Source organism: Phocoena sinus, chromosome 9 (assembly GCF_008692025.1).
Source record: "Phocoena sinus isolate mPhoSin1 chromosome 9, mPhoSin1.pri, whole genome shotgun sequence".
NCBI lineage: Eukaryota > Metazoa > Chordata > Mammalia > Artiodactyla > Phocoenidae > Phocoena > Phocoena sinus.
Window position 1 is genome coordinate 79,748,045 of NC_045771.1, and position 288,358 is coordinate 80,036,402.

Consider the following 288,358-nt stretch of genomic DNA (forward strand, 5'->3'; position numbering starts at 1 on the left):
TAACATGCCAGAAATTACACATGAGTTTGTATCATTCGAGAAAGAAGAAAAATATTTTATTACACATTATTGAAAACTACCTCAGCCTAGCTAAGTACTTCTTAAAAATGAGAGTAATTATCTTTTGTCTGTGTTTTGAAGTTTATAATTGAATGGCATCTAGGAGATTGTAGGTGTATATTTCTAAAAGGCTAGTCTTATGTAGCCTCTCCAATGCAATTGCAAATCCTTCATGGTAAGGAATGTGTTCATCTGTCTTTGAATTTTTACTGTTTTAGCACAGAATGCCTGGCACAGAAATTCAATAAATTTCTGTTGAATTACATTCAGTGTGTGTGTATATGTGTGTGTAAATGTATATATAGATAAACATGTATATACACAGGTTTACCTATATACATGCATGCATATATAAAATACATAAGACTACAATGCTTTAAAATCTTGGTAGAAAAGGTGTTCGCTTAACCTCAAACTGCTCGTGGTCTCACTGTTTTAAGGCCCTCCTTACATGCGTACCCAGCCTCATTCTCTCATAGCAGCACTTCTTTAGTGCAGAACAACTGAATGGAAACCTGCCTCACCCACCAGTGCCCCACTGACCTCCCAGGAAAAGGGCGACACATTTTTCCCACACCTGCTTACACAGGAAGAAGCCTTACCTCTTAAATGTTATAATACCTGATATTTAGCTTATGGGTCAGAGAACTGGGCAAGATGAAAGCCATTTGTGTCAAACTTATACCTAACGAAATTCTATTATTTAAGGATATTTCATCAACCTACTACAAAATACTTTTCTGCATATCCCACACTAGAACATAGTAATCTCTTCAGGTAAATGTCATTTTTAAACTACCATATTTTTTACTCTTTTTTCTTTCTTAATAAAGCAAATTAGCCATTGAACAGTTTCTTGAATTCTGGGATTTGTTTTTCAAACCAATCTTCATGAGTTCAGGATACATAAAATTCTTTGAAACAGTTTTTGACAAAAGGGGCAGAGTGCTTCCGAAAACTTTCAGATCTCTTTCAACTTTTTGCTGTTCATCTGAATATAACAGTTTTGACAGCCAGCTTTGTCTCTTGCTGCCAACACCATCCTGCATTCTCTCGGGATCCTTGACAATAGTCAGGAAGTCATTCACTTACATTTATGGAGGACCCATTGTGGGAAAAGAACTGCACTAGGAACTTCACAGGAAATAGGCCATAGGACCATCACCATTGAAGTTGTCCTGTAATTAAAGTGCTATTGAAGACAAATATATTCGTGATTTGTGCACTTCACTGACAGAATGAATACATAAAAACATGCTCCAAACACAATACATATGTATAGAGATTTAGCCTATAATGCATAATGACTGTTGGGATGACTAGAGTTAAAATAATTTATTTTGGAAGACTTTGTAGAGAATTGAATTTAAAGAGGGGAATAACCAAATTAGAGATAGAATGAACTAGGGAAGGGGACACTTACGATAATGTCATGTTTACATAATGTATATAGAAAAAGATATCTTACCCATATTTGTTACAGTACCCAGTCACTCATTTTTATACTTGACAGAAAGGACTGTGGAAAGTATCCCAAAGCCCATTTAATGAAAACACGCACAGAAAATTAGAAAAGTAAGAGCAATTAGGGAAAACCTTTAGAGTAAATAAAAGGTCGTCTTAATTTGTATAATAAAATTCACCCAAGTAAAATTGCTGGCTTGTTTCTTTTCTAATAGTTTTAAAGTATCAATGCATTGCAGAGATATTAACATTTAAATACATCAGAATGGGAAGAAAGCTAGAGTGTCAATCATGTCATTTTTATGAAATTATTCTGAAATCGTTTGAGGCAAAGGAAACGTGATCTAGCTGCTGGGGTGGCGCACAGCCCGCCAGTGTTAGATCCCTCAAGTGCCACATCCTGCATCTTGTTAAATGTAACTCAGTCGTCTCTATTTCAGCAAAAGGGTCTTTATTTTCATCCGGCACTCCAGTCTTAAAGTAGACTAAAGCTTAAGTTTGTTTAAAGCTACAATATGATTATTCCTATAAAACAATTAGTGACATTTGAACCACTTTCTGATAGACTCAATTTAGTCGGAGTCTAAGTGGCTTTCTACATTTGTTGAATGCACATTTGAAAATGCTGCTAAATACATTTGAAAAAGCATTTTTTGAGGGAATACACTGGACAGATTTTTTTTAATTCCATATAGGTTTATAAAACATGAGTCCTTCTTTAAAATCTGCTTAGCATATCCCAAAACTTACGTCCAGTGAATCTAGAAAGTTTTGCCATGGACTGATAATTGTGCAAAAATAGAAATTGTAATTCTATTCAGATTGTGACAATTGTATTTTCATACTTCGTAATGTTTTGACGTCTGGCAATTATAATGAAAATAAATATGAAAATGGACTTATTTTGTAGTTTAATATATCCATAACAATTTAGTTTGTGACTCTAAATGATATTTTGGGGGTATCCATTTGTAGATTTAAGAAACTGTTCAAAGATAGTGCTATAATGTTAATCATTGTCCTGTTTCTGCCAGTGTATTTTAACAGTAATAATAAAGGTAAAGGGAAATTGTTTCTGTTGAGGCTATCATAGTAAAACATTCCACTAGAATGGAAAATTAACTTATTTACCAGCCAATCAAGATTCCCTAGTGTTCTGAAAACAGCATGAAAAACAATTCTAACAGTTAAAATACTAAATAGTACTGTTGACCTATGAGACATAATGGCTTAAAATATAAATAGTAGTAGGAAATATTCCCATAATAGTTGTACAGGTGTTTCACCTGTTGACCTAAACTTCTCTGCTTCCTAAAGTTAAGTATGACACTTATCTGGGAAAAATATTTGCTCTGAAACGTAAATACTGATTCATGAAGCTTGCAACTTAGGTTACTTTAAAAACCACTTGCAGGTTGAGGATTTAGTGCTAATAATGGGTCCTCCACTAATTTAAGGCTTGAGTTACCGTAAAAGATACAACTCTCTGTATACTGTGTGAGCTATGAAAGGTGGAGGATCTCAAAACCACATCTGGCCAAGCGAGTCACTGGCGGTTTGTTAAGATGGGAAACGCCGCTCTCCTTCCATTTGCAGCTGCCTGGGGTTGCAGGGCTGATTAGCGAAGGCAACTTCATGCTTGTTAGTCTAAGACAGGGCTTCTCCACTTGCTGCTGCCTTCTCTACCCTTCATATTTCCACTTAGCTATCTTACTCTTTGTGATCAGACCTCCTGCACTTGATATGTAAATTTGGTGCATTTAAAATCGAACATGCGATACTTAAAGGACAACATTTCAACACACAGAAGTAATAGCAGCCTATGTTCTCCTTTCCTCTTTTTCATCTAACATTTGCAATGATTCTCAAAGGGTTGTCTTTTCTTTCTGCAAAAGGGCATTTTAGAATCACTGTTTTTTACCAATAATATTTACACGATACCCTGGCCCCCCATATTCAATTCTGATGTCCAGAGGTTTGGTCAAACCCTGAACTGCAGAGTCCGGCTCCATGCTCTGTGAAGGTGGAAACTCTGCCTAGGAACACTGGCTCTCTGAATGTCCTTGTACCGGGCAGTGTCAAATATGATAACTGGTTTGGTCCTAACAGCCACTGGGAAGCTGGGAGATGCCCAATCTCATTTGTAGCCAAAGAAACTAAAATTTCAATTCTATTGCTACAAATGGTGATCTTGTGATTTAAACCCAGGTGTCCTGTCTCATATAATATATGCATTTTCACAATTGTGGTGGGTTTCTTTCTGGGAGTTTTATAAACACCACTCAATTTTTAAAATAAAAAAATAAGAACGTATTGCCATTTGAAAACACTATATATTTGGTAATACTGTAGAATGTTCATTTTGATTAATGTCCGATTTAGCAACATACTGTAATAATTTGCAGGGTATAGGAAATCTGAAGAGAGGTCTTTAATCTGAAAAGGAATCTATAATTGAATAAAAAATAATAATAACAAAAATAATTTTCCATGCTTTGAAGAAAAGACCAAACGTATTTTATTTTATGGACTATAATATGGTTACTTTAGCAGCATTTTAAATGAACAAATTAGAACTCTATGAATGTTACTCTCTACACTCCAATCCATGTTTAGTATAAGAGCGTGGAAAACTAGTATAATTGTACCTGCAAAGAAACTATTTCTACCGAACTATTTATTCAAATTGTGAGATTTCTGGGCCTAACATATATTTCCCCTGACCCTTTAATCAATTAATTAGTCCATTAATTAATAGGTTAAACTTTACTCTGTGCCAGAGGTTATGCTGAGCACTGAAAATAAAATAATGAGAAAAAGTTTCTGTTCTCTTTGAGATTAGAGTCTGTTGAGGAAATTTATTATAATATAAAGTAGTAAGAGCTAAACTAGATATATGCACCTAGCACCATAGAATCATAGGGGAGAGAGCTTCTGGAAGATTCACAAAACATTGTGAAAAAAGTATGCAAGCCTTTTTTTTTAAAAAAGCAATCTTATATCCTGAGTCCCTAATGCAAAATCCTGATATAGGCATATTAACTTTAGGGGACTATAGTAGCCTATAATCAGGAGTAATCCAGCAAAATACATAGACAATCTGTCATCAGGTAGGGTCTTCCACAGCAATAGAGAAAATATTACTAGACAGAATGAAAACAGGTACAGAGTTTGATGAAAAGAAAAGAGCAGAAGAGATGTATTATAAGTAAGTAAATAAATAAATGAATGAATGAATGAATAAATAAATCTCTCTCTCTAGACCAAAATGGGTACAGAAAGCTTTGTAGATGTTTTTTATCTTTATGGTAGAAAAAATTTTTTTTATGGTAGAAAAAATTTTTTTAAAAAGATAAATTGGCATTGGTTATCAGGACTATATATCACTGATTCTCAAAAAATTTGTAATTTGTTTTACAAGACACAATGACTGACACCTAGGCAATTCTCAAAATCTTGTAGAATAAATGGGTATTTATTTATACAATTCAAGAAATGTAAGTAAAATGGTTTCAAATGTGACTGGATTTAAGAGTAAAGAAAGAATATACGTATCTAAAATTACATCTCTGGAACCAAATAAGATGTGCTGGGTTACACACAGTAGCAAACACCTACAAACTCACGTTGACAGCCCAAGAAATAGATTCCCATATTTAGTTTGATTCACTCAAATTTAGTTTTCTTATTTCTCTAATTGTTTTTATTTTAGCTTAACGGAATTGAAATAGGTTTCACAGTAATTATTGGCAGTAAATTATTTATTAATTAAATAATTATTAAATTGGCAGTAATTATTTAATATGTCAAAACAAGACCACCAAACTATCTGATTGTATCAAAAAACATCAAATGTTATTTCCACAAAATTACACAGCAAGGATTATACTCGTTAAAAATTTTAAGTTCAAAAATTAACTAGTGGGCTTTTTTCTTATGTATCATCAGCACATTATTACAGTTAATTGCTAAACTTTGAGATAATAGAGTTAAAAACTGTGTGAGAATACTATTTGTTGTAATGGACATTATTTTATGCCACAAAGGGTGTTTTATAATATTCTGTCTATTAGATATTTGAGGGCCTTTCAAGTGCTTTAAGTTACTAAAGTTATTCATCAACTTTGAAAAAACAAGCAAGAGACTAATCAGATCGCCATTTAAGTCCTCAAGTCAAACCATTTTCAACTTGGATCTGTAATTTAAGAAGATTCAAGGCTGGACATACCGGATGTTATTTTCTCTTCTCATCAATACGGCATGAGAAAATGAATTTATGTTGATTGATTTGCAAAGAGACTTATTCTTTGAATATGCCCTGAGGAAAAATGGTGGAGACTTGAATTTTCTTCATAAATCACTTGTAAATAATAACTGTTAACTAATAAACAAGGCATTTCCTAATCTCTCCCATAAGGTGACAGCTGCTCCTGTAGCCAAGGCAGTGAAATGAAACCTGGCATGTAATTCTGACACCAACCCCACATCACAAAAGAAAAAAACGGAGGGCGTAGACTAGACCACGTGATATTTAACACTTGAAACAATACAGAATAGGGAAGAAAATAATTGAAGTCCTTTCTTCCTGACTCTTGCAATTTGGAGAAATCTGTGCCCTTGAAAAGCAGAATGCACTGTAGTTTTGGAGTCACCATCCGCCAAACAGTTGGTTTTGCCATTATAATAAAGACTTTTAAGGAGCTTTAATTCTAGGCTTCAACATTTCTGTCCCCTGTCGTAATCAGTTTCAAACTCTTAAAAAAAAACATTTTTAAGAAAAGAAAATAGGCTGCTTCCTAGAACATACAGATTTTAGTAAACTTACATCTGAGGTGCAACATTCTTTTCAATGGTAACATAGGGAAACTATATGCATCTGCTTTGCCTGAGTCAGATGGAAAGTAGTCCTTTAAACAATACTGCCTAGTTTCTTCACTTTGTTTTGTTTAGTACAGATCCGCTTATTTGTTTATTCAGTGAGAAACTGTGTGCTATACCTTTGCTGAAAGCAAATAACTAATAACTTCATGTCCTGAAACACTCAACAGCCAACCTGCTCATTTCATTTGTATTCCAGGGATGCCTCATTTTTTCCTCCTCACTGCCTAGCCTGTACTGATCAGTATTAACAATGGGATTTTTGTCTCACTTGAAAACTTTCTTGTTCCATTTGAGTTGAGGTGGAGACACTCTCACTTAAAAACAAAACAAAACAACACCACAATAACAAAAAACCCAAACAGGTATTTTCAGTGTTTAATTATTGCAATAGAGTAATATTCTGGAAAACTGCATTCACTTATCAGATAATCTAATAAAGAAACTGTAGTGATTACACTACTTAACTAGGTGAAAAAGGAAAAGTCCCATGTTTAAAACATTTTGAAATGTTGAAAAATATGATCGATTTAAAAAGTCGAAAGAAAAGAGAGACTGTGGAAATGGTAAATCCTGTTGCTATAACTGGATTTTAGCCACTTTTGGCTACATAGACACTAAACATAAAATTTTATGCATCCTTTTTTGTCACTCTCTTCTGTTGCCCCCCGCCCACAAACTTAATAAAACTCACCTGCTAGCCCTTCGCATCAAATTCTCAAGGAAAGGGAAGCTACCGCCTCACCTTACTGCTAAAGAACTTCCCCTGTAATTTCTGATACCCCTTAATGGTTTAAATTTTTCTTAAAATCTAGAGCCACAGCTAACCTGACTGGCCAGTTCCTGGACCCCTGCATGGATTTAACATCTATCATGTTAATTCATTTGAAAAACAAAAAGGCTTTTATCTTGAGTCCCTATTTACCTTAAATCTCATGATGAACACTGATGTCACAAGAGAAGACATAAAACTGTTTTTTCTTAAACTGTTGCAAGTTCAGTTCCAAGGAGGCGCTAGCTTATTTTACTGAGATCTCTGTTCATGGGTGGGTAATAGGGAAAGACAGGAGTTAATGCTTCCCTAGAGATTGAATTCCTTCTGCCTTGTACCAATCCTTCCTCTCAACTCATGCTTTCACACGTTGCTTGCCCCAAAAGCATTCACAGGGGTCAGATTTTTTAAAAAGTTTAACTTAATTTCTTAAATATTGCTTTTAACCTGCTGCCACCCAGCCCCCCGTTCTCAGCGACTACGGCAGTAGTTCTTAAATAACTACCATTTTTTGGCTAGAATGAATAATACATCAACTATTTAGTTTTCCCAATTAATAAGATGTCTTTTGATCTTCTAAAGAATGTTTTCACCCACACAATTCTTTTTTAGAAAAAAAAATAATAATTCAACTTCCCTGTACCAGAAAAACCCTCATTAAAAATGAATTTCCAGCATGAGATGTCAGAGCAAGGGCAAATGTTCTAATCTAATATTTGCTGTAATTCTGTTGATCATAGGCCTTTCTCATATACTAATGAAGCATTCTCTAGAAGGAAAAAAAGGGAGATAGCAGATGTTGAATGGAAACTAATACAGATTTTTTTACATGACTCAATTGAATAACACCTTGGGAAGAGTATGGAAATTTGTGTTTGTTTTTTAGTATTGGTTTCCTTCTTGGTGTTTTTTGTTAGGAGAGCTGGTTAGCCAACTCCTTTTGAAATTCTTAACTTCATAATTTCTCTTAAAGAGGTCATCTACTTTTGTGGCTGGTACACCCTTTGGGGGTGTTTATCTAACCATAGTGAAATGGGGGGTGGAGTGGGATTGCAGGGAGAGGCAGGTATGTTTAATGAAGCGTACCATAGCATCAAGTACACTTAATCCACTCAATCTCTTAAATATATCTAAGCTGTTTCTCCTTATATTCTTTTATGCACAAATATAGCAAGTGTTTTTACCTACCACTCACAGAAAGTTTCCGGCTGTCTATAACCTGGGGAAGCACTTGGAATACCATCTCAAAAATTAGAACAATTTCTGCTATTAAACTGCAATGTTTATTGCCATCCCAGTTTGTTTCATTAATAAATAACAAATTATAGAAAGTGTACATTTAAAAAATGTACACATTAGTTTTAGCTAACATATGAAAAGATCAAAAATACATTTCCAATGGAGAATTGCTTTAACATCTATCTTCTTTGACTGTACTTGTCTTAACTGAAAGAGAAGAGTTAACCAAAGTGTTGTGAAGTTGGAAGAGTTGTTTCTCTAGAAAATCAAGCACGCCACCCAGAAAACTGCCTGTCAAGAGTTTTATACTTGGAAGTCTCCATAATCCATCTCAATATGGAGTGGGGTGAGATTAAAAACTACTGATTTATTTGACAGAAATATATACAACAGCATGGTCATCATATTAAACACCTGCTTACATTTGACTCTGTAGCAGGACTTAATCACATCTGAAAACTTGAAATTTAAGAAGATATTATAAACTCAGTTGCAAGTAAATTATAGCATATGATGTAGATCGTGGGTTAGAAAATAATTGAAAATAGAGATACTGCTTTAAGAGAAACAAAATAAGATTTTTCACTTGTACCTTAAAAAAACTTAACGTTAAAAGGTCAATATACTATGTATGACTTTTAAAAATGTAAATGATGCAGTAAAACCAATGGTTAATGTGGCAAATACAGCAGGCTTGACAGTGTCAGGGCTGAGGTCACAGATTCAGAGTAGGGAGCAATGTTCCTTGGGAGGTGAATCAAAATTCACATTTCACACATGCAGATTTTGATAGATTCTGATGACATCCACCCAAGTCCACCTCAACTTTGCATCTACCTCAATTCAGAAATAGGTTTAACCTCGGTTATCCCTCACATGTTTGGGTGTTATAAGAAAAACATTGAAAGTAACTTTATTTAACCCTGACCAAAGTCAATTGAGAAAGCAGTAGAAATACAATATTATAAATACTTTGGTAAGTATTTTTCAGGAAGTAGTTCCTTCCTTCCTTCCCCCTTCCTTCCTTCCTCTCTTCCCCCCCTCCCTCCCTCCCTCCCTCCCTCTCTCTCTTTCTTTCCTTCCACAATTAAAAAAATTCTATCTGTGGTCACACTTTTCTACTATTTTATAATTTAATCAGTCTAGAACAGTTATGCTTACATAAAAAACTTCCTATTCTCACATTTTTTAATTAAAAAAATTACAGATAAGTAAATATAAATGTGAATTCATTAAACTTTCAATTGTTTGAAAAGACCCAAAGATCATAAAAATTTTAGAGGGTAAGAAAAATGTTAAATGTAAATAAGTACATTAAAGTTTTAAAAAAATTTGTGTGTATATAAACATGGGGTGTCAGTGCTACCAAATTCCAGGCTTCAACATTAAGTTATTTATTTTACAAAATAAAGTAATTCTGTCATGATTTTGTGGTTCAGACTCCAGATTGAATGTCTTTCTTCTCCATGGAGTCAATTCTGACCCTCTTTTATCTGAATTTTACCTACAACCTTTTATTTTTCCTGGACAACATCAAAATGTTTCAGGATTAGACATTACGCAAGTGAAATGGATACATTTCTAAATTTGTTTATCCTGTTTAGTTTTGACAAATATAAACTTGCTCTGCTAGTCTAGGTAACAAGAGCTGGAGAAAAATAAATATTTACAATATATATTAATGAAAATGGTACAAGTATTTAAAGTATTTAATCATATGTGGTATTTCACTAGGATAATTCGTTAGTCCAGTCTTCTAAATAATCCCAAAGTGACATGAATTCCTCTGCAGAATGAATGTCTATAGAGAGTAATCCATGGAAGACAGACAAGCCTCTTGTCATTTGCAGCCTTAATCCATTGCCTAGAGCGTGAAAAGTGCTCAGGATAACAAGTGTGAGAATCAGTAAAATCAACATTATTTTTGGATTTTATTTTCTTAACAATACTGACTGATCAATAGGCTGGCGGAAACTGACAAATACAATAGGGTCTGTTTGATGAATCAATCTAGTGAAGTAGAAAGAGAATCCCTGCTCCCCCTCCCCCATTCTCCCCCCTTTAAATCCTCTTCATTCTCTTCCTCCTCGTCCACCTACACTCACACAAACACACGCACACACACGAACACACACACACACACACACACACACAGAGGGAGAGAGGGAGGGAGAGAGGGACAGAGGGAGTTGCTCTTTCTCTATTGGTCTATAGACATTAAGTAATGAAAGCTGTAGTGACAATGCTTAGGTCATTTTTTATAAGAATACTAAACCACTTTCAATAAGTGTTTATGTTTTTAATTGTAAGACTCACCCTCTCCTTTCAGCCAAGAAATTTCCGTATTACTGAAATAGAGCTCTCTCCTCCAAATTTCTAACGTGTGCTGTATGTGGGGTTGGAGGGAGGGTGCAGAGTAGAGAGAGTTGGGGAATAAAGAAGGGAAAGTTCTGTCCTGTTGATCTTCATACGCCCTTCCTCAAAACAAAACAAAACAAAACAAAACCATAGGATATCAGCTTTGAGAAAAATTGAAAGGAAATTTAAACACCTCAGGCAACATGCCTGTTTAGAAAAGAATTAATGGTGTTTGTATGACTGCCTGAATACATGCATATATGTCCACAGAAAATTTAGTAACCCTTCACCAGCTCATGAAGACACAGAGATATTCTCTTTATGTTTGTCCTTGACACCCAGCAGGGACTTTTGTGAACTTTGTCATCTTCCTCTGCCCTTTAAACCAAAACTAGGGAAGTGGCTTTAATTAATGAGATGTGATGCACTAAAAATGTTAGCCAGAGCATTCCAGGAGCTGGAAAACCATACATGTTTTAAAATTCTGAGTGTCCTTTTGAGAATCCCCTGTTGTAATTTATAATTCTCAGTGGACCTATATTTGTCTTGAGCTGATTGTTGAAATGGGCTTTACTAGGAATTTCTTCACTGAAATTGCAGTGGGGCGGGGGAAGGGGGTGGTTGATCCAAGGGGGTTTCTTGGGAGAAGGGAATGATTGCTAACAAGGTTTTAAAACCTCCAGTGGTTAAAGTTATATTGATGAAAAGGACAGACATATATATGCATATCCATAGACGTATATAGGCATAAACAGACGTATAACATACAACGCACAAGTCCAAGCAGAATTATATAATGAGCATGAGTTAGAAATTATGTAGGTAGCAGAATTCAGATATTTTTTCATCAAAATTGCACCTAAAAATGGCTATAAAACAACGCTTGCCTTGGGAAGTAAATTTATAGCTACATGCCTTTCACAGGCACGTTGGAGTGTTCTGCTCCCGGCTCTAATCTCTACGAGATGTTTTTTGCATGTGTTGTGTGACAGGAGGGAAGGGGAGTGGGCTGAGCTCGCCTGTTCTCCCATTGTCAGCCAGTCTAGTGAGTGTTGGGAAAACCTGTCTGTGGGATCTTGTGTCATCTCTGCCTACATGTGTACAGGAAAAGTCCGCGCTGCTTACGGTTTCTCTCTCTCTCTCTCTCTCTCTCTCTCTCTCTCTCTCTCTCTGTTCCCCTTTCATTCTGCTTCCCCGGAACCGAATGAAGCAGGCAGCAGGATTAGAGTCCGCCAGCTATCAGAAGAGTCTAGATAAAAGGAACTGCTTCTTAAGCACCACTACTGCAGCCCTTGTTGATTTTTTTTTCTTTCCACACAACAGTTGTGCCTCATTATCCGGTGCCTGGCTCGATTTTTTTTTTTTTTTTTTGGAGGGTTTGAAGTTTCTGGGCTTCAGTGACTGTTACAGAAGAAGAGGTGTTAGTGTTGCTTGGAGGTCTTGATTGTCTGCATTTATGAATGAAACTGACCTAAATCACCTGTTACCTCCAGTTTCCAGATTGTTTGAACTTCTGTGGCCGCACAATACAGGACCCGAGACTGAAGCAGCATAGGACCCACAGTGTCTGCAGCATGGGCTGGTTCGCTAGGATTGTCTGTCTTTTCTGGGGAGTATTACTTACAGCAAGAGCAAACTATCCAAATGGGAAGAACAATGTGCCAAGGCTGAAATTATCCTACAAAGGTAAGTTTTTCTTTTCCTTTTATTTGACTAGCTTTCTAATGCCCCCCTGCCCCCTGCATTTTCATTCCTTGAACTCCCTCCCAACCTAAACCGTAAAACCTTTAGTTTAACCTGGGAAACCTTTGTGATCGTGTGTGTCTTTCGGAGATGATTGAAACACTTTTTTATAAAAGCATGGCTTCTGTTGGATATATGACAATTTAAATGCAAACAAAGAACATTTAATCACATTTGCAGAGAAAAGCTGAATGCCTGGTAAATACTGATCTATATATGTGATCATATATCCTGATAATTCTTCTGACTCTACTCCTATTAAAATATTTTTAAAAACCACTATTGCAACAATGGTCTCTTTGTAGATGTGAGTGCCTCACCTATAATAATTATTATGATACATTGTATTTTCTCAGTTTTAGACAGTAAATAGTTAATTGTCATCATGAATATTCAGTTTGTTCAGATCTGACAATCAGATGCTTAACATAAGCAGTAGATCATGGTTTGCCAAGAGAATATAAACTGGAGAGAACAGACTAGTTTTTCCACAGTGTGTTATGATTGTACAAAAGACTGTGTATTTGGCTAATTGGTGCAAAGCTAAGGCCTTTGCAATGTAATGTTATTTGATTCTATATGTACTTCAGTGAGAACTGAAGAGATACTACTTTCTAGTTGTACAGCTAGCTGTGTGAACTTCTTTTCAAAAAAAGTATAAATTTAAGAAGAAAAAAAAAGCCTTATCACATGATCGGTCTTGTTACATCTTAATGTGTATGCTTGTTTTTTAATGAGGATTTTAAAGAAAATATTTGTTCTATATTTGTTGAGATAGATTTTATAGACAGATATATAATTCCATGCTAATATGGATTCCAAGATGATATATATAACTTTTAATGGAAGAGAATGTTTATATAACTGAGGTATTATTAACATGGAGTTGAGGATTAAACTGTTTTAAGTCAAGTAGTTTTACTCCCTAGGGTGTTGCTTTCTTATGATTCTCAAATTTCTACAGTTGGGGGTGGGGCAATAAGAAGCTTCAATTATATTTCGTTTTTAGCCTATGATGTGAAAGAAAATTATTGGATCTATCTGTAGAGATGTCTGTCTACTATACATTGCTCTTACGCCAGAAAAGATATTCTTTAATTTTCACATGATGGGGAACATCTCTTTCTGAGTACTCTAGTGTGAATGAGAACCACAAAATAGGAAAGACAGATGTAATTTTTCACACTTTGGATTAGAAAATTAAACACCTACTAAATGTGTTTGTATTTAATACTTAGATAAAATACACTGAATTGGAAAATATATTTATTTTTGGTATAATTTTTTGGTTATTAAAATGAGAATGAATTTTAACCATTAGCAAGCAGAATTGCAACTGTACTCATATAAGGTTTTTAAAAATAATCATATGGCACCCATTAAATATTTAATTAAATCCCAATTGTGTCTTTATATAGTAACTGTCTTTAAATTATTTTCCTAGTGTATGATATTATGGTATCTGTGTTTTCATCAGTTTTTGTTTTCTATTTTTACTCTTTGGGAGTATTTCATCCAAGGATTCTTAGGTTAATCGTCCACTTTCTTCAAGTTTATATTCCTGAGTAAGTTTTATATACGAGTTTACTTCCTGAATATGTGAATAGCTATATGCTATAATTTTGGAGTAAGTTTGAAACATGACATGGATTTTAAAAATCTATATTTAGAGATACTTGTCTAAGTGCTAAATAAATTGCAAAATCAGTAGGAACTGAGAATTATTCTTATTTATTTTGCAAGAATTTTATTTCCATGGTAATGGATTACTCTCCATTAGCAGAAGAGGCAGCAGTTCTTTCTACATATTAAAAGGTAGCATTTAATTAGAATAGCCCTTTGTTATATACAAATACTTTAAACTTGTCTAATGAAGTGAGTTGTATATATTGACGAGATGTATATATTTGAAACTGTCTCTATGAGCTCTTTTTAGCAATGGTATCCATTAGAATTATTCTGCTTTCCTTTAAACCAAAAACTGCCCTACAGCTACATAACAATTCTATTGATATACCTAGAGCTTGGCAATTTGGTAAAACAAGCTGTGAAGTGAACAACACCAAAAAGAATAATAGGGATGGCCCAAGCAATTTTTCTTCTGCCCTTTTATTGGTCTGTCACTACCTTTTTGTCTCTATGTGTACACTTGTTTTTCCAAAGCAACTGCCTGGTAGCCAATTGTCAGTACTTTGTTTCCAAGCTGTAATAGAGATTTTTTTTTTTTTTTAGCTACTTCTTTTTCCTTCTTAATTAGATGTCAAACACAGTTAAAACATCCACTGCTTTGCCCTTAAAAATATTCCAGCATGATTCATGAAGAGTTAAATCCCTGCCAACCCTAATTTCCCATGGTCACTTGTTTTCAAAGATCCACCATTAACCCTCTCATTTCTCAGGTTGCCAAGACGAAGTTTCAGGCAATCACTGTGCTTACTTTCTACTTGTCATTTTGCCTGGTAGGAGATAAAAGAGATTTGATATGTTAAATGAGAAAGAAAGAGAAGTAAGAACAAGAAGGCAGCCTTTGTAGTGGATATACATATATATCTAATAAGGTACCTCTTTACTTTCTAGGAACAGGAATTAAATAGATGTTTTCAGGACCATCTGGAGAAGTGATAATATTAGAAAAATGGGGTAGGCTGGCTTTTCCTCTGAACCAATCTGATTTAGAATCCTTGCGGGGGAAGAAAATGTGAGAACTCTGTAAATCTCAGCAGTCACATACAAATTATCCTCAAGAAACATTCACTCAGAGATACTTTTCCCTTCCTTAAATTCATGTGATATAGCTAGATGTTATAATGCTTCTTTTTAAAATTGATGAATAACTGTTTATTTGCCCTACGAAACTAGTCAAATTTCACTTTTCTCATGAAATACCAGATTATCATAAAATCTTCCTTTTGGAACGTGTGGTACAATGAAGACTTCAGAAAAACGTATGGAAATCACAAGGAAATAAATTAGGTCTGGGGTTTTAAACACATGACAAACATTCCATCACTCAGTGTAATGAGCTTTTCCAGGACATTGTGTCCTTCAGTTTTAGTAGAAATCAAAGACACATGCAAGTCTGAATGTGACGGTGATCATGTGAATCCAAAGATTGTATCAGTGCCTTTAACTTTACCTTCATAGGGAGGACTTAGTAAATAGCCCTTAAATAAATGGTAGACATTTCAGAGGCTTTCTTTTCATACTTTGTAAAGGTTTTTTTGTTTTGTTTTTTTTCCAGAGTCAAATTGTTTAATTATTGTAAGAATGAGATTATTAGTTAAATCAAAATTCTCAGACATATCTTTTTGAGAGATGATAATGTTTAATTAAAAATTATGAATTAAAACTTGCAAAACCTTTTTTATTTGCCATTATTCAATATATTATGACCACATCAAAATTTAATTTGTATGAATAATGATTTACTAATTAAACTTGTTGACTTTTCTGGGATTTTCATTAGTCTGCCAAAGCACAAGCATATATTTACATATTCATACATATATGTGTACACATATATGAATAGGTGAATATACCTGAAGGACAAAATTTATGTTAATATTTTAGAGTTAATAAAAACAATCTTGGCAATCTACACGTGGTAAATTATAATAAAATACTTTACAAATAAAATTGTTATTGGTTGTAAAGATAGTCATGTGTTAAATTACATATGTATATTATAGCAGACATGATCATTTTTTTAATATTTATTTTTTTATCTTTGGCTGCATTGGGTCTTTGCTACTTTGCACAGGCTTCCTCTAGTTGCAGCAAGCAGGGGCTATTCTTTGTTGTGGTGCGCGGGCTTCTCATTGCGGTGGCTTCTCTTGTTGCAGAGTATGGGCTCTAGGTGCGCGGGCTTCAGTAGTTGTGGCATGCAGGCTCAGTAGTTGTGGCTCGCAGGCTCTAGAGAGCAGTCTCAGTAGTTGTGGCGCACGGGCTTAGTTGCTCCCCGGCATGTGGGATCTTCCTGGACCAGGGCTTGAACCCGTGTTCCCTGCATTGGCAGGCAGATTCTTAAACACTGCACCACCAGGGAAGCCCCAGGCATGATCTTTTGAGTCTCATGAAAAGTCTTCATGAATATCTCAAGTATTCAAGTAATAATATAAAATGGAATTTGTCTTATACTGGAAATCTCCTCATAGCTAAAATGGAATGTGTCTTTGAAGAGTAGGGTAGTAACATGTATGTTTTCACAGAGCAAAGACATTATAAATTCTTTGCAATACCTTATCTCCAGTAGTCACTGCATATATGGCATCAGATCTCTTATTTGCTGATTCTTATTTAGTATGGCCTTTTCTTCCCAAATTCTTTTAACTTTAAAAATCATATTTTCGTTCTGAAGTCTTCGATTTGAGCATGCTGAAAGCTAGAACTTTTTATTTATCTACTCGACAAGTATATCCAGGCAAAATAATAAAAAACAAAATAAAACGAAATGCACAGTATCACATCTTGCGATCCAGTGCGGATCAGATCAAATGAGAGCTAGTGAAAGTCTCCAGTTTGAGGCTTCTCTGTTTGGAGCTGCCAACCAGATTGGCCTTTGAAATAATAACTTATCAGTGCAGACTTTGGCAAGTAAGAAAATGACTAAGACCACAAAACCACCCCATGTAAGATAACTCACCAACTTTTGATAATGATGTGTAGTCTTTAATAGCTTAAGGAAACCTGAATACTGAAGAGATGAATTTTCCAATTCTAACTTTTTTAGGTTGTTATTTCTCTTCATATAAATTATTTCCTAGACTCCGCTATTGTCAATGATATGAAATGCCTAAATATTTAGGCAACTAAATAGAGGTATAGATCTGTGATAACTAATTTTTCTTTGTTTTCTTTTTTCATTATCATGTATCAATCAAACATGATTTTAAAATATGTTGTGATTTTCAGTCTATTATATTTAAATTCTATATTGAAGAATTAATGCTATTAAAGGATTTTTCAGGAATAAATTTAATTGGAATCCATCAGTATGATTGCATATGTTCCTAGTAACAAAATAAAAGTTAAAGTGTTGGTGGCAGAGCATAATGTATTTCTATTTAGTGTGAATATATAACTGTATTTGAGATGTGAGCTTTAAGTAACTTATAAAGTTATCAAGAACTTAAAGTCAGCTGTAAGGAAGTGTGTGGTTTAACTTCTTAACCCAGTTTCTCTCATTTAAACTTCAGTGGTACACCTACGTATCACAGTTCCCAAGATCAAAATATCACACACACCTTTACATCATTTTGGAGAACTGTAAAATCTAAAGTCAGGACTATTTTAAGTAGAATTTACACTTGAGTTTTTAAAATTCTTCCAGTACTGAAATAAATTTTTAATTGATCATTATCTATAACATTCATTTACAAAGTCATGATATTATAGCATAGAGAGTTACATATTAATTGATGAAGACATTGCACTTATCAAACCTTCATGAAAATAAAAACCTATGATAAAATGATCCATTAATGCAAAGCTGTAAGTAAAATCTCCAAAACTCGTGACAGTATCTTAGTTCATGCGGTGAAAGCTGATTTTAAAAAGACCAGCAGTTGTAAACATAAGTTAGAACCAGTGTGAGTCTTGGGATGGATTTTACCCTTCATGACTTCTAAGGTGCTGTTTAAAGGAACTACCATGATTTGCAGTTCTATGCTTCTGCTAATAGGTGGCACTAGCAATTTGAGACAGTTCTTTCATTAGTTTGGAAATGGGAAGGCTGCTAGGATAAATACACACAGAGTAGTGTGTGGAGACCAAGCTTGGAAAAACTGGCATGAGAGTCAGGATACGTAACAAGCACAAAACAGAAGCATTAGTTAAAATGGAATTTGCTACAGAATTTGATGTGCTCTTTGCATTTATTGGTACCTTCTGACCCTCAAAAAGTAGATTGTTGTAACCAAAATTAAATAAATAATGTAATTTAATTTAAATGAGAATTTACGTGTGCAATTCGTCTATAAAATGTAAATAAAATAATGAGTGAAGCAGTAGTAACAAGCAATCGGAGTGATGGAAGGACAGTGTCCTGTGGATATGTATAAATAATACATATATAATTATTTTAAGCCTGAATTATAAAGTGCACTTAACAGGAGCGAGGCAGCCTGCCTGTGGCACATTATCACCCTCATTTATAATTGGAGAGTGGCTAGTTGAGAAGGTAAAATAATGTTTAGAAAATTACACTGGGTATATTTTTAAAAGAATGACTCCTTTAGATTTGTAGGTTATTTTAAATTATTATCATAATTAAACATACCAAAGAACTAATAAATTCTATCTGACACAAATAAGTCTAAATGTCTTCAGTTACTATCTCCTTCTATTGCCAAAACATAAACATCAGTATAAATAGAGAATTGGAACGCTATTTCCAGACAGTAACAAAGCTGGACTCTGTCAAACCCAGGATAAGAGGATATACAATTTATACTTGAATTAGGGAATAAAGATAAGTAAAAATAAAATTCTGTTGAATAAATATGAAGAGTGAATTGGTCTTAGTGTTTCCTACAAGCTTAGAGTAAAACTGAAAGGGACCACGAATTTAGGGAGTCTTGTCATCTCATGAATGAGTCATTGAAACTACATGTCCAGGTTTCCTTTGCTTGAAGAGATGTGCTATGGGAAACAATGTTGACCAAAACTTTACAGTAACTTAATTTGTTACTGCAATCATAAACATGTCTTTGGATAAAATATAACATCACCCACTTGAGTCTTCATCAGTAAACTCAATGAAGTTTAGTTCTATTGATATGTCCAGTGAGTTCTTCAGTCAAGAAAACTACTTATGTGGGTCATCTTTGTTGTGTCAGATTGTGAGGTTCTAAGGCCAGATTGTATGCTTTTTCATTGGTATAATCTCAAAGGCTAGCACAGTCACTCATTGAATGAACTTGTGCTTCATTGGATACACCTTGTTTTTAACCGCAAAGTATACATGTTTATAAGTGAGTACAAAATTAATGCAAATCTGTAATAAATCAATTCATTATAAGTGAATAGTACGTTATAATGTGGTAGAGAAAGTAAAGTCAGTTCTAAATGCTAGGGTAGGAGGATATCAGTGGAGGCATTTAGATGCACGCAAAGGGCAGTGGTATCTCCACAAATAGTCTCCTCTGAACCAAGCCTATTCCAGCACTGAATCACAAAGTGTCTGGGTCACCTTTGTTTGCCTGCAAGTAGGAGATGGAAAATATATAACAATAAATGCATCTTAGAAGCCTCTAGGAGAGAAATTATTTCATTCCTTTCAACAAATACCCTGAGTTTCCTTATTATGGTATCTCAGTACACACAACAAGAAAAGAAAGTGAGCGAGACGATTCTAAAATCAAATAGTGGCTAAAGACATACTGTCTCCTTATCACTCTTACTGTATCTGGATTTTTGTGTAGAACAAACCAGTCCTACCAAACAAAGTTGAAAATGCAATCGTTTAAAAGTTTAAATTGGCTAGATTTCATTGTCCACACTTTTGGGAGAATCCTGGCTTTGCTCTCTGACAACCTGCTAAGATTAATGTTGCAGAGCCTTCCTTGCTTCTTCTTACCCTTGATTCCACTTATCAAGAGCAGCAGTTACTCATTGCCCCTTGCTTTTCATCTCCAAGTAAGCCTCTGGCTTACTTTGGCTCTGTGCTCTATGGCCTGGGACCACCACTTACTTCCATCCTCAGCCCTTGTTCCCAAACCCCACCCGCCCAGGAGAGTAGATATGATAAGAAAGATCCACAGGAATCTTTGTTGAAGTGTGATGTGCAAAATATATGTTGAGTTTGTTGTTTAAGATCCCAATCTTATATAATCGAGACGGTGAGAGAGAACAGTAGGCTACTTTCCTTAGTCCACTTATAGGTCTATAATTGATATCTAGAATATAAATTAATGTACAGTGCTTGACTTTACAGTCTTATAAAATATATGTTAGTCTTGTGACAAGGTAGAAGTATCAATAGGAAAGGAAATAATACAACTACCCAGAGTGCTCTTACATTCAAATCATAGTTATTCATGGTGCTTAAAAATGATTAAGTCCTAATCCAAGCCCTTCCAGAATATATTTGGGGAAAGCCAAAACAAAGTTCTTTATGCCTGAGGTCAAACCAAAACTATACAAGCACTTTTGAGTCTTTATAATATGTGCAGAAATTTTACCTTCAAATTTGAAATTTCAAGAGAATAGACTCTGCTCTGTTGTAATCATCCTTTAAGAATTAGTTTAAATGAACCTAGGTTTTCATTAGCTATGCAAACTTCAATTATTTACAAAAATAAGTTATGATAAATAATAAGCATTTCTTACTTGTATTTTATATGTAAGACAAACACATAAAACCATGTAAGGCAAGTGGCAGATTTCTTCATGAATAAGTAGATTCTTGGATAAATAAAGTAAATATATAATGGGACTTCTGAGGAAGGTGGTATCACATCTACCTAAAGACTTCAGGGAATTTTGTAAAATAAGGCATAAGGAAGGTGGGCCTTGAAAGACAAGAAGTATGTGAGAAGGCAGAAATAGAAAAAAGTGACAATTAAACCACTATCAAAAATATTTTGGGGGTATTTTTTTATAAAAGCAATATATTTTATAAAGTATGTAATAATACAGTTATATATATATTCTTATGCATTCAAATGTGATAGGGAAACAAGTGTGTCCTTTAACAAGGGGAACTTAAAGTTGTAATATGTCAGGCTAGGAATGTCATCTAGTTAACAGGTGTTTGTCTATGTTTGACTGAAAGTGAGAGCAAGATGGACAAGTGGCACATCCTTGAAAGACTTTTCCACAGTGGTCACAGTGGTCATTTGGGCTTATTCCATCTCTCCTTTGAGATTTATCTGTAAGGTATATGAGACAAGCTTCTTTCTAACCAATGGAGAAAAGAGGAAAGTTGAGTGTTGTTATCCAGTATAGAAAACACTGTGACTTTTGTTCCTTGAAATTATAAAATATACTGGTTTAGAATGCAGGTTTCTTCTTGTTCTCCTAGTGAATTCCTATTTTTTTCTGCTTTACTCTATTATTTCTGTAACCAATCCACCAACAATTTTATTTATTTATTTATTTACATCTTTATTGGAGTATAATTGCCTTACAATGGTGTCTTAGTTTCTGCTTTATAACAAAGTGAATCAGTTATACATATACATATGTTCCCATATCTCTTCCCTCTTGCATCTCCCTCCCTCCCACTCTCCCTATCCCACCCCTCTAGGTGGTCACAAAGCGCAGAGCTGATCTCCCTGTGCTATGCAGCTGCTTCCCACTAGCTATCTATTTTATGTTTTGTAGTGTATATATGTCCATGCCACTCTCTCACTTTGTCCCAGCTTACCCTTCCCCCTCCCCATATCCTCAAGTCCATTCTCTAGTAGGTCTGTGTCTTTATTCCTGTCTTACCCCTAGGTTCTTCATAACCTTTTTATTTTTTCTTAAATTCCATATATATGTGTTAGCATATGGTATTTGTCTTTCTCCACCAACAATTTTGAAAAGAGCAACTGCTATTTTATAAATCATATTTGTTTTTAATATGAAGACATCCATATCATCTATGTGATGATCATCAAGTATTAAGATGCCCCTTTAACTGTGTATTCCTGTTATGTGCCACGTCTTTAAATGCAAAGTCATATATTACATATATTTTAATTTGCTTAGCACTTTGTTATCATTCAGGATGTTCCTCTGGCTCACTTAAGAAGGAAACTTAGTTTCAGGACAAACAAGCTAGTAAAATCTTGGAACGTTTCATAACATATTAGACAAAGTTGTAGGTTTGTGGTATTTTGCAACACAAACTGCAAAAAGTTACTTCTGGAATTTTGGTCATAATAGAATAATCCCTTGTACTTGCAGAATTATATATAGATGAAGAGCTCCACAAATCAATGTGTTTAGACGTAGTTCAAATGTGTGTGTATCCATAACAAATACAAGAAAAGTTACATTCAACTCATTATTTTTCTAAGTCACATCATGTTTGAGAATTATGGAAAATGGAATGCCAATCACTAGAACACAGACTGAGGCAAAAGGTCATGGGAGACTGTCTCTCCCTTTGCTCGATGGCAGGTCTTGAGTGGTTCAGGACTGGCCATGAATGATTTTCTGTCCTTTAGTGGTTGACCTTACCAGAGCATCTTCTACTGTGCAGTGCTGCTGTCTAGCCAAGTTCTCTGCTCTCTTTTAGGCACTAGCACTCTGGGAAGTTACCAAATAGCCTCTTTCAGTAGCCCTTCCATTAAGACTTCTCAGCATCTTGGCTCCAGGTCATGTAGTGTCTTTCCTCTAAAAGCACACAGGTCCTCTCAGGTCCTTCTACCTCCAGAATGTAGTGTGTGAGCAGGTCCCACTAGTACAATAGCCTTTCATCTTTCCAGACTTGAAATAAATGATCTTTTTAACTGATCCTGGCCACCCTCCTCTACCCCTTTGCTCTGGAAGTACAAAGTCTTCAACCCATACCTTCTTATCCTATCCAAATAGATCTCCTCTAAGTCTATCATTTGGAAAACAAAATCTGTTCATTTTCCCCTGGGGGTATAGAAAAAGTTTCTAGGCCTCAAAAATTAAAAGCCTTTCTGTCTCTCTTGGGAAGAGGCTAGGAAGCTTTCATTTTTAGCAGATTAATCTACAGAAATTAAATGACAATTTCTTAATTAGGTAACTTTGCCACTTTAACTTTTCTCTAAGGGCTCTCTTCTACACACATACACCTAAAGCTAGACATCCTGCCTAGAACAGAGGGTGTGGTGCTCATATATTTTAGTCTAAATGTCTCAACTTTACATCTATAAAATATGCTGACTAAAGGACAAACAAATTAGTCTTCTTGACCCTTGAGATGTAGAAGTGTCCCACAACTGATGAGTGGGAGGGAAAGCACAGCAGAAAGCTGACAACTGGAGAGCATGAGCCAGGGTTACCCAGGGAACTCTTCCCAGTCTGCCCATGCCCCTGCTTGGGAAAATTACTTTCCCAGGTGCTACAAGTTCTGGGAACCAGCTGCTGAGTAAGCTGGGGGCTTTTGCATGTACCCCTTCTACATAGCAAAGGCCACAGAAAATCTACACTTGGATCTGTCACAGGGAACCCCAACTCAACTTGTTTGTTCAGAACTATACTCACAGTCCTCTCTACAAACTTGTTTACCCTCTTTGTTCCCCGTTGCAGGGATTGTTGTCATTTTGTCCTAGTTGTTCAGACCACTAGCATCTTTGCCTTCCCCTTGCTGACTCTCCCCATATCTAACCAATCTCAATGTTCTATGGATTCTCCCTCTTGAGTTCATCCCTCAAATCTTTCCTCTTCTGTCCTCCAGGTTAAGTCAGGCTCTTATCATTACTTGCCCTGTTATGACAGCAGTCGCCTATAGTTGTCTCTTCTTTCTGTCATTACTGGCTACAACTCTTTCTTAAATTCAAATCTAATTATGCCTCTCCTTTTTAAAAAGTTCCTACTGATTACAGCCAAACTCCTTAGTTTTACCTAGAAGGATGATTAACCTAAAGTAGTCTAGGGCACGGAGGAGCTATTTGGAGGGCCTGCCATGGTTCAGCTATGAGGAAATGAATGCCGGAATAAGGATCATGATAATTGAAATGAGAAAGAAATGCTGGAAATGGGACACATTGAACGTATAGAAAAATTGGGTTTGGGGAATGATTGTGTGTAGGGAGGATCTGGAGAATTCAAGAACAATAAGTTTTAAGTTTTCTGCAACTAGGAGTATTAGACAACAATTGATAGTATCTGGAAAGTGAAACTCTCTTCACCTTACGGCCCAACCATGCCCCAATATAGTACTCCCTTCACATCACACCTGTGACCTTTCTGCCGCCTGTCCTCCTACCCTCTCAATTGTGTACTGACATTGTCTTCTCAAACAGACATCGACTTGAGTATCACCTTTGGCAAGGCTTTTGAAGAGGCAGAGAAACAGAGGTAGGAAACATAATATGGCACCTGTCCTGAAGAAACTTAGCATTCGGAAGGGAAGAAGACACAGATAGTCAACTTAGTAAGATCACACCTGCTCTTTATCTATCTTATATTCTCAGTCAAGTACAGAGTCTTGTGCATGACAGAGCCTTACTAAATACTCCTTGAATGAAGTGATTGAAGGAAGAAGTGAGGAGGTGGCTGGTAATCATTCCAGGTGAGAGAGCTAAGGAGCAGAGGTGAGACCATACAAACAATGGATTTGAGAACAAAACATTAGCCCAGTTTAAAGGTTTGTAAAATCAAGTACTGGGGCTTCCCTGGTGGCGCAGTGGTTGAGAATCTGCCTGCTAATGCAGGGGACATGGGTTTGAGCTCTGGTCTGGGAGGATCCCCCATGCCGTGGAGCAACTGGGCCCTTGAGCCACAACTACTGAGCCTGAGCGTTTGGAGCCTGTGCTCCACAAGAGAGGCTGCAATAGTGAGAGGCCCGCGCACTGCGATGAAGAGTGGCCCCCGCTTGCCACAACTGGAGAAAGCCCTCGCACAGAAATGAAGACACAACACAGCAAAAATAAATAAATTAATTAAAGTCAAGTAGTGAAATATTTGATTGGAAGAAAAATAATTTAAGGCTACAGAAGCAGTTCAAATGCTGATAAATGGTAGGGAACTCTGAAACAGAGTGTACAGGATTTAAACTTTAGATTTGAGTAATAGATGATGAAATTTTTTAAAGTTTATAAGTGAGTGGCATGTGCGAAGCAACACTTTAGGCATCCCGAATCCTGGGAGTAGGGCTTTAGTTCTGAGTTACTGAGTCATCATCTGAGATGCAGAAGCAAGATTCTGTAACAAGACTTATAACTCAGGTTAGGCTTCACGTAATGACCTTGTTATCCTGGGGTACAGAGACTTCATATGTGGGCATGTAGCTCACCTTATCTACATAGAGCATATAATTTCATGTGTCCAGAAAAATGCAAGTTATACTTAAGAAAAACTGCAGATATTTATGATTTCATGTAAAATTATAAATTCCAACAGTTGAGTGTCATTTAGGATATAGCTCTACCTAAAAATATTCTACATTATATACTAATTCCTTCAAATATTAAGTTTATGGCAGACTATACATGTAAAACTTCTGATGAGGAATGATACATGCATTTTACTCTGTCACAAAGTCACTATTTAGGCAAAGCAAGATATCAAAGGTGACTTTCTTTTTTCCCCATCACCATATTATATGAGTTCATCATTATTCTTTTTTTCTTTTTTTTTTTTTGCGGTACGCAGGCCTCTCACTGTTGTGGCCTCTCCCGTTGCGGAGCACAGGCTCCAGAGGCGCAGGCTCAGTGGCCATGGATCACGGGCCCAGCCGCTCCGCAACATGTGGGATCTTCCCGGACCGGGGCATGAACGCATGTCCCCTGCATCGGCAGGCGGACTCTCAACCACTGTGCCACCAGGGAAGCCCAGTTCATCATTCTTTTGATGAATTTTTTTTTTTTTTTCTCCTGGGCTGGAAAGCAAAGATTCACTCCTTTGCATTTGATTCTAACTAGATAAAATTAGAAGCTGTACTCAGAGCAGCTACTCCTAAGACTCAGATTCCCTGTTAGACTCTCACATGCTGACCTGGAGCCATGGAGTTTTCTTGCTTTCATTGCATGTTTTTCATGTTCAGTAAGGTCTCAGCCTTCTTTTGCTTCCCAAGGTGCTTATTCAGAACAGAATTAAGGTTCCCTCTGCTCACTCTAACAGAGCAGACGTCCGTTCTCTATTGATTCAACCCTCTAATCCAGACAGATTCTTGAGAAAGATTTCTAGCATAACAACAAAATGAGACCCAGTGACTCAAACAAATAGTTTCTTTCTGGCGTGCATGAAATCACTTAGCAAGGCACGGTGTCCGTTGTGCCTACTGTTTCATCAGAAACAAGATTACTACTTATCTGATTGGCTTTTCTTTTTAGCTGTCAAATTGGAAAAAAACTGTCTGCTCTATGACAGTACTTCTGTTCCCATCTATATAAACATCTGCACATTAATTCTGAAAGAATCTGTTTAGTCTGTTCTAAGCAGATGCCATATAAGGGAGTGAAATGAGCAATGTTATAGCGATTGGTTTCTTTTTTTTTTTTTTTTTTTTTGTGGTACTCGGGCCTCTCGCTGTTGTGGCCTCTCCCGTTGTGGGGCAACAGGCTCCGGACGCGCAGGCTCAGCGGCCATGGCTCACGGGCGCAGCTGCTCCGCGGCATGTGGGATCTTCCTGGACTGGGGCAGGAACCCGTGTCCCCTGCATCGGCAGGCGGACTCTCAACCACTGCGCCACCAGGGAAGCCCAGCGATTGGTTTCTTTAGTACAGGTCTCAGTCCAGAATATTGAACTGTACCACAAGCAACATACACTAAGGGTCATAGTCTCCTGAACAGATCCTCCATTGTACATATTACACCATCTTTTTCATACAAATTAGTTTTATTTATAGAGTTAATAGCAGATTTACTGCCTTTTCACATTTACTAAAGAATAAAATTTCACATTCTTGGAGTATACAAAGTGATAGCACATATTCAATTAAAATTGTATATATTTGATCATATGTGTTGTCATTATTTAGTATTACTGAATAGTAAGTCATGCTGTGTTTACAGAGTTCAGGTACCTACTTGCTGGCCTTTTGAAAATTAGTGGCCTTTTGGAATTTAGCTGCTGGAACAAAAATTTCACCAATACAAGAGGAATCTAAGCCTAGCAAAGAAAGCAGTGAATTGACTCTGGCATCTTCTAGGTGTTAGGACTCTGGCATGTATTTTAGCCTCCGGTTGCTCTTCTGTTACATGCGGAGAATAGCTACTTTACAGTAGCTCTTATTGGGATATTGACAATACACGTGTAAGGTGTTCAGTCAGTGCTTGGTACATGGAAGAGATTCATTAACTATTAATTTCTTGTGACAGATTAAGAATTGCATAGGTTCTAGGTTACAGTGTTTTGCTCATTCAGAGTGGGTGTGCCTGAATGCGTTCTCTACCTATTATGCTTATTTTGTGAACCAAATTAATAAATGCTAATAATACAAAGAAAATCACAGTTATTGTATTTGTAATGTGCTTCTTTCAGAGACACGTAGCATAATAGTGCAAATCTTTGAAAACATGAAGTTTGTCAATGTCATCTGGTCAGTGAATACAGGAGAACACTTTGTGAAAAGCTAGTGTTGCAAGTAAACAGTTGTAAAAAAATTTAAAAAGCTGAGTCTAACATTCAGCCTTTCAGTCCTACATAAGTGCCCTTAAATGTCTTGGTGTTGACTTGTTGCTTGCCACAGTTTTAAGTGTGGACTATGGATGAGGGTATACATGATACCGACCATGGGGGGACTTTCCTGGTGTCGCAGTGGTTAAGAATCTGCCTGCGGGCTTCCCTGGTGATACAGTGGTTGAGAGTCCGCCTGCCGATGCAGGGGACACGGGTTCTCAAGAATCTGCCTGCCAATGCAGGGGACACCATTTGGATCCCTGGTCTGGGAAGATCCCACATGCCATGGAGCAACTAAACCCGTGCACCACAGCTACTGAGCCTGTGCTCTAGAGCCCACGAGCCACAACTACTGAAGCACACATGCTCTAGGGCCCATGCTGCGCAACAAGGGAAGCCACTACAATGAGAAGCCCGCGTGCCTCGATGAAGAGTAGCCCCTGCTCGCCGCAACTAGAGAAAGCCCGTGTGCAGCAACGAAGACCCAACACAGCCAAAAATTTAATTAATTAATTAATTAATTTAAAAAAACACTAATTATGGGGATGAAAGCAGACATGATTTTTAGGTCTTCTGGCTCTCAATGCATAGTGAGCCAGACTGAGCAAAGGAGCACCTGTTCCTTAAGAAAAGACTTGCCTGCATCTCGCAGATTATAAGTTCTAGTTTGTGTTTTCAACATGAACCAAGGTCAGCCATTTAATATTCAGTAAAAATAACCAGGAAATGACTAGTTTTATTAGCTCCTGTACTTACAGCATATCCTGTCAAATGGCGTAATGGTTGCCTTGAATATTATTTTGTTATGACTTGGTCCATGAAGACACAACATCCTTCATGACAACTTACAAAGTATTGAATCCACAGAGGAATTAACACAATATTCCCATTTAATATGTCCCCGAGGCTGAATGAAACATTGTAGATATGAGGTCTGAGTCTCTCAGACCAATTCTATGAACCTCCTGTGATGGCGAATAACCCACTTGCAGGAAAAAGGATATGCAGTCATTCGAGAAAATAAACTTGCAGTCTGAAGCTAGTAAATAGAATGAAGAAAATGTTGGGAGCCACTTAAAGGGGCTTTTGTCTAACAGAAGACACTGGGAAGCCAGACTGGGAAATCTAGACGTTGTCAGAAGGGGAGGTGACACTAACCACAGCTGGCTTTTAAAGGACTTCTCTGGAAGGCAGAATTCCTTTGGAAAACACTTTATGCACCAGCATGAATAAGTTTCTGAGGTGCTCTAGACAAAGATGAATTTTATTTCTTTGTGGCTTTAGCAATATTACAATGCTCATAAACTCTTTTACCTTATGCCAGACATGTGGAAGCAATCAGTATATGTAAATGATATGTGAAGGTGAGGCATAGTTTTAGCTTAAAAACTTAGACTGTCTGCGGTTATAAATTATAACCATATCACAAAGAGCTACTCGCCTTTTAATAGTAACTTAAATGTAAAAATAATCAGCGATGAATTCTTAAAACTGCTAGTGTTTTCTTAGTAAAGTACAATAAATGTAAAATATAGTGCTACTTTGTGCTGTTACATTATTTTTAAGACAACATTTAAAGGCAAATATTTTTTACCTTAAGTAATTATTAAAATGTAAATAGCTGTAGTTAGACATAATTACATCAGTCTATCTCTGAAAAACTACTTTTTTGCCAAGGGTTGCATTTTAGATTAACTCCAGTTGCCCTGTATTAATATTAATGCCCCCCTTTTTTTGTTAACATTATATCAATTTGGGTTTTGCCTATAATATACTTTTTTATATTTATATATACGTGTGTATATATGTATTCCTATGCTTCGTAACATTTCGTAAATTTTGAACATATAAACATGAATCAAATCTCCCGGCAAAGGAAACAGATATAATAAAAATAAATGTTTCCCTTTCTTTAAATTCAAAACAGTGAAACTCTTAGTCTCGATATGATGGTGCTGTGCCTCTTTTAAAATATTTTTACCATCTGCTCTATATAAAGCTGGATATTAAAATAACACGAATTCAAAGTAGTGTTAGACACACACACACAACTAGTAGAGGGAAAGAAAGTAAAATAAAGTAAATCAAAGATGAATATTTAAACATTAATTTATCATCTTTTCAATGAAAAAAAGATCATATTTTGTTAGACTGAAATCAGGTCTGTTATATCCCCGATTTACTCATAGTAAAACAAACAAAACTCATTCTAACATGTGTACTCAAGAGAACCAAGAAACAATCATTATACTAAATATTTAAATAAAATTCACCAATATAGAATGGCTGTACATGCCATACTTCATTCAGCAGGCATGTTCTGGTGCAGGGTCTCTGACAAACGGGACAGAGATAGAAGACACAGTCCCCATGCAGAAGAATCCTACCCTCCTATAGCAACCCAGATTAATTAGGGTTTAGTGTATCATGGGACTAATTTTTTAAAATATGGAAGTTTTACAAAATAGAATGAATTCCTCAGTCTACTAGACAATTGCCAGTTGCCATTTGGAGTTTATTTCCTAGAGCAATAGTAGAGGAATGTGAGGAGAGGGAGAATGACCGGGAATGGAGAAACATTGACTCAGCTGCTGGATGTGAACAGTCCTAAAAGAAAGACAAATTCTTCAACTCAGATGCATGTGCCCATGTGGTGTTGTTGTTGTTGCAGTTTGGTCCAGGGTTTTACTGTAACTCTGATCACTTAGCACATATTTCCATGCTGTTATGCTCTTGCTTCTTTAAATAGTATTCTCTTTCTCATCCAGAAAATGTTCTTTTAAAACAAACTCATTTCAAATGGACAAAAATGAACTAAGTGTAACTATGCACCAATCACTATAATGATTACTATGGAAAGAAAGTCATGCAGGGTTAATCCCTTTTCTCAAGAACCTCACAACATAGTGCTCGAGAAAGTATACCACCCAACAACAAGGCAGATTGGTCCATCAGTTAGATAGAAAACAAATGCTGTGAAATTTAGAGGTGACAGTGGCGTGTTAATTATGCTGCAGTATGCCATGAGCATAGAGAAAATATGTTTTACAGGGAGTGAAAATTAAGATAGACATACAAGGATGAAGAAAATTTTCCAAGGAAGCACTTTCTGGTAGAAGCGCAATCTGGAAACACGAGGCATTAATATGTATAGCTTATCTAAGGAGCCACAACATTAATTGAACATTAATTTAATCTTTATGGAAAGGAGTAGCAGATAGTGAGGCAATGGGAGCCAGTTCTGAAAATCTGAGTATGTCAGGGATCAGTGATTCTTTATAATCTTTGATCATCCCTCATACTAATATGGTATGCAATGAAGTACACTATACGTTGTGGAATATGTACAAAGATAACGTGAATTCTGCCCCAAGGGGAAGAGTTTGTTAAAACACCCATTGTGACACAAATGTGCAAAGAGTAATGTATCCTAACAAAGGGCTGTGAGAATTCAGAAAATTAAGATATCACAGAGGCCATGGATCAGGAAAGTCCTCTTGTGAGAAGATGAATTTGAGGTAGGCCTCAAAGAGCATTTTGGCAGGTGTGGAGGAGAGAGGAAGAATAGAAAACATTCTAGGCGATGGAAGTAAATAAACAATAAACAGAAGAGAAAGTGTTAAGGATAGTTCATGAAGTGTTTAGTATATTAGTTTGCTTAACCATATTTTTAAAAATCACGTGAGGTACGTTCAGGTACTAATGGAATAATCATGGGCAGTTAACTTGATTTCTCTGAGCACACGATGCATGACACAAAAGAGGTATTCAGTACCTATTCAGTCTTTTTCCTTCAGTTTCCAATGGAAATGTTTAAATATCCCATAAAATGTCATCATCATTATTTTTTTTTTTTTTTTTTTTTGCCACCGCTGTGGCCTCTCCCATTGCGGAGCACAGGCTCTGGATGCGCAGGCTCAGCGGCCATGGCTCACGGCCCCAGCCTCTCCGCGGCATGTGGGATCTTCCCGGACCGGGGCACGAACCCGTGTCCCCTGCATCAGCAGGCGGACTCTCAACCACTGCACCACCAGGGAAGCCCATTATCATTATTTTTAATTCATATGTTTAAGTACATTTTAGGTGCATGGTACCAAGGCCAGAACAATAATCTACTTAGAATCGGTAGAACATAGTAGTTAAGAACATGATGTTAGTAATCAGGAATTTGGGGCTCAGATCTGACCCTTGACTATGTGACCTTGGACAATATGCCCCACTAAAACTCAGTGTTTGTTTAAAAGATGGGGATAATAAAAGATCTAACCTTTTGGATGCTTCTGTAGATTACATGAGGTTTAGCTGGTACCCTTTTAAAATGTATCATGGATGATACACATGGAGTACTAGCAAAGCAACTGGCATGGTGAGTGCCCAGTAATATTGCATTTTGATAGAAAATATAGGAATGGCTCACAAAATGAGGTATCAGGTCAAGTGATAAAAGTGTAGAAAAGATAATAAGTGTAATGGAGAAGCAGAGGAGGCATTCTTTACCAAGGATTGAGATGAGAGCTGAGAAGTCAAAGATGGGTACAAGTAAGATAAGTCGAGAGTTGAGATAGTGCTGTGAGCAATTAGGTAAAAATGTAAGCTGTATTTGGAAGGGAAAGACAAATGTTTTGTTTGTTTGACTGCCTTTTCCCTCTATTGTATTAAACATTGGTTTAAATAAATCATTTCAGTAAATATGGCTACCCTTGTTGATGTAGGTGCTAATTATTGTGACTGATTTTCTATTTTCTCTCTGTCTCCTGAAAAGATTGATAAGCAATGACTACATCAAGATGTATGAAACAGAAGAGAATTGAAAGAGCAAGATGACTAGATATCTCAGCAGTTATAGCTAACAATAGAGTTGTTTGATGTAATGTTCTATCCAGAAGTTTATCAAGACAGTTAAAAGGCTACAAGTCAATAAAATCAGACAAGTGGAATCAGGGGGAGGAAATAGATGCTGTGAGGTGGGATCGGGGAAGAGGAAACTACTTAAAATTATATTGGTTAATGCTTTACATTTTCTTATATCTCTAATTCATTTGAGACAGGAAACAACTCTACCTTTCAAAATTATTTAAAGTTTTGTAAAGAATATTGAATTGTTTAACCATGATCGTTAAATGGAGTCTTTTCTAAGTGATTTATAAAAAGTGAATGTAATAAATATCATATATAGAACAAAACTTATAAAAATTGTTGTTACTAAACAATAGCTTGTTTCAGAATCTCATTATAGTTCCCTTGTTATTGAACTTGTGCCTAACAAGCTGTGATTCTTTTTAGTTCAGGAAAAGAACAGAGAGTTTTACCTTATGTGACAATAACGGGCAGGTGCTGTAGCTAAATAACTGGGGTGATATTATGTCCTAATCATTTAAAAGAATAAAATGCATGACCTATCAAGGGGAACTAAAGACAGGTAACCTACGAGTAGATTATTTTTTTATAATGTGCCTTCTGATAGGTTATGGATCAAAATATCCTTTATGAAGCATAACAGCTCTACACAGTAAAGGCTGTGTGTTGTATGCCCGTTAGTTCTGATACCACAATTCTAAAGCCATGCCATTGGATTATAGCTCTATTAACTATTTTCTCTTCACTCATACAGAAGAATAGCTTTATTTGAACGCACATGTTTCATCATTTTCTTTTAACTTCTTGAAGTAGCATTTTCTTAACTTTTTCCTTGTGTATTCCTAATAATAGAAGACAGTTCCAAAAATATTTTCAAGAACTCGATAGCACTACTGAAGTTGTCCAATATTATGGCCCAAGGCTAGACATTATTATGCAACAATGAATAAGGCTTAGATGGTGCTGTTGTTTCCAATTTCCAGAGCCAGTTATCTTCACTACTGGAATTGAATGTTGCACACTCTAAACTTCACGCATGTTACTAGGAAAGATGACTCCAGACTAAATTATTTGAATTATTTGCCAAAGTAAATCAAAGTCGTTGCATTTGTTTCACAAACATTGTCAGAGAGGCTAGAAAATGCGAGTGAATAGGAAATACTAGTATTGTTCTTTGTCAGGTTGGAAACTTCTTTTAAATGCTTAAAGAAATAAGCATTCTTAAACACTACTCTTCAGTCTTAGATTAAGCATAGGAAGACCAGCTGTTTGCTTGGTCTACAAATATTGATTTTTCTACTGTTATCTTTGGAGAAAAAGAGTTCATCTTAAGCCACTGTTCCAAACTCTTATGGGTAGTAATCTGGCACCTTAGTGGTTTGCCATGCCATCTTTCATAAATAAATAAGCTCATACATCTTAGAAGATAATAGATGATTTATTTTTCTTTTTGTTAGGTATACATAAACTCATGGTATGTTTTCCATTAAACACAGGAAGAGAGAACCATTTGTGGTAGAAATTCCAATAGAAAACATATTTACACCCCTCTGATCTTTATTCCAGTCTGGATAATAATTTTTTGGTTTGTCTGCTCCTTTTCTCAAAGTTCTTAGTATTCATACTAATTGGGGCCTTTATTTAAATGGCTTTCCGCAATTTGCAACACACCGCACAATAACCTCTTAATGTGCATTTAGTACCAAGATTTGTATCTACTGAAATATAAGAACTGCATCCTAAATAATTTATAACTTCAACGAAATAAGATATTGCATGTATTAAAAAGGGAGCAACTAAATAGAAAGAATCGTTCTTAGAAAAAAATATTGAGTTTTAATTCATAATTGCATATTTAGGCTGTCACAGATTTACCATTTCCATGCCAAATAAAGTGATAAGAGTGCTGTGAAAATTTAATGCTTGTTAATGTTGGAGAATCACTGTGACCATAAATAAAAACTGCTATAAAACTTCAGAGCATTCTTTTGTGGGGCAGGCAAGGTTCACGTAGAGTCTGCTCCGATGCCTATTTCCAGACATTTAGGATTCACATATCCAGCTTTTAATAGTCGGTACATCTACTTGATGGAATGTTTATCAGACTGTTTTATTCAAAACGATGGATATAATAATATAGAGAAAAAGTAAAAAGACTGATGTAAGTTTCTAATCAAGACATTTGTTAGCTATCATTTAGATAACCAAAACCATTTATCTGTTGGTTTCATGCTCTGCCCTTAAGTCATCCAGATGACTCTGAAAGAAAGGAGTGGAATTTGCTCTCAAGAAAATTCTAACTTTCAACCCTAGCAGCAGGGTCCCAACTAACACAGAATGCTGATGACTAAACTTGCCCATGTACCTCCAAGTGGTGAACCCTCATGCTTCTAAAGCAAAGGGGAGCTGATACATGGGATACTCAACTGGCGTAAGTAACACAGTGAGGTGCTGGTTTGAGATCAACCCTCCTACTCCTTTTTACTGAGGTTGATTGGCATTCCCCAACATTGATGTATCCTGACGTTTGAAATAGCGTTAGCTCTAAAGCAGTTGTTTTCAAAGTTACTTAAAATAAATAACTCTTTATGTTAGAAGTAAATAATGGTGATGATAAAATTAATATCAACCATCACTACTTAATGAATATTTATTATTGGCTAGAAATGGTACTAAGATTTTCGGGTAAACCATGTCATGTAATCATTACAGCCATTCTAATCAGTGGACATTTTCCATCCTTTTATGGATGAGGAAACCAAGGCCCAAAGTACAGCAAGTAGTAGGGAAAACAAAATTTTCATGTCTGTCTGATACCAAAGCCTTTACATTTTTTAAAAAATTTTGGTAAGGACACCTAACGTGAAATTTACCCTCTTAATAAGTTTTAAGCGTATAATACATTATTGTTGATTACAGGTATAATGTTGTATAGCAGCTCTCTAGAGCTTATTTATTTTGCTTAACGGAAACTTTGTGCCAGTTGATTTGTAACCTCCCATTTCCCCCTCCCCTAACCTCTGGTAACCACCCATTCCACTCCTTGAATCTATGAATTCGACTATTTTAGATACCTCATATAAATGGATGATTATTTTTAGTCATTGGCTCTCCATTGAAGAAGATCTGATTCCAGGTGATTGAAAAAAAGAACACTACTCAAAGGCTACAACCGTGAAATTTTACATGATCATTATGATCCAAAAAGTGACTTAAAAATAACAATGTCAAAACCACGGAGTCCTAAAATTCTTTTTTTTTTTTTTAACAATTTTATGGGTTTTGACAAATGCACATATCCCTCATTATAGTATCATACAGAATGGTTTCGTTGTCCTAAATTCTCTGCTCTGACTGTTCATCTTTCCCTCCTCCCTAACCCCTGGCAATCACTGATCTTTTTACTGTCTCCATAATTTTGCTTTTCTGGAATATCATATAGTTGGAATCATACAGTTTGCAGCCTTTTCAGATTGGCTTCTTTCACTTAGTAATATGTATTTAAGGTCTTTTCATGGCTTGATAATTCATTTATTTATTTATTTATTTATTTTCAACATCTTTATTGGAGTATAACTGCTCTACAATGGTGCGTTAGCTTCTGCTTTATAACAAAGTGAATTGAATACTATGGATATACCACAGTTTATTTATCCATTCACCCACTGAAGGACATCTTGGTTGTGTCCAAGTTTCATCAATTGTGAATAAAGCAGCTATAACCATCTGAGTGCAGGTCTTTGTGTGGACTTACATTTTTGAAGTCTTTTGGGTAAATACCAAGTAGTGAAATTGCTGGATCATATTAAAATTCTTGATATAAATTATTGCTGTTGGGCTTGAGGGGCGAAACATTTCAGAGACTACTACATTTCCAAGAAGTTAACCAGAGATTGTCCATCTTTTTCTAACTTAAAACACACCCTACTACCTAAAATCTTTGGAAAAAAATGAAATCTTTTTTTCTAAGCATATGGGCTACTTATAAAAATGAACACTCAGTCCCATAAGAAGACTTACTCCCATCATAGATATTCATTCATTCTGTATCTTTATTTCGAAAATGATTTCCATAAAATCTTTCACTTTTTAGAAGTGAATCATAATGCATAGTTTTCCCATAATGCGTAAGCTAATCGTGTACCATTATGTAATTAAGTTTACTGAAATAAAAAAGATAATATATAAAAAGTAATTTTTGCAATAGCAAACAGTTCTAGCCTCTTTTTTTTTTGATGCTCAAGATGTTTCAGCATACAAACCATTATTTCAGATTTCAAGAAAATTTTAAGCAAACTCAAATGAAACTTCTATAATATGCCTGGTTGAAGCTGAAATAATGCAAAACCTCTGCATTCCACAGGACTTACTCTCTAAAACATAAATCCTTTCCTAACATCCAAATATTGCCCCAGCATTGCTGGCATGTTGAACCTGGTTCACATAAAGGTTCCTAAGTTTTGGCAAACTTTTTGACGAATGAAATCACAGCCTGGAGTCAATTGTCACATTCTATTGCGGATACTTTATTGGAGGCATTACCTCTCAGAATTAATGAAGTGGGCAGATTTATGAAATGTTAAGAGACTCACCAATCTTTTAAGAAGAAAGAGAAAAATGGTGTTTAGATAATGTGCCTTCTCTAGTTTTACAGTAAGTGATAAGTTCTTCTGTTTAGAGATAACAACAAAGTGTCCACTGTGAACACCACAGGTTATGTTTTTGTTTTTTATTTAGCTCTTTCACTTAAAAAACATGTTTCCAGTGTTGTTCAGATGAACAGCTGGAATACTTAATTGTAATAAAGTGCTTGCCTTGACTATCATGAACCTGGAAATTTATAAAGGATTAGTAAAGGGACCAATTATGCATTATCTCAGTATTTCTGTACCTCAGGGTTTGATTTCTGTTTCATATTTCTGCTTGTGAATTTCAGATCCAAATATCTCTTTGTATCCTGGGTCTGTGCTTCTGAATGTACCAACTTGACTTTAAATGACAACTTGTGCTCATCAGGTCCTCTTTCTCAGACTCCTTCTCTTATCTTCCACCCTCAGTGTATGGCACCATCATCCGTGCATCTGAGTTGAGAATTTGGGTCATGCTGGGTTTCTCCGTGATAGTAAATGGATTTGATTACATATTTCCAATAAATAAATAGCAATTTTATAAGAGTTTTTAAAGATAGTTCAAATTGTTCAGTGGAAGGCTCTTACTTTTCCTAGATTAGTAATGGTACCTTAAAAGATGATATGACAGGGCTTCCCTGGTGGCGCAGTGGTTGAGAGTCCGCCTGCCGATGCAGGGGACGCGGGTTCGTGCCCCGGTCCGGGAGGATCCCACATGCCGCGGAGCGGCTGGGCGCGTGGGTCACGGCCGCTGGGCCTGTGCGTCTGGAGCTCCGCAACGGGAGAGGCCGCAGCAGTGAGAGGCCCGCGTACCAAAAAAAAAAAAAAAAAAAGATGATATGACAAAAATAGGCCAAATACCCTAACTGTCAATATGGAGATATACAAAATGAATATATTGGTTGGTAAACTCACAAAACGTTGACAAATTCTGATTCAAAACTTAAAAGAGTGTGTTTGAGATTTGAAAAACTTCAGTGAAATCTTGCTTTTGATCATTTAGCTTCCTTCCTCTACTGCTGAACATGTAACTTAGTAGCTGCTCTTTTTTTTTGATTCTTGTTTGAAGAAGCCTGGTGGCTTACATTATTATCTTCATGGTACAGCAAATGGAGGAAAGTAAAAATAATCATGTTTCCATGTAAGCAGGATAAAATATTTGGTTAAAAACATTTAAAATGTTTAGTATTAAACTAATTTGGTTCTCTCTTAATATGATAATTTTTTTTTTTTTTTTGCTGTACACGGGCCTCTCACTGTTGTGGCCTCTCCCGTTGCGGAGCACAGGCTCTGGACACGCAGGCTCAGCGGCCATGGCTCACGGGCCGAGCCGCTCCACGGCACGTGGGATCTTCCCAGACCCGGGCACGAACCCACGTCCCCTGCATCGGCAGGTGGACTCTCAACCACTGCGCCACCAGGGAAGCCCAATATGATAATTTTTTTAATCAGAAAAAGTATAATAATTTTATTTTGTTCATTAATATTTTCATTTTATTTTGTTTTCTACAAATCTTACATTTTGCCACTGTTTAAGATATTATTTATCTAGATTTATATTAGAAAACAATAGAAAACAATTGAACGGTATACCAATATCAACATTAAATTAATTGGCCGTTAATTAATAATTAATGACCAGCTAATATCTCTATGTTATTATTTTGAAAAGAATGAATTTTTCTAGTGATTTTGTGTATTTAAAGTTAGAACACTTTCTAATCTTTGGCAAAGGTGTTAATTTACATAGTCACATGTGATTTACATATATAAAAAAGCTTCACCTCTTTGAAAGTAGTATAAATCCCTCAGATCTGCACACTCAAATTGTCAATGAGTAAGTACAAATCTCTTCCCACTCTCCAGCCCAAAAAAGAAAATATAATTTTTCTGTTTCATTAAGCCAACTGCAGAAGAAAACCTTTCCCCTTCTTGTGATGTCATATTTTCACACAGGATCATCATAACTTGAAACTGAACTCTATATTCATTTTTGTTGAAATTTTTTTCTTGTTTCAGAAATAAGCAATATGTGTTGATTTTATACTCTAATTGAAATAACTATTCAGGAGATTGGAGCACTGTTCTTTATAATGCAGTGTGATAGTGTATTCCATCACCCGGCAGCTCAATTTATTTCTTTCACCATCTGTTCTTTCTTTCTTTCCTCTCTGCCAAAAATCGATAGAACTCAATGAGCAAAATTGAGCTGTTCCATAACCCAACCATATTGGGATTATTTTGTTCACAATACATTGACCTAGTTCTTACACTGGTCCAGTTTAATTAGGTAAGCCCTCTGTTTATAAAAATGCACATTTACTAAACTGTAAACATTAAATGAGTGTTATAAAAGCAGCCAAAATGTTATTGTTTCAACAGTCAAGATTTTAAGTTGGCAATACTTGGCAAACATAAAGCCATACACAGTCTGCTTTCAGCTTGGAAATCCATGCAGCAAGAGCTTTTCATGAGGATCAATTGTACACGTTCAAGGAGATTAGATTACTAAAATTTTAAATGCAAGGAAGTCTGAAACTCTTATCAGAGATTTTAACATATATATAAGTATGTCGCTGAAGATAAGTCTATCACAATACTCACAAAATCCTCAAATAATTTTCAGCTGCTCTATTCCATTTGAAAATGCCATATAAAGTTTTTTTGCACACATATCAAATTAATCTCATATGATTGTCACAAATATAAATACAGCAAAGAGCAGGAAAAAGTCTGATGACATTTTCTAATAATCCAAAATTGTCACAGCATTTGCTATTGTGTAGCTTATTAGCATAAAAAAAACCACAGTAAAAGACTCATAAATTCCATTTTAAAAGTCACTGCAAGGCTAAGCACCTTGAGAAATTGCAGAAGTTGCACTCTATATATACTTTATGTGTGTGCACTTTATATATTACACAAAGTCATTTTAACTTTTAAATGAAATGCTTTTATAAGTAGGAAGATGAGAAAGATGTCAAACAGTACATATATAAAAATGTTTTATCATTACAAGGCAGTGAGTCAGCGTAACTGAGAGTACCAAGATGTGTCCGCCTTCCATAACTTATGTCAGGGCTGTGTTAACAAAGCTGTTTTCATCTGATGTCTCATTCATCTTTGCAACCTGAAAACTGAAATTGCAGAGTGCTTGGTGACACTTGTATTTGTCATTTTCTTTCTTTGCATTTTTCTTTTAAATTTTTTGTTTTACTTTTCTTGCTGGAACTCTCATTAGTTACAGGCACTTATAAAAGTAGGCTGCAAGAAAAATAGAGCTTTGGGTCTTAATAACTGTTAAATATGAAGCTATTTAATGAGACGAATGATATCTTCTCTACAGAAAAGCTTTAAGTATTCATACAAAGGAATTGTTACCAGTTATGGTCATTTTTAATAAACAGTATCTCATTTAAAAAATTGATTTCATCTTTATTATGTGTATTAACAACATTGCACTTTGTGATGGCATTATTTAATGTTACTTCCCAAGAAAGTGTCATTCTTTTTGTGATTGATTGTAGACTATTCATTGTGACCTAGCAATAGAAAAAAGCGAAAGATGGTCTTTTGTTTTTTTAAAGCAAAGAAGAAAATTCTGGAAAATATCTCCTGGAAATTTCTGGAAAATTCTGGAAAATATCTCCTTCCTATCTGAAGAATAGAAATTACAATAATTTCTATTAAAGAGCAATAAGCTAATTATAATTAATTTAAAAATCCTTCACAACCATTTATATTTTACTCCAGTAAACAAGGATTACAAAGAAGAGCATTTAATAGATACATCAATGATAATGATTATCTGCAATGCCCAACCTTTACAATGGTAATCCAATGATACTAGACATGCTGTACGCCAATTTATTAATTGTATTAACTATAAAATTGAATCCTAAGATAATTCACTGGCTTTTGCTCTTGAAGATTTGCAGCAGAGAGAGGACTAGGGCCCAGGGCTTGTATCTACATAAAGTTTTCTCAACATTTTATGATGGTTCATTATTTTCATAGACAACATAAGTAGTGGAAAAACTTAATGCCCCTATTTTCTTCTCCATATTGAGAAGTGTTTTTATTTAATAGGAATGTTATTTACAATTTACAATAGTTGTTATTTTTATCACAATACTTAAAGTATTTGAGGACAATTTGGCATTTGAAACACTGACTACACATCAGAATCACCTGGTGAGACTGATTAAAAATATATTAATGATGCCTGAGCTCAACACAGGATCAGTAATAACAGTCTCAATATTTTTTTAAGCGTGTCAGTTGATATTAATGTATGGTCAGGTTTGGAACCACTGCTTTAGTTTATATAGTTCAATATGAAATTGAACCCTCAAGAAATTAAAATTACAGATTAAAGCCAAGTAGGAAAGAAGCTTAAACCTTTATCTGACAAATTTAGATAATGAAGATAATCTTTAAAATGTATGTTAAAAGATTAACTCAAGTGGCAGAAAGGCTCATATATTTTGTGAATTAGTAGGTGTTATGTTAGGTATCCTAATTGGTTCTTGTCATGTTCTGAAATAAAATCCATTTTGTAAATCATCTAATTTGCTTATGAAATATAAGTTAATTTAATAAAGGATATGATTTCCATAACTTGATAGCCATCATTCATTTCCCTCTTTGTTTACCACAATGTGATACTATTATTTGCTTCAGCATATGTGTATTTCTTCTGTCAGTTGTTTGTAGAAAGTCTCTTCTTTCCTTTTAATACATATGTATATTTGTAATATCGTTGTTATCTTTATTAATGATACTACGGAAGCTTAGCTGTTTTGTAAGTGTTAGAAGCGAAAACAAAAGAGTGCATAGATTGCTGTGTCAGCACGTGGGCTGCAAACAGAACAGGAGAGTTTGTAAATACACCATACACTAAACGAGTAAAAGGAGGGGATATGCATATTAACTTAATTTGATTCTAGTAAAAGTCATTCGAATGGAGGAAAAATCAACCCAGGAGACAGATATTTTGTCTTATTACCTCTTGGTTTATTCTTCATTGTCCTTTTTCAAAAGCAATGTTTTCTAATTGAGTATCAGCCTGGAACGTGGAATTCCAGAATTTTATTCCATTTACATATGAATTATCTTTGACCTTAAACCATGGTGACTTTGTTATTAAGTAACACCTTACTTATTGAGTGAGATATGATCGTATAATCTATGGGAGTGAAAATAGTAAATGTAGTCAAATAAATACGACTGAACTCTGTGACCTATTTCCCCTAATAACTTACAACCACTGGTTGTTGGTTTAGCCTGTGGCCCACTTCTCTATTTCATTCAGCTTCAAAACATTGCAGTCATCACTGTGATGCAAAATTAAGCCATTTCAACAAATAATCTCAGTGTGTATAGTTCTTTTTCAAGGACTATATTTTTATTTGCTTCTTACACTTGTATTTGAGAAGGGATATTATGGTAACTTTTATTTTTACCTTCTTGGAGTGATGTTAAGCTTGAAATGAAGACATTGGCAATTCTCAAACTAAATGACAGAAAAATCTGCACCAGATGATTGTCATTTCTCTCTGTCTTGTTCTATTAATACCGCTTACAGATTCTTCTCTACTCTCCACCTCATAGTTTTGCTGTTTCATGACTTTTATTGTCATGAGTTCTTCTTACAACCTTCTCTCTATGTGTCTGGGTGTTTGCCATACTCAGTTCTCTGTGTCTCTGGTATTCAAACTCCCAAAGAGAGTACATTTAATCTTTTTTTCAGGATTCGATAACAAAATGTTCCTACTGAAAAGAGTTAGCGTGCCAGGCATGTCAGAGGCATATCAAGTACAGACTTTGGCGCAGGCAGAGATCTCTAATCCATTAAATTGTGGCTGCATGATATAAAGCATGACAGCAAACTACTGTTCCTGTTATTCAAAGGGAGGCTTTGGGTGTGGTGAACACAGTTTTAATGATTTAAATCCAAATTTGAGTGCCACCTGGACACCCAACCACATGTCCCGTAGGTAGCTTGAGGACTACTTGTGCTTCCTATGGCCTTTCCACAGTTTAATCCTGATTGGGTCTCTTCCCCTTCTATTTTTTTTTTCCTCTTTGATGATTCCCCTTCATCATCCAGATAAATTCTTTATTTCTTACCATGTCTTACAAGATGCATTATGTTTTCAAATCTGCCTGCCTTTTCATTATCACATCATTTTGTTCTGTCAGTCACTCCCATGATCCAGGAAATCCGAATTGCTTTTGCAATATTTGTTCACTCAGCAAAAAATTGTGGGGTACCTACTACATGATAGGCACTGTTCTAGGCACTAGGGATACAGTAATAAAATAGTCCAAAAAAGTTCACAGAATATATTGTCCATTCTTAACATTGCTACTACCCATCTTTTTTTTTTTTTTTTTTTTTTTTTTTTTTTTTTTTTGCGGTACGCGGACCTCTCACTGTTGTGGCCTCTCCCGTTGTGGAGCACAAGCTCCGGACACGCAGGCTCAGCGGCCATGGCTCACAGGCCCAGCCGCTTCACGGCATGTGGGATCCTCCCGGACCGGGGCACAAACCCGTGTTCCCTGCATCGGCAGGCGGACTCTCAACCACTGCACCACCAGGGAAGCCCGCTACTACCCATCTTATCCTTCTTGTCCTAACACTTTTCATCTTCCATATTTTATATAATCACATATCACATATACTCATGTTTACTACAAATATAGGCTACACTGGAGGGTCTTTATATGAATATATATTTAAAATATATTAAAATGAAGATTCTGTCACCTGGGCCTAAAGCCATGGGAACAAGGAATGTGTTAAGAATTAAGAACTATTTTCTTGATTTATTGTTTCAAGGTATAAAGACAGTGCAGGGGCTTCCCTGGTGGCGCAGTGGTTGAGAGTCCGCCTGCCGATGCAGGGGACACGGGTTCATGCCCCGGTCCGGGAGGATCCCACATGCCCGGAGCTGCGCGTTCGGAGCCTGTGCTCCGCAACGGGAGAGGCCACGGCAGTGAGAGGCCCACGTGCCAAAAGGGAAAAAAGAAAAAAAAAAGACAGTGCAGTATATATACAGTGCGGTAAGAACGTGTGTATATATACACACGTTCTCATAATAATAGAATCGACCAAATAGGGTCATTGCTAGGACTGATTGTGCTAATATGAGACTACCTGGTCTATATAAAAATGACACAAATTGACACATCATTGTATTGCTTCTTTAAGTGTGCTTTAAAAGATATATGTGTATAACATGGTACACATATGTATACACATACATATATATGTATAACATATATAACATACACATATGCATAACTTGAAGTCGTAAGTTTATACCTCTACCTATAATTTATAGGATTTAACATAATTCTATACAAAGCATATAAATACAGCAGAGCTTGGATTTTGGAATCAACAACTTTGGGTTAAAACACCCTTCCGACAACTTGTGTGGTTTTTGACAAGCTACTTTATCATTAATAGCCTCTCTTTGCTTAGCTATAAAATAAAGGTTAATGGTCCTCATCTTGCCAAGTACTCAGAATCTGAATTTCTAAAGGACTCACCAAGCAATTACATTAATTAATCACTAGTAGTTTTTGACTTTGGTACATAATTTCTAATGCAAGATCTCAGCCTCCACGTAGCAGCTCTCTCCCTAAGTATTAATAGGAATTCCAAGTCTGTCTCCCTTCATTTCAGTAACAAATCTAATCCAGCTAGCTTGAGCTATCAGCCAGGAAATGCTGTTACTCAGCTGTGCAGCTCTGTTCTCCTTGGTTCTTGTGGCAGTGGGTAGACATAGCTACAACTTTGCTAAGCCACCCAGTACTGAGAACTTTTTTTTTTTTAACTCCTTAGCAAGGGATTATCTCTAAGACCTTGAGGTGCCGAAGCTCTTTGGTTGTTTGTAGGTAAATTGAGAGTAATGGTTCCCTCCCAATCTAACATTCTGCTATAGAAGGAGTAAAGCTTCTACCTGGATTTTGAAAAACATTTAAAATGAAACACATCTCTCAAATTTTCCTTAAAGCTCTCTTTTTCTAAAAAACCAATTCCAGTCCAGAAGAATATGGGCCAAAAGACAATTTGAAGACCACTTCCCGCACTTAGAATCATATTCAGTTTTTATCCCTGAGATTTGTTATGAAGTTTCTCTCTCCTGTCTCCCTCTTCCCAGGTCCTAAAACATATGAGGGGTCCCCAACTCCAATTCCTGAAATGTAGCCAAGTCTGGATCTCATGTTTGGCTCCAGTGGGGCACTCTGCTTCACTTCCCCCATGCTTTCCTGCCCTCCTCACATCTACATTTGTAAAACCCTACTAGAGTATACATATGGCACGAATACTACTAGCCACTCACACATAGTAACAGCATCTCACTCTTCCTATAGTGACTCTTTCTTATTAGAGAAAAATGAACTTAAGAAATGACATTTTGGAGAAAACTGCATGTATACAGGAGCTTCTGCACACTACTACAGAAATCAATTATTAAAATATTATATTTATAGTATCCAGTATGCATGACATGAAGCTCAATGTTCTTATTCTGTCAGTAATATGAAACTCAAAATATAAACATTTTATTCAGAGTAACTCCAATAAGACCATATGTTAAATGCTGTATACTTAAGCAGGCTAAACTCTCAGGACCTGAATTAGGGTCAGGATTAAAATGAGTACTGAGCAAAGCAGTTTTGGGGTATATTGTTGCTATTTTTAATGATAAGCTTATATGAATGTGCTAGAAAAATGAAACATTAGTAGCATTAAATGAATTTAAATATTAATTCTTCTAGGGCATTTAAAAAAGTATATACTATTCATATTCTCTTTTTTGACAATTGGCTTGTCAACATGTTAAACATCTATTTGGCTTTGATCTTAAGTAAAGTCAATATGCAAAAGTATTTCACATGTGAATGAGCCTGCCTGTCCTGCATCTGCTCTGCACCAGTTCCAAAATTAGACTATAGAGATCTAGCAGTTCTCTCCATAAATCAAGGTATTTCTTCAACCTCCGAAGCAGGGAAAGATATACACGATACAGTGAAATCATTTCACACATCACTTTAAACCTATTTCATGGGCTTGCCAGCTACTTTTATAGTTTAGTAAAAACCTTCAATGACTGGTTTTCCTAGTGTGGTAGAGTTGGGACTCTTAGTGTCCCATGAGCATGCTTGGTATGATTTGTGCTGTAAGCCACGTTTGTAGCGCAAAGATCGTGTGTTCACATTTTAATTTCTGGATTGAATTAAAAAATACTTTAATGAAAAGCATTCTCTTCTTCTACTCAGAAGGTTGCCAAAGAGCAATCTTTTTTCCTATTTCCGGTAGATAATTCTGTTGAAGTAAGCAGAAAGAACAGTTGTGATAAGGGGCCTGTGAGGACTTTAAATTCAGACAGCCTTGACACTTGCTAGTTCTGAGGTCTTAGCCTCCTTTCTTTATTTCTTTGAACATTAGTGTTCTCATCTGTAAATCTGAAATAACACTGCCTACCTCATGAATTTATTATAAGGATAATGTATATAAAGAGTGTGAAAGAGCACCTAACACAGGATATTACTAAATAAATATTAATTTTTCTACCCCTCAATATGGTCCATGGTTAAAAATATTTCAGTACCAATATTGGGTGCAATTCTGTCAGTGAGAATAAATGAGATCACTCTACTCCTTAAGAATATATTTTAATCTAAGTTTAGAGTACCTCAGATTTTATTTTATTTTATTAAGACCCCGTAGCTGTCTCCTGAGGTTTTAAAAAGCCATAAATTATTTCAGAATAAAATTGCATAATAAATCAATAATTTTGAGGATCAACTTAAGATTTTTATGCTTATTTGTATACTTTAATGTGTGAAAATTGATGCTTTCCATTGTGGGACTCTTGTTCTTATGGCTGCAGTGTTTCTTTTCTGGCTTTCGAACAGCAAAATGTCCAAATTATGAAAGTCACAATATTAAACCCATTAGGACACAATTGTCCACACCCAGCTTGCACGAAAGTCATTATCTACAGCTAATGGTAAAATTGGGTCTTTCCAGCCCTCAAATTACTAGAAGCATGAATGCTTAGATTACATCAAGAGCTAAAAGAGCCTAACAATATTTTTGACAGTGTATTCTGTGATTGAGTTACAGTATCACTAGGTAACACACTTCTCAAACTGCAAATTGCCTTAATGTTGGAATGCTTTTCTCTAACCGGTGTGAAGAGGTGTGGTGTTCTAATTTTATTTCCCCCACTATTACTATGTCAACTCCCTGGGAAATATAGCAAAGGTAGAGTGATAGAGCTTCATGTAGGAGTTTTGCATCTAATGTTTTACTATTTAACAGGATCTGCGTGTAATATTTGCTAGGGAAGAATACATTTGTAAAGATGAGTGCTTCCAAAAAACATCACCCTATTTCTTTTAAATTAGTGTAGAATAACAAATGTACAGCAAAAGACTTTTTTTTTTTTTTTTTAATTTGCTCCTAGTGTAGGGTGTAGCAGTTTCGGATGGATTTACTACTTCAGTGGGTGTAGAAACAATCCTTCATTACTTCCATAACTGTATCAAGCACTAAAATATAAATTAAAATTTATGAATATTGTACCTTTAAGACCTTGGTAAACAACGTGAAGTTGCTGTTTACTATGCTCACTGACAGATTATCCTAATGGGTTTCTGTAAAGAGGGGAAGGCAGGCAAAAGATACAGTCCCTTTCTTTGAAGAAAAAAATGAAAACTCAAAACATTTTAAGTTATTTATAATGCAAAAGGTCATTGCTTACCAGGTCCGGCAAGTCAAATGAAGCTTGTTTTTAAAATTGCAAACTCCTACAGAGGCAAGCTTTAAAAATTAGTCCATAAAATTTAGTTTAAGATTGAACTGTGACTTGTTACACAAATTTTGGAATCACTTGTCATCTACAGAAAGTAATATGTATAATTTTCTACCTTACTGTGATCTTGTAGAATTACTATATTCTATAGAGACCATAATGTTAAAAGTTGTAGAAAAACAGGTAAAATTCAGGGCATCACAACAATATGCAATGATCAATGGAATAACTACTAACAATGGAATTGTATATAATTTTTTATTCAGTCAATATTTTTTGAGTGCCTACTCTGTGCTACATGCACTGTGTTACATAGAAGAGTTGCAAGGAGGCACAAACATATATGGTGATGCCCAAATGACACTTACTGTCTAGGTGGAGAGAGAGATAGTAAACTAAAGTATGGCAAAAGTAAACATATAGACTTTCACCCTATGACAAATGCTATGAGACAAAAAGAATATTATGAAAAATTTAATAGTGAGACCTATCGTAGATTCTCACATCAGGGAAGACATTTAAATTGAAATGTAAAATTCAGGTTAGCCAGGTAGAAGGGGAAGGAGGGATTAGAATATTCCAGACCAAAGTTATAACATCTGCTAAAGACCTCAGACAAAAGAGTGCTATAGTTCTAAGTGTGACAAGGGAGGGAGGAGTTAATAAGATATTGGGCCTAACATGGCAGGGACGTGAGCAAAGGAGTTGCATGATATGGTCCAAATTTTAAGAGGATCCTCAATTGATTATTCTGTGATCAATGCATTGAAGAGTGGAGTCAAACTTATTTGGAATTCTGTTGTATTAATCGAGGTAAGAGAGAAGAGTACTTCAACTAGGTTGGTAGTGGTGGCCGTTGAAAGGTGTGTGGTTGTTTGAGATGTATTTAAGGGAAGAATTGACTGTGACTTTCTCGATTTGGATAGCAAATCGAGAAAAACTGTGTTTCATAATATTCTGTCAATTTCTTTGTTTTTTTGAGTGAAGCCATCTTTATTTTATTTCATTTTTTTAACATCTTTATTGGAGTATAATTGCTTTACAATGGTTTGTTAGTTTCTGCTTTATAACAAAGTGAATCAGTTATATATATACATATGTCCCCATATCTCTTCCCTCTTGCATCTCCCTCCCTCCCACCCTGCCTATCCTACCCCTCTAGGTAGTCACAAAGCACTGAGCTGATCTCCCTATGCTATGCAGCTGCTTCCCATTAGCTATCTATTTTACATTTGGTAGTATATATATGTCCATGCCACTCTCTCACTTTGTCCCAGCTTACCCTGCCCGCTCCCCGTATCCTCAAGTCCATTCTCTACTAGGTCTGCATGTCCCTAGGTTCTTCTGACCATTTTTTTGGTTTTTGGTTTTTCTGGATTCCATTTATATGTGTTAGAATACAGTATTTGTTTTTCTCTTTCTGGCTTACTTCACTCTGTATGACAGACTCTAGGTCCATCCACCTCACTACGAATAACTCAATTTTGTTTCTTTTTATGGCTGAGTAATATTCCATTGTATATATGTGCCACATCTTCTTTATCCATTCATCTGTTGATGGACACTTAGGTTGCTTCCATGTCCTGGCTATTGTAAACAGAGCTGCAATGAACATTTTGGTACATGACTCTTTCTGAATTATGGTTTTTTCAGGGTATATGCCCAGTAGTGGGATTGCTGGGTCATATGGTAGTTCTATTTGTAGTTTTCTAAGGAACCTCCATACTGTTCTCCATAGTGGCTGTATCAATTTACATTGCACCAACAGTGTATGAGGGTTCCTTTTCTCCACACCCTCTCCAGCATGTATTGTTTGTAGAATTTTTGATGATGGCCATTCTGACCGGTGTGAGATGATATCTCATTGTAGCTTTGATTTGCATTTCTCTAATGATTAATGATGTTGAGCATTCTTTCATGTGTTTGTTGACAATCTGTATATCTTCTTTAGAGAAATGGCTATTTAGGTCTTCTGCCCATTGTTGGATTGGGTTTTTGCTTTTTTGATATTGAGCTGCATGAGTTGCTTGTACGTTTTGGAGATTAATCCTTTGTCAGTTGCTTCATTTGCAAATATTTTCTCCCATTCTGAAGGTGGTCTTTTCGTCTTGTTTATGGTTTCCTTTGCTGTGCAAAAGCTTTTAAGTTTCATTATGTCCCATTTGTTTATTTTTGTTTTTATTTCCATTTCTCTAGGAAGTGGGTCAAAAAGGATCTTGCTGTGATTTATGTCATAGAGTGTTTTGCCTATGTTTTCCTCTAAGAGTTTGATGGTGTCTGGCCTCACATTTAGGTCTTTAATCCATTTTGAGTTTATTTTTGTGTGGTGTTCGGGAGTGTTCTAATTTCATTCTTTTACATGTAGCTGTCCAGTTTTCCCAGCACCACTTATTGAAGAGGCTGTCTTTTCTCTGCTGTATATTCTTGCCTCCTTTATCAAAGATTAGGTGACCATATGTGCGTGGGCTTATCTCTGGGCTTTCTATCCTGTTCCATTGATCTATATTTCTGTTTTTGTGCCAGTACCATACTGTCTTGATTACTGTAGCTTTGTAGTCTAGTTTGAAGTCAGGGAGCCTGATTCCTCCAGCTCCGTTTTTCGTTCTCAGGATTGCTTTGGCTATTCGGGGTCTTTTGTGTTTCCATACAAATTGTGAAATTTTTTGTTCTAGTTCTGTGAAAAATGCCAGTGGTAGTTTGATAGGGATTGCATTGAATCTGTAGATTGCTTTGGGTAGTAGAGTCATTTTCACAATGTTGATTCTTCCCATCCAAGAACATGGTATATCTCTCCATCTATTTGTATCATCTTTAATTTCTTTCATCAGTGTCTTATAATTTTCTGCATACAGGTCTTTCGTCTCCTTAGGTAGGTTTATTCCTAGATATTTTATTCTTTTTGTTGCAATGGTAAATGAGAGTGTTTTCTTAATTTCACTTTCAGATTTTTCATCATTAGTGTATAGGAATGCAAGAGATTTCTGTGCATTAATTTTGTATTCTGCTACTTTACCAAATTCATTGATTAGCGCTAGTAGTTTTCTGGTAGCATCTTTAGGATTCTCTGTGTATAGTATCATGTCATCTGCAAACAGTGATAGCTTTACTTCTTCTTTTCCAATTTGGTTTGCTTTTATTTCTTTTTCTTCTCTGCTTGCTGTGGGGAATACTTCCAAAACTCTGTTGAATAATAGTGGTGAGGGTGGGCAAGCTTGTCTTGTTCCTGATGTTAGTGAAAATGGTTTCAGTTTTTCACCATTGAGGACAATGTTGGCTGTGGGTTTGTCATATATGGGCTATATTATCTTGAGGAAAGTTCCCTGTATGCCTACTTTCTGGAAGGTTTTTATCATAAATGGGTATTGAATTTTGTCAGAAGCTTTCTCTGCATCTATTGAGATGATCATATGGTTTTTCTCCTTCAGTTTGTTAATATGGTGTATCACGTTGATTGATTTGCATACATTGAAGAACCCTTGCATTCCTGAGATAAACCCCACTTGATCATAGTGTATGATCCTTTTAATGTGCTGTTGGATTCTGTTTGCTAGTAGTTTGTTGAGGATTTTTGCACCTATGTTCATCAGTGATATTGGCCTGTAGTTTTCTTTCTTTGTGACATCTTTGTCTGGTTTTGGTATCAGAGTGATGGTGGCCTTGGAGAATGAGTTTGGGAGTGTTCCTCTCTCTGCTATATTTTGGAAGAGTTTGAGAAGGATAGGTGTTAGCTCTTCTCTAAATGTTTGATAGAATTCACCTCTGAAGTCATCTGGTCCTGGGCTTTTGTTTGGTGGAAGATTTTTAATCACAATTTCAATTTCAGTGCTTGTGATTGGTCTGTTCATATTTTCTATTTCTTCCTGGTTCAGTCTCGGAAGGTTGTGCATTTCTAAGAATTTGTCCATTTCTTCCAGGTTATCCATTTTATTGGCATAGAGTTGCTTGCAGTAATCTCTCATGATCCTTTGTATTTCTGCAGTGTCAGTTGTTACTTCTCCTTTTTCATTTCTAATTCTATTGATTTGAGGCTTCTCCCTTTTTTTCTTGATGAGTTTGGCTAATGGTTTATCAATTTTGTTTATCTTCTCAAAGAACCAGCTTTTAGTTTCATTGATCTTTGCTATCATTTCCTTCATTTCTTTTTCATTTATTTCTGATCTGATCTTTATGATTTCTTTCATTCTGCTAATTTGAGGTTTTTTTGTTCTTCTTTCTCTAATTGCTTTAGGTGTAAGGTTAGGTTGTTTATTTGAGATGTTTCTTGTTTCTTAAGGTAGGATTGCATTGCTATAAACTTCCCTCTTAGAACTGCTTCTGCTGTGGCTCATATGTTTTGGGCCGTTGTGTTTTCATTGTCATTTGTTTCTAGGTATTTTTATTCTGTCAGTTTCTATCAATTTCCCTAGTAGTTAAAATCTCAAAGATATCTTAGTCACAATATTAAAATTGCTGGAACTAGCTAGAAGCCCTAGATCCTCAGAAAGGACTGCTAGTGCTATTTTCACACACACACACACACACACACACACACACACACACACACTTCATTAAAGTAGGTAAGCATTCAAAACCCACCTTTTAACTGTTTTCCTAGCACATCTGCACTCCACAATCCCCTTAACCTTGTTAGATATTAGTCAGTGTGTGGTTATCAATGAAACCTTTTATGTGAATTCTTAAATAACATTCAACAGGCCCTAAACACAAGACTTTTGAGATCCCTACAGATGTTAGTCGTCTTTTAATAATGAAGTATGTTATTTCAACAGATGTAGATATTTGGAAAACAACTGATAGCTAATAGTTATACCTGCATTTTTGCACATAAACATATATATTGTAAAATAATGTTATAAGGATTTTGGAGAACTAGAGGTACCAGTGTGAAGGCAAAATAGAAGATTTTAATACTCAAAGGAATGTTAATGATCAGCATCCCTTCTAATACCATTCAAAAGAGTACATTTTTGTTCATTCATATGTTCCAGGTAGTGTTGCAATGGATAGAGCATTCAGTCACTTGCTCAAAATGTACTAATCTTGAAAATTACACTGCTGATTGCTAATTTGTCAGAAATTTAAAGAAAAAACAAAGCATTCCATACAAGTATTTTAAATCAGTGCTGGCATGCATAATAGACATTTCAAGTCTGCCTATCCACCGTTTCGTGGAAAGTTTAGTTACAGTAAAGATTTGGGCTTGATAATGTTATACAGAGTTCCTTTAACAAAAGAAATAGAGACATTCTTCAAGGATTAACATTTTATGAGTCAGGACGGGAGACTAGTACTTCCATTCAAATAAATATATGGGGGAAAATCCTATGGATAGAATACACAGCTGGTGAAAAACATAATATTCCCACATACATTTCATGTCTTTTTGACATGTGTATCTTCACTGTATACAGACTTATATACATACGGACTTTCCCACAGAAACATGCCACATACATAGAAATGGAATGTGTATTTTACAAATAATTCCTTCACAGACAATCCAGGCAATAAATACTAAGTGAAGTGATAAAACTATCTTTTTCTGTGGCTCACTCAATTATGCAACATTAACCTGAATCTTTTTTTCTAATAGATTATTTTGAAGGTACTTTCAAGTCACAGAAGGACCAAGAATGAATGCCGTTATAGTTCTCCCAATAGCATTTTATTGTGTCACATTTTCAGGGGTTTATGATTACCTGTCATGAGGAAAGTTTTGGGAAGACTAGTTTTCTGCTATAAGGCTCACAGGTGGAGACTTCAAGTAGGAACTAAATCCAAATAACTAAGTAGTTGTCCTAGCATGAGCAAAAATGGCATATTTTCATCACTCTAGGAAGTCAGAGAGTATAAACCTCGTCATTTCTTTTTTCTTCCTGGTGCATCACGTAAGTATTGGTAACCTTTGATTCCAGAGGATGATACCAAAAAATGAGAAGAAAAAACACGATAAAAAGTTTTAGTTATAATTTACAAAATTCCACCTGGGAAAATTGTATAAAAATCTTAAAAAATTTGGAATCGTAATGTCTTCAGAAAGCAAAGGGCTTAAAGATATTCAGACATTACATCATTATTTTTCTTAAGTTTGCCTGAGAAATATTTAGGGGCAGGTATTTTAATGTGGTCTAACAGGGACAAAGAAAGACATAGAACAAATTTTGGCAAGGCGTAAGTTCCATCATAAATCAGCTGTAGCATTAAATATGGTATTCAGAACAAAACCTAAGCTTTCTGAATCTTCCTTAACTCTACAGTTAATCTAGATATATTTGAAAATAATATGATATTATGTTGCTTAAATATAAGAACAATGTTATTAATGTAACTCATCAGCAAATAGAATATATGCTTTAAAAGCTGTTTTACTGGATAAGTTAGAGTATAAATATATTTAAAACATTTTGATTTTGACTTACCTCATTCTCCCCTACATAATTAAAATAACCTAATGCGTGTAAAGACAAAACAATAATGAAGCCAAGAAGACTGTATTTGGTAACCCCTCAAGGCAGTATTTGATACAAGTTGACACAATTTGTAATCCCCTACCTTAGAGAAATTCCCAAAGTGAAAAAGATGGCCTACTTGAGGTCCAGTGTTTTTGTCAAGTTGTTTGGGAGGAACAAGGCACACCTGCCCAAAGTACATCAACTTCGTAAAATGTAGAAGCTCTGGACTGGGAAGGCATAGAGTTGATGAAAGCTAAAAGATATTCAGATTCTCCCAGAAACTTTGGAGTAACTTAAAAAAAAAAAAAAAGCTATGAAAATCTAATGGGAATTGAGAACATTTGAGTCTAATTAAGAGAGACACTATTTTTTGTAGCCTTGGATATGCTGATCCAACCATAGGAAGAATTCTGCATAAGGAAAATGTTGCATGGGAAAGCGTGTTGATAGATAGGTCTTGAGTTGGAAGTATGAGGTCACTGGTTTATATCCTGAGGAGAAAACCTGGACATATTCCATGAAAAACAGCTGCTTTAGTAAAATGTAATGTCTTACACACAAGTGGAATTAAACTAGCTACTGTCATTTTAAGGATTCCACAACTCTCCAAGAGAGGTGGATGTTTGGACTCAAGCCTTTCAGATTTGCTGCTTCAGCACGAAAGTATAATTTCCCTTGAAATAAATCAATAACAGAAAAAAATACATTTCAGTCAGAGTATATACTTTATGACTTGAATTATTTACATTTATTGAGACATGATTTATGGCCCAGGATGGGGGCTATCTTATGTTTCATGTTTACTTGAAATGAATGTATATTGTATTCTTGTTTGGTGGAGGGTTCTACAAATGTCAACTAGGTCAAAGTGGTTGACAATGTCATTTAAGTTTTCTGTATTGTTGCTGATATATATATATATATATATATATATATATAAATATTCTATCAATTATTTGAAAAGGATTGTTGATATCTCTGAATATAAAAATATTTCTTTGTGTAGTTCTGTCAATTTTTGCTTTGAGTATTTTGAATCCCTCTTATTAGGTGAATAAACATTTTCTATTATTATGTCCACTTAGTTTTAAAAAAGTGTAGGTTTTTTTCCCCTGCCAGCTCTGTAGAACTTGAGAGATCCCCCAAGACCATATTTGACTTCCACTGAGAAGTGTCTTCCCAACGATGGGAGTAGGGGAGTTGGGCTTGATTCCACCATTCTCTGAATCTCAGCACACCCCACCCACGCTCACCCTACCCCTCCTTTTTTAAATACCACTCTTATTGTTTTAATATTTTTACAGGGATATATTATCATTTTAACAAAAAATAATGTTTAAAAACAAAAACATTACTCCTCCCCCCCAGTTTCAGATCCTTTTAAGTTGTGTTTCCTATAGTGAAGATAGTTACCGACTGCTGGGCCGCACCCCACAGGCCTGCAAGCCTGTAGTTGCCCCGCCTTCAGACCGAAGAAGAAACCCAGAGACAGTGACAGAGACATCAATTTATTGGACAGGGGAATCTTAAGCAAAAGAAGTTCTGGAGGGACACTCCACCATTTACAGCAGAGGGCAGGCAGGCCATGTCTACAGTCTTCTCTACCGGGGGAGGAGGCTACCATTTACAGAGGGAATTGACATCAGGTTGGCTCATCAGTTACCAGGGAAACCAGGCGCTGGGGCACGCCCCTCACAGCCCCTCAGGTTAACGAGCATCACAAGCGCAGATGTTTCCCTTTAATAAACTAGCAGGTGGAGCTGTTCTGGCCTAAAGGGCATGGGGCAGGCACGTTCATGTGAGTAGGGTGCAGATGAAGCAGGGACTGGTCCAGAGTGGATGTACAAAGAGCAAGAGAACAGTCATCTTGAGTGGCTGACCGTACACCAACCCCCCAGGATTGGGTGGACGCCAGCTGGCTCCTTTCCGTGCTTGGTGCCGCTCACGCCAATTGAAGGAGACCAGGTTCGGCAGAGCAGAAATTTTATTTGTTGATCAAGGTATGGGAAGGGAGAAAGACCCCCTTCCTCGAAGGGGATGGAGGCGGGAAACTTTTAAGGGGAGGGTATGCCATCAGAATTGCGGAAAGGGGTGGAGACTTACAGAAATAGCTGGAGCATGTGCAGTCCTTTGCACATGGCAGGCACTAATTGTGCCTAGCAAAGTGCAGGTCCCCATTTGAACGGAGGTCTCAGGGTGGTAAGGGAGCAAAGGAAACTTTCCAATCCTTTGGGTCTTGTCTGCGCAGGCGCGGCCCTCGTGGTCAGACTGGAACCGGTTCAGGGCGGTTGACTGTCGCCATCTTGGCCTTGTCTGGCTGCGGCAGATTCAGCGGTTTTGCTTCTGTGGCGTGTGCCTTCGTTTCTGTTAAACTGGCACAGCTGTGGGCATAGGCTGACGGATTGTGGTGTGGAGAAAAGAAAGTAGGTTAGTCTCTGTACTGGCGTGGGTCTCTTTCTGGGGACAATAGGACGCCGTCAGAGAGCCCCAGGCCACTTACTGGTAGATAATTCAGCCTCCGCAGCTGGACCCAGGTGGGGCCCATGCGCCGTCATGCTGTACCCATGGCTCCGGGGCCTGGCGTGGTGGAGAACCCTGACTCACAGGACTGGCAAAGCCACTGCACAGGACGTGCGGAAGGGAAACAAACGGGTAGGTTGCCCTGGGGCCCGGCTGTGGAGATGCCAGGTTGGGCATACAGTAGGTGCTGACAAAGTGCTTAGGGATTTGGAAGCTTCGCCCTGCGCAAGCCTCACTGGAGGTTTTGTATAGCAGATCCTTCTCGTGCCAGGAGCAGCGCTCTATTTAAAGGGCATTTCAGGGAAGCCAGCTAGCACCCTCATAGTTATGATTACGGGTCCCAGAATTTGGCCTGTGTCTGAAGGGGCCGAGAGCAGGAGCTGGGCAGGAAGTACCACCCAAATGTGAGTTTTAGGCCTGACCGGACCCCTGCCTGCCTTTGAGAGCGGGCACTGTCCTCTTAGCTTGGGGGCCTGGCTATCAGCTCATGCTGCCCACGAGGCTCACTTCCCCACCTGGCTGGCAGGGATGATGCTCATCCTTCAGAAAGGCCTGCCTGGCAGGAGGATCCTGAATGCAGTGATCAATTAGCTGTGTCTGCCGTGGGTGCAGGAGGGAGGAATGGCTACATATGTGCCCAGAATTTGTCATCACTCATCTAAATGCCTGGTCAAGGCCCCACCTGAGATTCTGCTCACACAGAAAAGCATCACAAGACAGAGATGTCAGCTAATGGCTACACGCCGGCCTGTGGCTACAGCCCTGTGGATGGCCGTGAGGACCCAGCTGGCCTGAATACACGAGAGCAGCTACCCTCACCCACTGAGCCACCCCCAGGAAGGCGCCCCACCCCCCCCACCACGACATATGGACGCCTTTCTTGCCCTAAGGCCGATTATATATATCAGAGAATTGACATATATATGTGCCTGATATATATTACAATACGTACAGTGTTTTTACAAAATGTACCATTTTGCAAAAAAATGAGTTGGCTGAAATGTACAGGTATAGATATATTTTAAAACCAAGAAGCAAAAACAAAAAAATGGTCTCTTGAAACAAAGTGACTTTGTTTTATTTTTCAATTCTAGACGTATGATTTAAATTCTGGGAAATCATCCAAATTTTTTATTCAGACAATGGCTATTAATCAGTTTTGGCTGAATTCGATATTAAATATTTGTTAAGTATGTGTTTCACTAATTTTATGGCCTTTCTCAGTGTTCTATTTAAATAGATCCTTTTTTTAAAATTTGGAAATGTATATTTTTTTACAAGTTAAAATTATACTAAGGAATCTACTGAAAACATGGGGTATTGTTATTACAATACTGTTACCCTCCAGTAATTAACGGAATTGAAGACAACACTAGTGCACAAAGAAAGGAACTGGTCTGTACTCAGTTTTCACAATACTTAGCCTAGGTAGATAATGTCTATGGTTTCAAGAAAATTCCCACCAAACTTTTTCCCAAATATTTTAACATCCCATTATTTATTCATGTTATATTTTTAATAATCAGTTTCTGCCATTAATATGATAGCATCTCCCTGAATATTCCTTGAAAAAGAATGCTTTTGTATTAAAAGGAAAAAAGAGACTCAGTGTCATACAAGGTAGGTAAACATTGGGTTTAATAGTTTCCTTAAGCAAATTTCCTTACCTCCAAAAGTCTTCAATGTCTTAATTTGAAGTATAATATAATGATATATGTAGTATTCTCTCAAACTCGTTTTCTCATGGAATCCTTTATTCCATGAAGCATCAGAAGAAACTTGTTTTATAGAAATATACCTGTATAGCATCATTCATTCATTCATTCATCTACATGTATGTTTGCTTTCATTAGGCAAAGAGACAGGATCAACAGTTCTTAATATATAGATAATGTCAGGTAAACGTCACAGAAAATATTTTCTAACTTTTGTCTGGGATACTTAAGATTTTATACCCACATGCTTTTCCTGTTTAGTTTTCTGTTTACTAATCATAAGAAATATAGTAGAAGGTAGAAAGAAAATAAAAGACTTTATGATTAAAATTAAATTTCACTACAGTATTATTTTGAACCTCAACTAGAGTATTTAAAGAGGAAGTTCATGATAGAATTAATTAATTAACAAAAAATACATTTAAGAGAAGATGGGCCACAAAAACAGTATAAGGCCAAGTGTAAGAATCCATTTAAGCAGAGATTAAAACATGCGCGTTTTTATTTTTATGGTCTTTCTTTTGGGAAGAAAATAGGCATTTTTTTAATCCCCATTTTGTCCTCACATGAGTATAAGGTAAGAGTTCTAAGGTCAATGATAATTCTGCTGTAATGTATATTAAATCAATGTGTGTACTTTTTCTGAATGTTACAAGTCAACTGCTGATAGTTCAAACGCTCTCTCTTTCTTTGATGTCTGCAAGGATGATAACCAACTGTACGGGATGTGGATGATGTGCCTTTCCTGATAGATCCTCTTTTGACTTAAAGTCTGTTGATTGCTCCTTTTGCAATAAGAGCATTTTCAACTACCTGAATCAAGACTTTCATAATATCACTTACTGGTTCTTGACAGCTAATGAAGTGTCAAAGCAGGGCTGATAAACTCCAGAGCCTATCAAGAGGGCTGAGTGTAGCATTTTTTAGATTCTGATTTACTAAATGAGGTGGAAGTCATTATGTTCATCAAACAAACTCAACTATGAACTTTTAAACTAATTTCTTGATTTTTTTAAGGAGAAGTAATTTCTTCTTATTGAGTACTTAGAAATGGTAAAGCAACAGTTATATTGGGAAAAATTAGAAAATCTTTCTCAATTTTGTAATTATACTAGTTTCTACCACTTTTTGAGTTTTATCAGTAGTGGCATTTAACTTAATAAGAAACAAACGCCTGTTTTAAATAACACCCGTACAACATTAATATAAAATTAAAATAAATTTTTAAAATCTTGGAAATCTCGTTAAAAATGCATTGCTGCTTAGGGACACAGCCAAATACATAACGTCAACTTTTTTTTTTTTTTTTTTTTTTTTTTTTATTTATTTTTTGCGGTACTCAGGCCTCTCACTGCTGTGGCCTCTCCCGCCGCGGAGCACAGGCTCAGGACACGCAGGCCCAGCGGCCATGGCCCACGGGCCCAACCGCTCCGCGGCATGCGGGATCCTCCCGGACCGGGGCACGAACCCGCGTCCCCTGCATCGGCAGGCGGACTCCCAACCACTGCGCCACCAGGGAAGTCCCAACGTCAACTTTTAAAGCAAGTTTTGTGAGGTGGAAGTTCATAAGTTGCTGTTTTTATAACAATTGATTAATTTGAATAGAAAGTTAAAGTATGTGTCTGAAAAAATAAACATGTTCCAATTTTAAGTATATAAAATTACTTTCTATTATTTAATCCAAAGTTTAGTGATAACAATATTGTTATAAAGACATGATCTACAAAGATAATCTATTAACTATTTACATGCAAAATAAACAAGTATCAGGAAAATGAAAGTATTAAGATATCAGTGACCTTAGATAATGTTAAAGGACTCTAGTTCCTCACGTTGAACTACTCCGAGGGTTTTATTAGGACTGAATAGCACTAACACACACTCTCTCCCTGCAGGTCTAAAGGCAAATTTTACCCCTATTATTCTCTGCATTCAGACTAATGGGAGTGTCTAATTTTGAGTGTGTATTGTGGCCAGCAGGGATTAAAGGGAGGTCATGTTTTGCTCTAAACAAGGTTTATTACTTATCATTCTAACATTGTTATTAGTGCTTTGTTTTGGTTTTTCTTTTGCTGTTTTTTTGTTTTGTTTTTTTTTTTGCCTACTCTTGAAAAAGAAGTAAATCTGTTTCTGAATTAGGTGTTTGTCTTGTGGGGATAAACGTCTCTGTGTCTTGTACTGGTCTAGAGAATCTTCAGTGTCTGCTGTCCTGTCCAGTCCAGAGATGTGCTTGATTTAATGGGCCCTGGGAGAGCAAGGATTTTCCACAGAACAAGCTGGATTTTTAGCTTCATCCTAGGGAATCACTTAGTTGTCCTTTGGGCTCTTAAACCAAACCTGGCTCACATTATATTTAATTTCAATCCCAGAACAGTTCTAAACACGACCCAATCTTGGAATACATTTACAGTAGAATGTTTTTGGAAAAGAGAATAGAATAATTTAAACTTGTCTCATTTTCTGTGTAAGGTAAAATTCTTAAATTATTTTGTTTCTATACAAAATTAATTTTAGAAGTAGTATTATCAGATAACTTTACAAAAAAATTATTTTGGCAGAGAAGAATATAGGAAAAACTTAATTTTTCCCAAATTATCTACATAATAATCCTATTTACCCCCTTTTCATTTGTGTATGTAGAAAAATTATAAAATGAATTGTTATGAACTAATTTCATTAGGGCATCTGACTTCCATTGCTTAATTAGTTCTGAAATGTGCTCACTTCAAAATTAAATACATTATTAGGGGAAAAATACTTGCGGAGTTCCATCATAAATAGGATATTATTGTCACTAAGATTAGAATGTCCCCAGAACACATTGTGTGGTTTCATCTAGAGACTCTTTGAGTTCATTGGTTTTCAACACCATCCTCTCTCATCTCCCTCCTACCCCTCTGCAGGGGAATCTGATTCAAACAAAATCCTTTTATAAGTAAGCCTGAAGCCTTCATGATCAAAATGTATTCATTCTAGTTATAGAGGTGGGACATGCCAAGTGAATGCCCTCCCTCCCCACATCCCCCAGAAATGACAATTAAAAAAACATCTCAGGTGAACAACTTCTATTTTTCAACTGACAAACTTAAATTGCATTTGTTTGTGGCACTCAGATACTATACAGTTTAGAGAATGAAGAGACTAGGAGTAGTAAGGGCAGCAGGATAAATGTGTTATCTAACCCATATGCACTATTATACATGATAAACATATCCATTTTATCCACCTAATTGGAAATCCATCTATTCATTCATTCAGTAAACATACAGTAAACACCTTTGTCAGCCAGATCTGGGGTTTAGGTAATTCGTATCCCCAGCCACACACAGCTGCCTCTTGGATTTGGTTACTTGATTTATCCTTGGGAATATTCACATCATCTCCTGGACTTCTTTGTGACCTTCTCTCTTCCTCACAGCTCTAAGAATTAAATAGATTCTTGTCTCAGTTACAAAGGGACACCCACAAACACTGAATTACATATGTTCTCTAGTAAGTTCATGCTTGGACATACCAGTTTTTGTCAGTGATTAAGGAAAACTTTTTTTGCTCCCATAAATGTGTTTTGGGATGGAAATAATGGAAAAATACTGATGAAATACTCAGTTTATTTCTTCAATAAAAGATCATTTGCTCAGCATTAAGGCAATTCAAATAAATCATTCTTAAGCAGTTAAAAAAAATTCTTATAGTGAGCATATGCAACACATAATGGGTGACTAAGTGGTTTATAACTATTTAATTCTCCATATGTGTATATTTTATACAGTTTTGTTACTGGAGAAATGAAATATTGAATTTGTAAGTATCAGAATAAGTTTGCTTTCTTTTAGTCATGTGGAGAAATGCTAGTTATTTGAAGAACACACTGAAACATATGCTGTGGTTTCAGCATTCCATGTAAATGGAATGACCAAGACTGCCTGAAAAATCAAACTTTCAATTATATTAATCAGATAAGCGTCCTTTTTTTTACTTTGCTAATGATACAATTCTTACCACTCATAGGCAGTTAATGCACAGTTGCTGGTGAACTCATTGATGATGGAAACCTGCCTGTAAAGGAGCCTTACAAATAAAACAAAAGACAGAATCTAGAAACAAATTTTAATCCTAGATCATTAGCCCATCACTTAAAGCACCAAATTAAACTGATTTGAATTGTAAAAGAAATATCTACATTTCAATTCTAAATTTTTACTGACTAATCATCTTGCACAGAAATGAGTGATCAGTTATAATATATGTTTGTATTAATAATTTTTGTCCACATTGAAACATTTAGTTGATTTATATAATAATGACATTTAAACTTTCATTGTTATTCTTCCAAGAAGTAAAAATTAACATTATGCATTAGTTATTTTGTAAATTGTTTCCAACTTTTTTTTTGATTATATGCCTGTGCCCTAAACTTATTGCCATCAGCTATCAGGCAGCAAAAATAAGGAGAAAAAATTAAAGTCACAATTTTTCAGAGATTTATTTAGAAAGAGGATTGAACTGAGAGCTAGGAGACCTGAATTTAAACCTGGCCTCTGCAACTGTTAATGGTAGAGTCACTCATGCTCTTTTGCAAATGGAGGCAATCAGACTACAATCTAAAGTAGATCTCAAATTCAATAATTAATTATCTAGTTAGTCATTTCCTCTACAGATAATTAGACCCATATGCCACTGTGGTAACTTTATATCTAAAAGAACTAAACACATAGTCTAATGCCCATGCAGATAAATGGCATGCAATTAATGCATTCGTGTGTGTAATGGTCAAAGTGTGTGAGGCATCAGTAGGAGTAGGAGTGATACCTACTAATTCTCAAGGCTTTCATAGGAGAGATGGCTTCTAACTGTACCTTGAAGCATGAGAACATGGAAAATAAACTAGAAGCAAGAGGCGGGAGGCTAGATTTAGAGAAGAGTAAAGTGGCCATTTCTGATAGAATTGTGGGAACTTATAGGCATAGAACAAGGTAGCAAAGGAAGATTAGGGACTGTGACTTTTATTAGGGAGACTGAGCGAAGGTGATGGTGGGTGTAGGTGCTTTTTTTTAAAAATAAAAACATTACATTTTTGAAATTGGCTCTGGTCAATTTTTATAATAATGCCTTGAACAATATGTTAAGATTGAGAGGAATTGAAGATAGGGGACCAGTTAAACTATTGCTATAAACTATAGCAATAAACTATTGCTATTGCAATAATTTCTGTGTTTAATGTTACTAAACAAAACTCTGAAAAACTTTATTCATATGATTATTATATATAAAATGTCTATAGTAGTGCTTAGCACATAGAATTTTTTAAAATAGCCATTTTATAGCCACATTATAAATAATTTAGGGTTTAGATGGCATAATTTTATTGGTTATTTGAATGTAATATATAATTAGAAAATCTAGTCTATAATCTGACATATAATACATATCACAACATTTACTTATTCCTAGATGTTATTATATTTACTTTTTCTGAGTTTTTGCTGCCTTTTTTTTAAAAAGGTGTTTCAAATACTATTTTTTGAGACACTTGCTTCTATGTGCCAAGACTAGGTATATACCAGGAAAAGGTTCTAGGATTAGGAATACAAATATAGGTAAAAGCAGCATATTTTAACTCTAGAAAGGGAGCCAAAAAGATAAAGCGGTGATTAACCTACATTATTACATGGTACTGTTTCACAAAGGAAGGCATGATATACTGTCCCTTAGAAGGCTGGAGAATTCACAGGAGAGGCGTAACCTAGATTCTGAAATCTGAGTAGGTTCACACGGTAAGTGAACACGGAAACCATTGGGAGATAGACCACATTCTAAGCTGTGGTAACTCTAGATAGCAGACCATTGAGGTAACTGGAAACAATTCTACCCATGCATGTGTGTGTGTGTGTGTGTGTAAATATATATATTTATAAATCGTTATATATAGGTACATACACACGCACAATCTACTGGTGAACGAGCCCAAAAACGTGTGGAACATACAAAGGGCTCAAATGATATGTTGGAAATTTCTAGGCAGGTTTTAAAGAGGCAAGTGATGTAATATCTGTGCTTTCAAGTTTGATCCATTCCTTGTTTGAATGACTATATTACTAAGAAGTTGTTATTGCTGTAGTTTCTTGAATTGATGGGTGGTCTGTATCCTTAAACCTTGCAAGTTTCACAATGTCTGATATTGCCTCTCTTTCTTGCTGAGTATAAACTTTTTGAGCCACGTATGTTTTCAGTTGGGTATTTGCACAAATTCCTTTTTTGTTTTCTGGCAAATAATCTTGCTTTCAATAAGGATGAAGCCCACCTGATAACTTTCCTTCAATAGGTGACTGAGTTTTTATTAATGGATTCCAAATATATTCTTTATTTAGGAAGTTCCATAACTGATCCTCTGTAAGATTAGATTTTCCTGGAAGATGGTGACATTTCAGTCTGCAGATATGTTTATTTTTAGGTTTTATTTCCTATCTTTTATTCTTATCTTCCCAATCAATTTCATCTCTTTCAATGAAAATTTGATTTTGTTATTACTTAGTTTGGAACTTTGGCAACAAGACTGAATCCTCTCTCTTCTTTGTCAGTTCCTCTTTCCTATGCTTTTCAGTTGCATTTTGGTCAACTTTTTATCTCCTGACAGTGAGTGAGCGAGCTGGAGGAGTTCACTCTCTCACTGTTGGAGTATACAATTGTTGTTTTGACTTGAAAACAAGCTTCACATTTTTAAATATATTTTCTTCTAGGAAAATATATTCTTTCATATTTTGGCGCTTGGTGTGTGTCTTGTGAAACTCCATCAAAGACACAGTGGAGTATGATGTTCACACCTTCTACTCCTGCTTTCACTGTAGTTTACCTACAGTGATTTCCTTTAGTAGAAGGATAATGCACACACAATAAATATTGAGCATGTGTGTGTTATTAGAACAGTACTTGGCATATAAGTGTTATGATGTTGCTGCTGCTTTTGTACTTTAGCTGTACTTCTGCTTTTTATGGACATTTTCCAGTAATTTTATAGCCATATAAACTCCTACAGCTTGTTTATGTAATAAAGTATTTATGGATGGAAGGTTTGTGATTCGTTACATTTTAGTTACTAATTACATCATACCTGGGATATTTGTTTTGTAGAAAGATTATTCTGGAGGCAGTGCATAACATGGCTTGTTGGTATAAACCTAGAAAGGAAGTTCTGTTAGAAGATAATTAGAATAATCAAGGGAAGAAATTATAAGGAATTGAACTATGACAGTGGCAGTGAGGATATAAGCAAAAGCAAGTTACAGGAGAAATTATAGTGTTGAACAAAACTGAAGTGATGGAATGGGTCTCTGGATGATGAAGAGGCTCTGGTTTGTACAATTCTTTGGATGAGTGATACTTGCAACCAATTTAAAAATGTGCAGAAAGGTGATGATGTAAATGGAAAAAAGAAAAGGGAGTGAGTTCTGATCAATTCCTGCAGACTCTGAGATATTTGTGCAATATGTAAATAGAGGTTACTAGTAAGCCTTTGTTTGGCTTTTGGGGGGAAAATCTGTCTTTGAAGACATACATATGAGACATGTCAAAATAATGCTGGTGACGAAAGCCATAGTTGTGGATAAGATTATACACAGAGTTATTATTGTATAAAAAGACCAAGTACAGAGCAAATAAAATAATATAAATATTTAAGAAACTCTTAACTAAGGTGAATTATGTGATAGTGAGAGGTAACCAAACTTCTCAACAATCAGTTCTTAGTGTTCTCCAAAGTATATTCTTATATTTCTCACTTTTTCTTTTCAATGATCATTTCTTAGTATTCTCAAAAATTCTGCCTTCTTAGAGGTAGTGCAGAGGAGGACAGAGCCTGGCCTCTGGTGTCAGGAATTAGAATCTTGACCTAGGATATTCCCAATATCTATCTGAGTCAATTTCTTCATGAGAAAATATGGAAATGAAAATTTCCACCTCAAACTGTTGTTGTGGGCCTTACATAAATATACTAATAAATCATTCAGCAGTTTTTTTGGCACATAATAGGCACTGAAAACTTATTTCCTTTGTATTTTCTCTTCTGTCTACTGGTTTTTATTCATGTCCTCTTACACTTCCGTGTAATAAGGTTAAAAAACTAGTCCTCGATGAACAAAATAAAGTCAGAAAAATAAGGTGAATTTTCCCACAATATAACTTTATTAATCTCTAAAAATTATATTTTATTTGTGTTTTTTTGGTCCTTTCTAAACTTTTTGCTGATTAAGTATGAAATGATAATGATAGTAAATAGCACTTGTTTTGTTGTTTTGTTTTTATAGTGCAGCCTTTCCTTTCAGCCCTTATTTTGTTTTTGGAAATTTAAATAATAATCTAGGGAGCGATGAAATACAGAATCTCAAAATTTTGGGACCTTGATGAACTTTCCAATATTTACAAATATCTAGATGTGATCATCATTTAGTCAAAATATTTTGGCATCATATAGACCCAAACTTTGACTACTTTAAATAGCATCTTTGTTCTATGAAAAGGACAAAGTTCAAGTCATGGAAAAAGGACATAAGCCTAAAGCCATCAATGAATACAGGCAGTTCATTAGAGTCCAGCAACTGGTGGGGTCCTACTACCTTTCATGCTATAAAACTTAGAGAAGGGAGGGTATTGAAGAGAGGGAGAAAGGAAGGAGGAGAGAAATAGAAATGTCATGGAAGTCAGAAATATAGAGAACAGGATGGCTATTGTTTGGATTTGAGGTTAAGTGTACAGCAGTTCTCTATCCAACTATAAAAAAGTCTAGTTCTGGGCAGTCTTGCATTCTAGAAAGCAGTATTCACTTTATTACCTTTTTGAAATCTGATTCGATCATTGTAATTTAATCATCTGTATAAATCTGTGCTTATCCTAAAGATAAGATACCACAGGAACTATACAACTTTCTTATGTAGAGCTGAATCTACATATGTGATTTTGATGTAAATTTTGTCACCTTTTTTTTTTCGTATATTAAATATACAAGAAGAGCATTAACTTATAAAATAATTTTTCAGTACCTTAAATAACGTACTGATAGTGACTGCTAACAATGTCTTTTCCTTTTTCTTTATTCAAATAGAGCTACGTTAGAGATCCTGATGAATTCCGGGGGAAAAGGCAAATCTGAAAATTTATAAATAAATAATTATAATGAAAATGACAATTGACTCATAAGAAGAGAATCACAGTTCTTCTCCCATGATTATTTGATAGGATATTCTGATTAAAGAACAGATCGATTAAAATTTCTTTTCTCCTTTTGCTGCATGATATTAGATTTAAAAAATCTGTCAAATGGACTTTGTGTCTTGAATGTCATAAGATTCATAAGATTTTTTAGTATTACATCACAAGAGAATGCAATCTATTTATAATTGAAAACAATGCTGCTTGAAATTATATGAATTGATTTTCCCTTCCAGAACATCTATACACTTATGCTTACTGTCTGCATTGTCTTATAGCCTGTCATAATAATGTGATAATAGGTAGCATTTATTGAATACAGACTATTTGCTTGGCCTTGTGACCACTTTATCTTTCATTTTGTCATTAAGCAAATTATAGAAACACTAAATCATTTGGTGAATCTGGAATAAACAAAATGTTTGCTTAATTATCTTTCAAATTTAAGAATACATAGTTCATTAAGAGTGCTTGTCTGAAATGGCACTTTTGATTACAGTCCTACATTTACTTTTCTCTATGGTTGACACAGCATGTAGAAGTTGAAGTAATGTCTCAACAAGGGAAAAACTGAATTGCACCCAAAAAGAATTAGTACCTTTGTATGCTTTAGTCTACTAGGATGCACCAAAGTCGAGCTGATTCTATAGAAATTTAGGTTTTTCTGAAGTAACATTTGTTGTTGTTTGACTAAATGTGAACATAGGCAAGATGTAAGAAAGTAGTGGAGTATTAAACATCTCATATTACTGAATATTAATTTTAGTTCCAATACCAATTTGTGTAATGGTAAGATTTACATAACAGAAGCTGAAAAGAAACACCTAAAATTCTTTGACTCTAAAGGAGTAAAGTCCAAGTTGAAGTTATTTAATATCAGTTGCAGCTGAACATGTCTACATATAAGGAAAATAAAATCATACATTTAAGTTAAAAATCATAAAGGAAAACAGAATATTTAAAAATGTGAAATCTAGACTTTGAGAAAAAATCTCTGATTTTAACCTAGGTTTTTTCACCCTGAAAAGTGGTGAGATAATCTAAACAACCCAGAATTTTCCCTGGCTCACTGCCAAGAAGGTCTCAAAAAGACTCCTCTCTCAGTTACAAAGCAGTGTGTAAAGTCCCTGATACAGAGGAACATCTAAAGAAATTGCAGCGAAAGGAATGATGAGGCAGAGTTAAGTACATTTGAAACGAATGTAGAATAGCTGCTAACCTGTACTCCAGGAAAAATTGCCTTTTTGTTTAATGAAATGATCCAGCAGTAACATTTTTTAAAATGTAGTTTGTTTCTAGAGTGATTTCACACGTAGATGACTAAAGACTTTCTCTAAGTTGTCGGTACCTAGGAACCAATAATTTTCCCTGAACTCAACCTGTAACATATTTTTCAATTGTATGAATATTTTCATTGTTTAAAATTGTGATATAGAAAGTCATTATTTTTGCTATTTAAAGTTCAGCGTACATAAGTTGGCAAACAAAAAAGAATACTGTTCTTAATATGACCATTACATTTAATATTAATGTAAATCAAGGAGCATAGTGCTCTTCTTATTTATCCCTTCCCCATACAAAATTACTGATGTTAACAAGTTAGCACACTTGGTAAGAAAGTAGAAAAGTACTTTTTTCATTCAGCTCCATCTAGACCCTAATTTCCTACTTGTAGTCGAGAAGATCAAACATATTAATATTTAACCTCTACTTACACAAACAGGTAATCTTTAACTGAGTGTTTACTATGCAAACTATTGCAGTAATTTTTTATGAATTATCTAATTTCACCTTCATAATAACTCTTGGGAGATTTATTATTAACCCCATCTTCCAGAACTCGAGGCCCAGGTAGTGTAAGGAACTCATGCTAGTTTACACACCTTGTACGTACTGAGGTGGTGCTTGTGTTTTCACCTATAACTGTGACTCCATGTTCTATGGCTGTAGTAGTTGTCTTCCTATAACAACTTCCACGTTATGCTTAGACCTCTCTTACATGGTTTCTATGCATTTCAAATTAAAATCAATCCTTGTGTCTCTTAAATGACCCTCCCAATGATTAATATCTCTATGTAATTTTCTTTGTTTAGACTCAGCTGGCTTTAAAAATTTTTTTAGTTTGCCTAGCTACCTATAGTCTAGTCTCTCTGGTATTAGGGTAGAATTATAGTGTTTAGAATTGGAAAAAAGAGTGAAGGTTATCTAGTCTATTTGATAAACAGATCTCTTTATACAACCTTTCAGTCAATGCATGAATATATCCAGTGATACAGCCCCTGTCTCTGGTAATAGCCCTTTCCATCCTCACACAGCTCAGGGTGCCTGAAATATCAGTCTTACATTGACTGTCTGTAGCATTGATCCTTTACAATCATTTCGTGAGAGGAATGGCATTTACATTCAGATATCATGTGGTGGATTCTCTGTTCTTTCTCTCTGGAGACTCACAGCTCTCATTTATTTCTGATGATGACTTGCATGAATGAAGCTCCCTTGATCTATTTCTTCCTTCCCTCCTTCCTTCTATTCTTCCTTCCTTCCTTTTTTTTTTTTTTGTCAGAGGTAGAGAATAAGATAAGAGAAGCCCAGTATTGTACTGTTTCTCATGAAGAAATTAGAAAAGCATCTTTTAACAATGTATTAACAATTAATTCTTCTAGTTTTGTGTGTAAGATGTATAGGTAGGTAGGTAGGTAGGTACATAGATAGACAGGCAAGCATTCAATTTAATATTCATGACCTGGTAATATGGAAAAGAAACCATGTGAGTTGTGGATGATGAGCTATTAACTATATATCTCCTTACGTGAGGGAATGTTAATTCCGGTAGATAAGTCATTTATAGGAATGATTGTAATAATTGACAGTGTGATGCAGATTATGAGTAATTCAAGCAAAATATTACAAATGAATTAATTCTATGAGAATTCTTAGGGATTGCATTTGAACTAGCTTGGAAGAGTGATACTATTTTCTCTAGGTGGCATATAGTTGTAGGTGTCAGGAACAATGGCAGGAAAGGCTAATAAGTGGATGACCACAGAGCATGTTTTCCTGGAGGGTTGTGGACATGAGAAAGAGTACTGAGGTGCGGTCTAAATGCAGATGGTGTTGATCTGACCTTTAAGGCTAAGTTAAGGAGTTTGAACTTTATTCTCTATTAAAATAATATTTTTGATAAGATGGAAAAGGCAATAAGAGAAATAAAGCAGGCAACTTATCAAATGACTCATGTCCTGGGATAGGGCTGGGACATTGAAGCGGAAGGGTCTTCATTTCGGCTTCCTCTCCTTGGAAGGCACATTCTACATTTTATGGAGGCTGATGAAAAGGTTCTGTGTGTGCACGGTAAAAATCTGAATCATTGATTCAGGACACATTTCTGGAGACTCCTCAACATTTCTATCCCATGAGAGATGGGTTGTGGTAGTGTGTATATATATATATATATATATATATATATATATATATATATAAACCTAATTTCAATTGAAGCAGATAAAGAAAACCTCTTCGGTGATGATCAACACTTACCTCTCTAGTGAAAAGGTGGACTTACTATTATTTCTATCTGAAGATGTTTTTGTCACTTAAGGTGTAGTTCTAAAAAAGTTCAGTATTTGCCTGTTCACAACAAAAGCAAATTGGAAATCAATATCAAACTGAAAAATTGGGGTCATGTAGTAAAATTTATTTAATTCAGTGTTTTCGTAAAAGCCTAAAGTTGATCTATTATATATGTCAGTTACAAAGTGTTACGAAGGATTTAGACGGTGAAGTTAATGATTTAATGGTCAAAAAGACATAAATAAAAAGAGGCCTCAAACAACCTAGGAGGTTGAACAGTGTTTTCCCCACACTACCTCTGCTCTGTTGGTCCCTATGCTTATCCTTCTAGCAATGACTTGGAGCAAATGAAACCACTTAAACAAGTCTTAGTAAAGTTAAAGACATTTTGTATACAAAGTGACCATTCTGATCTATTACTACATACAGAGATTGCACCAGCCCAATTGTTTGGACAAGGTATTTCCTTTCTTGTGTAGGAGTGTGTGGTCTTGAATATGAAATCAGCAAACTAATGGGAGTATAACTCCCACTTCAATGAAATGTAAAGAAGTCCTGTATATTTTTTAGTACCACAAAGAATAACCACTGATTGGTAACTACAGCAGGCAGTAGCCACATTACCATGTACCGATAGTCTGTGCTCATATAGGACCTCACATTAACACCCAATGTCTTGCTTTGTTACCTTGCAGAAATGTTGGAATCCAACAATGTGATCACTTTCGATGGCTTGGCCAACAGCTCCAGTTATCATACCTTCCTTTTGGATGAGGAACGGAGTAGGCTGTATGTTGGAGCAAAGGATCACATGTTTTCATTCAACCTGGTTAATATCAAGGATTTTCAAAAGGTATCTTTATTCTAATATATGTACTATAATTCTTTTGAAACAATTCAAGTTATATAGAATTTTCTAGCTATTTAACAGTGTGACAACTGAAAAAAATTGTTTAATATTTTATCTTTTCAGACACAAATAAAAATAATGCACTGATCTGACTATCACAAATCAGTGGATGTAGTAAACCATCAAAATTATCAGGGAGGAAACTGTAGTATTTTCAGTGATCATTATAAGAAATACTAACTTTAGCTTATTCTTCCACAGTTCTATCATTTTTCCTGCATAAAATTAAATACCTAAAGCATTATAGAAATATATCATAATTGATTTCATGTACTAGGTATATATATTTATATATAATTTACATATCTCTCTATATTGCCAGCACATGCAGAGTTCATCACTCATCATACACATGCCTCATCTGAACGTTGCCTGCGTTTGGAAAGTTTATTAGAATACAGGCACTCTCGTTCATTTACATATTGTCTATATCTGCTTTCATTCTACAATGGCAGAGCTGAGTAGTTGTGATAGAAATCATCTGAATCACAAAGCCTAAAATATGTACTATCTGGCCTTTTAAACAAAAAAGTTGGCCAAACCCAAAGATCAGTTTTCAGTGTCAGGTTTTTGCAAATATGGACATTTAGACACTAGCTTTCTATCAGTATTTTTAATATACTTTATTGTGTTTCTGAATTATTTAATTAATAAGCTATACAGTTTGGAAAATAAACATGGATTGACAGATTAGTGGAAATTGTGCTACTGAGTCTATATGCTGTATTCTAAGTGAAACAGTTTTTTTTCAGTCGGTATTTCCTGTCAGTTCTCTGAGGAACAAGGATCTTTATGCAACAGCTTTCCCAAGAGTGGTAATATAACATGCTTTTTAGGGTGCATACACTTTAGTGTGTGTGTATATATATATATATATATATATATATATATATGTATGTATTAGTTTTGCTGCTTCTTAACACTTGGTTTTAAAGTCGTGTGCCTCAACTTCTTATAAACTGTAACATATTGGACAGTTATTTTTTAAAAGTAACAGAATTGTAAAAAGCTTTTTTTCTGGTTGGAGAATGTTGTTTTGGGATAAAGTGAAGATTTAATTTCAGGGCTGATTCATACCTCTAATAGAGTATACCGCTAAACCTAAGACTTTTACTTTTCTTCTGTTACCCAAACATTAAAATTCTGACTATATATTAAGAGATTTGATTCGTAACATATAGTCAAATAAAATGGCAATGCCCTTAATGATATATTCTGGAATTAAGATATAACATTTAAAAATCACCTTGGATATTTCTTTTTTTGATTTTTCAATATATTAGATTTTGAAGCTTCCTCAGATTAACAGTATCCCTAAGGTTATCTACTATCTAAGAAAACTGATTATCCATTGTTTTTTCTGAAATGATAAAAATATTTATCTTAGCAGCTTTTGTAAACGTCAAAAAATAAGCAAGTTTTTGTTGTTTTAGTGAAAGACAACCATCCTTTATAAAATGAATGAAAAATCTAAGATGATTAGGAAGACTACATATTTTAATAACAGGAGGTTATATCAGTTCAAATTTTCAGTGTTTATAGAAATTTCATCATTTTATGAAATCCATATATATGAATATATGTATATACTTATTATATCTATGTATCTATTGTATATATCTATGTATCTATAAATAGAAAATATTTGAGCACATCTCACCTCAGAATATATGTTTAATGTATTCAATATTTTTTCTGAATAAATATTCTTAATTTGGTTTATATATTCAGTTGGCTCTAAAATTGAAAAGAACTAAATTGTCATATAAACAACCTACTATTTTATAGGTAAGAAAAATCCTAGAGACATTTGTGTGCCCAGGATGCATCACTTGTAATAAACATATACTGAAATAATGGGTTAAATAAAAGTTAAGTGACTTGCCCAGTGTCATAGGGTTCTTCTTATAGGCTCTTGATTCAGATCATTATTCTAATAATAGAAGACATATTTCTAATTTTAAAGCATTCGATTCAATACATTATTTAATTTTAATTATATCACACTCTTTATAAGGGTAAATATAGTTTACTTAAGGATTATATGTTTGTCTATATTGTCTATTAATGCTCTTTTTAACCTATATGTAATATTATTCAACAACTTTTTCCTAAGCATCTACTACTGTGATAAACTCTATAGGGGGCACTAGGGTATGTCATCAGTAATTCTTGAGGAATGTACAAGATAATACTAAAGATGTATGAGCATAAAGGTAAATACTAGGCCAATCCCTGTTAAGAGACAAAAACACAGTCTCAGGCTTGGAAGGACCATGAAAAGCTTCTTGGCCTTGGTAAAGGTCTCAATCTCCTTAAGGCATAAATGCTTATTCGATAATGAGTAAGAAGAGCTACCATGGGTAGATGTATAGAAGCCTAAAGAAGGGAAAGTCTAAAATAGATCATGAAGCACTCTGAATATGAGGGTAAGAAATTTAGTCACTGTTAACTGAGAAATTTTTGAGCAAGAAGAAAAAATACCAACAGGTTAACAAATCTAACCAAAAGATAGGAATTATTCTTCATGGAAATAGATGCTATTGGAAGGACAATTTATATATTTGTTCCGTTGACTTATAGTTATTCTCATTAAATTGCTTTCCAAAAGAGCACTTTCTACACCAGAATTTATTTTACTCATGCCAGATCTTTAAGCTAATATTTTTTTACCCTGATCTGTAACAAGTTGGGAGTACACACCCCTCTAAATATGAGAGAATTTAGCATGAATGTTAGCAAAATTACTTTTTATTAATATTTGTCATAAGAGAGAAATCACAAAATGAGGCCCATGTTGTGTCAATGCTGATAATCAAGAGCTAGGAGACTACGAGAAAACAACCTGCCCTTTTCAATTTAAAAAGTTATCTGTTTTAATAATCTGTGATTCTTGCACAATCTAGCTGGAAAGCTGAATACAGTCAATAAATCTTAGCTCTTCTATATATTATTTTTGTGTCCCAGAGAAAATTTATATTTGATCCTCCTCCTGTGTATGTTTTACTTTACATACACAGACACACATGAAAAGAAAAGTACATGAAAAGGAAAAGATACATAAATTAAGAGCTTCAAATGGTAAAAGTAAATCCATGTCCAAAAATTTTTAGGGCTTTTTATTGTGATATGGACCTGAAATGCATTTGCCATGTCATCATAGGTTATTTCAATATGTCCTAAATTCTTGTTTATAAATGTGTTATATTTTGCTTTTTAATTCCCTAGATTGACTATCACAGCCTTTGCCCAAGTTTATGACCATTTATACTGAATTATCTAGAGGTTCCCAAATGAATGATAATCAGTCATTTTGAGACTAAAAGCTTTCTAGCAGACATGGATGATTAACTGCCATCATCTCTGGATTTTTCTTTTACATATGACTTTTTTTTTTTCCCTGAAATTAACTAATGTTACCAGAAAAGAAAGATGAATAAAAAAAAATTAAAATTGCTCTACTCCAGTACAGATAGGAGTCATGGGAATTGCTCAGGGGACTGGAAAATTTTATATTAAAATTTAGATGAGGGTATTTGAATTAATATTATTGAGGGAAATGCATCTACAATTCTCTAAGCCATGAGTCATGCCTTGATTTATCTACCACTGTCACCTGATTTATCTACCACTGTCACTGTATTCAAACAATACAGGAACCTCTGGAAAGATGAAGACCAAATATCAGGGATGAAAATACAGTTATTACACAGTTAGTCTGAGTTTTGCCCACAGTGGGGAAGGTGATTTTTTTTTTTTAGAGCTATTTGCTTCTTCATTTCCTCCTTTATCTCCTGAAATTATGTAGTGCTACTCTTACCTATTTTCCCTGTCCAAAAAAAAAAAAAAATTCCTTTCTAAAATGGGTTTTTCTAACCCTATCAGTTGCTCATTATAGCATGTCATGCTGAGATATGAATGACAGAAATGGATCCAGAGTACCTGATGTTAACATTTCAAAATCACTATTTTATGATAAAGACCAATTCATTTAGAAGACTGCAAGCCACATTCTATGCTTATTTCTATCTGTCTTCACTAGATTCTCACGTGGTCTCAGGATGATCTCCCTTTCCCAACCTGCCTTACAGTTCTTTGCATTGCACACTGCTTACATCTACTGACTACATAAATTTCTGTGTTGCTCAACTTTCATTTATACAGCAAAGCCTAATGGGTAGACAGAGAGTGAAAGATGTTAAGTTCATGCCAATTGACTGATGCCACTGCAAAGTCTTAAACTAAGAGGTTCCTGCCACATAATGCTTTATGGAACTTTCTTTATCTAAGTTGCTCCACTTGTTCTAACAGACTATAAGGTTGGATCTCTTAGAAAACTTAATTGGCAGAAAATAATGTTTCTTCTCTGCCCTTAGATTGTGTGGCCAGTGTCTTACACCAGAAGGGATGAATGCAAGTGGGCTGGAAAAGATATCCTGGTAAGTATCAATCTACTAAGTTATTTTAGTAATTGCATAAGGAATTTATTACTCTATCATCATTTTTGTCCAGTGTTATATTAAACACCATTCTTTGCTTCTGGACTTAGAAACAAATTAATGATATTTGCTTTTGAATACTGACATTTTTATGTAAAGCATTGAAAATCTTATGTAAAGCAAGTGGGTAGAAAATGACAGTACACCTGAATAAAGCAAAAATGGGTTCCTTTTGATGATTTATATACACAAAAGGTAATTAACAGTTTTAGCATATATACTTATACTCAATAAGTCAACTTATTTGTGCAGATTTGTTTTCATGTTAATTCCTCTTGAATTCCTTTTGAATGAATTGAAATTTTTCTTCTTCTGAATCATCATGATTAAACTCCCCTCCTTCTTTCCATTTCATTCTATTCCTTTTCTTTCTTTTCCTTTCCCCTTCTTTCCTTCTTACATTTCTTCTTTTTTCTCCTTCTTCCCTTAGAACTTCTCTCTTCTCTTCCCTCCTTCTTTCACACATTTTCATGCACTCATTCCTTCAATAAATATGGATTGAGAAATGACTATGCAACAAACATTGTCCTGGGTACTACGGACAAAAGATGAGTGAATGGTAAGCAGTCCCTACAATGGTTGTACCACTGTTAGTAGGTAGAGGCCATTTTTCCTGAGGTAAACTTTGTCAGTTAAATTAAGTGGGCCGCTGGTTTGAAGTATAGCCAAGGAGCTGCACAGATCATGAAAGGCAGTTATAATCATTTAAATGAATAAATTAACATGAATTCAGGATTTTAAATATTTGTATTATTTTATGTCTTATCAGATATTTTTGGATCCAGAACACAAGGAAATAAGTTTAAAAGTTTTGTCTCTATATTAGCATTTAGAAGAAATTTATTCTATGTGCATAAAGACATAAATCAACTTGTATGTATGTATATAGACATACAGATATTTTCAAGGGACGATCTGATTGATTGGTAGCAGCTGCCTAAGATTATGTATATGTTTAGAAGGGTTTAGAAGTGAAATCAGTGTTCATGGAAAAGAATGTCTCAATCTGGTAGCAGAGTTGGCTACAGGTGAAGACAGATAAAGGAGCCCAAAGCACAGGTATCTCCCATCCATGATTAATACATATCAGCAAACATGGGAAATTCATCCTTAAAAATTTCAATTTAAATATAGTGATTACAAGTCACATTAAACCATAGTACAGTAAACATTTTTCTGATTATGTGCAAGTGGACAAAAAATTCTGTTCCATCAAATTTTATACTACCCCAAGTTAATACATAGGTTGGGATGATTGAAAAGGAGTAAATAGAAAGAAAAATGAAGTAGGAGTCCAAAGAATCAAGAATTTTATGTTGATTCCCCACTGACTCATTAATTTTACTTGAGCAAGTACCTTAACTTTTGGGGGGTTTTAGTATCTTATCCATTAAATGGGACATTACATATTTGCAGTTGTGAGAAAGAAGTTCAATAGATTTTGTGATAATTATTTAGAAGTAGGTAATATTGCATAAATGTAGGCAAAAAATATGACTGAATACACAAAAATTTATTAACATCAAAATGCTATATTTACCATTAACAAATTATGTGTGATAATAACTAAGGATGGAGAGAAATGGAGGTTTTGCCTGTATACAGCTGTGACTTTTAAAAACAGATTTTTTTTTCTCTTTATGTTAAAGTATAACAGGTGAAGACATGAAAACAGAATTACTGAGAATTCTATCCTGTGCCAAGTACTTTGATAATTTAGATAGTATTTTATATATGTAGTTTTAACAATAATCTTGTCAAGTGGGTATCATTACCACTGTTTTCTTAAGAAATATAATGATTCAGCATATTCATTCAGAATTGTTTCATTCAAAAATTTTGGAGCAAAAAAAAAATTTTGGAACATTTTGAGTACTATGCTAGAAGTCAAGATCAAAATTTTTGTGCCTCTGCTGAAGTTTTTGGTGTTGTGTGGCATGTATGGAGTTGAACTTAGCTATTAACACACAGATAATAAGCAATAGAGATTCAAATAAATACCTTACCTATTCTGATCTTTTTAAGCATGTGGATGTAATGATAACCAGCGTGTGACATTCTTGTAAGACTCAATCACAAATGAAATTATTACATAGACTGTAATGCATGATACAAAATTAACTATTAGTATCTGTAACAGAGTTGCTTAGACAATTGCTAAGTGAAAACATCATTAATGAAATTTGTTTGGTCCTCTCTAATGAACATGACCACTGTAGCGTGGAACTGTTCTGAATTCAATTCCATCTGAACACTGAAGATAATAACCATACTTATCTGGATTTTATAAAAAGCACTGAGCCAAGTACTGAGCATATTTCAGTTGCTAAGGTAGCAGATATTCTTTTGTGTTTATGGTTTCCAAAATTCACCTCAGTACATTTCCCTTATCTTCCATGCCTCTCGCCTTGTCTCCCCTGCTCCTCTCCCTCTTCCTCTCCCCTTCCCTCCCCTTCCCTCCCCTTCCCTCCCCTCCCCTCCCCTCCCCCTCCCTCCCCCTCCCTCCCCTCCCCTCCCCTCCCTCTCCCTCCCCTCCCGTCCCCTCCCCCTCCCCCTCCCCCCTCCCCTCCCCCTCCCCCCTCCCCTCCCTCCCTCCCCTCTCCCCCTCCCTCCCCTCTCCTCCCCTCCTCCCCTCTCCTCTTCTCTGCTCCCCTCCCCTTCCCTTCCCTCCTCTCCCACTCCTGCTCCACTGTCAGTACTGAACACTGAGGGATTCTGGTGATAGCCCAGACACAGTTATTTCAGCAGCTGCAATAAAGTCAAGATCCCCACAGTGCCCTATGAATAACCTTAATCATGACCTCAGAGGTTTCCTTTCTAAGAAAAGCAACTTTATTTTTCAGGTTTACTGAAAATGCTTATGAGTTTGATAGAACTAAATTAAAAGGAGCTAAAACATACGGTGTTTGCTAAGTCTGATACAGGGTGTTAATGGCACCTGATTATTTCATAACACCTTTTAATATGGATTCTGAAAACTTTTAAATTATGTCTTATATATTATGTTAGAGATAGGTAATTATGTGTGCACTGAAAGATGTAAATTTTTCAAAGTTTAACAGTATGTCAATATTAGTCATACAGATCTTAAGCCAGCTAATTAATGTAACCTGATAAAATGCTCATGCTTTTGTTATTCCTCTGCATTCTACATTAAATGAATTCAGTCATTGTGAATTTTTATTCTTCTTTGTTAACACTTATTTAATGAAGGGAAAACACAAGTTCCATATATTTTAGTTCAAAGAAAAATATATTTTTCCTTTAGCTCTTAACACTAAACACCAAACACTAAAGTATATTTAAATAATAAAATATTTCCTACTATTTTTCTGGTAACCCATCTCATTCCTTTAATATTGCTTTTCATTGACTGTTATGCAAAATACATTTTGTGCATGTGGAATGCGTAAATTTCATTAAAATTTATTTTACTTTTCAGGAGACCTCACTTATGTATCTCAACTTACATAACTAATTTAAATAGGATACATGACACTTATTGGTTATGTTTGGACTTTAACATACAGATGCATTTTTTTTCTTTCTTAATATATGATTTTAGAAAATAGCAAATAGTTGATTTTTTGGGATTGTAACATTTCTTACTTGATAAACATAAAAAATAGAATTAGTATTTTTACCAAAAATTTCTTAAATAACCACTTAAAAAGAAAGATTAAGGGTAAAGAGGTTTTTTTTTTTTTTAATTTTCATTCAATACCATATTTGTTAAGTGATACATGGACAGTTTGAAGGAAATTCTGCACTGTATCTTGAGTAAATAATAGTCAGCTGTGACTGATGGACAGTAATTCCTTTCAAAGACCTCTTGTGATGCTCAAAACCACATGAATGAGGCCTTGAGTGGTTTTTGCAGCCATCAGGACTTCAACATAGAATTGTAACCAAAATAGGAAGTGACCTGAACATTTATAGAAAAGTAAACTAACAACCTTCTTGAGTGCTCTCCGTGGTTTCTAGAATCCAAGTTTACCCTTTTCCTACTGGTTTTAGTGTTTTCTCTGAATGTCCTCTGCAAGTAAATCTCCTTTAAACAAACCATCCTGGAGGAAGTGCTGTCTTCTTGGTATTAGATTCAGATGCAAGAATACAATAGGAAAAACAGGACAAAGACACTGGTTATTTTTATGTATCTTGAGAGTAGGTCATTTTTAAGTCCGGTTAAGATGGTCAACATGGTACAGCCACCCGGCAAGTCAGGACATACCATTTGATTGAACCTACATAGTTCCTGTGTCACTAAGTGTAGCATTATACAGAAAGTATTCCCCATTCTCCCAGGCAGCTGGGAAGATACAAACCATCATTTCTCACAGCTCAGTTTTGCATCATACATATATATTAAATCAGCTGCTGGGATTTGAGCAACTAGTCCACAATAAAAGGACTTTGTGGTAAGAGGGAATCTACAGCCTAAGACGTGTATAGTCTCTCTCTTTCTTCATATATACATAGATGGAGAGAAAAAGAGAGAGAGAATACAAATGTGCCTTAGGCTGCTGATAATGGCATTTCTGACAATAAGGTTAATCTAAACTTATTTTTTTCCAGAAGTGAATATGCAGGATATATATACTACCATTGCCTCCTTTTCTTGGTGTTGTAAGTTCTAAACATTTACATTGTTACGATATTTTTATATTAGAGGAGTGAAATGCTCATGAACTTTTCCACTGTTGTTACTTGAGAGTTGTAATTAAAAAAAAATTACATGATATATATTATTGTACAGATACCCTCAATAAGGACATAAATGCAATCCAGATATCTCTATTCTGACTGCTATTAGCTGCATTTACTTTTATTTTTGATATTTTTCTGGTGCTTAAAATCCACTTTGTATTCACAATAACATTTCTATTGAGGGATTAACTTCCTTGACCCTGTTTTGCAAATGAAAACTGAATACATGCTAAGCTGGTAAAAGAATCTGTTTCGAATCAATAGCTCTCTGAATCTTCTTTGTTTATCCTACTAAACCATCTCTCTTTGTACTAAGTTTCAGTAAAACCAAATGGCAACCGTATGACTATTAGAAATATTTTGAACATTGTTGGAAATCAAAATTTCAACTATCTGAGATGAACAAAAAAACCAGATTCTCATAAAATTGCTCTTGTTGGATACATTTCAAAGTGCAATATCATGCACCTGAATTTTGGGACATTTTTGCAGTTCTTAAGAGATATATTTTTGTCCTTAGTTGTTATTCATTTTTAACATATGATATATTATTACATGTCCATCAAATTTATCATGACTCAAATTGCAGGACCTCAACAACACTAAGTTTTGCCAAGGGAATGCAACTGAGAATTTGAAGCTACACATTCATGTGAAGTTGCAGTACAGTCTAAAATGCATGTTAGTCCTTGAATTTCATTTACTTTTTCAAAGGTCAAAGTTGATACCAACTTAATTTTTTTAATTTTATTTTAGGGACTTCAGGGCATGTTAAAACTCTAAATGGATAATTAGAATTACCTCTGATTCTATAAAAATCATAAGGTTTCATTAAATCTCAAAACCCTGATGTTTAATTGTTGGGAGATAATTTTTCATAGATCTCTCACACTTCTGCACATCTGATGAACAGAGGAACTCTTAAGCAAAAGGATACTTTTAAAATAACCTTGAGAAGTAGAGACAGTGTCTCCCTCAGAGCAAAGGGCAAGTTATGCTCACCTGCAGGTACAATGAACATAACATCTTCCTCAAAATGTAATGGCCAGGATGCTTATGCCTATTATAAAATGTTCAGGTTCCCTCAACCCAGAGTTCCTCTGCTGTAATGCACCTCACTGCAGTGCAGGTGTCACTTGGTCCTCTTCTCACTGCCCAGTGGGAATTGGAGCTTGGGTAACTGGCATGAGAAATGCTGATACTTTGACTACTGATATTTCTGTAAATAATAAAGTCGTTTATCTCTGATTCAGGAGCTGTATATCTTCTGCCAGCATCTGCAAAACTGTGTCAGGGTAGCTGGTTATCTTACAAGTAGAGCAGAATCATAGACCCTTTACTGTTCCTGATAATATTGATTATAAGTTTTTGTGGGCAGCCTAGATGACCTCACAAATGAAAGACTATGGTCACTTTATTCATTTTTAAGTATGATTCCATGATGAAATTTGATGATACTTCAGGTATACAGACAACTGATTCCTGATGAGAGCAAGTGAAAGACTTCTTATTAAGTGTCACAGAATTGAGCATTCAAATTTTCATGTGCATTCATGTGTGTATGTTTATTTCTGCTTGGAGGTAAGTAACAGGCAAACTGATAACAGTTTAAATTCAATATTCAAAGAATACTAGTAATAATGATAGCTAACATCTATTGAAGCTTACTATGTATACTAGGTATTATTCTAAATCATTTCTTTTATTAACTAATTTATGTAACTCCTTTCTGGTTATAAGATACACATTTCCTTTCAAAGGATGTAGTTCCAGCTTACCTAAGTGACACACCACAATTCTGCCACAGCTATTGAGAAACAATTGCTATATTTGCTGTTTGACTGTGACAGTGATTCATACCATCTACCACTTTGATAAAAAGAGTGATTATAAGTTTATAATTGATAGTCCTTACTGTTGGAGGACTGGAATTTTATGAAAATTCTAATGAACAAAATATAACCCGCCTTTGTAACAGGAATGAGCACAGATTAATATTCAAAACCAATTTTATTAAATCCACCTCTCATTACCACCAATTATGGGTTTAACCTCTTTTAACTGTACTTAAGAAGAAATGAACAATTCATAATAGACTTCTTGCCCAAGTCATGGCACAGTGTGTGGAATGGTGTGAGAGTTAAGCGGACATGAAAATATTCTAACCAACAAATGGATGATTGATTATTTAAAGAATAAGATGCTACTCTTCCGTTAATAAGTGCTAGGCATCATACTATGTACTTTACACAGATATGTCATTAATACCAATTTTAGTTGAAGAAACTGAGGCTCAGAAGTCCTAAATAACTTTCTTGTAGTCACGTAGCAAATGGAAAATGATGCTTTAATAATTCTAACCCTTGTCTGACTGACTTTTAAAGCATCAGATTAGTATAGATAACTACCTTCATGTTATTTCTATTTTTTCATTTTGATTTTATTACTTTTATTCTATGTTTTTCTTAAATTCTTCAAGAATACCTTTTCAAATGTAAATACATACCTAAGAATAAGTAACATTTTCATTAAATATTAATAAATATAAACAAATATTTTAATTCTAAAGTTTAAACTTTTAACTGTATTCAGAAATTATTTTTTAAATTAATATATGTGTATACATTATATATACATATAAATGTGTGTATAATCCACATATATTATAAATATGGAGTATATGTCTAAATGGATTATTGTAAATGGTTAAAGAGCCTCCATTTATTAGAATATATGTAGAATATTATTAATTATATAATAGCATTTAGTACTTTGGACATTAAGGATTTCAACCAAAATTTTTTTACTTTTGATATTAGACAAGGCAGAGGGTAGAAAAGAGGTATATATGAATTTTAAGAAAGCATTCCTCTAGGGCTTCCCTGGTGGCTCAGTGGTTGAGACTCCACCTGCTGAGGCAGGGGACACGGGTTCGTGCCCCGGTCCGGGAAGATCCCACATGCCGCGAAGCAGCTGGGCCTGTGAGCCATGGCCACTGAGCCATGGCCGCTGAGCCTGCGCGTCCGGAGCCTGTGCTTCGCGATGGGAGAGGCCACAACGGTGAGAGGCCCGTGTACTGCAAAAAAAAAAAAAAGAAAAAAAATAGCATTCCTCTAAAATCTGGATTTCATTTTTTTTCTCCTTCCTTAAAGCTACATCTCATATGTGATTAAAGATGCAATTCATCTCCCTTATTTGAGTATTAAATTCATTCATGATAAATGCATATATGTTAGAATTAATATGCCAGCTAGTTCTGTCCACAATAAATCTCTTTAGATTGTAAATCTACCTACTTGGTGTAAACCATTGACTTAGTTGCCTTAAGGCATGAGCACTAAGTATTCAACAACCTTGCATAATATTGGAAACCACAGAATGTCATTATTGAAATCAGAGTAAGGTTTTTGACTACATAATAGTTCTGGTTTGGCAGGAAAAAATATTCAGGTTGGTTTTGCATAGTATTTTACAATTTTTTGCATTCATTTGAATATGAGATGAAGAAAGATTATGCTAAGTACATATTGTATGGACCACCCACAATCAAATAACTCCAGTGAGTGGTACAAATGTAATAATTAGATCGATAGCACAATGTAAAATAAAATACAAGCCAAAAGTAGACATTATCAGCTTCTCTGGTCCATATGACATTTCAAAGTGAAATTGCTCAAAGCTCCTTTAAATAGTAGAAGAGAATCACATTGGCTAACTTTGCTAATACCATGGTCTGTAGTGCTTAGGCATATAATTTTGACCAAGTTTGAGGGTTTCAAGTAATTTGAAAGAAAAATGTTTATAGAATCTTAATCAGTATTTCTAGAACTTCAAAACAGATAGTCAATCCAGAGGTGAAAAACCAGTCAAATGGGATGCTTAATTGAAATGAGCATTTAGGTAAAATGTTTTGGTATCCTTGGGCAGGAGTCTTCATTTAGTCTATCACATCATTGAAACCAAGTTAGAATTTCTTTTCTAATTGTCATGGATTTGAAGATGTTATAGTTCAGTTAATATGAATAGACTCAGATACTTAAATAACTAGCCATGGAGTAATGCCATCTTAGTTGTTCTAGTTGAATCAGTATGTTTAAAAAAAATTCTCTGAAATCAAAACAAAACAAAACATTGAAGTGGAAAGGTCCATTGGTTTGATTATGCCATCATTCTTCTTAAAAAGGAAGGGGAAAATGTCTCCCCAGATGGACAGAACAGGCTATTCACTATTTCATCAGGTGGATATTAAAAAGTTCCAAGTCACAAATTCAACATTAGATGGCTAAGACTATAAATAGGACACAGTTAACTCTTAGTTCTATTAGACATGCCTCTTTGAAGAAGAGATTTCTAACATCCTTTAGTGAATGCTGAGGTATTAGGAAGACATGATTATGGATGATCTGATCACAGCTGTAATAGCACAGTGTTAAAAGAAAAAAAGACAAAACATTATTGCTAGGTAAGCATGGAACAGCTTAAATACAGAGAGGGATGAAGTGATTGACGGGAACAATCTCACGGATTACTGCTTTGGCACGAAGATTCTCATATTCAGCCAGCTTGCCAAATAAATTGACCAGAGAAAAAGAAAGTCAACAGATTAACTTCAGGAATTAAGCTTATTAATGGATTTTCATGCAGAAATGTATCCACCCACCATGATAGGAAAAGGCTTCCTTTGCTTTCCCAGCTGCTACATTATACATTAAAATATTTCAACATAAATTGCTGATGGGATAGAGACTTTTTTCCTTTTTAAATGAGTGTTCACTGACCTGAGGCAATGTTGTACTATATCCATTAATGTTGAGCTGATTTATATTTGAACTAGAACAAGTTGTTTGATTTAATCATGAACTGAATATATTTAAATATAGATTGTTCATCTTCACAGCCTTCTCTCCTCTTTTCTCTTCTTTTATTTAGAGTAAAATTTCACTGCTCCATCCATAATTTAAGAACATGCAAGGAGGTAATTGGAATTGGAGGTAAATTATATTCTTTTATAGAAAGTATAATTATCAGAAGTTAGTTAAAAACACCTCTATTCTGTTTTAATTTTCATGCATGGAGCAGTTGTTTTGACAGATGGATGGACTTTATTTTTGTAACTGTCCGGGAAAAGTCTTTGTAACACACTCTAATCAGTGCTGCATATTTGTGATGTTTGTTTTTGAATCACTGTGCATTTGGCTTCTATATCCTTTTCTGGGGGTAGACATTTTCTTTCTAAGTTACTTTTCCAGGCTAATATCTCTGTGTGTAATTCCTCTCTACATTTGACCTGAAGGCACTAGAAACTCTTAAAAAATAAGTGTAAATGGTTTGTCACTAAGGATGATGAATCATTGGGCTTCATGTGTGGCCTTGGGTTTGCTGGTTTATAACTGCCTTTACTTTTACTACTAGGCTAAGTTAACAATTTATAATGCTGTTGTTCTGGAGTATATTTCAGTAAAATAAGAGCTCAGTATGGTTGCCTGACTCTCGGGAAGCCAACTCGTGGCTAAACTTGTCGTGTGTGTATCAACTTAAATTCCAAAAAGGATCCAGGTTTGAAAAATGAATTCATTTTGAACTGATTACATTCTCTTTATTACATTGTAAATCCACCAGTGCTGAGCAAAGCAGTGCAGTAGGTGAATGCCAAAAAGTACATTACATTCTGAGTTTTAAGAATCGTCACGGTTCAAGAAAAGGTCAGAAACACTCTTCTTCTGTCTCCCTAGAGCAGAAATGTGTGAAGTGTGTTTCCTTTTTCTGCCATGCTTCCTTTTTTTTTTTAGAGGAATGTCCAGGCTGCTTCCAAATAAAATGAATATCCCGTTTTGGAACACTCAAAAACCTTGGCAGCAACAAGCTGGAGAATGAAGGCAAATGAATGACAGGGATTGATACTCTTTTATGTAGGTTTTCTATTTAAAGAACAGTCATTACTCACAATGTCTCTTTCAAGTTTTGGGTTCTTCTCTGTGCAGTTCTTTTAATTCACTGTTTCTTCCTAAGTTGTTATTGATGAGTTTCCTTGCAGCTATTTTAAAACAATTTTGGAAGTGTTTCATTCAATTTCTTTGTTTCAGTTCAGGTGTCTTAACATACTCTCTAAACCCCAGAAATTTCTCTCCATTCTGTTTGCATCAACCTTCACTTCAAAATAATGTTGAGCTAGCCCCGAGGCACAGAGACAGTACAACCTGCTGCCACCTGGGAGAGTTCACTGGGAAAATCATTCCAGGCCTCAGGCCAGTAGGCTGGGTCTAGCTGCTTTGTAGGACAGATAGAATCTTTATCAACATTCTCAGTAGAACCCTTTGCCAGGTTTCACAACTATAGTCCTGTGATTTTTTCCAGCAGCTCTGTAGAGGAATAGTTGTCATATCAGAGTGGTGCTTCTTTGACAGTTAATAGAGAACAAAATAAAATTAGGATATTCAGTGTGGCTCAGTTCCCTAGTTCTCAAGAATCCTGAGAATTTTTCAGTCAATAATTATTGCTAATCAGTTACCCAATCTATGAGATAAGAACCCACAGATTCTGTAATCTTAGAATTCGTAACAGTTGCAGAAGTGACATAGCCTTCATTTGTATGCACAAGTATCTGCGCTCATGAAATATTCCCTTCCTTTTTCTTTCCTTTATTGCAGAGAACTAGGGTCTATTCTCAAATTTCTAGGATGCCCTGAGGTGTTAGTAATGAGATTAGAGAAATTGGGTTTGTATTTTAAATTCCCTGCATATCTTTATAGGTATGACTGTGGGCAAACTAAAACTCTGTTCTTTTCTAAAATGAACAATACATCCATCTGGGTGTGCCACTACTCTTTATTAGAATATTCGTTTGCTTACCAATATGTGTGTGCACATCCAGTTTCTTAATTTCAACATATGGTGCTGGAACTGGTTGTTTATAATCTTCAATGCTATAATATTGAGTCCACTGTCATGGATAGCTGTCTTTATGTAAAAGCAGAGTATGTGACCACCTACATGTTTCAAAGAAAAGAGGTACCATAAAACATTTTCCTGAAAATGACTTATTTCCAAAGGACTGCATTTTCTTAAGAGTACAAGGTTAAGTCCTTTGGGTAAGACTCATAAATGTCTTATTTGTAAATGAGTTTATCAGGTGTTTCCCTATCCACAGCCTCTTTCCTCTGCCCAAGAATCCATGCCCTATCCTCTTGGGGAAGGAGGAGAAACTGCTACAGAATGGGGAGTTCGTGACTAAAAGTCTTGGAAGTTAGGTTATATCTGAGCTTATCTAAGGTTATGTCTAAGATGTACCGTGTTCAAAGTGGTACATGGATAAGATGCATGTACTCTTTAAGCTAGGAAATTTTTCTTCATAGAAAGTTGCAAAATCAGTTGATTTCAGTGCTTAATTTTCTATGTTATAATGCCTTGCCAGACAAAAGAAGGATTCAGGATCTAAGTAGCAAAACAGTGGGAGGAATTAGATGTGTATTTTAGTTACTCCCCTAAACTACTCAGCATATAATAAGGAAGCATGAGGAGTCGTAACTGGCAAGTTTCATATTTTTCCTTAAAAAGATCTGATTCACCTTTGGGATGATATGTTTATAGTTCATCCTCAGATGTCATCCTAGAAAAATCAGTGATGATGGAAAGCAAGTATTTGAATTTAAATAACAATTATTCTTCTCAGATTTGGTCTGCTCTTTATTTTATGGAGGCAATAAAGTTAATACCAAAATCATCAGCTACAATCACAGAATACAAGTGTCATGTGGAAATGTACTTAAATAATTGTAACACCTCAGTTATAAACACCAATGGACTACATAAGTCTAAATGTATTGTGAGCTTTCACTTGAAGAGTCATATGTTGTACAGAGTGACTTTGGGAGTGTTACACACTTAGAGGCGCAAGGACAAACCCAATCCACTCTTATGTTTGCCAGCATTACTTGCACTATAGTCTGCTTTTGATCTTTATCTGCATTTTTAGTTACATATTTGGCTCTTATTTATAAATGTTTAATAGGCAAAAACACAAAACTGTATAAGAAAGTCTATGATCAATAACAATTTTCAATGTAATTATTATTTACCATATGAATACTCAGTTGGATATTAAAAAATGGGTATTGTATATTCCATGACAAACTCATATTTTCTACTTATATGTATTTAATTTTTAAGATTTTCTGTATGTTTAATAGACCATAACATTTTATTTGAAAATATTCTGATAGTTTGAATTTCTCTTTTCATTGTTTTATTTTTACAGTATTGATATGGACTCACCTATTTAAAAATAGTTGGCAAAAATTATGTCTTTTCTGCTCTGGATTTCTTTGGCAATAAAATTATCTAGTTTATATTTTTTTTTTTTTTTTTTTTAAAGTAAAGGGTTTTTTTATTATGTGTAACACAAAGTTATTTAAGTCAATAAATTTTTAAGGAATTTCACACATTCTGATTCTTTCCACTGCCAATCATCTTAGTTCCTCCAAACTCATAAATCTTCAAGATAAAATAGCCCTTTCAAAAAGAAGTTATCATGTGAGTCAGCCCACAATTCTTTTAGTTAGGCTTCTTTGATCTCCAATCAAATATGGACACACTTCAAAATTCTTCACCTGTAATCTTTAGGATCCAATTTCCTCAAGTGATTTACTTTAGGACCATGTTTAGGGTCAGGAGACGGATCTGCCTGGTTCTGAATTTGACACCCTAGAAAAATAGTATTAGTTACTACTGAAGACTGTCAAACTGAACAGTGTGAGAAACTACAGGAATACTGTATCAGTAGAAATACCAGGTCTAACATGCACAAAGCCAAGAAAACCAACGATGCCAAATACTGAATTTATATTGCACTGTCCTTTGTCTAGTTTATATTTTGACTGTCTGATTTTTTTCCCCTAAATCTTTCCTTAACAGGAACAAAAGGCTAAGATTCCTATTTGTTTGTAGAACTACATTTTCTTTCACAGGATCTATAGATATAATAGAGTGTATAGAAAAAATATAAAGAGCTCTGTCCATTTATCTCTTAGGTGACACTTTATTTGGGTAATAAAATGGCAAGAATGTCTAAACTTCTATAAATAATAATAAGATATGACTATAATTCTCTCTTATAAGTAGCTGTTTTTTACCTGGGGGATCCATGACTCATTGGGCAGGGGATCCACGTATGGGTTTAGGATGTACGTGAACTGCATGAAAATATTTATTAATTATAGCCACTCTAATAAAGACCCTTCAGCCTATAGACATTCCAGACTCTAACACCTTCTCTATCTCATCTTATACCCAAATTGTCTTTGGGGGTTAAACGACTTTTTCAAGAGAAGGTGGTTTTGTCTTCTTAGGGTCTATAAAGCTCACTAGTAAGAAGCACTACTGAAGTTCAAAGTCAGTCACCCATCATTATGAGTTACTGATGATTTTCAAATTCATATTTAATAGAAGGTTGTATTACCTTTTATTTTTGATTTTCCAAAATTAAACTCAGAGCTGACTTCTGAAATTTTCACCATTGTTATGATTTAAATAATTAATTAACCATATAATTTGCTGTTTTCCTCATTTCTAGAAAAGTCACATATGATAATCGGTTATCTATAACTTTATTCCACTTTTGTATAAATAAATTATAGTTTTAATTAAAAACATTAAAGAGAATATTATATTTTGTCCCCCCCAAAATAAGAACTTCTGTATTTCATGTAATAATGCAAGCAGACACCTTCTGTATTTCATGTAATAATGTGAGCAAACAATAGAATAATAAGCCCTAAAAATGATGTGAAAGGACACAAAAGAAATCTGTTCAAACATGCCTAGCACCCTAGAGGATATTTCAGCCATGCTGACCACTAGAACTCACTGGTTTTCCTTTTGTTTTACAGAAAGAATGTGCTAATTTCATCAAGGTGCTTAAGGCTTATAATCAGACTCACTTGTACGCCTGTGGAACGGGGGCTTTTCATCCAGTTTGCACCTACGTTGAAATTGGACATCATCCTGAGGTAAAGCTGGCTTTTAAAAAACGGTGTTTGTCCATGACCCCTTCCTATTCAAATGCTTCATTACTAATTTCTTCAGTTCATTTAGCTTCTAGTTGCTATTCATTGGGACCTACTTCGAATTCAGATGCTGTTATTAATTTTAATCTGTGAATGCAAAAAGAATGAGACCATCACTCAACAATAACTGTGGAACAGGAGGAAGGAAGGAAGCATTTGCTTTCGCTCTGGATTACAGAGTCCAATCCATTTTGCATGTGCAGCAGATGTCAGCAGGCTGAATGTGTACTGTTTTCTCCTTCATTTGTATATTGCCAGCTTTCCCCCTCCATCCTTAGCCAGAAGTGTCTGCCACCGCAGTTGTTTTCTTCTGCCCAGAGATTAAGAAAGCATGCCATACATGTGCACAATGATCTGATCTCATGTTTGACCTAAATTACTCACATTTATGTTCTTGCTTAGCTAGGCTTTGTTTTTATATTTTGGGCTATTATTTTGTCAGTATAAAAAAGGAAAAAAAATGTTTATTTGTCTCTTACTCCTACAAGACGTTTTAGTGAGAAAATTTAGTGAGGAAATTAAAGTTAGGGAAATGTAAGTACAACTTGCAATTAGGGATGTATTTAAAGGAAAAGTTACTAGTAGGAAAGCAGTTCCATGAATTGGATTTATCAATAGCCTTAAATTATAAGCCCTTTTATTATTTTTGGCACAAAATCCTAAGAAGAACAAAAGTGTTCATGTGGTGAGAAAATCATTTGTGACAGAATTTTCTTTCAGACTGGAATTCAGAAATAATCAACAGATAAAGAATTTGTTCCCAGAATATTTCTGGAATCCTAAAGATAAAATATAATTTACATGTTAGCCACTTCTTTATAACTTAAACTCTAGAGCCTTTCTTTATATTTTCTTAATGGGTACAAAAGTGTTACAAATATGTTCTTTCAACCCAAAGACTTAGAAATCAAAACAGTTTGTGTTGTGCCTTCTTTGTATAAGAAGACACCTTCGAGGCTATGTGGTTTCTAGACTGAACACAGTTATTATGACTTTCCTGATGATCCTGGGAAGATAAAAAACCCTTTACGGGGCTTCCCTGGTGGCGCAGTGGTTGAGAGTCCGCCTGCCGATGCAGCGGACGCGGGTTCGTGCCCCGGTCCGGGAGGATCCCACATGCTGCAGAGCGGCTGTGCCCGTGAGCCGTGGCCGCTGAGCCTGTGCATCCGGAGCCTGTGCTTTGCAGCGGGAGGGGCCACAACAGTGAGAGGCCCACGTACCGCAAAAACCAAAAAAAAAAAAAAACCCTTTACCAGGGTCTCACCGGCATAGACAGTTGCCCTCATCAGCCTCTTCTTCCACTGCATCCTTCTTCCTTCCTTTACAAGTATGCATACTGTTCTTGCTGACATACCCAAGAGTTTTAAGTAAAAATTAACTTTAAGGAAGGGCAGTTCCACTTAAATTACTTGTTTCATATTGATGAAATTAGGAATAATTTCCTGCACACGGTCCTGGAGACTTTGCATACTTAACTTTTCAGTAACTTCTGGATAAATCTCTCCCTCTTTCTTTCCTTCTCAGCTATTTCCTATAGTCAGGCACCCTAAAATTGGGTCTCACTTCTCTGTTTACTGGAGACAGCTCTGGAGAACCTTCCCCATGTCATATTGCACTTTTTAACATCTGCCAGGCATCATGCTGTATAAGACAGTGGGGTCCGGACAGCTGAGCTCCAAGCACAGGTTGGTGGAAAAGATATAGGCTTTAGGGACAGATCTGACTTCTGATCATGTTCGGCAACTTACTAGCTGGGGAGCACTGGAAAAATTACTTAACCTCTCTGAGACTCTGTCTCATAATACGTAAAAACAAAACAAACCTCTGCGATTCTCAGTGTCCATGTGTTTTAAATGAGAACTTGACTTATTACCTCGAACTGCTTTCCAAGCCTCCCAGCGGGGCGTGACCCACTGACATTTTTTGCTGTAGAAACTCAGGGAGTTCTAATCCCATCATTGTTAAAGGCAGGTCACCTGGCCTCACACTGCAGGGCTTTGGTCCAACCTCAATTCAGTACTGGATGCTTGATAAGGAGCAAGCTACTAACTTTCTTTGTGTCTTTGTTTCTACTCTAGAAAGTGGTAATGAGAATGGTCTCTACCTCATACAGTTGTTGTAAGAGTTTAATGTTGTCTAATAGGTAGTAGATACTGAAAAAAAAATGTGGATTATCATTTTTAAAATAGAAATGTGTATTTCAGGCTGAAAGCGGTTTCAGGGTTTATGGTGATAATTATCACCTTGCTGTTAAATGTACCTCATTCATCAGAGGTTGTATGTTACTGCACTGAGCTCTCATTGTTGCCAGGTCATTCTGTACTTAGCTTAATTTCCTCCATTTTTAAATTTGAAGCTTAGATGATCTTGGTGGTTGTTTAAATTAAAATATCATATATTGTTCCTGTATTTTTACCATTTTCCCCAAAATGTAGTATTGTTTTGTGTTTTTTCTTTTTGAAGTTGCTCTTTAGCAAAGTTCCTTCCTTCTCATCTCATCAACTACTTTATTGCTGCTTTATGGATGGGTGGGGAGATGCAGAGGTACAGCTTCTGGAGCCAGGCCATTTACCCAGGAAAATGGAGGAGGCCGTTTCCTCCACTGAAATAAATAAATAAAGCTTCCCATCTCCTTAAGGTGGGATATTGACGTACAAGTATTTTCCTGAAATCCTAAAACTCAGAACCTTTGAGGGAAGTCCTCCTTCAGAAGCGCAGTGATCTTGATTTGCATGGCAACTATACATGGGGAGATACTGTTCCAGACTGTTTAGGGGGTCAGAGGGAAAATGATTATGCAATTACCTGGGGGAATTTGGAGCAGTCTAGACAGTCAATCTAGGAAATTCTGGAAAAGATATTATCACGATGGCTTGTCTAGACAACATAAAATTTAATTTTCAATGCTTAAGCTGCCTTAAGAGAGAATCTGCTTTAAATTGATCTATATTGGTACTAAAAATACTACACTTGGATTTAAACAGTTATGCTGTTTTTGAAGTTGAGAAAAAAGAGACAATATGTGTTTCATGCCGTTAGGAAAATAATGCTGGTAATGGAAAGATTGGAAGAATAAGAAATAAAATAATCAGGACTGAGGCCAGGATTGTTGGATAAGAGTTCATAAGGTCTCATGAAGTTTGAATTTAGTAACTTTTATTTACAAGGATGGATTTTCAGAAAGAACCAAGACAAATCTTTCTCCTATATTCTGGTTGAAAAGTAGCATGTATACTTTGCTGTTCCTGCCCCATTCTACATAAAATAGTGAAATAGTTTACTTTTTGAACTTCTGTCCAGGTTTTACATATTACAAATAATTTTATCATACAAAAAAGGACTTTTTGCTTTTACCATGAATTCATGGACATTTTAACATCCAGTTTTTTCTTTGCAGTGCTCTTCCTTTAAAATAACTCTTTGTCTTACATTGAGTCCCCAAGATTGTTGAAATTCATTGTTAGAAATTATGGACTTCCGTTCCAGATGGCTGGATGCCACAAAAGACATCACTTTTGAAACAAAGCAAGACATCCTTCATCATTTAATAGCTTCAGATCTTATACGAGGAAATAGCAATTCCTTTTAAATAATCATGAACAGTTTGCAAAAAAAAAAGAAAAAACCTTGTTTAGTCTTCTAATTATGAAAATAGACCCAATTTTGCTCTTCTAGCATTTTAATAGCAATATTTAAACTCCTGAATACTGTATTCCAAAACTACTCTTGCTGTATAGTGAATGCCTTATGACCACACACGGTATGTCATTTATTGCTGTATTAAGCAGATTTTGTGTTTGTGTTTCCTGTAGTACAATTGGGAATTGGTAGACCTATTAATTAACTCCAGTTCTATAAGATGTGTCAGTCAATTCTTGGTTATCCTCCAGTAGTACTTGACATTGCAGATAACTCCCAGTGAGGTCACATGCTCCATACGCATGTGTGTGTTTATTATTAAAATGCATGCAGAGTTCACGGAAGGAATGATTCAGAGCTAGAGTACAGATGAGTTTTGTGTTTAAGCTTTCAGCATCCATGCCATTCAAATGAAAAGTGTAAGTCATCCTTACGAGACAGAATATTCCCAAAAGGCTTATAGTATATGGTATTTCCCTTTCAAATTTACATCTGTTAATAAAAAAAAAATGTATGAATTTAGGAGGAGGATAGCTTTTCGAAGAAGTGTCTGGATGTTTTCTCACATTCTAAACGGGCCTCCTCCTTGTACTGGGAAGGAAATCTAAAGAAAGATGGACCCAGATGAGAGCTGGAAAATATTAACTCTATAAATACTCTCATAATGTCATGATCTCAATTTATGATAGAACCAAAGGGACATTAAGAAATGCAATGAAGCTTAATGGCTATCTCTAAGGTCATTTCTGCAATGACAACTAGTATATCAAGATGTAAAATAAAATGTTTTGTCTGGTTCTTCTCTTCCACCAAGAATAAGAGATTGCTTTCATGTAAAACTTTGAATCACATGCTCTTAGTAACAGTCTCCAGGTCCAAATACTACTTAAGTGGTGGCTAGTGCTCTGTCGACTAATTTATACATCTAATCTAACTTTTTCTAATTGAGTTATCTCTCTCAGTGTGTTATGTCATTGAGTCCAATAGAGTCCAAGTTTATTTCTAAGAGGAAATGCTAAAGCTAAGAAATTTAGATATCTTGGTAAAGCAATGAGGCGTTGTTTTGGGGTTTGTTACATCATTCTGTCTTTCTTAGATCATGTCTTGGAGTCTGACTTTTCCCACTTATGTTAGTAGGTTAGGTGGGAAAAGTCAGGATTCCTTGGTGATTTCTTCTCGGCTTCATCATTTCCGCCAGAGGCAGTGTGTCCCTCATTTGCACTCTCAAACTGAGCCAAGCGTGGTTAGAGCAAGACCATTATGGTTTCCAGGTTTTTCTTCCCTAATCTTTCAATACTTGAATCATGTTGGAAGGTGGACCATACAAGTCACCATGCTGAATAAACAATACCACCGTTTATATTGCAGATGAAATTTTAAAATGCTTTGCTGTTTGTATTTGAGAAAAAGAATCACAGTTCATAAATTCTGTGACCTTAACAGCTCAGCAATGTATTTCTTGTGAGCTATTCACATTCTAAACTCTAGATATTATCAGTGAGGCTGTTTCTCAAAATCAACAGAACTAGTGGCCAAGTGAGGTAGTAGAGGGACCTAAGTTATGATTAGAAACAAGTTTAGGGAAAAAAGAAAAAATCACAAATGGTGAGAGAGAGAGAACCAGAAATCCAAACCAGCTTCTCCTATACCCTATTTGAAAGATTTCAAATCACCATTTTATATTTTGACTGGTTTGCTCTAAATATAGGGTATGAAAACACCATAGTTATGAGATTAACACACGTTTACCCTCTACACTTATTTGGCTCAATTGTAAAACGTTTTCTTTTTTCCCCCCCTCATAGTATTTCATCACTTTTTATTCCTAAGAACAATGACAGAAAAAATAGAAATGTTAGCATTCAGTTCTTAACTTGCAGAGTATTTAGTTTCATGTTTTGTCAGATCTGGTTCACCTAGTGCCAGAAAAAGAATTTGAACAAAATTAAAACAGTTTTCTTAAGGCCGTATTGGTGCAGTGATGTCATTATCAATTACTTATTAAAAGACTGTGTTATCCGTAGTACCCAATTTCTGAGTGACATCTTCATTCACAATACAGACGTAAGGACTAAATCATAAACAGCACATTGACCAATATATATTTTTCTTTTCTTCATAACTACTAGTAGCTAGTTTGGATCAAAGACTTTATATTTCTTGGAGCTAATCTGTCACTGGAGGTGTGTACTCCAACTTAAATCCTTCTCTTACTGTGCCCTTTTTGATTGATTGCTTTGCACTCATTCCCTATATAATCTATTTTAAAAGGAAGTTTCTGTTTATAAAAACTAATTTGTTATCAATATTATATTTTTCAAAAAACACAAAGAGTAGTGCTAAATCCCATTGCCTGCTCACCTATTTGGGCTGTTTTCATCTTCTCTTTTGTTCTTCCTCTTCATGACCCTTTCTTTGCCCTTGAACTCTAGTTCTGTTTTTCTTCCTTTATCTCTTTGTCTTCTTGCCTAAATTACTTCGTTTGGAAACAAAGTTTAAGGTAGTGGAAATACAGCCTGGATATATAGGTGAGAAGGAAGGCATTAGTTTAATATATTTGAAACTTGGGGAAAATACCAAGATAAATTTAGACTGAATTTCCACAAATCAGAATATGTTTACCTCCTCTTGGAGTGTGTTTCAAATAGGCCTCAGCAAGCTATCTTGTAGATTTGTTTTAAATCATGATTGTTCACTTTGATGATAACCTGAGGAAATGATACAAGTCCATTCTAAATTATTTGCATAACTACCTCATAATCATGTAAAATCTTAAGATTTTAGTGCTCTTGTTTGCTTAAGGCTTATAAGCATGTGAGTGCCAAGGATATACCTTTAATATTCTTGGGCTAATAAGAAGGAAGCAAAGGTTGAGTTGATATGCAAACACTGTCTTCCTGCCAAGTAAAGGCCAAAATGGGGTCGGAGTGGGCTTTGTGAAGGAAGATCTTGCTGTGGTTCAAAAAGAGAAAAGTAAATTACCCCAGAGCACAAAGGAAGGTAGAACTGCTAGCTTCAAAGACTAGCTTCTGGTCACTAGAACCACGTTCATATTGTAAGAAGGTATTTACTTTTCAAGATACACAAAGATATTATTGTCCCATTGCTTTGCTATTGCTAATTTCAATTGTATTTGCTTTCTAGTTTTGTTGGTACTTAATTTTAATCAGGAAGAACCTATATTTAGCTTTATAATTTTATAAATTTAGTTACTATTAGAAAATATGCTATGTAAGTTAACTGGTGGCACACTAAGAAGATAACTTGTGGTAGCTTTTAAGCAGATAGTGTCACCTGTTTTTCACATCTGAGGACACTCCCCTTGCTCTAGTGTAATGGCCTCTGGTCTAGGTTCCTCATGGCCCTCAGCTGCTCCAGGCTTACCACATGTAGTCAATTTGGACGTGATGCGAGCTGGGGAAATAGAGCAAAGGCTGGTGCTGTGAATCAGCATGAGGTGATGAGCATAGCACTGAAGTGAAAAGGAAAGACATAATGAGAAAACCAGAAGTTCTGGAATAAAGGTTTTATTTATTAAATAGATTTGGGGGAATACTAGGAGATAATGGAGGCTTAACATTTATATCTAGGGCTCTTCAGCTTTGTAGCTACAATTCTGTTCAACTGCTACAATCAATGCCCAAGTGATCTTGGAGGCAATTTGTATTCAGAAGCAATTTATATTCAATAGAGATAAAATTGACTTTAATAAAAACATAAGAAACATTTTTCCTAAGCAAGGTTCTAACAGTAATGGTGAGGAACATAAACACAACTGTCTGCCCTCAAAGATTTAACGTATACATAAATATGTAACTTCAACATGATGAAACATCAGTAATAATAACTATACTCCAAACAGCTAGTATTTACTAAGCAATAATTATACTCTGTACTGGCTGCTTTGAATGTATTACCTTACTCAGTGTTCACAAAATCTGATGAGGTAGGCACTCTTCACATCCTCACTGTACTGATGAAAAATTAAGGGTTTCATAGGTATTTTATAATGGGCCTGAGGCAATCATGCTATTCATTGGTTTATGTCTGAGTGGAGAACCCACTTCTTTAAAAGGAAGTACCAGCCTGGTACAGAGCGAGCAGAGGGTTAAAATCACTAATTCTGGGCTTCCCTAGTGGCACAGTGGTTGAGAGTCTGCCTGCCGATGCAGGGGACGCGGGTTCGTGCCCTGGTCCGGGAAGATCCCACATGCCACGGAGCAGCTAGGCCCATGAGCCATGGCTGCTGAGCCTGCGTGTCCAGAGCCTGTGCTCTGCAACGGGAGAGGCCACAACAGTGAGAGGCCTGCGTACTGCACACACAAAAAAAAACACTAATTCTGATTTAGGGTATTAAGTCAGAGATTTTCTCATGTATTTATTTTATATTCCAGAAATACTTAATGTGTGCCTAGTTTGAACAAGGTGATGACTGTAAATAAGGGAACACTTGATGAAGTGAAGAAAGGCCGTCCCATTTAAGCTGAGTTTTGAAAAATAGGTGAAGTATTGATGGTTGTGGAGGATCCGTTATGTAAGCCTAGAAGGATAGAATAGAAAAACAGAGACATTAAAGTCCAATGGGGAAATGGCAAATACCCCAGTGTGCATCTAGTACACTGATTTTCAAAAATGAGGCTGGAAAATTAGGATCAAGTTGAGTTTAGGGAAGCTAGCCAAGAGCTATACAAGATTTTAGGAAGAAACTACTAGTATTGCTATGATTGGTTCTGAAACATGTTTTTGGTGTAAACGCGTGTGTGGAGGGGAAAACAGACATATAGTTACATCCATTTTGAGACTGTGGCAAAAGTTGAGTCGTGTCACATGCTGAGAACCTGGACTGATAGTGAGGGAAAGATACTGAGTACTGTTAAAAGTTCTCATAACAAACAATAAGAAAATTACATCTAAATTTCATAAACCACTAGATGACATACACTGACATGATGATACTCTTTAAACTCCCCAGTGAAAAGATGGTTTCCCAATTGTCTGGGGACAATTAGATAAACATGTTTTGTAGCATACTGTGGCTTACGCACATTCAATTTTCACTGCTAAGTCTACAAATAAGCTGAATTTATGCTGTGCATAAAACATTAAGCTACCATATGCAAAGTTATGCGAATTTCTCACCCACAGTGTATAACAAAAACATGGTTTCTCCACACTTGTAAATCCAGAGAATGCTATTTTGTTAATGCATATGTGAAAGCAGTTCAAACACACTTTGTTTAAAAAATAAAAATAAGAAAACACAAATAACTAAACAAAAAGAAACAAGATATAATATATTGTACTTAGAAATAGTAATTTTTAACTGAAAAATATCCATGCTTTAATATTAATTTCATTACTATGTTATAGCTTTTACTGATTTTGTGAAATTTTTATGCAGATGATGTATCCAATTTATCCCTTGTTATTCTGCCCCATTTCCATCCTGCTGTAACTACTCTCCATGATTTTTTCATTAATTTTATTACTATTCATGACTCATCATTGACATATTTGATGGTTTTATGACTATTATAGCATTTTGTATTTATAACCCTGTGATGAAGATGTTATCTCCATTTTTCATTTTAGGGAACTATGTCTCAGAGTCAACAATCTACCCATCATCACACAACTAGTAAATTTGTTGTCATAACCGTCAATAACATACGACCTTCCTAGTGACATCAACATTAGTCTCATAGTGTACCAGTACTGTAGCATCCTCCTTGGTAGGATGCTGTCCCATGTGCGTTTTTTTGTTAGTTTTTTTTACTGTGGTAAGAATACTTAACACAAGATCTGCTCTCCTAACAACTCTTTAAGTGCACAATTCTGTACTGTTAACTACAGGCACAGTGTTGTGCTGCTGATCGCTAGAACTTACCCATCTTGTGTAACTGAAACTGTATACCCATTGAGCAGCGACTCCCCATTTTCCCCACCTCCAACTCCTGACAACCACCATTCTCTTCTCTGATTCTGTGAGTTTGACTGTTTTAGATTCCTCACATATCTGGAATCATGTAGCGTTTGCCCTTCTGTGCCTGGCTTATTTTACCTAGCATAATATCCTTCAGGTTCATTGCAACAATATTCACAATAGCTAAGATAGGGAAACAGCCTAAATGTCCATCAGCAGATGAATGGGTAAAGAAAATGTGGTGTCAGATGCAATGAAATGTGATTAGGCCTTAACAAAGAAGGAAATCCTGCCATATTCAATGACATGCACTATGTGTTCATTAATACTCAGGTGTAAACACTCTCAAAATAGTGAATTTCAAGTAAAATGAATTACAACTTGCATTAGTAGGAACCTACTTAAAAGAAGCATTAAGTTCTTGGTGCTGAAAATGTGACAGTGACTGTCAACTTGGTAAAATGGCAGTGGCAAATTCATGGCGTCCTTTAAAAGGATATGATAATATAATCTGGAAGTCAGGTTTCAATAAAAGAAGTGCTTGGATACCCACAAAACAGTTACTTTCTGTTTCTACTAATTCCCTCTCTGTGTAAGAAAGGTGTTGAGCAAAAATAAACAAAACCTGCCTACTGGTATTTCCACTTAGAGGCACAGGAGACTTCAAATATGTTTTACAATCAAAGAGAGTTGTAATTCTTTTTTTTTTATATTTATTTATTTATTTTTGGCTGTGTTGGGTCTTCGCTACTGTGTGCGGGCTTTCTCTAGTTGCGGTGAGCAGGGGCTACTCTTCGTTATGGTGCGCAGGCTTCTCATTGCGGTGGCTTCTCTTGCTGTGGAGCGCGGGCTCTAGGCGTGTGGGCTTCAGTAGTTGTGGCACGTGGGCTCAGTAGTTGTGGCTCGTGGGCTGTGGAGCGCAGGCTCAGTAGTTGTGGCACATGGGCTTAGTTGCTCTGCAGCATGTGGGATCTTCCCAGACCAGGGCTTGAACCCATGCCCCCTGCGTTGGCTGGTGGATTCTTAAGTATTGTGCCACCAGGGAAGCCCAAGAGTTGTGATTCTTTTTTACGCAAAAGGGATAACCAGAATCTGTAGCATTAATATATAGAAATATATTTGAAATAGATTTCTTAAATATATATATATATATTTTTTAGATGTTGGGGGTAGGAGTTTATTAATTTATTTATTTTTGCTGCGTTGGGTCTTCGTTTCTGTGCGAGGGCTTTCTCTGGTTGTGGCAAGTGGGGGCCACTCTTCATCACGGTGCGCGGGCCTCTCACTATCGCGGCCTCTGTTGTTGCGGAGCACAGGCTCCAGACACACAGGCTCAGTACTTGTGGCTCACGGGCCTAGTTGCTCCGTGGCATGTGGGATCCTCCCAGACCAGGGCTCGAACCCGTGTCCCCTGCATTAGCAGGCAGATTCTCAACCACTGTGCCACCGGGGAAGCCCCTTATTTCTTAAAGTATTTTAAAAATTAAAGTTTCTCAATTCTCATTCAAAGTAAGTTTAGCAATGAAACATGCCCTTTTACCATTTCTCAATATTTTGATCATGTAATAAATATTTCAAGAACACAGAAGAATCTGGATATTACTATACATAGAATTTTAGATTAATAAACAGAAAATACTTAATTTTACATGGCACACAAATTATTAAATAATAGAAAGTTGGTATAGTCTTTATTTCATTTTCCTTAATGTAAATGGGCCTTATCAAGCTATCTGCCTGTGAAGATATTGAAATATTAACATATTTTTTAAAAAGCTACATTTTTACTCAAAATTAATTTTGTACTTAGTCTTTAGAGTTTCCAGCTAGAATAAATGTATTTGGATAAATATATATTTATGTGAAAGGACATCTTTTAATCATTGCCTCAAAAATTGAATGATATAGGCTTTCAGCTTTCACTTAACACAATTATTTCTATCTTTGCCTATTTTACTCAGATACTTCAGTAATTTCAATCCATTCCTATAGAAATGACAGAAATTTTGGTATTAGTACCTGAGTACAGTTTTGAGATTTATATGTTTACATGCAGGAAATATATTGTTTCAAATTGTCAGAAATCAAACCACATAGAATCACTACTTTCCATTTTTATTTTATTTTATTTTATTTTTCCTGTCTGCCGTTTTAATTCGATTGTGCATCTCCGGCCACTGAATGCAATCTCAGGAATTGCTGAGTGGTTAAAAAGGGAGTCAAATGGGATCTAAAATCAATCCACAGGTCTGTCACTGATTCATTGTGTGACTTTTGCTGCCACTGAAATGACATTAAAATGGTCTCCTCAACATTTTTATACCTCAGGATTTCTCTTGTGATAAATAAATACCTATCTAATATGCATTATGGATATATACTTTAAAAAGTAGGTGATGATGAAGAACTACAAGACTAGTTTCTGTTTTAACAAGTTATCTCACTTGAATTTACCACAAAGCTTTATACAGAGGCTAAAAGTCTGGATATTTCTAGTGTTGCAAATGGGGTTTTGTATACATGCCAGGGTTCAAGCTCCTTTTAAGTGCTTTTATCCTGGCAGACTTTTCTTCTTTTGATTTTATTTTGTTGGTATTTAATAGCTGTTGTACTACATATTTAAATTAACCTGGAAAGGATGGATGTTTAGTGTCCCGTATTGACTTGCCCTTTGCTGGCCTAAATCTCGGAGGCAAATGGAAGATTTGCAGGGAGGAACACCTATTCGCTGTATTATGTCATGCTAGATAGCCGTCCTAGGTACTAGGTACCTTAACACTACGTCAAATTTTTGCAAATTTTTCCTAACAACAGTATGGAATTTTTAAACGTTCATGCTAAGATTGCACAGTCTCTTAGACATATATTAATTTTTTTCTAGAATAAGATGTAATAACTTATCTGACAGAGGAATAGGAAAATATTATGCCATTGATAAGCAAAATATTTCCATTTTTACTATGCAAACGACCAGAAAACTAGATGTGAACTGACACCCCTTTGTTCAGAAATTCATCAGAGGCAATCAATAGTTTCCAGTCTCCTTTTTTTAAAATAAATTTATTTGTTTTATTTATTTATTTTTGGCTGCATTGGGTCTTCATTGCTACACGTGGGCTTTTCTCTAGTTGCAGAGAGCGGGGGATACTCTTTGCTGTGGTGCGCAGGCTTCTCATTGCGGTGTGCAGGCTTCTCATTGCCGTGGCTTCTTCTGTTGCAGAGCACAGACTCTAGGCGTGCAGGCTTCAGTAGTTGTGGCTCACAGGCTCTAGAGAGCAGGCTCAGTAGTTGTGGTGCACGGGCTTAGCTGCTCCACGGCGTGCGGGATATTCCTGGACCAGGGCTCGAACCCGTGTCCCCTGCATTGGCAGGTGGATCCTCAACCACTGCACCACCACAGAAGCCCTCCAGTCTCTTGAGTAAAATCAACTTCATGTAAAATGAAAAAACAAAATGAAATGGTGTGTTTGCCGCATGGATGACAAAAATGTAATCCCATTCACTTTTCTACCTTATACTACTCAAGAGTCTGAAAATTTTAATAAGTTCCTAAGAAAGAAATGAAAAGTACTTTTCAACTGCTGCTGCTAAGAAAAATATTTTGATCTGGAAGATTTTAGTACAAAAAATTAAGTTGGAAGATTTGATATCCACAAGACTACTGAAGCCCAATACCATCCTAAGCAGAAAGCTCAGCAATATCTGATATCTTACTTTTTTCTTGATATCTTACTTTTTAAAAAATGATGTGTCCAGAGCTAACCTCTGACCACAGTTTCCGTGAATTTTTGCTTAAAAATACATGTTTATAAAATACTGTATCTTACAGTTACTGCATAGCTCCTCTAATTCCTATCCTTCATTTCATAATATAGGAAATTTAAACTCAGATTGCTTAAATAGTATTCTCAAATCCCATGGCTACTTAGTGGTAAAAGCTGAATTTAAACTCAGCTCTCCTGACAGCCGATTCAGAGTTCTTGCCATTGCACTACATTGCCTTCACTCTCACTATCAAACATGGAAAAGGACGTGAAAGGCACAATTTTTCATTTACATCAAGCTGTTCATAAGTTTTTATTAAAATAAAGTGAATAAGTAAATAACATTAGATAATTACTTTTAAAATATAGTTTTACTTTATTTCTCCATGCATTCATGGTCTGATTATAAACTATATAATGTAATGTCAGGGAAAAATTGTATGATTTCTTTTACAAAATAATATTTCCTTATTCAAAATGAGTCAATTGTTTCTTCAAAATAGATAAACTTTGAATGTTGTTTCAATACTTTATACTATTTTCCTTTATTCTCATTAAGGTAGCTAGATTAAAGATGATTTCTATTAGTTGAAACAGTCAACATATATCAAATATTATCAAAGAAAATAATTGAAACATTAGGAAGGCAACCTGAACACTGTGAACACCAGAATCATGCAAAATTGCACCCACACACCTCTGCATACAATGGACAAGAATGACTAAACTCTTTGATCTCTCCTGGATGACATGAAAGAGTAAAAGGGGGGGAAAAAGCAGCGTCTGTTAGAAAAAGAGTTTAATGAACAGGGTGGAGACCAGCTGAGTGTTGACATAGAGCATGAGAAAAGAAAAAGAATGCAGAAACAAATTTATAGTGATAGACTTCAATAGATCCAAAGAAAGTCTGATTTAGAAAAAAGATATTAAAATAAATGCAGTTTGATTTGTATGTAAAATATTTATAATTCCTGTAGTGAGTTCTCTACCAATGTTTTCAATAGGAAAAATATATATATATTACATATGTATATAACTTTTATATATAAAACTATATATTCATATTATATATATGTGTGTGTTTATAACCATAGTGATGACAACATCTTAGACAAAAATGTGAAGGTGTAATATAAGGAATGTAAGTCAGTTTAAACTGCCTGAACATATATTGTAAATACAAATTTTAGTCTATTTTTCCTTTAACTTAAGGAAGTTGTGGGAAAAGTGGGTGTTTTGAAATGGATCAATTCTACAGGGATAGAATTTGCCTAGGCGTTGTCCATCATTCAACTGCTGGAACTATCCAAAGCAAAAATATTTTATCAGTACTTTATAAATTTGGGCGACTTTCAGGCTTGTGAGTTTTTGTGTCCCAAAGGGTGGTGGTGATGGTTTTTCTTTTTTATGATTGGCATCATATGCTGTTATAAGTATAGATTCTGCTATCATGTGATTTAGTATTTTCTAGGATTCTGACTGTTACACCAGCCGTTCCCAACCTTATGTCTGGTAGATGACATGTACCTATGTGACATTCTCTCCTGGGCACACCCATCTTTATATGCATAAGAATATTCTGAAATATGAGCAGCTAAAAATAATGACATCAGAGCCTTAACTTTGAAAAATAATGACATAAGAGCCTTAAGCTTGAACTGGCCATAGTTTCTTTAAAATAATAATAAAGTAAAAAGAAAACTATTGAAAATGTACATATTTAAGTTCAGGGAAGGAAGCCATGTTTGAGGTTAGAGAAAGTGAATCATGGGCAAAAATGACAAGAAACCATGATCTTACATGTGTGAGAAAGTATTTAGGAAATATGAAAAGAAAGGTATTTACCTCTACGATCATGCCTGTATGTAATAGACTAAGTGGACTCTTCTGCTGGACACCAGACAAGCTGTGTAAAGGTCACCATGACTACAGTTCCACTTGGTGAAACAATGCTGTTAACTCAGATCCTGCCCCCTCCCTGCTGCTCACCACTTGGCCTGTCCAATCAGGTTATCACACTGAAGCCAGAGCAATCTTCTCAGGAAGCAAAACAGTAGCCCATCACCTCTGTTTAAAGATAGAAACTAGGAAAATCTGCTTTTTGGTCTTGGTCCTTTCTACCTCGGAATCCTTTTCTGGACCTTTATCCCCTTACCCTCTACTAACATTCTGGAGTTCCTTTTCTTCTTCTGGTTGCTTTAATTCCCTGTCTCTTTTCTTTTAGGTCTTTGCACTTACTATGCCTATTCCTTGGATCCCTTGGATATTTGCTTTAATAAATCAATCTCATCCTTCTGATTCCCAACTCAAGCATCACTTCCTTAGAGCAAGTTTCCATCACTTCTCTTGTATTGTAGATAATACTACTATTAAATATGCTCTCATAGCAACACAGGTGAAAAGGCAGACAAATAAATAGATGCATATATTGTGTTAAGTCCTATAATAGGGATTAGAGAAATTTATCTGAAATAGGATATATATTTGCAGGAAGGATTCACCTTATAAACTCTGAACTGCTAAGGGTCATTTCTTCATCTCTCAAGGATTAATTGTGATAAACAATTGTGATTCTTTTGTGCAAAAAACCACAGGATGTAGATCAGAATGAGGACCTGAAATAAACATCCCCAGCCAGTTTGAACCCTTGAATAACACCAAATAGTCTCTTTTTTAAAATGTGGGTACTCCATATTTTAATACAAGCCATTTTATAAATTTGACATATATCACCATTTTCACGTCAGGAATAATCCATATTGATTAACATACAAGTATGCTCAAATTTTAGCACTTTTGTTTTTTTTTTGTCATTGGTATAATTGTTTTATCTCTCATATGCATAAGACCCTAAGCAGAGAACAGATTTAAGTAAAATTTTCACTGTAACGTTTGATCTGCAGTTGAAGGTTATTCTGCTGTCAGGGCCCTTATGTAGCAAAGTCAGAAAAGAAGTAGATGAAGGATACACATGACCAAACTTAAAGGAGGGAAGGGGGCCTAAGAGAAGAAAGGAATGAAGTAATATGCCTCCAAATCCATTTTGTTAAAATAGGTTGAGCTAACAGTGAAATTTATTGCATAATAACAGTAATGGTAATAATAATATATCTATTAATTTTTATTTTGGGCCCTTTGTTTAAAATAGAATAGAAATTCTTGGCAGATTTCAGTGTTCTGAATCAAGTATGACACTTAAGATTCTGTGAGTGCTGTCACTTGTAATGTAAACATAACGTTTATGTTGACGTCTACATTTCTGTCCTGAAGACTAACACAGAGGAAGCAATAAATATAATTAGCAATGTAATGTTCAGCAGCAGCTTTTCCTGGCAGTGTAGGGAAGTGGGAGTTTTAAGGTGAGAGGGCCAAAGAGACAAGGGGAGGGCAAAGGCAGAAATATGTTCACGCTAACATTAAAAAGATAATAACTGAAGGTAGCATTACCAGAAAACTACGCGCTCCATTGTTTGTGTTTCGAATTAAAGCTCTCTGAGGATAAAGGCAAATTCTATTTTGGTCAAAGAATTGCCTTTCATCTCCCCCCATCAGGATGTAATTGGCAGGAGATGACACAACCTGCTTAACAATCAGGTATTTCAGAGGTTCCCAGTTGACAGTGAGCAAGATTCCCTTGGCTCTCCTTAAATGCCTTTTTTTTCTCTTTGTGAACAGCATGTATCTGGCATCTGTAAAACATTAATTCACTAATATTCTCAGAGAGTAGACTGTGGGTTGACAAGAATTCCAACTTTAGTATTTAGCAGAGTATACAAAGTTATGAAAAAATGTAGCCTGCGTGTCCATCTCTTGGGAAAAATGAGACATTGTAATATTATGGCATTTAATTGTGTTCATAATATACTGATTTAAATTCTAGAGAAATCATCTCAGAATTCTATAATGTTTGGCAGGTTAGAATAAAAGCATTATAATAAAAATCACTGCCTATTTTTGACAAACTGAAAATGACAGACTCTTCTGCGTTATTAATAGATCAATAAATTTCTGGATATTCATTGTGAGGAAAGTATGAAGATATTGCCCAAAACATGGAGTCAAAGTAAAGCAGTTTTCCCTAAGCCTGACTGACTTTTTAGAAGCCACTTTGGATTAACTATAGTGTTAGCTAGATTAAGGTTTAATTTTATCATTTTACCTCAAAGGGATATTGTGATCAAATGTGTTTTACCTAGTAAGGCATTCTGCCTAATAGATTCTGAACTGTACCAGTAAATACTACTTATTCTAATTCTCCTCCCATTTCCCCGGCCCAACACTCTGATGATAAGTTGTGTACTTTCAGTTTGGAGGTTTTTTATTCAGATTAGATCTGAAATATAAAACATTTTGTGTAAAAGTATATTCTTTTTATCAGTCTACACAGTTTTCTACAGCGCACAATGTGACATACTTTAGACACTTGATAATATTTGTTAAGTAAATGAATAACCACTAGTAGCATAATTATTGTGACATTAAAGGTATCACCTTTAAATACCCTTTTTTTTTTTTTTTTTTTTTTTTGGCGGTACGCAGGCCTCTCACTGCTGTAGCTTCTCCCGCTGCAGAGCACAGGCTCCGGACCTGTGGGCCCAGTGGCCATGGCTCACCAGCGGCATGTGGGATCTTCCCGGACGGGGGCACGAACCCGTGTCCCCTGCATCAGCAGGTGGACTCTCAACCACTGCACCACCAGGGAAGCCCATCCTTATTTTTAATAGGAAAACAGTCAGTTAATATCATGCATTCAGTCCCACTTTGATTTATTTTCTTGGCTTCTAGGTGTAAGCTTAAATTCTATTTTGCATTTATTTGTTCAACTCTGTGTTGTGTGTTTCCTTTTCTTTGCATTTGGGTTAAATCTTTCCTCCTTGCAGAGAAAACATGCTATTGCCATGCTGTAGGCTATTTCTGTGCATATTTAGGCAAGTCATCTGCAAACATTGTGTTACCTGTCCATTGTTTAAGGAGCAGATGTTAAAGCATACATGTTTCAGGAATGGAATGGAGGATACATCATGATTTAGCAACCGTTAGTACTCTGATTGTCAAATTTCTAAATTTTTATTAAACACACATGTTGATTTTTTCCTTTGAGATAGTCCAACTGACTTATCCCCTGAACTTCCATGGTTTTACTTTTAAAGCTCTTACCAGGTTCTTTCCAAATCAAACTTTAAATCCAAGAAGTGCGTGCACTCACACCTCCACTGTAATCTAAAAAGTAAAAACAATCTTTTATAATATTTGTATTAGTTTATTACCCAGAGAATATATGAGATCAAACTTCAAAATCTTTCAAATATTCACAAACATAATTCTCTTGTTTATTTCTTATAATAGGACAGATCTAACTTCAGATCCTTCCTAATATAATAATAATGAGTTTTACAAATATATTGTCCTAAGAATGAATGTTTTAAATGTCTTATTTATTTAGTCTCTATATATCTGTTAAATATTTCAAGCTTATACAGCAATTTTGCATCATCAGTACATTTCATAACCTTTAAAACTTAGTTTGATAACACAGAAGGTTTCCTTGCTACTTCATAAATCTAGGTATTTAAAGTAATACCCAGTATACTTAAACTATGCGTTGTTTGTATATAATGGTTTTATGTGTAAGATAAATATAGATACCACCCTTTAGAAGCTGCATAATTATTTCTTAAAAAGTACTCATTTGTAAAATGAGCCCTATAATGAATTTACCATAAGAAATGTTAATAACTACTTTGAAGGAATGACTATGTTTCATTAGATGTACAGGTAATTTGAAATTACAACTTTATGTGATTTCGATACGTATCATTTCTGTGAAGTGATTGAAGGTTACAGACTGTTAAATGGTTATCTTTAAAACTATAATTGCACTAAATCAGTAATTTTAACCTTCTCTATTTTTATCTATGAAATAATATTTGCAGTCTGGTATATGTCAAAATATCAATAGTTGACAAGTTTTTGTAGATTTGTATATATGAAGTTAAAAATATTCTTGTTGAAGAATTTACAATTAATAAGGACTTGATTTATTTTTTAAAAAGCACAATTTGTACCAGTTATACTAATAGCAACATGTGAGGCACATATTCTTCTTCCAGTGGAGTACCAAACTGATAGCTGAACTGAGGTCTTGAGATTTCTGTTCCTGTTTAAGGGGAAGTATTTTACACTACTAGGAAAACATGTTGCAGAGTGGTGCTTGAGATGAGTGTTTACATATAATTTTTCACCAAATGGTATTTTTTTTCCCTAACAGCTCTAAATTGACTCATCATTGGGTCTTAGGAGAATTATTACTTCAGTGCCTTTTTTACTCTTAGTATAAGCTCAAAAACTATGCAAATAACTTTAAAAAACCCTTTCCATTGTTTCAAATTCTGAAAAAAATAGTAGCATGTAAGAACATTTAGAGTAGCAACAAAGACTTCTCACCAGCAAAAGAATAATTCTATCTTATTTACTTTTAAATTCTCAAGCTAATATTTCATATTATAGTGGTTTTCATCTTGTTGGACAGGAAGTTGGGAAAAATGAGTAGGATGGTATATTTCGTATCATTTTTCTAAGTATGTCAAATTTTATAGTCAAAGGATAATAAAATGTTATCTTTAAATAGATATGAAAAATGTCTTCATAATCAGTCAGCATAAAACTCACACAGAATACCACCTGTGCCATAATATGATAGTGGTAAATAAAATTGAACTAAGGGATCTTGCCTTAAATAACTTAGAATTTACTTAGAGACATGACATAAAACTGTCAAAGTCAAAAATCATATTTTCAACAAACAATTTTTTGGTGCTCATTTTATGATGATACCAATTTCATGGATTTATACAGTTAAAAGATAAATTTAACATGTTTTCTGCCCTCAGGACTGCAAGGGCATTTGGGAAAGAAATCATTTTTAACATACAACAATGGCCAGTTATATACAGTTATGTAGAAGGTGCCATGGAAGCCCCTATTTTGGAGTATCCAGTTTTGCCTAAGAATCTTTAAGCTACTCCCAAAACAGGTCAAGACAAGAATAGAGACATTTCAGAAAATGGGAAGAACCTTGCAAGGCACAGAGGAACAAGATTAAAACAAAATGCAGAAACATAGAGGAAGATAAATACTAGTAAAAGAATATAATACAATGCAGTAGATTTTCAGAGAACAGAGGTCAGTGTTTATGAAAGATTTCGAGAGGATAGTAATAACAGTGCTAGCAATAAAACAACGATACTAAACTACTGTTTTGAGTTACTCCTGAACGCTTTGCTGTATAACTTCTGTTCATCTTCCGGATCTCCACTGAGATGCCGATCTCTAAGGGAAGCCTTCTCTGGCTGCTTCATTCCCAGTCTCCACCTAAGTAAAGTCACCCTTGTATTTTTAATATACTGTCCTTTAGAAACATACATTAAAATTGCATATATATTGTATATGTGTGTGTGTATACGTATATACGTATGTATAAATAGGGAATACAGACATATGTTTAATGTCTGTATCCCCTGTAACACTATAAACCCCAGAACACTGATACTGTGTCTGTCTTATCTAGCTTTGCAACCACAGCTCCTGGCATGAGGTAGGATCATTGAAAATTAATGATTACATGTCCAAACACTGTGCCAAGTAGTTATCTTAGTTCATCACTCCAACAGTCTAACTAGGTGGATGGAATTTTTTTCCATTTTATAATGAGAAAAATGGGAATTAGAGGGGTTCATTGATCTAGGGAATTCCAGAGTCACGTTTTGAACCCAGGTCTTTATAACTACTGTAACCTTCTATTACAGTAGCTGTGGTAAGTTACTTGAAAGTGAACTCTGATAATGGCCTGCAAGAGTTTGGATAAAAGGATAGAACAAGGTAAATATTTTCATTACAAAAGGAAACCAAAAAAACAAAAGACATGAAATTAATAGCAGATGCACTATTTTGGGGTATGGAGTGGGGGTAATAGAATATCCTGAATAAGCCATTTTGCATATTAGAAAATAGGAAGAAATAGAGTTGGACATTTGGATTAGGCCAAATTATGAGGAATCTTGAAAGAAAGTCATATATACGAAAAAAAAAGCTACTGAGGATGGCTGAATGGGAAATTAATATAAAGAAAGCAGGTTTTATACAGCTTTAAAGTGCTAGTGAAGCATGATAATGCAATTGGATAAAAAGGGACAGAGCATCAAAGAAATCTAGGAAGCTAAGCAGAAATCTAATCTTGATATTTTAATCCTATTGATGAAATCTAATTTTGAAAAATTGCAAACAGATAATCTTTTTTCACTGCATTAACTACCTAATACAAAAGGATGCAATCAGAAAAAGAAAAGCTTCTTCCAGTTTCAAAGAACATTTATAACATTTCAGAAGAGCATTCTGAAAACCCACTATAGCATAATAACTCTTAGAAATAGTTGCAATTTAAAGAGGCATGTCCAAGCATTTCTTTAACCAGGAATCTTTGTTAAGGCTATGATGAGTTCTGTTCATCCCCAAAGCTTCAGTGAGCTATATCAAGAAGCAAGAAAATGTGATTCTTTAAAAAAAAAAAAACTACACATTTTAGTTCAGCAAATTCATTCGTTTATTAATTAATTCATTCTTTATTTAGGAGTGATGTTCTGTTTCAGAAATTATACTGGAAGAACTAGGAAAATATAGAGAGATCAGCTTACAAGAATACAGGGGAAAGAAAAATTATTAAATAGAGTTTTATGGATTCTGATTGAGGAATATGCACCAGGTGCCAGGGAACGGTTTGTATGTTAAAAGGTGGTAGACCATACAAGGTGGTTTGGAGAAGGTGAGGCCAGAAGCAGGGAAACTGTTGAATATGGCTGCCAGGAGAGAAGAGAGAAGGGCCTACATTTGGGTAGCTGCAGTGAGATAGATTCAAAATAAATTTTTAGTATATATAGAAGCTGAAGGTAAGAGAGGGAGAAATATAGGACAAGTGCCTATCATAACAAATATGAAGATGAACATAATAGAAAAAGAATTAAGTGATATAGAAGAGGTAGAAGCAAACTTTTCTCCATGTTTTGTGAGATAAATGCCTGTGAAGATGGTAGATGTGTTGTCTTCTAGAATGATATGCAGGTTCACTAAAGGGCTAAAAAAGGGAAACTGTGGTCAGTTCTACTGGAAGGTAAGTCGACGTTAGTTCATGGATGATGTGGATTGCCCTTAGTTTATTTTCTATATCAGAGACGGTGTGAATAATGAAACTGACAAGGTTTCCCACTTTCCTCTTGTGCTAGAAAGTTCTGAACCAAAACTGTGGCCCGTCTTAAGCAGGTGTATTAATGAATGTAGTATCTCCTTTTAGCCCTGTTACTGGCCCAGAGTAATATCAGCCCTCTTGCCCTTTCTGCTTGCCACATCTTAATTTATGCTACTTTGTCATATCCTATGACACTTGAAATCTGTTCTGGAAAATATATGGTGTAAATGCATTTGTATTTATTTCTGTAGCACTGCATGGATGATGGCTTAGAAGAAATAGATAATACATGTGGCAGACCAGTTAGGTGATTGCATAGCCAACATTTTAACGGTAAAGGTAGAAGAAAAAACTATAAGAGCTTTTTTGGTTAAAGGATAAACAAATTGATAATTGATAGTAAAGAATACATGAAAAAAAAAAAAGAATACATGAAACTGATAAACCAAGGTATGTTCTGGGCTTTGAATATGTGTAATAATGATGATTTCATTGATAAGATTTGGAGCATCATTAGGAGAATTGGCTTGATTATAGGATGCTGGTGTTAAGAGAGAACTTGCAGTGCTTGGTTTCCATTCTATCGAGGTTATGATTTGGATGAGACATCGAAGCAGTATGTCACTTAGGCAGATATTAAGCTGAAGGGAAAAAAAGAGTATAATGTAGACGAGGGAGTCGTGACAGTGAAGTTTTGAGTGATGATTAAAGGGAAATAAAATATAAAAAAGCCAAAGACTAAACTTCAATGAAAGTACTTTTGGTGAAGTTACATAAGAAATGATGAAGAAAAAGGAAATAGACGGGTAGAACAAACACAGAACAGAGTCAAAACAGAAAATCTTACCTTGTAATAGGCACTCAGAATTTCCATAGTCAGTGAAAATGCCAAGGAACAACAACAACAAAAAGCCTTGGGAAAACTCCAGGGGAGTTGGCACAAGAAAGTCATTGGTGTTTATGGCCTTATAAGTAGACGAGTGGGAATGGAATTCAGAATAAAATGTTAACATGGAAGGGATCGTTGAGAACAAGGGATAAGAATAAAACAATTTACATGTGAAATTTGGAATATGTGAAAGGAATCAAATTCAAGGCAGTGTCAGTCAACAAGAAAAACAAATTGTGCAGCCAGCCAAATTTATCTTTATGTGTCTAAAATGTATTTCCCAATTAATCCTTGGGAAACAGCAAAACTTATCTCTTTTTCTCAGGTCTGTCATGTGTTACACAGTCCCCTGGTTATCATTTTGAACATGTGAAGAAACAAGACAACTTGTGGTAGAACAAGATTAGAAATAATAGTTCCTTGTTCCCAGAAATTTTTCTCAGTATACAAACCACAACTTTTTTGGTATGAAGTTTTACAATCACACATTTCATGTAGCAGTACCTGAACAGTTAAGCCTATCTTCTACTATAATACCTTGGCCATGAACATAATTGTGAATTCCAGCTCTGTTAATTATTAGTTGTACCCCCTGGAGCATAGGCGTTCTCCTTAACTGTCAAGTGAATAAAATAATATCTGCCTCCTAGCAAGTTTGTGGGGAATATAAATATGATTTGAAAATAACAATAATAAATCTAATAGCAAAGAGTTTATTTGGTCCAGTCACATAGGAGAAAACAGCTTTAGGTGAAAGTCAGAGTCACACAACTACAGAGCAGCACAGCCTGGGCTCAAACCCAGAGACTGTGAAAGTAGCCGGCACAGGACTCGCATCTTCCTATGTTCTCAGCTTGTGCTGCTGTAATTTAATGCTAGTATCAGAGAGAGGGCAGGCAAAGGGGACCGTGGTAATAGTAATTGTAGTAGCCACATCAATAGCAGCAGGCTTTGATGTTCACCCTTTGGTTCTGCAAAGTGATCACACAGAGCACCTACAATTTATAATAGCTATAGGGCTAGGAAAACAGTAAAAACAGCATTGCTCTGGCCTCTTCCCTGATTCTGTGTGGCACCTATGTTTGGGCACTGAAGCAATTATAAAGTGCCAAACAACAACAAGATGGGAAAAATAAAACCAAAAAATTAGTGGAAGGTGAGCAGTCTGGTTTGATTATACATTTAAGGTTCAGTTGTACTTCCCTCTTCCAAAATATTGTATCAAAGCTTCTGACTCTCAACAGTCATGTCTTCATGATAATCCACTCATATGTGTCTTTTCCATTTTGCCTCTTTTATTTTTAAAGGTGCAAAGGATGCAAAATAGGGGATGGCTTCATTTACTTTTAAAAGGTTAAAGAAGATACAAAAAATTAGAGTGATATAAGGGTATAGTTAAGATAAAATTAATTTTATGGTGTAAATAGCTCAACAAATTTATTTCATGTTTTCTATTTATTTTTTCTCTGTTAAATGTTATTGGAATTTTATCTACAAAAAATTCCAGATTTCAAATTTTCCAATTGTGCTACAGTTTATAACTTTAGCACATGATTCAGGATATTCCTCAACTTAGTTCCTATCGTATTTTCTCCCTTCTTGATCATGCAGCAGTTTTCCATTTCCATCTGTGTACACTCACTGCCCTCATCTCAGCCCACCAGTTACTTTTTCCCCCCCAGAACAGTGTCTAAGAGTTTACGATCAGTTTCAAAGCTCTGTGTAATGTGATATCCTCCTACATCTATGCTCTGTGTAATGTGATATCCTCCTACATCTATGCTCTGTGTAATGTGATATCCTCCTACATCTATGTTCTCATTTCCTAGACACCCCCTCTCATCCTCCTTTGCTCCTCCTAAACTTCAATACAGTCCATTCGTGCAGTTAGCCAAAAAAAAAAAAAAAAAAATCCACATGTAGCATCCTCCCTCACTAATACTGACATATTCTTATCCTTTATTCTTAACATCCCTTGAGAAACCCACATGGTTAGGCATCACATTTCATAGGCATTTTTAGGTTTCAACATACTGTAACTTTATTTTTCCTAATGGCATTGTCTTTGACAATTATAATAATAGTGAAAACCTCACAAGCAGGTTTCCAGAATATTGGACAGTCTGTATCTATAAAGACAGAAGTAATTCACCTACTGTTGAGGACAGAGTCCTACTTTATTTTGCTCATATTCAGACATTTTGACTTAAGATATGGAATATATGAAGCAAATGGGTACTGTGGCTTTTTATTAACCAGCTGGAAAGCTGCCTAGTTTTCCATTTTTCCTTATGCGTACTACCTTGGCATTAGCAAAATTTGAGTGTCTTCAAATAGGAGGAGCTAGATTTCTAATACATGCCATATCTGGGAGCATAAATTTAAATGATAGGAGACTATGCTCAAATTCCAGAAATGTTTAAAAACCACAAAATAACTCTCTCTAAAAAAGTATCTCACCTCTTTTGGGAGGACTTTTTATAATACCACATAGATAAGCAACAGTTGTACAGCTAACTATTTAAGATACTAAATGAATTTTGCCCCCATATTCTTGATATTCCAAATTAGCTATGAGGCATTCTAAGCACAATGGATTTAGGGGATTATTTTATGATTTGTGGAAAATTGGAATAACCAGATCATGCCATAAGCAATTTCATCTGAATTTTTATGCATTTATTCTCAACTCACTGTCTCAATTCAATCCAGAGAGCTGATTGGTCCCTTTAATGATTCAGATTTTCTGAGTGAAAATTTATAAAGAAACACGTACAGAATTACAATTCAGTAATCAGACATAATTTCCCTACTGTGTTATTTTATTATCTAACCTAATTTTAGGATTATTTTCAAATATAAATATCATTTATCTTATAGCTACTTGATCATTTATTCAAAATACGTACAATAATCTCAAAAACTGCCTTGAAACAATAACCAGGTCATCATTTTCCTGGTCTTTACGGTTATTTTTTTTTAAAGCATTTTAAAGCATCAAAAGAAATAAATAATTAACACTTAGGGACTTGAAAGAGATAAAGAAATTAAGAACTGTAGCAAAACTGTGAATGATTCTATAAAATTAAATCTGACTCAAAAATCAAGCCATTAAACGTGTAACCAAATGAAATTTCATTGAAATGGTTGGTGGTTCTAAGCGTACTATATACCAACCACTTGTATGATCACTGATGCTCAGCCAAGCAGAAATCTGGACTTGAAACAGGCCAACAAAAATAAACATAAGATAATTAGTAATGACACTTGAAATGTAGCTTGAATTGTATATAGAATAATGTCTTTTACAGAATTAACTGTGGATTTAAGAATAAATGTTGTAACAGTAACACACAAAGGTGACCATGGAAAGAGGCAGAATTATTTGGTGGAAAGGTTCTAAAACTGAGATACTAAATAATCATTTATTCTCCCTGAACTTCAGTGTTTTTATTTATTTTGATGGATTGCATAAAATAGTAATATTAATAAATCTAGACTATCTGGAGGCCATGGTTATCCCTTATTTGAGTCAGTCATCATTTTGGTTTTATTTACATTTATTACTTACAATACTAAATAAGTATGTATTTTTAAATAAACGTGGTTTCAAATTATTATTTAGTTAATTACATTTGTATTTAGTTGATTATTTTAGTAAATACCAGTAAAAACATACATATAGTAAATAGATATGGTGAACCATCTCTTATAAGGTGATCATAATTTAATACCCTTGTATATAAATATAGAAAATGTTATCAGAAATTGGTTTATTTACCAAAATAATTTTAAGTAATTAGATTTCAATCAAATTTGGACCTCCTTCGCATTTTGACATTCTTTATAAATGTTTTTATGTGTTTCTGTGATGTCATATCCTACTGATTAAATTCTAATATCAAATTTTAAGGATGAAACCTCTCTTTTGAATATAACTATAATGACACAGTAATGAATAGCACTAGCAATTGACATTATATATTATTTAAATGATCCTGTACACTTCAGACAAGATTTGACTATGTACTTTTAGGTATGGATGACTACTTTGAGAGCATGCCACCTGCAGTGTTTTAATACAGTCAGATTTAGTTTTTCTATCCATGTGCAGGTTTTGGATGGCTTGAATTTCTTGTTAGACTTCATAACTGGTTGATATAGGAATTCCTTGAGCTCAAAAGCTAATACCACTATGGACTTTACCTGTAGAATTTTTTATAATCAAGATGCTCCTAGATTTTCCTTGGTCATATCTTAAAAAGAACCTCAGGACTAAATTCTTACAAGATTTAATATAGTATAACCTTTTCTTTTTAAATTAAGGAACAGCACTTGTATGCAAGATTAAAAATAAAGATGACCCAAAAAAAGTATTTATTTTTCAAATAGTCTTTTTTTAATTTAGTAATACAGGATTCTTCACTGATAACAATAATATTAGAAATTACCTAAATTTCCACTCCACAGTGTACCGACTGCCATTTTCATTATCTTTTACACTCTTTTGTTATCATCTTGAGTTCTTTCCACTTTCCCCTTCCTGCTGCTCATCCTTGTTATATAGCTTTGTATCTAGAATTCAGCCCAAATAAATAATTCACAATTTGAAAATGAATGAAACATATGTAATATATTCTAGTCTTTCAAGAGCATATATTTCTTGCCTTTCTATACATCTCTTCATTTTGAATTTGTATACTACAAAGTATGTAGGAATATATGTCATAACTTACAGTATTCAATTTTATACTACTAGTATTTATTTATTTTATACTGCTAGTATTTAGTATTTACTTCATACTGCTCTCAGTCTTTATGTGTTACTTTCTCTCCACATCTAAAATTTTACAGTTCTTAATGACAGGGATTAAAATATTTTTTTTAAGAGTAATAAATAGGCATTAACAATGGGCTAGTGCTATTCATTACTGTTGGCATACAACAGTAGCATGGATAATTAAGATGATGATAAAATAATTTTAAGGAAGCAGCATGAAACCAAAACTACAAGGCAAACTGAAAAGCTACCCCAAAAGGTAGACTCCTTTTTTTAAGTATTTTTCTTCTACCACCATGGGGCAAGCCATCCTCAATCTTGCTCTCAGTGTTAGAAAGAAAAAGCAATGAAGAGGGCAGAAATTAAAACAGAGAACCTTTAGTCAATCTCATAATTAAAAATGAAAAATAGTGTTTTGTTCTCTTAACCTTTAAAATATACAATATAGTTTGTGTGCATCTGTATGTTTAAAAAATTGTAGGGATTCCCTGGTGGCGCAGTGGTTGGGAGTCCGCCTGCCGATGCAGGCGACACGGGTTCGTGCCCTGGTCCGGGAGGATCCCACATGCCGCGGAGTGGCTGGGCCCGTGGGCCGTGGCCGCTGGGCCTGCGCATCCGGAGCCTGTGCTCCGCGGCGGGAGGCCACAGCAGTGAGAGGCCCGTGTATCGGGGGAAAAAAAAAAAATTGTAAACCTAGTATCATGGTTAAGAAGTACCTTAAAATATATGTAATATTAAGTCATATATATATATTTATATGTAATATATAATATATGAGATCAGATATATAGAATATATGTAAATGTGTTTATATGTACATATATGCATTCATATTTATAACTACATATCCATATAAATATAATTAGTAGTCTAGCATAACTTTGTTATGCTATCTGCATATTTCCAGTTTTTCCTTTTGTGTATATATATATATATATATATATATACACATATATATAAACATATGTATATGTTTAGGGGCTTTCTAACTGTAATTATGTATATTACCCATCAATATTGATCAAATATAAGTTTGGAAAATAATGACAATTTAAAAAAAATTAACAGTGCCAAGACACTTAGAAAATACAGTTTTGCTAAATTTTTCTTTCCTGTTATTCCCAGTTCATTGTTCAGGTTGGTTCATTCTTCTAATTATGCCACAAATATATCATGTGCTTTCTTCAACTTATTAAAAACATCTCTTCATTTTGAATTTGTATGCTACAAAGTATGTAGGGATATATGTCATATCTTACAGTATTCAATTTTATACTACTCTCGGTCTTTATGTGTTACTATTCTCTCCACACCTAAAATTTTACAGTTCTTAGTGACAGGGATTAAAGTATATTATTTTAAGAGTAATAAATGGGCATCAACAAGCTGAGCAAGATACTAATTGAGCTTTCAACTACTCTTAAAATAACTTATGATGACTTATTATGTTTTCTGTAATTGAAAATGTCATCTACAATGACATAAATGCCCAGTCCACGCAAATGGTAATTTTAGGTGTAAGGTATGATTTTCAACAGCAAACATTCTAGTTAATAAACCAAGTAGAAAAAAGTGAGTTCCCCTGGCTTCAAAGAAGATGGTAGTAACTCTGAGTTCTTTAGCTATAAGGAACTAAATTCTGGCAAAAACTGAACGAGCTTGGAAGAAGACCCTGAGCATCAGAAGAGACTGCAGCCCCAGCTGCCATCTTGATTTCAGCCTTATGAGATCTCGAGCAGAGGTTCCTGCTAAACTTTGCCCAGACTTCTGACCCACGGAAACTGGGCTATAATCGGTGTTGTTTTAAGCCACTAAGTTTGTGGTAGTTTGTTGTATAGCAATAGAAAACTCATATAGGTAGATAGATAAGAAATATTCCTTTAGAAGATGTATTTCTAAAGTAGTGTGATTGATGTTCTTGTAGCAACCTAATATAGTGGCTTTTAGATTTCAGGCTAGAAAAGGATGCTTTTTACCAAAGGTGAAAATGATCTTTACCAGTGGTAGAAGAGTAAGTAATACAACGATGATTGGAATATTTGACAGCAGTTGAGGGTCTAGCATTTTAGATGGTAGGAAAGGATCAATATGATATAGTGATTCCAGCTATCGGACCTACCAGGGCAGATGTGAATGTACAGGAAGGAAGTACACTTTTATATAAGAAGGTAGCATAGAAGTCTGACTGAAGAGGGAACTTCTTGAAATCTGTGTATATATGAATTACAGATACAATGAAAGATTTACAGTAGAGACTTATCATAGACGTCAGGACAAGATAATAAGATGGACATAGAAAGCTTAAAAAAGATCTGTGTTATAAAATTAACCCAGGTTCTAGAATGTGGTAGAAAGCCTCAACAGTAACTGAAGACAAAAATGAGGTTATTTTTTGCATAAAAGATCATTTCCTAAAACAGTTGGTTTAGGAATCCACATGGAATTCCTGGTTAGGAATTTTCTAGTTGGGAAAAACAGAGTCCAAGAAAACTGCCATACAGCTTATCAAATTTTATAAAAGACAGCTGTAACAAAATGTAGTTCTTAAATGAAATTATAATATAAAATTTATGTACTTAGAAATTCTTAAGAAACACAGGGAGGACAGGGTGCACAGCCTCAGACCCATGCAAGCAGAATTTTGGAGCTGAGTTCCTTGCATAAAACCAGGAGCTGTGAAAGACAGATGCACCTATCCATGAAAAATGGAATAAAAATGTATTGCTTACCAGCCAGAGGAAGCAGCAATAAATGGATATGATATATTCTAAGGTTCTTGCATTGTCTGGACAGTAGTAAGTTAGTCATAAAAAATAAATAAAAATAAACCAAGTAAAAATGCTTGATTTATTCTAGGTTGTGTAATTATAATTGTTTGATAACAAAAAAAATCTTGCTTTATAGCCAGAAACTGACTTCTACCAGTAAGAGAGATACATTTATAAATAATACAAGTGTTCACTATAGTAGATTAGAAATAACGACCCAAAAGTCAACTTAACATGTGATATAGAATGTCTTCCTCGTCATTAATTTGAAAGCAAAAGAAGCCTCCCAATATCTGGGTACTTCTCTAAGGACTACTCTGCCTGTATTTTGCAGTAGTTAACCACACAGCCTTAAAGATCAAGTCTTATGAATTCTGGATAATTAATTTAGATATAAATATTTGGAGCAGTTAATTTTTTCTAAATAAAACAGAGACATTGTTAAACAGCCATGCATGTATAGATTTATTTAATTATATAAAAAGAATGAGTGAAGAGCTATGGAGATTTATGGTACTATGACAATTTGAATTTCAAATCACTTTGAAGTTCCCATTAACTTCTGTGTATAGCCATGATTAATTGCTAAACTTTATTCGAAGTAAATCTGAAAAATGGAGACAATAAGATGATAATGCAATGTAGTTTTTGGTAATTAAGTAATTCACAGTGCTTTATAGGAGTTGCAAACTTAAATACCTACAGTACCATGCAGGTGACATAAAAAGATGAAAATGGAAACACAAAAAATGGGGAGCAATGGAAACGTTGAATTGTCCTATGGAAAGTTCTAAGTCTCATGAAAAGATTTCTTTCATATTAAAGATTTCAAAACCGCATGTCAACTAAATAAAGCATGTCTCTGGGCCAGATTCAGTTCATGCACTGCCAATTTGAAAGTTTACTTAAGATATAGTAACCCTGGGGTTTTGGGGGGGTTTTGTTTTTAATACATGGGCTGCATGATCATTGTATACAATATTCAAAGTAGATAAAGGGCTTCCCTGGTGCCGCAGTGGTTGAGAGTCTGCCTGCCGATGCAGGGGACGCGGCTTCGTGCCCCGGTCCGGGAAGATCCCACATGCCGCGGAGCGGCTGGGCCCGTGGGCCATGGCCGCTGGGCCTGTGTGTCCGGAGCCTGTGCTCCACAGTGGGAGAGGCCGCGGCGGTGAGAGGCCCGCGTACCGCAAAAAAAAAAAAAAAAAAAAGTAGATAAAAACAATATATATAGAAAAAATATCTAAACTAGAGATTCAGTATTTTGATGAATTTTCTTCAAGTTTTTTTTCCCATGTATCTTACATAGTTGTTGTATTACTACATATTGCTTCCACAATGACTTAACAAAGGTGTTAATTCTAGATATTATAACATTTAATATAAACATTTATTTTAATATCTGTATCATAATATATTTTGTAGATAGGTCATAGTTTACTACCCTCCTCTTATTGGCATTTACATTTTTTTTCAGTCTTCTAAATACCATGGTGAACCTATTCTCGCTTTAATTTTAAAATTTTTATTTTCATTTGTATATTTTTCCAAAAGTAAAATAATCAAGTTAAAGTATATGGACATTTTTAAAGAGCTTCCTAATTCCCAAATTATTCTTTAAAATTTATCTTCTTCCCAAGAATTGACAGGATTGTCTCTTTGCTAAAATACCTTTGCCAAAAATAAAAATTATTTTGTAATCTTTGCTAATTTGCTAAAAGAAAATCATATATTTATGTCATATGATTATAACAACACTTGAATGACAAAGCTTTGCTAAAACAAAGCTTGGTATAAATAAAATGTTAGTTCTTTTGGCCTCATTGCTTCCCAGATGGTATCTATGAAAAAATCTTGAAATGTAAAGAAACCATATGAGTAGATTCCAATACTTCTTACAGAACATATGCTGCTTTCTATTGACATATTTACATTTAGGTCAATAAAATTCCCCAGTGGTGTCTAATCATGGATGTGACAAACACATTTATAAAAAGAAGTGGTTAAAAATAATAGCTGTACTTTCACAGTTTAGGATAAAAAACACTGATGCTTTGTGAAATTATAAGATGGCAAATACAAAATAACTATGTTTTGGACTTAGAAGACTTAAAATGCACATGGAAAGATCAAGTGAATTGTTCCATTACTTTACTTTTTGGGGACTTTTGATTTGCTCTTTGAGCTCACTTTACCAGATCTCACTGGGGCAAAATATTTTAGAGTAAATTGTTCATGTTCTGGAATTTCTCATTCTAGCCAAGATAAAATTTTCCCTTTCATTGTTATATACCTTGGGAGTTAACAGGCATTCATAGCTGAATGATTAAACCATGACAGGTATGAGATATCTGCATAAACTCAAATTAAGCTCCTATTAAAAACATAATCTGCATGAAGTATGAACACATATGCTTTCTGTTTTCCTTGGTTTATACCATTAATTTTAATGATGACAAAAAGCAGATGAATTATGTCACTGATGTTTGTTTGAGGAACCCAGATAAATTCAGATCCCTTAAATTTAGAGGGCAAATCCTATTTAATCCAGCTGTAGGAAGTGTATGTTGTTACTGGGTGGACAACAAATAAAGTGATACTAATTTCTCACAAACTTGGAAACGAAGTAATTTCATATATTTTTCTGCAAATAAAGTTAGAACTATGTTAGTTTTTTTCTACTTGTCTTTACTGTATTAGAGTATAATGTGGGGACTATATTAAATACAGTGTTATCTGTCATGGTCAATTCAGTTAAGATTAATTCAGGACCTAACGTACACTTGAAATACAAGGAAAACACAGTTAAGAGATATTATTATAACACTTCATGTATGATGTATATTTATAAAGTAACATGGTGTGCAAATCAAACACAAAAAACAAGGATTTTAGAATCCCTCCATTTATTACTGGTTATGGAAATTGTTTACCTGACTCTGCTATATACTATGTAACCTTAGGCAAGTCATTTTTTCTCAGTCTTTGTTACTTCATCTGTAAAATTAGTGTTATCATACTATGTACTTCAAGGGGTATTGTAATGATAAAAAAGTAAATACCTATAAAGCACTTAGGAGAGTGTGTGTGGCTAATATTTGCTTAACACATATTAGCTATTACATTATCATAGATAATGAGTTATCAACATGCTATCATAATAAAGATGTACCACTAATAGTGAATTTAGGATCATTAAAATTATAATGAACTAAATTTCTATATGGTTTAAGTATGCTTTCCTATGTTAATTCACATATCTCATTGAATCTTTGAGGCAAGTATGTGCAGTATTTTCATAGATAAGAATGTTGACACATGAAAGATTTTTGAAACTTGTTTTAGAGTTTACAGTCAATAATTGGCACAACGGGTTATATAATCTAGATTTTATAATTATTAATAATATTTTTGACCACATCTACCTTCAAATTCAAATAACAACAACAAAAAATCTGGGTCACAGAAAAGCCAAATAATCTCTGGAGACAAATTTTAGAGGTAAGATTTCCGCTTTAGTAAAGCAGTGCTTGAACAGACTATAGAAATTGAAATCAATGATTTTAACCATTCCTACTTACATTTAATCTAGAGATAAACTTTATAGAAATGTTGTGTACCCTGATGATATTATCCTTCTTTCTATTTTGGATCCTCAGAGTTTCTCAGGAACAGAAATTATATTCAGTGAAAAAAGTCTGCATAGATGTAACTAGAAAGGGATCACATATCATGAATATTAAATTGGACTATATTTTATATAACTGGAATATTTTTATTTAATAGATAAAATATATTTTTGTCAAAACAATTATCATATAATTGGCTTTTGCTGAGAAAAATTTACTTTCCAAAGTGTATATTTGAAAAGTATGGGCAATTATTGAATAAGCATAATTATAATTATTGACTCTAAACATTTTAGCATCAAATGACTACGTTTGGGATTTAAAACCAAATCTTGTAATTATTGTACAGCTAAAACTACTCAAAAATATTATCAATAATATGAGAAGAAGGTATTAGTATACTCAGTTCTAAAAATCCTTACAAGTATATAGCTTTTCCTTGAGCTTATCTTTCACTGAGATTCTTTTTCAATTAGCAGTCAGTCATTTACTTGCAACAATGTTTTATTAGATTGTAGAGAAAAATAAAATTCTAATGTATGGCTGCAATCATAGTGAAATCAAAGACAGGGCTAATATAATCAGAGCAGAAAATTATACTTGCTTTATTCACATAGCACTACTTTTTAAATTTCCCAGCCCTCAGTGACAGATACCAGGGTTACATTTCTTTTGTATCTTCCCACAATGTATATTGTTAAATAACTCTTTCTGACAGGTTAATTTTTATGAAGTTTATTATTCGTAATTGCTCTTATATTCTTTTGAAGAGCCAAGGCCTCTTAATAGCTCTCAATTTTGAAATAACCATGGAAAATGGAAGATTTCATACAGGCCAGGAAACTAAGTTTGAATGATTAGAATAGCAGAGGGATTGGGGCTGAAGTTCAATAGCTGAATTTATAAAAATAAATGAATACCAAATAATAGTATGTAGAGAATGAAAACGAAAATGGGTTTTAAAAGTCTGGATAATCCCTGTATTATGTTCAAGGACAGAGCCAAAGAACAACAGAAGCAAATGTCCAAATTCAGAGGGATAGGATGAGAGAATCATACCAAGTTAGAAATGGAAAGGTCTTTGTCGAATAGCTGATTTGGAAACTCTTGCCATGACTACATAAAGTCAATAAACCCTAAAGATTGCTTATAAAACATATGTATGCTTAGCTTCAGTTTTCTGGAACAAAGAATCTGTAGCTTCACTGGAATATTAAAGGGAATTCTGATGCAACTAAAGTTAAGAAACGTGAAATACAAAGAAACTAAATGACTTGACCATCATAACACTCAACATAAAAAATTCCTTTAAACTGCCGTAATGTGTAAGAAGAGCTAATTCTCCCCTCCCCAGGCTATGGCAATAGGTCTTTTCCTGTCACAAGACTCATGTATCTTTAAATCATCCTATGCATCACTGTCAGATTCATCATAATATTGCACCTCTTTGATGCTATTGTTCTCCAGCTAAAATTATCACCGTGTCATGAATGCATGCTAAATTGCTTATTCTGGCACAGAAAACTACCCACAGTTTGATTTCAAATTTATTTATCCACCTTATCTCTTAATATATGTATACAGTCTTCATTGTCTAAACTCAATTTTATGTTACTTATCATATGAATTATATCTATTTTGAGGGGATTTTGTTCATGCTGTTTCCTCTAGATGGACTAACCTGCGTCTGTGCTTTCCTCTGCCCTCTCTCTATGAGCTCCTCTGGCCCTCTGCACCCATAACCAGTGAACACACAAACACACACATGCGTACTCCTAGATACACTCACCTCCCATCAAAATACATTTTTAAAGGACTAAATCAAATAAAGCTTTTCTTTATATGCTGAAACATAAAATTATCTATCCCCACTTTGAACCCCTGTAGTTTCCAGTTTCTACTATCATAGGGTACATCTCATGCAGTTATTTTTTCAACGTAGTATTTATGGTAAGCCCACTTTTTTATATAGTGGTTAAAAACATGGATTTGGAAAGAGTTCTGTTATCAAATTCTTACTCCATCATTTATTGTCTTTATGACTTCGAGTATTAAATGGAAAATGTCTCTGCTTCTCATCTGTAAAACTGGCACAATAATAGTAAGGTTGTTTGAAGAGACATAGATGAACTCTTAGGACGTTATTAACACTTAGTATGTGTTCAATGTTAAGTGAAATAGCTACCAAATACTTTATAAACATTGTAATAGCATATGTATGTAATATTATTATTATGTAATTTTTATTGTAATTTCTTGCTCATTGAATTAAATAATTAGACCTTTCATGTTCATATTCCAAACATAATTCTTACATAGTCACAGATCAATATATATTTACTGTACATATTAATATTTATATAGTGTTTCAGAAAATATGTAAATTAGAAAGTTTCTAAAATAAATATAGAAGGGCAAATCCCAATAAGAAATTATATATATTTTATAAGTAGAAAATTGTATTTGGCAAAAGCCCAAACAGCTTCTCCAGTTTGATGTTCCACTAGCCAACATCACAGAGATACATGGAGTAATTTCTGTAAGTAAAAACTGGTCAGGTGAAACAGTTATCCTGGAATTATGGAGCTATTACATTGATAAGACAGATTTTTGAATTTCTACAAAGGGCAATTTTGATAACTTTTCCCTGAATAAAATGGCTGTATTGAAAGGAGTAATATTTATTAACAAGCTTAATATTAATAATAACTGATGAACTACAAGGTCCAATGAAAGTTAAAGAGGAACAGGGATGTAAAAGCAAAGGGATTGTAACGTTATGTTTTTTGTCATTAAATTTTATTTTTTGTCTTTTATAGTAAGTAAACTTGTATTTGAAGTGTATAACAAGTATCAATCTATTAATAGGGACACACAACACTAAAAAGTTAAAGATTATCATGTTTCTTAAAACTCACTTTAAAGCTAGGTTTAATATTTAAATTTTGTAGTCTGGCCTCTACTGCACAATTGTGTTCATATCTGTGTCATATCCTTGAAGTATTAGCTCCTAGAGTCCAGGGCAATGCCCTTGCTATTCCTTGGATATAGTTTTTCTCTAGTGCACTCGGTCACACGGTCACTCATTTATTCATTCTTTTTTTCATTGAGCTTTAACTCAGTGAAAAGTTCTATCTTAGTATTTGGGAGAAATATAATGAATCAGATTTTTCCCTCGCCTCAAAAGTATTTAATAGGAAGAAAAGAAAAACGTGCATTATTGAATAGCAAGGTTGAAGGTAACAAATGGCACAAAGAGATTACGAATAGATTTCTATACAAGTTCCAGGGAGAAAATATTTTTTCTGCTGGGGAAAAGTAATGAACATTTAATGGACTGGTATTATGACTTAAGCTTTAAACAATGAGTGAAATTTTTGCCTGCATAGATTAGGGAAAAGTGATTTGAATGAAAGAAGGATGGCATATAAAAAAATACAGGACATGTATTTGTTCATCTGTTCTGCCATTAAAAGTTACTTAGGATAACCCCTAGCTAATAAAAATAAAAAACTAGTGATTTTACTATAATCTTTCCTTGTAGATTTCATGAACTTTTTCTACTATGATTGTGTTCTGAAGACAAATTTTCTTTCCCTAGAGGGCCTCTAATTTTCAGTTCTACCCTTTTGCTGCTAAGGGAATAGGATCTAGAGCTGTGTTGTCCAATAGAACTTCTGTGACAGTGGAAATGTTTGCATCTGTGCAATATTGTATTCACAAATCTCATGTGACTATTAAACACTTAAAATATAACTAGTGTGACTGAGAAATAGGATTTTTAATTTTAATTAATTTAAATTGCTACATGCAGCTCATGGCTATTAGAATTGCACAGCATAGATCTAGAGTAACCTTTTTAGGAGAAGTAAATCCAGTTGAATTTTATCCACAAGTGGATCTCCTTTGGGTAAAATATAGTATGTCACAGTATTTCCTATGAGATCCTGTTACGTCCCTTCATTGCTGAAGCCAGTAGTTTTACCCAGTATTGTCATTGCTTGGGTACTATTGTTAATTAGGATATGCACAAAGGAAATTAATAAACTATATATCCAGGAAGCTCTGAAGACTTCTACTAGGAAGTAACTTTTGAATTTAGTCTTAAAGGAAAGGAAGTTCACCCTGGGGTTGAGGACAGGTGAGCTGGGGATAGTTCAGGCAGAGATGAGAAAAATATGGTGTGACCAAGGAATACTTGATAATTCATTAGAACTGACAAACAAAGTATCTTTGTAAAGAGCAGGAGAGGAGAAAGAGCAATTTGAAAAAATTTAATAATGTATGTTTTAAAATACTGTCCAAGTATTGGGTTTGATTAAGTTTATATAGTTTCCCACCCCAAATGGTTATTCTATCACATATACATAGGATTTTCTTTTCTTTTCTTTCTTACAAACATCATTTATGTTTTAATCATTAAAACAACTAAAATTGCAGGTTTGTTCCCTAAATTTATTACTTGGGCAAGATTGAGATTTAGGAAATTTATTGCCATGATGTCACCACTGGTTTATAATTTATAAAACTTTGGATTAGACATTAGCACAGTTATTATTTCCTCTAATGTCTTACCTCACCGCAGTCTAATAACATTCAGGAAATCCAGAAGACAAAGGGGAAAGAGTGGTCTTGAAAGCTAAAAATAGTTGCTGAAAACTGATGCAATCATGTAATAAAATATGGCACAATAACTTATATGATATGCTCACAGTATCTGCTAAAGCAATTAGAATCCATGCAGCTAGATTTCTGTTCATGTATTACTAAAAATGAAAAGTATTTCAGCCCAAGTAAGAATATAAGCTATGTGGTTTAATTGTATACATTGGTCTTAAGATTTTTGGCCTTATTACTTGCATATGTGATCTGTTTAACACTCTTTAAAACAGAAAATCATTGAGTAGCAATCAGATTTCAAAAAGTCTTCAAAGTACAGCCAGACAGTTGTCTACGTGATACGCTACGTATGACAACAGAGAATGTACAATTACATTAACACAGACTTCTTTTCCAAGGGGTCAGTGTTTTTACACATCTAATAGGTCTCGTGCACTAGATAACAGAAACAGCAATATTGGTGTCTCTCAATCACATTAAGTTCATCAGACGTATTAAATGGTAGCCCTTTTTAATTGAGAATTTTTATACATATTATATATATATATATATTTAACATCTTTATTGGAGTATAATTGCTTTACAATGGTGTGTTAGTTTCTGTTGTATAACAAAGTGAATCAGCTATACGTATACATATATCCCCATATCTCCTCCCTCTTGCATCTCCCTCCCAGCTTCCCTATCTCACCCCTTTAGGTGGACACAAAGCACAGAGCTGATGTCCCTGTGCTATGCGGCTGCTTCCCACTAGCTATCTGTTTTCCATTTGGTAGTGTATATATGTCCATGCCACTCTCTCGCTTCCTCCCAGCTTACCCTTCCCCCTCCCCATGTCCTCAAGTCCATTCTCTACGGCTGTGTCTTTATTCCTGTCCTGCCCCTAGGTGCTTCAGAACCATTTTATTTTTTATTTCATATATATGTGTTAGCATATGGTATTTGTTTTTCTCTTTCTGACTTACTTCACTCTGTATGACAGTCTTTAGGTCCATCCACCTCACTACAAATAACTCAGTTTTGTTTCTTTTTATGGCTGAGTAATATTCCATTGTATACATGTGCCGCATTTTCTTTATCCATTCATCTGTTGATGGACGCTTAGGTTGCTTCCTATACATATTATATTTAATGGGGTTTTTTTGGTCAGAAAAGCTTTTGAACTGGACTGTGGTCTAGCTATAGAAATGAACAATTTTCAGTGCATTTTGGGAGTTCAAAGTATTTACATATTTCTAAACATATGTCTTAATTTCTACTGATGAATATATAGGCAGGCATTTCCACTGTAGCTTGAGAGATATTAATCAGTATAGGAAAGAATGATCTTATTTTGGTAACTATAAACAATGAAAAAATAAATTAATATTTTTGAGGGCATACTAAGTATTGTTTTATATACATTATTGCAGTAAATATTCCCAATCAACCCTATGAGATTTTCCTATCCTCCTTTTATAGATGACTGAGCTTCAGAAGGGTTTAGGGATTGCCTGAGGCCCAGATAATAAAAGGCACAGCCAGGGATAATATCCATTTCTGTCTGATTTCAACAGCTTTAGACTCTATTACTATGTGTAACAGGTATGAATTTTACACTACAAACATTTCTATGTAAGAAATATCTTTTAGTTCCCTATTGTGAAAGCAAATTATATTTATTCCAGGCCCCATATCACTAGGCTGGAAAGGAAATTCAATCTTTTACCCTTCAGTAGAATCCTATAAGAATATAGAATAATTACACTGTAGAAACCCAGAAATGTGGGCAAGAGTTCTGTTTAAAGGAAAAAAGACGGAAAGGAAAAAGGCCAGCTTTGAACACATTACCTGACACCATGACAAAGGATAGTTTTTCATCTTCTCTTAAACTGTAACTGACATGCTTAACCTCTCTTCCTATGAAGTTTAATCCTTTACCTTGTAAATCAAATGTTAAACACGAGGTTTCAAGTCCTTTTCATATACCTTGGCATTGTCTTACTAACGTGGATACATGATCCCAGACATCATGTGTCTCTCACTTTGACAGATAGCTCCTCTATCTTTGTCAGTATTGTAAAATGTCTTATGAGGACAAGAAATTTATACTAATATTCATAACAATATTTTCAGCCACACCACCACCTCTCCTTGATGCTTCCTCTAACCTGTGAGGACTAATCACATAGACAGATTTTAATACTTTCTATCATTGTGGCAGTAGAGTGTATATCATCTACTGAGCATATTTATTTTGGATTGTTTCCTAATTCTTATCTAAATATTTCTTAAGATTTCTTCTATGCTTCTTCTTAGTATATGGCAATAAATTTCATATTATAATTTTAATATTCAAGTGTCTATGACAAATGTGTATTTGTAAATAAGTTTATAATTTGGTGACTTATCTAACTGTTTTTAAGTAATATTTCTTTCAAGTTCTGGTAGGAAAGTTTACAACAATGGTAACAACTTGTGTTAAATTTTCATATTCTTGTAGCAGTAATATGAGCAGTATTAATAGAGTAAAAATACTGTCTGTTTTTTATTTTGCTGCTTTAAAAATACTTTATTTCAATTCTTTAATCCTCACAATAAACATTTGAGATTAAATATCCTTATCAACATTAACTTTTAGAAACCGAAGGCTCAGAGATATTAATTGGCCACCAAAGAACCAGAGCTAATCATTGGCCCAAGTGGGCCTGACTCCTGACTCACTGCCTTTCCTACTACAACTTAGCACAATTCTGAGAAACCCCGTAAATTTTTCACAGTGTAAATTTTAGAATTCAGCTAAAGAACCATCATTGCTAGGGGATAGCTATTTACCAAGTACAGAATCACTGCAAGCCAACAGGAGACTTGGTAATTCTTACAGTAGTAAAGATGGAGAACATTTTTGGTTTGCTTCCTTTTTCACTCTTCTTCCCTAACTCAAATGAATTTTAAGAGTCATAATTGAAACTCTGCCATTAGCTCCATCAGAGATATTAAATGTTAAATAAAGTGATGCATATTGGCCATAAAATGAACACCATTTACTATCCTAAGAATATAGAAAATGCTTTTATGTGAATAGTAGAGAAATTGCCAAAAAAGGTATTTTATTTCAGTCTGTGGACAAGCTAATGTGCTACTGGAAAATGCATACATATTCTGACCTAATTAATTTCCAGAGCACTTGGTTCTGAAAAGAATGCTCAGAAATACCCCAGTTTACTCCACTGTCATATAGAAGCCTCACATTCTGAGGACAGTGTCTTAGGCATGAGTTAGTTATCTCCTTATTAAGGATTTTGTTGCAGTGCTTTCTGGCATACTTTCTACCATAGTCAAATGTTCACTTAAGTTTCTGGGTGCTTGAGCCTCAACTGAGCAGACTTCCCTGTGATAAAAATGTGTCACCTCTGTGCTTGTTGTCCTAAGGACACTATCTCCAGGCACACCCATCCTAATAGTTTGATATTTCCCACTTAGAGAAATTGATAAGGATAGTTTCAGGTACCTTCCACCTTCCAAGGTGTGAGTAACTTTAAAATGCTTGAGGAGCTTGTAAGCATCAACGTCGTAGGAATGACAGAGTGGAGGACGTGACTGCTATGATTATTTCCTTCTGGAAAGTACATACAGAGAAGTGAGATAACGTATATTCTTGCAGACATCTAATATAGTGAGTTGTTATTTTTTCTCTACGTGAAGGAAGTAAAGGAGTTACTTGTTTAAATTTAACATTCTTTCAAGAGCCATTAAGGAGGCTCTTAGCATAGCTAGGTGATAAAATGAACACTCATCGCAGCGCGCTTGTCCTTTAGAGTTCACTTATGCACTGTCACTTGCAACATGCTAAATGCTACTAAAACTCACCGAGCTACATAGATATTTGTCTAGTAATAGCTAGGTTTTATCCCCCTTAAGTTATTCTGTCATCTCTAAAGTTTACACAAATAATAATACACCTTGATAGTGCAGAAGAATACGCAACCTCTCTCTGATTAACTGGCATGTTAAAAATACTTTCTATTATAAATAAATTGAATTCTTCTTTTTCTTTTCTACAGGACAACATTTTTAAGCTGGAAGACTCACATTTTGAAAATGGCCGTGGGAAGAGCCCATATGACCCTAAACTGCTGACGGCATCTCTTTTAATAGGTACTCAGTCAACAGTCAGCTAAACAGTGAATTTTCTGTAGATAATAGCCAGATTGCATGTTCCTTGTTATATACCAAGATTTTTCATTATTAATCATAAAATATTTTAGGAGTATGTCAGTTGAGATATTTTCAAATATTTTGAAAATGAAGAAGAAACACTAAATGCTGATTTGATTATTGTACTATCTAGTCTATGATTCTTTTTAATCAGAATGGTTTAATAGTGTCTTTAAAATTGGCTGCTCAATCACTATACATCCCCCTAGACCTTTACAATTTTTGTTTTGTAAAAATATGGTTTTGATTTTCATTTTTGGGGAAGAGGCGTTTCAAGGGGGAATTCTGACAGGTCAGAAGGAAAGAATGGGATTCACTCCAAGTTGTTAATTGTAGTCCCAAGATTTGTCACACTCTCAGCATTTGGTCAGCTTAATCAGCACAATGCAACTAAATGGTAGTACAATTGACAGAGACCCCTTGAGTTGACAAAGTCCTTCTGTATTCATCTTTTCTGACTTTAGGGCTTCTTCTTCTTTTTTTAATCTAACAAAACATTTTATGTATTTCCTGTGCCCTTTTCTTTAGCCATCTTCCTAGTTCTAGTTTTCTTCTTTCTTCTTTTACTTCAGCATTGCAGATATACGTGGTGAATGCTTAGCCATAGTTCAAAAGGATAGAAAGAGGAAGATAGAAGTAGGCAGAAGGAGAAAACTGTAGTTTGTATTGAAAAATAGAGAATTCTTTCCACATTCTTTTAACCACTTCTGGACTGGGATTAAATAATACACAAAAAGTGATAAATCATTAAACAATTTTTCTTTTTCTTTTTTTGTTTTCTTGTTTTAACTTTTGAGTATGCCAACAACCTAAAGTACAGAAGATTCTGGGTCATTACCTTACTCCTGAATATATGTTTTTATATAATCATGTAGAAATTATGTAACTTTTTGTTTCCTTTTCTTTTTCCTTTTGTTTTCTTTTTTATAAAATATAGAAAGTAATTATTTGATAACACAAAAGAATAATAAGTGAAACTTTTCAGGTATAAACTTTCTAATAAAATTTTGAATAATACATCTAGATTTTTAAAAGGTAAATTTAGGCTATTATTTGACATATAATATTTCATAAAGTTTAGCCTTTTTATTTTAAAAAATAGTCTTTTTTCTATTCAACAAACTAAGACTCTAGTCATACTGACTACAGCATTAACTTGAAAATATATTTTTTCCAGTATTCTCTAGTGTTTATCGCTGTTTCACTGATCCTTTTACTATTAAGAATAAAACCATTACAGCATGAATTACCTCCTCTATTGCTTTGGAAATGTAGACAATTTCAGTCCATTTGATCCATTTATGGAGCACTTTAACAAAAGTTTAAGACCTGAAGGAATGCAGCAAATGTAACACACTTATAATTTTCCTATTCGCAGATGGCCTAGTGATTACGTGTGGATGACTTCCTTAAGTGCACACACAGAAATTTGAAAACTGTCTTAAACAAAGGGGAGGAGTCCTATCTTGTTTGAACCTGCAGGCTATACTTATTTAAATTGCATACTGAACAAAAAAAGATAGATATTCCTCAAAAAAGCAGTATGTAAAAGTGTGCCTAGAGCAGCTTTATTTTGTGGTATGTTTCTCAGTAGGGGCTTGTTTATTTATTTTAATATTCCACTGAGAAAGTATGATGACAACTAAGTATTACATAGTTCATATGGCGTGCAGCCACACAATGTCCACAAAGAATATGAAACGCTGCAGTTTTGGTTTTATATTAGAACTTCCTTGAAACAGTTGTATAGGTTTGTGAAAAGGAAAAGAGAATGAGGGAAGTTGCATGAGTCAAGGAGAGGATGTATGGCTAGAAAAGAACGGTAGGCATTTCAGAGAAACAGCTTTTAAATGAAAGCCCAGATCTCACCTAGCCAGTACTGTAAAGTAATTGAATAATTTTCAGAGATATTTAGTGCTTATTGACAGAGGAGATTATTAAAGCCAACTTAAGTTAATTTCTGGATCAGTTGAATAGCAAGATACAGAAAAATGAGCAGGCCATACTAGACCTGGTAAAATCCCTCAAAATATTTGTAGCACCATTTTAATTCAAAAGCTGTGACTTCCTTTATTGAGGTTACCTGCTTCTTTATAACTATGCTATAATTCTGCCACGCGTCAGGAAAGAACATAATTTGACATTAGAATATGCTCTCACTTGGTATTAAAGGTACTCCCCAAATTAATTAACTATAATTGAGAAATTATTTGAACCACTCTGAGCCTCAGTTTCTGTGTATGTAAAATGGCATGGCTATGCAAATTCCACTAGTTTGTTGTGAGAATTAAATAAGACAACGTAATAGCATACTACATTTGGGTACGTACATATTTCTGGCGTATATTTGGAAGCAGAAACTGAAAAAAGAGGAACAGGTAATAGTGGTTTTCTGTAGGGAGGCTAGGAGAGAAATTTGGTAATGTATAAATTTTACATTTTTAATTTTGTATCATTTACAACTACTTAAAAAATGTTAGTTTTAAAAGTACAGTATTAACAAAGCCAGTATATTTATTGTTACAGAAAAGGTTGCTTAACAAATGTGAAAATGTAAAAGTATTCCCATACCCTTCCACTCTCAAGAAGTAGCTTTCATCCATGCCATGTCGGGGGTGTGTGTGTGTGTGTTTGAGAGACATATTTTTTTCCCTCTGTTTCTAATTACTCTGCTACGCTGTGAGTGGAATTTGCTTAAGGTGTTAACAACATAATGGCTTGGTCTTTAGGTTTGTTTGATTTTTACTCACATCCATGATACACTTTACACCTGTGTTAGTAATGCTGTGATTTCATCAGGAAATTTTTTTTTTCCACCTTCTGTTTCTTCTCACCACACCCTTTTTAGGAATTGTAATCCAATACGTTAACTGATCTAAGCCACATTTTTACTTCATTTTGAGCTGTGAACAGAAAGTACAGAGTACATATGAACTTGTGTTTTTAACACATGCTTCTCAGGTAACGCTGCCATGGTGGAAATGCAGTTCACTAAACTTTTTGTTCATCTCAGTAAAGAATGCTTTCCTTAGAGACAGTTAAGAAAGCTTACAGTTCAGAAAGAATGGCACTGTACTCAAATATGAAAGAGCAACTTTCATATTTGACAATTTCTAGCTTGTTAGTTACATCTGTCAGCACTAATTTATCTCAGTCTGATGTATTATTTTTTTTTTTTTTTTTTTTTTTTTTTTTTGCCTTACGCGGGCCTCTCAATGCTGTGGCCTCTCCCGCCGCGGGGCACAGGCTCCGGACGCGCAGGCCCAGCGGCCATGGCTCACGGGCCCAGCCGCTCCGCAGCATGTGGGATCTTCCCGGACCGGGGCACGAACCCGCGTCCCCTGCATCGGCAGGTGGACTCTCAACCACTGCGCCACCAGGGAAGCCCTGATGTATTATTTTTGAGACATCAAACTGCCTATATTGTACTTTTGTAGAAAGACTTAACAACTTTGTTGGACAAGAGTATCCACAACCACTTTTTGATGTGTATAACAATTCCTTGAGTATATTATTCTACCATCAATTTAATAAAATTGGACAGATACATTTTCTTTCACTAGTAACTTAGTATATATGGGAAAACCCAAAAGTATGTATCTTAGCCATAATGCAATTTGAATCATTGTAAGCTAACATTTACCTATACTTAGGGTCATAAAATTGGAAAATTAACAAGCATAATTTGATAACTTCATAAAGGACCTCGAACATACAAAAGAAGTTTGGCAAGTGGGCTTTTTTTAAAAAATTTAAAAATATATTTGTTCTCCAAATATAAGCCAACTAAGATATGTAAATTGCTTAAACGCAGATATATATATATTTTTTTTAATAAATTAATTTTATTTATTTCTGGCTGTGTTGGGTCTTCGTTGCTGCACACGGGCTTTCCCTAGTCACAGCGAGTGGGGGCTGCTCTTCGTGGCGGTGCGCGGGCTTCTCATTGCAGTGGCTTCTCCTGTTGCGGAGCATGGGCTCTAGGCGTGCGGGCTTCAGTAGTTGTGGCACATGGGCTCAATAGTTGTGGCTCACAGGCTCTAGAGTGCAGGCTCAGTATTTGTGGTGCACGGGTTTAGTTGCTCCGTGGCATGTGGGATCTTCCCAGACCAGGGCTTGAACCTGTGTCCCCTTCATTGGCAGGAGGATTCTTAACCATTGTGCCACCAGGGAAGCCCTAAACTCAGAAATTGTCAGGTCATTTCAGATAGCCAAAGAATGTAATAAGTCTTTAATACAGGGTAGAATACACAATTACATTAAATGAAATATAGTCTGAGTTTATATTTTATATCTGCTTAAAGAGAATGCAAGAGTAGGATATTCTACCACCTATACAGCTGGGCCAAATAAAAAATATGTCATACAATTTCTGGAGGAGTCATCCTGGATAAGAACCCTATAGATACCTGAGCAGAAAATCTGATCTAAGGCCTGGTGTAAAGGAACAGTTAGTGGTATTGAGCATTGACAACATGAGAATGTGCCCTCATGCCCACCTAATCATCTAGTGCCCTCCAGCTCATAGATATCATGTTGACTCTTGCTAAAAATAATATTTGAGTAGGAGGTAATTTCCTATGACTGGAGGCAACTGGTGCCTTAACTACAACCTTCCTTCGGTTTCTAAGTCAACTCTTTATAAATTCTGTCTTTCGTAATAAATTCAGTCACTAGCTCTTCTACTGTGAACTCTTCTAACTCTTCTACATTCTCTGAGTGACAGAAAATCAGTGTTTCTGCCTTTGCCTTCATTTATATTGTTATTTGCCTTCCTCATGTGGGAATGAATCAAAAAAGAGTCATAAGTTGTAAAACAGCTAAACAAATGAATATGAGAAACAAATACCTATCAATATCCAAATAATGTTTATTTGGTTACAGTTTTCGTTATTTCAACTCTATCTGGAATAGAATTTACTATAATAGCAACCGTAATTATGAATTTTACTCACACTGAAAAAGCTAAATGAAAAAAGCAATTAACTGATGATATTCTTTACTCTTCCATTTCTGATTATACTTACTGTTAGGCATGGTCTGGCTACAGTCTGATATGAAATTGCTCAGTTTTCACCTTTCGGTTGTTCTGTTCTAGCCTTTCATGATTTTCATCACCTAACGTGGTTGAGGGGGCAATGAGGTTCAACTAGTAATTTAATACTTTTGATTTTTCAAGGTAAAGAGGGTACAGGTCACCCTATGACAGACAGGTGTTCCAACATGAAAGTATTTGAAATTGACATGAACGTTTTAGGCTGCTTTCACAACACACTTTTAACTAACATTCTCTCATTCACCTGAAGTTTAAAAATTCATCACTTCTGTCAATCAGTTATTTGTAAAAAGATAAGGTTTCAACCTTAATAAAAATGTTACAGTGATTGAATACAGGTTAAAATTAAGTAGACCATATGCATTAAAATGTTTCAAAATACCTTTGAAACTTTTAGATAGCTTGTTCATAGTGTTTTTGTGCCTTTCGAAAAGGGTTATTTCTTTACCTTGTGGGCATATAGAACATTATTGTAGCATATTATGGTGAGAGCAACTCAGATTTGAGCAAGTTGATATTTAATTAAGTAAAGAGAAGACAAGATGCTTTTGAATCCCAAAGATACCATAATATGGCAATTTATGGTGTCATATGAGTACCATCCATTTAGCTAGTAATTTGTACTTAATACATTGTCAAACCATCACTTTTATTTGTCTTGATTCACAACAATTCAAAATAAGTGATCAATTTTTAAAAACTCAGTCTCTAAGATAAGGTGTCTTTCTATTAATATTTAAAGTTACAACTTGGCGTTTCTCAGTGGTTCTGTCTATGTAGCTATTCTGCACTGCTTTGGAAGTTTTCCAAAGCCTGGTACCTTCAAACACATGAGAGAACCAGAGGTTCTGCCAGAGGAATTAATTTAGTTTGGACCACTGAAAAGGTCTATTTTTGTTTCAAAGCCCTTTATTTGCGAGTGAGAGTTGTGGGTGTGAACAAAGATAACACATAAAGGATCAGACTAATTAGACTTTCCCAAAGGTATTGATAACTGAAGATGCACAGAAAGTTTCTGATTGATATACAAGAAAGTCCTTTGGAAATTATAGTGGTATACAAATGTTTTAAGTTATAATTTATGTATGCCTACTTTGTTTTCTGAGTATTTTTTGAGTCAATGAATTCAGAAACATTAGCGTATCCAAATAATCAACAAGATAATAGGTTTTACTGTCATTATGGTAGATTATTTGGAGAAAATGTTACATTTATTGTTGTTTCGCTGATAATTCACTGTAAGCAAGCAGGCAATAATGCATTTTCTGGATGGAATAATATGAGGCACTTTTTGTTTAAAGGAAAGAAAATGTCATTTTTACAAAGTTCAGTTTATTGAACGGTGGTATGGTATATATTTAGTATAAGAGGCTTGGGTTAAACAGGCCTGGGTTTGAACTTTCACCTTGACTTGCCTAGTCATTAGCCGAGCAACCTTGGGTTTCTTGAGCTATAAAATAGGGATAACATTTACGTCATGGGGTTGTTGACAGAACTAAATGAGATAATTTGAAAGTGTCAAGCCGGAACCTGACTAGCCTGCAAGCGCAACTGGTATTCAGTAAATATTAACTTCTCTTTCTCCTTATTTCTTTTTCCTTTCTATTCCAACCTTCTGATTATGATTCTCCCATTATTAAACTCTGACCTAGAGTTAATTCAACTTAAGTAGAAATGAGTCAAAGCACAACAGAATCTTGAGCTGTAGTGATTATGGCCTGTGTTTATCAAAATACCCCCTTCTTCAAACACATTTCTGTTATATCTGAAACTATGTGGTGGACTTGTTTTTGGATTGTATGATAGCTCATACCAAGTTAGAACATTTTTCCCACTTGATATACTAAAAAATGAAAGGCAAGAAAAATTTTTGGCAAGGAAAATATTAGTCTTCTCTAAATTATAGCAAAATCTCATTAATTTAGATCCCACTATAAAGGAAGTGTATTAGAAATTTAATTTCCATTAAAATCAAAACTATAAGCAAGATTTTGCAATGAGACTTTACCCTAAAAAATAAAGATATTAGAACCATAGTAGTTTGAAACGTATAAAAGCAGACAATGTGACGCATATAATTTGTGTTTTGTACTTTGTCTTTGGTCATAATAGAAAATATAGAAGTTCATGTTTTAGTAATGTGCACTGAATCATACTTTACTCAGTTTTTCAAAGTTAGTGCTAAATGAGTAGTGAGATACTCCCTTCAACAAAGACACAGGATAAACATAAGTAGCTTTGCATAATGATGCAGAGAGCATTAGTGTGGTCTTAACATGAAACCTGTATTTTGTGTGTTTTGTTTCTCTTGCCTCAATTGAATTAAAGTATGTGTATGTGGTTCTATTTTGTCACAACACAGATGGAGAATTATACTCTGGAACGGCAGCTGATTTTATGGGGCGAGACTTTGCTATCTTCCGAACTCTTGGCCACCACCACCCAATCAGGACAGAGCAGCACGATTCCAGGTGGCTCAATGGTAGGTGGTGCGTGCCAGAATGCAGGCACAAAACACGGGCATCTATAGTAAGTCAGTGGAGAGCTTTCCTTATACGGTGCAAACAGCATGAGTTGAGATTTAGTGTGCAGATAAACTCATGGTGGTGACTTCATGGCTGTGTGTGTGAGAAAGTGGGACAAAAAGAGAAAAGAGAGATTAAAAATTTAAGAAAATATTTGCTTTGTGCCAAAACTAAAGTTTCTCAGTAGTTAACTATGGAAAGAAATAGATCTGGGCTGGAGCTACGGAAGGGAGGCAATGGAAAAAGATAAGATGACTTACCAGTCTTGTCTTCCAGGGACACCACAACAAATCTCATGATGTAGTATTTTTTTTTCCTCCACACCTCTCATGTGGCCTTGAGAGCATAAGTTATTAAATGTTTGAAAAAATTGTTGTGCTAAAAGCATTACATTGAAAGTGTTTTTGAAAGGACTTTGTATCATTTCATTTGATTCTCCTTTAATCTTCCTAAAATTCTTTCTCCTGTTTTATAGGTTGGGAAATTAACATTAATATTTTATCTAAGATTACATCTAACCCAATAGTAGATCTGGGGCAAGAACCCAGTTTCCTGACCTTTAGTCACTAGTGTCATACTTGATGAAGCAGATACTTTTTTTAAAAATTTATTTTATTAAAGTACAGTTGATTTACAATGTTGTTTTAATTTCTGCTGTATACCAAACTGATTCAATTATACATATATATATATATATATATATATATATATATTCTTTTTCATGTTCTTTTCCATTATGGTTTATCACAGGATATTGAACATAGTTCCCTGTGCTATGCAGTAGGACTTTGTTGCTTATCCACTCAATATATTATAGTTTGCAAGGCAGATACTTTTTTAATTCTCTTTTTCTTTTTAATACATAAATAAATTTACCGTAGAAGAAAATTATAAAATTTATATGCCAAAAATAAATAAATACTATTTTCATTCAGATTTTGAACCAAATAATCCTTATATAAGTCTTCCATGTAGAGGTGTTTTTTTTTCGATTATTCATTTATGCATTCATCAAAGATTTTTTTATAATCGTCCCCACCATATTTTCATGGTTATTTTTTATTATTAAATAATGATCTCCATTTATATCTGCCTTCAGTCCTATAAAATAAAGCTTCCCAGTCTCTAATCTTGCATTCATGAACTCTCCTTTGGTTTTACATGCCTCATTAATAAGGATGAAGCTCATGGCTTACAGTCCATCTATGTACTCAGTAAGATGCTTGATTGTCTCACTCTTTGAACTTCTGCCACACTTGCTTCTCCTGAACTTCTAGGGGGGTACCCAAAATTCATTTCACCTCTGTCTTTCACTGGTTTGTTATAGAACAATCACAATATGCTCTAAAACCTCGCTGAAATTTCAGGAGACCATGAGCTGTGTGTCTTCGTTCTTCTATATCCCAATTCTAAAATGACTATTTAAAACATACCTCAAATTACCTCAATCAGCATTTCATTCCTCCTGTAACAACATTTCTGATTGTCCTGTTATTTTTCATGTATTAGTGAAAATGATGTGCCCCTTAACTTCCACCTTTGACCCTACTGCTTTGCTCTTAATGGCATTGATTTATTTTTCATAAATTTACCCAATTTACTGTTTTTGCTGTTTTTATCTCTTCTTCACCACTGATTTCTTCCCTGACCTGCAAACATGTTTGTCTACTCTATCCATACTCTCCCTTTAATCATGGTGTACCACGAGGTCCCTAGATGTCTAAGTCCATAGCCTGGTTAGGAACTTGTTTTCTCAGCATTTTCACCAGATTTAGCCATTTTCAACCTGACTTTGATCCCATGAAACTGCTCCTCCACTAATGACTTCCTATGTTTTTTTTTTATCAGTCTTCATTTAGATAACCTCTCCTGTGGTATTTGTCACTTAACTAGCCCTTTGTCTTTAAAAGGGTCTGTTCTCTCAGTTTGCTGCATTTCCTGCTCTCCCAATTTTCTCCAGTTTGACATTACTTCCCAGTTGCTGTTCTTTAAATGCAGGTGATGCCTAAAATAATTCATGATTGAGTACAAACACTGTGGTAATCAAAAGGGACTGGACATATAGTCAAATACCCACCTCTGGGGGTAGAGGAGGTAGAATGGTGCCCAGGTGACCATCTGAGAAATTAGAAGCCTCACTAAGGAAAAGAAAAATGCTGAGCTGAGATCACGGTAAGGCTCTCTGTGTAAAGCCGTTGAAGACCCAAACTCTAAAATCCCAGAGGACAGTTTTGGAATATCCACTGTTAATTATTAAACCTAGGCTTTGTATGGACTCAAAATTAGTAGGAAAAAACCTCTTTCATTGTGGTTATCTGGTCTACTCTCAAACGGAAATATTTATGTAGAAGGGGAAAGTTTGTTTTTTTGTTCAGCAAGAATGAGACTTTGATCTACTAAGAACTCTAAAGGGCATACAAGCTTTCACTGTCCATGAGAAAGAAAATCTCATTAGAAGATGGAATAACATAAAGGAGAGTATAGTATCCATTTCATTTTCATGACCTTGGAGGAAAAAAGTCATCAAGTTAAAGCTGCTTTTGTGCAACGCACTCACATGTTGACAGCTGAGTCTGAATAATTTACACTGTGGGAAAACAGTCATTGTCCGCAGCTCTGTACTTCATCTCTGCAAATGTGTAGTTCATTTGAGAATTCAGTTATCAGTCTCTCAGCACTAAACGTGAGAACTGATTTTGCCAAATTAGCACAAAGGTTACATTTGACAGGGTGCAGAAACCAGAACTGCAGCAAGGTGGAGGATGCAGACACATATGAGATAGAACCAAGGGACTGTGTGATTCACAAGCCTCATGAAATTAAACACCACTGAAGAACAAAATTGGAAACATAATGTTTACACACGCATGTATAAAATAAGTGAATTTTGAGGCATCAGCATAGACTACACAATCAGTTGTGCTGCCAGAAGTAATAAATTACTTTGCAAGGTACTTTTCGAAAGGTCTCCTGGGCTATTGAAATTAATTTTGGCACAGGACTTACTTTACTTTTATCAAATCAATTCAAACCAATTCAATTATTTTGGAAGAATTAGTTGGCCTATTTCAGATGACTTTTAATTTGTGTTCTTGCTAAATAAAAATGAAAAAACTGTGTGTAGAATTGGATTTTGAAATGTCTTAACTTTTATGGAATTTCACTATTTTCATAATTACTCACTAAAGTTTACATTTTTATAATAGTAGCAGTAAAGGCTTAAATTCAGTTTCATTTTACCAGGAAACATTAGGAATTAAGTAACAAACTTTTAGATGAAGGAACATGAGAGATGGAATCTATTGATTTCTTCCATAACTGCTTTTTAAAAATCATCCTTTACACTAGCCCCTAGTTTAAGATTGCTAGATGTTAGAACAACTTTTGATTCCAGAAAATGTACTGGTATGAGTTTGACCTGATGTGCCAAAATTCGCTGTTTTTTTCTTTTTGCTTCATAAATTCTCTTGATATTATATAGCTTTAAACTTCAATTCTAATTTTGGTTTACTAACAGTGTAAAAATTAGGTAAAATTTCTCTCTGTATATTCATAGTAAAAAACCAAGTTTACCCTGCTGTTATAGTAGTGATTTCTTATCATTTATTGTGTAAGTATCACCTAGTTCTTGTACATATTAGTCATTCATTAGAGCAGATGGATAGCTAACCCACATTTATTTGATGGACACTATTTCTAACATTGTTTATTTATGTCTTGGACTAACATTGGAATGCTCTATGATAGAAGGAAAGACTACAGTCTTTAGAGTGGGACACTGTTTTACCTTGGCCTTGTACCTATTCATGGGTTTATAATACTACCTACCTCTTAGAGTTGTGAAAAAATCGACTACATGATAATGCATGTAGAGTACTAAGCAAGTGATTGGCATGTAGTAAGCACTTAATAAATGTGAGTTTTTTCTGTATCCTTTATCCCACTTCCATTGGGTGGAGCATGCTTAGTAAGCTTTGTCAGACTCATTCTGTGAGTGATTATATTTGAGTCAGGGTGAAAGGGCAGTCAGAGCTGGGTTTAATACATGAAACCACATGGATCCTTGAGAGAGAGCCAAGGCCCAGTGCACACAAACAGACCTAATTACAGTGCCCAGAGTGTTAGACCTTCCTCCTCATTTTAGGAAGACCTGTTTTCTTTTAGTGGAATTTCCTAAAAGGATTGTGCCTGTGGATAGACCAACTCACTTGCTTTTTTTCCTGTAATTGAAATGGTATGCGAGTCATCATTCCACTTCCTCTCACTTGTAACACTCATACCAGGATGGCTTTGCCCTTATTGGAATCAGCATAGCTTCCTCTGTGGTCATGCACTAGGATATTTCATGTTCTCTAAAGATTCAAATTTCTCCACAAGATATATTTTTTTGAAAATAGAACCAAGAAATGTAACCGCAAATAAATTCTGAGAGCACAAATTAATACTGCATGGTACCAGATACCTAATCTTAAATCACTTGTATAACTCTTTTGATATACTATTTTAATTCTACCATCTTTAAAGGCATGAACTGTATCAGAGTATCTAACTGGATTTTTTTAATAAATAAAATTAATCATCTAGTTTGACATAATGTCAGACTTATTAATGATGCCATTTTGAACTATTTCTCTGACTTAAGTTAGTAATATTTTGCTGACCTTGAGGAAAAAAAGCCCTCTGGAAGCCTTACTCTATGGTTACATGAGCAGATGAGTATTATAGATGTTGAGTGACCATTCAGTTGAAACAACAAGAGCAACCACAAACATCCTCTATGAAAGAAGCAACAAAGATAGAGTCTTTGTAAACTTTTGAATTACATATTCTATGAATTACGTTCTGTAGTAATTAGTTAACAGTTCTGAAGTATCAGTGCATAGAGTCACAAATAAAAATGTTAGTATTTTTGGATATTTTTGGTGAAATCATGCTGAAACATGGATATGTAATAGTTTAAAATAAGTATCCATAACTATATCTAAACACAACCTATTAGTTATGGTTTTTTCCTTATGACTCTATTACCAAGAAAAATTTTCATGCTGATAAAGAATGCCCACCTGCCAGAAATACAATTTTTTCCAAAAATACATACCATGAAATTATTCTGCTCTCTAAATGATGATAAATTTAATACACTCACTAAATATGCCTTCTTTTTCTCATAAAGAAAAAGTTCCCAAAGTATACCTTTACTTGCTCTTCTTTTCTGAGGACCTATTTTCTGTGTCATATTTTATCTAAGGACCATAATCACTTTTAACCAGTTTTGTTTGAAATTACTTTGCACTTATGAGGGAAAAAAATGAATAAAACTTCGGAATAAAAATTAACTCATTAGTGGCAATGTTTGGAACATGATTCTTTTTTCAGGCCTCTGAGAAAATGTAGCTGAATAAAATAGTTAGGATATGCTATTTTAACATTTTTTAATGATGGGCTAAAAAGTACAACCCTCAAGTATGGCACATTAATCACAAATTTTGAACCACTTATTTCAGAATTTATAGTTGAATGGTGAGAGTAGAAAATAATATTTAAGGGCATGATTACATTTACTAAAGAAAATTCTACTTTTTAAATTAAAATTGATGAAAATATATAAAAGTGAGACAATATCTTGGAAAATTCTTTAAATTATAGCCAGCTCTCTTTTTCCTCTTGGTTCTTAACATTATTTTTCTCTCGTCTCAGCATCAGCTTAATGAATACAGAGCCTGTCTATATCAATTTCCTCTTCTAGAGTCACTACATTCAGAGCTTGGTGGGCCTCAATAGGGATTTACTGCTGACTGAGTAATCTGGGTTCATGTGTGCAGTGACATCAAGCAAGAGATTTACCCTGAGAAGTGGATGCCATGACAATGCGTGTAACCATGGTGTGACTGGCCTCTCTGACATGGCTCTCAAAAGCTTTCCTTCTGTGAAAACAGAAGCCTGTTTGCAAATTAATTAGTTTCTGGCGGCAGCTTGATTGTTGACCCAGAGTTTGTAGAGTGGAAAAACAATCAGATTAGTGTGCTCAGGGTAAAAGACCAGTGTGCAGTTGCGTGTGGCTTGCTCAACTATTGAAACCATGAATGGACTGAAACAAATTCTTTTCTGAGAAGCCTAGGCAGAGGTTAAGTGTGATGAGCCTAGAGCTCCCAGCAGCAGGGGTGGGGGAATTAAAGGATTTTAGCCAGATAAAGCTGAATGATGGCAAGCAATGCCATTGAATTTTAATAGCATGGATAGTTTTGACCAAATAATAAAAAAAAAAAAAAAACCCAAAAAACACTTGTTATGTTGTTCTAATCCCTCTGAGTAGAAGGAATAAGTTTACAATATTATTAAATGTAGGTTTGACACAAATACTTTCACAGTAGAAAATTTCAGAAGTTTTCAGATGGGAAGGTTTTAATTAAATTTGTCTCAAAGGCTAATATGATAACGTCTAAATGAAAAACGGTTATGAAGTAACCTGCATTTTTATGTTGATAAAATTTTTGTTGATATATTTACCTCAGCTGCTTTCTGAGGTGTAATCCTCACATGCCCAATAAAATTAATCCTGAGTCAAAGAGAGATGTTGGCTGATGAGAATACATATTCAGCTATCTACTTTTGCAAATATCAAATTAGGTAACCGTGCCAAGGAATGATGTCTGCAATCTTAGGGTGAAAAAATTCTGCATACAGTTTTTGATGATTAAAATTTGTTTTAGTCAATAAATTATTGTTTATGCTTCATTTTGTAAGATTACCTAACACAATAAGCCATATATACTCTTCCTTTTTAGATACCACTGGCAGATGTCTCGCTAAATACAGCTCTGATGGCTATCACAGTACTTTCCCGTTCAAAAATCATTTATATCTCTGAATTTACAAGTGAATTGAATCCAGATTTTGCTGCCTGTCACGTTCTTTGTCATGCAATCCTAAATGACCTGTCCAATATTAAACACTAACAGACTCAAATAGGGTGGGTTGCCCTTAAATTTACTATCATTTTCATGTAACCATACCATTCTCTCATTGGATTTTAATCTTTCCCACCTTTGAATCCCAAGAGCACATATATGCATGTTTCGATTTATCACAGGGCCTACCACTTTGCCTTGCAATCTAGGATATGCCAAATAAGAAACTCTTCAGTGAACCTTCTCTGCAGGCTCTGGGGTCAGATGGCCTGAGTTTGTATCCTAGGTCCTCCCATCTACCACCCTTGTGACTTGGGGGGTAATTTATGTTACTTATTTTCATCACCCATTTATGATTTGTAAAATAGGATTAATAACTAATACACTGTCTTTCTGAAAATGCATGAGACAGTCCTCATAAGGTACTAAGAACAGTGTCTAATAATATGGTAGATGCTCATTATAACTGTGATTGCTGCTGACGTCTGCATACCAGCTCTATACATAGAACACAGTGCACATTTGGAGAATTAATACAGAGAACCAGCCTGAAGGTTATGTTTACCTTCCTTAATCTGTTCTCAGGCTATTTTGTTTTGTCTTATTTAATTGACTATTGTCAATATATGGGCACTTAATACATCAAAAATATATAAAATATTTGTCTTTAGTATTAAAATAGTATATAAACTTTTTAGTCAAATTGGGCTTAACAAAATTAGCAGATGAAACAATGAAATGGTGAACCAAGGGTAAATTTAGCTCTATTAAGTGCAATACTTACCACTTAAATAAATAAATCATTAGGTTAATTCTTTTTTTCCAATATAATTTTTAAAAAAACATTGACTGCATTGTTGCATCTAGGATATTCATGTATCCTGCCGTATCACAGCTTAGCTTTTAATTTTTTTCATATGAAGACGTTATCTGTAACCTTTGGGGTCGTGGTTAAGAGCATGGAGTCTGTGGAACTTGACCGCCTGACTTGGGCACTAACTGAGCAGCTGGAGACAGCTACTGTAGGCTACCTGTGCTCAACGTCCCTTTTTTCAAGTGGAAACGATAATCGTTCCTCCCTATTGGGTTGTTATGAGAATTATGCATAAGTAAATTTCTATAAAGCACTTGGAAAAGAGACTATTCTTACCAGAAACAAAACAGACAAAACAACTCAGTTGATGTTAGCTTATTCCATAACATTATGTAAGAATTTTAAATAATAGAAAAATAAAAATACCTAAATATGTCAACTCACTAAAGATGTAGTAGAATGTACAGTCTCACTTAACTGAACAGCCATGTATTTCTAGGAAAGCAATGAAAATGGCTTAAGGAAAACAAGACAAGATGAAGTGATAGTAATCTATGCCCTTTCCTTAGGCAGAGTCTATACATACAGGATTTCTTGTCTAATGATGTGAGTACATTTTGATAAAACAGATCTACTACTCTTTTGCTTCAAGAAAGGGAAAAAGGATTTTTTTTTCTAAGTTTAGAAATATCCTAAGTTACTTACATATGACACTGAAATGCTCTAAACTTCATATATCAACTAAACATAAATTATAAAATGTTCTGCAGAAGAAGGGTCTTTAAAATATTTTCCCGGTAATATTAGTAAGGAAGATTTGCATGTGTTTGGATGTCCTTAAAAGAAACATTTTTTACTTAAAATTGTTTGTGTCACTATATGTTTTAAGTAACTAGACAAGAGAAAATCACATCCCTTCACCTCCCAACCAGGCCTCCCCCACCTTCCTTTCAGCAATCTATCAAATTCCTGTGGCACTTTTGGATCAACACATAAATTCTGCATTTTAAACACTATAACATTTTACATATGGTAATATTATTATTTTAAAATATATTTATGCAAAAATAAAGATATGCATTTGAGAACTATAGTTTATTAGTAGTAATTTTGTAAATTGATAAGTATAAATTTTTTTCATTAGAAGTATAATTTTTGTTATTTTGTGATGGTTTACTAAATCATAACTATTTTGGCCTTTAATGTAGGCTGTTAGCATAAGGAATTCATCAAAAATGTGTCTCTTCAATATGTTTATAAATTTGTCTAAATTCATATAAGTGTAAATAATCTCTTTCGCCTCATTTAATTACTAATATTTTTGCTTTTTTATTTTTATTTTTTAATTTTTATTGGAGTATAGTTGATTTAAAATGTGGTGTTAGTTTCTGCTGTACAGCAAAGTGAGTCAGTTATACACATATATATATCCACTCTTTTTTAGATTATTTTCCCATAATGGTCATTACAGGGTATTTAGTAGACTTCCTTGTGCTGTACACTAGGTTCTTATTAGTTATCTATTTTACGTATAGTAGTGTGTATATGTCAATCCCAGTCTCCCAATTTATCCCTCCCCGCCTTCCCCCTTGGTAACCATAAGTTTGTTTTCTACGTCTGTGACTCTTATTTCTGTTTTGTAAATAAGTTCATTTGTACCATTTTTTTAGATTCCACATATAAGCAATATCATATGGTATTTGTCTTTCTCTGACTTACGGATAAAGAAGATGTGGTACATATATACAATAGAATATTACTCAGCCATAATTACTAATTTAAAAAAATGTTAGGGTTTCAATATCAAAGAGAACCATCCCTTTTTGTACATTTAAAATCCTCAGCTGAATGTGTATGGGAAATTCGTGACAGCCAATTTAGTTTTCCCTTTGAAACCCACACTGCCTTCTTCTGCTTAGCGTACAATAGGATTGAAGTGACAGACAGTACAGAGCTGTATTTGGGGGCTTGTATGTTGTGTTTTGACCCATTTACAATTTAGTAAACTTGAATCTCAGTGATCCTGAAAGTTATTAATGCCAAGACTGATATCAAATGATTACTGCCACGTAATTGCTTAACACCTATAGAGTTTATTTATCAGTGGGTTTTCTAAACACATTTAAGACTGAATGAACAAACTATACTCACGTTTTGCAGGACAAGAAAGTAATCTTCTAAGTCAAACAAAAATGACAGTATTCTGAAAATAGAAAACAAAACATAGAAATTACCACAAAACCTTACTCATTTGGGAATGAATTAAAGGGACATCTGGTCATACTAATAATTCAAATTATAAAATTTGGGCTTACAAGGCTAGGATGAACCAATAAGGTACAGGGCATCTTTGATCAATGACTTTTATGTATTTGCAGTAATCATATTAAATATTTTGACGGAAGAGAAATTATTGAAGTAGTGGAATATTGCTGTTTGCCATAAGAAAGCTAATGACTGACCTCCCTGTTGTTATTTCTGTTGATTTCCTTTAAATAAAATAAAAGGGAAAGTCACACTCTTTATAAATATCAAGGTAAATATACAGTCAACTCTGATCAACCAATCAGTGCCCAAATTAAGAAAATTGTAATATAACTGGATGTGAAAGCCCTTGAGATGATTGTATGTTAATGAATCTTAAAATGTGAACTGATTTTCCACTTTTTTCCAAACTGGAACTACCTTTACTGGCTTTCTGGTTTGTTTCTAATTCCTGAGTAAGAGCAACCTGTAGAAGGCAGTTGAAAAGACTGGCTGGGGCTAGGAATTTGACAGCAGGAAATAGAACAAGAATGGCAGACCATTAGAGCGTCCAGTTTTAATGTCCTACAATGCTGAGGTCATTTGGTAGTGATAGAGCAGGAGCAGCACCAAAAAAGAGGGTAGCCATGTCATAAAGATATGCAAAATCCCTACTAAATTTAATAGTTTTGATTAATTTTGTCATCTCCATTTTGTATAAACATGCTGCAACTCCATTAATCAGTTCTGCCTGTTAGCTACTCATGAATTCCCGAACTGTTTGTCCTTGGAAGGATCACACTTTGTTAGCAGTAGATGTCACTAATATGTTAGTGAAGAATATTCTGTTAAGAATAGCAAAATGAAACTTCATTTAATACACTTTAATACAACTAAGGAAGCTGACTATGTCATTGCTATTAAGCTTGATTACTTGTAACTATTACATATTTTCTAGGATGGGAAAACATAGGTTATCATTAAAAAGGAAAAAAAAATTTCTGCAAAACATATCTACCCACTATTCATATGGAGTCAGAAAAGAAAGATGATAATTATGGAGGAATAAAGGGAGAAAAGAAAAGAGTAATTCCTAATGGTTAATAATAACTTCCTGAATAGATTTTGTCATTATCACTTAACCATAGTAATAACATCTGTCACTATAAGAAAATGTATGACATCACAAACTGAAATTAAAATCTTTAAACTATACCATTGTCTCGTATCTAAAAGTCTAACCCTGAAGTTTATAATGTAGGTTAGATGTGATACATATTAAATAATTTTTACAGTCTCAGAACATTGCAAAATATTATTGGAACATATATTAATTCCTGGGCCATTTTATATCTGACCAGTAAAAACAATGAAACGCCATGTAATATGATAAAGGTAAAATAGCTAAGTTATTAATGAGGAGTTAAGAATAGATCACTTTTAGGTGAACTAAACAGTCAAATTTAATTACTATTTACAATGTATTTATTTTCTGTTTTTTAATGAGTATTTTTAGTTTCCCAAGCCTAGTCCCTTCTAGGCCCTTCTAGTCCTTTCTCATCTCATTCAGCAGTGTTTTCTGTTTCTCTGTATATAACTTAAGAATATCAGTCAACACAGTTACTAACATAGAATGCTATTCTTTCCTCTGTACCCTACAGTTCTACTGGAAGTGCTCCTAGATACCTGATATTAGCACAATGAATAGCTAGCTACAGTTGGTAGCTACTAATATTATTCTGGCCAACTTCCATTTTCTGTACACATTAAGCGCTCTCTAGGTACCAAGAACTATTATAAGAAACAGCTGAGTAAGAGAGATCCCTGCCCTCCAGGATAATACTAATAGAACTCTTTACCAATGGAAAACCGTGGAAGTCTTAGCACATCTATGGGATTATATGCATATATGTCCAACAAGTCTTAATATCTTAAAAACATTGTTTAACTCATAATGTAAGAAAGAAAGTACTATCCATTTTTCTTTCAGTGAAACATGAATTTTTTGATTCAGTTGATTTTCAGGCTTTGAGTATCAGAACCACTGACTGTCTGAGGTTTTTACTATAAAATGATTTGACAGCTTATGAGGGAGGTTATTTTTTGTCCATATATCTGCGGTCTTCTGTTAGAGAATATATATATAAGACAGTTCAAAATCCAAGAAATTGGAAACCCCCCTTTTTTCAAGTTTTGAGGAAAAGGATGGGAATCTTAGAATCAGAAAAACTGTGCATAATATGAATATAGATTTTTAGGAGGTATTATTTTAATGGCATACATTTGTAATTATAAATAAATTTTTAAGAAGGGAAGCCATGCCAAAAATAATGAGACCAAAAATAGATTGGTGGTGAGAGAGAATTAGTTAAGGAGTGGAGAGAAACTAGAAACAATATTCTTTTATATTCAAGTATTTTAGCAGAAGTTCTAAATGCTTCTAAATGTTCTAGAGATTCTGGATGTTCTGGGCTGCTGTCCAGTAAGTAAGTAAATAAGGTCACTTCAGCTGGTCTCTGAGCTTTAAAAGACATACATAAAAAATTACGAATTAATCATTAGCAACAATCATGATTCTTGACCCGTTTTCTAAGAGTAAAATCATTTAATAATGATAAAATAAATAATAAAAATAATTTGTTTTAAAATTTTAATTTCTAATTTGATTATTTAAAGCAGTGGTTGAATAAGAGCTTAAAAATGCATGTTCTGAACAGTTTTCTTGGGTAAATTTATTGTCTTCATGGATTTAACACACTATTTACTATAGAATTTTTATATATTAATAGTTATACTGCCTTTCTTTTCTATCATTAAACAGAAACTGTAGTAATTTTCTAGTTTCTTTGGGTTTTATTATATAAATCTATAAATTGTGTTGTTGTCATACGTTTACCTGCCTTTCTCTTTACAGCTGCTCTGTGTGTGTGTGGGGGGGGGGTGCACAGTAACAAATGGAGGGATATTTTAGTGGGGGGGGCACAGTAACAAATGGAGAGGGATATTATTTAAAAAGATGAGGAAATCTTTCTCTCGATGTTTTAAACTAATAATATGTAAACATTTCTTATTATATGGTCTAAGAAATTTATTCCAATAACATGTAATTATATAAGGCTCAGAGCATGGCTCAGACAATGGTTGTATTTATAGTTTAATACTTATTCCATGGAAAAGTGTAGAAATCGTAGGTCCACTAGAAAGTAAAACTAACTTGGTCTATATTAAAGATATTAGAAACCATTTCTTAGTGTTACTGAAATAAAGGGAAACAAACCCTGTATTTATTCAAAACAAAGTTGAAAGTATCAAATTGGTTTAGAAAATACCTTTATTAGTCTTGAGTAGGTATCTATGGAAACAACTCTGTATTAGCCCTCAAAATATATAAGCATTATTAAAGAAGAAACAATAGGGAAAAGTTGCAAGAAAAAAAAGAGGAAAAGGAAATGGAATGCTTGCACAGAACAGAAACCACAAATTGAGTTAAGCATTAGCACCAATTTTAAATCGCATCCCCCACACTGCAAATGCCTGACATTTAGTGTTATTACCCAGGATGTTTAAAAGTTTTAATAATTAAAGCAATAATTTGAGAAATTGATGTTTTTACATAAAGAAATAATTGAAATAATCATGCACAACTGAAATCCTATGTATAGTGTTTTATATTCTTCAAAGTGCTTCCTATAAGATCATTTCATCCTCCCCAAAACCCTGTGAAATAGAAAACTGAAGAAATAAAATTTAAGTAATCTGCAAGAGGTCAGAAGTAACCTTGTATCCAGTGAAAACTGAGATGAAATTCATACCTTCTGACTCTCTGTTCTCTTTCTAACATGTTCATTTTACTATTTACCATTACTAAAACTTGCATGTTTCTGTTCTTTGCTAAAGCTTTTTCATGTAGGAAATTTTTATCAAGTTTTAGACTTTGGTTTTGGGGTTTTTTTTTTTCCCCCTTCCCCCTCCCCATATCCTCAAGTCCGTTCTCTGGTAGGTCTGTGTCCATATTCCTGTCTTGCCCCTAGGTTCTTCATGACCATTTTTTTTCCCTTAGATTCCATATATATGTGTTAGCATATGGTATTTGTTTTTCTCTTTCTGACATACTTCACTCTGTATGACAGTCTCTAGGTCCATCCACATCACTACAAATAACTCAGTTTCGTTCCGTTTAATGGCTAACATTCCATTGTATATATGTGCCACATCTTCTTTATCCATTCATCTGCCAGTGGGCACTTAGGTTGCTTCCATGTCCTGGCTATTGTAAATAGAACTGCAATGAACATTGTGGTACATGTTTCTTTTTGAATTATGGTTTTCTCAGGGTATATGCCCAGTAGTGGGATTGCTGGGTCGTGTGGTAGTTCTATTTTTCGGGGTTTTTTTTGTTTTGTTTTGTTTTTTTTGCGGTACCCGGGCCTCTCACTGTTGTGGCCTCTCCCGTTGCAGAGCACAGGCTCTGAATACGCAGGCTCAGCGGCCATGGCTCACGGGCCTAGCCGCTCCGCGGCATGTGGGATTTTCCCGGACCGGGGCACAAACCCGTGTCCTCTGCATCGGCAGGTGGACTCTCAACCACTGCGCCACCAGGGAAGCCCTTATTTTTAGTTTTTTAAGGAACCTCCATACTGTTCTCCAGAGTGGCTGTATCAATTTACATTCCCACCAACAGTGCAAGAGGGTTCCCTTTTCTCCACACCCTCTCCAGCATTTGTTGTTTGTAGATTTTCTGATGATGCCGATTCTAACTGGTGTGAGGTGATACCTCATTGTAGTTTTGATTTGCATTTCTCTAAAAATTAGTGATGTTGAGCAGGTTTTCATGTGCTTCTTGGTCATCTGCATGTCTTCTTTGGAGAAATGTCTATTTAGGTGCTCTGCCCATTTTTGGATTGGGTTGTTTGTTTTTTTAATATTGAGTTGCATGAGCTCTTTATGTATTTTGGAGGTTAATCCTTTTTCCGTTGATTCCTTTGCAAATATTTTCTGCCATTCTGAGGGTTGTCTTTTCGTCTTTTTTATGGTTTCCTTTGCTGTGCAAAAGCTTTTAAGTTTCATTAGGTCCCACTTGTTTATTTTTGTTTTTATTTCCATTTATCTAGGAGGTGGGTCAAAAAGTGTCTTGCTGTGATTTATGTCATAAAGTGTTCTTCCTATGTTTTCCTTTTTTTGAGTTTATTTTTGTGTATGGTGTTCAGGAGTGTTTTAATTTCATATTTGTAAATGTAACTGTCCAGTTTTCCCAGCACCAGTTAATGAAGAGGCTGTCTTTTCTCCACTGTATATTCTTACCTCCTTTATCAAAGATAAGGTGACCATATGTGTGTGGGTTTATCTCTGGACTTTCTATCCTGTTCCATTGATCTATATTTCTGTTTTTGTGCCAGTACCATACTGTCTTGATTACTGTAGCTTTGTAGTCTAGTCTGAAGTCAGGGAGCCTGATTCCTCCAGCTCTGTTTTTCTTTCTCAAGATAGCTTTGGCTATTCGGGGTCTTTTGTGTTTCCATACAAAATGTGAATTTTTTGTTCTAGTTCTGTGAAAAGTGCCAGTGGTAGTTTGATAGGGATTGCATTGAATGTGTAGATTGCTGTGGGTAGTAGAGTCATTTTCACATTGTTGATTCTTCCAATCCAAGAACATAGTATATCTGTCCATCTGTTTGTATCATCTTTAATTTCTTTCATCAGTGTCTTATAATTTTCTGCATACAGGTCTTCTGTCTCCTTAGGTAGGTTTATTCCTAGATATTTTATTCTTTTTGTTGCAGTGGTAAATAGGAGTGTTTTCTTAATTTCACTTTCAGATTTTTCATCATTAGTGTATAGGAATGCAAGAGATTTCTGTGCATTAATTTTGTATCCTGCTACTTTACCAAATTCATTGATCAGTTCTAGTAGTTTTCTGGTAGCATCTTTAGGATTCTCTATGTATAGTAATCATGTCATCTGCAAACAGTGACAGCTTTCCTTCTTCTTTTCCAATTTGGATTCCTTTTATTTCTTTTTCTTCTCTGATTGCTGTGGCTGAAACTTCCAAAACTGTGTTGAATAGTAGTGGTGAGAGTGGGCAACCTTGTCTTGTTCCTATCTTAGTGGAAATGGTTTCAGTTTTTCACCATTGAGGACGATGTTGGCTGTGGGTTTGTCATATATTGCCTTTATTATATTGAGGAAAGTTCCCTCTATGCCTACTTTCTGGATGGTTTTTATCATAAATGGGTATTGAATTGTGTCAAAAGCTTTCTCTGCATCTACTGAGATGATCATATGCTTTTTGTCCTTCGATTGGTTAATATGGTATATCACATTGACTGATTTGTGTATATTGAAGAATCCTTGCATTCCTGGGATAAACCTCACTTGGTCATGGTGTATGATCCTTTTAATGTGCTACTGGATTCTGTTTGCTAGTATTTTGTTGAGGACATTTGCATCTATGTTCATCAGTGATATTGGCCTGTAGTTTTCTTTCTTTGTGACATCTTTGTCTGGTTTTGGTATCAGGGTGGTGGTGGCTTCTTGAATGAGTTTGGGAGCATTCCTCCCTCTGCTATATTTTGGAAGAGTTTGAGAAGGATAGGTGTTAGCTCTTCTCTGAATGTTTGATAGAATTCGCCCGGGAAGCCATCTGGTCCTGGGCTTTTGTTTGTTGGAAGATTTTTAGTCACAGTTTCAATTTCAGTGCTTGTGATTGGTCTGTTCATATTTTCTCTTTCTTCCTGGTTCAGTCTCGGAAGGTTGTGCATTTCTAAGAATTTGTCCATTTCTTCCAGGTTGTCCATTTTATTGGCATAGAGTTGCTTGTAGTAATCTCTCATGATCCTTTGTATTTCTGCAGTGTCAGTTGTTACTTCTCCTTTTACATTTCTAATTCTATTGATTTGAGTCTTCTCCCTTTTTTTCTCAATGAGTCTGGCTAATGGTTTATCAATTTTGTTTATCTTCTCAAAGAACCAGCTTTCAGTTTGATTGAACTTTGCTATCATTTCCTTCATTTCTTTTTCATTTATTTCTGATCTGATCTTTAAGATTTCTCTCCTTCTGCTAACTTTGGGGGTTTTTTTGTCCTTCTTTCTCTAAATGCTTTAGGTGTAAGGTTAGACTGTTTATTTGAGTTGTTTCTTGTTTCTTAAAGTAGGATTGTATTGCTCTAAACTTCCCTCTTAGAACTGCTTTTGCTGCATCCCATAGGTTGTGGGTCGTCGTGTTTTTATTGTCATTTGTTTCTAGGTATTTTTTGATTTCCTCTTTGATTTCTTCAGTGATCTCTTGGTTATTTAGTAGTGTATTGTTTAGCCTCCATGTGTTTGTATTTTTTACAGATTTTTTCCTGTAATTGATATCTAGTCTCATAGTGTTGTTGTCAGAAAAGATACTTGATACGATTTCAGTTTTCTTAAATTTAGCAAGGCTTGATTTGTGACCCAAGATATGATCTATCCTGGAGAATGTTCCACGAACACTTGAGAAGAATGTGTATTCTGTTGCTTTTGGATGGAATGTCCTATAAATATCAATTAAGTCCATCTTGTTTAATGTATCATTTAAAGCTTGTGTTTCCTTATTTATTTTCATTTTGGATGATCTGTCCTTTGGTGAAAGTGGGGTGTTAAAGTCCCCTACTATGATTGTGTTACTGTTGATTTCCACTTTTATGGTTATTAGTATTTGCCTTATGTATTGAGGTGCTCCTATGTTGGGTGCATAAATATTTACACTTGTTATATTTTCTTCTTGGATCGATCCCTTGATCATTATGTAGTGTCTTTCTTTGTCTCTTGTAATAGTCTTTATTTTAAAGTGTATTTTGTTTGGTATTAGAATTGCTACTCCAGCTTTCTTTTGATTTCCATTTGCATGGAATATCTTTTTCCATCCCCTCACTTTCAGTCTGTATGTGTCCCTAGGTCTGAAGTGCGTCTCCTGTAGACAGCATATATACAGGTCTTGTTTTTGTATCCATTCAGCCAGTCTGTGTTTTTTGGTTGGAGCATTTAATACATTTACATTTAAGGTAATTATCAGTATGTATGTTCCTATTACCATTTTCTTAATTGTTTTGGGTTTGTTATTGTAGGTCTTTTCCTTCTCTTGTGTTTCCTGCCTAGAGAAGTTCCTTTAGTATTTGTTGAAGAGCTGGTTTGTTGGTGCTGAATTCTCTTTGCTTTTGCTTGTTTGTAAAGGTTTTAAATTTCTCCTTCAAATCTGAATGAGATCCTTGATGGGTAGAATAATCTTGGTTGTAGGTTTTTCTTCTTCATCACTTTAAATATGTCCTGCCAGTCCCTTCTGGCTTGCAGAGATTCTGCTGAAAGATCAGCTGTGAAACTTATGGGGATTCCCTTATGTGTTACTTGTTTTTCCCTTGCTGCTTTTAATATTTTTTCTTTGCATTTGATTTTTGATAGTTTGATTAATAGGTGTCTTGGCATGTTCTCCTTGGATTTATCCTGTATGGGACTCTCTGTGCTTACTGGACTTGATTAACTATTTCCTTTCTCATATTAGGGAAGTTTTCAACTATAATCTCTTCAAATATTTTCTCAGTCCCTTTCTTTTTCTCTTCTTCTTCTGGGACAACTATAATTCGAATGTTGGTGCATTTAATGTTGTCCCAGAGGTGTCTGAGACTGTCCTCAATTCTTTTCATTCTTTTTTCTTTATTCTTCTCTACAGTAGTTATTTCCACTCTTTTATCTTCCAGGTCACTTATCCATTCTTCTGCCTTAGTTATTCTGCTATTGATCCCTTCTAGAGAATTTTTAATTTCATTTATTATATTGTTCATCACTGTTTGTTTGCTCTTTATTAGTTCCTCTAGGTCCTTGTTAAACGTTTCTTGTATTTTCTCCTATTTCCATGATTTTGGATCATCTTTGCTATCATTATTCTGAATTCTTTTTCAGGTAGACTGCCTATTTCCTCTTCATTTGTTAGGTCTGGTGGGTTTTTATCTTGCCTCTTCATCTGCTGTGTGTTTTTCTGTCTTCTCATTTTGCTTAACTTACTGTGTTTGGGGTCACCTTTTCACAGGTTGCAGGTTCGTAGTTCCCGTTGTTTTTGGTGTGTGTCCCCAGTGATTAAGGTTGGTTCAGTGGGGTGTTTAGGCTTCCTTGTGGAGGGGGCTAGTGCCTGTGTTCTTGTAGATGAGGCTGGATATTGTCTTCCTGGTGGGCAGGTCAACGTCTGGTGGTGTGTTTGGGGTGTCTGTGGCCTTACTATGATTTTAGGCAACCTCTCTGCTAATGGATGGGGTTGTGTTCCTGTCTTGCTACTTGTTTGGCGTAGGGTGTCCAGCACTGTAGATTGCTGGTCGTTGAGTGGAGCTGGGTCTTGGCATTGAGATGGAGATCTCTGGGAGATTTTCACCATTTGATATTACATGGAGCTGGGAGGTCTCTTGTGGACCAGTGTCTTGAACTTGGCTCTCCCACCTCAGAGGCACACCCCTGATGCCTGGCTGGAGCACCAAGAGCCTTTCATCCCCCAGCTCAGAATATAAGGGAGAAAGAATAGAAAGAAAGAAAGAAGATAAAATAAAATACAGTTATTAAAAATTAATTATTAAAATAATAATTACTAAGAAAAAATTTTTAAAAAGTAATAACAAAAAAACAGAATCCGAGGACAAATGGTAAAAGCAAAGCTCTACAGACAAAATCACACACAGAAGCATACACATACACACATACACACAAAAAGAGAAAAAGGGAAAAAATATATATATCTTTGCTGCCAAAGTGCACCTCCTCAATTTGGGATGATTCATTGTCCATTCAGGGATTCCACATATGCAGGGTACATCAAGTTGATTATGGAGATTTAATCCTCTGCTCCTGAGGCTGCGGGGAGAAATTTTCCTTTCTCTTCTTTGTTCGCACAGCTACCGGGGTTCAGCTTTCGGTTTGGCCCCGCAGCTGAGTGTAGGTCGCCTGAGGGCGTCTGTTCTTCGCTCAGACAGGACAGGGTTAAAGGAGTCACTGATTCGGGGGCTCTGGCTCACTCAGGCCGGGGGGAGGGAGGGGTACGGATGCGGGGCGAGCCTGCGGCGGCAGAGGCCTCCGTGACATTGCACCAGCGCTGCACAGGCTCCCCGGAAGGGGGGTGTGGATAGTGACCTGTGCTCGCACACAGGCTTCTTCGTGGCGGCAGCAGCAGCCTTAGCGTCTCATGCCCGTCTCTGGGGTCCGCGCTGTTAGCCGCGGCTCACGCCCGTCTCTGGAGCTCCTATAAGCAGCGCTCTTAATCCCCTCTCCTCGCGCACCAGGAAGCAGAGAGGCAAGAAAAAGTCTCTTGTTTCTTCGGCAGCTCCAGACTTTTCCCGGACTCCCTCCTGGCTAGCCATGGTGCACTAACCCCCTGCAGGCTGTGTTCACCCCACCAACCCCAGTCCTCCCTGCGCTCCGACCAAAGCCCGAGCCTCAGCTCCCAGTCCCGCCCGCCCCGGCGGGTGAGCGGAGAAGCCTTTCGGGCTGGTGAGTGCCGGTCGGCACCGATCCTCTGTGCGGGAATCTCTCCGGTTTGTCCTCCACACCCCTGTGGCTGCGCTCTCCTCTACGGCTCCAAAGCTTTCCCCCTCCGCCACCTGCAGTCTCTGCCCGCGAAGGGTCTTCCTAGTCTTTCCTCCTTCACAGCTCCCTCCCACTGGCTTAGGTCCCATCCCTATTTTTTGTCTCTGTGTTTTCTTTTTTCTTTTGCCCTACCCAGGTACATGGGGAGTTTCTTGCCTTTGGGAGGTCTGAGGTCTTATGCCAGCGTTCAGTAGGTGTTCTGTAGGAGTTGTTCCACGTGTAGGTGTATTTCTGATGTATTTGTGGGGAGGAAGGTGATCTCCACGTCTTACACTTCCACCATCTTTAAGCTCCTCCCAAGTTACATACTTTGGAAAATACAGTTGCATACTTTTTAAAAAGCCAAGATTTGCCACAGTTAAAGGATTTTATCCAACCATGGTTCACAGAATGGATTATGTTATTTATGCATAGCTCAAATCATTGAAAGCTTAGCTGGTATAAACCCTTATTACCAGGAGTTTGGCCATGGAACTAGCAGCATATGCATCTGCTGGGAATTTGTTAGAAAGACAGACTCTCAGAGCCCACCCAGACCTACTTAATCAGAGTCTGCACTCTAATCCTACATTAAAACTGAGGACTAGGCTAAACTACCAAAACATAGTACATCTTTGATTGTTAAAGAAGAAACAGAGAGACAGAACAGCTTTGTTCCATTATGTGAGTGGACTATCTTATATCTCAACTAAATTGACATTGGCATGCAAGAATGTTTGTGTGGTGTGTGTGTATGTGTGTGTTCAATATTTAGACTAGGTTTACTGTGATGTGGTCTAGTTCAGACCTTTTAATTATTCTAATATTGGCCTTCTTAAATTAGTAACTTTTGCTTCCATTTTAATTGGGGAGTTATAAACACTACCTACCTTAGTGTATCCTTTGAACAGGTTGGTTGGAATTTTAAGCAACAATCACTGATAAGATCTCTATGAAAGGCTAGTAAGACCCACCTTACTCTGCTTGAATCATTCTACCAAGACAGTGTTAGGTTAGTACAACTGCTAGCACTTTTATAATAGCCCATAAAATCTCCCACAACTACATGTCCTGTTAAATGTTAGGAATTTTCTTTTAATAGTGGTGGAGATGGTGACTTCTAGGTTCAAAAAAGCCTCAGGTAGTTTAAAAAAAAGTTGTTTTCAGAATAGATCAATATGAATTAACTGTTTTACACTTGAACTAGACTAGGACTAATAATGTTTTATTTAAAATAATAAACTGGATGATAAAACAGCAACATAGTATTTAAAATATGTGATAACTATTATTTCTATGTAAATATCCTTTTGTCCGAAGCATCCAGTAAAGAAAAACTAGATAGATTCTTAGTGCAAAGACACAGGCAAAATTCAAATATAAGACCAAAAATTATACATTTTATGTTACAACTTTAAATTTTGTATTGCAACCTTAAATTTTAAATTATTGGGATGTGATATAATTTTATACATATAATAGAGTACTTCCAATGTTAAAAAAACTCACTAGTCTCCAGTTCATATAGATGTAATCCTAAAAAAAAAAAAAATCTCAAAATAAGTGCGGGTTGTTTTATTTAAGTAACAATAAGTTGTTTGTTTTCAATACAGTGAGATTAGGAAAGTACAAAAACTGGTAGCTAATGTTAAATTTGAATTATTATTTCTTAAGGAATAATAAAATCTTGAAGATTAAACCGTGTGTAATAAGAATTGTTTTCTGCAAATTCTAATTACTTTGAAAATTATGCTGTAAATCATCTTCTTTTCTGCCTTGAATTTCCTTCCCCACATAATTAGACATTTTCAAGAATCAAAACTATTATTGTCTCTTAAGAACAAAAGCCATAGAAACTGCTAATTATATCACAGCTGAACATGTTTTTCTTCTTTGAAGAGATCCTATATTTCCGGCATTTTTGAGAACACTTTCTGATCAGGGAATGATAGAAATAAATGCTGACGCTTTGCTAGTTTTGCAATCAAGATAATTAGTTTCTACCTATAATAACACTCATTAAAGAGTTGCCAAGGTCTGTGTCAAGTAAAAATTGACCTAAATACTCCCTGGTCCCTAAATCATTATTTTATTTTAAGAATCAGGCCAGGGCTTCCCTGGTGGCGCAGTGGTTGAGAGTCCGCCTGCCGATGCAGGGGACACGGGTTCGTGCCCCGGTCTGGGAAGATCCCACATGCCGCGGAGCGGCTGGGCCCGTGAGCCATGGCCGCTGAGCCTGCGCGTCCGGAGCCTGTCCTCCGCAACGGGAGAGGCCACAACAGTGAGAGGCCCGCGTAACGCATAAAAAAAAAAAAAAAAAAAGAATCAGGCCACATTGTCATAGATATTTCCTTTCCCTAGAATTCAAGGGCCTAACTACAGAGGAAAAGCCCCCAGTCAATGCAGTCCTTGAAAAGGGGCTTGAGCTATTACCAAGTCCTAGGAAATGGGCAGATAGCAGGATGAAACTTCTTCCATTGCACTTACAAAATTGACTTTTTATTTCACAGAGTAAAAATTTTTTGTGTGATTACATATTCAGAAATATTTTGGCAAAGTAAATTTTATGATTGTATAAAATTGGCTTTTTTCTGAATACAACTGTTACTAGAATTCACAAATACCAGTTTTGCCATCTGTAGATTCTGAGCTACTTTTCAGAGAGAAAAAAATTAAGCAGAAATTGAGTATACACCTGAATTTTAAGAGAATTTAAAAGAAATAAATTGGTATTACATATTTGCTTTTATTTTTGTGTTGCTTAAGTGGTTTTGTTCATTTGTTTGTTGGCAAGATTTCAATCTATCAATTTAACTTTGAATCATGTATAAAATATGTGGGTGAGATAATTGTATGAAACCTCTAAGAAATGTCTGAGAGCATAGACAAAGATTACAAGGCTTTTAAGCCATTCAAGTCATCTGGAGCTATAGTGTCACCAGTACTAATATCAGACAAAAAGGAAAACTAGAAACAAATACATTTATGAGTATCCAGATATTCCAAATAAACGCCATCACCTAAAGAGGAGTGGAGGGTGATGACCTACCCTCCAAGGTCCCCTCCAGACCACTTGGGTCCTTGAGGGCATAGGAGGGACCCTGGGGAGATCAGGAGAGGCAAGCAGGAAGAGCCATCCGGGAAGAGCGGGAAAGGAGCAGAAAGCAATTGCCCCACCCACTCAAGCCCAGGAAGCCTGCTGGGCTCCCAAGTGGCTTGCAGGATCTTGGTTCACAAGCCTGGGGTCAGGCCAAAGCTCCTGTGGTGGGAGCTCCAAGTCCAAACCACTGGACTAACAGAGAACCTCAGACCCCAAGGAATATTCATTGGAGTGGGGCTTCACAGAGTTCCTCATCTCAGCACCAAGACCCAGCTCTGCCAAATAGCCTACAAACCCCAGTGTTGGAAGCCTCAGGCCAAACAACCAGTAAGACAGGAACACAATCCCGCTCAAAAAAAAATTAGAAAATAAAAAAAATAAGACCACAAAAAAATATGTCACAAATGAAGGAGCAAGGTAAAAACCTAAAAGACCAAGACCAAAAAAATGAAGAGGAAATAGGGAAACTACCAGAAAAATAATTCAGAGTTATGATAGTAAAGATGATCCAGAATCTCAGAAGTAGAATGGAGGAAGATTGAGGAAATACAAGAAATGTTTAACAAGATCTAGAAGAACTAAAGAACAAACAGAGATGAACAACACAATAACTGAAATGAAAAATACTCTAGAAGGAATCAATAACAGAATAACTGAGGCAGAAGAACGAATAAGTGAGCTGGAAGACAAAATGGTGGAAATAACGGCCGAGGAGCAGAATAAAGATAAAAGAATGAAAAGAATTTGAAGACAATCTCAGAGACCTCTGGGACAACACTAAACATACCAACATTTGAATTATAGGGGGTCCCAGAAGAAGAAGAGAAAAAGAAAGGGTCTGAGAAAATATTTGAAGAGATTATAGTTGAAAACTTCCCTAACACGGGAAAGGAAATAGTCAAGTCCAGAAAGCACAGAGAGTCCCATACAGAATAAACTCTAGGAAAAACACACCAAGGCATATATTAATCAAACTATCAAAAATTAAATTCAAAGAAAAAATATTAAAAGCAGCAAGGGAAAAACAAAAAATAACATACAAGGGAATCCCCATAAGGTTATCAGCTGATTTTTCAGCAGAAACTCTGCAGGCCAGAAGGGAATGAATGGCAAGATATATTTAAAGTGATGAAAAAGAAAAACCTACAACCAAGATTACCCAGCAAGGATGTGATTCAGATTCGATGGAGAAGTCAAAAGCTTTTCAAACAAGCAAAAGCTAAGAGAATTCCGCACCACCAAACCAGCTTTACAACAAATGCTAAAAAAACTTCTCTAGGCAGGAAACACAAGAGAAGAAAAAGACCCACAATAACAATCCCAAAACAGTTAAGAAAATGGTAATAGGAACATACATATCGATAATAACCTTGAATGTAAATGGATTAAATGCCCCAACCAAAAGACAGATTGGCTGAATGGACACAAAGACAATACCCAAACATATGCTGTCTACAAGAGACCCACTTCAAACCTAGGGACACATACAGACTGAAAGTGAAGGGATGGAAAAAGATACTCCATGCAGACGGAAATCAAAAGAAAGCTGGAGTAGCAATACTCATATCAGATAAAATAGACTTTAAAATAAAGACTGTTACAAGAGATAAGGAGGGGCACTACATAATGATCAAAGGATCAATCCAAGAAGAAGATATAACAATTATAAATGTTTATGCACCCAACATAGGAGTACCTCAATACATAAGGCAAATGCTAACAGCCATAAAAGGGGAAATTGACAGTAACACAGTCATAGTAGGGGACTTTACACCCCACTTACACCAATGGACAGATCCTCCAAACAGAAAATAAATAAGGAAGCACAAGCTTTAAATAACACAATAGACCAGATAGATCTAGTTGATATTTATAGAACATTCCACCCAAAAGTGGCAGAATACACTTTCTTCTCAAGTGCACATGAAACATTCTCCAGGATAGATCACATCTTGGGTCACAAATCAGGCCTCGGAAAATTTAAGAAAATTGAAATCATATCAAGCATCTTTTCTGAGCACAACTCTATGAGATTGGAAATCAGTTACAGGAAAAAAACTGTAAAAACACAAATACATGGAGGCTAAACAGTGCACTACTAAATAACCAAGAGATCACTGAAGAAATCAAAGAAGAAACAAAAATATACATAGAAACAAATGACAATGAAAACATGACAACCGAAAACCTGTGGGCCACAGCAAAAGCAATTCTACAAGGGAAGTTGATAGCAATACAATATCACCTCAAGAAACAAGAAAAATCTCAAATAAAAAATCTCACACTACACTTAAAACAACTAGAGAAGGAAGAACAAAGAAAGCCCAAAGTCAGTAGAAGGAAAGAAATCATAAAGATCAGAGCAGAAATAAATGAAATAGAAATGAAGAAAACAATAGCAAAGATCAATAAAACTAAAAGATGGTTCCTTGAGAAGATAAACAAAATTGATAAACCCTTAGCCAGACTCATCAAGAAAAAAAGGGAGAGGACGCAAATCAATAAAATTAGAAATGAAAAAGGAGAAATCACAACTGACACTGCAGAAATACAGAGGATTATAAGCGACTACTGCAAACATCTATACACCAATACAATGGACAACCACGAAAAGATGGACAGATTCTTGGAAAGGTACTACAACTTTCCAAGACTGATCCAGGAAGAATTAGAAAATATAAACAGACCTCTCGCAAGTAATGAAATTGAAACTGTAATTAAATATCTTCCAACAAACAAAAGCCCAGGACCAGATGGCTTCTCAGGTGAATATTATCAAACATTTAGAGAAGAGCTAACACCAGTCCTTCTCAAACTCTTCCAAAAAATTGCAGAGGGAGAATTACTCCCAAATTCATTGTACAAAGCCACCATCACCTTGATACCAAAACCAGAAAAAGATATGACAAAAAAAGAAAATTATAGACCAATATCACTGATGAACATAGATGCAAAAATCCTGAACAAAATACTAGCAAACAGAATCCAGCAACACATTAAAAGTATCATACATCATGATCAAGTGGGATTTATCCCAGGGATGCAAGATTTCTTCAATATATGCAAATCAATCAATATGATACACCACATTAACAAATTTAGGAAGTAAAACCATATGGTTATCTCAATAGAGGCAGAAAAAGCTTTTGACAAAATTAAACACCCATTTATGATAAAAAACTCTCCAGAAAATGGGCATAGAGGGAACCTACCTCAACATAATAAAGGTCATATATGACAAACTCACAGCAAGCATCACACACATTGGTGAAAAACTGAAAGCATTTCCACTAATCAGGAACAAGACAAGGATGTCCACTCTGGCCACTCTTATTCAACATAGTTTTGGAAGTCCTAGCCACAGCATTCAGAGAAGAAAAAGAAATAAAAACACAAATTGGAAAAGAAGAAACAAAATTGTCACTGTTGGCCAATGACATGATACTATACATAGAAAATCCAAACATGCCACCAGAAGACTACTAGAACTAATAAGTGAATTTGCTAAGGTTGCAGGCTACAAAATTAATGCACAGAAATCTCTGGCATTCCTATACACCAACAATGAAAAATCAGAAAGAGAAATTAAGGAAACACTACCATTTACCATTGCAACAAAAAGAATAAAATACCTAGGAATAAACCTACCTAAGGAGGCGAAAGACTTGTGCTCAGAACACTATAAAACACTGATGAAAGAAATCCAAGATGACATAAACAGATGGCGAAATATACCATGTTCTTGGATTGGAAGAATCAATATGGTGAAAATGACTATACTACGCAAAGCAATCTACAGACTCAGTGCAATCCCTGTCAAACTACGAATGGCATCCTTCACAGAATTAGAACCCAAAAGTTCACAATTCGTACGGAAACACAAAAGATCCCGAATAGCAAAGCAATCTTGAGAAAGAAAACCAGAGTTGGAGGAATCAGGCTCCCCAGCTTCAAGACAGTATGGTACTGGCACAAAAACAGAAATATAGTTCAATGGTACAGGATAGAATGCACAGAGATAAACCCACGCACATATGGGCACCTAACTTACGACAAAGGAGACAAGAACATGTGATAGAGAAAAGACAGCCTCTTCTATAAGTGGTGCTGGGAAAACTGGACAGCTACATGTAAAAGAATGAAATTAGAACACTACCTACACCATACACAAAACTGAAGTCCAAATGGATTAAAGACTGAAATGTAAACTCTTAGAGGAAAACATAGGAAGATCACTCTTTGACATAAACCACAGCAAGATCTTTTTTGACCCACCTCCAGAGTAATGGAAATAAAAATAAACAAATGGTACTTAATTAAACTTACAAGCTTAGGAAACCATAAACAAGACCAAAAGAGAACCCTCAGAATGGGAGAAAATATTTGCAAATGAAACAGCAGACAAAGGATGAATCTCCAGAATATACAAACAGCTCATGGAGCTCAATATCAAAAAAACAATCCAGTTAAAAAATGAGCAGAAGACCTAAATAGACATTTCACCAAGGAAGACATACAGATGGCCAAGAGGCGCATGAAAAGATGCTCAACATCACTAATTATGAGAGAAATGCAAATCAAAACTACAGTGAGGTATCACCTCATGCCGGTCAGAATGGCCATTATCAGCAAATCTAGAAACAATAAATGCTGGAAAGGGTGTGGTGAAAAGGGAAACTTCCTACACTGTTAGTGGGATTGTAAATTGATACAGCCACTATGGAGAACAGTATGGAGGTTCCTTAAAAAATAAAAATAGAACTACCATATGATCCACCTATCCCACTACTGGGCATATACCCTGAGAAAACCATAATTCAAAAAGAGACGTGTACCAGGCTTCCCTCGTGGCGCAGTGGTTGAGGGTCCGCCTGTCAATGCAGGGTACACGGGTTCGTGCCCCGGTGTGGGAGGACCCCACCTGCCGCGGAGCAGCTGGGCCCGTGAGCCATGGCCGCTGGACCTGCGCATCTGGAGCCTGTGCTCCACAACGGGAGAGGCCACAACAGTGAGAGGCCCGTGTACCACAAAAAAAAAAAAAAAAAGACATGTACCACAATGTTCATTGCAGCACTATTTACAATAGCCAGGACATGGAACCAACCTAAATGTCCGTCAGCAGATGAATGGATAAAGAAGATGTGGCACATGTATACAATGGAATGTTACTCAGCCATAAAGAGAAACGAAACTGAGTTATTTGTAGTGAGGTGGATGGTCCTAGAGTCTGTCATACAGAGTGAAGTAAGTCAGAAAGAAAAACAAATATGGTATGCTAACACATATATATGGAACCCCCCCCAAAAAAAATGGTACTGATGAACGTAGTTGCAGGGCAGGAATAAAGAGGTAGACATAGAAAATGGACTTGAGGACATGGGGTGGGAGGGCAAAGCTGGGGCGAAGTGAGAGTAGCATCGACATATATACACTACCGAATGTAAAATGGTTGGCTGGTGGGAAGCAGCAGCATAGCACAGGGAGATGGGCTCAGTGCTTTGTGATGACCTAGAGGGGTGGGGTAGGGAGCATAGGAGGGAGGCTCAAGAGGGAGGGGATCTGGGCACATGTGTCTGCATATGGCTGATTCGCTTTGTGGTGCAGCAGAGACTAACACAGTACTGTGAAGCAATTATACTCCAATAAAGATCTATTAAAAAGTTTTTAAAAAACAAACCAAAAAAACCACAATGGATTGGCGTAAACAAACTGAATGTTGATGAAGTCACTTTTGGTATTGTGTAGAAGAAAAAATGTAGGAAGGTAAGACTGATAACAAGAAACTCAGAAAGGTATTAAAGTGTGGGAAAACTTTAAGGACCTAAACTAAGACATGAATAATAAAAATAGACATAAAAGACATTTAGGAGAAAGATGGAAATAAAACTTGATGATTGATAAAATCTTGATGGAGAGTAAGGAGAAAGAAATAGTATGGCATTGAGAAAAATGAGATTCCAGATGGAGCAGGTGTGGAAATGATGGAGATAGTTATTCTGAGGAGCTAAATGTGCAATACTACATGAACACGGGCAAAAGTCAGCCAAAAAGTTCTGCTCAAGCCTAGAATATCCTGGGAATTGGGGAATCAAATTGATTAAGTTGGAAAAAAAAATTATAGGAAAGGGAGAGGCAGCAACCATGGGAGTGATACATTTTTGAGGAATTCCTTTCTCTACTTTAAAAAATTCTTTTAACAATCAAAATAATTTTAATTACCTCATAATGATTATACACACCCATGTAATCTTACTTATACATAATGTAATTAAAAACAATAATCATTTAAATAATGCAAACATGATGAGTACACTCATGGTGTACATTTGTTAATACAAGGAAAATATACAAGGAAAGCACCTATAAATGTTGCAGCACATCTAGTCTTGCTCGGCTAGGCAACGCCTAGCATTGAGAATCAAACCTCCTTTTGAATATTTTAAGTCCATGCGTCTTTATCTAAGTCGGTGTGAAGAACAGTGCGGCTGCCGATCTTTTTAGTTTTTGACTCGTTTTGATCTTCTCTTTCATTATGGCACCTGATGTGAAAAAAGGAGCTCTTGATTTGCCCTTTGCTTCTGCCCTTTATCTTCCACCCCTATTTTTTAAAAAAGATACTTTTTTTTTGTTTACTTCAATGGTACTCTTCTTAAATGATTTCTGATGAACAGCACATGGATAAACAATGAAGCAGAGGTAACGAACCATGGGAAAATAATGACAGTTATTGTTGTTCTCCATCCATGTGTTTCAACTCTGTTAGGTCATTTGATACTTATAACATCTCCATATTCTCACCTTATGATGAGACACAGATATGTTAAATAATTTGCTCAGGGTCACACAGTTAGTAAGTGGTAGAGCTTAGCTGAATGCTGCGACAGCCCCCTAACCTTAACCTCTGTGCAGTTACTCTGCCATCATCTATGTGAAGGCAGTTTACAAACTGTAAGACAATTATATAAATAGGTAGTGTTCAGTTGAGTTCAGTTAGAACTTAAAGGGTAATGTACTATCTTAAGAAGCAGAGAAGATTTGAAGATGAATGACAAAGCCCTGCCTCAAAAGAACTTTGTGAAGAAACATCCTATATCGTAAAGAATAATTTAGGGCAGGTGAGATGGTATAACTACTTTAATTGAAGTCTAAACAAAATATTGTGGAAACCCAGAAGACAAATTTCCACTGGAAGAATTTAAAGAAAGAACTTTTGGAAAATACTTGAAAAGGATCTTGAAAATTTGGCTTGATTCTTCATAGAGAATTTGCATGAAAGAATGAAAGTTCTGAGAATCCAGAGTGATAAGAGAGGAGGAAACAGAGGGAAATGCAATGGGAGGTGAGCCTAGAATTATACAGGGGGGCACTGGATAGTGAAGACCTTGAATGCCTTTTAAAGGAGTCTGAAGTGGTAGAAAGTGTCAAGGTTTTCCACTAATTTTTTATTAAAGTTAAAAGCTGATCTCTTTATTAAAATAGTAAATAATAATCAAATAGTGTATGTGTATATGCAACCTAGAGACATATTACAAAAATTACAGAATACATGGGTATAAATATTTGATGCTGCTTGATGCCGTAAAAAAAACTCAGCTCTTGTTCACATCCTAGCTTTGCCAGTTTCTAGTTTGCATTTTGAGCATTTGTTGAGTCTTAATGTCAGAGTTTCTTTCTGGGATGAGTGTGGTTTAAAATAATGTATAAGAAGGACAAGGAAGGGACAAAATAAATAGTACTTTTTATTTTCACTTACCGTTTGTGCTCATCTTCCATTCTAATCAGCCCTTCTCTCTTTCCTGGCATGATTCATTTTGAACCTTTCTTCGGGTTAAACTATCCCAAGAGCTGTTCATAGTTTCCCAGCCAGCTAAGCATCAAAAGTTTTTCCAGGCCTGTTCCTTGGCAGCCAGAGGTTTTTGTGTTCCACAGCCAAAAATGATACATCCATTATGCTTAGGCTGTTAGCTAAGAATGTGAGATGACCTTACGCTGCATTCCCTGCATTCCCAATGTGCTGGAAGTTCCCATTCATGGTCTTCTGATTCTTCGGGGCCTTTTTCCGCCCCCGTACGTTGCATCAGAGCTGAAAGGGGAAGAAACTAGTCACTATGGCTGCCATCCTGGTGCACTGGCCTTCATCTGGTGAGGATTTTTCCCCATCAGCAACTTGTAAGTATTTTGAAGTCTAAGGCTGTGATACTGGAAATATTTTTTTTTATTGTAAAAATGAAGTTATACGATTTACATAATTTACAATTGGTCTTTGTTCTTCTCAGTTGTCTTTAACAGGTTTATAGCTTTCTTGTCAGCTGGCTTGTGATTCAGCTTGCTTTCATTAGCAATCTAAGTTTCTGTTACGATAAACTTTTATTCCCCCCCCCCTTTTTTTTTTTTTTGGTGGCACCACGCAGCTTGCAGGATCTTAGTTCCCTGCCCAGGGATCGATCCCGGGCCCCCAGCAGTGGAAGCATGGAGTCTTTGCCACTGGACCTCCAGGGAATTCCCACCATTAACTTTAAAAAATATATTTACATAGGATATTTCTCAAAGTTTTATAAACAGTGTTCTAAAATAATAACAGCTAGCAATTTTGAAGCCCTGTGATATAGTGATATAGATAGGGAGAGAGATGATAGATAGATAGACAGACAGACATATTGTGTATATGTAGGTGTAGATGTATATATATTTTCTAATGTAATTCTCCCAGCACCCCTCAGAGGCATATGCTTCTGACAGATAAAGAAACTGAGGCTAGTTGACGTTAATTAATTTTTTGAAGTTACAAGTCTAGTGAGTGGGAGAAGCCTCGTTTCTATCCAGTTTTCTTTGACTCCTATCACAGAACAGTTTTTTTTTTTGTTTTTTTTTTTTTTAAATATTTATTTATTTATTTATGGCTGTGTTGGGTCTTCGTTTCTGTGTGAGGGCTTTCTCCAGTTGTGGCAAGCGGGGGCCACTCTTCATCGCGGTGCGCGGGCCTCTCACTATTGCGGCCTCGCTTGTTGCGGAGCACAAGCTCCAGACACGCAGGCTCAGTAGCTGTGGCTCACGGGCCCAGTTGCTCCACGGCATGTGGGATCTTCCCAGATCGGGCTCGAACCCGTGTCCCCTGCATTGGCAGGCAGATTCTCAACCACTGCGCCACCAGGGAAGCCCCAACAGAACAGTTTTTATATATGTACAATGAAGTAAGAATTTGTTTATTTTTATGCTGTTAATTCAAGGTATATATTTAGTAAGGATTTTCCTTCCTACATAGTCATAATGTCAGTGAAATCACCTTTTAAGTGTGAAGAGAACAAGAGTGTATATGTTTTCTTGTGAACTATGTGAATTTTCAAGCCTTCCTGTCCTCTCATAGATGGTGTCAGGATTGATTCACAGAGTTAGGTGATTAGGGCTGTTCTTCTGCAGTGGGGTTTTTTCCTTCTGTTCTGGTCTGGAACCCCCTAATATGCTTTACAAGAGGATTGTCTGAATGTTTCATGGGGTGAAACTAACTATTCCTCTTAAAGTTGCACAAGAGAGTTTATAATCATTAATTCCATCCTCTGTCCAGTTGAACTATCAGTAATTTATGTCCTAGAAAACCAATATATGTCCTACCTTTTAAATTTATAGGTACTCCAAAAGCCTTAATTAATCATCCAGTAGATTTGATTCATTTTCAGAAAAAATATTTCTACAATTTCAGTTGGATGTTCTTGTTCTTTGGGGATTGTCGGTGGAAGGGAGACGTCCAGTCAAATGCTGGACAGAATTTTGCCATACTAGCGAATCCGATTGATCCTAATGCTGAGAGCAGCAAAATGTGTTCATTATTTACATAAGCTCAAGCTGCCAAATGAATCATAAAGGCAGCCGTATGTCCTGTGCCAAAGTGTCATTTTCATTAAATGTGAGATTGCACCTGAAGGACAGTTTAATTTGCAGGTGCTAAAAATATTTCGACAGAGTGGTACTGTTACAAGTAGCAGGTGGTGCCCAAACGTGAATTTGGCAAGAAATGCCATCTGTGGGATGAGGTGTAGAAGAATGTCAAGGGAGTAGTAACAGAGATAAAGGAGGAAAGAAAAGAGAAGTGTATTTACTCACCATTTATTGCTATTATCATGATTAAAGATTCCATGCTTCACATGATAGCATTGGCCCAAGAGTATTAAATATGATTATTTGTTCAGGTTCTACCCTGTGCTCAGGGGCATTGCAAAAGTAGCACAGTACCTGTAAAGACAAAGTTTCTTCCCCAAAGGCATACCACTTAAGCTATCCAGATGAGAGAATCTTTCCAACTCTATGTACCCTTTGTAGTGTTTACATTGCAGTTGTGTACTGGCAAGATTAATGCACTTTGATCTTGCTTAAATGGATTTTGCCCTTTTCTTTTGATGTTCAGCTTTTAATACACATCCACATCAACTTCCTGCTTCATATTGCAAGAAATATTTTCAAATTGTACAAGCTCAAAGATTTTGTTAAGTCATTGTCACTTGGGATTTTGTGAACTTTACAGAATAGAGAACTGTACAGGGTTGCAATGTGGAGAGGAATCTAGGGGCATTGTAACTGTTTACATTATTTAAAAATCTGTAAATATGTGTCTGTTAGTTTCAATGGACTTGGGCCATATTGAAATCAGGAATTTGTATCTGAGGACTGGAAATAGACAATCTCTGATGTAATGGGTTACAGAACACAAATTTTAAAAGAAAAAGTAGTGGGTTTGGGGTTTTCATTTCTGCTTGCCATTTGCTGGGAGTAACTGGAAGTACAATAACTCCCTTTGTGAATACCATGAATTTTCTTAGATTCCTAAGGAGAGCTAATAAAGTAGGTCAATCTGAATGAATTTTGGTAAAACTTTTCCATGCGGAGTTTTTGATCACATGGCAAGTTATTGAATTGCTTGAAGTTTCTCAGGACAGTGGTAATCTCTGACCCCTAACATATGCATTGTTCTTAGCTTCATAAAATGGAGAAACATGCTTTCTGATATTTTAATCCTATTGATGAAATCTTATTTTGAAAAATTGAAAACAGATAATCTTTTTTCACTGCATTACCTAATATAAAAGGATGCAATCAGAAAAAGAAAAGCTTCTTCCAAGTTCAAAGAACATTAATAACATTTCAGAAGAACATTTTGAAAACCCACTGTTGCATAATAACTCTTAGAAATAGTTGCAATTTAAAGAAGCATGTCTCAGCATTTCTTTAACCAGGAACCTTTGTTAAGGCTATGATGAGTTCTGTTCATCCCCAAAGCTTCAATGAACTATGTCAAAAAGCAAGAAAATGTGATTCTTTAAAAAAAAAAAAAAAACCTTACACATTTTAGTTCAGCAAATTCATTCATTAATTAATTCATTCATTTAGGAGTGATGTTCTATTTCAGAAATTATACTGGAAGAACTAGGAAAATATAGAGAGATCAGCTTACAAGAATAGAGGGGAAAGAAAACAAATTATTAGAGTTTTATGGATTCTGATTGAGGAATATGCACCAGGTGCCAGGGAATGGTTTGTATGTTAAAAGGAGGTAGACCATACAAGGTGGTTTGGAGAAGGTGAGGCCAGAAGCAGGGAAACTGTTGAATATGGCTTCCAGGAGAGAAGAGATAAGGGCCTACATTTGGGTAGCTGCAGTGAGATAGATTCAAAGTAAATTTTTAGTATATATAGAAGCTGAAGGTAAGAGAGGGAGAAATATAGGACAAATGCCTATCATAACAAATATGAAGATGAACACAATAGAAAAAGAATTAAGTGATATAGAAGAGGTAGAAGCAAATTTTCCTCCATGTTTTGTGAGATAAATGACTGTGAAGGTGGTAGATGTGTTGTCTTCTAGAATGATATGCAGGTTCACTAAGGGGCTAAAGAAGGGAAACTGTGGTCAGTTTTACTGGAAAGTAAGTCGAGGTTAGTTCGTGGATGATGTGGATTGCCCTTAGTTTATTTTCTATATCAGAGACGGTGTGAATAATGAAACTGACAAGGTTTCTCACTTTCCTTTTGTGCTAGAAAGTTCTGAACCAAAACTGTGGCCCGTCTTAAGCAGGTGTATTGATGAATGTAGTATCTCCTTTTAGCCCTGTTACTGGCCCAGAGTAATATCAGCCCTATTACCCTTTCTGCTTGCCACACCTTAATTTATGCTACTTTGTCATGTCCTATGACACTTGAAATCTGTTCTGGAAAATATATGGCGTAAATGCATTTGTATTTATTTCTGTAGCACTGCATGGATGATGGCTTAGAAGAAATAGATAATACATGTGGAAGACCAGTTAGATGATTCTAAAAATATAACTGTTAAGTGAAAAGGACAAGAATGGTGCTGGCAAATTTAAGACTATAAAACAGGGAGAAGAAGTGAAAACAATAGCAGGTATAAGTTTGATAATAAATTTAGAGTAGAGAACAGAAGTCCTGCAGGAGATGGGGGCAGTGTAAGGTAAAAACACATTTTATATCTAGGTGCTGCTCTTGACATTAACCAAAATGGAACGGTAAGAGCAGAAGCAGTTTTTAAGGAAAAGTTGACAAGTTCTTTGCTAGGCATGACGAATTAAAGTTGCAGTGGGATATCTAAGTAGAAAATTTTTGCCAAAATTTTGAAGTGCAGAATTGGATGTAGGAAGAAAAGAAAGTTTTATATAGTTTGGTGATATTGAAGCATTATAAGTGAATAAATCCCCAAAGAAAAAAACTTTAAAAATAAAGAAAATTAAGAATATTAAAATAATGGAAGCAATACTAGGAGATGACTTTATTTATAGGAGTAGAAAGAAATAAAAGTGCCCCCGCAAAATTTAAGGAATGTCTATATTTAGGGATTTAGGAAAAGAGAGTCCTAAAGGAAATTATGAAGATTTGATTATTAACAATTCAGGCTCAGAGACAAAAAAGCCACAAACCAGAAAAGCAATGAAAATTGGGGGAAAGATCTGAATATTTCATTGTGTCAATGGCTAAAGACAACCAAAGGAGGATGAGTACCAATTTGCTGATTTGGTGGTTTCTGTTGTTTCTCATTAAGAACACTACCAATGGTGAAAGTTTCCAAAATCTATAGACAGCAAAGAGTTGAGAAGCAAGTGGTAACTGGGGCAGGGAGTATATGTACTCTCGCAAGAAGTTCTATGGCTTAATGGGTGCAAGAAACCACAATAGATTCCATGGAGTGTCCGTGGAAGTTTTCTGGTTTTCTTTTTCTTTCTCAGGATAAAAAGACTTAAAATATTGAAAATTCAACAAAAGATTGCCTTCTTCCCTTCATTTTACAGCTCCCCAGTTGCTAGATTTCTTCATGCTTTTCATCACTTTTCTCAGGGCTCCATTCTATCCTCTTTTATCTTTTTATTCTATACCCTCCTAATCACCCCATTGACTTCACTTTTGAATAGCTTCAACTATAGGCCTCTTTTCTAATCTCTTTTTTTTTAATTTTTGCATTTTATTTACTTTTTTTTATACAGCAGGTCCTTATTAGTCATCAATTTTATACACATCAGTATATACATGTCAATCCCAATTTCCCAATTCATCCCCCCACCCCCCCCACCTCCACACCGCTATCCCCCCTTGGTGTCCATACATTTGTTCTCTACATCTGTGTCTCAATTTCTACCCTGCAAACCAGTTTATCTGTACCCTTTTTCTAGGTTCCACATATATGCGTTAATATACAATATTTGTTTTTCTCTTTCTGACTTACTTTGTATGACAGTCTCTAGATCCATCCATGTCTCAACAAATGACCCAGTTTCGTTCCTTTTATGGCTGAGTAATATTCCATTGGGTATATATATACCACATCTTCTTTATCCATTTGTCTGTCGATGGGCGTTTAGGTTGCTTCCATGACCTGGCTATTGTAAATAGTGCTGCAGTGAACGTTGGGGTACATGTGTCTTTTTGAATTATGGTTTTCTCTGGGTATGTGCCCAGTAGTGGGATTGCTGGGTCATATGGTAATTCTATTTTTACTTTTTTAAGAAACCTCCATACTGTTCTCCATAGTGGCTGTATCAATTTACATTCCCACCAACAGTGCAAGAGGGTTCCCTTTTCTCCACACCCTCTCCAACATTTGTTGTTTGTAGATTTTCTGATTACGCCCATTCTAACTGGTGTGAGGTGATACCTCATTGTGGTTTTGATTTGCATTTCTCTAAAAATTAGTGATGTTGAGAGCTTTTCATGTGCTTGGCCATCTGTATGTCTTCTTTGGAGAAATGTCTATTTAGGTCTTCTGCCCATTTTTGGATTGGGTTGTTTGTTTTTTTAATATTGAGCTGCATGAGCTCTTTATATATTTTGGAGATTAATCTTTTGTCCATTGATTCCTTTGCAATCCCATTCTGAGGGTTGTCTTTTCTCCCATTCTGAGGGTTGTCTTTTCATCTTGTTTATGGTTTCCTTTGCTGTACAAAAGCTTTTAAGTTTCATTAGGTCCCATTTGTTTATTTTTGTTTTTATTTCCATTACTCTAGGAGGTGGGTCAAAAAAGATCTTGCTGTAATTTATGTCAAACAGTATTCTTCCTATGTTTTCCTCTAAGAGTTTTATAGTGTCCTGTCTTACATTTAGGTCTCTAATCCATCTTCAGTTTACTTTTGTGTATGGTGTTATGGAGTGTTCTTATTTCATTCTTTTACATGTAGCTGCCCAGTTTTCCCAGCACCACTTATTGAAGAGACTCTCTTTTCTCCATTGTATATCCTTGCCTCCTTCTTCATACATTAGTTGACCATAGGTGCGTAGGTTTATCTCTGGGCTTTCTGTCTTGTTCCATGGAGTTATGTTTCTGTTTTTGTGCCAATACCACATTTTCTTGATTACTGTAGCTTTCTAGTACAGTCTGAAGTCAGGGAGCCTGATTCCTCCAGCTCTGTTTTTCTTTCTCAAGATTGCTTTGGCTATTTGGGGTCTTTTGTGTCTCCATACAAATTTTAAGATTTTTTTGTTCTACTTCTGTAAAAAATGCCATTGGTAATTTGATAGGGATTGCATTGAATCGTAGATTGCTTTGGGTAGTATAGTCATTTTCACAATATTGATTCTTCCAATCCAAGAACATGGTATATCTCTCCATCTGTTGGTATCATCCTTAATTTCTTTCATCAGTGTATTATAGTTTTCTGCATACAGGTCTTTTGTCTCCTTAGGTAGATTTATTCCTAGGTATTTTCTTCTTTTTGTTGCAGTGGTAAATGGGAGTGTTTCCTTAATTTCTCTTTCAGATTGTTCATCATTAGTATATAGGAATGCAAGAGATTTCTGTGCATTAATTTTGTATCCTGAAACTTTACCAAATTCATTGATTAGCTCTGTTAGTTTTCTGGTGGCATCTTTAGGATTCTCTATGTATAGTATCATGTCATCTGCAAAGAGTGACAGTTTTACTTCTTCTTTTCCAATTTGCATTCCTCTTATTTCTTGTTCGTCTCTGATTGCCATGGGTAGCACTCCCAAAACTATGTTGAATAATAGTGGTGAGAGTGGACATCCTTGTCGTGTTCCTGATCTTAGAGAAAATGATTTCAGTTTTCCACAATTGAGAATGATGTTTGCTGGGGTTTTGTCATATATAGCCTTTATTGTGTTGAGGTAGGTTCCCTCTATGCCCACTTTCTGGAGAGTTTTTATCATAAATGGGTGTTGACTTTTGTCAAAAGCTTTTTCTGCATCTATTGAGATGATCATATGCTTTTTGTTCTTCCATTTGTTAATATGGTTTATCACATTGATTGATTTACGTATATTGAAGAATCCTTGCATCCCTGGGATAAATCCCACTTGATCATGGTGTATAATCCTTTTAATGTGCTGTTGGATTCTGTTTGCTAGTACTTTGTTGAGGATTTTTGCATCTATATTCATCAGTGATATTGGTCTGTAATTTTCTTTTTTTGTAGTATCTTTGTCTGGTTTTGGTATCAGGGTGATGGTGGCCTCATAGAATGAGTTTGGGAGTGTTCCTTCCTCTGCAATTTTTTGGAAGAGCTTGAGAAGGATGGGTGTTAGCTCTTCTCTAAATGTTTGATAGAATTCACCTGTGAAGCCATCTGGTCCTGGAATTTGTTTGTTGGAAGATTTTTTTCTTTTTGGAAGATTTTTAATCACAATTTCCATTTCATTACTTGTGATTGATCTGTTCATATTTTCTACTTCTTCCTGTTTCAGTCTTGGAAGGTTATACCTTTCTAAGAACTTGTCCATTTCTTCCAGGTTGTCCATTTTATTGGCATAGATTTGACTGTAGTAGTCTCTTAGGATGCTTTCTTTTTTCTGCCGTGTGAGTTGTAACTTCTCCTTTTTCATTTCTAATTTTATTGATTTGAGTCCTCTCCCTCTTTTTCTTGATGAGTCTGACTAATGGTTTATCAATTTTGTTTATCTTCTCAGAGAACCAGCTTTTAGTTTTATTGATCTTTGCTATTGTTTTCTTTGTTTCTATTTCATTTATTTCTGCTCTGATCTTTATGATTTCTTTCCTTCTGCTAACTTTGGGTTTTGTTTGTTCTTCTTTCTCTAGTTCCTTTAGGTGTAAGGTTAGATTGTTTATTTGAGATTTTTCTTGTTTCTTGAGGTAGGCTTGTATAGCTATAAACTTCCCTCTTGAACTGCTTTTGCTGCCTCCCATAGGTTTTGGATCATCGTGTTTTCACTGTCATTTGTCTCCAGATATCTTTTGATTTCCTCTTTGATGTCTTCAGTGGTCTCTTGGTTATTTAGTAACGTATTGTTTAGCCTCCATGTGTTTGTGTTTTTTACATTTTTTTTCCCCTGTAATTTATTTCTAATCTCATAGTGTTGTGTTCAGAAAAGATGCTTGATATTATTTCAATTTTCTTAAATTTACTGTGGCTTGATTTGTGACCCAAGATATGAACTGTCCTGGAGAATATTCTGTGTGCGCTTGAGAAAAAGTGTAATCTGCTGTTTTTGGATGGAACGTCCTATACGTATCAATTAAATCTACCTGGTCTATCTTGTCATTTAAAGCTTGTGTTTCCTTATTTTTTTTCATTTTGGATGATCTGTCCATTGGTGTAAGTGAGGTGTTAAAGTTCCCCACTATTACTGTGTTACTGTCTTATTTCCTCTTTTATAGCTCTTAGCAATTGCCTTATGTATTGAGGTGCTCCTGTGTTGGGTGCATAAATATTTACAATTGTTACATCTTCTTCTTGGATTGATCCCTTGATCATTACGTAGTGTCCTTCCTTGTCTCTTGTAACATTCTTTATTTTAAAGTCTGTATTATCTGATATGAGAATTGCTATTCCAGCTTTCTTTTGATTTCCATTTGCATGGAATATCTTTTTCCATCCCCTCACTTTCAGTCTGAATGTGTCCCTAGATCTGAAGTGGGTCTCTTGTAGACAGCATATAGGTGTGTCTTGTTTTTGTATCCATTCAGCATGCCCGTGTCTTTTGGTTGGAGCATTTAATCCATTCATGTTTAAGGTAATTATCGATATGTATGTTCCTATTACCATTTTCTTAATTGTTTTGGGTTTGTTTTAGTGCGTCTTTTTTTTTTTTTTTTTTTTTTTTTGCGGTACGCAGGCCTCTCACTGTCGTGGCCTCTCCCGTTACGGAGGATAGGCTCTGGACACAGGCTCAGCAGCCATGGCTCACGGGCCCAGCCGCTGCACGGCATGTGGGATCTTCCCAGACCAGGGCACGAACCCATGTCCCCTGCATCAGCAGGTGGACTCTCAACCACTGCGCCACCAGGGAAGCCCTGTGCGTCTTTTTCTTCTCTTCTGTTTCCCACTTAGAGAAGTTCCTTTAGCATTTGTTGTAGAGCTGGTTTGGTGGTGCTGAATTCTCTTCACTTTTGCTTGTCTGTAAAGCTTTTGATTGCTCCATGGAATCTGAATGAGATCCTTGCCGGGTAGAGTAATCTTGATTGTACGTTCTTCCCTTTCATCCCTTTAAGTATATCATGTCACTCCTTTCTGGATTGTAGAGTTTCTGCTGAGAAATGAGCTGTTAACCTTATGGGAGTTCCCTTGTATGTTATTTGTCGTTTTTCCCTTGCTGCTTTCAATAATTTTTCTTTGTCTTTAAATTTTGCCAATTTGATTACTATGTGTCTTGGTGTGTTTCTCCTTGGGTTTATCCTGTATGAGACTCTCTGCGCTTCCTGGACTTGGGTGGCTATATCCTTTCCCATGTTAGGCAAGTTTTCGACTATAATCTCTTCATATATTTTCTCGGGTCCTTTCTCTCTCTCTTCTCCTTCTGAGAGGCCTATAATGCAAATGTTGTTGCATTTAATGTTGTCCCAGAGGTCTCTTAGGCTGTCTTCATTTCTTTTCATTCTTTTTCTTTATTCTGTTCCACACCAGTGATTTCCACCATTCTGTCTTCCAGGTCACTTACCCATTCTTCTGCCTCAGTTATTCTGCTATTGATTCCTTCTAGTATATTTTTCATTTCAGTTATTGTATTGTTCATCTCTGTTTGTTTGTCCTTTAATTTTTCTAGGTCTTTGTTAAACATTTCTTGCATCTTCTCAATCTTTGCCTCCATTCTTTTTTTCCGAGGTCCTGGATCATCTTCACTATCATTATTCTGAATTCTGTTTTCTGGAAGGTTCCCTATCTCCACTTCATTTAGTTGTTTTTCTGGGGTTTTGTCTTGTTCCTTCATCTGGAACATAGCCCTCTGCCTTTTCATCTTGTCTATCTTTCTGTGAATGTGGTGTTTGTTCCACAGGCTGCAGGATTGTAGTCTCCTTGCTTCTGCTGTCTGCCCTCTGGTTCATGAGACTTAGACAGCCTCATGAGTCTTGTGCAAGTTTCCTGATGGGAGGGACTGGTGGTGGGAGAGCTGACTGTTGCTCTGGTGGGCAGAGCTCAGTAAAACTTTAATCCACCTGACTGCTGATGGGTGGGGCTGGGTTCCCTCCCTGTTGGTTGTTTAGCCTGAGGTGACCCAACACTGGAGCCTACCCTGGCTCTTTATGGGGCTAATGGCCGACTCTGGGAGGGCTCATGCCAAGGAGTACTTCCCAGAACTTGTGCAGCAAGTGTCCTTGTCCCCACGGTGAGCCACAGCTGCCCCCTGCCTCTGCAGAAGACCCTCCAAAACTAGCAGGCAGGTCTGGTTCAGTCTCCTATGGGGTCACTGCTCCTTCCCCTGGGTCCCGATGCACACAATACTTAGTGTGTTCCCTCCAAGAGTGGAGTCTCTGTTCCCCAGTCCTGTCAAAGTCCTGCAATCAAATCCCACTAGACTTCAAAGTCTGATTCTCTAGGAATTCCTCCTCCCCTTGCCGGATCCCCAGGTTGGGAAGCCTGACGTGGGGCTCAGAACCTTCACTCCCGTTGGTGGACTTCTGTGGTAAGTGTTCTCCAGTCTGTGAGTCACCCACCCACCAGTTATGGGATTTGATTTTACTGTGATTGCACCCCTCACAGGGGCTTCTCTTTTGTCTTTGGATGTGGGGTATCTTTTTTGGTGAGTTCTAGTGTCTTCCTATCGATAATTGTCCAGCAGTTAGTTGTGATTCTGGTGTTCTTGCAAGAGATAGTGAGAGCACGTCCTTCTACTCTGCCATCTTGGTTCCTGCTTCTCTAAGGTCTTGTATTTCCTGCTCTAAGGGATAACTTCATAAGCATCTGCCTCTAAAGATGCACTAAACTGAGCTAGTCTTTCTTCCACATCTCGTATCTAGTCTTCCTCGAGTGTTACTTCATGCTAAATGATTCCTATCCCACCAGTTGTTTAAAGCAGTCTTTCCTTTAATTTTACCATGATTTTTCTTACTGCTTCTCACATTCAACATCTTATCAGTGAACATAATCCATTGGTTCTACTTTCCCATAATCTCTGCGTATGTCTCTTCTATCATACAAGTCCACATCACCATCATTTCTCACTAGTCTTCTAAGTAATCTTTCTGCCTTCATTCTTGCCTCAGTATATATTTTTTTCCTACAGCAGCCAGTGATCTTCTTAAAATAGAAACCTGGTAATGTCATTACTAGGTTTAAAATACTTCATTGGTTTCCCTTTTAGCCGTTAGGACAATAAACTCCTGAACAATAAACTTCCTTCTTATGCTGGCCTCTGCTTAACTTTCTGTCATCCTCTCTGACCAGCTCTCTGTCCTGTTGCACAACATTCTCTGTTGTTTCTGTGACCTTGCACCTGTGTTTCTTCTACCTGGGAAGCTCTTATTCTTCAGGTTTTGAATTACATGTCATATCTTCTGAGAAAAACTCCCTAATTCCTTCAAAGCAAGATCAGTTGTCCCTTCTATTTCTCACTGCATTCGTTCCAAACTCATTTTTGTTACGTGCAGTTTGATAATTGCTCTGTTTAACTGTTGGTATTCCCTCACAGATAGTAAGCACCATGTAGGCAGAAAACATTTCATCACAATATCCCCTAATCTTCCACAATTCAGGGCATAGAGTAAATGATTAGGAGATATTTGATAAATGAAAATATAAATGTAAGTGATTACATGAAGAATAGAGATTGCTCAATGGAGCAACATTCTGTAGATTATTAGATTGAGAGCAAATAGAGAGAGGCCTTATATATATTATGGAAGGGAAATAATTCTTCCACAGAAAGGAAGAAAAGAACAATTACGGGGGGTGTGAAGGAAGCAAAAGGAGGGAGTTCTTACTGAATGGCCTTGGTCTCAGCCATATAACAAATTAGAAAGTCCATCTCTGGTGGGTAGATTGAGAGATGGCACATTAGTTGTTCTGAAGACAATGAGAATGATTTTAAACAGTAGCTGATAATAAGTCTAAGGTGAGCCACTAAAAGTAAATAAAACAATTACTTAGCAACACTAGAATTCTTGTTTAGGATAAATAACTTGAATTTATAGCAAATCCATTTACTACGATTATATGGTTTTCTTCATCCTGGCTTAGGTATGGGGGCAAAGGAAAAAAAAGTTCTGGGATTTCAAAGGCAGGTAAGTGGAGGTTTAGGAAGCCAAGAGGTTCTAGGATGATAGGGAAGACAATTAGAATGACTGGTTAGAATGTTCATGTGATAAAGAGGGGAATTCACCAGAGGGGAGGGGAATAGACTGAGAGAATAAGAGGGGCAAGGAAGGGAGAGGCAAACTTTGGAGCATAAGTAGAAAATGAACAGTGAGCAGAGATTTTGGCCAAAAAAAAAAGATTTTCTAAATTTGAAATATTAGAAGAATGGCTTCTTTTAAATTTTTGGAAGAGATCAACTAAAGACCTAATTTATTTTGAAATTAGAGTGAATGTTTTTTCAAGTATAAGATATAACCTAAATTTCTTGAAGACAATTAACATTGTTTTTCTTAGATAATCTCTTTTACTATTTTGATATATTTGGCTTTTGTTTTCTATGCCTAATGGTATTTTTTTGTCTGTAATCTGAAGCTGTGTCAAACTGTTAATTCACCTACCAAATCCTCTGTGCCTGTAATATCAGATACTAAAGGAGAGACTAGACTTGAAGACCCTTTAAACAATTAATGTACGTGATAACTTGTTTGAATTATTTCCTACTAGAGTCCACATTTGTAAGATGATAATTATCTTCACATATTTTAGAGATGGAAGCATGATGCTTGATAACTCCTTTTTTCATGCCCAAATACTAACTTAAGAGAATATCTATAAGTATAAAATATTGTTTGCTTTGTTCTCATTTGTATGTTTCTAACATCACTTTTGCTAGATTGTAGCTTTCTGAAAACAAGGGATATATATTATTCATTTTGTTTTATACTTAGTGCCTTGCATGTATTTGTGATCAAATAAAAGGTAGTTGGATTTAATTACTTGAAATCCTTCAAGTTATTCAAGTGTTTATATGAACAACTTCCTTAATACGGGAGGTAGTATTAAACCGACTTCTCCATTTTTTCATCATTAAAGCAGAAGAAAGTATGATTTTTCACTTTAATTCTGCAGCTGTATTATAATGAGATCTTATAATGAGAACTTAACATGTGATTGAGGCTTCCTTTTAGTATCATCATCATAACAACATAGTACATTTGTTAATATTTTACAAAGTTGTTTCACATGTACTATTTCAGTTTAAAATACTTATTTGTATGTGAACTGTTTATGACACAAGGTGAATTGAACTTAACATGAAATAAACCCAATTTGAAATTTAGGCAACTGAGATCTGAGAGGTAAGAGTCTTGCTAAAATGTCACAAAAGTTGTAAGTGATTGAACTGAGTTCTGTCACGTGTAGGTCTGTGTTATACATCTGCATGCACATGCATGCACACATACATACACACATACATGCACATGCTGAATTTCTGAAGCTAGAAATCTGACTTCATCAGTAGGGTGGTAATTTTTGGGTTTGTAACATAATTCGTACTATTGTCACATTAATCCACTCACCATTCTTCAGGAGACAAAAACATGTATACAAACATGTTTATGAATATGATTAAGTAGAAATTTATGAAGAAAAACCACCTTTGCAATGTTTATTAAAGTTGAAGTAATGTATTGTTAAAAATTCTAGTCCTGATTCCAAATTTTGAGGTTTTATTCTCCTTCCCTTATTCCACTGGCATACTGAACTTTAAATATGAATAGGTAATATTTCATATGTTTCGCATTACTTACAGGGTCTGTATAATTTGCCTGAAAAAGATAGTGGAGTGTAGCCCTGTGAAATATACTAAGTACATGGTCCCAGAGCAAATGCTAAAGGAAAGTTACAAGTGTAGTACACATGACGACATGATTACTCACAGGTGAAAAGGTTAGGACTAAATAAGATGGATAAAGCTGGTTTCAATATTCTGATCCCTTTCCTGGTATCTTAAGTATGGTGCTGACCTAGGTGTGTATATTTCATAGTTAACTTGATAACATAATACACCATGGGAGCAAAAGTAGGTTATTGTGAGAACTTAAATACCTGCAACAATCCTAAGTGCTTTCAATGAAACAAACTCAGCTTCTTAGTATGTTACATTGTTAAAGCCGTGAAGCAATTATATTTTGTTAAATAGTTTATATGAGCCCACAGCCATATCAAGCCAGGTACTTACAGAAGTATGTTTTGAAGTGGGACTCTAGACATCACAGATACACCTTGTGCATAATCTAGGCAGCCTTGTTTTTTCCTTTTCTCTTTCCTTGTCTTCTTGCACAGATATTCATTGAATGCCCTCAGTATTTTAAGCTCTAGGATCATAGCATCAAACAAAACACGCCAAGTTCCTGTTCTTCTCGAACTGATATTCATTGGGATGGAGAGGGAGACAGACAATAAGCAAATGAAGATTAAAGAGAGAAGACAGCAACAGGGAAATGTAGCATAGCAGGTGTTTCATAATGTTAGGAAGAAAAGTAATGCATGTGAGTAGGAGTAAGGCTTTCAGCACTTTAAATTAGGGTAGTCAACAAAGATGCCTTTAATAACGTAATATTTTGAACAAAGACCTGAGTAAAAATAAGAATCCTGTCTTTAGAATATATGAGGGCAGAGAGTTACACAGTGAGGAATCTGAGGCGGTGCTGAGAGTGCTTGAGAACCAGGAAGGGGTTTGGTATGTCTGGCTAAGAGTAAGTTAGGGAAGGGAAGGGTAGGAAGAAGAAAAGTCATGTGAGGTAGCAGGGACCAGATGGTAAATGACTTCTGGTCACTGGAAGGAGTTTGCATTTTATTGTGTGTGATTTGAAAAGATATAGGAGAGTTTAGATATGTCTGAAGTGACATATCAGGGGTACACACTGGTGTGTGGAGACTCAGAGAACTCAAGGGTAACTCCACGGTTTGGGGCTTGAGTACCTCGTAAATGACAATGCCATTTAATGAGATGGGGTACAACTTGAGAAAATTTCTTTTGTTTTATATGAATCTCATCTCTCCCCTCCCACCTAGTTTTTGCTCAAAAGTGGAATAGGCCAATTGGTAGTTTGATTTAAATTATTTTATGCTTGAAAGAAAGAATAACAATAGTGATGACAATAAGTAATATTTGATAGCCCTTACACTTTGCACAATGTTTTAACATCCAGTGATGTATCTGCGCTATATGGTCACACGGAGGATTTCTGCACCTACTCCTAAAATAATGTTTGAGACATAAGGTGATTTGTAACATACTTTAAAATACGTAAAGAACAGTTCACATCTACTGAAAAAGAGTGAACTAAAGAGAGATTAGGTCTTGAAATATGTCACATAGGGGTTAAGAGAAAATTGAAAATAGACTGTAATGAATGGTCTTATTTACCCAACTGTGAATTAATATATATGCTATAATTTGTCTCTCAGATCCAAGGTTCATTAGTGCCCACCTCATCCCAGAAAGTGACAACCCTGAAGATGACAAAGTGTATTTTTTCTTCCGTGAAAATGCGATAGATGGAGAACACACTGGAAAAGCCACTCACGCTAGAATAGGTCAGATATGCAAGGTGAGGTAAAGAAAAAAATGAGGAGGGTATCATTGTCCAATCGCAGTTTTTTCCTTTTCTACCTTTGTACAAATATAATGAAAAATATGGCTAAAAAGCTTGACTGATCACTAGAAATATTTAAATACCAAAAAAAGATTGAAAACATATTATAGTTGCTTATGAATAACTTCATAGTCAAACATAGAGGTATAGGTTGTGAGGTGTTATTTCACAATTACATTAAATAATATTAGTTTGAAATTCTGGAGAAATAATTTTTTTTCATATTACCTGGGAAATTTTAATTTTTGTATTCTCAGACCTAGCATAGGTTCCTACAGTGTATAAGTTTTCAATGAATATTTTTTGTTGGAAATAACTCAAGTATGAATATAAAAGAGGCAAGTGTTAAAGCTTGTTCTTATGACTTGATTATAGCATCCTATATACACATATGTGCACACACGTAATTTTGAAGCTCTGAACTTTCATAGACTGTGTGGCACAAATTCAGATGTGATATGTATTATAATGTTAGATATATAGAATAAAAAATTAGTAAATACTTATGGACTAATTAGTATCAGTGTGAAAATATGATAACAATACTATTCTTACCCTCTATGCTGTATAGTACAGTATATATGAAATATGAATGAAGCTAACTGTTATTATATATTAAAGCACCTTTCATCTCAAGAAAAATCACAAGGCCAAATCCAGTTACTGTCTTAAAATGAAATTATTTCTTTTAAAAAAAAAAATCATGAAATTTTAAGAATCCCTGTCTTGGGGGCGGAGATATCCTCTTTCCTATCCCAATCATCTAATTATTTATCTTTAGTATATTAAATTACTGGAAAATTAAAATTTTTAATGCTCTGGAAACATGCAAATGATATATGCAATATATGAGAATCTTTTCTCCACAAAATGTAAGGCATATTTAAAAGCAGTACTTACAAGGGTTAAAAAATCTTTATACTAAATAAAATCGTATAAACAAAATATAAATCAGTGTTATATTTTTGAAGAAAAAGTTATTTTCCTTCAAACATATGCACATAAATACTATAAGACTATAAGTTACTGGTGAATCCATACCATCATAATAGAATTTATTGCTACATCAGGTTACAGTTAAGTTTCATTTTCAGTGAGAAGATACTTTTTCAAAATTTTTGCTCTAGAATGAGTTTTCTTCATTAAGATTTATGCAGATGTTTTTTCAACATGCTGTTTGTAAAGTCAGCGTTGCGTCAACTGAGCTTATAAAAATATTTGATGCTAGCATGCTTTTGTTTGTGGTGTATTTTCAGTATGAGTTATAAGGCATGCAGTTATTCTTTCATTCAGTAAATACTCATTAAGTGCCTACTATGTGCCAATGTGCTTAATTTTGTGAACCAGCCTACTTAGGTGAGTAAAATCTTAAGGAAAACTTACATAAGAAAGAGAGACTAAAAGCAAACCAAAACAAACACAAGAGTAATATCGTTCATTGCCAAGTGGTAACAGAATGGAAAAAGTACAGTGACTTTTTAATGCTAAGGCATATTTATTGTAAGTCATTCCTTGAACAAGGTTGGAGTGAATAGATTTCACCAAAAATATAATAAGAAAGCATAGTTACTTGTATCTAGTCATTTAAAATTCATTTCTCAATTTGAAAAATGAGGAATTGTGATTTGTATCTGTCTCAAGATATGAGAAGATAAGATATTTGAAGTTATCATTTGCATGCACAATTTCTAAAACCATTATTCTCTCCTTTCAGAATGACTTCGGGGGCCACAGAAGTCTGGTGAATAAATGGACAACATTCCTCAAAGCTCGTCTCATTTGTTCAGTGCCAGGTCCAAATGGCATTGACACTCATTTTGATGAATTGCGTAAGTAGCTGATGATGTCATATAGAGAATATTTAAACCTTGCCATTACCTTCAAAAATGCAACTTTCTCCAATTTTGTTTTAAAACAGAGGATGTATTCCTAATGAATTCTAAAGATCCTAAAAATCCAATTGTATATGGAGTGTTTACAACTTCCAGGTAAATAACACTTTGCTCTCTTATTATCATAGAAAATTCATGTCCTTTAGATGCTTTCCAAGTGTCCATAATTTGTGAAAATATTTTTGAAAGAACAACGTCGGCTAAACCTTTGAGCTCTTTTGCATTCTTGGGTGCCTGAAATAAGTCATGACCTAAATCATTTTTTACATAAATTTTAGCAAAGAATTCACTACTATAAATTTAATGATGAAAAATGTATGCCATGCCCTCTGTATAGCTTTGACTTTAAAAATCTGAGTGAAATGTAAAATATTATAAACATAGAACTCTGAGTTTTGTTAAAGGTTTGTAGTGATATAAACTAAGGGTGAAAAATCTTTTTCCCTCCCCTCTCCTTTCTCTTCTTTGTCCCTACCCCCTCTTTCTCTCTCACTCTCTCTACCTTCTTCCCCCTCTCCCCGCCACCTCCTTTCATCATTCCCCATGTGCCTCAAAGCTCTTGCTGTCAATCAAGCAGTAATTATTTCCTGACTATTACATTCAGCATAAAGTTTACATTACGTGGAATTGCTAAAAGAAACATATATTTAAATGCATATAAAGAGGGATATGCATTTGGATATGTATAAATGTTTAATAAAAGAAAAATAATTTTAAAATCAAAAGTCAGGAAGAGTGCTACAAGGGACTGTGATAGCATAAAGAAAGATTAACTACAATGTCCAAACACTGATTTTTTCTGTAAATATTAAAGCCATTACAAATTGATTGGACATTTTTACTTAATTTTTAAAATAACATGTAAAAATTAGGAAAACTATATTAGTAAAACCAGATGCAATTTCCCATACCTAAATATTTCTCCCCTTTAGTATAAAAACAGAATGACCGCTAAAGAATGTGGGAGGCTTGGGCTTCCCTGGTGGCGCAGTGGTTGAGAGTCCGCCTGCCGATGCAGGGGACCACGGGTTCGTGCCCCGGTCCGGGAAGATCCCACATGCCGTGGAGCGGCTGGGCCCGTGAGCCATGGCTGCTGAGCCTGCACGTCCGGAGCCTGTGCTCCACAACGGGAGAGGCCACGACAGTGAGAGGCCTGCGTACCGCCAAAAAAAAAAAAAAAAAAAAAATGTGGGCGGCTCAAATTAAACAAATATTAATTCATTTCTTCTGCTTCCTCATTGCTTAGTACAGTAGTTTTCAGTCTTAAGCTTGCGTCAGAATCGCCCAGAGAGCCTGTTAAAATACAGATGCTAGGCCCCGCCCTCAGAGTCTCTAATTCAGTAGGAAGGGGTAGGGCCTAAGAACGCATTTTTAACAAATTCCCAGGTGATGCCCATACTGTTGGTCTAGGAACCACACTTCGAGAATCACTGGCTTAGTGGGTAAAATAATTTCACCTATCTGCTTCAGCGAGATTGATGTCATATATGAGTTAGTCTTAATAGCTGTAAATCCTAAAAAGATCTTTCCATGATGATGGATTCCATCAATAGATAAGCAAAGTGTATAACAATGAAAAAGGGACACATAAACATTACAAACTACTATGATGTATCAAATATGTATTAATTTGCTACTTATTCCATTATGAAAATATTGTTATTAAATTCTATAAGTATATACTGAAATTTACTGTGTGTCAAGTACCGTGCAATATGTAATTTATGTTACAGAAAAGAAGCCAAGCATGGTTCCTTCCCTCATGAAGCTTGCACTCTACCAGACATTGTCTAGATGCAGCAGTTTTCAATAATAAACTCTTATTACACAAGTTTTTCATTTGGTCTAATTTTTATGTAATTTTCTATGGGTAGAGATTGATTAAAAGGTATGCATTCCATATTTTTAATGTGCACAGCTGTTTTATATCTTTATAAATAAATCCCTCAAGCTGTATTTATATAAGCAAAATAAAACGGGAAATTGTGGCAGCTCATGGTAAATTTCCAATTTGCTTCAATTACCTGATTTTTTTTGTCCAACAAAATGATGGGGATAATTGCTATAGTACTCCACTTTTGCTAGGGTGTAATAGCTACTAACTTAAAATGATTTTCTGTGTTGGAAAGAGATGATTTTAAATGCCTTCACACAAATCGAGCTCTGTTACTTGATCAAATACTTTTGTTCGTTTGGGAGTTAAAAATTATAACACATTGACTATTCATCTTCTGCACCAGTTTCAGTTTATAAAATGTGTTCTTAAACATTCTTTCTTGTTTAAACATTTCCTGGTTTCAGCAGTGATGCTTAAGTCTTAACATAATACCAAAGTTTATATTTTTATTTTATCTGATATCAGAATTAATCATTACCTTTTAGATTTTGTATATATGTTTTCCCTATCAATGTTTACATATGATATGAATGTATATATTTATATCATATATTGTCTATTTATGAAATGAATATGTATATGTTCTATGAGTGCTAAAGGTGTTTTCATCCATGCCTTCGAATTTTGAGCAATCATAATTTTGCTTTCTTGTGTATTATTAAAATCTATATAAATATGTGACTTAAAAACTCCCAAACACTATTTGAGAATTTATGTTCAAGTATTGATAATTGCTATCTGAAATTTAAAAACAGTATAAATAGCTCTGTCATTGTGTAAAGATGAAAGTCTGTTTTTGTTCTGTCTGTCTTTTTTAGTAACATCTTCAAGGGGTCAGCCGTGTGCATGTATAGCATGAGTGATGTGAGAAGGGTGTTCCTGGGTCCATATGCTCACAGGGATGGTCCCAACTACCAGTGGGTGCCTTATCAAGGAAGAGTCCCCTACCCACGACCAGGAACTGTAAGTGGCCTAGGTGTTTAAGATAGGAAATGAATAAATTTATGCTGAAGGTTAAAAAAAAAGCAGCTACATACATATTAAATATAGATAATGTAAAATAAAAATTCCAAGACTATAAATGAAAGAAAGGCAAGGATTTTTCTTTGATAACCATGAAATTCCACATTTAAAGACATGTTCTTCACAGGCATCAGTGCTTAAGTTCAATGCTTACCAGTAGTTAATACCAATAATTTATGAGAAATAGAAACTGAGCAGTTAGCCTTATTTATCTTCTTTTCTGAAAGAGATATAGTAAAAATGGCTTTCACGGAGAGTTGAAACAATTAGGATAGACTTGCTCTCTCTCATTGTGGCAAAGGCTTAAGAATTGCACATTAAATAGGAGGAAACAAATTTAAATCAATATTATCTTCCTATGGAAGTGGGACACATCTCTCAAATAGGTAAAGAAGATATGCAAGGAAGAAACAAACAAAAACCTCATGGAAAGGGCCTAGGTGTTTTAATAGATGCTGTCTACTATCGCTGACCTCTCTCCTTCCAGCAATGTTGTGCACATTCAGGCTTATAAAAAGGTGGATAGAGCTCAAAATAAAATCAGCTTTAAGTCTGCAATTTAAAGTAGGGAGAAAAAAAGAAAAGACTGATACAGTAGAAAGTGAGTGAATATGACAGCAGATGTTCTAGAATATGTGGATGGAACCATCCAGTGCAACATTTCCTAACCCTAAGAATTTTTTTTTAACATCTTTATTGGAGTATAATTGCTTTACAATGGTGTGTTAGCATACGGCATTTGTTTTTCTCTTTCTGACTTACTTTACTCTGTGTGACAGACTCTACGTCTATCCACCTCACTACAAATAACTCAATTTCATTTCTTTTTATGGCTGAGTAATATTCCATTGTATATATGTGCCACATCTTCTTTATCCATTCATCTGTCGATGGACATTTAGGTTGTTTCCATGTCCTGGCTATTGTAAATAGAGCTGCATTGAACATTGTGGTACATGACTCTTTTTGAATTATGGTTTTCTCAGGATATATGCCCAGTACTGGGATTGCTGGGCCCTATGGTAGTTCTATTTGTAGTTTTTTAAGGAACCTCCATACTGTTCTCCATAGTGGCTGTATCAATTTACATTCCCACCAACAGTGCAAGAGGGTTCCCTTTTCTCCACACACTCTCCAGCATTTATTGTTTGTAGATTTTTTGATGATGGCCATTCTGACTGGTGTGAGGTGATACCTTATTGTAGTTAGAGATTAGTGATGTTGAGCATCCTTTCATGTGTTTGTTGGCAATCTGTATATCTTCATTGGAGAAATGTCTATTTAGTTCTGCCCATTTTTGGATTGGGTTGGTTTTTTTTTTGATATTGAGCTGCATGAGCTGCTTGTAAATTTTGGAGATTAATCCTTTGTCCGTTGCTTCATTTGCAAATATTTTCTCCCATTCTGAGGGTTGTCTTTTTGTGTTATGGTTTCCTTTGCTGTACAAAAGGTTTTAAGTTTCATCAGGTCCCATTTTTTGGTTTTTATTTCCATTTCTCTAGAAGGTGATAACCCTAAGAATCTTTAAGGAAATAATTTCATATGATGAAAAAACTTGTTAAGTTTAACCATTATTTTAATTTCACGTCAGTTTTATTGTTAAATTCAAGTAAATGATGTTTTTAGATGAGTTTATTAGGCATAGGATGTTTTTAATCTTCTTTATTTTCTGTAAAATTTTTTGCTAAACTTATTTATGAGCATTTCATAAAGATTACTTCTAGCTGATGGAGCTGGTAGGTAAAAAACCTAAATAGGCTTTCAGAAGAAAAAATGAACAAGATAAACTATCCATTGATTATAAGAAGCCCGTTTTAACAGATTTATGCATACATACATATTTATATATGTATATGTATATAAAATAGTATATACAGTAGCCCAATAATTGTTCCCATTTCACAGATGAAGACTCTGAGGCAAAGAGAGGAGCCAAGATTCATTCCACGCAGTTTGATTCTAGAGCCTGAATTCTCACCCATTGTTCATAGAGAGTTGTTATGACATGGTCCATTAAGTCAGCAGTGTGAACCAAGTGCTGGAGGCAGAAGACAGAAAGCACTGCCTAAGCTAGGAATTACGGAGGGGCTGCCAGGAGGAGGCAACACCTTGCTCCGTGAATAAAATTCCCTTAGATCAATCCATTAATCCCAAAAGGGGGCAGCTGAGAATATGTCGTTCCATCAACACTACTGGAGAAAAACATATTGAGGCCTTCAAGCAGTGTGTCAATAGAAGGGCATTTCCTTTATTTTTAAAGAAAAACCTACAGCTTAAGTAATACTAAATACAAAAATAAAAGTAAGGCAAGAAAGTGAGACAAATTGTAAGATAAAAATCTAAAATAAGTCTCTTTTTCAATCATTTCTAAATTTTTGCAAGTAGTTTTTAAATGGTGGTAGAAAAGCAAAAAAAATTAATGTTACAAAATATGTTTTATCATTTCTTCTAGGAGTTTATACAGCTATTTGATATTTCTATAACATTAAATAATTTTTTTAATTTACTTAAATAAAAAGTAATTCCCTAAATCCCTTAACTGTTATATTAGTGTATTATTGTGTATGTATCTGTATACTACATACATATATATTCATAAAGAGATACTCTTCCCGTTTCAAAATAGCTTTATTTCATTTCTCATGAATTATTAATGATCTGTGTTAAGGTAATGGCAGAGACAATTGATTTCTCCTTCTAAGCCTCTTGTTAGATCAAGAACCACTCAACTACATTTCAGCTCTCAAACTCTTACATTAATGGCAGAAATTAGTTAAGTGTAAGACAAAAAGCAAGAGGCTGGAGATACTGTACTCTGAATGCTTGCACCACATAATTAAATGCAGTGAAAAGAGACAGTAAAATCTGAATTTTCTTGTTTTTGTCTTATTGCCTTAAGTGGAGCATTTAAATCCAGAGGTGATATTATGACAGTGTACAGCACAGCATCCTGTCTGGCTCTCCCTATAGCCATCATCTGTTCTGCTTGGTCCATTCTGATTGGTCAGTTTCTGTGCCATGCAAGTTGTTAAACACCTTGAATAACACATCTCCTTATCCCTAGAATTACTGTAATTACTAAAGAAATAATACTTTTGGTCCTTTTTATGGTACTTTTTCAGGGTTATGTTAAAAATAAAGCAATAAAGAATAGTTTATATTGTCTTTTAGTTTGAAGAGAGCATTTATATTTTAGCATAATACCATAGGGAAAAATGAAATACATTCAAGAAAATTTTTGATTTTCTCTCATCTAATGATTAATAGCATTTAGTTATAACATATTCCACTCATTATTTCAAATACTTCATTTAAACATAAAGTATATGGTGTTGTCACTAATAGAGGCGTCAGACTTCTCCTGTACACTGAATTCATTAGATGCATTTGCAATTTTTGGTAAGAAATGATGACATCCCATCGAGACTTAAAATATGTTTAGAAAATGTATATTATATATTACATCTACTAATTTAAGTAAAATTATTTTGTTGTTTGGTTTAACAGTTACTTTAAAAATTACAGATTCCTAGCTCATTGAGGCCATATATTATATAAATTATAGTCCTATTTATTATATTTTAATCAAAAGATAATATTTTCTTTATCTTAATAGTGTCCCAGTAAAACATTTGGTGGATTTGAGTCTACAAAAGACCTTCCTGATGATGTTATAACATTTGCCAGAAGTCATCCAGCCATGTACAATCCAGTGTTTCCTATTAATAACCGGCCGATAATGATCAAAACAGATGTAAATTACCAGTTTACACAAATTGTAGTAGATCGAGTGGATGCAGAAGATGGCCAGTATGATGTCATGTTTATTGGAACAGGTAAATGTTTTAACTTCAGCTCTAAATGTTCTTCCAGAACATTGCATCTAACTAATTAAGTATACTAAGAACTGAAGGAAGACTTTATAGTCACTCTCAAGATATAGTTAACCTCTAATAAATGACTAAAAAAACCTGAACATTCTCCCATTCCAATGTGTTATTTTTTTAGGCAAGTTGACATATATTTATTAATTTAAATTAAATTTCCTTTTCAATCAAAGTTGATAAATGTAATCAGGTAAAGCTATTGATTAGGTGAACAATCAATGTCTATAACTGAATCATAACTCTTTTCTGAACAGTGGCTTTTCAGGACAAAAATGTATTGCTCAAATCCCAAGACATTCAATAAAAGTTCTAGAATATATTGATGCAAAATTATCCGAACTTTAAAATTATCATAGAGTGCAAATCTTCCAGAAAATAAATTTTGACAACAAAATTTGTTTAGTGTTTTTACCATACAATGAGAAGGAAAACAAAGCAAAATAAAACTTCATCAGAAAACCAACAGAGTGGACCTAAGGAATCGTCAGATACATTTTAGATCCATTTCTATAGACATTTAATGACGTATTTTTTACCAATTCCATGATTAGAAACAAACATTTTATAGGTATATTTTCAGGATGAATTCCATTGCTATTATGACATTTTATTTTTACCCTACCCTCTTTAATAGTACTATTTTAAAAGCACCAGTTACAAATCTGAAACTTGCTACTTAGGGTCAGATTCCAAGGTAATAAATTCCTAGTCTCCATTAACGTTGTTAACTGAAATAAATCAATAGGAAACAGGGTGAGTGCTCCACTGAAACCTGTATAATAACATTTATTTTCCCTTGGTGAGAACAGAGAAAGAAATTGCATTAAGTACAGGGGAATGGCAACTACACAGTAAGTGCTTTAAAGACTTAAAGTTTTATAACAAAATTGTGAAATACATTATCAAGTGTAAGTGTCAGGTTCTGAGCAATACATTACAGTCTGCTTTTATGAGTGAGAAGGTTTCTCTATCAAATAAAAGAATCCCAGGGAGACCTGGAGTTCAATAAAAGTCAATGAATTGCAAGTATCAACTTCTGGTTATAAATATCTCGAGAAATTATAAGATGATAGGATTTCTCTTCAATAAATATTAGTTTATCACTAATGTCAAATTATAATTAGATCTCTCTACAGAGTAATTAAACTTGTTCAGTAATGTCACACTTACCTTTTTCTTCACCTCTGGCCTAAACATGTTGAGAAGTCCCCCACTCATTGTCAATGCAACAAAAGCTTGCTTCCGGCTATTTGACCAAAGAAACCTAATCATGAATTTTCAGTTCTTCTTGGCCGCAAGCCGTCTTTAAAGGAACCAATTTCATGAGCACGTTGAATGTCTGATGATGTGGATGGCTATCGGTCAGCACAGAACAGGGTCATCTGTCAACAAAGTAAATTGATTACAGTAATTTTATCTTTTAAGTAAGTTACACATTGATCCTAGTTGAGTAATCTGATTCAATTTGTGTGAAATTGTTTGAAATACTACTCAGTAAAACTTGATCTGGAACACAGATAAAGTTATTTTGGGGTATTGGAGACTGATCAGAGGCACTGAGTATATTAACCTAATTTACCTTTAATCTTTGGTGTTATGAGTAGTCTAAGGTCCTGTAAACAGAAGGATCTGCTTAAAAGAGGGATTTTTTTTTTTTTTGACTTTACAAGGGACACACTAGCAACCTTTCTTGGTCTCATATAGCACATCATATTGATCCCTTGAAAATGGTTATCTGTCGTATGAATACTTTGAATTATTTTTCTGGTGTAACTTTACTGGTAAGATTTTCTTCTCGAATAATTAGACTGTTTAATTTGAATAAAATGAGCCAATTGAAGCTAAAAATATTTGATCAACTGATCAGAAATGGTATGTTGAAGAGTCAGATTTTTGAATTTAATAAATCTCTGTTCTTTATTCTATCAAGAATAGGAACCCATCTGTAAATACTGGAAAATAGTAGCTTCTTATTAACCCCACTTAGAGTAAAAGTGCCAGCTCTTATCATTAAAACAATTTATCTCTTTTAACAATGAATCAACAGTGCTTTAAATCTCTATAAAATGTATTTATTTTAACAGTTTTCATTATTTATGGTTCTGAATTTAAAAATTTTTTAGTACTCTGAAGTTGATTGAACAGCATATTAATTAAACCAATTTGCTAACCAAAATTGATTAGCCAGTTGTTGAAAAAACACTGTAATAAGTAATCCAAGGTGTTTACTTTGAGAAATCAGATTATTGTCATTTATCAGGTAATGGTCATTGAGCTGTTGGTAGGGGCCTCTAACTACTAAAGTCTTCCTCGTGGGAAGAAGGTGAGCAGCCAGGCTCTGAGGCTCTAACTACTTTTGTTGCTTGACAACATTCCTTCCATTTTGCTATATATTAAGTATTCATAGTAGTTCCTGGTTGCATAACAAAAATGGGAAAAACTTGTAATGTCAAGCTGGTAATTTTTTTCTTTTTTTAGTATATTTTGTTATAGAATGAAAGATTCTTTAAATTCTATAGTGCTTTACAATTTTCAAAAGTTTCACACAGATTTCATATAACCCCATAATAACCCTTTTTTTCCCCACCCCTATATTGCCCCTCCCCCTTCTGCCTCCCCACTGGTAACCACTCATTTTGTTCTCTGTGAGTCAGCTTCTTTTTTTGTTATAGTCACTAATTTGTTGACTTTTTAGATTCCATGTATAACAGATATCATACAGTGTTTGTATTTCTGTCTGACTTATTTTACTTAGTATAATGCCCTCCAGGTCCACCCAAGTTGCTATAAATGGCAACATTTCTTTTTTTTTTATGGCTGAGTAGTAGTCCATTGTATATACGTATACCACATCTCCTTTATCCATTCATCTGTTGATAGCAATTGTAAATAGTGCTGCTAGGAACATTGGAATACATGTATCTTTTTGAATTAGTGTTTTGGGTTTGTTTTGTTTTGTTTTGGCTATATACCCTGGAGTGAAATTCCTGGGTCATATACTATTTTTAGGTTTTTTTTGAGAAACCTCAACACTGTCAAACTGGTATTATTTTTAGTTTAGTTTTGTTTTTGAGACACCTGATAGTTGAGATTAAAAATACAAATAATCCAACCTAGTGATTATTATATATATATATGTTTTAATTACACAGGTTTAGGATAAAATCATCTCCAAAGCTTCAGATATTTCTAAAAATTCAACTATTTTTATTCCATAGCTATGTTTATACTTTATCTAGTTTCATGAAATGCATTTGTATGTATTACTAATGCTGTAACAATAAAATACATTTTTAAATGCTGACGTCAAAATGTTCTTTCTGGTTAAATACTGATTTCATTCATTAACACTAAACTGTTCAGATCTATTTAAATTGTGGTCTTCTCCACTTTCTTTCAAAGATGTTGGAACCGTTCTTAAAGTAGTTTCAATTCCTAAGGAGACTTGGCATGATTTAGAAGAAGTTCTGCTGGAAGAAATGACAGTTTTTCGGGTGAGTGCTGCTTAATTTCAAGTGTCAACAAGTTCCCTTGTATGTCTTTCCCCCAGGACAGCTGCACAGTGAACTTGGTATGGACAAGCAGTCTAGCATACCCTTCTAATTAGCTTGTCAATTAGAAAGCCAGACACTAGTCAAAATAAACCTTGAAACTTTCAATGCTAGTTAAATCAAAAAATGTAAAGAAATATATCCTTGGCTCATATTTTGTTTTCTCAATGATAAATTATATGATTTACATTTTATATTATTTATGTAAGTTACCTCAATGAACAAACCCTGTGTGCCTCCTACCCTCCAAATCCCCTCTTTCACACTTAATGGTATAACTGGGATGATAGGTAACTTCCATGAATGTATTAAAGGAAATACATTCAGAATGATAACGGAATGAAGACATTTCAATAATTTTTTAGCTTATTTGTGAATTGTTTTATCATATTTTCCTAAAGAAATCATTTGTTAGCATAAAAAGTTTGAGGTTTTTATATCACTTGTGGAAAATCTGTTATGAATTCCTAGTCTACACAATTAAGAAGAGTACAGATAGTTGTCCTTTTGTCCTGAATCACTGATGGCCCAAGTAGGTTTATATAGGATTGGGGGTAGAGGCAGCAGTATATGGATTGAAGTGAGGGAGGAAAACTGAAGTAATGTAACATACACCACATTCCTTTTAGAAAGCCAGCTAGGAGGAAGAGTTTGAATTGAAGCACACCTTGATATAAATCATTTATGAAATATAACAGAGAAATAGATGCCTATCGAAGGTGTTATTTCAGTTTTTGATAAAAATCTGAGACATTTATAACTGCAAAATAAACTGGAATTAGAAGAATTTCATGGACAGAAAATGAGAAAATATAGGATCTAGTCTCACAACTGAACATTATCTCATTTAGTCTCCAGAAATATCACTTTATCTATAAAATGAAGTGGATGGATTAAAGTTTTCAGTTGATTAAATATTTTGATTGTAAGGAAAATCTTCCCAAGACTTCTTTTAGCCCCACACTTCTAGACCAGTTTATTAACACAATAGAGCTCTAGCTCACTATTCAGTAATACTTTGAAGAGAAAATAGAGTAAAATATGGCAAGCTTTTAATATATATATATTGATTCAAGTAAAGTTATGATTAGCTTTGAAACAGATAACTGGTACATCATGACACAGACATCTTGTAATAACTAAACAATGTTCTAATGGGAAGGGCTTAGGTTCTTCAGTCATAGCTAGCTACATGGCAGTTCTGTTTGGAACCCATACAATCCCTCTGAGCTTCCCTAGCAGGAAAAATAATACCTACCTCACAAGGAAGCTAGAAGAATTAGAGACACTATATGTAGAACATCCAGGACAGTGCCAGCTCCTGTGCTCAGAATCTTATTGTCAATATAATTTTACTTGTTTTAGTTTGTCTACACTGAATATAAGACACATTCTCAGTAGCCTTCTCTACTAATCCTTGGTTTAAGTCTTAGAATAACACAATCATCATAATTCTAGTATGATTTTTAAAATCAGGCACTTGGACCTTACTTTGTCTGGTATAGAATGATGACTAATCCCTATCTTTCACCAAGTCCCATTTCATTATTTACGCATTGATACTTTATCCTACAAATTCAAAAATACAATTATGCAAATAGACTGTGTCAGTAATACAGAGCCCATCTAGATTTAGCAAACAAATTATGGGCACTGAGGGGCAGATATATATATTGCTGTCTTGTGTCCATTGTTGTGTCTCCAGAGCCTAAAGTGTGTTTTCAACCTACATACATTAAATGAATAAAGGAATCAGTATTTATGCAAAAATGAAAAATGAGAAAGAGTTTAAGGTCTTCTTAGGGAGACCCCACGTAAAGTGAGGTGCCAGAGTATGAGGAAGATAAACCGATAACAGCAAAAAGTTATCCTGCTGATTATATCCCATATTATTCTAGTAGAAAAAAATTTTTACCAATTCTGTATTTTTGGAAATCTATATTACCACCACTGTAGCAAATGAAGTTGCAGGAGTACTAAAATATTGTTATAACTTTAGAATTTCTTAACTATTTCCAGAATCTTTTACTTTTGAATTTGTCGTGGTTCCTTTGCATATTCCCCTTCAGTTAATAGTATATGATTATAACAAGTTCCATTTACTAATTCAACTGTAAACAAACATGTCTACCATGGTCCTGGCACAATGCTAATCATCATCTCTGGTGATTCAGAGATGAACACTATAAACATGGTTCCTGACCTTGTGTAGCTTAGAGACTCTTCCATGTTATCCCTCATAGTTTCAAGTACTTAATTTATTATCTTTTAGTACAATTAAGTTTTATCTTGTAGAATTGTATCATTATATCATGCCATTTAAAAAAATAAGGTACTTTTTATCTATTATTTTCCAGGATTTTATGAATCAGAATATGTATAATTTTGCAGTAATACTGTGTTCTAGCTAATTTTCATTCCCTACATCTCTGGGAGTTTAAGTTTACGTTTCACATCTTACCTTTGTTTTTTAATAGTAAATCAAATTTTAGTTTAAAAATATTACTTTAAGCTGATCTATTAAATGACTTTTAACAAAACCTTGAGAGGTTGGAAGCCAGCCATCTTGCCAACCCAAATATTTAATGTCTATTAGATTTTGTTAGTGTTTTGCAGTTTCCAGAGAAATACACAGCCGAATTACACTTATGATAACTATTGAATGACTTTTTTGTGGTTTTTTAAGATGTCATGAGAGAGGTTCTTTATTCAGTTTTTAACAATTAGGTATGAATATGTAATATTGTGCTTTCATGGAAATGATTGTTTATGAGTTTATAATTTTGTTAAAGGATTGTTTGCAACGTGGGACACATCTTCCAGAGATAAATGTTCCATTTTTCTCCCATATTCTGTTTTATGCATTGTTGTCATTATTATTTCTTTGGCACCCAGTAGACAAAACGTATTTGGGCAGAGTTTAGAGAAATATTTTCTTTCAACATTTTGTTCTATCAGGCAAAGTTCATACATATATTGTGGTCTAGCAATTGGAATATTTCACTGTCAAACTTTGTTTAATTTTGCAGAAGGAGGGCAAAAAACACATTAAAGCAATTTCTATAGACAGTGAAACAAGCGGAGAAATGTTACAGTTTCTGTATTTTTATTTGAGCCTTGCAAGTCATTCCATTTAACATAAAATAAAATTTAAAAGGGTTAATTTGAGCACTGTGGTAGTTTGACAAGGTAAATAGACAAGGAACAGATTTAGGGTCCTGGTGGTATCTGATACTCTTGGATTTTAAAAAGAAAGACATTTAATGTCAACCAACCAGCTAATTTTACCATAATATCATCTCCAGGAGACCATGTTCATTATGTGTCTTTGCTAGACTGAATAACCAAACCTCATATAAAATCCGGAATTAAAGCCAGTACTATGTCCATTGCCATCTTGAGGTTGGTTTTAGGAAAACACCCTGGCTAATCACAGAACGTTCCAGTGGTTCCAGTTACATCTAAGATACTTTTTTTCTGGGTGAAATCAAATCCCGATCAGAGTATATAAAGAAAAATATTCCTCAGTAATAAAATTTCCATTTTAGAGTAAAATTTTTGTAGGTAACAAGATGTGAGATAAAATCGGCCTTGGTATAGGGCTCTAGAAATGACTTTAAATAGCCATTATATATTCAAAATGGTATCAAAGTACTAAGACACAAACCTGATTCCAAATATTACTTGTGACCATTAATTGGTGTTTGAATCTCATTTACTATGTGATTCCAAACAAGTTGGTTAAAGTCACTTGAGCCTCCACTTCTTCATTTCATAATTTTTTTTAAATGAAGATTACTGGTAAATTGTAGCTATTGTTAACTAGTTATACAAATGAAAATCTCATTTAAAATAAATGCTTGAAAATCCTGCACCTGTACCTTGTTAAAAAAATATGCAAAAGGTATGAAAACCAGATGTATGCTGATTTTTACTTTACTCACATTGAGATTTTTTTTTCCCAGTCCAAAGAGGGTTTTACTTTTGAGACAGTGAGGTGTTCAAGTCGCAATGCATTTAGTACAGTGGGTTTTATTTATAGTCCTGTTGACTGCAAAGGATTGCAAGGCAGTTACATTGATAACGCATGCATTTTAAACCCAATTTATGCAATATTCCATGAACAGCTGAGCAAATAAAGAGTTTAATTTTCATTCAAATGTAAATCATAATTGATGCTTTCCAAAACCTAGTCTATTAACTCATTCTAAAGGAGCATCAGCATGCGTAGCATCCAGGGAGCTCTGTCAGATTCTCCTGGGATCAGCAGGTTGAAAAGCTCTGCAAGTGTGCAAGTTTAATAAGGACTAGATTAAAATATCTGAAAAAAATATATAGCAAATTAGAGTCATAGAAAATCTTGAAAAGATGCTAAGTTTTTAATTTCATTTTTACTTGAACTCCAATTAAATTTGCTCTTGAAACCAGTTTCATGAAAATGCTTATGAAGCTACATCTGTTTTAAATGAAAGTTATATTCATCACCAACTAGGGCTCAGAAAAAAATATAGCTTATTTAAATGGATGTCATCTTAATATATTGTCTATTAAAACTCAACCGCAGGCAGCATATAGCACATCCTATTCCAAACTGTTATTACTTTCCTAGTCTAAAAAATAAGTAAGTTTCTTTTAATTAAGAGATTCTAGGATCTTAATTGAAGAACGTTAAAATTATAATATGGCACAATGGAATTTCTTGTGTTTTGGGGTTTGTTTTGTTTTATAATTTATGTATGAAGTGATCATTTCCATCTACCTTATACACATTTAATTTTTTGTATTGTCAATGAATGTGAAATGTCTGAAAGTTCACCAGCTTCACTTTTATATAGTTTCACTGAAGTTTTTAAAAGAACTGAGACATAACTAACTTTCATTTTAATTATACTAGCTGTTGATTCTCTAAGAAGTACTTTCCTTGTACCTAGGCTATAAAATTTATTTCATGAAAGTCCCTATGAAGTTAGCTGCTTACATAACCACTTTTCCTGTGAAACTCTTGGAATGGAGGAAGCTGCTATGGAATATTTTCCTAGCTCTTTTAAATTCTTTGTTTGGGTTCACTTATTCCAATATTATGTAAACCGAAATACAACAGTCAGTTTTATCTTTTAAAACTAAAAATCTATGATGAATTGGCCCCTTGATTTTTGTGATTTGATGCTACTAAATTCCAAAGATCTTATTTCTGTATAGAGAAAATTGGTAGATATTTCTTTCATCATAGTTGTCTTTATGATTGACAGTTCCTGTAGAAAATTATTTTTAATATCATTAAACTCTGAAAATGGGAAATTATGGGAAATCTCTAACTTATCCCATCAAATTAATTTACATTCTAAATTATTTGTCTCATTTGTGTCTCAGGCAGGTTGTCTTAAATTTGTTAACAAAATTCTGTGCTCAGCTTAGATGTTAGGGTTCAAAGTGGAAATTTGCAATTCTGCAGTACTCAGGGGGTAATTAAAGCCACAAGAGTGGATAAGCCCACCAGGAGCATAATGTGGCATCCAAAGAAGAGTGGAAAGGAGTCAGCAAGGCAAGGCAAATATATGAGGAATGGCTGGAGATAGAAAAGACTGAAAAAGGCTAAGAATAGTCAATAAAGAGTTTCAAGGCATAATGAAACCTAAAGGAGGAAGCAGTCAAGAAGAAATGACTGGTCAATAGTGCCATATCAAACAAGAACTCCAGCAATAATAATAGACTGAAAGCTTCCATTCAGCATCAGTGATTTCTCTTTCTGAGAATCGTAGGCCACCTCTCTAGAGTAAGGGCTAGACTCAGTGGGCTGAGGGATGAATGGCACTGAATGGGACATGAAGAAGTAAAGATGGTGAGTATAGAATATTCAGATTATTTTCAAAGAAATTACAGCTAACTTTAAAGGATTAAGGAAAAACTTCTTTTAAAGGATGGCCTCCTTTATCTCATATACAAATTCAGCTGAAGGAACAGAGTATAATGGGGAGAGTAAAAGAGATAGGAGAGAAGGGGGAAAATTGGTAGGGAATTCATTTATTCATTCATTTACTCATTCATTATTTAACAAATATTTATTGACAACTTGCAAATTACACTTAACCTTTGAACAACTTGGGGGTTAGGCGCACCAACCCTTCAGGCAGGGGAAAATCTGAGTATAACTTTACAGTTGGCCCTCCATATCTGTGGTTTTGCATCAATGGATTCATCCAGCGCTGATGGTGTAGTACTATAGTATTTACAATTGAAAAAAATCCACATCTAAGTGGACCCACAAAGTTCAAACCCCTTTTGTTCAAGGGTCAACTGTAGGAGCAACAATCCCAGGTATGTGGCAGTGCACGAAACAGCCCCAAATCCCAGGCCTAAATTAGTGTGTCGGGCGGTAGGGGGGTGGGGAGGGCTGGGGCCAGGGGAAGATAAACAATTAAGAAAACATATGAGAGATTGGTTCAAAATGATGTAGTAGAAGGGCATGCTCTCAATCCCTCTTGCAAGAACACCAGAATCACAACTAACTGCTGAAGAGTCATCAACAAGAAGACACTGGAACTCACTAAAACAGATACCCCACATCCAAAGACAAAGGAGAAGCCACAGTGAGATGGTAGGAGGGGTGCAATCACAATAAGATCAAATCCCATAATTGCTGGGTGGGTGACTTACAAACTGGAGAACACTTATACCACAGAAGTCCACACACAGGAATGAAGGTTCTGAGCCCCAAGTCAGGCTTCCCAACCTGGGGGTCTCGCAATGGGAGGAGGAATTCCTAGAGAATCAGACTTTGAAAGCTAGTGGGATTTCATTGCAGGACTCTGACAGGACTGGGGAAAACAGAGACTCCACTCTTGGAGGGAACACACAAAGTATTGTGTGCATCGGGACCCAGGGGAAGGAGCAGTGACCCCATAGGAGACTGAACCAGACCTACCTGCTAGTGTTGGAGGGTCTCCTGCAGAGGTGGGGGTGGGGGGGCTGTGGCTCACCGTGGGGACAAGGACACTTGCTGCACAAGTTCTGGGAAGTACTCCTTGGCATGAGCCCTCCCAGAGTCCGCCAATAGCCCCAGCCAAGAGCCTGGGTAGGTTCCAGTGTTGGGTCACCTCAGGCCAAACAACCAACAGGGAGGGAACCCAGCCCCATCCATCAGCAGTCAAGTGGATTAAAGTTTTACTGAGCTCTGCCCACCCGAGCAACAGTCAGCTCTACCCACCACCAGTCCCTCCCATCAGGAAACTTGCACTAGCCTCTTAGATAGCCTCATGCACCAGAGGGCACACAGCAGAAGCAAGGAGAACTACAATCCTGAAGCCTGTGGAACAAAAACCACATTCATAGAAAGATACACAAGATGAAAAGGCAGAGGGCTATGTACCAGATGAAGGAACAAGATAAAACCCCAGAAAAACAACTAAATGAAGTGTAGACAGGCAACCTTCCAGAAAAAGAATTCAGAATAGTGACAGTGACGATGATCCAGGACCTTGGAAAAAGAATGGAGGCAAAGATCGAGAAGATGCAAGAAATGTTTAAAAAAGACCTAGAAGAATTAAAGGACAAACAAAACAGAGATGAACAGTACAATAACTGAAATGAAAAATACACTAGAAGGAATCAACAGCAGAATAACTGAGGCAGAAGAACAGATAAGTGACCTGGAAGACAGAATGTTGGGATTCATTGTTGCAGAACAGAATAAAGAAAAAAGAATGAAAAGAAATTAAGAAAGCCTAAGAGACCTCTGAGACAACATTAAATGCAACAACATTCACATTATAGGGATCCCAGAAGGAGAAGAGAGAGAGAAAGGACCCGAGAAAATATTTGAAGAGATTATAGTCGAAAACTTGCCTAACATGGGAAAGGAAATAGCCACCCAAGTCCAGGAAGCACAGAGAGTCCCATACAGGATAAACCCAAGGAGAAACACACCGAAACACATAGTAATCAAATTGGCAAAATTTAAAGACAAAGAAAAATTATTAAAAGCAGCAAGAGAAGAATGACAACATACAAGGGAACTCCCATAAGGTTAACAGCTGATTCCTCAGCGGAAACTCTACAAGCCAGAAGGGAGTGGCATGATATACTTAAAGTGATGAAAGGGAAGAACCTACAACCAAGATTACTCTACCTGGCAAGGATCTCATTCAGATTCGTTGGAGAAATCAAAGACTTTACAGACAAGCAGAAGCGAAGAGAATTCAGCACCACCAAACCAGCTCTACAACAAATGCTAAAGGAATTTCTCTAAGTGGGAAACACAAGAGAAGAAAAAGACGCACAAAAACAAACCCAAAACAATTAAGAAAATGGTAATAGGAACATCATATAGATAATTACCTAAAATGTGAATGGATTAAATGCTCCAACCAAAAGACACAGACTGGCTGAATGGATACAAAAATGAGACCCATCTATATGCTGTCTACAAGAGACCCACTTCACACCTAGGGACACATTCAGACTGAAAGTGAGGGGATGGAAAAAGATATTCCATGCAAATGGAAATCAATAAAAGCTGGAGTAGCAATACTCATATCAGATAAAATAGAGTTTAAAATAAAGAATGTTACAAGAGAAAAGGAAGGACACTACATAGTGATCAAGGGATCAATCCAAGAAGAAGATATAACAATTATAAATGTCTATGCACCCAACATAGGAGTACCTCAATATATAAGGTAACTGCTAAGAGCTATAAGAGAGGAAATCGACAGTAACACAGTAATAGTGGGGACTTTAACACCTCACTTACACCAATGGACAGATCATCCAAAATGAAAATGAAGAAACAGAAGCTTTAAATGACACAATAGACCAGATAGATTTAATTGATATTTATAGGACATTCCATCCCAAAACAGCAGATTACACATTCTCCTGAAGTGCACATGGAAATTTCTCCAGGATAGATCACATCTTGTGTCACAAATCAAGCCACAGTAAGTTTAAGAAAACTGAAATCCTATCAAGCATCTTTTCTGACCACAACACTATGAGAGTAGAAATCAATTACAGGGGAATAAACATAAAAAACACAAATACATGGAGGCTAGACAATACGTTACTAAATAACCAAGAGATCACTGAAGACATCAAAGAGGAAATCAGAAAATACCTGGAGACAAATGACAGTGAAAACACAACGATCCAAAACCTATGGGATGCAGCAAAAGCAGTTCTAAGAGGGGCGTCTATAGCTATACAAGCCTACCTAAAGAAACAAGAAACATCTCAAATAATCTAACCTAACACCTAAAGGAACTAGAGAAAGAAGAACAAACAAAACCCAAAGTTAGCAGAAGGAAAGAAATCATAAAGATCAGAGCAGAAATAAATGTCATAGAAACAAAAAAAAAAACTGTAGCAAGGATCAATAAAACTAAAGGCTGGTTCTTTAAGAAGATAAACAAAATTGATAAACCATTAGTCAGACTCATCAAGAAAAAGAGGGAGAGGACTCAAGTCAATATTAGAAATGAAAAAGAAGTTACAACGGACACTGCAGAAATACAAAAAATCCTAAGAGACTACTACAGGCAACTCTATGCCAATAAAATGGACAACCGGGAAGAAATGGACAAATTCTTAGAAAGGTATAACCTTCCAAGACTGAACAAGGAAGAAATAGAAAATATGAACAGACCAATCACAAGTAATGAAATTGAAACTGTGATTAAAAATCTTCCAAAAAACAAAAGTCCAGAACTAGATGGCTTCACAAGTGAATTCTTTCAAACATTTAGAGAACAGCTAACACCCATCCTTCTCATACTCTTCCAAAAAATTGCACAGGGGGCTTCCCTGGTGGCGCAGTGGCTGAGAATCTGCCTGCCAATGCAGGGGACACAGGATCGAGCCCTGGTCTGGGAAGATCCCACATGCCGCGGAGCAGCTAGGCCTGTGAGCCACAACTACTGAGCCTTTGCATCTGGAATTTGTGCTCCACAAGAAGAGAGGCTGCAACAGTGAGAGGCCCATGCACCGCGATGAAGAGTGGCCCCCGCTCGCCACAACTAGAGAAAGCCCATGCACAGAAACGAAGACCGAACACAGCCATAAATAATTAATTAATTAAAAATTGCACAGGAAGGAACACTCCCAAATTCATTCTTGCGGCCACCATCACCCTGATACCAAAACCAAAGATACTACAAAGGAAAATTACAGACCAATATTATTCATGAATATAGATGCAGAAATCCTCAACAAAATACTAGCCTGCAGAATCCACCAACACATTAAAAGGATCGTACACCATGATCAAGTGGGATTTATCCCAAGGATGCAAGGATTCTTCAGTATATGCAAATCAATCAATGTGATATACCATATTAACAAATTGAAGAATAAAAACCATATGATCATCTCAACAGATGCAGAAAAAGCTTTTGACAAAACTCAATACGCATTTATGGTAAAAACTCTCCAGAAAGTGGGCATAGAGGGAAACTACCTCAACATAATAAAGGCCATATATAACAAACCCACAGCAAACATCATTCTTTTTTTTTTTTTTTTTTTTTTTTGCAGTACGCAGGCCTCTCACTGTTGTGGCCTCTCCAGTTGCAGAGCACAGGCTCCGGACGTGCAGGCTCAGCAGCCATGGCTCGCGGACCCAGCCGCCTCGCAACATGTAGGATCTTCCCGGACCGGGGCACGAACCTGTGTCCCCTGCATTGGCAGGTGGACTCTCAACCACTGCGCCACCAGGGAAGCCCCAAACATCATTCTTAATGGTGGAAAACTGAAATCATTTCCTAAAGATCACAAACAAGACAAGGATGTCCACTCTCACCACTATTATGCAACATAGTTTTGGAAGTCCTAGCCATGGCAGTCAGAGGAGAAAAAGAAATAAAAGGAATAGAAATTGGAAAAGAAGAAGTAAAACTGTCACTCTTTGCAGATGACATGATACTATACATAGAGAATCCTAAAGATGCCACCAGAAAACTATTAGAGCTAATCAATGAATTTGGTAAAGTTGCAGGATACAAAATGAATGCACAGAAATTTCTTGCATTCCTATACACTAATGCTGAAAGAGAAATTAGGTAAACACTCCCATTGCAACAAAAAGAATAAAATACCTATGAATAAGCTTACCTAAGGAGACAAAAAGACCTGTACGCAGAAACTATAAGACACTGTTGAAAGAAATTAAAGATGATACCAACAGATGGGGAGATATACCATGTTCTTGGATTGGAAGAATCAATATTGTGGAGATGACTGTACTACCCCAAGCAATCTACAGATTCAGTGCAATTTCTATCAAATTACCAATGGTATGTTTTACAGAACCAGAACAGAAACTCTTAAAAAAAAATTATTTGCAAATGAATCAACAGACAAAGGGTTAATCTCCAAAATATATAAACAGCTCATGCCGTTTAATATTAAAAAACAAACAACCCAATCCAAAAATGCGCAGAAGACCTAAATAGACATTTCTCCAAAGAAGACATACAGATGGCCAAGAAGCACATGAAAAGCTGCTCAACATCACTAATTATTAGTGAAATGAAATCAAAAGTACAATGAGGTATCACCTCACACCAGTTAGAATGGCCATCATCAGAAAATCTACAAACAACAAATGCTGGAGAGGGTTTGGAGAAAAGGGAACCCTCTTGCACTGTTGGTGGGAATGTAAATTGATACAGCCACTATGGAGGCTCCTTAAAAAACTAAAAATAGAATTACCATATGACCCAGCCATCCCACTACTGGGCATATACCCTGAGAAAACCATAATTCAAAAAGACACATGCACCCCAACGTTCATTGCAGCACTGTTTGCAATAGCCAGGTCATGGAAGCAACCTAAATGCCCATCGACAGATGAATGGATAAAGAAGATGTGGTACATACATACAATGGAATATTACTCAGCCATAAAAAGGAATGAAATTGGATCATTTGTAGAGACGTGGATGAATCTAGAAACTGTCATACAGAGTGAAGTAAGTCAGAAAGAGAAAAACAAATATTGTATATTATCGCATATATGTGGAATGTTGAAAAATGGTACAGATGAACGGGATTGCAGGGCAGAAATTGAGACAGAGACGTAGAGAACAAACGTGTGGACACCAAGGGGAGAAAGGAGCAGGGGTGGGGGGGGGGTGATGAATTGGCCGATTGGGATTGACATGTATACACTGATGTGTATAAAATGGATGACTAATAAGAGTCTGCTGTATAAAAAAGTAAAATTCATAAATTCAAAAAAAAAAAACATGTGAGATGCCTCTGCTGCTGTCCTCATATCCTGTCAACCTCACCTCTGTTTCCCACTGTGTGTCTTTCAGTTTTTGCCCCAGCACTTCCCTGACAGGCAAAAGGGCAAGCAAGAGTCACAACTGAGGGTGTGGGAGATTTAACAACCCTGTGGGCATCCAAAGAGTAATGGAATATTTCCATATATTTATATATGTATAAAACTTTTCTTGGTACAAGCCTCAGTGGATAGTTTAGAGAGTCATTGTCTACTATCCTCAGATTTTGTCTCAGTGGTACTTATGTGACCTACTTTTTATTGACTTTTCCTCCCTCCTCTCAATCCTTAGTTCCTTACTCTTACTCCCTACCTTCAGATAAGAGCTTTGAGGTATCGGAGGAAACTCACCTCCTATACCTATATGACTCAAGATAAATGTCATATATAAATCATATATGCATAAATGTTATATATATTTCTAGATAGTGATAAGCACTCGAGAGAAAAACTAAAGCAAGGTAAGGATATGGGAGTGTGTGTGCACATGTGTTGAGTGTGTATGTTGTGCATGTGAAAGAGGAGAGATTTGAATAAACACTGTGTGATGAGCACATTTGTAAAGTATTTTATATTTATTCATTCATTTAATCGTCTTAGCAGTCCTATGAGGAAGGTACCATTGTTTTCATTTTTCAGATGAGAAAACTAAATTCGAGATTCTATACCACACCTAGTATCACACTTCTGGCCAAGTTTGTGTTACTACTATTTGAACCCATACATTTGACCCCAGAGTGCAACTCTTTACCCTTTCTTCAGGGCTTAACTTCAGTCACCTACACAGGGAGACCTTTCAGGATTTTGTTCTTCCCACCTAAGCCTCTTTGTCATCAGCTGTCTCTGAAACCCCCCAGCCGTTTCTTCTTAGAGTTGTGTTTGTCATTGATGAGACATAGGATGGAGCACAGTTAAATGAAAGTGAATCTAAGAGTATAAGCGAATACATTCAGGTGAATAGCCTTTTGGTGGTCTAAGTTATTCAAAGAACAGTCTTTATTTATGCAACATACATAGGTTTATGATAAGCTTTAGCAGAACACTTCAGCAAAGTGTATTGGTGATTACTTCCCTAGTCCTGACTGCTCTAGATGAGCCTGTTGATAGAAATTAAAGAGATTATGTTCTCCAGCAGAGACCTGAAGTGAAGGTCTTTGTGTCTTAGTCATTTTAATAATAAAGAAATAATCTCATCCCAACTGAGCTCTCACAGTTCTTGACAGCTGGAAACCAGCTTAGTACTCTCAGCTCATCCTTGGCGCTATTAGGAGCTGGCCTGACAGTCTCACGTATGCCATGGTCTTGGTGTTCTCCAGTTGAACATACAAATTTTCACAGATCCCCAACATCAGATGAGGCCATTCTCAGACCATTATGAATCAAAAAAAAAAAAAAAGGCAAGACCATTCTGTAATCATGTCTGAATATCTAAACACAGAAAAGAACGTAAACGTTGTCCAAACAATAAAAATGACCAAATATCTCCCTACCCTGCCCTAGTGAGTGATTGCTACTTTACCTATCACTACTTTAGCTTCACTGTTTTTCCCTCCTAAATAAGACTTATGAAGATACCTAATCATAGAATTACCTCTGCTTTTTGACAGCATCCAATGCAAAGCAAAGCCCTACTTCCTGGAACCCTTCCTTAAGTTACCTAACGCAAGCCCAAAACGTATAAGTCCTTTCCATCCCTCTTACTGAGCTTCCCATGAACAGTGGGCAATAAACCCAACCTGATTCATGGGTATGTTCCTGATGGTCGTTAACTGGAGGATGCACTTATTGTCTGCTCCATACATACAACACTTGTCTATGCAATTTCTTTTACATGTCTTATTTCCCAATTATAGTGCTTCTTACAGGCACTGAAGTTATCTTTTTGGAAATTTATGTTGGTATTTTATGACTTTTCTAATTGACTAAACAATTCACATTTTGTTTTTCTTCTTTAGGAACCAACTGCTATTTCAGCAATGGAGCTTTCCACTAAGCAGGTACTATATTCTATATTTTGTTAATTTTATGTTTCAAATAGATAAATATGTTCCATCAGATTTTATGGATTTATTAACAGTTGTTCAAAAAACAAGAGAAAAAATTCTTACAATAACTAGTAGGAAACTAAAGATAATTTTCATTGCCCTCGTGCTTTTGACCAGTCTCATATATGTCCTATAAATATATTTCTTAGATCACTATTTGTTGTAAATTTTCATTTATAGCATTTCTTTTTTGGTCATTATAATATAATTTACTCAGTAATTATTTTCATCTGTCTATCCTTTAAAATAACATTGGTGACTATTTCAGAATATAAATAAATTTATAATTTAATTTGTATGTGTAAACAGAATACATTATATAGGGTAATAAAATTATGCACTGGACTATATATTTTTGGGGGATTTTTACTTAAAAGTTAATTTTACTTTTTCAGTAGTATTGTGTGCTAGAGAAAACATTTAGTTTGGCTAAATATAAAAGGGAAGCAGCAAAATGGTCACTGCCAAATGATGTTATTAAACTCCATGGATTCAAAGGTTAAGGGCAGCGTGTTAATAGTCTTTTCATTCACGTTGAATGAATGCTTTGGCAAGACTCTTAAGAAACACAAATGACTTCTAAATGCTCAATGATATGGGCAAAACAAATATAATTTTAACTTCTAATGAATTACCTTTTCCACATAAATGTTACCTAGCCTTTCTATCCAGTATATCAAAGGTAGCTAAAAAGAAAAAAATGGCTTGGATCCTGAGTTGAAATTAATTATTAAATAACCTAGAAGAAAAAGCCAGGAAGGTGTAGGGAGCCCTTTACTCACTGTAAACTTACATACAAGTTTTGTATGAAAACTTATATACAAAATTATTGAATCTGAGAATGATTTGGTGAATCTTATTTCTTAACTGTTTACATGTTGTATCTCTGACCATACATTATTCCTCATACAGGATGCTAAAATACTGTGCCACTGAAACTCAGTATATATCCTTTCCACACATTCATATCAAAATAGATTGATAATCTCCAAGCTATTTAGAGAAATCCAGAGTGCAGATATTATTGACCTGATACTGTCATCTTACACTTCGTAAGTGTGTGTTCACCTGTTCTTGTAATCTAAAAATTGTCAAATGTTGGCAAGGAAATCCGGGGATTTCCAGGATAGTAGCTAGACCAAGATATTCTTTCCTGTAATGATTTTTTAAATTATTTACTTATTTTCTGCTAGACTTCTTTGTCAACGTTAATTACATTGCATCTAGTTTTGTAAATCATTTCTTTCTGTTTTAACGTGTTTAAACCTACCTTAAGAATTGCCTATTAAATGCAACACATTTCACCAAAAAACAAACACAAACAATTTATCAACCTAAAATACTATGTTAGAAGAAAGTGTCCCTAGCCTTCATTTTCCATTACTGGAAAATTTTCACAACATTAGATGGAGTTTCATTTCCATTCAGATGTGACTGGAGTTTGATTTCATTCAGATGTGACTCAATTTCATTTATGCTCATGGAAATTTTAAAACTGAGGCAGTAGTTTCATGAGGGAGAAGCAGTGTTGCAACTAATTTTCTGGTTAAATGGGCTCATCTCCTGCTATGAACCACAACTTGTTAAGGAGGTTAGTGAGAAAGCCTGTGGTGATGTTAAATTGGGCAGAAAAACATGTCAGGTTATTTGCTGGTGACTGGATTATGCTCAATGGTGCCTGCAAGCGTCCCCCATATTTCATTTAAATAGCATAATTCATTGTGAAAATCATTAATAGTACTGCAGAATAATCGTTAAATATAAACTACATTGAATTGTATTTAATTTGGGGCATTTTATCACACTTTAGGTTTTCATTACAATAATTTCAGTTGTCATATTTTTGGTTTCATATTCTTCTCATGTATTATTTCTCTGATTTTCTCCTAAAGGAATCTGACAGATTTAGATATTATCATTTGGATAACAACTCCTTTACTACTCAGTGCCATATTCTTATAGAAATCTATAAGTATGAATTTCATTCATGCTTCTTAAAAGTTATTGGCCAAACATAGAAATCTTTTTCTTAGGTATAACCAACTTGGTCAGTAGCTTTTAAAATAGTTATGACCACAGTATATGGTTTGGCATGTCTGTATTCACCAATGCCAACCATGCTTCTAGAAACTGCTACCCCATTTTAACTAGTTTAATTGTTGTTTAAACATTATGTTTGTTTCATTTTTTATCATATTGAGATTGCTGGCCTTCAATACAATCTAAGTTTTTTTTTTTAAAGGTGCTTTTGGAAGAGAGAAAGAATAGGAGGGGAAAAAAAAGAATAAAGAATTTCTTTCCATTAGTTAAGTTCCCTGTTAATATTTTTCAAATTATGATCAACTGTTATCACATGCAGGTTCTATAGATGCTTTAAGAGCGGTACAAATCAATATAATTTTCTCTCAACCGAAAAACTTAATAATACTTCATCTTTTCCTCCCAGAGACTTTAACTATCATTTCTTAATTTGCCATGGTTTGTAGCATCTTTCAATATAATAATACAAGGTGAATATAGTAAGAAGTTGATTTTCTGTAATATATTCCATATTCTATATACTCTACTATGTTCATATACTATAAATATTCTTCACTTACTGAAATGGAATAAGCAATCAGTATATCTGCCTCCATAATAATTTAGTTTTTATTGTATTATTTCGTACCCCTTTTTTTCCATTTCTTATATTAAGATATAAGTAAGTTGGTTAGCTTTCAGCATATAATTATTTTCTAAAGGTACTCCTTATACCCTCAATAATTTCATAGATTCTAATAGTTACTTACATCTTCATTTAAACATATCTATTTACATATGTAGTCCCATCTTTGAGAGCCTTTTGGAAATGCAGTTTTAATTATATCCATTGCTGACTGTTAGACAATTCGTTATAGTAAAAGAGCACACCATGGTTCAGAGACTGGCTTTTCTGTAACTTATTTTCATTTATATAGTGGAAAATTAAAATACACTTTTGAGGTCTTTTTCATATGTACTGTCATGTTTCAGTATTTTCACAACTTTTATTTAATGTTTTATTATAATTATTCAGTCATCTAAAGCAAGAAAGGGAGCTATGACACCAATTACAGTAAAATGTAGAAAAGTCACACAACAGTCTTATTTGTATGTCATTTTGTATTTACATAAATTTGCAACTGGTATGCTACACTGGTTCAACTTTGTTAAAGGTACTTTTTAACTTGTATTGAAATCCTGAAGTAGTTACTGTTAGAAAGCTTTTTTCCCCCCAATTCTGGCTTCTTTGATAATTTCAAATTCACTGAAGATAGTGGCAGCATAGACATTTTATCTAGATATATACTTTAAAGATCTAGTTAAACATGCTCATTTTATGAATAAGGAAGTTAAGTCTTAGAAAAATTATGTGAAAGGCCCAAGATCACAAGAGAGTTAATGTCAGGCAAGACCTAGGATCCAGGTATGTTGATGCCCAATACCCCACTTTTTCCCACAACACTTGAGTTTTTTGTTCAAGTCCACGGCACCAGCCAGAGTGTACTTGATTCCCCTATCTGAGATCTTTCGCATGAGAAGTAATTGAGTACTTTTGTTTAAAGTAATCTTCCTGGAGGTAGTGCAAAGGCAAGACATTTAGCGTTGAGCAAAACTTCTTACCAATGCAAGTGCCAAAACTTCACCCTTTCCCTTCTTATAGGAGGGCAGACTGCGTTACAGGCAATTCAGTAGGGCACCCAAGAGTCAAAAGCAAAAGATCCCTGCCTCAAGACCAATCAGAATACATGACAATGTAGATAATCTGATTAATCAAAATTATAAACAGTAGAAATTTAAAAAGCAACCTAAGAGCAAAAACTGAAGGTTTGAACTTTATATTGCTCGGTGTCTTACTGTCTAAAATTTTTTATTTTTATGAGATTTAATTGACATATAACTATTGCTGTCTTCCTTTATCTTCCCTTGGTTTTACACTTATAAAATATACCTGTTTCAGTCAACTATTTAGATTTTGGTCTTGCTCTATTTTAAATGGTCACATTTCTTGCCAGGCCTTTGAAGAAACTACCAATAATGGAATGTTTTTAAACCCACAGATATAAATGCATCTTTGCTAAGCTGGAACCTTTTTTGTTGTTGTTTTTAAGAAAAAAATAGATTTGAAAAACAAGGTAGATTTTGTCCTAACAGTAAACTCTTTCCACAGCAACAACTATATATCGGCTCTACTGTGGGAGTCACACAGCTCCCTTTACACAGATGTGATATTTACGGGAAAGCCTGTGCAGAGTGCTGCCTTGCCCGAGACCCTTACTGTGCCTGGGATGGCTCTTCATGCTCTCGCTATTTTCCTACTGCAAAGAGGTAGGAGGAATATTAGAAATAAACACAGTGTTTCATATTTATCTTATCTGATTCCATTTTTGGAACAACTTCTTCATATAAATACATCACCTTTTTTCTGATGAATAAAATGAGGTGTTATACTTCAGGGAACTCTTAGACACCTCCTAAACGTTGTACCCAAGCTTGGTTTACTTTTGTTTTAAAAAACAAAAACACTTTCTTATTTTGACAAAATAGTCATTTCAACGTATTCTCTACTACTCACTTAAGGCTACCTTTGCCCCTTGATATTCACCAGTATTTTAGAAACAAGCAATAGTAGATGAAGTAATATACAATACTTGCTAATATAAACCTAAGGATTAACAGTATGTACATGAACATATTGAAACCTTTAATAGAAATTAACATTATTAAGCCAATGCATTATAGGAGCAGTAAAATTTGTTTTGTTTTTTTATCTTAGCTAATGTTTTACAAGAAGGTAAGAATGTGGCTTTTTTCATTGCTAATGAGATGTGTTCTACAACATTTGGATCATTTTAAAGGTTTTGGAAAAATATTAGGGAAAAGAAATAACCCTAATATCTACTTAAATATTTTGATTACACACTAGATAATATTGACTGTAGTGTTAAATCATCTACAACTTAAATCTTTCATATAGTCAGTCCATATGGATTAAAACACAGTTACCTTGTTAATAATAATATTAAATAATAAATATTAAATTATTATTCCACTTAATAAATATGCAATTTTCTTAAGCCTTCAATATTCAGAATTTAGACAACATGTTGGTATTACTTTCATATACGTATTGACTTTGTTGGAAGTTTAAATTTAAAACAAGAACTTAGTGTGGAGGTAATGTGTTATTGATCAAAGAAACCATGGATAATTTAATAAATAGGAATATGCTGTTTTCACAGCAATTAAATTAAATTAATTAAGAATAAGGTTTTATGCTTCTTAAAATCAGTTAGCTCTAAAGAGCCTCTAATGTTGCTTGAAAGTGTGAAATTCATGTTTGAACTAAAAATGGGTATTATTTCCTTTCCATGTGAAAATATATAACATTGCCTAATTTAGTAATAATCCATTTGAATTTTAAGCTTTTATTAATGAGAGAGAAGATAAAAATAAGATCATAACTACATCTATAATAAGTTAAAAAGCTGGATGTTATTATACATTTGAAATGTGTTTATTGCATACCTAGAATCCAAGATTGAAGGAATTATCATTAACACATTTTTGTTGTGCCTTGCAGATTTTACTTAATCCAATTTCATGTGTCTTTGAAAAGGATGTTTAGAGGCCTCACAATTTATATATTCTTTGTGACGGCATTTTTCAAAAGCTTCAATGGCAATAAAAAACGCCTTCCCAAATGCTTTGTGGTTCGTGTTTCACAAGTTCCCTTGTTGGCTCAATTTTAAAATGTGCAACATCTGTTTGATAGTCTCACCAATTCTACAAATAGAAATCTATAAATACCTGGGACTTCTAAATTTATGAATACAGTAACAAATTCCATGTTTGCAATTCTCAGTGGCCTTTGTGAGAGCTCTTTTCAAGGATGGTAACTAACTTTGCAGCAAGACAATACCCATTAAAATAGATGCAGAAAACAGATGGGCAAGTGTCCCCAGTCTTTTCGAGTCAGTCACACAGAGCCAGTCTCCAGTTTTAGCCTTCTACTCCAACTACACATCTAGTTGGCACCACAACGGCTGGAGCCAACCTCCTTCCTCCCAGTCAACCAGTAGCCAAATGTAGAGAGAGGACTCCCAGAATGCACTGTAAGTAACATGATCTGAGCAGTAGAATGCAGGAGAAATTAATTTCGAGTTTTATAGCAAATTTAGCTTTTCTTTTAGAGGTAAGTTCGTCTTCTCTCCCACCTTCCTCTGATAAAAGGAGGAGCCTTGCTCCACGGTATTTGTTGTTGTTTTTGTCCTTTTATTCACTTCGCAGGTAAATTGGTTTGCAATCAAAACCATGTAATCATAAAAGAAATGTTTTATAAAAAAAAGTTGGTATAGCAACCAAAAAGAAAAATTAAAGACTAACTTACAAGTAGAATTCATAGTCTTAATAGTATAATTTAACAAAAGTCTATTTAAGGAATTATGTGTAAGTATTAAGAGAAAGAGAACATTCATGTGAGTTTTAATTTTCAGGCTTACTCCCTCATTAGAGATTAGGAAAAGAAGTTTAATTCTATTCATTGAATAAATGGGTTGCTCTTCTATATTTTGTGCTTTTTCCTCAGATTTTAAGATACTAAGAATTTTAGATTTTCTAGATGTTAGATATTTACTGACTGACATTCAGTAGCAAAAAGAAACCATGAATTTTCTGTTATCAATACTTTGAAAGACTTTTTGTTCATTGTTAGTACATTTATATACTATTTTCCATTTTGATCATCTTGCAGACTACTGTTATAGGTATAATGATCTACTTTTAAAAAATCTTTTAGGCAGATGTAGATGCATCTCTTCTGATAAACTTCCAGGGTCTTTGACTCTTCTCAGTTCTTATGACAAATTCCCAAGAGGGAATAGAGATACAGTAATAATTTTTAAATATAATTGTTTTAGACGCACAAGACGACAAGATATAAGAAATGGAGATCCACTGACTCACTGTTCAGACTTACAACACCATGGTAAGTTATAGCATTTTTAATCTTTCAACTTGCTAACACCAGGGTAAAACCATAAGCAATAATGCATATACGCACACATGCATACAAGTTATACACCTCTGCCAGAATACTTAGAGAAGTGCAACTGAAGAGAAAGAAAATCTTGTAGAAAGAAAATTCCAATGAACACAAAGCACTGAATTATGTTTTATTATTGTAGGTATGATAAATTCAGGATGTTAGACCCTTACGAGACTTAATGCTCAATTTTCTCATGTTAACCAAAAGGAGTCAAGTTTAAGCGCACGCTTTGTATGTGGTAGCAACCGGAGAGTAGTAGGCAGCAAATATATTCATTTAAATATATCAAAGAAGAAAGTGTAGTCTTAAAATAAGCCATGCAAATTACTCATTAATATACTCGTAATATAGACCCAGTATATTATTACTGGGCATCCTACTCAAGTAGAAGATGGTTTGGATGTCTTCACTCTGATTTAGTAGGATAGTCCCTTGAACTGGGGATTTTGGACCAAGTTCGTTTTATGTTTCCTAAATGATGTCAAGGCCTATTTAATGTCAAGTTGCTTATTTAATGATGAAATATCAACCAGTCTTCATTTAAAACGCAGTAAAATGGTAGTATAGCTCATCCCCCCCACCCCCACTTCAACCCTTTACAAAAACAATAATTAGGCTATGCTTCCCCCTGCTGGGAAAACTCAGCAGTGACATCACTGCTAACGAGCAGCTCAGTTAAAAATGGCTATCAAATGTAAACATTTTACATGTAATTGAACGTAATTATCCTTTAACTTTTTTGGTGCGTTTTACATTAATCTTAAAAGCAGGTATACTATTTTTTATCATTTACTTGGATTTGATTTACTAATTCTGTGTGTAGAACATTCATGGTTCATGAATGTTAAGAAAGAAAACACACTGTACGAATAGCACCCAGCAACATTCCAAAACCTAGTTGACTTTCTGAAAGTCCCTGTGTGTATCCTACATGTACTGGTATGTGATTCATGAATGTCCGCACAGTTGTTTGGGGGATGCCAATACCAGGAGACAGGTAGCCACAAATTGGGCCTATATTTTGAATTCATTTTGCTTGCAAAATTTCCTTATCTGTTATTTGTTTTCCTGTCTGTTATCGCTCTCATTATAAAAAAAAATACCACTAGATTGGAGCATATAAGTTTTTGTCTTTATACGGATTTAGTGCATTGTTGACACATCCTCATTTAATTTTTCGGATGGCATATTTCAATTGGACAACAAAATATCCACTAGTTTTCCATTTATTTCATGTAGAAATATTGAATTATGATCAGCAGCTTTTCAACAATACAGCATTATGAAATATTCCTTTTATTAAAGAGTATATTTGCTTAGATATAGAGAGGCTAATGTTAACTAACTAGAAGTAAAAGAAACAAGATGATGTAAGTAGAGCTCATTTCCAGTCGGATTTAATCTCCATGTCAATATGGACCTTGCTATTTTGCTCACTTTTTTATCTCTAGGTCTGTAACAGTTGCAATATTGTGAATATTGTAGATATTTAATAAATATTTGTTGAATGAATTATCTAAAAATTTCAAGCTATAGCATAATACTTACAAACTTTTGTTTCTCAATAGAGATTTGATCTAAATAGCATCCGTTATTTATTGTGAAAATGATTTGTCATACATTGTTATTAATACCATTGTATTCAGAAGTGGAATCTTTAAGAAATATCATAAACCAATTAACTAATAAATTATAGTTGCAAACCACTTTATGTAGGATACCGTGCTATGTTTTGAAGATTGCTAGAGAAATATATATATATATATATCTTATTAATACATCCATTTTTTTTAGCAATCAGTCCCTTCATAGACCCAGTTAGTGTTTTTTCAAAGTGACATATATGCTGGAATTATGAGTGTACATATATACAAGGAAAAGTTGACCGAAGTCATACTTCTTTTTAAAGTGAGGCTGTGGATAAATAAATATTATTAACAGTTGAATGAATGGGCTTTGGAGAGTGCTTCAGATTTTAAAGTTATGTTTTGATGAAATTAGAGTGGTGCAACCCTATAAACTTTGGGAATATAGAATTGCTTAGCTGTAGAAAGTAAAATGAATGTGAATAACTTTTTTCTTCTGATTCTTCAGTTGGAATGAATACTGTAGGGAGGAAAAATAATTTCTGTGTTTCAATGTTACTGAGTCTGTGTGTGTGTATAAAAACAACCCCAAGTAGATGCTTGTGATATATGGGAGGAAATGGTAAAATAGTTCAAGAAGCTCTGCAGTAGTAAAAACATTCCCTATTTTGAAGGCCTCTTTATTCCTTGTCTGCTTGTCTTGCTAATTGACCAAACATAAAAAATATACACCATAGATTACAGTAAATTTCAAATGTTTGGAAACTAAGTCAGACATTCCCATATGGTCAGACTGAGTCTTACCATTAGGAATCAGTGAATTATCTTGGAATAGGTGATGTCAATCTTTGACAGTAAAATGGGCAGAAATCCAGAGCTCAGCCCTATTAAATCATGTATGTTGCCTTGCTAATGTCCCGTCTCACATTGAATAAAATATATGTGCTCATATGGAAACATATAAAGATATGAGATGTTTTCACAGAAACTGCTAAGCAACCTGAAGCCAATTATACACTTCAGGACCATCAGTTCCAGCTGTAATGGTAAACATATTGTGTAAAACTCTATATTTTACATCTCCTGAGGTTTTAATAGAGGGACTGTATAAAATAACTCAGAATTAAGGTGGAAGACATTTCACTCTCGATGAAACCTTTAACACTTACTCAGTGCTCTGTTCGTTCTCTTGTAAAGGCAGCGCTAATGGTGAGCTGGACCAGGTGAAACAGAAGAATCCAGCTCCACTTCCCCTTGGTGCAGCACACTCTCCTCCATCACTGGTAGCCTTTTGCCTTGGGAAATTTCAGTACAAAACCCTAAATATATCTGCTAGCAGATCTTCTTGTCTTCCCATTCACTCATACACAATGCTAACGAGAAACCTCCAGTATGTTCCCTTTCCTAAAATAACTGTTGTGCACAGAATTGGAGCTTGTCTGACTTTGCATTCAAGAGCATAAGTGGTTGAGTCAATTTACCTTTAAACTACCTCTCATTCTTCCTTCTTTACTAAACGAGCTGTATTATGATCTACATGTCCAGAAAGGAAAAAGCTATACCAGAAGTAACAATTTTTGAAAATTAACATCTTAGATTTTTGTATCTTTGAAATATTTTATGTCCTAACTTCTACATTAATGCCATCATTGAATTTCACTTTGTAATAGTTCTCTTGGCTGTTCTACATACATGCATTTCCTTTCCAACAACCCACAGTAAAATGATGGCAGAATTCAACCTTCTTCATTATCTCCACAACTAGTTCATCTCAATTTATGTCTTGGTTGGCATAATTTAAATGAAATCATTCCAAAATTGTTCCAAAATTTCATAAAATATCTCTGGCAGTGTCATCTTTATGGTGTGCAGAGCTATAAATTTAGTATTTTGGAGCAATGCTAATCTGGTCTGTGCTTTAGCTTCTATTATACATGTAGAAAATCCAACTATGAATCTGAGCATTTGGCCCCAAGAGAAGCCTCAAGATTTGATAGATGAGCTGATGTCAGTCCTTAAAAAAATCCCTAACTTTAATAAATTACCAAATTGTATCAAGTCTAAGACGTCACTGAATGTAAGATGCACCATTATTTTATGTACTGCTTGGAGAGAAAAACTGCCCAAAATGGACAATCTAATATATGGTCCCAGCATCAAGCCAGAACGCAATATGCTTCAGTATTGGCACAAAGGAGAAATAAATTCCCAACCGAAAGAAGATAGCAAAGAAATTGGCCTGTTTTACTCCTTGGACCACAAAGGTGGTCCTCATGAAGGTTTAATTTCTGAATTCACAAATAAATTCCCAACCGAAAGAAGATAGCAAAGAAATTTGCCTGTTTTACTCCTTGAACCACAAAGGTGGCCCTCATGAAGGTTTAATTTCTGAATTCACACCAACGGCGTGGACCAAAAGCTTCAGACAAAACTTTAATTTAAGGAGCTGTCAGCTTAGTAGGGTCTCACGTGTCTGGAAGAAGTAAGAACAAATTATTTCTGGAAGAAAGCAACTTCAACTCAGATGGAGAACAACTGTAAGACATTCTGATATCAGAGATGTTAAATATAAAGGAGCATGCATCCTAGAATGAAATTATTATAGTAGTGTCTTCCATAACTTTTGTAAACCTTTTCTGAAACTGTTTTCACTGGAGAAAATCAATCCTCACCACAGTAGTCTTCTGACATTACGTTAGGCCAATAATCCATTTATTCATAGCACATGTACGCAAGACCTGCACACACAACCTGAATAAGAAGAAGAGATTTCAAATATTTTGTGCTATCATTGTTCCTTATTAAAGCTTTTAAATACGTCATCAGAGATCACCCAATTTATACATCTATAATTTAACTGTTGTAAATGAAAAGTTCTTAAACATGCTGTATTTTTTAATTCCAAAACTTATAAGGAAAACATATTAAATAAAATACAAGGTGGTATTTTTATTATTGTTTATGGAAGGTTTCTACTTCAGCAAATGGGTGTTTTCCATCATCTATCATATCTCTTCGGAAAATGTAAATTGAACATTAAAGTTCATGTTTCCTTATTTTTAAAGGTGTAAATTCACATGGTAATTTTACTCTGCCATGTAAATTATATGTGTTTTCTTGGTAAAGAATTTGCTATAAAGTCATGAAAATAAGACATATCAGACATTTAATATAAACTATATAGTACAGTAGATATCTTCATATTGGTGTTGCTTTTTAAAATAATTGAGTTTCAGCCCTCCCTATACTAAGAAGCATTGAGGCCTCTGATATCCCAAGATTATTAAGCACATTATTAAAATGGCTTCATAGTTAACTTCAAAACATGTCAATTTAATTTGTGTATTTTAAATCAATATATACCTTACAAATAAGATACTAGCAATTCTTTCTACAATAATTACCTATGAACAATAAAATTAAAATATCCTAGTCATATCTCTCTGTTTATCCATCTGCCTATCTATACACTGACAAGAGCATTTTAACACAAATCCACAGGTATCTGTGAATTCAAGGAAAGCTGGAAACTCCTTGAATTGTAAAATTCCAAGTGTCGTATTCTGCTTGATAATTATTTCCCAGCACCAGAGACAGATCTTAATTTAGGGCATAAAACAAAATAGTTTAAAATTTAAATTTATTTTAGCAATTTGATAAATTATAAGTTTAAATGTTCTCTAAGGTTTCATTGATTGAGTCTTTTTTGCACTTGAGAAATAGATGTATTGAGCATATGGACTTTAATACATACGCACACATTTCTAGGCACATGTATGCATGCAAACTCACATGCAACGTTTACTGAGAAGCTAGCTGGTATAAGCATCACACAAAACACTGGAGAAATATTATACTAAGCATTATTGTGATGAATAAACAACTAGTACCCCTGTTATATAGCTGTAAATTTGTGTTAAGTGCACTACAGTATATAAGATTATTAAATCAGTTGTTAACCATCTTAATATTCAGTCAGGCCCAAAATATACATGAATGTCAAGGATGAATGTTAAGGATGAGTGAAACTTTTGTCTTCTTTTTATATTTTATTTTATTTATTTATTTATTTTTTTGTGATACGCGGGCCTCTCACTTTGTGGCCTCTCCCGTCGCGGAGCACAGTCTCCGGACGGGCAGGCTTAGCGGCCATGGCTCACGGGCCCAGCCGCTCTGCGGCATGTGGGATCTTCCCAGACTGGGGCACGAACCCGTGTCCCCTGCATCGGTAGGCGGACTCAACCACTGCGCCACCAGGGAAGCCCTTCTTTTTTTATTTTTAAATATTTTATAGCTTCCCAAGAGTTATTAATTCATCCATGAAATGCCTTTTCAGCTACTGCTACTTTAGGAAATATTTATTATTCATCCACTTGAAGTCAAATTAGAGTCTTTTCTATTTATAAAGTACCACTTGTATTTCTGGAGAAAATAATCAGAATCCAGTAAGAAAAATCTAAGTAATGTTGTTTATAATAAGAAGTGCATATCTCCAGCTTTCTGTGTCACCATGAGTTGGTGGACAACATTTCCTTTCCTCCTTTACTTGACCTTTTACATTGAATAATATTGGCAAAAAATTTACAGTGTAAAATATTAAAATTACAATGTGATGAAAACAAGTGGAATTAGATTTCTCTTTATGTAGTTTGACAACTAACTGAATTTGCTAAATATTTAAAATAATTTGCAATTATTTTCCCTCTCCCAAATTGTTTCATTATTTATGAAATTCAGCTTTTTAATAACCTAAAGGGTGAGAATATCAAAAATGACAGCAGACATCAAATAGTTGAATACATATATGGTTCACTACCTCACCTATCTCTGTCTTTTCTACATGCAATCAAATATCCTAAGATTCTTACATTATTAGCATTTCAATCTTGGGAGACATTTATGGGGTTAAAATGGAGAGTGAAATAAATGGAAAGCTGAAATGTGATGCCTTCTGTTTCTGCTATATTGGAAGAGAATCAAATACTAAATAAGGCCTTTAGCAACGCGATATTTCTGGCCAAATGATGGATATCTTGACTTTTTATTGTTACAAAAGGAAGCAATTTATTTAACTTCTTTCTTTCCTCCCATTCTTTCTGGCTTATTAGCCTCATTTCATTTCCATAAATTATCCCACTGAAAGAGGAAATGGTTAATTGAAGATTGCTTCCTTAAAAACATTATTTCTTGTCACTAACAGCTGCAACATATTGTAATATGTGTTATTCAAACACTGTGATGCTTTAAAAATAATTTTAATGTCCTCAATTATTTTGCTCTAACTATTCACTTCAACCCATAAGAATTCATTATGCCAATTTAACAACTCACCCTTCTTGTCTACTAGTAATATTCATGACAAAAGTTTGTATTCAGAATCATTGCTTTCTAAGTATGAAAAGTAGTTTTAAATTGATTACAATGAGATTGCTTTCTTTCTGGAAAAATTACTTATTGGCATAGACATCGTTTAGAGATATAGGTGTCCCTGGAGATATGAGAATACATTCATATAATTTCTCAAATATCTTTCTCTTCTTATTATCCCATATTTGAAATTTTTGATTTTGGAGTACACTTGATTAGTCATCATCGTCTTCCACCATATCTCAAGTCAACTCTTATAACATTATAAAACTTAACAAATTTAGAAGACTTGAAATGTTTACAGTGCAATAATGTATTCTGTCATAATGAGGGTTATAAACCCTATACCATTTTTAATTGATTAAACTCTTAATCATTTATGTAATTATGATAACTCTGTGCCTTGAAAATGTCAAAGTTACGTGAGATTTCAGCTTTTAAATGCAGAGTAAACTGTTACCTGGATTTGCTATTCAGCAAACATCAGCTAAGGGTTTATGACTACCTTGTGCCCAAATTGTGGAACGCACAGTATGAGGGAGATAATCAGATTAATAAAAAATTGTAACAAATAAGACTACATGTGCTCTAAAGATACATGTAAAAAGAGATTTTTTGAAAGCACGGAAGAAGCAATACTTTTTTTGATACGGGTGAGAGAGCAGAATTGATGCTGGGAAGGAGTTCATAATTTGTCTCATTAGGGCTTCTCAATAAAGGATTTTAATTTTTGAATAAACAGTTGAAACTATCACAAGAACAGCAATAACAATAATATCACCTCACATATTTATGACTACCTCTGTATCCAGACAATGTACTATTATTTGTATGTAGATATATTTTAATAACAAAAAATATTTAAGAGGATTATAAAAAGTGTATGCTGTCTGTAATTGATAAGTGACCTAATATATTTCAGACAATTTGCAATTGTTTGATTAAAAGCAAAGATAGGATAAAGGCAGCAATAATGTCACACAGGCAAAGCAGATGTACTGACAGAGAACAAAACCAGGCATGTGACAAGAACATATTTACTAAGAAGTTACAAGGGTAAGACATAAATTTGTTTAATGGTTTTTTTCAGCCAATGTGGGGGGAGAAATATGATCAAGTGGTGAGTCACAAAGTTCATTAAAAAATTCAGTTGTTCAAGCGAATCTCAATAATTCCTAAAAAGTAACATTAGAAAAATTTCCCAAAGATGAACACCACAGTCAACAACATTGGGACATAAACACAGTGAGCGAATCCATAGATCAGAGGGACCCCATTCAACAGGATTCAATAAAGTCAATTATGGGATTAACACAATGTGTTTCATGTAAACTGCTCTTGTTTCAACTATAATCCAGAGAGAGATTTTAGATTAGATTTACCTGTATGTGCAAGATTTCATATCCTTCAGGAAATCTTGAATCAACAGTGTTTTCTCAGGTGAGCTTTTGATTCATATTGTGTATTTATGAGTTCAACAGTGTATGCTCTGAAAAATACTTACAGTGCAGCTATATTCTGTGCCACCATTTCTATGCAGAGCTGTTTGCTTTAATAACAGTCAAAATGATAGTGTATTTGGCATCCAAAAAATTGAAAATCTAATAAGTTTACAAGTCAAGAATCAAAATGTTGTTCCTGTTGGTTAAATTTTTTTTTTGAGAGAAAGAGAGGGCAAGAATGAGACAGAGATGGGGGTAAAGGGGTTATGGGGGGGAAGAGAGGAGGGAGAAAAGAAGAGAGAGAAAAACATATTGTTATTAGACCCCTAATGTTTCCTGTGTTGTACAAAATTTACTCAAGTGGTTGGGATAGAAGGGTCAGAAAAGGGAATGAATATTTACTGAGTGCCTTCCAGTAGTCTCTTGGGTGTAAGATCGGCTGCAAGGACATATTGCACAACATGGGGAATATAGCCAATATTTGGTAATAACTGTAAATGGAGTGTAACTGGTAAGAATTGTATAAAAATAAATTTTAAATTAAATAAGATATTTTTTGAGTATCTGTTTATAAGGTATCAGGTGTGGAGAAATTAACAGGAAAAATGTTTACAGGGTGTGACGTCAAAGCACCCAAATATATGAATGCTTTGCTGAGGCCACTTTAAATGAAAGTTCTGGTCCTAAATTAAAAGTTGCTGATGATAGAAACATTCTACTGCAGAGGAATTAAGAGAAACAAGTGTATTCAAAAGATATTTAGTTTCTTCCATTTTTTGGCAGTCGCAGAATCTAACAGAACATACAGTAGGAGACTCTCAAACCAAAAAATACTGCATACTAAGACTGATAGTTAATATGACAGGACTTTTAGCTTCACTGCTTACTAACTAGAAGATTTTGTTTTGCTTTCAATTTCGACAAAGGAGAGAAAGAAAGGGCCAACTTAGAGGGGGATGAATCCTTAACGTATTGGCAAGAGTAGTTATTAAGACACCAAGACAGTGAACCAAATTCACCAGTTGTGCTTCTTATTCAGGTGGGAAAGTATCTGAATGTCATGATATTTCTTGAAGTCCATGGCCTATTGCTATATTAAACCAAAAACAACTTGGTATAAATTTATTAGATTCTACTATAGATAAGTAACAGATGAATATTTTTTAAATTCAGGAAACATTTACCACTAAGAGAATTCTTTTCTTTAATGGGCTTTGGGAAACATTTGCTGTCACCAGAGATCTTGGAGAGAAACTAAAAACTAAGTAGATTTCCCGAGACTCTAGAGGTGACAGAAAGCTCTCTGTGGATCAATTAGAATGATTAAATTAATTGAGAAGACAAACAGTGACTTTTTTGAAAATGTACCTAATAGATGTTTCATTTATATTAAGCTCTATTATTTCTTATTATACAAGTTACATTGCTTTTCTTATCTGAGTATCAACTAATGTACTGAAGGATTTATACAGATCTCTATGTTTGAGAGCAGTAACTTATTTATACCTTAGATTTCTATAGATATCTATAGTAACTTGGACAAATTAGATGAGAGACAAGTATTATCATAAATTTCTACAAGAAAACTAGACCTGAGAGGCATGGCTGGCAAGACAGAAGATACTGGTGGATAACCATACTGTTTGTCTCTAAATCCAGCTGATTTTTTTCTGTGTTATCATGCTGTCATATATCTTATGATTTAGTAATATGTAGATATTGAATGAAAAGTTACTTCCTAAAAGTAATAGGATTTCTTTTTTTAATTAAATATATTTTTATGTTTTTATTTTATTGGAGTCAGAACACAACATGAAATCCACCCTCTTAACAAAATTTGAAGTATTGTTCACTGTAGGCATAATGTTGTATAGCAGATCTCAAGATCTCATTTATCTTGCATAACTAAAATGTTATGCCCATTGACTAGCAACTCCCCATTTCCCTTCCCCCCCCACCCCATAGCAACCACCATTCTACTGTCTGCTTTTACGAGTATTTACTACTTTAAATACTTCATCTAAGTGGAATCATGCAGTATTTGGTTTTCTGTGACTGGCCTATTTCACTTAGCATGTCTGCAAGTTTCATCCATGTTGTTGCATATTGCAGAATTTCCACCTTTTTTCAGGTTGCATAATATTACAAGTAAAATAATTTCTAAATCAAATAAGTTTAAACTGCACAACCATTAGCAGAAAAATAAATGCATTCTATGTAAACTCTAAAGACCTCTGTGACAAGGCATTCTAATTATTCATGGTAGCTCCTGAATCACAGATCTCCCAGCTCGTGTTGGACATAGACACTCAATTCATCTCTATCCAAGGAAGCAGATGTCTTGCAAACTAGCATGGCAACATGTGCCATATCTATTCAATCAAAGATATACTAATAATTTCAGAGGGAAAAGAAAAATACTACCATAGTGCATGTATATATTGACACGCAGATATACATATCTCCAACATGAAATAAACTGTGACTTGGAATCAGTTAAATATTGTTTCTTTACATTTCAGTCATTTCCTGTTTTTTATTATTTCTAGAGTATTGCTTTTTTAAATAAGAAGAGACAGATACTTCCCAATATTAGAAGAGTTTTGTTTCACACCTAGAACAATAAAGGAAAAAGCACTGGGACTGACATCCCTGGAGATAGCAAATGCAGGCAGAAGGTTGACTATAGGTAGGGTGAGAATAGGAGATGATGGCCATAGGCTGTGTATGGGAATTGGAAGGAAGCAGGATTTTGGAAAGTTTTAAACTTAGAGCAAATCATACTGTCTGTGACAGACAGAAGTACTCAGATTGTTATAACAAGAGTAAAACTGTCAAAGTGATGCAAAAAAGGGGGAAACATTTTTTTAATTAAAAATCTAGCTGAGTTTGAAGAAGAAAGCAAAAATTTTTCATCTGTCTACACTGTCAGCCCTCTGTGCATGTGAAAATATATTTATTATTTTCTAAAGTAATTTAATGAGTTCCAGATTGTACAGGATGTCATAATGGAAACAGGATTAAACAAGATAACAAGGAGTTTTTCTTCTCTAAATGAGTTTTACCTAGACACCCCGTGTCGTACTTTTGATCTTAACTGTGTTTCATTTACCACATTGAAGGAGGTTACATAAAGGGTAAAATAATAGAAACTTAATCAGGAAACAGTTTCGTATTGCTCCATTTTATTACGTACTCTTGCCATATTCTTTAGCCTAATTCTTGAAAATAATAAAAGATGTGTCATTTTAAAATAAGGACAATTGAAGCCACATTGCATTATAATTGTGCGTCTTTCTTCTGAACCATCCCAAACATTTCACACCAGTTGATCTTCAGATCAAACTTGTGGATTATTTAAGGGTTGTTGGTGGGGAGTATAAACTTCCTGAACTCTACCTTCTGTAAAGTACTAGATAAATATTACTGGCTGGTAAATTTAATTTTACAGATGAAAAACAAACACAAAAAGGCAAAATTAAGTTCTCAGAAATGGACTCTTATTTCCAAAAACCCAATCGAATAACTTTTCTGCTGGAGAATTGTGGCAGAAATTCACTGGCACCATTAGTCAGGGCATAGAGTTTTACAATGAAAATAATATCTTGGAGAGTATTATCATGGCATATAAATGTATAGTTATACTGCACACATGACTGATTTTGTTAATGTAATGCTATTTTCTGGTAGACAAATCTCTGTATATGCTTTATATAACCCATACTGAAATAATTAGTCTATTTAGTAGACACTTGAATTCTGAAACCTTGTCATTTCTGTCATTTTCAATCAAATTGGAAAAGACTTCCAACTTGGCAACAAATTCATCTCCTGAATTTCTGAATAAATACTTTGGAAAGTTGAGTTTACTTCTCTAACATTTTCTCATTTCATTTCCTCATCACCGGCCAGATAATCACCATGGCCACAGCTTTGAAGAAAGAATCATCTATGGAGTAGAAAATAGTAGCACGTTCCTGGAATGCAGTCCAAAATCACAGCGAGCTCTGGTCTATTGGCAATTCCAGAGGGGAAATGAAGAGCGAAAAGAAGAGGTATAGGAAAGAAACTGCCTGGATTAATTCTATATGACATATGCTGTTAAGTGACCCCAGCATGGTTGACTTGAGAGGGGAAAAAAAAGTAGTGAATATTTATTCTTTTCTTAACATACCAATACTCATTCATTAAACAAGTATTCATTGAAGGCTGATTTTATGACAGGCTTTGTGATAGGAGTTAGAGAAACAAAGGTGAACTGGTAAGAGTTTTGTCTCATTAGCTGTTTGGGGATATATTTTAGAGACTTCTTTTTTCTTCCTGGAGTTATCTACAAAACAATTATGTTATCTACATTCATATACAAGAAAAAAATCTAATCCTTCTACTAATTTTAACTTTTGTTTTTAATTCTGCTCTCCAAACATGTTTTCCTTTCTCCATTAACTTCCTCCTCAAATGGGAAGGGGCAGTTAAGGGAAAGGAGTAGTAGATTTTGGATAAAGGATCTGAGGTCCAGTTATGAACTCTGATGTGAACTGTGCATGTAGTTTCACACAAATCTTCCTCCTCTGTGGATCCATTTATTCCTCTGTAAAATTTTAAAAAATACATACATAGAAAATCTCAGTGAGTACTCTGAGCCTTTAAAACTTTTTAAAAAGTGTTAAATAGGGTAACCATAGTATGTAGGTGATTTGTGAATGTACAATGTGCAGACAATTTTACAAACATAATCTGAATGTAGAAGTAAAAGTCCTTCTGTTATCTCTTTTGACAGTTGAAGCAGTCTTCAAACATGTAATCACATCATATAAATGTTAAGGTTGATTTTATATATTACCAGCTGTGGCTTTCAGAGGTCTCTTTTGTAAACTGTATGCAAAATAAAAGTGAGGTTAGACATATTAAATAGCCTATCTTCGTGTCACATCTAAGACTTAGGAAATTGAATAAAGCATGCAATCCCATGTTTTTTCTGGTTGCTCAACTGCTGAACTTATTCTGTTTTTCAAACCTTATTATAAATTTATTCTAATGCTGCATTGTTTTCTAGTATCATGTTCCTATATTTCCAATTCCAACATTCAATGTTAACTTTCTCCTATATTTATATAGCTTATTTCAAATTTATAAAGTATATCTTTGTCCTTTCATCCCATTATCTTGGTTACTTTAAATTATTATGAGAAATTCTATTAAGACAATAGACAGCAATGTTTTGCAGTGCTTCTTAAAAACAATTGGAAGAAATGTATAACTCTTTTCCCTGATAGGAAAATGCAGTCATTTCTCTTAAACTAGAAATTTTATTAACTGTGAAAATGTGTCTCAGTACACAGTCTAAATTTCTGCTGAGACAGAGTTTTGGAGCCTGTATTTCTTGTAAGTATGTATGATTTTACTACATCTTGTCTTTTGCTAGATCAGAGTGGATGATCATGTCATTAGGACCGAACAAGGCCTTCTATTGCGTAGTCTGCAGCGGAAGGATTCAGGCAATTACCTCTGTCATGCCGTGGAACACGGATTCATGCAAACCCTTCTTAAAGTGACCCTGGAAGTCATCGACACGGAGCACTTGGAAGAACTTCTTCATAAAGATGATGATGGAGATGGCTCTAAGACCAAAGAAATTTCCAACAGCATGACACCTAGCCAGAAGGTCTGGTACAGAGACTTCATGCAACTCATCAACCACCCCAACCTGAACACAATGGATGAGTTCTGCGAACAAGTTTGGAAAAGGGACCGAAAACAGCGTCGGCAAAGGCCAGGACATACCCAAGGGAACAGTAACAAATGGAAGCACTTACAGGAAAATAAGAAAGGTAGAAACAGGAGGACCCACGAATTTGAGAGGGCACCCAGGAGTGTCTGAGCTGCGTTACCTCTAGAAACCTCAAACAAGTAGAAATTTGCCTAGACAATAACTGGAAAAAATGCAATATACATGAACTTTTTTCATGGCATTATGTGGATGTTTACAATGGTGGGAAGTGCACCTGAGTTCCACCAATTATAAATTAAGTCCATGAGTAACTTTACTAACAGATTTTCTTCCTAATACCAACACTTAATAGAGGTCAGGTGAATGCAGATGTTCACACTAGTGACTTAATGTTTCCTATGAGATTTCACTATACAGGTTTTGCTTTCTTCTTTGCCTGAGAAATAAAAATGTCATTTGCCATGTTGCCATCTAAAGAAGAAAAACTGCATCAGCAAAGCCATTTTATTGAACTAGAAGTTTTAAACTGCATGGGTTTACTAAGCTGATGAATATTCCAAAACACTGTTGGATTCAAGGATATTTTTTGTCTACCAGCACTCGTGTTTATATGTACCGGAGGAGTAAAATGATACTGAATTAAACGGTCTGTGGAAATACGAAAAACATAAACCAACCATCATCCAGAAGAAAAATGGAATACACTGATCTACTACTGATGTCTTCTTCCAGCTTTGATCTAAAGATGTATTTTATTAAAACTATAATTTAAATGTACCATGACAAATATGCAGAAAAAATTAGCTCTTTTCTAAGCTAGAGTAGGTTTTTGTCTTACAATTATTGTGCTATGTAGTTTTTTGTTTTTAAAAACTCCAATTGTGTGCTGCTTTTTTTAAAACGTTTTCAGTTTTGCAAGAGGAATAACCAATGTTGTCCTAGAAACATATATACATCATTAACAACTAATTCCTAAAATCTGGATATAAATTATGCTTTATTTCTCTGAGGAATTAAAAAAACCACTTCCCCTTCTTCAAATATTATCTAAATTAATTAGAACCTGCATAATGTTCTTAGAAAAACAGAGCATTTAACCCGAAAAAAAAAGAGAAGAAAGAAATAGATTTGTTAATGCATTTTCTTGTACCTAATGGATCAACAAAGAGAAAAGGAACTGCATATTTCGTGCAAATAGTAAGCATTGGTTTAATGTTAATAGAAAATGTCTTAATTCTGCGCTTGAATTCCTGCCTGATATTTGAGACATAAAAACTCTCATGACTCCATTTGGAATTTTATCTGTCACTTAATTTTTTTGAGAAGAGGGAGATCAGTAATATTCAGAACAACCTCCTAAAAGCAAATTTCCCAACTCTGTTTACATTTTTATCAGCTGCCTCTTATCTCACCTTGTTTAAGACAATTATCTGTCTAAAGAACACATGACTCTTTTCAGGTCAATGGGAGTGACTTATACAAACTATTTTCCAGGACACGGCTCACACTTAAAACATGTAAAGCTCTTTGTCTCCTGCAACAACTTATAAAATAAGATAAAAGATTATTAATTAAGGGCTTGCCTGCTTCATTGTCCTAAGATGATTCTTTGAGAATCATTGACTTCAAGATGTATAAGACCTTCAGCATTGCAATGCAGTTTTGCACTGCACTCATCTTTCCAAGAATCCCTCTCTGGGTCCTTCGTCACACACAAAAATGCAAAGGAAACATCTTATTGCTAATTAATGAAAGCAGCACTGAAATTCTAACGCTAGCTGTCTTGGGATTCTAATTAACTCAGCATTAATTTCTCACCTCAGACTAGAGTGAATTTTTTTTGAATTCTCTATCAGCTGAAATATTCACAGATGGAAGCTCATGTTTCAGTTTTAATGATTACTTTGAATAAATGATTTTTTGACGTTTGTTTCAATGGGAGCCTAAAAATATTCTACATTCAATTTTAGGCTCCAATGATTAATACAATGTTACTTTTAGAAGTACATCCTCAAATGGTAGCTAAATTTTAAATTATTTGAAGGACAGACTCCTGTAGAGGAAAAAAAAAAAATGAGATATAAATCAAAAAACCAAGAGTGCTCCAAAAATAGGTCATTTAAAAATTTCTCATAGAGTATCTTAACTGTACTAAAATTCGGTGTTGCATTTTATTCTAAATTTGCAGCTGAAACAAATTTATTTGCAATAACAGAAGTATCTTATTATTAGTCCTCAAAAATAAAAGATTTGAAGGGGTAGAGATTGTATAACTTCAGGGATGCCTTCCAATATCTGAATGCATTTTGTTTAGCATTATGAAATACCCATAGAAAGAATGTGTAGATTTCAACTAACAGAAACAAAAACAAATCCACTGACATGTCTTTATAAATCAGGTCTAAGTTTTCGAAGAAAATTATAGATATAACATGCAGGTAAATAAGTCTTATTACAGTCATAATCTGCCAATGGGTATTGAGGTGGGCAGTTTGCACAAAAAGTAATTAATGTCCCATTTAATTCAGTTTCAATAGACTTTGGCTTATACATGTATCATCAGAGTTGAAACTTTGTTAAGAGACTCATGTGACCTTGAACAGATTATTACAGCAATCTTAAAATAGGAAAAAGGTACAGCACAGCAGAGAAATTATGGCCCAGTTGAAATCAAATGCAAAATGTAAATGTACACTTACTGCTACATTTTATGTATTATTTAGTGATTTTCAGTGGTATGTGTTTAATATTTTTGCTACCTACACATTAGGCAACAGAGATGTACATAATTTTGAAAAGAAGAGGAAGGACAGTGTAAAACGCAACTTTTTGTAGGTACTCCATTTCAGTGTGTTCAACATCATCCTAAAATGCAAGATTTTCCCACATAGGTAACAAGGTGGCTTATGTGCTATTTAAGGGCAGAAGCTGTGTGCCCATTCAATCAGCATGTTTTTTTGCCAGGTAGTAAATACGTTCCATATCTGTATTTATCATTGCATTTCAGATGGGAACTAGAAAACTGGAGAGAAAAATGTAATGAAACTGCTGCTGTAAATTATTCCTTTTAGCATGTATTCAGTTGCTAAATACACATTTCTTCAAAATATTTGAATTCAGATGTCTTTACTATTCCATGTAGCATATAGTGTCAAGGAACATAAGTTTAGAAAAGGTTGAGAACCAAAGTCAGGTTGCTAGCAGATTTCTTCATTGTAGTCATCTGTAAACTGGGCTCTATACTTATGGAGATGATGTGAATTTAATGCCCTTTAAACTAAATACTGTTATTTTATGCCATACTTAAAAAGCAAATATGGGGATGAAATTCTATAGTGTGTCATTATCATAATCAGTTTGGTTTCATTCTGGATCTACAAAGACGCCTGATAATTGTTATTGAAGTTGCCTATCCTGAAGGTCATAAACAAGCATTTTATTAATATGGAGTGATTAGTATAACATTTTGAAATCTTTGTTTTATGAATTCATTTTTTAAACACAATCTGCGTTCACTTTAATGGTAATCTATCAGGTTTCATGGCTTCAAAGACACACTTAACAAATAGGATTCAACATCAATGTTATAATGTGTTAGAGATAAATTGGCCTAATGCCAAAGACATCCATGCTTTTTAATTTTGTTTGTAATAATTATTTAAAGTCAATATTAATGTTTGCAAAATACATGTTTCCATAAAGAAGAAAACATTTTTCAAAAAGTCTGCAAAATCCTATTAGTTTGATTTGTAACAATTTTTATAGTAATTAATTAAAGAAACATACTTTTTAAAGTTAATATACTAAGAGGACCTATACATGAAAGAGAGAAAGAAGCCACAGAAATGGTGCCTCATATAGTATGTCCATTTTCACAGTCAACCTGATCAAAGAAGACAGCTTGGTTTTCATTTCAAACATGCAAGCACACACAGGCAGAGGCAGAGGTACCAAATCAAACTAAACTAAAAAAAAAAAAAGGATTTTGAATTTAAAGGATTTGGGCTTTTATTTTATTTTTTAACATCTTTTTTGGAGTATAATTGCTTTACAGTGGTGTGTTACTTTCTGCTTTATAACAAAGTGAATCAGTTATACGTATACATATATCGCCATGTCTCCTCCCACTTGCATCTCCCTCCCACCCTCCCTATCCCACCCCTCTAGGTGGTCACAAAGCACTGAGCTGATCTCCCTGTGCTATGTGGCTGCTTTCCACTAGCTATCTATTTTACATTTGGTAGTGTATATATGTCCATGCCACTCTCTCACTTCGTCCCAGCTTACCCTTCCCCCTCCCTATGTCCTCAAGTCCATTTTCTACGGTTGCATCTTTATTCTTGTCCTGCCCCTAGGTTCTTCAGAACCTTTTTTTTTTTTTTTAGATTCCATATATATGTGTTAGCATACGTTATTTGTTTTTCTCTTTCTGACTTACTTCACTCTGTATGACAGACTCTAGGTCCATCCACCTCACCACAAATAACTCAATTTCTTTTCTTTTTATGGCTGAGTAATATTCCATTGTATGTATGTGCCACATCTTCTTTATCCGTTATCTGTTGATGGGCACTTAGGTTGCTTCCATGTCCTGGCTATTGTAAATAGAGCTGCAATGAACATTGTGGTACATGCCTCTTTTTGAATTATGATTTTCTCAGGGTATATGCCCAGTAGTGGGATTGCTGGGTCATATGGTAGTTCTATTTTTAGTTTTTTAAGGAACCTCCATACTCTTCTCCATAGTGGCTGTATCAACTTACATTCCCCCCAGTAGTGCAAGAGGGTTCCCTTCTCTCCACACCCTCTCCAGCATTTATTGTTTCTAGATTTTTTGATAATGGCCATTCTGACTGGTGTGAGGTGATACCTCATTGTAGTTTTGATTTGCATTTCTCTAATTATTAGTGATGTTGAGCATCCTTTCATGTGTTTGTTGTCAATCTGTATATCTTCTTTGGAGAAATGTCTATTTGGGTCTTCTGCCCATTTTTGGATTGGGTTGTTTGGTTTCCTGGTATGTATGAGCTACATGAGCTGTTTGGTTTCCTGATATGTATGAGCTAAATTTTGGAGATTAATCCTTTGTCGGTTGCTTCGTTTGCAAATATTTTCTCCCATTCAGAGGGTTGTCTTTTCGTCTTGTTTACGGTTTTCTTTGCTGTGCAAAAGCTTTGAAGTTTCATTAGGTCCCATTTGTTTATTTTTATTTCCATTTCTCTAAGAGGTGGGTCAAAAAGGATCTTGCTGTGGTTTATGTCATAGAGTGTTCTGCCTATGTTTTCATCTAAGAGTTTGATAGTTTCTCGCCTTACATTTAGGTCTTTAATCCATTTTGAGCTTATTTTTGTGTATGGTGATAGGGAGTGATCTAATCTCATACTTGTACATGTACCTGTCCAGTTTTCCCAGCACCACTTATTGAAGAGGCTGTCCTTCCTCCACTGTACATTCCTGCCTCCTTTATCAAAGATAAGGTGACCATATGTGCATGTGTTTATCTCTGGGCTTTCTATCCTGTTCCATTGATCTATATTTCTGTTTTTGTGCCAGTACCATACTGTCTTGATTACTGTAGCTTTATAGTATAGTCTGAAGTCAGGGAGCCTGATTCCTCCAGCTCCATTTTTCTTTCTCAAGATTGCCTTGGCTATTTGGGGTCTTCTGTGTCTCCATACAAATTTTAAGATTTTTTGTTCTACTTCCATAAAAAATGCCATTGGTAGTTTGATAGGGATTGGATTGAATCAGTAGATTGCTTTTGGTAGAATAGTCATTTTCACAGTGTTCATTCTTCCAATACAAGAACATGGTATATCTCTCCATCTATTTGTATCATCTTTAATTTCTAAAGAAATTAATCAGTGTCTTATAGTTTTCTGCATACAGGTCTTTTGTGTCCTTAGGTAAGTTTATTCCTAGGTATTTTATTCTTTTTGTTGCAGTGGTAAATGGGAGTGTTTCCTTAATTTCTCTTTCAGATTTTTCAATATTAGTGTATAAGAATGCAAGAGATCTGTTCATTAATTTTGTATCCTGCTACCAGATTCATTGATTAGCTCTAGTAGTTGTCTTTTAACTTAGGGTTCTCTATGTATAGGATCATGTCTTCTGCAAACAGTGACAGCTTTACTTCTTCTTTTCCAGTTTTTATTTCTTTTTCTTCTCTGATCACTCTGGCTAGGACCTCCAAAACTATGTTGAATAATAGTGGTGAGAGTGGACATCCTTGTCTTTTTCGTGATCTTAGAGGTCATGATTTCATTTTTCACCATTGAGAATGATGTTTGCTATGGGTTTGTTGTATATGGCCTTTATTATGTTGAGGTAAGTTCTCTCTATGCTCACTTTCTGGAGAGTTTTTATCATAAATGGGTGTTGAATTTTGTCAAAAGCTTTTTCTGCATCTATTGAGATGATCATACGGTTTTTATCCTTCAATTTGTTAATATGGGGTATCACATTGATTGATTTGCATATATTTAAGAATCCTTGCATTCCTAGGATAACCCCTACTTGATTATGGTGTATGATCCTTTTAATGTGCTGTTGGATTCTGTTTGCTAGTATTTTGTTGAATATTTTCACGTCTATGTTCATCTGTGATATTGGTCTGTAGTTTTCCTTTTTTGTGAAATCTTTGGTTTTGGTATCAGGGTGATGGTGGCCTCGTAGAATGAGTTTGGGAGTGTTCCTCCCTTTGCTATATTTTGGAAGAGTTTGAGAATATAGGTGTTAGCTCTTCTCTAAATGTTTGATAGAATTCACCTGTAAAGCCATCTGGTCCTGGACTTCTGTTTGTTGGAAGATTTTTAATCACAGTCTCAATTTCAGTGCTTGTGATTGGTCTGTTTATACTTTCTATTTCTTCCCGGTTCAGTCTCGGAAGTTGTGCTTTTCTTAGAATTTGTCGATTTCTTCCAGGTTGTCCATTTTATTGGCATAGAGTTGCTTGTAGTAATCTCTCATGATCCTCTGTATTTCTGCAGTGTCAGTTGTTACTTCTCCTTTTCATTTCTAATTCTATTGGTTTGAGTCTTCTCCCTTTTTTTCTTGATGAATCTGGCTATTGGTTTATCAATTTTGTTTATCTTCTCTAAGAACAAGCTTTTAGTTTTATTGATCTTTGCTATTGTTTCCTTCATTTTCATTTATTTCTGATCTGATCTTTATGATTTCTTTCCTGCTAACTTTGAGGTTTTTTTGTTCTTCTTTCTCTAAGTGCTTTAGCTGTAAGGTTAGGTTGTTTATTTGAGATGATTCTTGAGGTAGGATTGTATTGCTAGAACCTTCCCTCTTAGAACTGCTTTCGCTGCATCCCATAGGTTTTGGGTCGTCATGTTTTCATTGTCATTTGTTTCTAGGTATTTTTTTATTTCCTCTTTGATTTCTTCAGTGAACTCTTGGTTATTTAGTAGTGTATTGTTTAGTCTCCATGTGTTTTTATTTTTTACAGATTTTTTCCTGTAATTGATATCTAGTCTCATAGCATTGTGGTTGGAAAAGATACTTTATACGATTTCAGTTTTCTTAAATTTACCAAGGCTTGATTTGTGACCCAAGATATGATCTATCCTGGAGAATGTTCCGTGAGCATTTGAGAAGAATGTGTATTCTGTTGTTTTTGGATGGAATGTCCAATAAATATCAATTAAGTCCATCTTGTTTAATGTATCATTTAAAGCTTGTGTTTCCTTATTTATTTTCATTTTGGATGATCTGTCCATTGGTGAAAGTGTTGTGTTAAAGTCCCCTACTATGATTGTGTTTGTGTCAGTTTCCCCTTTTATGGCTGTTCACATTTGCCTGATGTATTGAGGTGCTCCTGTGTTGGTGCATAAATATTTACAATGGTTATATCTTCTTTTTGGATTGATCCTTTGATCATTATGTAGTGTCCTTCTTTGTCTCTTGTAATAGTCTTTATTTTAAAGTCTATTTTGTCTGGTATGAGAATTGCTACTCCAGCTTTCTTTTGATTTCCATTTGCATGGAATATGCTTTTCCATCCCCTCACTTTTAGTTTGTATGTGTCCCTAGGTCTGAAGTGGGTCTTTTGTAGACAGCATATATACGTTCTTATTTTTGTATCCATTCAACCAGTCTGTGTCTTTTGGTTGGAGCATTTAATCCATTTACATTTAAAGTAGTTATCAATATGTATGTTCCTATTACCATTTTCTTAATTGTTTTTATTTGTTATTGTAGGTCTTTTCCTTCTCTTGTGTTTCCTGCCTAAAGAAGTTCCTTTAGCATTTGTTGTAGAGCTGGTTTGGTGGTGCTGAATTCTCTTAGGTTTTGCTTCTCTGTAAAGGTTTTAATTTCTCCGTGGAATCTCAAAGAGATCCTTGCTGGGTAGAGTTATCTTGTTATGTAGGTTTTTCCCTTTCATCACTTTAAATATGTCCTGCCACTCCCTTCTGGCTTGCAGAGTTTCTGCTGACAGATCAGCTGTTAATCTCGTGGGGATTCCCTTGTATGTTATTTGTTGCTTTTCCCTTGCTGCTTTTAATACTTTTTCTTTGTATTTAATTTTTCATAGTTTGATTAATATGTCTTGGCATGTTTCTCCTTGGATTTATTCTGCATGGGACTTCTTGCGCTTCCTGGACTTGATTGACTATTTCCTTTCCCATATTGGGAAGTTTTCAACTATAGTCTCTTCAGATATTTTCTCAGTCCCTTTCTTTTAGTCTTCTTCTTCTGAGACTGCTATAATTCGAATGTTGGTCCATTTAATGTTGTCCCAGAAGTCGCTGAGATTGTCCTCAATTCTTTGCATTCTTTTTTTCTTTATTCTGCTGTGCGGTAGTTTTTTACACTGTTTTATCTTCCAGGTCACGTATCCAGTCTTCTGCCTCAGTTATTCTGCTATTGTTTCCTTCTAGAGAATTTTTAATTTCATTTATTGTGTTGTTCATCATTGTTTTTTTGCTCTTTAGTTCTTCTAGGTCCTTGCTAAACATTTCCTGTATTTTCTCCATTCTATTTCCAAGGTTTTGGATCATCTTTACTGTCATTACTCTGAATTTCTTTTCAGGTAGACTGCCTATTTTGTCTTCATTTGTTTGGTCTGCTGAGTTTTTACCTTGCTCCTTCATCTGCTGTGTGTTTCTCTGTCTTCTCATTTTGCTTAACTTACTGTGTTTGGGGTCTCCTTTTCGCAGGTTGCAGGTTCATAGTTCCTCTTGTTTTTGGTGTCTGCCCCCAGAGGGTAAGGTTGGTTCAGTGGGTTGTGTAGGCTTCCTGGTGGAGGGGAGTGGTGCCTGTTTTCTCATGGATGAGGCTGTATCTTGTCTTTCTAATGGGCAGGACCACATCTGGTTGTGTGTTTTGGAGTGTCTGTGAACTTATTATGATTTTAGGCAGCCTCTCTGCCAATGGGTGGGGTTGTGTTCCTGTCTTGCTAGTTGTTTGGCATAGGGCGTCCCGCACTGTAACTTTCTGGTCGTTGAGTGGAGCTAGGTCTTAGCATTGAGATGGACATCTCTTTGAGAGCTTTCGCCATTTGATGTTACCTGGAGCTGGGAAGTCTCTGGTGGACCAATGTCTCCCACCTCAGAAGCACAGACCTGACACCCAGCTGGAGCACCAAGACCCAGCTGATAATAAAGAAGTACACAGGGAGAGATCAGGAAGGGTCCCGAGCAGGGGAACTTCTGACTCTGTGAAATTGGGATGCACCATGCTCCCAGCGTGTGAACATGCTCACCAACTCCAGAGCTCTCCTACTTGGGCTTTTAGACGTTTTGTTCTTGAGAACCAGATTCCTACCCTTTCTATTAAATTCTACTGATAGGTCTTGTCTATCTGCTATGTGCTAGGCACTGGTAGGTGATGAGGATGCTTACATGAATGTGGCATAACCCTTGTCCTCAAGAGCTCCCAATAAAATAAAACAGATTGTAATTTGACTTACCATCATCTTATCTGGCCAAGCTTTCTAGATCCTCCCATTCCTACATTGAACTAACCATCTTCTCTGCACTAAATCTGTGCCTTGTATATAATTTTTATTGCCACACTTATCACAAGAGTTTAACTTCTTTGTTTACAGCCCTGTCACCTTTTCTAGACTGTGAGCTCCTTGAGGGCAGGGTTTGTATCTAATTTATCTCTGCCCTCAGTGCCTAGCATGATGACTGACACAGGGAAGGATCTTTTTATATTGTTGCAGGAAAGAATCAGGTTACACTGTGATGAGTGCCAAATGCAAACTCATAATAAAAGTGCTCTGGGGCTGGCCAGCTTTCCCAACACCATTTGCTGAAGAGACTGTCTTCTCCATTGTATATTCTTTCCTCCTTTTTTGAAGATTAATTGATCATAGGTTTGTGGATTTATTCCTGGGTGCTCTATTCTGTTCCATTGATCTGCATGTCTGTTTTTGTGCCAATACCATGCTGTTCTGATTACTGTAGCTTTGTAGTGCTGTCTGAAGTCTGAGAGGGTTATGCCTCCGGCTTTGTTTGTTTTCCTCAGGATTGCTTTTGCAATTCTGGGTCTTTTGTGGTTCCATATAAGTTTTAGGATTATTTGTTCCAGTTCCGTGAAAAATGTAATGGGTAATTTGATAGGGATCACATTAAATCTGTAGATTCTTAAGGTAGTATGGCCATTTTAACAATATTAATCTTCCAATCCAAGAGCATGGGCTATCTCTCCATTTCTCTGAATCATCGTCGGTCTCCATTATCAATGTTTTATAGTTCTCAGCATATAGATCTTTCAGCTCCTTGGTTAGGTTTATTCCTAGGAATTTTATTTTCTGACCTGAATTTTAAATGGGATTGTTTTACTTTTTCTTTCTCATATTAATTGTTAGTGTAAAGAAATGCAACAGATTTCTGTATATTAATCTTGTATCCTGCTACCTTGCTAAATTCATTTATTCTAATAGTTTTTGTGTGTGGTGTTTAAGGTTTTCTGTATAGAGTATCATGTCATCTGCATATAACGACAGTTTTACCTCTTCCTTTCCAATTTGCACACCTTTTATTTCCTTTTTTAGAACACTCCCTCACACTGTATACAGAAATAAACTCAAAATGGTTTAAAGACCTAAATATAAGACATGACACCATAAAACTCCTAGAAGAGAACATAAGCAAAACATTCTCTGATATAAATTATAGCAATATTTTCTTAGATCAGTCTCCCAAGGCAAAAGCAAAAATAAACAGGCAGGACCTAATCAAACTTAATAGCTTTTGCACAGCAAAGGAAATCATCAACAAAATGAAAAAACCTATGGAATGGAAAAAAATATTTGCAAACAATGTGACTAACAAGGGGTTAATAGCCAAAACATACGAACAGCTCATAGAACTCAATATCGGAAGAACAAACAACCCAATCAAAAAATGGGCAGAGGGGCTTCCCTGGTGGCACAGTGGTTGAGAGTCCACCTGCCGATGCAGGGGACACAGGTTCGTGTCCCGGTCCGGGAAGATTCCACATGCCACGGAACGGCTGGGCCCGTGAGCCATGGCTGCTGAGCCTGCGTGTCTGGAGCCTGTGCTCCGCAACGGGAAAGGCCACAACAGTGAGAGGCCCACGTATCGCAAAAAATAAATAAATAAATAAATGGGCAGAAGACCTAAGTAGATATTTCTCCAAAGAAGACATAGAGATGGTCAATAGGCACATGAAAAGATGCTCAATGTCGCTAATTATTAGAGAAATACAAATCAAAACAACAATGAGGTATCACCTCACATGGGTCAGAATGGCCATCATCAAAATGTCTACAAATAATAAATGCTGGAATGTGTATGGCGAAAAGGGAGTCCTCCTACACTGTTGGTGGGAATGTAAATTGGTGCAGCCACTATGGAGAACAGTATGGAGGTTCTTTACAAAACTAAAAATAGAGTTACTATATAATCCAGTAATCCCACTTCTGGGCATATATCCAGAAAAGATGAAAACTCTAATTCGAAAAGGTACATGCACCCCAATGTTCATAGCAGCACTATTTACAATAGCCAAGACATGGAAATAACTCGTGCCCATCAACAGACGATTGGTTTCAGAAGATATGGCATACACACACACACACAATGGAATATTACTCAGCCATAACAAAGAATGAAATGTCATTTGCAGCAACATGAATGGACATAGAGGTTATCATACTAAGTGAAGTAAATCAAACGAGAAAAGACAAATATTATACTACTTATATGTGGAATCTCAAAATAATACAAATGAATTTATTTACAAAACAGAAACAGACTCACAGACTTCAAAAACAAACTTATGGTTACCAAAGGGGAAATGGAGGGGGGAAGAGGGATAAATTAGGAATATGGAATTAACAGATAGACACTACTATATATAAAATTGATAAGCAACAAGGATTTTCTGTATAACACAAAGAATTATATTCAACATCTTGTGATAACCAATAATGGAAAAGAATCTGAAATATATATGTAAAACTGAATCACTTTGCTGTACACCTGAAACTAACACAATATTGTAAGTCAAATATACTTCAGATTTTTGGTTTTTTTTTAAGTGCTATGGGATCAAAGAGGAGGGAAGAATTAATTTGGTGAGAGAGATCATGGAAAGCTTCAGAAAAGAAGTGACACAAGCTATGAAACGAAATATAAGACAGGTTTGCCCAGAAGAAGTAAAAGAAGTCAGTCTGGGCAGAAGGAATAAGGGGATTGAAAGAAAGGTATGAAAAAATGCTTTTATTTTGAGAACAAGTATTCCAAATGGAAAGAGCATGGAATTCATGAAAGTAAAATGTTCCACTATTATGAGTCAAAATGGTGCAATTTGTTTGGATTTTACTGGATTTTGGCTTATTGTCCTCTATTTGTAGCTCATATTCTCATCACTGGCACATGGTGTCATTCACTCTGCTTCTTTATACTCCCTACCCACCCTTCCCTCTCCCTATCTTCCCTCTTAACGTTGACCTCTTTTGTCTTTACTCAGCTGGAGTCATAGCACTGGCCTGTGTTCCCATGATCACCTTCAAATTAATCTTTATGCCATAATCTCTTTGCTAGTTCAAGTGACCACAGGTCAGCTGAAATTTGGAATTCCACAGATGAATGGCTGAGAGAAGATAGCTTCATCAGGTTGGCCCCTCTCTTTCTCTTATATGTCACCTACCTTCAGCATTAACTTACCCATCTAGTACTAGACTGCTAGGTCACAGGGTCCAACATTGCCTAGCTAATTAGCAAGGAACCTCACAAAAAAGACTTCACCAAAGATAGCATTGAAATAGGAAGCCTGTATTTGTTCAGTGGATGCCCTAGATGGAGTACTTCACAGTTAAACAATGATGCAGGTGAAGTTAGCACACATACTTGACAGGAAAAGACTCCTTTTTTTTCAAACAAAAAAAAAAAGTTAAAAAAAAAGTCACATCTTGAATCCGTCAAATCCACCCCACCGTTATATTATACTGTCAAGTTTTTTCTCCTATAACAAAAAGAATGTATTTTATTTCCCTTAATCTAAACATTATACTTGTAGACACAGTGTTTATTTATACAGTACCTAAGCAAAAGTTTTCATAAATGTGTTCAAGTCATCACAGTTTGGGTAATTTTGAAGATTCAACTTCTATCCCCTCTTTGTAAACCTCACTGAAGAATTAGATCTCAGGTAAATACAGTTTTTTAAAATCCATGTTATTTGTGTAGCCCAGTTCTTAATGTTTTGACTGTTTTGTTAATCACTAAGTCCAGAGTGGCTTACACTTTTTTAGACAGTTTTGTGTCAAAAATCAAACATCTTTTCCACTTTAGGATTTGTTTACTGCATGTCAATTTTTAGGGGGTTTGCACCTTTGAATTTCTAAAAAAGAATGAATTTTATTAAGTCCTCAAATATTTTGTATGCAATGATCTGAATTGCTGGTAAATGTCAACAAATTAATACAGATCTCCACATACGATTTAATAAATTCTACTTGAATTTAGATACTGACTAAAGATGGTACCTCTATGTTACATTGTTGGCATCTACCAATTTCAGAAACATTGCTCCTTTTCTTTGCATTACTTTTGATTCTAAGTGTATGTTTGTTGAAATTTTACTGTATTTGGTTCAGGAAGCAGATTAAATTTATTACCTGGTGAATATTTTACAGCATCAGAAATAACTAATATTAAAAGTAGTAGTCATCATAGATACAGTAGTACTAGCAATAATGATATTAAGTGTTTATAACATACTGTTTTCTTTACTAAGTGCTTTATTTGTATTGCTTTATATCATTAACACAACAGCTCCACAAATCCTATATTTTATCCCTATTTAATCAATAAAGAAACTCTGGCTCAGAGTGGTTAGATAACTATTATAATTACCCAATTCACACAACCAAAAGCTATAGAAATAGAGTTCTAACCCAAGTACAATCCCTGATTACTTGTGTTTCTAGAAAGATAAGTAGTTAATGTAAATATTATTTAAGATACCAAGCTGTACAGAAACAAAGAAAGATTATGATGTCCAAAAGCTTTAGAAGATGAAGGAGGGGACAGGATCTGAGTTGACCAAGGAAGCAGGGAACGCATTTTTCATAAGGCAAGATAGACAATCAAGGGGCTTTAGAGGCCAGGTCTTCTCCTTTACTTGGTGGGTGTCTTTGGACTTTTTTTTTTTTTTTAAATCAATACTTCCCTAGGCCTCAGTGCTCCTATCTATAAAATAGATAATACCTCAGTTTTATTCATCAGTATAAAAGAGATGATAGAGAGCTTATTCATAGAGTTGGGGTAATAATTAACATTGATATATAACACTTACTGCTAACACTGACATTTATTCACTTTTCTCTATTTCTGTCCTGACAATGATAAAAAAAAATTACGCTCTTCCTTGTTAAATGAAAGAATAAAAAAATGCTCTTGATTATGTCTACTGCCACCCTCTCTAGTCATTCATCCCTCCACTTCTTGTCTTGGTTTCTTGTACTTACAGTTTCTCCCTCTTCCATTCTAACGTAATAATTGTAACAATAACAATAATTTCTCTCATTTATACTATTCATTTGAGCAGTTTTCTACTTGCCTTTTTGAATAAGAATTCTCAAAAGTATTCTAGGGGATTCCCAATTAAAGATAAATAATTTATGTGTTTGACTTTTATCCTCTTGTAAAACCTCATTAAATTAATATACAACAGATTTATCTTAGTTTCCATCTAGGTCAACTTTTAATTCCCAATTTTTTGGGCTCCTGTCTGTCTGCCATCATCATCACAAAAGATGTATTCTATATGTGAATAACCCAATTGTTCTGTACTAAGTAATCACTTGTATATATATATATATATATATATATATATATATATATATATATATTTTTTTTTTTATACGGTTTCCACAGTTAGCATTTTCAAGCTTGGAAAGAAGACATTTCTCTATACATTATTTCATGAACCCTCTTCCAGAAAACAAAATAATTCTTTTTATGTAGGCTCAAGTAAATCAACCATACTGCATTGTGTGCCTTTATATATGAAAACTCCTTGAGATGTGGTCTGAGCAATCACATGTGCTGATAAAGAACTTTCAAAAATAGAATCAGAGTTAGAAAATACATTGTATAGAAGAAATTTTTTTTCTTGTAGTAAGATATAATTTAAAATACAAGAACAGGCATTTACTCATAGTCTCTAAAGAACACATGAAAAAGAGCACTACCATCATTCGCACCTCCAAAGATAATAATCTGTGCAAAATTACTCCCTTTAGAAAGTAGAGATGAAAAGAGACATGAGACCTCGAAACCCTGCCAAGCTAAGGATGAACATAAGAAGTAAACCACATGTACTGTGGGAGGCAAAGCCACAGCGGAACTGTTAGGCAAAAATAAGACCAAGCTGTGACGTGGTCCAGAGGCTCACTAACAGGAAGTTCTCAGAAACATCTGACGGGCCTCGAGGTCTGATAGGAATCGATAAAAGTTCCGAAAGTGTGGACACTGATTGGGTTCAATTGTTTGGTAATTCTCCTTAAAGAGTTGCTTTTTGTTTGAAGCACTGTCCTCCTTCAACTCTATCTTGGAAATTGATAAAAAGCAGCATAAAGAGATGAAATAACAGTGCAGGCTTTGAAGTAGAATTATTCTATTCATATGAACTTCAAGAGAACATTTGGGCTGATCCCTAGAAAAGACTACTATATATATTAGACAAGCTGGAATGGGGAAAAGAATAAGGACTGTAAAAAAGTGTTTTATACTGTCCCTAAATGAAAAGAGCATTAAGTTCAAAACTCAATGGGCAGTATATATATTCATGGTAGAACTAAAGATGATTTTCAGAGAAAGCTAAACTAGACTTTTTTTTTATTTTTGGAGTTATAAATTGCAAACAAGTATTTTATTTTTATTATTTATTTTTAACATCTTTATTGGAGTATAATTGCTTTACAATGTTGTGTTAGTTTCTGCTGTACAACAAAGTGAATCAGCTATATGCGTACATATATCCCCATATCCGCTCCCTCTTGCGTCTCCCTCCCAGCCTTCCTATCCCACCCCTCTAGGTGGTTACAAAGCACCGAGCTTATCTCCTTGTGCTATGCGGCTGCTCCCCACTAGCTATCTGTTTTACATTTGGTAGTGTATATATGTCCATGCCACTCTCTCACTTCGTCCCAGCTTACCCTTCCCCCTCCCCGTGTCCTCAAGTCTAGAGTTTCTTTTATACCTCAAATTTAGGTCTACTCTCTGGACATCTCTCCAGGCTCTGTGTTTCTCAGTATCTGATCAGTCCTGCTATGTTTAAATGCCTTGCACTGAATACAACACCACTTACCTTGTATGCTCAGCTTTCTTTTATTGACCACATGATGACTTAACATATTTAACATAACATTAAGGGATGGGAAGATACTGCTCCAAAATAAGAAATTTTAAGAGCATAAGGAGGAGAAATCTCAAATGTTGTGAGAGTGTGATGCAAGAGAGAATGGGAGCTGGGAAGGCAAGGGAAGAAAGTGCATGGATCTTCAAAGGAAGTAAAAGCGTCCAGGAATACCGGTATCATCTCTTTTATTAACAGTGTGAATGCTTGGGTTCCTATCCACTTTCTCTTTTTATTCTTCTGGGGATCCCAGTCTTATGTGCTATCCATCTGAACTTGTTTACTTTGGTCAACCATTCACTAAGTCCAGCTACTCAAAACACATGGTGAAAGTGTGGGCTACCAACATTAGCATCACCTGGGAGCTTATGAAACTACAGATACCTAAGACACTCCCCAGACCTACTGAATCTGAACTAGCATTTTAGCTCAATCCCCAGATGGTGTTTGATCAGCAGTACTCTGACTCATTTCTATAGATTTGGATCTCATTCTCTTTCAGGCACACACATTTAGCTCGCTTTTCCTGTATTTCATGGCTGATTTCTCAAGACTTCACTGGCCCAGGGGCTCCACACAGGCGTTATCCTGTCTTTGTCCTACAAAGGCTCATCTGCTTCCAGGGTCTATGGGCTCCAGGGGCCTGAGACCAGTCACCAAGATGTCTCAGCCCTGGGATATCAGGTAAAAATTACATATTCCACTAATTCAGAGAAACTGTTACATATTTCAAGAATAACTGTGATGGAAATTGACAGAAACTTGTTGTATTTTAAGTAATATTTACCTATCAGTGGTAGAGGCTAGATTGGAGGCGCGAGAATCTTACTTGGAAGCTATTTCTACTCTTCAGATTTTTAAAAGTGTTGCTCCCTGTGTTTGTTTAGTTTGGGGTTTTTTGTGTTTTTTTTTGTTTTTTGGTTAAAAAATAGTTTGCAAAACTTCAGCTGTATAAATAGTTTTATCTAGTTTTTGAGTAACATTCTTAGGAGAGGGAGTGTAATGCAATGAGAGTGTATACTTTATAGATAATATCGTCATCTCATTTCCTTTAGATTCCCTAGGATAACGAAGGTACAGATTTTCCTGGAATATTTCAGCATTAGGCTTCCTGAAATTTGGCAGCAGTGTGAGTGACTTCTTGAATTTCTCAACCATTTTTTCCCATTAATCTTATAGTATTTAAATTCTATGAAGAAGATACAGTAACTTAAATACTTCCTATAAATAGAACTACTCAGATTACCAACAGAAAGACTTCTTAAAATTAAATATGCAATTTAGCAAAATAGTGATCAAAGGCTATTTCCGTAGAATATTTTGGTGCCATTAAATCCCAGTATTGTGTGTAGAGCTAATACTTAAAAGTATAACCAGCTTTAACAGTGTACGTATGTGTACATGCCATATATTTCCAAGATTTATTTTTCACTTCATCTTGGGTGGTCTACTACTGCCTTTTACACTACAACCAACTGATCCCAAAGTTCAGGGTTATTGAAAAGCATCATAAATAAAATCCATGTGTGCATTGTTTAAGTACCAGATGATACTTACAAAGGTTTCAGCAACTTTGCCAGTTCACTGCCAGCAAAAATTATCGATCTCTACCGTTAGTTGTACAATCACAAATGGTTTTTGTAAGGTTGAATTCACCCCGATAATCTTTCCTGGCAAATTCTAGTAGGATTGTGAGAGAATTATATTATTTATGTTGCATTCACTGTTGCATGTCAAAGCAGCAGATACTATCTGTTTAAAGCAGCCCTTGAACTTCTTGTTGGACTACCTATTGTCACAGATCTATACATTCTTAAGGAAAGAATGTCTGTCCTTAAGAGAAAGTCTCCATGCTGTTTTTTCTATGAAAATAGTTTATTGATTAGCAGCAGTGTGTGAGCCTATTAAAAATCACTTCCAAAAAAAAATTTAGTACTGAAGTATTAGATGTTTTATGTCAGTGAGATTTCAGGAAGTGGGGACTTTAAATTAAAGCTCAAGGGAGTTTCCGGTCATGGAGTTTAAAAAGTGCAGTTTTCTCTTAAGCTCTCTGTAAATCATCATAAAACACTGCTGATTTGCTAATGTGTAACACAGACTTCTAGATTTTTGTTGGGTAAAAAAGGATAAATCGGGAGCAATGGGAATGGGAGCCTGGGGGCAATTTGAGGTACAGGAATGTTTCCAAAGCAGTTTTTGAACAGTTGTAAGGACAAAATGCAGTCACTACCAAAGAGGTGCTAGTTTACAGTCCCAGAGTCATGAAACATAAGCGTTGCATTTTGTACCGCTGAGTATCAGCTTCTTGATATGACTTAATAGCAGGTTATATGTTTAGCACAAAAGGGTAACCCTTGGATAAAATCTCATATAGCATTCAACAGATATGTCATTAGCCAAAACCCAGTGTTAAAGAACTTAAAACCCCAAATCTCCATTGATAGCTAATAACCTACTCCAGTCTCAGGTCACTTTGGCAAATGTGTTGTCCTAAGTTACATTTGTGACGGTTTCCTTGAACCTTTAGGAGTTGTTTCCTTGGCCAGGTACAGTGAACAGTCCATGTTTTTTATTGGTCAGTTCCGCTGCTGTTCACCATAGAATAGTGGCCAGTAGCTTATAACGTATAAATGTTATGTAAAGTGGTCAAGGTTTTAATCAGTCGGAAGTATTGGCAAATTAGAAGAACTACACTTTCCAGGAGGCTCATTATCCTTTCCACTTTGGGGCTGAAGAGAGGACCACATAGGACAAGGTTAGAGGACTCTGACCACTTTCAGAGAAAAAAGGTATCTCCCCAAGCAAAAGCAAGAGCTACATGTGGGTGAGAGGTCAGAGGAGATACCAGAAAGTGGAAGTAGGAAGAGAAGTGGAAAAGAAGGTGGATAGGGAGCTAACTTAACCTTCTTTCCTTTAGGAAATCTAAATTCTCAAAAGGAAATTTACAGTGAAGCTACAGGAAGATAATTTTAGAATTTGGGTTAATCTGAGAAACGACATGATTAAGGGATTGATTCAGGGAGTTGCTTGTCTAGCTGGAAATACAGATTCTCAAGTCTTGGGTTGTTTTATCTAGGTTCTAAAGAGCTGTGTGTATGTGCTTGTGTGTGTGTGTGTGTGTGTGTGTGAGTGATAGTGTGTGTGTGTGTCAGTTCAAACATATCCAAACTGACTAATAACCCTCTCTCTATTTATTCAAATTTTAAAGGAGGTAACTTGTAGAACTCTTTTTTTCAAAGCTTAAATTGCTTGTTGGGAATCTACAGTGTTTAGGTCTCAAGCACCTATCCACTTTCCCCATCTTTGCATTTTATCCGCCATTAGCTAATAGAATAGGTTATAGCTCCACTTTCACTAGGAGTGTACACTTCAGTGAGGAGAAATTCAACAGCCCCACCCTTATCACCAAATTTACAGGCAATTCATTTGGAAAAATAGAATGAGATACAGCACCTCACAGTCATAGGTTCCTCCTATAAAGCCTTGTCCATCAAGCTGTGACTGGTGCCCCTGCTGCAACCCATCTTCAGTGCGTTCCGCTCTTCTACATCCAACCCAGCTCCAAGCCTCTACTGTACACATCTGCACTCAGCCCAAGCTGACTATGAAACTATTACCTGAACTCCTTTGAGCTCATCTTTGTGGATACTCACACATCCAGCCCCAGACACTCGCCCTGGGAAACCACAACAGTCCCTGGTGCCACTCACTGGTGCCATCCCCAATCCTCTAGTACCCCGATCTTGCTACTGCTGACATATACTAGTTCCTGGTATGTTTCATAGAATTGAACAATAGAAGAAATACACCTACCCAGACTTTAAAAAAAATTTCCTCAATAATCTCTTTTAAAAGAGTTTTAATTTAAACCCAAACACATTTCAGGCAAGATGAAGGTTTGTGACAAACTCAAATGCAACTCTTCTCCCTCACTTCTAGAAGTGTAGTTTTTAGAGGAGAAGGTAAAAGGAGGCCTCCAAATCTTTCTTCAAACTCCTTCCATTGATTACAGAGGAAAGAAGGTAAACCAAGTAAGCACCTTAGGATATGCTACAAATAAATATCCTAGGGCTGTTCCAGAAAGATTTGAAAATGTGACTCAACCTCCCAGGTTGTACATAGTAACATAAGATAAATGCTATATGTGAGGGAATTACAAAAATCTAAGTGACAATATTAAATATTAAAAGGGAAGTATTTGAGGTGCAGGAAGGCTCTGCCCCAAATCTCATCCAGATTACTGCCTCTTCTGCCTGCCTACAAAGTTCACTTTACTTCCGCTTTCTCTTTCCATGAGAGACCTCTTTATTTTTGCTCATAATTGTGGATACTGAGGCTCTTGGATTATGGTTATAATCCGAGCCCACTTTTTAAAAAAATCCTGTCTTCTATAATACATTCATACCATGACCATACTCTGATTATGTTACCTTTGAGCTCTATTAATCCGAAACAAATGCATATGACAGATATCTATCACAAGCTTACAATACGTAAAAACTCATAATATTACATTATGTAAGAGTTGACACTGCACTCAGAAAGACCAGAAAAGATTGAAGTATCTTATTTATTCACCTGAAAAATATTTATCAAGTCTTTATTATGTGATAGACTTGAGATATAAATCTGACTTCTGGGGGGGTTACAACCTATAATTTAGATAAGAGTCGGTACTGAAATATATAATAGAAAGCTACAAACATGTTAAGAAAACAATTTATTTACATACTACCGCAATTCATAGATCACATTGTTAAAAAAAGAATCTCAGAACTAATTCTGGAACAACTTCCGTCTCTCAGGGAGATTCAGCATTCTTAACCCCATTATACAGAGAAATGGACAAATAGTGGAAGGCTTTGATGTTAGAGTTCATGTCTCATTATAGATTGCTTTTCATACTAATTATCACTGTCTCTATGGTGTATGAAGTTAACATAAGTATTTCTCCACAGTAATTTAAATATTTGTACAAATTTACCCATATAAAATGTTTTTGTGTACATATTTCTGAAATTTGAGGAATAAATATTTCAGCTTGGTAACTTTCTACTTTTTCAACTTGCCCACTATGACTTCATACCTATTAATCCCTCCTTAATAATTGTTTTGTTTTTATGTAGAAAGATCCTAGGCGTTTAGATTACTCATTTCCTTCACATAACTGATGTTACACACAATTTATATTTAGCTAAGTGTGTTCACTTTTAAAAACATACTTAGGAAGAGTTCAGTCTTGAGAATGGGTTCATGCTGGGGGAAAGCACCAACAGGCACTAACAGGCTGTCAACTTTTCAAGAAAAGGCCTCTCAGGATATGAGTATCCAGGGATTCTGCAAAGGCCATTTTCACATGATAAAATGTCTCAGTCTGAATTTCTTGGCAACTTTTGTTTTTGACATTTTGTTTTTCAAATCAAAGACATTTCAATGTGTCATTATCTTGAAGAATGTAACATTACATGAGTCCAGATGAGCATAGAAACTTAACAAAAGTTCCATGATTTTAGCCAACCTGCACCTGCCATCTTCCCTGGAGACCCACTCCTGTGTGGTTTCCTTACATGAAGTAAAAGCTTCTTAGAGACCATAGTGCAGTAATTCCCAAATGTTATGCAGTTGCAAAACCCTCTCATTGTGAGATTTTTGCCTTCCACCTCTAGCATTTTGGGAAAATTTGAAGGAATCTCAAGTTAGTCTAGTCTTTCTGAAAAACCCAAGTGATGAAATTAGATAATGAGCATGGAAAGGAGATTGTAAAGTAATTATTCTCTCTTCTTTTGGGATTGGGCTGGCATTCCTGGGGAAGGAATGGCTTCTGCACATGATGTCTGCTTCTATGCCCCTGATTCACTTATCACCACTCCAAGAAAACATATTTCTTTCATTCATTCATTCATTCATTCAGTAACTATTTGATGAGCACTAATGTATGCCAGGCATGGTCCTAGGTGCTGAATATTTAGAGGTAAAAAAAAGACAAAATTGCTATACTAAAGGCTCTTACATTTCAGTTTGCGAAACAGACAAAGAAACATTAAACAAGTAGATCTTTAGTATCTAGTAGCTCACAGTTTTCTTTAGCACCAAGCAAAGTATTTTGAACATAGTAAGTGTTTAGTAACTATTTGCTAAATGAAAGATATAGTGTGGCTTTGTTATTTACTAGCAAGCTACTTATCCTTGCTAAATGGGAATAACAATAGAGTTCTACTGGGTTTCCATAAGATTTTTAAAAATGTATTTAATATGTGAGTCACGGTATCTTGCATATAGTAAATGGTGGAAAGTATCAGTTCACAAAATTATGCACAGTATATTATAAATGTATGGAAAATGAAGGCAAGGAGTTAGAGATGTTCTGGTAGGTGGTTAGATAAGTGGGGTTGGCTGGACCTAAATACATCATAAAGAATGGAAATAAAGACATCTTATTCCTTCTTCCCCTTCAAGAATGGTACTTGACAATTTACAATTGAAAACAAAAGATATGAAGGAGTTAAAGAGATTTCAGCTAATAATTTGAATCAGCTTGACTAGTGATGGCAATAGCTTTGTAACATGGGGAATAGGTCAGTGTATATGTGAAAGCCATAATGGTTAAGCAGGCAGTTCCACAGCTGTAGCTAGAAGTTAGTCTTTTCCATGTGGCTTTAATATACAAACTGAAGAGGCAAAAGTACTCAGAAGGGCAGATGTAACTTGGAGAATAAAAATGTGTTACAAGTACCAAAACTGATTCTATTATTTGATAGTGCACTATTTGCACGATGTCCCCTCCCTTTTATCATTGTTAATAATTAAGTTTTGATTATAATGTACACCATAGTTCATTAATTCAACAAATGTTGAGTGTTTCTAACGTGCCAGAAAATGTGTGAATATGTTAAACTGGAATACCACACAGAAATCCTTTAATACGAAACAAACTTCTCCATAAGTTATCATGATAGAAATTCTCAGCTAACTGACCCTTAAAATCCTTCCATTTAAATGGATTCCTGTTGTCCAACCATATAAGAGCTTTCACTTGCGTATTTTGTGCCATGAACATAGAATCAGGTGGGAAGTGGCACCACTCAGTATGGATCTCGACATCTGTCCTTCTTCAAATTAAAAAACTCGGGGTGGGGGGAATGACACATGATAAATCTATGATAGTTTCAATCAGTGTCAGTTGATAGAACTTAACTAATACTATTTGAGGTTCTAATTACATGAATAGAGTCAAGGTGTTTGACATGTGTAGATTCCATACACGAACTTAGTTCATGCAGTAAATTCACCTATTTTTATTAAAAGGTAAGAAGGTGCCATAAATCACAAAATTATAATCCTTCACTAATGGAGAGCCAAAATAAACAAATAAATAAGTGCACTAGCAAATGCTGAATAATTAAACCTACATCCCAGAAATATTTCTTTAGCCTCTAAAGCCTTACTTGTTAGAAAACATACCATGAGAAAGTATGCTTTTCTTTCTGAACTTTCTCATGAGCTATAGAGAATAAAACCTGGTTGGATAGGGGAAAGGAAGTAATATAAAATCCAATGAATACATGGGATAGATTAACATGGAGAAATGTGGATAATCTACTTATGCAGGAACATTTTCTTAACAACAGTTCTTTTCTGCCGCTGTCTCTTAACTCTGAAATCCCAGTGGAATTGAATATTATATTTTCTTATTTGAATTGATTCCCTAAATTCTTTGTTAATTGACAAAGCTGATATCGTATGAATTCTCCAAATGACTGTGGTTTCAAATGAGAAGTACATTTATAAAAGAACTTTAATTCCTCTACTTTCGAAATGAGAAGACTATTAATCTTAATTACATATTATTATAGCACCTAATATTTTAAAACTGAGGAGTAAATTTAAAAAGAGTAAAATCAAACTTTTTTAAAATAAGACTTTCCCATTAGGATACAACAAAATTATGTTTTAAATATAGTGAATTTTTCTCCAAAGTATTTAAAGCTTGTTTTATTTAAAAGATATTGTCTTCTTATTCATCGCTAAGTAACTCAACTCTGAAAGCTACCCAGTTATACATCTGGAGTCAGCTACATAACAAAAATATCGACTATCTGAAATACTCGGGCAAAAGCTAAACCTGGAATTAAACTATGTGGATAAATTTCAATTCACAATACCTCAACCATCTCTCAGTTTTATCAGTACTTCCTAATTAATTCAATACGTTTTATTACCTTAAGGTTTTATTACCTTTAATGCAGTCTATTGAAAGCAAAAAAAATGATATAACAGGAAAATGGAGGAATATTAAAATATTTGTGCAAAAATATGCAGAAAATAATCTCAGAAGTATTATAGATTATCAAATACAATTTTTAGAAAGATGTAAAATGTCATTAAAAACACATCAATCGGGGCTTCCCTGGTGGCGCAGTGGTTGGGAGTCCGCCTGCCGATGCAGGGGACACGGGTTCGTGCCCCGGTCTGGGAGGATCCCACATGCCGCGGAGCGGCTGGGCCCGTGGGCCATGGCCGCTGAGCCTGCGCGTCCGGAGCCTGTCCTCCGCAACGGGAGAGGCCACAGCAGTGAGAGGCCCGCGTAACGCATAAAAAAAAAAAAAAAACACATCAATCTACAATGATGTTACGTGAAGAATTTCCATCTTACTATCTAATGAATACCCTAAATTATCTAAAAGATATAAAAGGGAACTTCAACTTAATGCTTTCATATAATTAAATTGTAGCGATCTTTTAAAATGTATTTTTCTTCTCATAAACAATAGAAGCATTAGAAATCTATGCCACAGATGAGAAAACACAAACAGGTTTCTTCAATAAGATCTGGCTCAGGAAAACCCATTTTAGCTCTATCTAATTAGGATTCTTTACTCAGGCTATTTTGGACCAAGTGTTTATGAAGAATACCAGTAACAGAATGGTTTGTAAAATCAAATATAGTGAACCCAGGCAGAAAAAAAATATAATAAAGTTGCTTCAGAAACGCACCTGCCACACAGATTTGTCTCCAGCAAAACAAAAGGCAACAGGCAGGGTAGTCTGACACTGAGCTAAGATAGAGGGACATATTTTAAGCAAGATTTCACACAGCTCACAAGACAAAGAGATGAAGTCAACAGCAGTTGTGTAAAGAATGAAAAACCAGCATAAAGGCCTTGTGTGCTCAGATAACCATACCATAAGAAGCCAAGAGACTCAAACACAAACGCTTAACCAAAGCACCACTATCCTCCCAGTAAGAGAGTCCCTGAACTCAGATGAGGAACACAGAGGAAACTGACAATGAACACAAAGCAAAGGCAAGTATTGAATCTTGATTCTTTAAAGGCGTAGGTCATATTATTTATTTTATTTAATCTTTTTCTTATCTTCAGAAAAACTTCCTGATGTACTTCTATTCTAGCACTCATTATATTATATATCTATATAGAGATATACTCTATATTTTTATCTGACTGGCATCTTAGCCAGATGTTGAGCTTTGTGAGAGGGAAAAATCCTCTATTGATCTTTATATCCACAGCTTCTAGCTTAGTTCCAAACATATAATAGAAAGTACTCAGTAGATGTTTAACTGATTGATTTGTAGTTCACGTACTACTAGAAACATGTTAAATTTTCTTATCAAGTATATTATAATCAGCAGTGCCATCTCTGAGTATGAATGAGAAATGTGGTGTTTGTATAGATACAGTATCAAGTGTATGTAATGTAATATACCACAGCACTGGACAAAAAAGCATAGTGACCACACACTATAATCTTCCCTCACATTGCACCCTAGAACTGCATATATATATATGTTTTTAATTGCACAAATGTAGAACCATACTCAGAAATAAGGAAAGTTTCAGAAGATCAAAAGTGAGTTATTCCTGACAGACTGAAAGGAGACAAATTTTGATCAAATAGAAGAATGTGAGCTCAATAAACTTTTGGAAGAGTATGATTTTTAAAACCTGACAGGAGCAAAGCCACAGAAATTCCATGGTGGATGCCTGGAGTGGGAGGGAGCTGAAACAACTGTAGTATGATAAATTAGGGTACCACCAAGGAGATAGTCTATCTGCCAGCTCAAGCACATTTCCTGTCCCTCTGCCATCGCATATGACACATCCCTCTCCACCAAGATAAGCTGTAGCATTAGTGTTTATCTCAAGGTGGACTTGTAGGTTGGATACAAAAGACAAGGAGCTAGGCAGCTGGCAATGCTAGAGAAAAACTGGGGGGGGGGGGGGGAAGCCCAAAATAAAAGGACAGAAACACCTCTATATAAGGTTAATCTGGCCCTTCTACCAGAATCACTGAAAAGTGAGTAGTAAAAGAGCCAGTTGTAGTTTGAGTGTTCTACCCTCAGACAGACTTCATAAACTAAAAGAGCCAAACACCTGAAAGGGAAGCTGAACTACAGATAAGACCATTTTCAGAGATCACAAGACACCTTAGGAGAACCAGCCACAGGAAAGAGAAACAACAATCATGGGAACTTAAACCAGAGAAAGAAGATCAGATAGAGCAGTGATTATCAACCACTGCTGCATTGGAATCGCTTTAAAATGTGTTGAGACCTCAATATCTGAGGGTCAGATATTATGATGTACTTGGTCCAAGGTGCTACCTGGGGGTTAGGTCTTTTTTTTTTAAAGTTCCCCAAGTGATATTAATGTGCAGCTAAAGATGAAATCTTTTGTGATAGGGCAGCCATAACAGGAATTTAAAACACATATGCACCTTCATAGAGTTAAAAGAGAGATTGCATCTATGATGCCTATTATGATATTCAAAGATCCTTTTAGGATTTATGATATTATCTTTATCCTCTGCTAGTTTTCCTCTGTTACCACTGACTGTTATTGGGGGAGAGAGAGGTTTGAATAAAGGGAGGCTGTGTTGAGTTAGGGTATCTCCCAGGGATTTCCTAGAGATTAACCAAATAAAGGCCGCATAAAGTAGAATTACCTGCTTGTATTCAACAAGGTCCAGTGTCTGGTCCTTACATGCTCAGAAACGTGACCTGCCAGATTTCAAGATCCAGTGTACTCAAAGATGCTGTCTCCAGACTACCAAATGCAATTCGGAAAGAAAATGGACAATTGATTAATTTTCAACAAGAAATATAGTTGTGAATGAGATAGAAAAGCATGCAGAGGAAGATTTTCATTTAGCATGGAATCAGAACAAAAGGAATTAGTCATGTGCCTCAAATGTTTGAGGGCCTCAGCTGTAATTATTGGAAGCACTTTCTCGTTCATTTGTTAGAAATAAGGATTGACTGAATTCCTCTTTTGTGTCAGTATGACACATAAATGTATAGACAGCGTTTCTTGTCTCAGGGAGATGGCATTCTAGTGGTAGGTGGGATGAAGAAGATAATAAAGAAATTAATACATAGATCAATAAAAATATCAAAGTGAGTACAGTGGGTTAAACAGTACCCTCCCACAGCAAAATCCATGTCTACCCAGAAACTCAGAGTGTGACCTCATTTGAAGACAGGGCTTTTGCACAGGTCATACTGTTTGGATTGGGCCCTAAATCAAATAACTGGTGTCCTTATAAAAAGAGGAGAGGATACAGAGAGGCACACAGAGAAGAAAGCCACGTGAAGATGGCGGGAGGCCGAGATTGGGAGTTGTGCTTCCACAAGGCAAGGAATGCCAGGAGCCACCAGAAGCTGGAAGAGGAGAGGAAGTAACTCCCCCCCACACACACAGCCTCATAGGGAGCACAGCCCCTCCAGCACCATCGTTTCAACCTCCAGTCTTCAGAACGTAACACCTGGTTTGTGGTGATTTGTTGTGGTCGCTGCAGGAAACTAATACAGCAGTGATCCGCTGTAGATGTAGAATTAAAAAGACAACGGTGGGACGGAAAGTCAATGAATGACATGGATTCTGGGATTGAAATGAGAATAGAGAGCAAACCACCAACAAATGATAGTAATAATGCTCAAGATAGAAGACATGGCCACAGCAAAGATTCTAAGGCCGTAAAAAGTGTGCTGCCTTCCAGAAACCAAAATCAGGCCAGTGCAGCTAGAGTTCCATGGGCCGAGGGCAGAAAGGTAGGAGACCAGGTTAGAGAGGAAATCAAAAGGCATGTAACGTAAGGATTTATATAGATTTTAATTTCAAGTGCAATTTGAAAATGTTGGGAAATCTTAAAATAAGCAGAAAATGGACTCAATCTGATTGAGGATTTTTAAAATATCCTTCTGATTGCTGTGGAGAGAATGTATTTTTTTCAGTTAACCCTTTGACAACTAGCATATGGTCACAGCGAGGGATAACTTGGGATACGAACAACATGTCGTTTCTAGATCTAGCTCTTTGCCGGTCACTGGTAGCATGTTTTAGTATCAGTGAAATGGCAGTAGGAAAGCTGGAGAATATGAAAGGAGAAAGATCACAACACTGAACAACTGTCACGAGTAGCAGGCTGCTTCTGCATTTGCTTTTCATCCACTCTCATTAGCAGCTACTGGTTTTCTGAAGAGTGCAGGGCTAAGACCCATAGCTTATCAGATGATGCTGCTGTAATATGCTCGAGATAAGAACTTAGAGAAGTCCCGTTTCTTTATTATGTGTCCTATTTCTCACAGGAAGAGTCAAGCAGCAGTAGTATTTCTAATTAACTGCACCTGAGAATTTGAGCTTTCCTAAGAAACGACCAAAAGAATGCTAACTTGGAGTGATGGTTACTGGATATCCAATCCAAAAGGTGAGTTATGTTGTATTACATAAAGAAAGAAATGCTGTAACAACTTACCTGTATATATGTATATAAACTTGAATGCTAGTGATTCTAATATTTATAATAACTCTGAAAGTTTCCAGTGTATAGCTTCAGTATTTATACAGTCACTAAAAGGGAAATGAATAGCAGGTAAGTACTTTGTTCTACTAATAAGAAACAGTGTAGAAATACAGGCAGATAATATGTTGTGCCCCAGTGAATTTCCCAGCACGTACTGTTGAGAATAACAGCTAGTGAAGGCATGGTTCTCTGGTCACCTACTTCAGAAAAAAAAAATCTGGGGAACTTGTGCTCACCTGGGGAACTTGCTCTCGTCAGCTAATTTTGAGAACAGGATAAAGGAAATTGTGTCCCAGGCAGCCTGACATGAGACAATGGGGCAGTCTCCTTATTGCTTAAACATACGGCATTATGCAGAGCCGTTCTGCACTTGCCTACTCACAAAAAGCGAAATCAGCCTCAAAGACCAGTGACGATATTGCAAAAGAGGATTTATTGAGCTTCATTACATCTTGAAAGGATTAGCTGCACCTGCACATAAAGAATCTCAGTCGGTTCAGATAAACAGGCTGAAGGCGCCTGCTTTATTATACAGCTTTCAAGGGGAGATCTGTGACTGATACTCCTGAAGATGTGCAAAGTCTCCGGGTTCCCTGGCAAGGAGCAAGAGTGCCATCTTCTGGTAGAAGAGACTGAGGACATGGGGAAGGCTTTTCTTGAACTTGTTAGGAAAGAATGTTATTAAATAAAGAATTTTCATTTCTTTGAAGCTGAATTACAGAACTGGTGAACATATCATTTCCTCCTCAGGATTTTATTCCACTCTCAATTACATAAAATGAAGTAAAAATACACTCCAAGAAGTAAAGTGGGAAGAAGGAGGAAAAAGGACAAAGGAGTATCTTTTGACAGAGAACATTAACAGAGAAGTTCTAGTTTTAGGGTTGAGAGTTATTTCCCCCTATCTAGTTTTTTCTTTCTTCTTGTAAATACCTTCAGGTAAATTAGCTATTATATAATTTGGAAACTCTTGATAGTTAAAACATAATGTTCTCTGCTCAAGACATTAACGTCAACATTTAGAATTAGAGCAAGCATGTATCAAATAAAAAAGCATAATAGCTTTATTAATGTTAAATTATTGCAATTATTTCTTTGTTCCACTTAAAACATCACTCACGCGAGGTAAGTTTGCACCTTTCTCTCAATTTCTGACCTATATATATATATTTTTTTAATTAATTAATTATTTTTGGCTGTGTTGGGTCTTAGTTTCTGTGCGAGGGCTCTGTCTAGTTGCGTTGAGCAGGGGCCACTCTTCCTCGCGGTGCGCAGGCCTCTCACTGTCACGGCCTCTCTTGTTGTGGAGCACAGGCTCCAGACGCACAGGCTCAGTAGTTGTGGCTCACGGGCCCAGTTACTCCACGGCATGTGGGATCCTCCCAGACCAGGGCTCGAACCCGTGTCCCCTGCATTGGCAGGCAGACTCTCAACCACTGTGCCACCAGGGTAGCCCCTGACCTATACTTTACACAATATGCTTTAAACATCCATATTTTAATCTTTATTTGAACCATTACATTGAAATAATTCTACTTGGTTTACAAAATGTACTTTGTTCCTAACTACATTTAACAGTTCTAGAGTCCTCACTTAACTAGCGGTTCACATAAATTCTCCATAAAATTTAGCTGTGATCAACATAGCCAAGCACTTCCCAGATCTCCCTTCAAAGAAGGGCTTGTTATCCCAGACTTTAGCTTCCAGCCTCTTTAGGGAATGATTCCCCAGCTGCACCTTCTTACTCTTCCAACGGCTCCAGTTCCCCCATGGCTGACATCCAATGACAGGTAGATACAGGAATATCAAGACCTGCTATTTCTGCCTAATTTTGGACCACTCTAATGGGCCACCTTGGCCCCAGAGCAACTTGTAAGGTTGACAGAAGTCAACCTTCCAGCATGAATTCCATCTCTTCCCAATCCTGCTTGCTTACCCTCCCTGACACAGGTTAATCTCAGTGGCATTCCCTAATGAACAATTTGTTTGCAGGCTCACTCCATCTCAGCGTCTGCTTCCAGGAGAATTCAAATAGCCGCTCCAGTTGAAGGACAGCCTCATTATAACCAGGTACTTTGTTTTGTCCTCTTCTATGGAAAAATATGTTATTTTTAAATTAAAAATGATTTATCTCTCATCAAATCTTATCAAATACTGTGAGATGCATGGTTTTTGGCCATTATGTCTATTTTATATCACTGAAATATTTTACATAATCCTGTATGTGTATTGCATATGTATGTGTTGTACGTTGTATGTATGTATTGGTACATTGATCTAAGTTTGAAATCCTGAACAGTTTATTGGATTAATGTTTTAAATTCTAACTAGTTTAACTATAGATCATGGATGCTTAAAATATGTATTTTAATATAATATGTGCCATAAAGACTTTGAGCTCTTAATAATTTGAGATGATAGATTGATCTGAAATATTTTATCTTTGCAACTTAATAAAGTGTACTCAGTCCCTCTAGTTTTTTTTTAAAAAAAGGACTAGAATTAGTATTTTTAAGTGGAAGGAAAATGCCCTCTAGTGGTAAATATTAATAAGCTTTATTTTTATTTTTATTTTTATTTTTTTTTATTTTTTTTTTTTTTTTTTGCGGCATGCGGGCCTCTCACTGTTGTGGCCTGTCCCGTTGCAGAGCACAGACTCCGGACGCACAGGCTCAGCGGCCATGGCTCATGGGCCCAGCCGCTCTGCGGCATGTGGGATCTTCCCAGACCGGGGCACGAACCCGTGTCCCCTGCATCGGCAGGCGGACTCTCAACCACTGTGCCACCAAGGAAGCCCCAATAAGCTTTATTTTTAAAGCATTAAACTCAATGCCTTGTTTAAGGCATAGTTAAGTGTCTACCATGAGCTAAGCCCAGGATACAATTATGAATAAAGTAGAAAGATTAAAAAACCTCTTCTAATGTGCATTCTAGTAAGAGAGACAAATTTTTAAAAAGAGAATAATTAAAAGAATTGTGTATTTAGTGAACATGATAAAGGGAACGAACGGGATTTTGAGATAGAGAACAGTTAAGGGGAAACTTGCTTTATTGTCAAATACTACTTACTCCTTCATTTCTAGGAAGCTTCAATCTTCTCATTTATATTTTGTGGAATAAGGATGGTTGTCTTTGTTGCTTTTGCTTTGTTTTAAAAATTTGAGGCATGTGAGTGTATGAAACTAGAATCTCAAATCCGAAAAAGAACTCAAAGCTAAAATAGCTGTCTAGAGACATCCTGAAATACTATTTCATGTACACAACATCTGAAATGTTATGTAGCAATTGTGCAGGTTTTGCAAAATAACAAAGAAGTAAGAGGAAAACCATTGTATTACCAGTAGAAGGGTTTCACAAATATAAAATAATTCAGAGTCTTCGTCTCACTACAAGAACATAATCTCACCAGTATAAAAAGATTATGGAAATCTTCATAATTGTATCAATTATATGAGCACTGAGCAAAAGAAAAATGAACTTCTTCAAGATCCTACAAGATCCCACTGCCTTCATTATTGATGTTCCCTGGCCTCTTTCAAATTTTGTTCCAGGATTAGACCCAACGTGCTGCTCACAAATTGCTCCCTGACAATTTCGATCTCCCCAAACACATTTCCACAGTGATGTGGTCTATTAGAGTCTGCATTTCTAACAAGTACCTAGCTGATGCCAGTGCTGCTGGTCCAGAGAACACACTATAAGTGAAAGAAAGAGACCATCCCCACCTATGGGTACTTAAAAAAAAACTGGGTAGGCAAGAATCAATATTCTCAAGATGTTAGTTCTTCAACTTGATCTATAGATTCAATACAATCGCAGTCAAAATCCCAGAAAGTTATTTTATGGACATCGACAAACCGATTCTAAATTTTGTATGGAGAGGCAAAAGGCCCAGATAGCCAACATAATCTTAGAGAATGACAAAGTTGGAAGACTGATACTACCATACCTACTTCAAGTTACTATCATTAAAATTAAAAACTTCTGCTCTGTAAAAGACAATGCCAAGAGAATAAAATAGATAAACCACCTACTGGGAGAAAATATTTGCAAAAGATATATCTGATAAAGGACTGTTCTCCAAAGAACACTTAAAACTCAACAATAAGAATACAAACAACCCAGTTAAAACATAGACCAAAGACTTTAACAGACACCTTACCAAAGAAGATATACAGATGGCTAAATGTGTATTGAAAGATGCTCCACAATATATAACATCAGGAAAATGTACATAAAAACTACAGTAAGAAACCACTACACATCTATTAGAATGGCTAGAATCTGGAAAACTGACACCACCAGATGCTGAGAAGGATGTGGAGCAACAGGAACTCTCATTCATTGCTGGTGGGAATGCAAAATGGTACAGTCACTTTGGAAGACAGTTTAGTGGTGTCTTACAAAACTAAACATACTCTTACCATACAAACCAGCAATTGTGCTACTTGGAATTTACTTTAAGGAACTGAAATTTTATGTCTACACGAAAGCCTGTACTCAGGTGTTTATGGTAGCTTTATTTATAATTGCCAAAACTTGGAAACAGCCAAGATATCTTGCAGTAGCTGAATGAGTAAACTAGGGTATATTTAGACAATAGAATATTATTCAGTGCTAAAAAGAAATGAGGTATCAAGCCCTGAAAATACACGGAAGAAGCTTAAATACTAATAGTAAGTGAAAGAAGCCAATCTGGAAAAGCTACATGCTGTGTGATTCCAAATATATGACATTCTGGAAAAGGCAAAACTACTGAGACAGTAAAAAGAACAGTGGTTTCCAGGGGTTGGGGGGTGGAGAGGAGGAATGCAAAAGTGGAGTTCACAGGATTTTTAGGGCAGTGAAACTATGCAATATGATACTATGGATAGATGAAATTATATATTTGTCCAAACCCATAGAATGTACAGCCCCAACAGTCAATTCTCGTGTAAACTATGGACTTCAGGTGATAATGATGTATCAGTGTAGGTACATCAGTTACAACAAATGTACCACCTTGGTGGAGGATGTAAAAATGTGGGAGGCTGTGTGTGTTTTGGGTCAGGGATATATGGGAAATATATACCTACCTTTCTCTCAATGTTGCTGTTAAACTAAAACTGATGTAGAAAATTAAAATCTTAAGAAAACTAATAAGAACAAAACACTCTGTTTTAGGATGTCTTTAGGCTAGATGTAGATTGAATCCTACCAGCTTGGTATTCTTCCATCAAGGTTAAGGTAGCAAGACCTAATTGTATGTCTTCTCACAAATGTAATCTCAGTGCTCAGCCCGGTGCCTGATCCAGGACTGATAGCTGTTTATAAATAAGTAAATGACTGATGAATCCATGGAAATGCATGGGGGAAGGAGTTTCTCGTAACATCGAAAGAGTAATTGATATTCTTTTAATTTTTGGAGCATGTTTTGCCCAACATCATGCACATTTCTTCGTAAATGTTGCTCTTTTCCCATCTGCTCTGAATGGGAGCATCTTTTTTTTTTTAATGATTTGCAAAGGATGCTAGGCAACTCCAAATTTTCTAGTTTATAAAACATTCAATAAAGCACAGAATTCTGGTGTTAGCTCAGGTAAATAAATAATTCATAACAAACATTCTTACAGCTGAAGATAAAAGAAAGTGTGAAATACAGGCCTGGCAAAGTAATATGAGTGCAAAAACATTGGAATAGAATGCATATGGGCATCACATTTTTAAAATCCATTTTTTCCCCTTAGAATTTAGGGAATTAGGGCTTCCCTGGTGGCGCAGTGGTTGAGAGTCCGCCTGCCGATGCAGGGGACACGGGTTCGTGCCCCGGTCCGGGAAGATCCCACATGACGTGGAGCGGCTGGGCCCGTGAGCCATGGCCACTGAGCCTGAGCGTCCGGAGGCTGTGCTCCGCAATGGGAGAGGCCACAACAGTGAGAGGCCCGTGTACCGAAAATAAATAAATAAATAAATAAATAAAATAAAATAATTTAGAAAATGAATATTTAGAATCAGAAAGAAATCACAACAAATAAATTAGTTTTTAAAGCTGCAATAATACAAACATTATAAAATCCAGTAAACTTTGGTTTTATTAATTGACTGTCAGACACACTTTTTTTTTTAATTTTAAGAGTTTGAGTGAAAATTGATTTGAACCAGGCAGCACCAAGCCAGAGGTGGTTAAACCTCTGAAGCCAAGGGAACAAGTTAGAAAGAGAAAGTGGAAGCAAAGAAAGGAAATTATTGACTGGCTGGAGTACAATGCCTAGATGGCTGTTTGTGATTGGTTTTCCTGAGTATTTTGATTTTGTAACCTTGAGGCATTTACACGCTTAGATTTTGGTTTGCTTACACAAGCCATCATGGAATTAGAGCCACCTCAGTCTGGTGGCCTCCTTGTTTAGCTAATTTAACAATTCCCCCTGTTTGCTCATCCTTTCATACATGAGAGATTGGCCAACAATTTGGTATCAACCCTACTCTCAGTCACCATCATAGTTAAGCTGTTCCTGTCTCATTGTGAAACTCTCAGGTTATGAGGTCAGATCTGGAGGAACTATTTTTGCTGTTTATCTTTTGGTTCATCTCGTTTCTGTTTCTCTAAGAACAGTGAGACCATCTGAGGTAACGTTGATGGCTGTGAAGAAGCACTTAAGACCTTTGAGCAAGCATAGCACACCAGGGAGACTCCAATGGTGACTATTAGAAGGATAACACCAGGAGATTGAAGTATACTCTGTAGCCAGGGCCCCCATGAACCAAACCAGTCAGTATCAAATAAGTCAAAGCATGTACCTGAAAGGGAAGTAACCTGTGTTAGCCAAGTGCCTTGTTTGTTAACTTCTTGTATTTGCTACAATACGAGAGGTTTTGCGCCAGGTAGAGCAAAAGTTATTCTCTACGGCAGACTCCTTCTTGGTCAGCCAATAAGTAACCTAAAGCAATCCTATTGTCTAAATCCACCTTAGCAAGAAAGTCTAGCAAGTTTTGTTGTGCAGGTTTTAATTGTCTGACACATGTTTAATAACACTTTTTTCTTACATTTTTGGCTGAATACATTTTGATTACCTCTTAATTGAACAATAATTTCTAATAGGATTTACTATAGAGATAATAGAAAATATACTTCTGTTGGGACTATTTCAGCCTCACAACTTGTTATCACTTAATATCATGTAAGTTTTAAGATTGTTGTCAAATTGGGGGTAAAAAAAACTATCAAGTTTCTTCCCACATAAGCCATAATATTGCAGGAGTCTATCCTCTTATAGTAGTGTATTATAGGTTTTATATTATGTTCATCAAAGGTGTTTTCAAATGTGTCCATATGATTCATTTCTCTTCAATAACTTGATCATCATGTAATCAAGGAGCCTGTTCATTACTTACACTCTTCCTCTTACATTACTGCTTTTACTGTTGATCTAAAATGTTTTGTTATAATTCACTTCTAAATATCAGAATGACTTCTATTGATGTTGTGCATCCCTATCATTTTGTTTTGTATTTCATTTTTATCTGAATTTTCTCTCAGGTTTTAATAAATACATTTTAAAGTGACAAAAGAAGGTACACTTCAAATATATCCAAGTCAAGAATCTGTCATTTCTCTCTTGTTTAATTAAGCATTCCAAACCATCTTTCCAAATTGCAATTAAAATAGCACACTTCAGCTTTATCAACCTTTAAATACATTTTTTGCATATCGTTTATGTGCTGGTTTAACTCTCAAATCTTCAAAAATACATTTACAACTTTATAATAAGGAGCAGACTTTCTCTTTAGACAAAAATCCAAGTTGTCAAATGTGTTTAAGATAAACCAAAGAAAAAACTTGTAATTGTGGAAAAATACCGAAGCAATATTTCTGGTACTATGGCAATAGCTTTTTTCTTTAATGACATCAAGGTTAGGAGCTGCTCATGGCGCATATTCTGTGTATTTAGTGATGTTTTTATAGAATGCTTGCAGCTCTTAAAAGTAACATTGTCATATAACAGACTATGAATATTATTCATAGGTAGGTTACAATCCTGCTACTTTTCTGGTGATCAAAATGGTCAAAAGAATCATGCAGAGGGTTTTCCCTTGTAGCAGTAGGACACAGTAATTATCAATGATTAGGATTTATTACATGATGCAAAATCTACAGCTATGAGTAATAATTGGTTTCTGGTTTATTTATTTGGACCAGTATTATATACGCTCTCATAATTTCTATTAATCTTAAGAATTTTTTAGATGAGTTACATTTTTTTCACTTTAATGCTTTCCAAGTGCTCATACAAAAATGAACCATATTCAACTCTAACTCAATACTTCATATAAAGTTTTCATTTTTTGTAGAACATCAATTTTCATCTTGACCACTGAAGGCAAACATATTTTGCCTCAAAATGTATAACTGAAACTCTTTTTTCAGTATTTCAAAAAAAAATGAATATTTCTGTTTCTGCATATAAGGAGCTTGGAAGTCACCACTTTATCCTAACAAGTGAAAAGCTGAGCAGACTAAAAAAATCACCAACTCTACATGGATCCAGAAGAAAGAGCAGGACACAGGGCAAACTGCTGCCTCCAAGATTGAAGAGACAGGCAAGCACAGGGAGTCTCAGCTCATCACTAGATCAGAGACTTGTGAGTCTCTGCAACAGAAACCAGTGCCCGGGCATGAAAACCTGAACTCTAACTGATGAATTGCTGAAGGCTCGTGTAGACAAGTCTGAGAGTTAAAAATTCTGCGGGACCTAGTCATAAGGGGCCGCCACAGTATTGTGAGATTTATCTCCAGGTAAATCTTACCATGTGGCCCAGCAATCCTGTTCCTTGGTATTTACCCAAAGGCGTTGAGAACTATATTGATACAAAAACCTGCTCACGAATGTTTTTAATTGCCAAAACTTTGAAGCAACCAAGATGTCTTTCAGTAGGTGATGGATAAATCAACTGTGGTACATCCAGACCAGTCCTGAAAGATACTGCCACCTATCTGGCACCGTAACTGAATCTTCAAAAGGCTATTCCACTGTTCCGTTAAGTCAGCTGCTTCAGGATCATGGGGAACGTGGTAAGCCCAATGGATTCCACAAACATAGGCTCTACTGTTGCACTTAATTTGCAGTGACGTGAGTTCCTTGATCAGAAGCAATGCCATGTGGAATACTATACGGTGGATAAGACATTTCATAAATCTGTGGATGGTAGTTTTGGAAGAAGCATTTCATGCAAAGAAGGCAAATTCGTATCCACAGAAGTGTGGCTTCCAGTGAGAACAAAATGCTATCCTTTCCATGATGATTAGCAGTCCAGTGTTATCAGTCTATCACGAGGCAGCAGTCCAGTGACCCTGAGGAACAGTGCCATATTGGGGCCAGTGCTGATCTCTGTTTTTGGCAGACGGGGCACTTTGCAGTGGCAGTAGCCAGATTGGCCTTGGTGAGTAGAAGTCCATGCTGTTGAGCCCGTGTATAACCTCTCTCCTTGCCACCCTCACTACTTTGTTCATGAGCCCATCGGGGAATGACAGGAGTGGCTCAGGAAGGAAGCTGATTAATATCCACAAACTAGGTCATCACATCCACTTCATTATTAAAATCCTCCTTATGTGGGACTCAAATATCTTCATATTTTCTGTCCATTCAGAAAGGTCTGTCCACAGACCTTTTTCTCAGACTTCCTTATCACTAATTTTCCAGTCATACTACTCTCAAGTCCCTTCCGATTCATCCAACTCCCTGGCCACAGCTATGTTGGTATACACTCACACATCTGGCCATTTCTCCTTCCAAACAAACTAAGCAAGCAAGTGCAGTGCTTAAAGTTCTTTTCACGGGCCTTCCCTGGTGGTGCAGTGGTTGAGAGTCCGCCTGCCGATGCAGGGGACACGGGTTCGTGCCCCGGTCCGGGAAGATCCCACATGCCGCGGAGCGGCTGGGCCCGTGAGCCATGGCCGCTGAGCCTATGCGTCCAGAGCCTGTGCTCCACAACGGGAGAGGCCACGGCAGTGAGAGGCCCGCATACCGCAAAAAAAAAAAAAAAAAAAAAAAGTTCTGTTCACTGCATGGATTTCCATTTATCATTGCCCTTCAGGGATGTCCCAGAAAGAACTATAGTGCTACAGATTTACACTTTTGGGTGATGTCTACATTATCTCCCAGAACAAGATGTAAACCAAGACTGAGGTTTCTCTTCCTCAGTCTAGTGATCATAGGGGACTCCCCGTGATGACATAGATGCAGACTGGGAGAGAAAAAGTAATATAACAGGAGCGGGAACCGTGGGCATCTGGGCCACTTTCTCATGTAACTAAGTTGTGTTCTCACAACGCAATCTTACATATAACACTTCCATTTGATGATGGAGTGCCACTGCTGTGCACACCCACCTTTATAGCTTGGGGAGTCAGACATGGCCAGTTCATCATGGGAAGCTTAGGTCACATGGTAGCTTGATCTCTTCTAAGGCCTAATAGCAAGCCAAAAGTAGTTTCCGAAAGAAGAATAGTTATCCACAAGAAGGGCAGGGCATTGCTCCAAAATCTTCAGTGTCTTTGCTGTGGTTCATCGATAGGGCCCTGTTAAAGGTTCCAAATAGCATCCCTGCCTCTGACACTTCAGGAGCCACTGGATGTGGCCCAAATGACCGAACAGCTTGCACAACAGCCTGGACTTGTTACAGAGCTTCTCTCATATTGGGCTCTACTCAAAACTAGCAGCTTTTGTGTTACTCAGTAAATGGGTCAGAGTCGCACATGTAAACGAGGAATATGTTGCCTCCAAGTGCAGAGGCCCACTAGGCATTGTGCCTCCTTTTGATTGCAGGAGGAGCCAGATGCAGCAATTTATCCTTTAACTCAGAAGGGATATATTGACATGCCTCATACCGCTGGACCCCTGGAAATTTCACTGAAGTAGAGGCCACTAATTTTTTGTTTAATTTATTTCCCACCCTCTGACAAACAAATGTCTTACCAATAAGTCTAGAGTAGTTGCTATTTCTTGCTCACAATGTCCGATCAGTATAATATCATCAATGTAATTAATGTGATTTCTTGTGGAAGGGAAAGGCAATCAGGATCCCTAATGTGGACTAAATTATAACATCGGGTTGGTGAGTTGATACACTCCTGAGGTAGGACAGTGAGGGTGTTTTGCTGGCCTTGCCAGCTGAAAGCAAGGGTGGTCTATACCAGTAGACACAGAGAAAAAAGCATTTGCTCAGTTAACAGCTGCATACCACATACCAGGGGATGTGTTAATTTGCTCAAGCAATGAGATAAAATCTGATAGATTTGCAATTGGTGTCAACACCTGATTAAGCGTATGATAATCCACTGTCATTCTAACAAGACACATTTTCTGCAAAAGCCAAATAGGTGAGTTGAATGGGGATGTGGTAGGAATCACCTCCCCTGCTTCCATCAAGTCCCTGATGATGGCACTAATCTCTGCAATCCCTCCATGAACGTGGTATTGCTTTTGGCTTACTATTTTCCTAGGTAGGGCAATTCTAGTGGCTTCCGCCTGGCCTTTCCTATCCTAATAGCCCTTACTCCACAGATTAGGCAACCCACATGGGGATTCTGCTAGTTTCTGAGTATGTCTATTCCAGAACTGGAGAAATGAGTAGACAGTGGGTTTGCAGACCCACTGAAGCACCTTGAGACAGACCCAAGTTAAATCTCCATTGATCGCCTAACCTCCGTAAGTCCCTACTTCTATTGGTGAGACATAGTAACTTTTGGGGTCTCCTAGGATTAGTGTCAATTCAGAGCCAATGCCCAGAAATCCCCCCAAATCTGCTTATTTCTTTTTCCCCAGTGCCAGTCAAGGTGGAAAATTCTGCAGTTCCCTTTTTGGAAAGCTGGGTGAAAGACTAACAGTATAAATTTTGGCAGTGTAGCCAGATTTTCTCAAGGGGACCTGACCTCCCCTTCGTTCAAGAGGTTCTGGGTGTGTAAACTGGCTCAAATCTGAGCAGTGTTTGAGGGGCTATAACTCGTCCTCCCTGTCTCCTGGGACAAGGGCCACAGGAAGGAAGGAAGGGAGGAGGGAAGGAAAGGAGGGAGAGAGGGAGGGAGGAAGGAAGGTAAAAAGAAAACCAAACCAAACCAGGCAGACAAGGTCACTATAGTTGGCATGCTTGGACCACTCTAGAAAATAAGTGAAATCTGTTTTTTCACTGTTTGCACTACAGACCAAGTATGTAGCCCCTGGTTGGTCTATTAGAATGTGGCTAGAATTTCTCTAAGAATACCTCATTTCAAGATATCAATATTTTTCTGCACACACACACATACAGAAGTGCACATTATCTTTGTTTAAGTAAAAGTCTACAACAATTGATGATTGTGAAAGATATTCACATGCATAAACAAAAGTAATAAAAAGTTTCAAATAGATAAGAAGTCACAGAAATACTTAAAGACTGAATGCGTTAACTAGGTCATTTGAGGAAAAATATATCCTTTTAAGGTAATAGATTTTTATGACATACAAATAATATAAAAAACAAAACTATAGAAATTATACAGTTGTTTTAATCATTATAGAATTGTTTGTATTTTAACATTTATAACATCAAACAAAACAGTATTTAATTTTTTAATAATAGTATTTAATTTTTAGTTACTTCATTTAATTTAGGCCATTATCATTTCAAGAAAAAAAACCCTAAACCTATTTGGTTATTCTTCCCATGATGATAAATTGAAAGCACAATGCCAACATAGACATAAAAATTCAGTAGGAAGAAAAAATCCAAACTCATATCCATAAAATCTTTGATAAATCAACTTGTACCTCAATATATTAAAGAATGTAACATTTGAAGAAACAAAAAAAGTGCAAAAGTATGCACGCATAGCTTACTTTGTTCTTCCTCATCAAAATTTGAGAATGATAAAATTATAAGAAAGATTTAAGAGGAAGATTCCTTTTACTTTTCTGTCTGTGAAGGCTAATATATTAAACAAAAACTGGTCAAATGATTACTATAGCTTGTCCAACCATTTTCAGCATTTCAAGTCAGTATATTCTTGAGATTTTTTCTCAAGTATGACTCCTTGGTTTAAAATTCCTTCTGGAAAACATGCTACTGAAAAACATTTCCCTGAATTACATTCTACAGTGCAAAAAAATCTTAGCGATATTATTAAATGTACTGTTTGAATGTGATTGCCTGTTTAATATTTTAGTATTAGCATATGACTCAGGCAATTATAGAAGTTTAAATTTTTGAAAAATTTATGTTCTTGAAGTATAATGGAGAACTTTAGAAACTGTGTTTCTGTAGGTTTAATAATAAAATTAAATAATAATGTATTCCTTTACATTAAAAAAATCAGCATTTCTTCTTATATAGCAGAAACTCCTTCTGTAAGTTAATTTTTTTATTCTCACTTTCAGCCAAATTTGATTTTAAGTAACTTAATCATTTAGCATTGAGTAATATGTGTATTTCATGCCCCTCATGGTATCTTTCAATTAACAAAAATGTCAGATAAACCAGAATTTGTTGTTTATTGCAAGTGACCAGAACTTTAACAGGAAAGCCAAGAACCATGGTAATACTTTCCATGTTGTCAGAATTTGGAATTTAGGGAATTATGATCGATTTTGAACCACTGAAAAATAATTAACAGTATCAGACATAGAAAGTGACTCTACATGAAAGAGACATACGGATATTTTGAGTTAATATGTAGGAATCATACGTGTGTATATGAAAGGATGTTATGAGAAAGAAATTTACTGGGGCTTAACTACAACAAAGAGATTTTGAGGAGTCATATGGAAGAACTTTTTGATATACCTTAAAACATTTGCCAAAGAAGAAGACGGAGCCTCCTTTTTTGGAGACGTAAATGAAAATGTAGACTGGATTTTATCTTTCAAACTTAAAACCCGTGTAGTGTCAGGAACCCAAACAGATGACATTTCTGTTCTATGATTCCATCATTTGAAAGGTTTGTGAAATCCCAGCCCTTCAGTTGCTTTCTGGGGCTTGTCTCCTGCTAAGTCCCATAAGGTACATTTTCCTCCCAGGCACCAACCTACTTAAAGCACAGCAGTCACTGGAGTTGCCAACTCATTAAAAGCAGAGTGTAGTCCAGCATTAACCTAATTATATGCTGCAACCACTTTCTTGTGCATCTGGGAGTAACTCTTTGGCTTCCAGCCAGCATCTCTGGGATTTGATTTTCAAGTGACATAACCAGTTACTTGAAAATGTTTACCTCCTGAATGCTGGAGATGGAACGTCATCATTACAAAGGAGAAAACTTACAATTGGATCCAAAGCCTCTACTCATGTTAGCAGAGGCTTTGCCATTGTCCAGAGAGCCCTGGTCTCTGCTTTCTCTAGACTCACATTTCCTAATGATGCAGTATCTTGTTCATTACGATTCACTCTGAGATGAAGTCATTATGTGCCTTGCTCTTTCTTTCACACAGCATTGGTAAGCATTTTAAGGAAACTTTTATACAAATCTTTAAAATTTCTGGCAGGGAAAATAGGCAGACATCTGGAAAAGAAGCAGCATCACTTATCCCCATCCAAAGTGTATTTTTGCTTCATGTCTATACTTTTTCCGAAAGCTTATATACAAGTTCCTCTTAGCCATGAGCCTTTCTTGAGCAAAAGTGTCTGAATAATCTATGGGTTATCTTCCATATCTTAGAGAAGGAAGTCTACGTTTCTATTCCATCCCTGAGTTTCAGAGGGCTACAGTGGGGTGTAGAGCTGTCCCATGCATTAAATCAATAGCATTTCTTCTCCATCTGTTGCTGTGGAGTTTGGCTACAGTTTTCCCTTCTGGTGGTTTGTAGTCTCTGTCTTCTGTTGTGTTCTCCTCGGTAGAGGCTTTATGAGGTGGTTTCCTGAGCTGTTATAAGATTCTTTTCCACACTCATTGAGTGGCTGCCTTGATTGATCTCAGCAGTACCTTCAGAAATTCTGGTGGAAATCTTTTCTTAGTTGAGGTTTTTAGATATTGGCTATATAACTAAATAAGGAGTTGCATATTTCAAAGTAGTGTGTTTGGAAGGGTGCCCAGAGTAAAGAAAGCATTAATAGGCATAAAAAGCTAGCATATGGATGCTATAAGAAGTATATTGGAAAATGTACAAATAGAGTAGTGGAACCTTCCAATCAAAGGGTGTGAGGGGCAGTGAGGAAAATATATTTTCTCTTATGTTTCTGCCAAAATGTAAGGACAATACAACCTATACAGTAAATTCAGCAGATGCTGGAAACTGCAAAAAAAAGAACACTCGTTGCAGCCAGCTTAGTTTAAAATAACATACTATTTATGTCTGAATTTGATTGTAGGTATATTCTCTGTTATTTGATCTATTTTATCTATGTTATTTAGTCTATTAAGACCACGTTAAATTAATATAATTAGATTTTACTATATTGTTCACACAGAAAAAATATAAGACTAAGAATTATTTCCTTGGAAAGGCCAATCTAAGAAAGAAGGTTTATGATTTGTCCTGAGCTCAATCTGTTGGTAATTGTCTTTATGTTCCTATTATGCACCTAGGTATATGTGAGGCATATAAGCGGGGAATAAGGCATAACTTCTTCTTTTCAGGGGTTTGAAAGCTAGCAAAAAATGACAGTTGGCCACATTTTCTTTGTCCACTTCAGGGCAGTTATTTCAAGGTTTTTGATTATGAATTTTTTTGTTCCCAAATGCTAAGGAGCACTTCTTATCTAGAGTCCTGAATGTAAATGTTAATTGAATTGTTTTTATGTGATGCACATAGCTTTTAGGTAAGCGTTGTCATGTGCTTTATAAGACTTAAAGATTCTTCTGATGGCAGGATATCACAACGCACTAACACTTGGAAAGATGGAAGGCAGAATTTTTGGTTACTTACAGCTCCAAACTAGAGAAGGCTTCCGGGTAAGGCCAACAGGGGGTTGTACCCAGGGGAAGAGTTACAGCAAACTGGAGCTGTAAGAGGCAGCTTAGGTATGGCTAGCAGGGTGGGGTTAGCAAGATTTCTCAGGTTCCCTGAAGATTGGCTAACCTGAATGATTTTGTGGGATCCTAGGCCTAGAGGCTGTCTCCAGTCTCTTACCTAGCCGTGGAGTGATTAGGGCTGATGCACTGTGGCTTGGAGTGTGAGAGCCCAGTAAAGGAAGTGGTCAGTTGGATACGAACTTGATTAGCTGCTCAAGAAAACAAATTGATCGACCTCCAGGGCTTCAAAACTGGGTCAAGACAGCACGGTTAAAAAAACCCAAAAAAACTATACTATATGATGATACAAACATAATGATACAAATTATAAAAAAAATTCTTTATAATTTTTTAGGCATTCACTCATTCATACTTGCAATAAATATTTAATGAATGCACGTTAGGTGTTGACACCATGATGAACACGGAGAAAATAAAGATGGATCAGAGGCTTTCAGTTCAGTAAGAGGCAAAACAATGACAATGTTGAGGTCATTGTAAAAGAGTCATAACGTAGGTGCTACTGGAACACAAATGTGGTTGTCAGTTTGACAGTACTGACCACTCAGGAAAAGCTTCCAGACATAGGACGCATCGTGAAGAAAGATACAGAAGCAAGATACAATCGGCAGGAATCTTAGAAAAAGCCTAGTATTAACAAACTTTATAAATAAGTAAGAAAAAAAAAAAAAGGCCCAGAAAGATAAAGAGACTTGATTCATGTCACAGATATAGCAAAAACCCAGTATTCACTTGTATGTTCCCTTGCATGGTCAGTATCAATTTTGTTTAATCACACATCGCACATATTGACCATCTGGACATGATATATGAGCGTTGTAATAATCTGGCTGGAAGGACTTATCATAGTATAGAATAGACTTAGAATTCCGTTCTTCCAAGATAGATGCACAATCCCTTTCACTGGATGAGTAAACATCTGGGTCCTATCTGGTCAGGGAACCTGAGACCAGAGCATTATGGTAGCTATAATTGGGGTTGAGTTTTGCATGATGCAAACACAAAGAGTGAAATGAAGGTGGAGTGTCATGTGGAGACATAAATGAGTTCTCAAAATGTTAAATGTTAAACCCAAAGGAAAAGTCAGGAAGCAGATTTAAGGTTTAGTGATACGTAGGAAGAGTGTGCTGGATCCTGGAATCCAGCCTGGAAACACACCCAGAACAAGGGATGGGAGGAAAGTTGTAACGAATGTTGGTAATGTAATCTGTGGGTAAGCGGGGAGCCCTTAAGGACGCAATGTGTTGGTGGTGGAGTTTTATAAAATCAAGCCTTTCTGTTTGTATTTTATGACATTAAAATAACTCTATACTGGAGGAAATATATTGGGATAGTTGATTTTTATGTAGTAGTAAACTAGATTATACATTTTAATATTAAAGAAATTTACTATGTTACATTGATTCAGAGCCCATATAGAATTAAGCCAACAACACAGAGTTAAAGAAACATATAAAATGTTTCAGATGTACACGCCAATTACATGAAATAGTTAACCTTGTGGGTTATGATCCCTTTGTCTTTCACTGAAAATGCAGACTGTAACTTTGCAATACTTGTACCCTAAATGCATAAACTCCATTTCTCAACCATCCCTTGAACTGTCTGAAATGCAGGCCTCAAAACTTAACTTATCCAACTCAAACTGACTTTACCATTATTCTCCTGTTCAAATTTCCCCTTATTGCCTAAACTGTGTCTCTTTACAGTTGGTTTATCTAAATCATGATTGAAACAGGTACAATTATTGAATTTAGTTGTACATCTCTCAGGGCACACATAAATAGATTTCACTCTCAACCTGATCTCTCCCACTGCAACTTCACTACCATTTTCATGGCTCTGGCTTGTGGACAGCTGTCCTTGGAATGTCCTATACTCTGACATTGACTAATTACTTCATAGTTTTGCCACTGGATATGTTTCTGCATCTCCCATACAATTCTTATACAGGTATTATACACACAGATGGATTTTACTTCATTATTCTATCTGATAACCTCTATCTTCTGTCAAGCTTAGCCTGTTACATCTACTGGGATAACTGACACATTTGGACTCATTTCTACCATTTTTATTTTACTTTATTTCTACCACCATTATTTACCATTCTTTTTTTTTTTTTTTTTTGCAGTACACGGGCCTCTCACTGCTGTGGCCTCTCCCATTGCGGAGCACAGGCTCCGGTCACGCAGGCTCAGCGGCCATGGCTCACGGGCCCAGCCGCTCCGCGGCACGCGGGATCCTCCCGGACCGGGGCACGAACCCGTCCGTGTCCCCTGCATCGGCAGGCGGACTCTCAACCACTGCGCCACCAGGGAAGCCCTATTTACCATTCTTAATGTGTCACTTTTCTGTTTCCATTTTTCTTGTATTTTACTTTTTTGGCATACTGATTGTTTCTTCCTTTTAACCTCCCTTTGACTAGAAATACTTTGAAATTTTATCCCATATATTTAACTTAACAGTTTTCTAAAGTGATTCAATATCTCAAGTCCCTACCAAATAATACAAGGTACTTAGAACACTCTAATTCTGATCTCCCCTTTACTGATTTATATGTTACTGTTATATAGAATATTGTTTGATATCTTGTTAAATATATAATTAGACTATACTGTTATTATATAGACAATATATATTTCAGTTTACTTATGGATTTACTTGTTTCTTTGCCCATTATTCCATTTTGCCTCTCAGGTTCTTTTTCCTCTTCCTTAAGTATATTGATAAAAATTCCTTTACTGCAGATCTATGGATGTAAACTCTTATTTGAACATTTATTCATTTTGGTTTCTATTTCCTTTTTCATTTTCTTTTTATTATTTTTATTATTGTTGTTTTTGTTGATTGTTTTATTTCTTTTGTCCCTAAAAATTTCCTAGTTTTCTTAGGAGCCCAGTAATGAATTAAAAGTATGTGTGTTTTCACTGATTTAAGAGGTCACTGTTTTATTTCCAGAGGCCTATTCAGATATTCAGACCACATGCTTCAGAGGAAGGTTATCACAGAATGTATTGGTTTGCATGACTAGCAGGGAGAAGGCTATTTATGCATGGGACGTGGGAACTAGAGAGGGAAGTCCACACAGGAGACTGAGAGGTCAAGGAGCAAGTGCCTCAAAAGGGGATGGGGTGGGGATTTGGGAGAAAAATCTTCTGGATGTTTTTATACTATAATGAGGAGTTTGATTCAAGGTCATTGGTACTGACACATCAAGACTGACTGTCACTGGCTCGATTAATAATCAAGCTAGCATGTTACAGTGTTTTAAAAATAAATGGAGTTCTATAATTTTTGTTAATGTAAGTATGCAAACTAGTAGCCCTCTTAATATTAATCCCTTTAATTTTTAAAGACTCTACTTGGAAAATAGACCCAATGGTCATGGCTTACTAAAGACACACCAGAATTCTAGCCTCCCTGAAACACCCAGAGTAAAAGTGTTATTTGTGTGTGTATTTGTGTGTGTGTGTGTGTGTGTGTGTGTGTGTGTGTGTGTTTAACAATCCCTTTCCATCTGGCTTAAATGCCTTCTTTCAGATCTGTTACATCTGGTCACCACTTTGACCCAGGGATGGAATTGAAAAGTTACGCCACCATCTGGCAGTCTTTCTAGACTTGCTACTGACATGAAATTTCAGAGCAGCTCATACTGCAGCAACGTGGGACTCAGGCGGCCAGTTTTCAGTTTAACTCATTACTCAAAATGTTTCTCATAACTCACCTCAGTACAGTCCTTTACATTAATCATGCAAATGAGTGTTCTCTCTTCTATAATTCAAATGACTTAAAGGAAGGCATACTGCTTTACTTGCTTTTTTTACTCCCTCTATATCCAGTAGAACTTAGCATGGTGCTTTGCAAAGACACATTGAATGAGTAATCAAGTTAATAACTTGATTCCCATTTTCTGAAAATAGCCCTTATACCCTTTCTCTTAGCCATGTTTCTTGTCCTCTGAGCCTCCAATTAAAAGACAACTCCTAACCAATAGTAGGCTCTGGTACTTACCGTCCTAAAGATGTATCTGAAATGTGCTTTCTGTCAGGTGTGGCAGTGCAAATGCAAATATGATAGTCTCCCTTTTTTGTAATT

General features: G+C 35.5%; 1 protein-coding gene, 2 long non-coding RNA genes and 1 other non-coding gene across 5 annotated transcripts; 2 read left to right on the top strand and 2 right to left on the bottom strand.

Annotated features, from left to right (window-relative positions):
* Positions 1 to 11,737: 11,737 nt before the first annotated feature.
* On the top strand, positions 11,738 to 240,688 carry SEMA3A (semaphorin 3A). Of its 2 annotated transcripts, XM_032642551.1 has the most exons (18): positions 11,738 to 11,816; positions 12,265 to 12,457; positions 72,235 to 72,392; positions 76,826 to 76,888; positions 91,540 to 91,659; positions 135,007 to 135,100; positions 142,579 to 142,698; positions 190,663 to 190,805; positions 192,565 to 192,679; positions 192,769 to 192,838; positions 195,458 to 195,602; positions 199,279 to 199,498; positions 202,952 to 203,043; positions 217,333 to 217,374; positions 221,612 to 221,769; positions 224,361 to 224,428; positions 236,796 to 236,938; positions 238,309 to 240,688. In XM_032642551.1, the coding sequence occupies exons 1-18, from the start codon at positions 11,748 to 11,750 to the stop codon at positions 238,762 to 238,764; spliced, it is 2,469 nt and encodes an 822-aa protein (XP_032498442.1). In that variant the 5' UTR covers positions 11,738 to 11,747; the 3' UTR covers positions 238,765 to 240,688. The 2 variants fall into 2 exon arrangements, with proteins under 2 accessions (XP_032498442.1, XP_032498443.1); XM_032642552.1 differs by lacking the exons at positions 11,738 to 11,816; positions 236,796 to 236,938; positions 238,309 to 240,688 and adding an exon at positions 227,272 to 229,677 and having other exon boundaries at positions 11,973 to 12,457.
* LOC116759899 lies at positions 90,421 to 90,577 on the bottom strand. Its single transcript, XR_004351569.1, has one exon. It is a non-coding gene; the product is annotated as a small nucleolar RNA SNORA8 (small nucleolar RNA).
* LOC116759114 lies at positions 91,668 to 98,338 on the bottom strand. Its single transcript, XR_004351372.1, has 4 exons — positions 98,189 to 98,338; positions 97,978 to 98,063; positions 97,717 to 97,871; positions 91,668 to 91,803 (listed from the first exon to the last, which is right to left on the bottom strand). It is a non-coding gene; the product is annotated as an uncharacterized LOC116759114 (long non-coding RNA).
* A 10,408-nt stretch (positions 240,689 to 251,096) lies between the features above and the next one.
* On the top strand, positions 251,097 to 270,339 carry LOC116759485. The gene is made up of 4 exons (XR_004351456.1): positions 251,097 to 251,714; positions 255,965 to 256,146; positions 268,070 to 268,188; positions 270,277 to 270,339. It is a non-coding gene; the product is annotated as an uncharacterized LOC116759485 (long non-coding RNA).
* Positions 270,340 to 288,358: the final 18,019 nt, after the last annotated feature.

Bases quoted from the DNA above. Each gene is read 5' to 3' on its own strand.
- SEMA3A (XM_032642551.1), top strand. From the start codon at position 11,748: ATGTGTTGTGTGACAGGAGGGAAGGGGAGTGGGCTGAGCTCGCCTGTT. The intron at 72,393-76,825 runs GTATCTTTATTC...CTCTGCCCTTAG, and splicing joins ATATCAAGGATTTTCAAAAG to ATTGTGTGGCCAGTGTCTTA. The intron at 76,889-91,539 runs GTAAGTATCAAT...TTTGTTTTACAG, and splicing joins GGGCTGGAAAAGATATCCTG to AAAGAATGTGCTAATTTCAT.